This window comes from Cygnus olor, chromosome 22, assembly GCF_009769625.2.
Source record: "Cygnus olor isolate bCygOlo1 chromosome 22, bCygOlo1.pri.v2, whole genome shotgun sequence".
NCBI lineage: Eukaryota > Metazoa > Chordata > Aves > Anseriformes > Anatidae > Cygnus > Cygnus olor.
Genome location: NC_049190.1, coordinates 2,018,591 through 2,297,119, shown reverse-complemented (window position 1 = coordinate 2,297,119; position 278,529 = coordinate 2,018,591). Strand labels below are relative to the sequence as shown.

The 278,529-nt window shown below is 48.1% G+C and overlaps 14 protein-coding genes across 27 annotated transcripts in view; 9 read left to right on the top strand and 5 right to left on the bottom strand.

Annotated features, from left to right (window-relative positions):
* ALG9 (ALG9 alpha-1,2-mannosyltransferase) overlaps positions 1-28,360 on the bottom strand; it is a 30,483-nt gene extending 2,123 nt beyond the window's left edge. Inside the window, exons 1-14 of the mRNA XM_040534569.1 lie at positions 28,155-28,360; positions 27,441-27,579; positions 27,109-27,243; positions 26,290-26,360; positions 25,317-25,405; positions 24,213-24,348; positions 23,760-23,846; positions 23,508-23,614; positions 18,638-18,760; positions 16,687-16,841; positions 14,726-14,855; positions 13,854-14,001; positions 13,410-13,539; positions 7,352-7,482 (exon numbers count right to left, since the gene is read on the bottom strand). Coding sequence (XP_040390503.1) covers positions 7,352-7,482; positions 13,410-13,539; positions 13,854-14,001; positions 14,726-14,855; positions 16,687-16,841; positions 18,638-18,760; positions 23,508-23,614; positions 23,760-23,846; positions 24,213-24,348; positions 25,317-25,405; positions 26,290-26,360; positions 27,109-27,243; positions 27,441-27,579; positions 28,155-28,252 — 1,679 coding nt within the window. The 5' untranslated portion in view covers positions 28,253-28,360. The remainder of the gene's footprint in view (positions 1-7,351; positions 7,483-13,409; positions 13,540-13,853; positions 14,002-14,725; positions 14,856-16,686; positions 16,842-18,637; positions 18,761-23,507; positions 23,615-23,759; positions 23,847-24,212; positions 24,349-25,316; positions 25,406-26,289; positions 26,361-27,108; positions 27,244-27,440; positions 27,580-28,154) is intronic.
* A 633-nt stretch (positions 28,361-28,993) lies between these two features.
* On the bottom strand, positions 28,994-33,135 carry FDXACB1 (ferredoxin-fold anticodon binding domain containing 1). 3 transcript variants are annotated; one of them, XM_040534568.1, is made up of 5 exons: positions 32,910-33,135; positions 31,657-31,813; positions 31,320-31,523; positions 30,535-30,693; positions 28,994-30,351 (listed from the first exon to the last, which is right to left on the bottom strand). In XM_040534568.1, exons 2-5 carry the CDS (start codon positions 31,800-31,802, stop codon positions 29,175-29,177), a joined length of 1,686 nt encoding a protein of 561 aa, XP_040390502.1. In that variant the 5' UTR covers positions 31,803-31,813; positions 32,910-33,135; the 3' UTR covers positions 28,994-29,174. The 3 variants fall into 3 exon arrangements, with proteins under 3 accessions (XP_040390502.1, XP_040390501.1, XP_040390500.1); XM_040534567.1 differs by lacking the exon at positions 32,910-33,135 and adding an exon at positions 32,301-32,438; XM_040534566.1 differs by lacking the exon at positions 32,910-33,135 and adding an exon at positions 32,249-32,423.
* Positions 32,576-34,617, top strand: C22H11orf1 (chromosome 22 C11orf1 homolog). Its single transcript, XM_040534572.1, is given in 4 exon segments — positions 32,576-32,707; positions 33,129-33,356; positions 33,872-33,938; positions 34,310-34,617. Coding segments are annotated over 4 exon segments (507 nt in total). The 5' UTR covers positions 32,576-32,701; the 3' UTR covers positions 34,516-34,617.
* Positions 34,618-35,134: 517 nt separating this feature from the next.
* CRYAB (crystallin alpha B) lies at positions 35,135-39,228 on the bottom strand. The gene is made up of 3 exons (XM_040534571.1): positions 38,775-39,228; positions 37,154-37,276; positions 35,135-36,040 (listed from the first exon to the last, which is right to left on the bottom strand). Exons 1-3 carry the CDS (start codon positions 38,970-38,972, stop codon positions 35,837-35,839), a joined length of 525 nt encoding a protein of 174 aa, XP_040390505.1. The 5' UTR covers positions 38,973-39,228; the 3' UTR covers positions 35,135-35,836.
* Positions 39,229-39,440: 212 nt separating this feature from the next.
* Positions 39,441-43,656, top strand: HSPB2 (heat shock protein family B (small) member 2). The gene is made up of 2 exons (XM_040534570.1): positions 39,441-40,820; positions 41,843-43,656. Exons 1-2 carry the CDS (start codon positions 40,727-40,729, stop codon positions 42,292-42,294), a joined length of 546 nt encoding a protein of 181 aa, XP_040390504.1. The 5' UTR covers positions 39,441-40,726; the 3' UTR covers positions 42,295-43,656.
* Positions 43,657-45,095: 1,439 nt separating this feature from the next.
* Positions 45,096-51,962, top strand: C22H11orf52 (chromosome 22 C11orf52 homolog). Its single transcript, XM_040534573.1, has 4 exons — positions 45,096-45,531; positions 49,166-49,206; positions 49,990-50,036; positions 50,368-51,962. The coding sequence occupies exons 1-4, from the start codon at positions 45,500-45,502 to the stop codon at positions 50,602-50,604; spliced, it is 357 nt and encodes a 118-aa protein (XP_040390507.1). The 5' UTR covers positions 45,096-45,499; the 3' UTR covers positions 50,605-51,962.
* A 121-nt stretch (positions 51,963-52,083) lies between these two features.
* On the top strand, positions 52,084-93,114 carry DIXDC1 (DIX domain containing 1). 8 transcript variants are annotated; one of them, XM_040534562.1, is made up of 21 exons: positions 52,084-52,484; positions 54,040-54,160; positions 68,354-68,483; positions 69,217-69,342; positions 70,240-70,489; positions 71,707-71,814; positions 77,767-77,876; positions 79,033-79,181; positions 81,937-82,026; positions 82,133-82,186; positions 83,078-83,128; positions 84,206-84,310; positions 84,831-84,884; positions 85,415-85,507; positions 85,598-85,669; positions 86,089-86,175; positions 86,354-86,515; positions 86,639-86,705; positions 88,341-88,449; positions 89,026-89,134; positions 90,053-93,114. In XM_040534562.1, the coding sequence occupies exons 2-21, from the start codon at positions 54,104-54,106 to the stop codon at positions 90,131-90,133; spliced, it is 2,064 nt and encodes a 687-aa protein (XP_040390496.1). In that variant the 5' UTR covers positions 52,084-52,484; positions 54,040-54,103; the 3' UTR covers positions 90,134-93,114. The 8 variants fall into 8 exon arrangements, with proteins under 8 accessions (XP_040390496.1, XP_040390495.1, XP_040390497.1 ...); XM_040534561.1 differs by lacking the exon at positions 52,084-52,484 and adding an exon at positions 53,076-53,364; XM_040534563.1 differs by lacking the exons at positions 52,084-52,484; positions 54,040-54,160 and adding an exon at positions 54,406-54,738.
* Positions 93,115-93,792: 678 nt separating this feature from the next.
* DLAT (dihydrolipoamide S-acetyltransferase) lies at positions 93,793-102,184 on the top strand. The gene is made up of 14 exons (XM_040534048.1): positions 93,793-94,038; positions 94,652-94,753; positions 95,080-95,204; positions 95,334-95,490; positions 96,658-96,784; positions 96,953-97,146; positions 97,660-97,822; positions 98,039-98,106; positions 98,397-98,489; positions 98,581-98,688; positions 99,221-99,336; positions 99,612-99,774; positions 99,928-100,064; positions 100,542-102,184. Exons 1-14 carry the CDS (start codon positions 93,808-93,810, stop codon positions 100,669-100,671), a joined length of 1,914 nt encoding a protein of 637 aa, XP_040389982.1. The 5' UTR covers positions 93,793-93,807; the 3' UTR covers positions 100,672-102,184.
* A 180-nt stretch (positions 102,185-102,364) lies between these two features.
* On the bottom strand, positions 102,365-105,714 carry PIH1D2 (PIH1 domain containing 2). The gene is made up of 5 exons (XM_040534062.1): positions 105,501-105,714; positions 104,194-104,439; positions 103,382-103,647; positions 103,166-103,270; positions 102,365-102,409 (listed from the first exon to the last, which is right to left on the bottom strand). The coding sequence occupies exons 1-5, from the start codon at positions 105,712-105,714 to the stop codon at positions 102,365-102,367; spliced, it is 876 nt and encodes a 291-aa protein (XP_040389996.1).
* Positions 105,715-105,756: 42 nt separating this feature from the next.
* On the top strand, positions 105,757-110,423 carry NKAPD1 (NKAP domain containing 1). The gene is given in 6 exon segments (XM_040534052.1): positions 105,757-105,919; positions 106,304-106,404; positions 107,515-107,670; positions 108,228-108,281; positions 109,065-109,155; positions 109,157-110,423. Coding segments are annotated over 6 exon segments (903 nt in total). The 5' UTR covers positions 105,757-105,850; the 3' UTR covers positions 109,589-110,423.
* Positions 110,424-110,578: 155 nt separating this feature from the next.
* BCO2 (beta-carotene oxygenase 2) lies at positions 110,579-154,576 on the top strand. Of its 3 annotated transcripts, none has more exons than XM_040534050.1 (13): positions 110,579-110,778; positions 110,879-110,980; positions 141,285-141,480; positions 142,609-142,820; positions 144,864-144,979; positions 146,797-146,899; positions 148,072-148,200; positions 148,345-148,505; positions 149,060-149,227; positions 151,410-151,547; positions 152,246-152,428; positions 153,440-153,550; positions 153,916-154,576. In XM_040534050.1, the coding sequence occupies exons 1-13, from the start codon at positions 110,721-110,723 to the stop codon at positions 154,027-154,029; spliced, it is 1,791 nt and encodes a 596-aa protein (XP_040389984.1). In that variant the 5' UTR covers positions 110,579-110,720; the 3' UTR covers positions 154,030-154,576. The 3 variants fall into 3 exon arrangements, with proteins under 3 accessions (XP_040389984.1, XP_040389983.1, XP_040389985.1); XM_040534049.1 differs by lacking the exons at positions 110,579-110,778; positions 110,879-110,980 and adding exons at positions 133,431-133,697; positions 135,385-135,477; XM_040534051.1 differs by lacking the exons at positions 110,579-110,778; positions 110,879-110,980 and adding an exon at positions 133,431-133,697.
* Positions 118,191-133,246, bottom strand: IL18 (interleukin 18). 2 transcript variants are annotated; one of them, XM_040534053.1, is made up of 6 exons: positions 133,224-133,246; positions 120,607-120,680; positions 119,648-119,656; positions 118,976-119,113; positions 118,608-118,753; positions 118,191-118,477 (listed from the first exon to the last, which is right to left on the bottom strand). In XM_040534053.1, the coding sequence occupies exons 2-6, from the start codon at positions 120,671-120,673 to the stop codon at positions 118,235-118,237; spliced, it is 603 nt and encodes a 200-aa protein (XP_040389987.1). In that variant the 5' UTR covers positions 120,674-120,680; positions 133,224-133,246; the 3' UTR covers positions 118,191-118,234. The 2 variants fall into 2 exon arrangements, with proteins under 2 accessions (XP_040389987.1, XP_040389988.1); XM_040534054.1 differs by lacking the exon at positions 133,224-133,246 and adding an exon at positions 123,371-123,956.
* On the top strand, positions 126,081-131,018 carry TEX12 (testis expressed 12). Of its 2 annotated transcripts, none has more exons than XM_040534057.1 (5): positions 126,081-126,534; positions 127,187-127,252; positions 128,203-128,314; positions 128,420-128,471; positions 128,778-131,018. In XM_040534057.1, exons 2-5 carry the CDS (start codon positions 127,193-127,195, stop codon positions 128,920-128,922), a joined length of 369 nt encoding a protein of 122 aa, XP_040389991.1. In that variant the 5' UTR covers positions 126,081-126,534; positions 127,187-127,192; the 3' UTR covers positions 128,923-131,018. The 2 variants fall into 2 exon arrangements, with proteins under 2 accessions (XP_040389991.1, XP_040389990.1); XM_040534056.1 differs by lacking the exon at positions 126,081-126,534 and adding an exon at positions 126,987-127,095 and having other exon boundaries at positions 128,778-131,011.
* Positions 154,577-156,878: 2,302 nt separating the features above from the next.
* On the top strand, positions 156,879-160,419 carry PTS (6-pyruvoyltetrahydropterin synthase). The gene is made up of 7 exons (XM_040534055.1): positions 156,879-156,897; positions 156,946-157,039; positions 157,567-157,646; positions 158,471-158,493; positions 159,417-159,473; positions 159,788-159,858; positions 159,997-160,419. Exons 2-7 carry the CDS (start codon positions 156,966-156,968, stop codon positions 160,136-160,138), a joined length of 447 nt encoding a protein of 148 aa, XP_040389989.1. The 5' UTR covers positions 156,879-156,897; positions 156,946-156,965; the 3' UTR covers positions 160,139-160,419.
* Positions 160,420-278,529: the final 118,110 nt, after the last annotated feature.

Below are 278,529 nucleotides of genomic sequence, written 5' to 3'. Positions count from 1 at the left end.
GCTTCACTTTGTGAGGGGTCTAAATACCGTCACTGAGCTTTTTGTTCTTCACATTGGAATGCACCCAGCAAAGTTCCAAAATAAAAGGATTACTACATATGGGAGCTCTCTGCATTCCTGAGGTGCTAGAATTGAGAACATGTTCAAAACAATCTCTCAGTGGTAAATAACTAGGCAGAAGATGGTAATTTCAGTGCATTCTGAACAAGGAACATTTTTTGCAGCTGTCGTTTCCTCATGCCTGGAAATTGGAGGTCAGCCCTCCCTCCAGTCGCTAAAAGCAAAGACGTCCCTTTGAAAATGAGCGCTTGCATTTCTTGCTCCAGCTCTTGTGGCTCACGACCATCATTGCCGGACTTGTTCTGGCATCTCCTCCTCTGAGCCTGACAACCCTCCACTGCTGCTCTCTGTGAATGGGGGGGTTTCGCTTCAATTCCCTTAGCAAAGAAAAAGAGGCAACCAGGTGCGTGATGCTTGGGATGCTGTTTGTAACAGGGAAAATGAAAAATAAGGAAGAAAATCAGCTTGCTGCTACCTTACAAGGAAGGGGGAAAAAAACTAGCACGATTTCTCGGAGCTCAGAGTTTGTGCTTGGGCTAAAATTCAGTAACTGTGAACAGGCTCCCCAGGGAAGTCGTCACTGCACCAAGCCTGTCGGAGTTTAAGAAGCGTTTGGCCTGTGCACTCAGTCACACGGTCGGAATTTTTGGGTAGACCTGTGTGGTGCCAGGAGCTGGACTCGATGATCCTTATGGGTCCCTTCCAACTCGGGATGTTCTATGGTAGCCCCAACATACCTGCCCCGCAGTGCTAAGCTCAGCCTTGGTGTTCGTTAAGCAGCAACTTCGTCACCAAAAAGAGACTCGGGACACAAGCACGAGGCCGGGCTCTCTGCTGCTGGGACCTACAGAGTCGCCGAGCCCTGGCAGCCTTGCTTCCAGCGAGAGGGTCCCGGGCAGCGGAGGCACCAGCACTCACGAAGCCATGAGACAGCTTTCAAGTCAGGCAGGGAACCTTTACCTCCCGTCACCTCCCTTCATCAGGCTCAGCAACCTTAGCCAGCAGATGGCACATGGAAGGGGCTGGGATGACAGACGCCGGTGAATATATATAATATTCCATTTGCATTTGCTTCTAAATTTGTCCCCCAGAGACCGTGAGCCTGGAGCCTTAATCAGCACCGAGCTCACGGCAACACGTTGGTAGCAAGATGAAGTCCGTGATCGCTCCAAGGTGCGCTCACTCCTGGAACACTGCTGCAAGGCTCTCCCAGGGCGGGCTCCAGCCCAGAGCCAGGCAGCGGGCAAATTCCCCCCAGTTCCGGCTGAAACATGGCAGGATTGGGTTTTTTTTTGTTTGTTTGTTTCTAGGGAAACAGCTGCCGCATCACCCAGAGCAGTCTCCAGGTAGGACAGAGGTGCACAGCACGCAGTGGGCCCGGCGGAACCGGAACCACGGAGGTATTTAGTGCTGAGCAGGTTTCTGTGAGCTGCCTGCTGGACTTCAGGCAAACCTACCTCGACAGTTCTGCTCTGACACCAGGGGATGCTCGTCTGGAAAGGATGCAAGGACTGGGTGAAGGTGATCGTGTCACCCCTCCCAAACTCAAAGGCTGATGAGGAATGGAAGCAGTTTTAAACATGTAATGGTGCTGGGGCTTCTTCCCAACTGCAGAGGAAGAACGTCTCATACCCTGAGCTTCTCACCCCAAATAATTTAGGAAGAAACTTGACAAGGAAGAAGAGAAGGGAATGGCAGAAAGAATAGGCAGGAGAAAGTTGAACCCGTGCCACAAAGGCATGCCCTAGTGCCTTCTGGCTATGGGCATACGCAGGAAGTTCATGATCAAAGCTCTCTGAGAACCCATTAACATTTGTACTTCCTCTAGGTGGTAAATTTTGTACCAATTGTGCACCTAACAAGCGACCTAGCTGCTTAGAAAACAAAAGCAGGGAAGCCATTTCATGTAACGAGGGGGAAAGCACCGTTAAAGGGAATGAGACAGTCTCCTATCAAACCAGGGTAACGACATTCTAGCACAAGGTGACTGAATCATTAATCTTGCGCTGAGAATTTACTTTTCTTTTTTTTTTTTTTTTTATGATGGAAAACCCAAGGGTGAGAACACAAGAGTTTGGAGCAAGCAGACGGCTCAGCCTAAAGAGCTGGAAAATATGTGCTCCTCAGCAGGGAGCTGTAATATATTTCCCCTTTTCTGTGCCAGATTTGGAGTGCTCAGCCAATATAGAATTAAATGGACCTGGACAAAGCAGCTTCCTGAGGAGCATAATTAGCTGGTGGCTTGGAGGGCTCTCTAATTCAATTAGCAGCACCATTTATCAGAGCCAGCTGAGATTTACATTTGCACTTGCTGACGTCAATGTGAGACTCGCAGCGAGTCCCAGAAGCCTCCAGTTCAGCAGGAGTGAATTGAGCTGCTAGGGTCATTTATTTTCAAAGAACAAGGGCTATAGGGTTTGGGGTTGATTTTTTTGTTTGTTTTGTTTAAACGCTCCTTGCTCCGCAGCCGCTGAGCTGCAGACCTGAAATCTACTCTCGCTGCTCCCCCCCCCCAGCTCGGTTCAAAGCGACACTTCTCTTCTCTCCTCCCTTTTATTAAAAAAAGCTGCGTTTTCATAGCGCTTTTACACTTACTTCATAGGTAGCAGGGGGCACTTCCAAATCATTGTGTGGAAGCAGGTGCCGGATTTAAGACACGCGTCATTCCGCTGAGCTGGCGCGGGAGGAGGCAGGGGGTAGGCACATGCTCAGAAACGCGAGCAGCCGGGATCCTCACAGGCAGCTCCTGAGCCATCTTCACTCACTCGCTCTACCCCCGGAGCTGTGCGGCAGGCCCTGTGAAGAGCTCTCCCCACAGCCCCACCAGCTCGGGGATCCTTTCGGCTCACCAGTTTCCGGCACCTAACCCGTGGTTACGACCGCGTTACTGCTGCTCTCCTTCAGCCAAGCTACCCAGACCGATCGATTCCTCAAGTCTACGAGGCAGCACTACTTCGATGCGCTACCCCAACAAGAACACCAAAGGGGTTTTGCTGGGATTTCCATACCTTCCCTGCCATCAGGCTTACTAGTAACTTTCTGGATTATGGAAGTACTTGTTGCAGCCCTGACACAGCCTCAGGGTTATCACTGATGCCCTCAGAGAGCCCTCCAGTTGGACAGAGTGGCAACTCTCAGCCTCTTCCCTCTGAGCTCTGCAGTGCCTGGTACTCCGCAGACCGAGCTAAGGACAGCAGCAAGCAGAGGAAGGGCTGAGCCGCAGCAAGGGGAACAGCTGCAGCCCCAAAGAGGTACCAGGAGCACTTGCCGTACCGAGGAAGATTTCCAACCTCACCAAAAGCACAGCAGCTAACACCTGGCTCTGCAGGGTGAGGCAGGCCCCTGCACCTCACCCAACCGCCAGGCAGATCTGTCGTTGTCACTAGCTCATCTGCCAGCTGCCCATCTACGGCACGACTTGTACCATTTCCCCCTGCGGGAACTGCCTGAGCCCCGTTATTTTATGCAAGTTCCAATTCAATCCCATTCGGGGAAAGAAAAGCAAAGCAAACAACGCTGCCTTATTTTAGAAGCGCTGTGACGCACTCAGCGCAAGGAGCTGGGCAGACCCATTATGAACATTTGCCGTGGGAAATCTTTGCAAGAACACTGCAGCAAAATTCCAATACTGGGATGCAAAACAACGCCAAGGTATTTACCTGCCACTGCTGTTATCAAACTGAAGCTCCTCAGGCTCAGTGTCAGCTGCTGGGGCTAACAAACTTTTGGTCCAGCTGGGGAACTGCGGTACAGGGAGGGTCTGAGAGTCCTGGCCACAGTCCCAGGAGCACCAGGCTCCAGCTGAGCCCCTTACTCACACATTCACCTTAGCTTTTTTCCACAGGCCAAATTTCCAGTAGGAACTGAAAAATGTATGTCAGAAAGATTCCCAAGCTGGCAATCCAAAAGAGCCTTTCTGAAACTTCCCTCGGTCACGCTGTTAGGGATGGCTGGCAAAAGATGCCTCGACCTTGTCTATAGTACCCGATTTTAAACGGGATGCCCTTAAGCAACGCACTGCGTGAAAAGAGGGCGGGTTAGACCTTCCTGTGCTCCTTCCTTCTGCCCTTCATTGCTCCAGGAGTTATCTTGGTGAGCCGGGCACACCGCTAAGCATCTGCCCTGCCAGACAGGCCACGGGTCCTGGCTGCTTGTTCTTCCTCGGGAGGAAGAGGAAACGTGCCAGACGAGCAGGGTGACAAGGCAGGGGACACGCTGCCGGTTCTCTCGTCCCTCCGCGGCAGCGATGTCCCCGGGCGAGCCCGTGCCCTTCTCGCCCCCGCCCGCTGGAGCCGCCCCACCTGCCGACCGCTGGAGGCCTGCTGAAGGCAGAGAGCGCATGGCTGGGAGCTGAGCTGCGGGAGCCCGGGAGGTACTGGCAGCAGGGACGGAAATCAGACCCGCTGCTATGGCAACCTGGCCTCCTCCACCGCTCCCCTCTCCTCCAGCTGCGAGGTGTTGATAAGGAGCAGCACGGAGGATTTCCACGCGGCAAAAGAACAGAAAAGGAGGAGGCCGGCAGGAGGCACCAGCAGGACCTACCTGCCTCATCTCCTCTTGGAACTTGCTCTGCAAAGCCTCGTCTGTTCCAGCCACCCAGCGATGCGGCTGCAGCTTTTTTAGGAGGTCGCAGCAGCCGGAGAGATGCCCTTCGCTCCCCACCACCCCGATGACCCCTTCCTTGGTTCTGAGCTCCTGGTGACCGCTTACCCAGGGAGCACGCTGCGCCCTTTCCCCATCCCCGCTGTTCTGCTCTTTCAGCTCGTTGTTAGCACCACCAGCAGTTTCAGGATCTCTGTCTCCAGCTCCTCACACCGAGCTGCTGCTCCACGGTGAGATTCTCGTTTTGCTACGAGCCAAGCCCTTACTTGCAGTGGTGACAGCCACGTGCTGTCTCCGTTCTCGAGCAGACACGAAGGATCACACACACACATCCGCTTCCCCACACTGAGCGGGTCACCAGAGGTTGGCTGCAGGCTTGCCGAGCTGCTTAGCCAGCAGAACGCACGCAGCTTGGGGAAACCTGGGTTCCATTTAGATGGTCTAAACCCCAGAATCATACATCAAGCGATTAGAGAGATTTTTACTGCTTAGCTTGGGAACAAGTTCCCAGCCTGAGTCCAGCAGGAAGCCCTTGGACAGCATCTCTCCCTAGAAGCACAGGGCTGCAACACCCCCACCTCCGTGCTCAGACGGTTCCTGAGCAGCCAGCCAGATGTTTGTGCCTGGCAAGGTGCTGATTGGGCTGTAAACAGGGGAATTCTTTAATCCTACCCATTTTCCCTAACAAGAAGAGGAGGGAAAAGAAGAAGAAAAGAATTTTTTTCATAGAGCAGCTCACATGGAAACAGCAGTGCAGCAGCGAAGAGCGACAAGGGCTCAGTTCAGTGCTGAGCTATGCGTTTCTCTAGGGTAATTCTCTGCACTCAGGGCAGCATTGCAGGCTGGAGAAGGGTCAGGACTGAGACAGTATCAGATGCACAAGCGCCTGACAGGAAACACCCCCAGCTAAGTTAGAGATGAACAAAAAATCCTGGCGACAGCAGAAGGTTTGAAATGCCTGCGTTCCTCCTGTGGCAAGGCAGACAACTCCCAGCGAAAGCAGCAGATGCAGCGTCCTGCTGCTTCCAGAAAGACGCTGGGTTGTGTTCAGCAGGACACAGCCTCTAATGGGCTACGAAACAGATTCAGAAAGAGAGCGATGATTTATATATCGTGAGCTTTCATCAAAAGCTCAGAGGCTACGGGTGGGAGCTGAAGGAGATGTGGTGCAATAACCCAAAACGCCCCATGAGACAGACCAACTGCTTCTCTAACAAACACCAGCTAAGTACAGGAAAAATGAGCAATAGTGGAAAGGAGCCACGGAAGACGCAGGACATCCTGGAGAAACCTCCGAGGTGTACAGCCGCAGCAGAATAATTCACTTAGCTTTCATTAGGCAGGCTGGCATGGCAGCCTAGTACCTCTGAAAGCCCCTCCAGCAAATTACATTCCCATGGTTGACCCATTTGGAACTGATTCAGCGCCTCTGACCGACTTCAAAGGACTTGGAATCGGGTCCAAACAATCAAGGTTCAGCTGTTGGGCAGAGGACAGCAAGATAAACCAGCCTTGAAAGCATCAGAACACGGCTTCGAAGCAGAAGTGAACGTAGCTTCAGACACGCAGGGGGAGAGGCTCTGCGAAAGGAGCCTTCTGCGATCCTCTTGCGCAGCTGCCTCTTTTGCCTCATTAAGTGTCACCGGCCATCCCGTTCTCCCTCAAGCCCTGCTCTACCACAACAGCAGGTCTCTGGGCAAGCAGAGTTCATGGAAAACCATGCCAAGGGAACTTGTTTGCGTCGGCAAGCTGGCAACATCAGAGCAACCCCTGGGAAAAGCGTATTATCACTCCTCTGTCCGACTGCTTTCACCAGCCCCCCCTCCCTGGAGGGCCCCGTTAGGAGGAAGTCATAAAGGTCTCGCAGAGAAAACAGGAGGGCACTGAACCCTGCGTTAATTTTTGTCGGGTTGTTTGTTTTTTTTAGAGAGACTTTTCCAGTGAAGCTCTCTGTCCTGCTATGACAGCTCCATGACCCAAGCTTGAAGCGACTAAATAACATCCCTTACAGCTGAGGGTTTGTCTCTGTAGGGATGTATTAAAAACAGCCCCAGCTGGACAAACCGGATCCCACCCCGCCAGCCTGGAGGACAGGGATTTCAACCTCTGCTTCTCACAGAAATTCTCCAAACGCACGACTTACCCAGTGAGCAGCAGAACTAACGAAGAACTGCATTCTGACAGAGGGCTCTTACAGGAGTTCTCTGATGTCAAAAGACCTCGATGACTTCTCGCTCACTGAGTCTGCCTCCTGCCTGCCAGCTTTCACACATCTTGTAAGGCAGTCGCAAAGACTCTTACACCTGCCTATCGAATTTGGCTGAAACAACAGCAGATTCACAGGTCCGCTGCGAGGAGATGGCCTACACCTTATTCCTTTAAAAGGCAAAACCAAACCCACTACATCAGCAAGAAATGCATAGGGAAGACTCCTTTTGAAAATAATCCTTGCTCCTCGCCCTTCCCAGCTTGCTTAACACTCTAAAGCCACCCAGGTAATTAATGCTCTGCGTACAAGTTTGACAAAGGTTCCACTGTAACCAGCAAGCTGCCTCTACCGGAGAGGGGATTTCAAGCTGGCATTCGGCAATGTGTCTTTCCTCTACAGTTGTAAGCAAACAATTGCAAAAAACGTTAGTTGACAGATCTGCCAGCCTTTCTCACTCCTTCTCAAACATGTGAAACATACCTGGAAGCATCTAGGAACGGCTTGTAGGCAATGGTCACCCACTCTTCTTTGTTCAAGGAATACCTCGGCTCCCTCGGGGTTTCAGCTGCTGTGTCCAAGTCCACCAGGTAGTGGCATTTGGAAATGTCAACCTGCAGAAAGAGAAAGATGCTTGTTTATTTCCTGTAGGCTTCTGGTTGCCTGTGCCTATTTACACAAGCTGTTACTTATCTATGACAAGGGGTTTGTACTCCTAGCAACAGGGAAAAGGCTTTTTGCAGGATACATAGTAAAATATTTGTAATGCTTTCAAGTGAAACCCTTATGCAGGAATAAAAGCTGTCACTGCTGCCCTGATCACAGGAGGGAAGTCCTGGGCTGCCTGTGTGAGGAAGTACCACCACCACTCTCACCGAACAACTGTCAACTCACAGGGGGGAATTTGAGGGGGTAGAACCAATTCTGCCGGTATTTTGCCTTGTGGTTCTCTAAAAAGCTCTTAAAACCTTCTTACAATGCCGACTCCACAAGGTCCCCAGGCAGAAGACTTCACTATCTTTATTGTTGGAAAGCTTTCCTGATGCCTAAACTGAATTTTTTCTTTTCTTAGTTTTTGCCTGTCCCTACTTGTTTTACACCATGAACAAGGAAATGTTTTTTTGCAGTTCTTTTTACATTCTTGAGCTCTGTTATCTGGAAACGGCTCGTCTGCTCTACAGCCCTCTTTCGCTCACTCTTCCTTCTATAGTCATGTTTCCTACCCCCGGGATCATTCTTGTGGGCCTGCTCTGAAACGTCTTCCGTTAGTCACATCTATCCTGACTGCGAACCGGGAGGCAGCACGCTAACGACGTTCTATACCGAACAGCAAAACACGAGTCACACAACACGCTCCTCTGCAAACACCTTAACCCATGGCTTTCCTGGGTCGTACGCAGCCAGTGCTTTTACAATCAGATGCACGCATTTCCAGAGCATTTAGCTCAGAGCACGTATAAACCAGTAGGGGCTACCCAAAAACTGATCACGCGAGCTCCACAACCAGTTAACTCCACAACCCTCGCTGTCCTCGTCTTGTCATCTCCTGGCAGGGCTTGAGCAGAATCGTGGAAAGCCAGCAGCTCTGGCAGAGCAAGCCTGTTGCCTGGCACAAGTCGTGCTGGGCTTGGTGCACGAATAACGCGGGCCGTAGCAGCGGTGACCCTCGGTGCCTCCCGCAGGAGACGAACGTCACACTGCGCCTCTTGGACCTCGTCGGTCGGTATCAGTGCAGTCATGCCTTTATCAGCTGCCCGTGACGCAAGGAACTGCTTTGCCCTGACCGAAGTGTTTGGTAACGCTCGGTCAAGTTATGAAAACGTTGTCGAGGAAGCAACATCACAGCAACAAGCTGTGTGTGACCTCGCAGTTAAACGGGCTGTGGGCATTGTCCTCGGGAGACTCGCATTGTGCAATCTGCTCCCTCCTGCAGGGGAAGAGCGCTCTTGGATACGAGCAGGCTGCCCTACTCGTTTATTTGGGGCTATGGCCCTCCTAGCTCACAGCCCACTCTTCCTGCCCTGTTCCCCCCACCCCCTACATCTTCCCCTACAGACATACACGCGAGCTGCTGAGAGGAACACCAACTCTCAGCTACAGAGAAGAGTTGAGCTCCTATCAGGACAAATTTCCCTTTAACAACCACCAGATGTGAAAGAAGCTTCGCAAAAGGCAGCTCAACAAGAAGCTCCGTCGTCTAGAAACCTCTGCATGAAAGATCCAGAGGGCAGGACAGGTGTGTGAACAAGGCCTGATATCCTCCCTCTTGAAGACCTAGCTGTCTTCAAGTGACACCCCAAGTCGTTTTCAAGAGCAAACAAGCACTCCAGAGACTCAGGCACAGCAGCAAGGCTGAGCTTTCCCTGGCATAAGGACTTTTGGCCACTAAAAGCACGTTCCCACCAGCTCCTGCCCCTGCACTCGGCTGTTTTGCTGGCAGGAGGTTTTGTCAGCCAAGGGTCACACATTCTCACATCTGGCACTGGCTGAGTTTTCTGGCAAAAGCTTGCAGCGCCGACCTCAGGGGCACTAGAAATCGACAGGACCGATGCTTGCAACTTATGCCCTCGTTCCACTTCCACTCGGATTCATCTGGACGTCCTCTCTCAAACGTTTCTTTCTGCGAACTGAGAACACCGAAAACCCTTGGATGCTTTTTTTGGTCTGCGATCCCTCCTCGCAGCACGCCAGTACTCCCAACTGCCAAAGGGGACTGACAGCTCCCACTTCTGCCGCTGGTACATTATTAAGCGTCGAACATTAAAATGTAGTGGTGTTTTGAAATTTCTGGGAAAAGGCACCAGTGAAGTACAGTACATCCTAGTAATTACTGGTTGTGTCCTTCAGTAAACTGGATATTTCCATTTGGCAGACATTAAGGAACTCAAACACGTATGTTTAGATATTGAAAAAGACATAACCAAAGCCTTTCCTGAGGTTACGTGCAACAGAAGACAGAGCACAATTTTTGATTAATAAATAATTGCAACCTAACAATAGTCTCATTAGCTGCGCTGATGTTTCATCCCCGTGGAATGCAAAGGAGAGATGAAAGACTTAACACGGGCGTTTCGGAAAAACACCGAGTTCTCAACTGCAGTATCTCAGTTTCCAGCTGCCACCAATCCCTGCAGCCAGGGGGACAGAGATAGCAGAGTGCCAGGCGGCTCCGTGCCACCTCATCCCGGTCCCATCAGATCAGCAAACAACAAGGAAATTGGCAAGCAACTGAAAGGTACGGCCAGCCTCCTCCCAAACACCCTGCTGCTGCCAAGCCTGTGTTTGAACTCCCAACTGCACCATCAAGAAGACGGCTGCACACGTGTAACGTGCCTCCTCTCCACTCCCAGGTATAAACAAGGACACCTTTCACTGAGCAATCCGCTCATTTTCTGGAGAATTCAGGAGACTGAGCAACCTGTAAATACATTTTTTTGCTAGGCTAAGAATTTTCATCATGCATCTTAGCGTAAACTGGTTCTAAGGTTGTTTGTGTTTTGTTTTTCCCTGAAGACAGCAACAGAAATAAAGTTGTGCTCAATTATTGTCTAACAACGGGCTCCACGGTCCCAGCATCATACGGCATCACCATCAGATCCTGTCAGCAGCGCACAGAGAATTGCTCAGCTGGTTACACAAACTCTTGGGCCTTGGTTCCTTCCCCAGGGGCTCTGCACAGACCGTAGATTGCAACCTCACCTTTTCCCACGCACAGGATCATCAATGCTCAGGCTATGGGGAAGTTCTGGCAAGACCACATCACTGGCGTTTGTAGAAGGACAGCCTGCTCCAGATTCATTCCTTCTGCGAACAGTCTGAGCAACGGGCTGGCGGAAGGGGAAGACTAAGGACTCCGATAAGGTCCCGTACGATGCACATCAAAGGCCGCTGCTAGCCTCGTTATCTTAAATGCAGGCAGCTGAAATGAACCAAACATTCTCCAGGATGACCACGTCTTATTTTGTCTTATTCCCTCAAACTCTTCCTTTCAGGATCCCACATTTCTGTTCACTCCGCAAACTTCCTTAGACGTGCTTGCATTCACTCTTCTGAAGCAACTTTGGGGTTTATTATTACAATTTAAAGGCTGAAAACAATTTAATTAAGTGGATACCAGATGGCTCCGTGGCATCACAACTGAGCAGCAGATGAAGTTACACCATGGGAAACTTACACCAAGGAAAATATTGAATCCACTTCTTGCACTGTATCAGAACATTCCAGGCCCTGAGAGAGGTTCTGGCTCATTAGCAAAGGCTCCCAAACCACTAACCAAGTTTTTCCTGTAAGTTATGTAGAATCTCTTGGAGAAAAAAGTAGCTGCCTCCAGCACTAAGATTAATCTCACTTCTTCCGTTCTACATTCTCCCCTTAAAAGGGCCGGCACCTCCGATGCTTAGGAATTATCTGACAGGTGAAAGATTTCCTTTCTACCACTGCGAGAGGAATACAGTACAGGACGGGACGACATAATACAGAGATGGAGCTAAGGGAACAGCCTTGTGCTGTACTTGTGCAGCTGCATGTCTGTCACTGGTGTCTGGGTAGGAGTTAGCTGGGCACAATGAGCAAAGACAGGAGCTTGACCGGTTTACCGTGGAAAGTTAAACTGTTTTGAGCACAAAGATGTTCTACTGAAAACGCTCAAATAAAAAAATAGGCAACCAAGCTTCAGGTGGTTCCTGCAGCTCAAAACAGAGGCCAAAGGAATTGGAAAAGAAGCAAAATTAAAGTGGTTAAACCTAAATCTACTGTCCCTGCTTGGATGCCTTTGTAAGAAATAAAACTCCTCCTTAGCAGTTTGAGAGACAGATCCATCTCCCCGGTAGCACAAGTACAAGCTTAGTGCTGTTCAACATGATTCAGGAAGGAAGAATTGCAAGAACAAGGCGGCCAAATGACTCCCCCCCCACCCCCCGTGTCCCACAGCAACAGAAAGACTCCGATTTACTCCAGTTTTCAAGCAGGGCAGTAATAGATGCTTACAGCTGCAACACCGAGACCAGCCTCATTTCTGCAAACACTCATCGGTTTTAAGCTGTCCATGGCTCTGACGATTCTTTTGAACCATTTTCTCCCCTTTAAGGGGCCAGCAGACTCACGCTGTTTGTATTTGTTTGCTATGACGGTCCTTTCCAGCGCCTACTCACTTTTTTTTCCTTAATGTGGGTATGCCTGCAGTCCTTAAAAGCTCCTTTAAACTTGAGGAAAGATCTTGTTTTCCTGGTACTAACAGCTCAGAAGCAAAAGTTTTAAAACTCTGTTTAAAATTCACATGAAGCAGCCAATTTCTAAACATGTCCCGGGCCCTTTCGCTTGCATGAGAAGTAACAAAATTGTCGGGTGACATTAAGGAGCAGCCATGAAACAAAAGTGCGTTTTGTTCTATTAGTCACAGGCTCTGCGCCAGCCAGCTGTCTGTGCTAAAAATACGCCACATTTGAAGATTTCGTAAATGAAACGCACTGCGGCAGACAGCGGCTCTCAGGTGGGAACACGCCTCCTTCCCACTTCCAATAACTACATAACGGCGCTCCAAGGAAGAGAGCTTTCACTCAGCACGCTGATCTCGGCTTTTACCCACACAGTTGGCTCCTGTCTTGGAGTGCTGCCTTCCAGCCACTGCTCTGAGGAGATCACAAGCGCTCGTACAATGCTTAACAGGCCAAAAATACGAAAAACTTAATAAAAAAAAAGTGCACGTCCATTGTCTTCAGCCAGGATCCACCCTCTCAGGTAAAGCAGAGACCTGATGCATTGCACACGAGCGCTTCCTGGACTCTGGTGGACAAAGCACAGCTCTCCTCCAGGTGGGGAGAGGATGAAGAAAGGACCACGCATACACTGGCAGTTCCCCTCATTCACCCTCGAGGCAAAAAAGGGAAGGATAACTAAATACCTAATATTTACTGTACCGCAAAGAATATTTAGCACACCACTAAGATTTAAGCTGCTAAATAATTCCAGAGAAATGAGCTAACAATAATTTGATAAATACTCATATGCATGCGCCATTTTTGTTTAGATAATGCAAGAAAAAGTTGTAACAAGTCGGTAACACCAGTATCCATCAATGGCTTCCCATTGAAATCACCGATGCAATTGTTTCCGTGATTTCCAAATTAAGTTCCTCCTCCTCTGTTGTAAATGAAGAATATATTTTAAAAGAAAAGTACTACGGAAGCGTCAATCCCTGCTCAGTGACAAACATCTTCTGTTGGGGATTTCAAACTACTCATTCAGTTCACTTTCCTGTAATCGCAGTAACATTATAACAAGCCCCAAACTGCAGTAACTAGGAAATATTACTTCTCTTTTTTTTTTTTTCACCTCTTCAGATGAAAAAGAGAGATGAAGTACAAACAGAAAGCAGACTCACACAACCAGGGAACTTTCCAAGTGCTGCAGAGAGCCCATTTTTGTTCTGTAACGGTACTGACATGGGACACAAAATGGGGAGATCCAACCACAGTTCTAGGCACTGTATTAATATAAATGGTACAGTAAGGTAAGGGAAAGGAAACAGGAATGTCCTCCTTACGTATCGAGATGGCTCTTCCTTGTTCTGGTCGTTCATGTCAGTGGGAATGATCCGTGTGGCCATTGGTCCCTTGGCAAAGGGTTTTGGTAACTGGCCCCTGAACTCCGACAGGATAAACTGGAGCTGCCAACTGCAGAGAACAGCGTCAGAAAGCGCAGCAGGAAACCGCAGGAGCTAGTAACGGTTTGCATGGAGAAAACCAAAAGCATATCCCAGGGTATTTCATTCCTGAGGGCAGACAGCGCTGCTAGGACAGTCACCCTGCAGATTTACACTACTTTGTGACCAACAATCTGTTCACACCAAACTTGTACATCGTTTGTTTTGGACATGCTGCTGACAAACATATGAGGTCTTGAAGGTTACTCCCATAAATCCTTCTCATGTGAAGTGCCCCTCCTTATGGAGCTCAGCAAATCGTATCTTTTACGTTAAACAACTTACTTTTCTGGCAAGAGAAAGCTGCTTGGAAATCTGTGCCATTCCTTTCCCACGCAGACGTTAACTGGTCTCCCCTCTGGCACAGTGTGAATACTCGGGTCAGTAGCAATCCTGTGAAATTCTGGGTACAGGTCCAGAGGCCCATGGTAGCCTGCGGAAGGCAGGAATTTTTAAGTAAGTCTGAAGAAATAGACAACTTTTACTGACTTCTTTGGAATGACTGTAAATAAATATATATATATTTTTTAAATTGGTAACTTAATGAATAAAATAATTTGTTTAAGCTGAGAAGTAGTTGGACTTCAAAGCTCCCCAACATGCTAGAGGTGTTTGCACCATGACACCTTTATTCCCATTCTCCTCTCCTGACTGTCAGTGGCTACTATCAAGCAAAAAGCACTGCTGCTACCTAACTTTGATGAGGTGGGAAGGCTCGCTGCATGGCTGTGAGCCAAGGAAGCACTTAAGGATCACAGCCTTACTTAATCCATCTTCATTAAGGATAAATGCACCCAATTACAAGTTTTACACGCGAAAATGTTTGTTTCAAGTGGGATCATACATTTGCAAGTTGTAAGTATCTGCCTAAATACGAGTCTAGGTACACATTTTACACTGTTTAGGTGTACTAGGTGAAGGGCAACAGATTTTTAACCGATTAATTCTAGTAATATATACATACATACACACGTACGCATTCATTAATGGTGACACCATTAGAATTTATTCCTTTTCCTGCAACAATGGCACCCAAACATTCAGGATTGCCATATTTTTCCTGTGCTGGTACAGTCGAAGCAGCACAACCCTGGCAGACCTTAAGGCCTGCCAAGACCGATGCCCGAGAAACCACAGAACCAGTCTAAAATACCCACCTCTGAATAAGGCAACTGAGCGTGACAGTGACAAAAGGCCAAAGAGAAAAACAGTCCCCAGAGCCAACCAGTTGGAGGAGACTGTGTAGTGCTCCAGGCGGTAGCGCTGGAATACAAAGTGGTAACACTTCTGCGGAAGGAAAAAAGAGTCGATATAAAGTTACTCAAACTCTGAGATGTTTTATCAAAATCATGTTTTTCGCAAGGACGTTAAAGCAGTGCATGCATCTCCCACCAGTTCTTTGGTCTGTGGCTTCACTTTTTCATTCAGACCCATAAAAATACACAGAAACCCGCGTGGTTCAGCCACACTTCTTACCCCTTAATCTTTTCAGCTCTCTGCCCTAGGAAGGCCTTTAGTCAAGCTGTGAAGTGCCCTCTGCCAGGGCTCCAGCTTGGTTGTTCCCAGGTGAACCAACAGCAAGCGTCCCTTTCAGAAACTTCCTGTAGGATTCCCTACACAGGCTGCTCCCATTTTTAACGGTGGATTGACTTCCCCGGTAAAGGAGCATGCCCCACCTGCACAAACTACAGCTTTGGAGTGGACAGAAGAACAACAGCACATCCTACAGACACCCTTAAACGCAGGCAGCTCTGGAACAGCCCTTTAGGATCTTCTAATTTAAAAGCCTTCCTAGGAAAAGCCAGGAGGAACTGCACTGAACACTTGGCTCGGTCCCTTCCTCCTGCTCTGCCTTGCTGCAGGAATCATTATTCGCTTCCTGTCCTAACCTGGTTTCTGCTCCTCTTGTCTTGTTTGCATTTTTCTCGTAATATCCAAATCCACACGGTTTGGAGGAGCGGATTCTCTGACAAGCTTGCACTATTAGAGGAAATTCGATTACATTCTCAGCTAGATACTGAATACTGAACAAAACGTCAAACTTAAAATATGAATCACAGAAACACACACTAGGGTTTTCTAAAGCCATGTTTGACAAATGTCCTAAGCTGTTGCCCTCCGATCAATCTTCTGACAGCACACAGTAATTCTCAGTCAGAGACAAAACTGCTGATATTATGGAGCTCGATCCTTTAACAAAAACAAGGGCTCAAACTCATCTGGGTGTTCCAGCCTAGCTCTGCAAAGCATCAACAACACTGGGAGATCAACAGCCAGAACAGCAACTAGCTGGGGGGGGCGGTGAGAGTGCTTGAGGGATGCTGGGGACACCGGCAGGGAGCTCAGGACAGGAACAGCCAGCAGTGGGGCGTAGCAGGACAGACGGGTAATGGCAGAACAAGGCAGAACAGCTGCAGTGGGCTCCAACAGGGACAAGTGACTGCATTGCTGTGCCTCTTTCGCAGAGGAGAGACGTAATTCTGAGCTTTGGGAAGGTTTATATCAATTTGGAATGCTTTACTCTATGAAGCATTGCAATTGGTTTTTACTTTTGGCTCTTCAAATGCCCAAAACAATTTCCTGATGCCTAAACAAGATTACTTTTTCGAATCAGTGAAGATTCCTACCAGGATACAAAAAATAAAACACAAACATTTCCTATACACACTCACATTCCTATCCCTTAAATCGTGTTTTACAGCAGACAAAGAAGTCACAAAGCTACAAGCAAGTTACTAATGCTTGTGACATCTCTCAGATGTTGCGTCGGTGCTGCAACATCACAAGAGTTCCCCAGCAGCAGCTCCCCCATGGAGAATGGTAGAATTCAAAGTCGCCACGAAATAATTAGTTAAGGAAATATTCTCGACTGCTTACCACTCGATATAATCCCAGACAATGATTTTAATAGTCCAGACAGGTTATTAAGAAGTCTGGACTGAAGGCCAAGATTATTGGATTAGCTCATGCTGTACGATGCTCGGGGAAGGAAGTCCCAAATATTTTTGCTGTTACATCAATTTACAGCTTTGGAAAGCGACGTTAAAGAAGCGAGCCAGCAGCTTCCTAAAGGTATGAGCTCACCGCAAGTACTAAACCCCACAATCCACAAACTTACCTGAAGAGCAGACAGAGCTACAGCACTGCAGAGACATATGAGGGGATAGATGGGATAGAGAAACCTCTCTTCTTTGTGGGGCTGACTGAAGAAAATGACGATCCAGATGTACATAGGAGCTAGCGTCAGCCAGTAGGGACGGCCCAGATTCTGAACTGAAAGAAACACACACTCAGCAGAGCAGCAATGTCATCAGGAGAAGTTTATGCTACTGCTCCTCTTGCACACACCCACCAGGTGCATTATCACATCTCACATTCCCAAGCCCGTTCTCCGGACACAAACGGGTCACGTTCTGAGCAGCGGTGTTGCTGCAATCCAGGTAACGTGCCCACTCAGTATAGGATTTTGCTCAGAGAATTTTCATAGGTTCCCATGACACTAAAAATTTCAACAGACTTTAAAACACAGAGAACGAGTGATCAGGCTGCTGAACCCAAAGTGACCAAATCCATCCAGAACTGGCACGTCTAAACAGGTAGTCCGAAGTTCTGGATTTCCCACTGTGCAGCGTGCTGCACAACACAGATTAGGAAGGCTCGCCTCTGGATCTGTCCCTTGCTTGCGAATGGCTGTTTGGCAACTGGCGTTTCCACAGCCTTCGTTGCTTCATTACAAAAATAACAGCACGAGAGGTCTCTCAGGCACCTTCTGCTCAGCACAGGAAATAACCGATTCAAAAATAACAACAATTACCCTGAATTTTAGTCACGCTGCAGAGGGTTCCACACTGCCTGACAATTTTCAATCCCTTTTCTGCCCCCTTGCTACTCCCAACAGCAGAGTTAAACAATTAAGCTAACAGCATTTCGCAGACAACAAGAGCAATGCACTCAGCAGAGTGGCTCCTGCTGTTAAGAACAAGAACACCAAGTGAACAGCAGGAAATCTTGCATTTACAGGATCTCCTACTGAGCTTTTACTGGTTTCTGACAGTACGTCACTCATATCCGACGAACAGATATCAGCAAATACCCGTCAACGTACGTTTTCAGCAAGGCTTATGATATTATTGTTTCTTGTATTCAGTAAAATTCAGAGAGTCGAGCCCTGACTGGACTGATGAATCTGGAGAGTGCAGCTGACACTTGATGAAACTTCCTTACAAAACAGCAAAGGAACCCCCACATTTTCAACGCATCTTTTCTACAGTCACTTGCCAGACATCACGTACTCAAACTGAGGTCATTGTATTTAGGAGAAAGCCCAATATGAAGCGGAATATTCTAGCTCCTCCTTTCTCTACCCTCAGTAGAGAGGACTCAGTTGTGCAAGTTGCAGAGCACAGAAGAGCCCAGGTCCAATCCCTGCATCGGCAGCAGCACAGAGCAGAGAACGCATTCGTGCAGGCTCAACCCCAGCAATGAAAAAGCCTAAAACCAGCCCTGATCTCCCAAACTATTGCAGTAAACATCCTGGCAGTGACATAAAAACGTAACAGTGGAAGCCAGCAGCCAAGGCTGCCATTTCCTGCTGCGGGTGAGATGGAAGCAGCCATGGGTACGTGGTTCCTCCTCACCCTAGAGTTCTGACAGGGCTACTGCTAACGCGTTTGTATTTCTGGCCGAAGGTTACGTGTACTGTACAACTTGTTAAGCTCACTCCGTGTGTGGACAGCTTAGCCTTGACAACACACTGTCCTTCTTGAGGTGAAGACAGGGAACACAGGAATCGCCCTTAAAGGGGAAAGACACGTTCCTGCCCTTCTGCAGACAGCACAGTAGATAGATCTCACTGCCTCCTCTTTCTACACAGTAATTCCACCGTGTGGTTAACACTGAACTGAGTAACGAGCTCTAGGAACCGCGCTATTATTCCAAAAACTTTCCCTGAGCCTAGTTTCACTTCCAATAAAGGCAAGCTGCTCTTTGGCACACAAGCTCTCCCTTTACTAACAAGGTTTGCGATCTGGGCTCTCTGTGCTCAGCTCTCACAGCTATCCTGCACTCACCATGAAACTTCTGAAGCAGGCACTCCATGAGATAAGTCAGCGGTAGCACAAGCAGCGCCAAAATAAATGCCACGTTGAAATTCAGAAAGCCGTTGATGAAATAGAAGGACCAGGGTTCGGTACCTGAAAGGAGAACAAGGAAAAAGTTTTTGAACGTAAGGATATTTGAGATCTGGATGTCAGAGCAGCTTCATTCCTCCTCTGCCTGACACAGAGAGAGAACCAGCAGCGGACATCAACTCTCCCCACTGCAAGCATATTGAAACCAAGGAATGGAAAGGGTATGGACAGATCATTGGATCATTGTCTTTTCTTAAATTATTTTTCTCTTTTGTTTTCATTGGGTCACAGTAAACTTCACATCTGCTGCTCACGTATCAAAGGCAACTCTAACAGTCAGCCTCGTCCAGCAACAGGTTCTGCAACACACAACTCACCCTTGCATTAAGAGCTGCCGCAGAAAGAAGAGGCTGTAACCCCTAAAGCCAGGAAATTCTCCTCCAAATTCCTTCTAATTGCAACGAAGCAACAGATACAACACAAAGCCACGTAATGTTAACAAGAGATGATTGTCATTCTGAAGCGGTGATGTATACTCCGTGGCAGCAGAAACAGAAAATGGCAGAAGAGCTCACACACACACTTCACCCCAAAGACTCTGCCGCTACCGTTCACCCAGACGCCAGTTTTGGTACCTCCTCAGTGTCAACACCGCTTAAAATTTCCCTGTTTCAATATGTTCTTACAGCACCGCTTTTAACAGGAGCAAGCCAACTCCTCCTCCTAATATTACATACTTGGGTATTGGTTGCAAGCTTCGAAGGATGCAAACTGACAAATTCCAGTCCAGCTGTCATTTATTTGGACTTTTAATTCCCGATGCTTAAAATCCCGAACAATAAGGAACGCCAGTTCCTCTCTGCACGTTTGCCACTTTCTCAGCGCGATTAGCTCAGTCAGTCAGCAAATGACATGCGGGGGCTTTAATCACTGCACTGTTGTGACATGTGTCACATGCCACAGCAATTTTCTGCAATCAGAGCCACTTAAAGAGGGTCCATGTTGAAATTAATCAGACAACTGAAAAGCAGCAAGGAAAACCCAAAACCTCGGCAGCTCCTACGGTTAAACATGATTAGAAGCTGCACTAGTAATGTCAGGAACATGTAGCTGGAGTTACTAAAGCAAACTCCAAGCAACTTGTGTTTATTTACAAAACATTTACTTGTTAGCACTGAAAGCAAATTGCAATTACAGGTTCAGGTTTTGGGAAGTAAGGGTCCTTAAGGGAACAACAACAACAAAAAACATCTTCTTTCTCCCTCCACCTGCCTCGTAATTCTTTCTAGTCCCACAGGAGTACAATCCTCAGTCTGGAAGTCTGAATATAGGATACAGTAGACCGAAAGATGGGGTCAAGCACTGGACACGAACTGAAGCATGTTTCCCTCCTTAGAAATCCGGGCTGCTGAGCGGGATGTCCGTGGAGGGAAATCCTGAGGCACTCTGGGTTCTCGCGCTGTAAGTCTTCCAGTGGACACCTACAAGCGTGTATGAAGAGGGCTTGGTTTTATTTCCTCAGCACTGGCGCCTCCAGATTCTCTTCTGAGGCAACACAACAGGTTTCTAAGGACTTACAGAAGGGTTAACACTGACTAGGCCGCACTAGTAACAAGTTCTGTAGAGCACCAAGGTCTCTCCCTATAAAAACAAACGTGCTAGATGTGGGCACCACAGCCTGCTTCCCTACTCCCACTGCAAGCTATGGCTGCTTTATCACAGAAGATTTCAGCATGAGAAAGCAGCTCTCTTAAACTGATATAAACTGTTACCCACCAGCGTCTTCAGGCTACGGGTAAGCTGCACAGCACAGACGAGCCCCAGACCTTCAAAGAACAGACTGATGCTCCCACAGCATCGCCTTCAGACCGTGGCAGAAGATTTAGCTTCCTGTCAGCACCCCGCATGCCAGAGCTGAGCAGACACGGGCTGCCGGAGATGCTGATGAAGCCGTTCGGGAGACCCTGCCTCAGCCACAGCTCACGGTACTACGGTTCCATGGGGAGAACAACTGGAAGCAGCGTCAGACACTGAGCCAGAAACTGTTCTGAACTTCGTGCTCTGCCCCAGGCTTCAGGAGCACTTCTGGATATCAAACTACAGAGAAGTTGCTAGAGCTTCACACGCTACCGTGCTGCGGCTTCATGCCGGCGATGGTGAGGCTGCTTCAGGACAAAGCAGGGGTGTTCCGGAATGGGCTCCAGCTAAGGTGGCCCTCATCTCGTGTCCGTCACAGGCTAAAAGCCTGCATACAGCCCAGCATTGTAGCTCAGCTGTTAAGCAGTAATTAAGTCACAATAATTTGATCATGAGTCACAGCCCTCATTCTAAGCAAGACTGATTCAGTCCTAGCATAACAAACAGTCTTCTTTCCGCATTTCATTTATTTTCCTTCTGTTTAAGGACCAGGACTCAACAGAGCAAGGTGTCACACAAACAGCCCCAGCACATTTCACCTGAGCTGAACAAAACTTCCCCGAGTGCAATCACAAGGCAAGCCAGAGCCAAAGCTCTGATCTCAGGAAGCGGGGGAAAGCCTTGCTGTGAATCGAGTGTTTTTGAGACCCAGGCACACAAAAACACCCCAAAGCCTCAGAATCAGACTTAGGGATATCTGCTTAGCAGCTACTTTCCCTCGGCTATAGAAGCCTAACAATCACCCCAGGGAATTGTTTATCGCATAGACTATATTAATCCAGAAGGGACACATTCCAAAAGGGAGAAAACACCAATAGCCTTTTCTTCAAGACTCCAGTCTTCATGCAAACCAAAAAAGTTAAAAAAAAAAATACACTGAAGATGATATAGGTTGATTATTCTGCAACCTCCAGCAGCTTTTGCTCCAATCATGTGAAAGTTGGGAAATCCCTGTTCCAAAGCCAAAAGGCACTGGCCAGCCTTACATCTCCCCTCGCGGTGTTATTCTCCCCAAGTGTTTTGAAGCTCTCCAAACACACGCTGTTGTCCTGGCCACACTGCATTAAAGAGCAGTTTCAAGCAGGCTCTTTTTCTAGCCTGAGGATGTTATATGAATGTCACTATGAATAAAACACTTCAGAATAGATCGGTCCCTGGAGGCTGCTGGAAACAACTCATGCACCAGTGTGGAAAAGGTCAGGCACGAGCCCATGCCAAAACCCGTCAGAAACAGAGCCTGGAGTTTCCATTACAGAAAATTCACAGCAACAGACTTCAGAGCCTTCCTGCAGAGATGAAGGACCACGGCAAAGCAGCTGCTGTCATCTTGTGCCATAGCACAAGGAACAAATCACCACTCAGCACCACCCAAAGCAGCCCTTCAAATGAACCACCAAATATGGCCTGCGGGGCACGGCCAGAAAGCCTCGCCACTAACCGCTGCTCAATTCCTCCCAGAATACCTTGATGGGGCTGAAAAAACATGACAGACGTTGCAGAGACCTTGCACCCTAAGCTCCCTGAAGTCTCCACCAGCCCTCTGAAGCCTGGAAACATACCGCTCTTCTGCTTTTCATATCTAGGAGACATCAAGAACATGAAGAACAAGAACAACGCAGTGCAGCGGCAGCTCCAAACAAGCACCACGGCCTTGCCATCAAGGTTCGGACCTTGTAACTCACCCAGCATCCCAAATGGCCAGTCCCTGGGAACCCCTGAAAGGCAGACGATTTGCCTGCTGATTAGATATCACTGATGACAACTCTGATTCCTCTTGAACCATAAATTTCCATCCATAAATTACTTCTAATTCCTTTCGGAATCCTACTGAAGTCACCAGCTTAGTTATTTCCCATGGCAATAATTTCTGTAACTACATGTTGTCTCAAACTTTTCTGCATTTCTTCTCACTTTTCGCTACCACAAAACTACACGAAATGAAATGTTAATCCTGCCTTTCCCACTGTCTCCCTTCAGAAGCTTAAGTAAGGCAGTTTCCTTACTCTGTATTCAGCTCTTCCTCTGGGAAGCATAGATAATTCTTACATTACTTATGGAGAAAAAAAAAAGAGCTTATAGAAAGAAGACAGCAAGAAGAGCCAAAGTGTTGTTATCACTACCTGTCACTAACTTATCAGTCTTCAGAAGGATTGTTTTCTCCTCAATTCGTTCATCCAAAAGAAATGGGGAGCTCAAGTGTTGCCTGCATGAGTCAAGTTGGCCCTGCCTCCAGCGTGACTGCCAGAACAGCAGCAGGTGTAGTAATTAACCTTTCTTCCTTCTCTGCAGTCTCAAAGATGCCTTTATGGTAACCTCAGATCCTGCCTTCCAGCCAAACCCAGGCCGCATGCTGCCAAATAAGCAAGGAGACTCAAGCCACAGCATGGAACCAGGAAGTCTGCAGAGACCTGACGTGCACTGGAGGAACTATAGGTTCTGCGCTGCTGCTAGCTTCCCAAAGTTCTGGGGTCCGACTGTGAGGAACAGCACCAGCCAAGAACCAGATTAAAGCTGACACAAACACACGCACACACAGATCACGTGCGCCCATGGCACTCGCGTTACATCCAGACAAGTTTGTTGAGACCTGTCAGCAGCAACCCCATATCACAGCAGAGAAGTCTCATGACGGGTTACTGAACTTCAAAGCGAACAAAAGCTGCTTAAATCACAGCATGGGGAACCAGACGGAAGAAAATCCGAGGGCCCTGCCAATTTCCAGCTCGAGACAGACATCCTGCGGCAAAAAGCTGGAACTGCAGCCCCTTGGCGCTTGCAGGCTGTCTGCTTTTGAGTACATCAGAAAAAGGATCAGAGACCAAAACCTCGAGGGTCACCGTGCCCTGACAGCAGCAAGAAAACGGTCAACTTCCTCATCTTATCTTCAACTCACCGTAGAGATCAGGTCCGTGAGAGGTGAAGACATTGTATAAAACGATGTTGAGAGGTGCAACTACCAGCTTCCCGTAGTGATAGCTGTCCACAACTACCAGGGGCACCTGAAAGAAAGCATCTATTATTTGCAGAGTGCCAACAGCTGTTGGCTGGACCGCCCAACAGCTCTACGTGATTTTGTTAATGGAACCTGCTCCTTCTATTGCAAGCCCAATCCATTCCTTCTTTGTGCCGTTACAGGGACTTACCAAAAAACAGGACCAACGACACCACACACCAGTTTAAGAAGCTTTTCCACCTCTGCTTCATTATTAACAAGTCAAAGGCAATAGGAAGCCTGAAAGAGAGACCAAGTGTCAACTAGAGACTATCCTTCCCCGCTGCAGGATTTTCTGCCGCAGAGCAAGTGAGGCAGTAGCTGGAAGCAAACCATCACAGGGGTCAGCTACTACTCCACATTCCCAACATCCAACCCAGGTCTTATCCTCAGTATATCAGAGCATGGAAATCTTCCCAAGCTAAGCTTTTCAAAAGCAAAGAAATCAGGTTGTGGAAGCCTGTCACAGTGATCCTGGACTATGCTGGCTGCTCAGCCCCTGCTAGTTTTCTCCTCCAGCTCTCCAGCCCCTACATTTTCCCCAAACAGGCAACAACCATAGTACATTTGGCAAAGTACAAAGTTCCTGAGCCTTCCTCTCCTTACCCAAGAGCCGCGCTGAAGGGCCAGCCCACAAGGGCTCCAGCAGCTATGCCCAGCACTGCTACAGAGGTCCTGTCCATGTACCAGCCAGTCATGGCAATCACCGTGGTGTACATGCAGAAACTGCTGGGGAGGAAGGCTGCAACACAAAGAAAGAAAGGGCTTAGCACAGCTGCCCCACAGCTAGGGAACTGCAAAGGCCAAAATAAGGCTAACCGTCTCACTCATTCCATTGGAGGTGGGATGCTATACAGCCAATTCTCCTGTCAGTGAAAACAGAAAAAAAAGGTTCTTGTTATTGTTCTGCCACGGCCAGAAATAATCCCTTTAGGTACAAAGGCCTCTTTCCCCCGCAGCACCCAGCAGTGGTAACCAGTTGACAGCATCCATGGTCGCAGGTAAACAACCACTTGCAACACTTGCTCTACCTTTTATACTCTCCTAGGAGAAAAAAAACAACAACAACTGGGTACAGCCTGGTGAGAAGTTAGTTAAGTATGAAGAGGCCTATTACCTTGTGAGAACAGCTAAGGAAAAGTCCTTTCTCCACTCAGCATCAGCAAAAAAGAACAAAATAGGAAATACCAGCACACGTAACCCGTGATATTTCTCTTTAAGTTTCTGTAATGCACACAATACAAAAAACCTTTCCTCAAAACCTGTCTTCGCACTACACTCGATACCCACAGCAGGTGTTTTATCAGCCTTACAGTGGTGGGCTTGGCATAAGGGTACCAGTCAGGGAATAGGACAGAAAGGCAGACGACAATGCTAAAATACAAGAGGACCATGTCTGCTTCCTTCAAATAAAACACGTTCAAGGCAGGCTAGCCAACATCCTGTTTAAAAAGCATGGCCCACTGCACAGAGACCAGAGAGAACAACAGAAATAAACATGCCCTGGAAATCGTTAGAGTGATGCCAGGAACATCACTTGAATCAACGCTTTGTCGCTACACCTGCCATGAGAAACACCTGCAAGAGAATACAACAAACTCTCCAGCACAGGGTGCTGATTGCCAGAGAGATTTCGGTGCTGCAGATTTTCTTCTCTGCAGCTGTCTTTGGCTTCTATGGACAAGGTCATTGCTGCAGAAGCAGACCCACCTGCAGATGAGCAGAACATCCCCGTGCTGAGAACTAAGAAGGCCAACATCAGCCGACTCACATGTAGCCCAAACTTCTTGCACACAGCCCTAAGGGAACAAAAGAGAATTAGAAACTACTGAAATAACCTCAGCATGTGAAATAATAGTACCCAATGCAGGCAGAGCCAGAAGCAATCCACAGAGCATCTCAAGAGCTTTAAGCTGAGCAATTCTCATTACTCAGCTGCCAAAAGCAACCTCAAATGCAAAGCCAGAGGCAGACTTAGGATCCTCCTAAGCCACACTAGTGCAAAACTCCAGAACAGACTTGGCTTCTACTAGTGTTAGTTGCACAAATTTCAAGGGAGTCTGTGCTGCTTTAGCAACATCAGTCTAAGATTCACACCCATCACAAAACCCCACTGTGCAAAAAGCCCCAGCTCACACTCTCAAAACCAGTCCATTGCCAAGAAAAAGTCAGGCACCCTAACAGTTTGAAAGCCACAAATGAAGAGGCAGCAGGCAAAAGTATAAACCCAGATTAGGCAAGGTGATCGTATCTGCCAGTGGCGTTGACAGCCACTAAAGCAGGAGCTTGAACATACGTTACAGAGAGCAACTATCGATGCATTCCACGAAAATTCACTGTGATAAGCAAGCGCAGCACCAGTCTCTCCTCCAGCAGAGCTCAGTTTACATTCCCACACTGCTTGCTGGTATCAGTGAAAATAAACGAGTGTAATCAACAAAGTGCTGAAGACAAGATGTGGGTGGCAGATCCAAGAATATAATTGTGTCCTGACAGTAGAATTATCACCGATATTTCATTAAGTTACCTTGAGAACATATATCTTGAATTTTCACTGTGAAACAACCCAACTTACTCAGGAACATTTACACATCAGCTTCAGGGTATATTTCCTGTGGTAATAACTGGATATGGTACTAACACTGCTGCAGAGCATTCACAGTAGAGAGCTTCTAATACTCACTTATAGAAGTAGAGCTCACAAACACAGCTCAGGAACGCCAGGAAGCATCGGAGGAAATAGAAGATAAGAACCTAGGAGACGTATCCAAAATCAGAACAAGGTTTGCGATGAAGCTTATGCACCTACTGCTAACAAGCGAGTCCAAATTGCAAAATTTCTGAACAGCATGGAGCAACTCTGGCAGCAGTGAATGAGCCTACTCTTACAGGCCCAGATCTTGCACCAAGGGACGGCTGAAGCTCCAGCAGCTCAAGGCCTACCCTCTAACCCTAAAGTCCTTTACAGCAAAGAAAGATAACACAGTCCACTGAACTGATCAGAACTACTCCTCTTTTGTTTCATGTTATGCAGAAACACGTAAACTATGGCAGAATGTGCACTCAGTACCTTTTTTTTTTAATCTTAATTTTTGCAAAATCTTAGTTTTTCTTTTATATAGTCTATTAAACAAAAAAATCTGAACAGTTACTGATAGCTGGGGTAGAAAACAACAGGGCCTTCTAAAGCACCAAAGTAAAACTGACAACTCATAATGGTCAGCGAGAGCCTGTGGCTGCCAGGTACACTCAAAATGCCAAGAAAACACTAGCCCTTGTGGGACAACTTCTCAATCAAATCAAAGCCTGACAGCTTCCCTGAAACTTCCCCATCGCTCTTCCTTGAGTTAGCTCACAAACCCTTAAAAATCCTTACAGGGATGTCAGCACCTGTAGACTTAGCGTTTCGTAACTCTGACGACAAACAAAGCAGCTGTTTAACTCAAACTAAAGACACTTCAAAAAAATAATCAAAAAAGCAGTTTTGACGTATCTGATTTACCTTGTTAGTTTGTAGAACTCTAGCATGGAACAGCGCTGGTAAGGCATGAAGCCACAGGTAAGCATAGGAGCGGATGGCATAGGCTGGAGAGTATTCCCACGTCTGAAACCCCTTCCCGTAAACGAGGTAGTGTGTCTAAAATGAAGATTAACGTATATTAGTATATATATGAAGTGCATCACACCATAGACAGTTTTGCATTTCCCACTTCTGAATTCTTAAGTGCGTTTCTCCTTGAAAAATACAGATTAGCAAAAGGTTCTAAGAAAATCTGCATTTCTGCAGACTAACTACAAGTTCCCAAGTGCCTCCAAGGCCGGAGAGCCACTTACTGGTTCCCAGTAGTTAAACGTCTCATCACAATCCGAGATGTTGCTCAGAAGAGCTGCACAGAACCTGGCTGAGATGAGACACTTGAATGCCGTTGATCCTTCAGGAGCCCACACTTGTCCAGCTTTGCTCCCAGATGGTCTAGTACAAAGAATACAAATACGCAGCAAGACAGCTCAGTAAAAAGAATATAAATATGCACCAAGACGACTCATTAGCAGTATCAAGGCCAGCTATGTGACAGCAGGCAAAGAACTGACAAGAACCTGCATGCAGAAAGTCACTGACTGCTATCCAAGGGGCCAAGAAATATTTTTATTTTGGAATCCCCCTCACTGCCTGAAAACATCCCTTGGGCAACACTTCCAAACCATCCTTTTCAACCTTACCACTGCAAGCAGCCCCTCTCCCCTCACACCTTGCACGTAGGAGAGGCTCTCACACCCTCTGCTCTCCTCAGGGGACCCCCAACACCTCACGACCACCACCCTGGGGACCCCCAGCACCCCACCACCACCACCACCACCACCACCACCCCGGAGCAAAAACCCACAGCCCAAGGTCTCTGCCCCTGGTCGGGAGGAGCGGGGGCGCTGAGGGGAGCCCCCTGAAGCGGGACACACCAGCCCGGCCCGCAGCCACCCCGGGGGCCGCCGCTCCCCCTCAGCCGGGTCCCGCTCCCCCTCCGCCGCCCCTCAGCCCGCCCCGCCACCTACTCCAGGCGAGCCTCCTCCGCCTCCGAGCGCGGCCGGCCCGCCTCGCCGCCTCCTCCTCCTCCTGCCCGCGGCCGCTGCCGGGCCCCTTTGACCGCCATGCCGAGTGCGGGCAGCCGGCAGCCCGCTCCCTGCCTCCAGCAGACGAGACGGGAGCGCCGCCGAAGCCGCCGGCCGCCATGCCGGGTGCGGGCACGGCCCGGCACCGCCTCACACCGCCTGCGCGGGCAGCCGGGGGAGCTCCGCCCGCTGCCGCGTCCCCTCAGCCCCGCCGTGTCTCCTCAGACCATGTCACGTCCCCTCAGCCTCGCCGTGTACCCTCAGCCTCTGTCATGTCTCCTCAGCCCCCGGCAGCTGCCTGTGGTAGTTGCACGCCTCGAGGCGAGGCTGCTCCCCTCAGCCCCATGCCTGCAGTGCAGCGGAGCACATCCAGTATACAATCACAGAATTATTAAACTTGGAAAAGACCTCTAAAATACCTGGTCCAACCATACCCTTACCAACAATGTCACCCACCAGTACTAGGACCACCTGGGGGCTGCAGCAGCTGCCAGTCACCCAGCACAGCCTGGGAATGCCTGCAGTGTCACCAGAAGTTGGTGGTGGTTACTTAGTTCTCTTAACAGTTGTGAGAAGAAAGAGCTTTTAGCGTCCACCACTGCTGTTGGTACTCAGTACAACCCATCAGGTTTCCTGTAACCCAGCCCGTTACTGCAGTTCTGTCAGCAGCCACATCTATTGCAGCTATAACACAGTGTTCATAGCACAGCTGTCTGTTAGATCAGTTTACCCTAGCAAAGAAAGGCTCCACTTTAAAAAATGAGGTTTCATTACACACACAGAACACAAAAACGCTTGGTCTTTATTAACAAAATTCCCATATTTAAAGTGTGTGCCGGTGCCAGAGCCCATGCCGCCGGTGCCAGAGGCCCTGCAGCACACGGTATGGGGCCCAGCCAGGTGCAGCCCATGTTCTCCAGAGCAGCAGTGAGCCCAGGGCTGCCCAAGCCCCTAAAGGCAGCCCTACCGAAGAGCTACGTGCAAGCGCTGCTTCAGTTCCTCCCGGCAGAGCAGCTGCATCGCTGCTACCTCCCGGCGGCTCAGGGCCTTGTCACAGGACTGGAAGGTCACTCGGTAGCAGAGGCTCTTCCGCCCCGTCTCTGACTGATGGAAGCTGTCGATTAACTGGATGGATGCAACCGTTTCGCCTGATACCTGCCTGGCAATGGTGTGAAAAGCAACCTCATCAAATTGTTCCCCATCGGGAACCCAAAAGCTGACATCATGCACGTAGGAAGGTGGATAGAGAGAAAAACTCTTGAAAAGCCTTAGCTCTCCTCGAGGAAACTGACGGAGGAAGCGTGTGTCTGATGTCCAGAGCATTCGCCAGTCTTGTATTCCACAGAGCAGCATGGCTATGAGGTCAAGATTCAATGAAGCAGAGACAACAAACAAATCCCTGCTTGCTAGTTCATACGGAGCTGTCCTTATCACTCCCACACAGGAGCCCTTCTCAAAGGAGTCTAAAGTATCTACCTCCATGCAGAGGAAGTATTGAATTTTACTAAGCTGAGATTCGAAAGCAGCAAAGTCATTGAGCTCAGTTGTTTCAGAGCTCGTTGCTTCCTGCAGACTGACGTTCAATTGAAATCCGGAGACAGTCTGGTGAAGAGAATGTATGCTGTTCTTAATTTTATCCACTAACATCTCTATACAGCTGTTCTCTGTACCTCTGTTAACTGCACATACAAAAACCATCTCATGAAAAACAGGCATAGAGTAAGGAGAGATAAGACACTTCCTGAAAACTGGGCCAGAAAAAACATAAAGTGTCCCAGGGACAAAGGCTGCACTTTTTATTACTGCCTGAGCATGAGGTAAAAGGGAAGGTCTAAGACAATACTGTTTTGAAATTTGACATCCCTCTTGTATATTGTCATCCGTGTCCCTATAAAAATCAATATGGGAAAATAAAATTGCATTTGCCTGCCCGCTAGCCATTTCTTCAGTGCCTGGAGTCTCCTCTGGGCTCAGAACAATCCAGAATATATTGGATTGGCAAACACCATTGAGGTGACCTTGGAAGAGCAGAGAAAGGCAGTAGTCAATACTTTGTAATGGAAAGGCTTGGCTGAGCACTGCAGTGAGCTTCTCCTTTATTGTCTGCACTGGATGATTTGAATTTAGTTCTAGGAAACCCCTGTGAAAAGTAAAAGTACAAATTACAGACACCACTAGACAGACTTCTGTAAAGGGAGTAGATTCTGTAAAGGGAAAAGGAGGGAATGCGAAGCAATTCCATTTTATCAGTGACCCACACTGCTCATTCCCACTGAGAGTGCACGTGTGTTATTGCCAAACAGGTGCCAGTTATAAAACTTACCTGTTAATTTTATCCACAAGTACTTGTGGTACTTGAAAAGAAATTCTTCGGCTTTCCAGTTCTATCTCACAGATCATAGGTTTGAAATACGCAAGTGGCATGCTTCGTGTGAAAATGTGGTTTAAAGCACCTTCTATACAGAAAGATTTATCTTGACTCCTGGCAATACATAAAAACATAGACAAGTCATTGATTCTTTCCTGTATTTAATGTTTCCTAAGTGAGCATGACATAGATAACTCAGTGTAACACTAACACACCTCTTGCTGAATTCTGGGTCTTGTTAGGAGACGACAAAAATGTAACACTAGCAGATTTTTACTGGGCAGATGGTCTGATATTGGAACAAGTTGCACACAAAGGTTGTGTAGTCTGCATCTGACTCTGAGCAACTCATTCCACTTGGCTCTGCCTTGAACTGTAGGGTCGGACTAGGTGATTGCTGGAGGTCCCTGCCAATGTCCACCACACTGTGAATCTGTGATTGTCTCGTAAACAGATACACACACCACAGTCCCGCTGTTGTCTTCAGGCTGGGATTAACATTTGTTCTGCAATGGGCCGTTTTGACCTTTAAAACATTAAGATAATGTTATCTTTTACAGAGTACTTTCTCAAAAAGCTTTCATGTTTCATCTTGGCTGTTCTGCTTACAGGCGAAAAAAGAACTGCATCTATTTTATGGCAAATTAAAGGGAGTTTCTCTCTCTAGAACAACATATCATTGTGACAGGCATTGTAAGAGCACAAATATCAACTTCTCAGTTTTGCCACATCATAGTTACCTGTAGCCTGTACATTTATATCCGTGGATAGTCTCTGCTTTGAAAGGATGAACATTACTCAGGATAAATCCGGCTCCTGCTGCCACAGCCACTATTTGCCAGCTGTTGTGCCATTCTCTCCTTGGCTGATCAGCAGGTGTCCCCCCTTGTCCATTGCAAAGAGCCACATGGACCTCTCCCTCCTCTGTCAGCACTTCTGCACAGCTGGAAGGAAAGGCAGGCAACAAGAAAAATTCTACTAGTGCACCCAGAAAGTATTTAATGCTTGCAAAACACCTGTAATATTGCTAGAAAGCTGTATCTCAGCAGTCAGTTAACACAGAACTGTTTTACTCGCCTATGGAAAAAGTGGGCAAGAAGCTCCCTGTTCTTCACTACCCCAGCTTTTCTCCCACAGTGAGGGAAGTTGAAATAAATGCAGTCAAATTCTCTTTTTGCTGGTAAAAAATAGTCCTTCAGCTTGGTGCAGTCCACAGAAAACATAACTTCAGCTCCTTTAAAAGAAAGATGAAAACAAGACTCTTATTATGGAATATTTTAAACAAAGGCAGCAATTATACAGTCCTCTCTAGTCCATTTTAAAGCCTGTCACAGTGGCAGCTGACAGGCAGCTTCCCACCCTTGTGCACTAGGAAAATGAGAAACCCTAGGCTGCCTTTGCTCTGTTGCAGAGACTTCTGCTGGATGTTTGCACTATGTCAGCCTGATTCGACTTTAGGGCACTTAGTCTCTCGGACAATTCCAACTCCTCGGGGACAAAAGTGATCTTGTGAGACACCAGGAGCGGTGAGGGGCCGACAGGAGCCCTGGAGAAGCCTGGCACCCCCAGGCCCGTGCCCGCACGAAGGCAGGCAGCCCCTCAGCCTCGCGTGCCCGCCGAGGCGCAACACAACCCCAGGACCCCACCACACTGCCCGGCGCCCACCCACCCCTCTCCCGCAGCCGCTGGATGTTCTCCGCGGCTCTGCCCCGCGCGGACACCTCCTCCTCGCTCTCGTAGCAAGTGGCCACGACGCTGGTCCCCGCATCCCCGCAGAGGGAGGCGGCGAAGGAGAAGTTGCCTTCTCCGAGCAGCAGGACCCGGCGCTGCGCCGCCATCTCATCTCCCCGCTGCCTGATGGCGACACTTCCGCGCGTCGCTCGCTGCTGACGCCGGGCTGCATCCTGGAGGGTTCTGCCAAGGCCCTGCTGACGAGCCTGGGTTTGGGCTTGGGACTGGACCTAGCCGGGAGCCGTCAGCCATGGGCTGCTGTGGCTGAGCCCTGCGAGCATTCCCTGGCCCCGCGAGCTCCGGCTGAGGGAGAGGAGCGACACTGTGAGGCCGCCTCTGCTCTTTGTGTGCCCTCAGCTGCTGCAAGGGGCTGGGAGGGTGTTTCACAGTCATGGGGGTAATGACACTGAGAGGCTTAAAACAGGAAAAGGCAGGCTCGGGCAGGGGACCTGGCTCGGTGATTATGAGGTCTGGTCCCTGGGGCCTTGGGTGAATTACTTTGTCTGTTGCTAAGGGTGGGTAAAGTACCCTGAGAAGCCCCAGGTTACATGTGAAGCTGAGAAATTTCGGTATCCCTGTTTAACAAAATAGATGCTTACCATACTGCCGCCACCCCTTTCTCTCCCCACGCCACCCCCCAAAAAAAAAATACTTTTTCACATCAAAAATGAACACAACCCTCTGATGCCCTCCTCACAGCTGGAGGGGCAGGAGGATCTCCCTGTGCAGTCACCAGGGAGGAGGAAGGGACAACATTCCAAGCCATCTTACACCCTGTTTCTATCCCAGCTGCTCACCTTGCTGGTTTCTATTCCCAGATCATGCCCAAGAACCACTTTTACAACTCCCTCCGTGGCTCCTTAAAGCATGCTGCTGGCCATGGGGAAAGGCAGGCAGACAGGGACAGCACTTCTAAGTTTTTCCAGTATGGCTGGAGGTGCACCACCAGTGAAAAAGATTACTCAAACAAAACCCTTATGGGGAACTGGAATGAGGAGCGCTACGATATACAGAAAATTGTACAGCCCAGGCCACTTCCTTCCCAGGTATGTGCTTCTGCTTTTCCACATTGTGGAGATAACAAATCTCAGCTGAGATGTTCTTTGGTCGCTTAATTTGTCATGCACACAGAGCATTATCCTTTCCATCCCCAGCTCTGAACGTGATAGAGGTAAGCCTCCCATGAGTAGCTTCCCTTCTGCTGCCCTGCTCGTAGTCTTTTATACTGGATTTTAAGGCAACAGCCATCACTTTTTCCTCTGCTGAGTGCCCTTAAAGCACTGTTCCACTGCAGGACAGAAAACGTGAGAAATGCTTTTTCATTTAATCTCAGTCCTGCTCCTTCTACCAGTGGTCCCAGTCAAAATAACTTGCCTTTGCTGTTCCGTGTTTTGCCCTCAGATGGTGAATCAAAAGAAATCACCCTAGTTTTGTGATCTTACCTTAGACTGTCTTTAAAGCAGTAGTGTAATTGCAGGTACTTTGGTCTTCCTGTAAGATACAAAATGCTGGAGTTTTTCGCTTATATTTAGCCATGCTAAATGTGAGCTTTTCTTTTCAGTACTCTCACTGCTTTGAAACAACATACTCTTCGGATTACAACAAGGAAAAGCATCAGAGAACAAGAAGTACGTGCACAAAACTGAAACATAATCTGTTTGATCTGTAGCATAGCTAAAGAGGAGCTTCTCAATGACATTTGTACTTGGAGGTGGCAGACCGGTGTGTTCTCATTGCTGAGTTATATTCCTGCACCACCACAGAGCAGGTCTTTCGAGTCATTCAGGGAGTGGCACTTTCATTTCAAGTGCTCTTGTCTAGCTACCTTCATCACATTTATCCCCAAGGAGTTTATGCTGAAAATTCCAGTTTATTGCTTCTGAGCTTGAGCCTAACAAAATCCTGCTCTATAGAAAAGATTTATCCCAGCTGCACTTTCTGGGTATCTTCTTACTATTTTAGACTTACTTTCTTAAATCGGTTTTGTTCCTCCTTTTAGGATTTGAACGAGAACCTCACTGGTTTCCAGGCCATTAGCCTGAGCTGGAACCTCCTTCATTCAAATCAACTGCACAGTCCTGCTACACAGTAGACTACAGGCCTCCGTATGGCACCAATTTCTTTGCTCTTGTCCAAAATTCAGAGCAGAAGCAAGAAGGATACAACAGATGTGGAGAGAATCTGCAGACTATGCCTTCAGAATAACAGGAGGCCTGTCTGCTAGCAGTGCTACAAGGATATCCTTCAAGCAAAAAAACAAAAGAAAACAAAACAAAAAACTATTACACGTTAAAACTAAATATAGAATCATGTGAAATATGTTCTTCCTGCTTTCTAAGCTGTATTGTTTGTAACCTTTGAGTTTCCTGTGCAGAGGTCACACTACACCTTGTCAGTGAAACTCATCTAACTGGAACACCTTTTTAGAATCAGCTGGTACGAAAAACTAGAGCTCGGCATTTAGGTGTGATTTGGAGTGTTTGACAATGACCCCACATCACTGAGTGCTTGTTTTGTTTCACTTAAAGCCATGGAAGAAGGCTGCCTGACAAGTTTGTGTGAGATTTAAATCGACCTCTTCTAACATAACTTTTGTCTTAGCAGGTATACGGAATGTAGAAAATAGGTCAGTGTGTGATGATCTGTGTGACAGATCTGTGGCATTCTGTTTTTTTCAGTAGGAATTACAGAAATTCAATTCCAGTAAACCAGACTTTCCTTTCTGCTCATATCTCTTTGAAGCTAAGCAGATGATGACACATGAGAAAGACTCAGTAGTGTTTTGTACCACTCAACAATGTTAGCATAAATCAGATGAATACTGTAGACTTCAGATGCTATTTATTGTTTGAAGGGCACTGACAACATAGTTTCAAGGTGATGTGATTTGTGCCATGACAGCAGGGCATTTTCTCCTCTCTGGGTGTATCTGTGTTTACTGCAGCTATGCAGTTGTCATCTGCAACTGCCCTAAACTGATTGCAGCACTTGGATGCTTCCACATAACATGAGTCATTCGAGAGATATAAGATACAGCTGTTCTCTGTTCAGTTGTTATCTAATACCTACACTTTGAATGGGTTTCGATTGTCACGAAGTTGTCCTAACAACCTAATCTCCACTGGAGAAGTTCTTCTATTGCTTGTGAAACACTCAGAAATCCTCTGGAAACATTGAAGGAAAAGGCTCATGCAATTAGATGTTTGCAAAACATTAGAGAAAATGAAGTTATGCTAGCAAAGTGTTTCTGAACACCAAGACAAGCTCTCCTGGACACGCCTTCCACTCAAGCTGTAAGCAAGAGTGATGCCAGGTATGTCTCCCTGCACACCAATCTTATGTGGCCTTCTTGAGCCAACAGTTCCCTTGTCCTGAGTGCTCAAAACCAAAAACTACGAACTGCTTATTCATGTTTTATTTGTTAGTAAACTTACTCAGCATAAATAAATAAGAGTGGCCATTCAGTACAGCTGGCATCTGATGAGAAGTGCTCTTGAATGGCCCTGGGGTGACTTTAGATAGCAGCCTACTTCCTCTGGGCTCCTGCAATGGCAGGTTTCTCTTCACGGGTGATGGGAATGCTGCGCTCGGGGACGTCGCTTTGCTTCCTCGGTGCGCTCACCGTCAGGACACCATCCAGAGAGAGAGATGAGGTTATGGTCAGGGGATCCACGTCAGCTGGAATCCTGTATTTCCTGTTGAACTCCCTGGCAATAAAGCCATGTTCATCCTGCAAAAGGAGAAGAGAAGGAACAGCCCTGATTAGAAGTGTTCACGCAGTTCCACCTAGACCTTTGCGTAAAGTCTGAGTTTGGGAAGCTCCAGCTCTCAAAGGAAAACTTCTCGGAAATTGAAAAGAGTTTTTATTATGAGATGCTCTTTGTAAAGAGCTGAAACTGGCTGAAGCGAGAGCCTGCCCTGCCCATGCTGCAGATGCCTGCAGGCACACTGTTTGCAGGAGCAGACTTCATATTGCAGCTCTCGTGCCAGCCGGAGGCTGACTTCATTGCACAGCGCCGTGCTGTCACTGCTGAGGTGCAGGAGCTACATCCATGTCTGTTCCTGAGGGTCTCCAGGGCTCTTGTAACACAAATCCCCAGTGAGCTGATCTCAGCTATAGTGCTGGATTATTTCCTCAGCCAAAAATCTTCGCAGAAGCCATGTCAGACTTAACAGGCTCCCACCAGCTACAAGTAGTGCTGGATTTTCTGACTGACCCATCTGGGCTCCCAGAAGCTCTCGGAGCTGACAGTTACCGTGACATACCAACTTTATCATGAGGATTTGTTTCCTTCTGGGGTGGGCAATCCCTGTTACCTACAGCTTTGGACATGCCTTTTGACTTCTCTCTGCCCGGTTGCCGCAGAGGTGCCCGGAGCCAGCGAGCAGTGGGGTGACTGACAGCAGAACACAACCTTTAAGGGTTACAAAGTGCTAAATGGGCCTTTTTCAGGAAGAGATAGCCTCCTGCTAGTGGAACAGGGCAGTGCATTGATTCATTATGTGGTTTAATTATTACAGTTCATTGTTAACTTATTGAATGCCACCCTGCATTCCTGGCCACTACCCAGAAAGAGGGAGGCCCAGAAATGCCCATTTCAGAGCTGATTTCCCAGTTCAGTTCACAGCTCATGTAACACAGCAATAAGCCACCCTGCTGCTGCCCAGGCTGGGGTCAGCTGGGGGTTTGCACAGAGCATCTTCTGTTAGGACTGGATCGATAAAAACCACTAGAAGTGTTTGAGACAAGCACAGGAGACGACTGGTTTGCAGCCTCCTTGTTCAACTACAGATGAGGAAGCTCACACCGGCTCTACCAGTGGCCCAGTTAAAGCAGAGGTACCTGGCGCTCCTCGTGTTTCCCGTGAATTTCTACCATGTCCCCGAGCACCTTCACTTTTAGCTCCTCCGGGGAGAAATGCTTCACATCAAGATTTACAGTAAATTTGTCCTTCTCCAGTCGCATCTGCAAAATAAAGAGACGGCTTCAGGAAAGAGCAGGCAAGGGTTTCAGCTTCAAAAGGCTCTCGGCATACAGCTGGTATCTCCACATGCGCTGCCTGACCTCCTTCCTTCAGTCCTGGGGTTCTCATCTGGCCGGGTTTGTCCCTTGCTACATTAATGCCCCATCACTACAGCACCTACAATGGGATGCTTTGGCTCAGTCACAGGGGATAAACATTTTCTGGGGTGTGAGGAAGAGACTCTCTCAACCTGTATTTGTTTAAGCCAACTCTTCTTACATCCAATTCCTTTTACAGAGTGTCTGGAGGTTTCCAGTCTCTGCGACTGGATGTTGCTAAGTCTTTCTGGAAAAAGAAACCCTGACAGTGCAGCTGACTGCAGCTCATCTGTGTCACTTGGAGGCTTCCCCCTGTATCGTCACCCTTTAGTAACCAAAATAGCATGCCACAGGCGAGCTCTGCTGCCCCACTGCCCACCTCTCTTATCTGAGCAGCAGGACTTCTGCTGAAACTGAGTCACCTGCTGCTAATCTTACCTCCTTCCCTTCCATTTCGCACTTTATCACCTCCAGAAAATGCTGCTTTTTGCTGGCTGCAGAGGTTGAATTTGCATTTATTGACTGTCTTGGACAAGTAAGCGGGAGTTTACAAAGTCACTGCCTTCCTGCTGCATTCGTGGCCAGGAGCAGCCCCAGTGCCAGCTCTAGGCTTACTGCTTTCCGCAGTTTGACCTGGGAGGCTTCCTCCTCCTCCTGCTAGGCTACTTGTGAAGATTTCTCCACTGTGACAGTCGGATGCTGTTATCTGTGATGCTTATTGTGGCTGCTTCAGCACACAGCCAGACCCAGCTCACTAAACCAAGGAACATAAAGCAAAGATTAAGAAAACTCTTCCCCCTCGCTCCGGCTCTGAGTAGCTCTGTAAGTTACTTGTAAGCAGACAGCTGACCTGCAGACAGGGCAAGGTCATCTGAGCTGCGTGCCTCTTGGCTCAGCCCCTGGAACAAGCAGAGGGCTGTTTCGGGATCCCTTGGGTGCTGCGTCTTTCTGGAAATGCTGCTTTGCTCGGCGGCAGCTCTTTAACCAAGGCCCCTTTTCACCCCGCAGCCGCGGGCACCCACGCTGCCTGGCACCGGGGTCCTGCAGCCCATGTGCTGTTTGCTTCTCAGGAGGGAGCAGGAGTGAAAGTTTTGCAGGAAACTCGGCTTCTTCCGTGCTTCCATCAGCTCTTACGGTCATCTGCAGCACACACAGGGCTCAGTCTGCCTCCGTGCCCGCAGCTACGGCGATGCTTGCTCCCGGTCACAAGTGATTAGCAGAGCGTGCAGAGGTTCTTGCCTAAAGCGGAGGAGCAGACAAACACAGCACCCTTTTCCCCAGGGATTTCCTGTTAACCACCTACAAGCAGCTTCCCAGCTCTCAGCTCTCCCAGCTCCCCGGCTCCAGACCCGTCGGGATGCGCACCCTGCGATAGCAAAGAGCAGTAAGAAGGGAAGATTACCTCCGAGAGTCCCGTCTCCAGCCAGCTGGGCATCCGAAAGATGGGGGATCTCATCAGGAAGGGGCTGAGGCTGGGGGAAGCGGGGAGCAGCTCAGACTCCTGCAGGTGCTCTCCAAAAATCTGGTCAAAGATACGACTCGGTGCCAACCAAGATAAGAGAGGTCTGCGGATCAGGGGGTTGTGAATGGTGATATCCATCGGAGCGCAGCGGAGGAGCGGAGCAGAGGACTGTGCTGCGGTGCCGTGCCCGGAGCAGGGGGCAGCTTTATACCCACACGGCTGGCGGGGCCTCTCCCCCCGCGGCCTCTCGAATAGTGGTGTCAGGGATTTTATTGTCCTGCTCCTGGGCTGGTCCCTCCAGCGGTGCCCAGGAGCTGTCTGGGGGATTTGAACAGGCTGCTAAGGAGGAGGGGGAAGGGGAGAAGAAGAAAAGGAGCCTAATGGGGCAGCAAGAAGCCCAACCGCCCGGCCGCCCGCCCCGCTCCCCACGTGCTGTTTATCTGCAGAGTCCCAGGCGGGCTTTGGCGGATGTTCCCGGCTGCTTTGGATGCCAGCAGGATCAATGCAGCTCCTATCTTTGGCTCACACGGAAAAGGACAAGGGGCCGTTGTTCCCGGTGACAGCACCGAGGCCGCAGCTCCCCACAGCACCCACGTGTCTAGGGAGAGCTCTGCCTCTCCCTAAGGCAAAGGGAGCCCCAGGCCCGGCTGAGCGGGAGGGCAGGATGGGCCCCGGGAGGTCTTGGCCGAGATGCCCCTGAGAGCAGCTCTGCGGCCCAGCCAGCATCGCGGCCCTAGCACCCGCAGGGGCGTGCAAGTGAAGGGTGATCTCCGCATCGCGTCAGCCCGACACCTCTCCTCCTTTGCCCACTACAGAAACCACTTTGTTGGAGAGAGCAGAAGAGCCCAGCGCTCCGGGAGCGGAGATAAAGCGGGCACAGCAGCGGCCCCATGGAGCTGCACGGCTGCGTGCCCTCTGCGGGATGCAAACCGCCACCGCCTGCGCCCCTGCAGCAAGCTCATTTCCTAAAATGAATGCTCCTAATATGCCTTAATTCACACATTTACTGTGGTTCCTGCTTTGCCATTGAACCTAAATCATGAGACTGGGTTCAGCCTAGCAGCTGTCCTGAAAGGACAGGAACGTGTCTCCCTCTGAGAGCTTGCAGCTGAAATGCAAGCTTTTTGCATCGAGAGTGCTGGCCCAAGGGCACACCATGCTTACTGCCAGCACCACCAGAAGGGGCTGAGCCTCCTCCTCTCAGCTTGCCTGCAAGAACAGGGAGCAGAATTCGCTCCGTGCAACAGCCCAGCCATAAATACCTTCTCCAATTCATCAGCAGCAGTGCACCTGCTCTCATACTGCAGGGACATAGGCTCACGGAAATCTCTGGTTTCAGGGTACGAGGAGCTTAACTGGGCACCAACCCCCCCAGTTCAATAACGTGGATCTAGGCCAGCTTTCGGATGCCTGGTTAAGTCATGTCTCCAGCACAGGCGTTCCTCTGGGTCCCACCACACGGTGCTGAAGCCTTGGCCGGGGGACAGCCAGCTCGCAGCAGCACCGTTCGGGATGTGGGGTGACGATGGTGACTTTGCATGACCCGACTGAGCACCAGCCACCACGAACCACTGCCCTGTCCCCGTGGGGTGCCTCAGGGGTGTCAGGGCCAGTGTTTGGGGCTCTGAACCCCTCGAGGAGGGGATCTCAGGGGAAGGGGTGCAGGATCCTCCCCACGGAGAGGCAGAGCCTGCGCTGCCTGCAGGAATGCAGCGAGGAGCTTCCCTCGTCACCCTGGCGAGGCGACCCGGGGCCTGCGCGCGGGGCTATTTTGGTCCGTCTTTTTATCACACACTCCTCCCTGTGGAATTCACCCAACTAAAACCTTGCAATCTGCAGCCTTCACTCTCAGAGGCGGCGAGCGCGCCGACGGTCCCCTTCCCCGGCACGCCATGGCTGCACGGACCGTGCCCCACGCCTACCCCATGAGTTCCGAGTATGAGTTCGCCAACCCCAGCAAGATCTACGACCAGAACTTTGGAGAAGGTAAGGAGGGAGGTGGGGCCCCCCGGCACCTTTCTGTCCTCTGCTGCAGGAGGCTGCTGGAGTCTTTCTGGGGAGGCTGAGCTCCAGAGCGGGGCTCCTGGAGCCAAGGAAGCTTGAGCATGGGAACCCAGGTAAAACCAGGGAGCAATAGCCAGGGTCTTTCTCTTTAGGTCCATCCCCTCCACCCATGCCCAGTGCTGTCTCCCCTGTCCCTCCCTCATGCCCCCAGTGGTCTGTCATTCGTGCACACCTTGTGCCAGTGCAGAGCAAAACGCTCCTCTGCAGCCTGGCTACGGGTCAGGCTTTCCTCCAGCAGCCCCCACACCTCCTGCCCGACGCACACCCCATGCACACCCAGAAGAGGCTGTGCAGGACACGTCCCTGCGCTCGCCTTCATCGCCAGGGGAGGCTGAGCGGGGAGCCCTGGCCATGGGAGAGGTGGGCAGGCAGCGCTCCCACCCCTGCCCGCGGCAGGAGGGGTGAAAATTTAGAAAGCTGCTGGTGCAAAGAGGGGGGGAGATTTTGTAGCCGGGGGCAGCGGAGAAAAGCTGAGCTGGGGTGTTGAGCACAAAGCCCAGCAGCGGCTGGTGGAGAGGAAGGAATGTGGGCAGCAGCAGAACCATTCAGCGCCTGCACAACAGCGTGAAAAGGCAAAAAGCTCCAAGGAAAGCCCCCCGGACAATGGCACACAAAAGGCCTTTTAGTTCTTCAAGGGCAGTTTCTTCACCATCAGCATTTTGCCTGCCAAGCCCTGGCCGTGGGCTTTGCACTGCCAAGCGCCCAGTGCACCCACCAGTCCCTCCCAGTGCACCCAGCAGGCACTCGTGGTGTGCGAGCGTCTGGCACCGAGCGTGGCTTCGGAGGCACAAGGGCAGGAACCACCAGAGACTCCGTCCCCATCACGTAGATGATGTGGTGGCAAAGCCAAGGTGTTCGCTAGGTCCCAGCCTCCTCCTGTCCCCCTGCCAAGCTTCCTTCTCCAGCCCCTTGCCCGGGAAACCCTCACCGGGTCTCATTTTCAGGTGTGTCCCCATGTGAGATTCTAGCCCCTGCCCTGTACCACGGCTACTACATCAGGCCCCGCATCAACAAGCAGCTGGACCGAGGCACGTCCGAGGTCAGCCTCAACGAGCACAAGTTCCAGGTGTTCCTGGACGTCTGCCACTTCCTCCCCAGCGAGCTCACCGTCCGCACCGTGGACAACCTGCTGGAGGTGATGGGGCAGCACCCGCAGAAGGCTGACCGCCACGGCTTCATCTCCCGAGAGTTCACCAGGACCTACATCCTCCCGCTGGACGTCGACCCCTTGCTGGTGAGGGCCACCTTGTCCCACGACGGCATCCTAAGCATTGTGGCTCCCCGGACGGGGAAGGAGGTGAAGGCCAGGGTCAACGAGGTGAAGATAACCCACCAGGAGCAGGCGGTGGGGAAAGAAGAACGGTCTGGGGAGGGAAAAGGGAAGGAAGAGTCCTAAGGGCCCCAAAGCTGGGCTTGAGTGGGGGGTTAGGGGGGGACAGGGTGGGGAGTCACAGTGCCAGACCCCGATTTCTCACCACCAGCGCCCAGCAGGGCTGGGAGGCAGCCGTGTAAACGCCAGACTTCTGCTTCTTACGGCTGATGGTTGGAAAAAGGGGCTTGGAATTGAAAAAAAGAAAAGGGGACTGAAGTGTTTGTGTGAGGGACTGTAATGCAAGTTTTCTCCTGGGCCAAGCGCCCGCTGAGCACCATGCCCTTCCCTCTCCCCGCGTGGGAAGGGTGACTCTCACCCAGCGCCAGCCCAGAAGCTGCTCCTGCCCCAGGGAAGGAACGAGCCCAGCGCCTCGATTCGGAGCCGGCGGCTGACCTGTGTGCAGACACAGGGCTCTCGTTGGTCTGTAAAAGCGCCTGCAGCTCTCGGGAGGAAGGAGAAATAAATCTGCCTCCGGCCTGCTGTCGTTCGCCCCGGGTTTGCATTGCTTCTGGCCACGCCGCGGGCGTGGGCTTGTGGAGGCTCACGGTGAGAGTCCAGAGCTGGAGCTGGAGTCAGCCCGAGTAAATAATCACCAAGCCATGGCCCTGCCTCAGACCACTCGTTTGTGGGGCGTGAGGCTTGTCCACACGCAGACCACTCAGCTCTAGTGAGGGGAGCAAACCCCAAAATGCCGAAGGGAAGGGCTCTGCTCAGGTCCCAAACACCTCGCGGGCATCCCAGCACCCGCTGTGGAGCCACAGAGGGGAGAATTCTGCCCCTTTTGCAGACACGGTGATGCTACCGGCTACATGAGAAACCCATCCACGGCCGTGTGATGCTGGGCCAGGGATCGGGTGTGCTGCTGCCGGCAGCAGCTGCTGCCTCGGCCGGCCCCAGGGCTCAGCAGGCGCCAGGCACAATCCTCGTCAGTGCCAATTAAAGCAGCCAAATTGCTGTGTCACTGGCCAAATATGGGGGTCCCTGGCAGGGCTCCGTGCAGCCCTCCCATGGGAGACGGAAAAGCTCCAGGGACCCATGGCCGGAGCCTCCTCCTGCCGGGACGTGGCTGTGGGTTTCTGCACGCTGCCTCCCTGCGCGGACAGGACCAGAAAGGCCGTGCTCAGGCTGCTCCTTCGCCCACCAACCTCCGTGCTGCTGCTTTCTGCTCCTCGGGGCCCCTGCCAGCAGTGGGGGTCAGAGGGAAGCGGAGAGCTGCCCCACTTGCCAGCACCATGGGAGCGAGCAGGAGGGTGACTGAGCAGCCATCCTGCCCAGTGCACATCACCCACACCCGTGGTACGTGCTGCCGAGGGATGCCCTTACTCTGTAGGACCAGATAAGCTGCTGCCAGAGAGCATTTCAGTTGCTGCCAAAATGAAAATCTTTACGAGAGGCTTTGTCTAGGTTATTGGTAATAATTGCAGAGATAACCCTCTGCTAGTGGCCGTCGGTCACCCGAAGTGGCCACTTGTAAGGGCAGGAACTTCGCAGCCCTCGAGAAGCGACTGCTCTGCGTGCAACCCCCCTGCTCCTGGGCGCACGCAGCACCAGCTTCCAGCACCGCACACACCGCATCCCACTCGCAGCAGCACCCACCCGGGTCCCCAAAAACAGCCACGGGGCCTGGGCTGGGGCTACCAGGGAGCGGATCCTAAGGCAGAAGAGGCCAGACGAGTTCAGAGCTCTCTCATCTTCATTTTTTGGAGACGATGCCAGCTCGCTGTGTGCTGTACCACACCTATCACAGTCTGCTCCCAGTCCCCCGGTGCCTGCAGTACCCCGACACCGCTGCAGTGGAAACACCCAGCATTAGCAGCCGCTCCGCTGCTCTCTTCCCCCTCTGGCTTTTATTAGCTCTGCCTTTGCTCTCCACCAAGTTCATTCTCCTTCGCTGGGCACTCGCAGGCTCGTCCTGTGCCAATTGCACAGCTCGCTACCCAGACGACGTCTCCGGGCGCGTGAAGACGGCTGCCCCGGGCGGTGCGGGGCTGGCACTGCCTGGTGGCGGCCGGGGGCTGCTCCCCACCCCTGTGCACGCCGGAGCCCGGTGGGTTTGCTGAGCTCTGGAGGCCAGGGCTGCCTCCCAGCCCCGCAGACAGGGGCTGTGGAGGGAATGCAGAACGGCAGCCAAGTGCTCTCCAGCCCTGCCAATGTTTTCGATGCCTTTCTGTTTCGCCGGTGGAGCTCAAACCAGCAGCCCCAGCACTTGTGTCAGGGGCTGCTGGGAACAGGCTCGCAGCCTTTTTATTTTCTTTCTCCACAAAGCAACAAAGCCCAAGTTATCCCAGAAATCAAAACAGGCACGGGCTCACTAAATCAACAGGGTCTGTGGCAAACCCAGAGACACGCAGTCTGCACTTTCCCAGGGGGACGCAGGCTCCTGAGACCACCCGGCCTTTGCAGGAGCCTGAGGACAGGGTCCTGTTGGGACAGACCGAATCCTGACTCGGCCAGACCCTCAATCCTCCCTGGGGTGCTGGGTGTGCTGGGTGACCCCAGAGCATTTCAGTGCCAGAGCCAGGCTGTGCGGCTCACCCAGGACTCACCCGAGAGCAGCAGTGCCCCGTGGTCCATGCACAGCAGAACTCTTCTCCTCCTGCCGCTTCTGGACAGCCCCAGGCTTTGCCCTGCACTTGGGCAGCCGACAAACGGTGCCGTGAGCCTGGCCGAGAGCAGGGGCACAGCCTGAGCAGGGGGCTAGGGCTGGCTCCCCGGCCAGAAGGGTCAATTAAAGCTCAGCCACCTGTGAGGCCAGCACAGAGCTGCCAAACCTCGCCTGTGGAGCTCACGGGCTCTGCCCCAGGGTGCCACCAACACGGCACCTTCAGTATTTGGCATCAGCTCAAGGACCAGCTCCTCGGGACACGGCCCGGGGCGCAGGCTGGAGGGATCTCCCCGGGGGTACAGAGGATGGGTGAAAGGCACAGGGGTGAGCCTGGGGGCTGCACTGCACACCCTTAACGCCGCGAGCTGGGCTTCTTACACACTCACAAGCCCAAAGCTTCCCCTCGGACAGCTCTGTAAGGCCGGGGCACGGGCAGGATCCAGAGCAGGACCGCAGCCGGGAGCCCGGAGCCCCCCGGTAGATGGCAAGCACGGCCCCGGCGCGGCGCTGGCGAGAAACCCGAGCCGGGCAGACACTCCCCGGGAGCTGCCGGGGGCCGGGAAGCAGGAAACACGGGCTGTGCCCGGCCACAAGCCGCTCCTGCTGCGCGGAGGAGGCAGCGACATGGGCAACCGCTGCAGCCGCGGCCGCCCGCGGTGAGTGGGGCGGCGGCGGGCAGGGGGTGGGCATCTCCCCCCAAACCGCCACCGCCACCCCGACAAGTTTTTTGGTTTTTTTTTTTTTTTTTTTTTTTTGAGGCGGGGGGGGGGCTCCTCAGCCCGGCTTCCCCCTGGTCGGGGCTGAGAAGAGCCGAGGGACCAGCAATCGGATCCCCCAAAGCCAACCAAGAGCCGGGAGGGGCGCCCTGAGGGCAGGGCACCCGTCGGGGACCCCCTGTCCGCTGCTCTCCCCGCTTGGGGAGCCCTGGCAGCTCCTCCTGGGGCTGCGGGTCCGTGTCCCCGGGGGGACGCAGCCCTTTAACCCCCCCCCCCAGGCCCGATGAAACAGGGCAGAGCGGGGAGCGTCCCGCGGTGCCGGGTCTGCTGAGCCCCCGGGGGGGTGCGAGGGGGGAGCGGCGGCTGGCGGCCGAAGCCCGGAGGACATTCCCTGCCTCCAGCGCCGGCTTTGCTCAAGCGTCCGAAAATCGCCGGCGCTTTTTAATAATTAAAAGCGGCACAGCATCACCTAGCGGCTGCAGCAGAGGAGGGGGGTTGGGGGGGGGTCAGGGAGTTTGGGATTCGGGGCTAAAGCCCCTTTTCCTACATCCTCTGCCCTGTGCCTGGGGGAAATGAGGCACCCGGGGCATCTGCTGGGGCCGGGCTGGGGGCGGTGAGAGCCACGGGCGCACGTCGTGGGGCACTGCCAGGTCCAAGCAGTGCCAGGCCCTGTGCAAACACTGCTGCTCCTGAAGGAGGCACAAACCCGGATCTGGAGGTCACTCGCCCAGGCAGGGCCGAGCAGGAGAGAGGCTTTGTGCTCCGGCTGGGGAGCAGCGATGGCTCCTGCCGGCTCCTCTGGGGCAACGTCAAGTTCTGCTGTCCCAAGGGACCAGGGCTGCTGTGTCCTGCGTGATTTTATTCCCAGGGGCTGCGTGGAAAACAAGAAGCTGGCATGGTGTTTCTGCTGGTGGCAGCAGGGGACAGGGCTCTGGCCAAAGACCCTTTTGCCCCCAGCACCCCTGTGGGACTCGGGTGCTCCCACCTGCCTTAGGGGCTGTGTGGGGCCCTAAAAAAGCAGAGCTCTCTCCCCAGGAGCAGCTGTCCCTGCCCTGCACGGGGAAACGCCTGGGTGAAGGTAAATGGGGACGTGCTGTTGGTAACATGGGCTGTGGGACACCTACAGAGGACCGCGACCAAGCACAGCGAAGCCCCGCTGCAGCAGCTTGCGTGATTCATGGCTTCACCTTGGTGACAGAGGGGAAAAAAATGCTGCTTAATTTTAGTTCAGGTGTTTCCAGGCCCCAGAACCGCTTGTATTTTCGGATACTTGCTCAGCACCACAGCGGCGTCAGCAAAGAGCTGGGCTTCCTAAAGAAAGCTGAGACTTACAAAAGGGCTCAGGGGAGGCAGGCACCCGCCTGCTGGATGGAAGATCCTTGTCATGATCACTGCCAAAGTGTGGGCCTTAAGGGGGGGCAAACGGCGAGAGACCGGGGAGGTTCCTGAAATCTTCAGAGAAAAGCCATTACAGCAAACTTCTTCACAGAGGAAAGCTGCTGATGGAGGAAAGTGTGCCCACGGGTCCGGGTACCTCTGCAGTACAGCCCTGGGGAGGATTCTTACCTTACCCAGTGTGCATGGGCAGCAAAGGACGTCAAGGTTTGGGAACCACAGTGAAACAGGCTTGTGTAGGGCAGAGATCAGGATGCTGCTGACACGGGGAAAGGAGAAGCAGTGTATCGCTGCGCGCTGTCATGCAGAGTACAATCTAGCAGGCTGTGAGTTAGTTACAACACGTCTGACCTGGTTTTGAGAAGAGGAGGGGAGAGGTTTGCCCTGCTCTCGTTTCCCTTGCCACATCCTTTCTAATTACCGCAGATCTGAGGCAAGGAGATGCCATCTCCTGCCGGGCTGCGATTAGCCTGCAGACAGCCTCAGCGTACCTCCAGCCTACACGCTGCCTGCTAAGGCCTCTCTGCAAAGAAAGACAACCCAAACAAGACAGAGCGGCTTGGAAAGCTGGTTCAGGAACCCACCTCCCAGGAAAGAGGCAAGGGACCCTGCCAATTTTACTTCAGATGGCGTTATTTTAATTACAGTGCACAACCTGCCTGAATGCTGTGAGGAAGTCAAGGCTCGAGCACACAAGACTTGCCAGGGAGGGCCCTGGAGACCCTGCGAGCTCACAGGGACAGTGGAGGGGGGGAGCCGCAAGTGAGAACCCCCCCAGGACAAAGTTGCCTTGCTGGCAGCCCCCAGATTTTGTCTGCCAGGGACTGGAGGGCTGGCGGGACACAGCAGAGGGGCGAGAAGCAGCGTTGGATCCTTTTGTACAGGCACGGCCCCCCTGCCCTCCCCAGGGCTGCCTTTGACTTCCCAGCTCCAGCAGGCCTGGTTAATCATTGCCGGCCATTTCGGAGGTTTCCAGGTTCATGGCCATTATTTTCCTTTTCTCCTTTTGCCATTAGAGCACCAAAGCCGGTACCGCACGCACTCAGCCCTGCTCAGCCGCCTCCCCAAAATGCCTCTAAAAGCAGGCAGGGGCAGAGCTCTGCCTCAGGGGCTGCTTTGTGGCAGACGTGTCTGGCGAATGCACACCCCATGGGACACACAGCGCTCCTTGGTACCAGCTGGGAGCTCTCCAGCCCCGTTCAGAGCACTGCCTGCCCGTTTTCAGCTGTGCTGCAGCCCACGGGCGGCTGGCACCTGCTCTCCTCCAGACCAGCGAGTGTGCTGCAAGGATAACATTTGCTTTGTGCTGCAGGGATAACATTTGCTTCGTGCATCTGGCACGGAATGTGACACGTCTCTGCTCGGCCAGGCGGACGGGCTGCCCGGCCAGCGCCAGCCCTCGGGAGCTCGGCTCCCGGCTCTGTTGTTGCAGCAGGAACGAATTTGGCTCCTGTCCGCACCGTGGCTGGGCCGTAGCTGTGTTTGGCTTGTCGCTCTCTGGTCACACAGGTACAGACAAGATTAGGGTTTGGCTTGGCTTGTATAAAGCGCGCAGCTTGTTTGGTTTGGTAGTGTTTTAGGTGGAAAACTGCGAACGGGAAAAACACAGTCTGAAACATTAAATCAGCACATGGGCTGTGCAGCTGTTCCTTGGGCACGGTGGCCAAAGCACAGGGCACGGGGCTATCAGAGCATCTGGCCCTAAGAGAAATGTTTCGTGCTAGCTGAGATCATGCTCAGCACTTCACATCTTTGGTCACGGAGCTGTGGAAACGCAGTTGCAAAACCACAGTGGAATCTGTTCCCACTCGCACTGATGCATGTGCATAGGGGACAACCAGACAGGGCAGGATGGCAAGGAACCTTGTGGGTGTCTGTAGGGCAAGGCAGATCAGCCACAAAAGAAGGAAATGCAGCCCCACGTCTCTCCCTTGGACCTTCTCCCTGCAAAAGCCACTCAGGTTCAGAGGGTGCCTCGTTCCACCAGCAGGGCTGGAGCCCACGGAGCTGCTCGGGGGGTCCTGGCAGCCCCAGACACCCCGGGGTGGTTGCAGCAGGCTGGGATCTCAGACCTTCCCCACGGCACGGATGCGGTACCCTGGGGTGGTGCACTTGGGTTTGCATGTTATGAGAGCAGAGGCTGGGGCTTCTCCGGGCTGACGTCTCTCTCTGATTTCAGGAACTGTCTTTCGCTTTTTAAAAGGAAGAAGGAAAGGCAAGGTAAGGATTTGTGAAGATGCTCTACAGCACAAGAACAGGGGGTGTAAATCAGCCCCTGGTTAGCTGGCATTCATCAGTGCTGGCTGTGAGTGGATCCCTGAGGCTGAGACCCTCTCCCAAACTCTTCCGTACCTAACCTTTCTGAAGAGAAGAGGCAAGAGGCAAAATTTCATTAAAACTTACAGCGAGAGGGGTATGATATGCCATGGAGCTCAGCAAGGGGGAGGGAAGGGGCTTCAGCAGTATCTTTAAAATACCGGAGTCTCACATCGAAAAGCGTGTGAGTGCTCTCGAGTGGCAGCAAAGCAGAAGCTGCATCAAACACCCCTAAGAGCCGCAAACATCTGTCTGACATCAGTGCCCCAGGATAAAGGGGGGTCCTACGTAGCCCAGTCGTGTCCTGTGGCCTTTGGACCATGCTGGGCAAAATATGTTTGCAGGCAGCAGAGGAAATAACAAAGTTAAAACTGGATCTGACTTCTCCAAGGGCCTGACAAGGAAGCTCTCTGTGCTGTGTGCGTCCTCCTAGGTTCTGCCAAGAACATTGCGGTCCACAGCATGTTGTCATCCCAGGAAACCGTATTTTTTCCAAAGAAACAAGTCCAGGCTTTCTTCTCGGAGGCAGGCCTCAAAGACAGCGTTAGGGCTGAGGATGTCAGATGGGGTGGAAATTTGATTTGCGTCCAGTGGAGAGAGCCCATGTGCCAGATGCTGCATTTCTGAATTCAGAGATGGAACAATAAACAGTTGTGTTAACCTGATCCGCTGGTGTTTCTTTTTCAGGAACTAATGTGAGACATGAGAGCCAACAGCACCAGCCTGGCAGGAAGGTAAACAGCTTCCCAGAGTTGTTTTGCTGACGGGATACCGACAGGACGGAGCTGACCATCACCTCCTGGCCTTGAGGGGTCAGGGAGATGTGGGGCAGTTATCCACAGCTGTGAAATGCCTCGTCTGATGTAGGCTGTGGGAACGATGTGGGAACAATTTTTTCCCCTAAAAGTGCAGTGGAAGCAGTAGGATGAAACCTGTCTCTCTGAGCAGGAGGTGTCAGAGGGCTGGGGGTGCTGGGGGCAGCATGCAGGCGTCTCTGCCTGGCCCGGGGAAGGCAGGCGTAGCAGTAGCCCAGAGCTGACCATCTGGAGCTTTTTCTCCCCAAAGGCTCCAACATACGAAAATGTCCCGGAGTCTCCTGTCTACGCCACTGTGAGTAAACCCAAGAACATGAAGCAGGACGACAGCATTCATTACGCAGACATCCAGGTGTTCACCAAGGTCCGGGAGCGCTCTGCGGAGGAGGTGAAGAACTTACAAATGCAGAATGCCACAGAGTATGCCACCCTCAACTTCCCCCGGCCCAGGCTGAAATATGACAGTAAGAACGGGACCCTGGTTTAAAAAGCTTGGTGCCCCTCTCCTCGTTCAGCAGCAAAAGGATTTCACAGACTTAGAGATGCTGTAGACTCGAGCTAACCTCATGGACACGTCGAGTCTGCCTGCGAAGCAGAGAGGCTGTGTCTTCCACCTGCGTGTGCCTTCAGAGGACAGAGGCGTATTTATTCTCACATGAGGAACAGTTACCTGTCTGGTTCTGCTGGCAAAAAAAGCCACCTCTTCCCCTTGGAAAATCTGCATTGCCTCTGAAGCTGGCAACCCATCTCCTCTCAGCCCTGCGAGAAGGCAGAGCTGCTGCTTGGCTGGTGATGGTTAAAACCACAGCCCGGAGCTGCTGGAGGGTGTTCCAAGAGCGGCTCTGCCGGCGGATTTGGGAACACGGCATAGAGGAGTCCATACTGGGACAAGGGAGATGTTGCCATGGGATTTTATGATGATGTTAAGAAAATTCTGCACTGTGCAGAATGACATGTGGATGATATTGGGAGGAAATTGTATGGAAGTTTTAAGAGTACCTGCTGCGATGTTTTCCTCCAACACCAGCCACTGTACACTGCAATCATGCACTATGTGCATCCCTTTTCTCAAAAAGCAGTGTTTTACAGCCATGCACAGCACACTGAGACCAAGGCCAGAAATGCAGAATTAACTGAAAGGTACAGAACAATTTCACTGGAGGGCGGTACTGACAGGCATCCTTACCCCAAGGTGCACAGAAGTGAGCACTGAGCTCTTGGCTCTGACTGGCAATGAAAGAAGGCAAATTTGCAGGTTATCTGCAAGGCAGCCATTTAAAAGCCACTGCCTATATTTAGGGCAGTTATCCGATCCTTAGAGTACAGTAGCTGTTTGCATGCCTGAGACACTAGGAATGAATCCTGGCCAACTTCAGAGAGGGCTTTGGACTTTTTCTCCATGTTTTCTTATTTTGTATTGTCAGCCTTAGTTATAAAACCATGTAACGCAGAGCACATACCACGTGGTGTTTTCTGCTAAAGCTCCCAAATACACATTTGAGAATTTATTGGTTTAAAATAATGTCAGTACAGCAGCCGTCCAAAAGGCTTCTGCCACTGGACTGAAATTGACAGTGGCACCATTGGCAGTTGCAGAGTGCTCCCAAGCAGTGTCCTCAGGCCCTAAATCAATGGTTGGCACGTTCTGTTCCTCAGTAATGGTCTGCATAGCCAAATGCAGGTCGTGGAACAACCTGTTTATTGCCAGTGTTGAAAAATGGACTTCATTGTACACTTTATAAACATGCATCATTTTGCATATTATGGCTTAGCTAAATGTAAAAAAAACATGAAGGAGTTCCTGCTCGTTACAAAAAAAAATAAAGCTGGTACGGGTAGTGTGTACTAATATGGAAGTGTTTTAAGGACCAGTCCTACAATTTTTCCGCTCTTTTTGCTTGCACTATCCAGTGGACCTCAGCAGGGCTATTATAAGGCCAGAGTAAGGTTTGCAGAAGGCCCTTTTTTAATAATGGAGACAGTTTTTCTGCCTGAACAGTTTTTTTGCCCCTGCTATTGAGCTGACCTCTGCAGGGGCTATCGTAAGGCCTGCAGCAGAAGACCCTTCACTTATAATGGGTGCAGTATTATGCTGTTTAAGCGCTGTCTCTTCTGAGTGCCAAGGACAAAAACCTGTAGGGAGGAGGACTGAATGGGCAGGGGTTTAGCTTAGGGGGGCACAGGACTGCCTGAGCGCTCGGTCCTGCTTAGCCCAGCCATCGGAGGGGCTCCCAAGACACAGCCCCAGGCCCGGCTGGTGCTGAGCAGCAGCTGGGGACCTCCTCGCGCTGAGCTGCTGGCACCAGAACTGGAAAGGCACACTGGCTTCACTGGTCCAAGCCCTCCGCAACGTAGGAAGAAATATATGTATGTATTTTTAATACACGTTATTAAATATAGACTATAATTCACCAGAGGGGAGGTTTTCTAGAAGGTGCTGACTCGAACAGGTCATTTTTAAAGACAATTTGACTGAAGCTGCCTGCTACTGCAGTGTCAAGCACAGTGAAGGATCTTTTTTGTGGTACTGGAGCTTTCCTCCCCAACAGGCGAGCTGGGGCTGGGGACAGCGCAGCACTGGGTCTGCTCCTGGGCACGGCCTGGTGTAAACCTGGAAGGATTTTTTCTGAAAGCCTTGGTTTTGCACTGAATATTAACAGATTACGGAGGCCTGCCCAGTGTTACCCAAGGTTGCCTGTTTAGGGGTTAAACGAGTGTTAAACGTATCGAGCGTTCCTCGGACGGTAAAGACTTGATTTTCGGCTAACTCGCACTTTATCCCCGCGCTGGGCCACGGCAGGGAGGTCCGGGGGCTGACAGGGGGCCTCGCCCCCATGGAAACGGCCTCGCCTTCGGGGGCCGAGCCCTCGGCCCGGCCCGCCCCGTTCCCGGCCCCGTTCCCGTCCCCATGGCAGCGGCGACGCGCGGGGGCCGGGCCCGCAGGCAGGGCCGCGGGGCCTCGGCTCCCGGTTGTCGGTGCCACCCGCGCCCCGGCGTTCCTCAGCCCCCGGGACCCTCCGTTCCCCGCAGCCCGGTGTCCCCGGGCCTGCCCCGCTCCTGCTCCAGCCCCCCACCCCGGTTCCCCATCCTCGCTCCGGGCCCCCCTCGTCTCTCGCTGCCGGCACGGCGGACCCCAAAAGCCTCAGCCCGCAGCAGGGGCAGCAGCAGGCCTCGGCTCCGCCAGCCTTCGTACCCCTGACCTGCGGCCCTGGACACGCCAGAGACAGCAGCAGCCATCGACCTACAGGTTACACGCCTTTAAACCATCTTTAAATATCGCATTTCCCACTGTTGTTCCATTTCTTTCGCCACAGGGGGTATTCCCAAGGAGTCTCACCATTTTCTATTCTATTAGCTCATCCAAATGCCCCCACCCTTCCTTTCACCAGACGTTTCTCCAGAACCCTGAAAGAAGACAAAGCAAAAAAATACAGATTACCCCCAAATTCCCAAATATGCATGTCAGTTTGTGGAATTGCTTCCTAAAGTTACTTATGAGCGTTTGCTGTCTGGGTCATTTAACACCAAATCAAGTAATACCCTGACTATTTGACACCAAGGACCAGTACAGCTTTGTGTGGCATGTTTTAACTTCTGCTGAATTTGGATTCCCCTTGCACAAATGCGGAAGATAATTAGACCCTACGTGCACTATGAGCCAGTATAATCAGGAATCTTTTCTACATACATTTCATAGGAATTCCGCCCACTGTACATGCTTTACATGTGGAACAAAATATAAAAATGTGTAACTTTCCCTAAGATAGTAGCTCTTAAGTATATATTGTTTTTCAGGCAATGATAAAAGGGGGCAACTTTCCTCCTTTCTGTTGGTTATATTCAGGCATTGCGTTGGTAAGTCTGTTTTCCCTCTAAGAAAATTCTTTCCTTTGTTTTTAATATGTTCGCTTCTTCCCCTCAGGCTTCAAGGGGGAAGGAGTGCTGGTACATTCCTCCTGGCGCTGAGCTGAGCTGTGGCACCCAGCATGGGAACTCTAGTGGATGCGGTGCCCCGTCACACATCGCAGCCTGCTGCATCTTCCGTGAGTTCCCTGGAGTATTTTTTGTGTCTGAGCATTGTTTGGGATGCTTAATGGGAGGCTGGGAGGGAGCACTCAGTGGCACGAAGGCATTAGTTGTTTTAGACATATTTCTGCAGTCATGGCTGCACAAGCTTTGTCTAGAATCACCCTCACTCTTATTTCCCCAGCTAAATTATTATTAGCAAGAGCTCAGCTGTGTCTGTTGATTTTTTTCTTCTTCTCAAGTGCTGATAAGGTAAATAATCAGTGAATGTTGATAAAGTGCTTTAAAATCCTTGCATGGAGGGCTTGAAGGAAGGCTCAGGTGTTTGTACTGGTGTTGTGCAGTGACACGACGGCTGTCACCTCTCAGCAACAGGAAATGGAGCAGGAACTGGGCTGTGTCGTGCACCTTGCCCAGGATTCAGCAGGGGGAAAGCACAGAGGTTGTGCTGAAACCAGCCAGGAGAGGGCAGTGCCACCAACCAAACTGCCATCCGCCGCGTTTGTTTTGAAGGTCACTCGCAGCAGGACGAGCAGACGCCGAGGTCCTTCTCGTTTCACTGCCTCCCTTTGCCTTCACCTTGGAATTATTTTCCGTGAGTGTTAAAAATCACTCTTGAAAGGAAGAACTATGAAGCATTAGTTTTTCTTCTTGCAAATACAACGTTCAAAGGCATCCTTTGTGATGCTATACAACTGAAAGAAAAATATAATTCCTTCTACAAGAAGCTTGAAATTTAAGAGTGAAACACAAAGAGGGGAGAACTGGGATTTAATTTTTAAAAGGTACTTTTCAGCACACACAGACACCCAAGATGCATTTGTGTTACCACAATGAACAGAAAAATGGCCCAGCACTCTCTACCACTCAGTCTAGCCATTAGAAATGGCCTAGTTTCTATTCTCTGAGGTCCATGATCAATTAACTCTTTTTCTCAATCTATCAGCTTATGATGATTTAAGCAATATATTTTACAAATTAAATTGTATTTATACTTTATATTTCTATGCTCTTTGAACAGATTATCTCTTTATTCTTATTTTTAATCCTGCAAATTTGGGTCATGTTTCCAGTATAGTCTGTGCCTCCCTATGGCTTATCTCCCCTTCAAAGGACGAGTGTAAATATCTAGAGCTTGTAAGGATTGTGAGCATACAACATTTAATCCGCTATTAAATTCATAAAACAAATTCTAAAAACAGTCAGAGAACACCTGACAGCCATCTGCCAACTCCTCTGTGCTTCCCAAGTACATGTGATTTCACTTTAGTACATCTGCAGCTTATTTATTTTTTGTTCCAGAAATCGCAGGGGTAGAGGGAAGGGATGACCTCAGCATTCCTACCTGTAAACTTCTGTGAATGTGTATTTACAATGAAGCATTGAAAAAACAGATAATAAGTATATTTTTTTCTTTGAGATTATTAGACAAGAATATCGTAAAGTTCACAGAAAAGGCTCCGAATGTTTTGTTGTGTTTTTCAAATGAGGTCACTTCCTTTTTGATAGGGAAACCACTCATTCAGTTTTTCTGTGAAATTTTACTGAAATTGCAAAGGCACAACCTACTTGTTTGCATTGTACAAAATAGGGATAGATATTTCCTGTCATCTAATTAATCGCATTTTGAGTAATTTTGAGTCTCAGAAGCAAACTGGATCGAGGTACTAACCACCAGCATTGCCACCTTTCAAGATTTTGTGCAAAGCCTCATCATAATTTACCGTTTTGCTTAACAGCTGTGATATTACAGTCAATGAAAACAAAAATCTCAGTCCCCACTGGATTATGAAAAGTAAGTAGGAAAGGCAAACAAGAATAAATAATTTAAAATTCAGGCTATGAGTGGGGGCTGACTCCTTTTTGAATGACTTGGGTTGGTTATAGAAGGAAATTAGCTGTTGCTTGTCTTTCTGTGTTTTACCTGCATCTCTCCGTATCTGACAGAAAACATTAGCGTGGTATAATTATGCAATTGCTTTTTCCTCTGGAACCTTCAATACTCAGGCAGGAAAACATGTTTGTTTTTAAATGTGTCTCTCACTTAGAAATGCTTGGCCATGATATTTTGAAACCTGAAGGCTCTGCCTGAGTAGTGCTGAGCAGGACGTGCCGTGTTGCTCTGGGGGCTGGCAGAAGGTGGTTTCATCCATTCCGAGAGGTTTTCTGTGTTTTTTCAGGGGATTTCTTGCAAGATGAGATGAAGTTTGAGAGATTGCCTAGAGATATCCGATACTTTCTTTCTGGAATGAATGCAGTTATTGTTGATTTAGAGACTTTGCTGGGGATCGTATTTAATTCTGATTTGGAAGTTTTCTGTCTTATTTCTTCTCCGGACTCCATTGCCACAGCAGCTAGGGTAGAGCCCAGTGCTGTGCAAACGTTGCTAGCTGTCTTGTGGCCTTGCAGCTTCCTGCCTCTGCTGGGCTGCTGAAAACGCCGCTGTTTCTTCGGGGCTGCAGACCGATTGCCGAGAGCTAAATCTGGCAGCTCGTACAGCCTTTCCCCTTGCTTTTCTAGCCGAGCAAGACATCTGCTATTTGCTGACTCTCTCCCTGCCCCCACGCCGGACAGGGCTCGCAGTGTTTGGTGGGTTTGAAAAATCTCTTTTTACGCAGCAGGTTTCGTGTGAGCACGGCTGCTTGGAAATAGGTTTCAGATGTTTCCCCAACTCAGCGCAGGGCCTGCGTCGTGTAAGCCGAAGCGTTTCTATAGGAACTGTGTGACATCTCTCCCGCTGCTCCCCGGCAGCTCTCTCGCGAGCATGCCCAGTGCGAGCCCTGACTTTGGCTCAACTCTCCGTGTGCAGTAACGGGCTGCACATATGGGACTGTGAATGCGGTTCCCGATGAGCTCCAACTCTTTGTCTTTGGGAGGAGGAGGAAGAGGTCGTGCCCGGAGCCCGAGGATCTGCCCCGTGTCCTCTGAGACCCTCGCCCGTCGGCGGGCTCGTGGAGAATGCTCGCCTGCTTGGCCAGGGGGAATTTGCTGGATATTCTGCAGGAGGGCTTCACGGAGGTAAATGCATGTCCCAGATCCCGTGCAGACCTTCCCGGGGTAAGGCAGCGTGCTTTTGTGCAGCATCTCTTAAGGGCTGCTGTGTCTCCCAGCGCTTCGTGGAGCAGAAAAGGAGAAAAATGAGCAAGATTTTGGGGCTGGGGAGGGGGCAGAGCTGTTTACTAACAGGAGGGAATAGGAGGCAGCTCAGCCGGGGCTCTGCAAAGCAGCAATAGTTTTGAAGAGTTTGTGGCTGGTTTACAGCTGGTGGTTTTAGCTTGGCGTTTTTATTCTCTTTGCAGAGCTTTTGCTTTTGTACCAGAAAATGATATAAATTGCAGCGAGTTATGGAGAATGGTTTATTTTGCATAACTGATTCCTTTCTTGAGTATCTGAAGTCTCTATGTCTGTGGACTCTTAAAAAGCCTGTAAATCTCCTAAGTGGGCACGCAGTTCTTGGGAGAGGCTGACAAAGAGCAGGATGTTTTTGTTTTTTTTTCCATCCTCTTCTGTTGGTTGTATTACTGGGGGACTGAAATTCGTCTTGGTCAAGAAAATACCATCTTTAAAGTGTTCTTTATTTGATTATTCTAGTGTCAGGGAGACAGATAAATCACAAGGAGTGAGAACTACCAAGAAATTCAAGAGATGGGAATCCTGTGACTACATGGGGGAGGGCAGATTGCTGTCGGTTTCCTTCTTTAGGGTGCACAAGCAGTTAGTCCACAGAGAGTCCAACCAAACTCAGTGCTAAATGCCAGGTCTGCATTCATCATGCAGACCATGCTGGAGCACGACTGCCTGTCTGTAAACTGGGGAGGAAGGAACACTGGGGGGGCTTGTGCTGAAACCCAACAGTGAGTGCTGTTTCCTCTCTTACCTGGTGCCAGGGATGGTCTCTTGGTGGGTTTTATTCTTTCCTAGAGTACATATCCTGTTTTGGTTTTGTGCTTAGTGGTTCCTCATCCTTCCAAGGCCCAGACCCCACCTCACTGTTCTGCCCCCATGCTCCATTCTCTGCAGAAACTGCACATCCCTCCTGGGCTTAGCACCGCCAGCCAGCAAGGGGAAAACAGACCGGGCTTGAAACTTGAGCTCCACGCCAGCCACAGGTCTCCTCTGATTGCGCTGCCTGACCGTGTAAATACTCCATCCCCTCCTCCACAGAGTGTCTCAGTCTCGTTTTTAGCTAGCAAAGGTGTTGTTTTAGCTCAAGTTGTTAAGCCTTACACTTCCTGTTCTCAAGGGCAGCAGATCCTTCCCTGGTCTAAGCTAATAGTAACCTGTATATTAATAATGGGAGTAAAGTACAATTTTACACACAATGCTAGCCCAGCTCAGACTGGTTTTACTCATAGGCTGCCCAGCTGTGGAAAAAAGTCCCTCTCCTACCATAAAAACCATATAAACTGACATTTACTCCCATGTCCAGACTTAATTTCACACAGTGAGGTATTGCAGGAATTGCCTCACTAACTCGGTGCCTGTTGTTCTTTTGATAGAGCACCCTTTCTGGCCGGGGGGCTCTTTGGGTGGCCAGCTACCTTGAGGTATAAAAGGACGTATTTTCCAAATCTGGGCATAAGAGATTAACATACACGAGCGAGTAACTAGCAAGCTCATACGTGTTTGTGCAGAGCTCAGCCCTGAACACGCTTAGGACCTAGAGGCTAAGTATAGTGCCAGTTTCTCCAGGGATATTGATTGCTTGTCTCTGTCTTGCACGTTCGGTCAATAATCCATGCCTGGAAAGTTCCCCAACAGCCAGGATGCGACAGGCAAGTTTCTAATTTCTTTGCACTCTTCCCTCTCCATCCATCCTGCTGGTTAGGAGCCTTATTATCACACGAGCAGGGAAGGAGAACGCAGCGTAGCTGTCCCTTCTGCAGCTAATGCCTGTTCTGCTTCACCGGTCACTTGGTAGACTGATGCTTTCTCCATGATGAACATAATCACAGATTGCTAATGGGCCCCTGTAAAATGCAAGTTCAGGGCAGTGTATTTCCTTCCCTTTCAGAGTCCCTGTGCCAAAACAGGTTGCAGAGAGTGTCATCTGCAGACGTCTAAAGAGAGATGAGTTTTGTTTAATATTGAAATGCAATGAACTCCCCTGAGGCGTCACACAGCTCCTGTCCCCCTCTCATTAACAGACTATCCTGCCTCAAAGGTGTTTCCCTGCTGTTTATAGAGACTTACATTGCTCCGAGACAGCTAAATAATTCAATCCCACAGCTGGATGGTGTCATGGGAATGTATGGCTGCTAAAAGCTGCAGTTTATAATGAAAGGAAACCCCAGGAGGCAGGGTCTCCTCAGTGGTCACCGTGTCATTGCGGCCTCGGCTTGCTCTTGCTCATTGAGGAGATGCAGTTTGTTTGAGATACCCGCTCACACTCCTGGCAGTTCATTAAGACAGATGGGGCACACAGAAACGTGTCAGAAACGGGCCTGACAGCTCCGAGATGTTAATGTGGCTGTATTTTAACAATTACCTGCCTTCTCTTTTTGAAGCTGGAAGGTCATTTCCTCTGGCGGATTTAGTCTGGAGCTGCTTGTGTGCCAGGAGTCGTTTGAAACGGGCATCTGTTCCCCCCAGACTGCGCTGAGCACCAGGCCTGGGTCTGGCTCCCCAGAGGGTGAGATGGCAGTGAATTTTCGAGAGCCCAAGCAAGAGGTGATTTTGAGCGCAGGGTTTCCCACCAGCAGCAAAGTGAAGTACAAGGTTGGCTCTGTCTACGTGGGAAATACCTGCACGTCTTGCTCCAGGAGGACCGCTAGTCGCCAGCAGTACGAGCGCAGGAAGCGGTGCAGTGCGAGCAGGGCTCTGTGCTCGCTCCCAGGTAGGCTGCACAGGGCCTGACCGCTCGCTAAGCGGTGGGTTTGCAGCTGAGCAGCCCCTGCAGCGGGTATTTCCTGCACTTCCTGCACATGCAGCCTCTCTCCTCGCCGTTCAGTTTACTTGAGGTGATTAGATAGTGTCCTGTCTGTGAGACCGGAATCCTTGCTGTGAGAAGTGACCTGGGCTTTGCTGTGCTTTTCTGGCTGAAGTAATCTTCTGGCACTGTAGACTTGCTGCCGTCTTGTTCTGGCAGCCATTCCGTTCTCCTTGGTGTAACATGCATGATCTCTGTTAAAAATGTCTCTGCTACTGGGATCTCAGCAGTAGAAACTTGCACTCACCCTCTCCTTGCAATGAGTGCTATTTTTAGCTAATAGGATTCACTCTGAAGAGAGCTGTTTGGACTCCTGTCTCACTCGTCCAGGTTGTCTCCAACAGGACTACCAACAAGGGAAAGATTTTTATCACCATTAGGGCTTGAGCAGTTAGGGTTCGGTCCCTGCCTGAGGTTCACTGTATGTCTAAGCCGGGTTGTGCTTTGGGTGTGCAGCAGTGGCTGTCCTCTGGCAGGGTGTATTACTGTGCATTTGCACGGTAACAGTCAAAGATTTATTGTTATCACTGTAGATCGTAGCATTTTACAGGGAACATAAAACTGAGTACAGCTGCTTTATAGAGCTGCTTAGGAAATGGAGACACACAGGAGAAGTGGGCTGCCGAATTCACATCGAGTCGTCGGCAGAGTGAGGAACGGAGTCAGTGTCCCAAAGGTGCCTTTAGTGCCCTTTATCCTGGACCAGGCATCCTCACTGTGTGCCTCTTCCCTTTCTCTCCATATGAAAGGTTTCTGCCTGCAAAGAGCACCGCCCGGTCACGCTGCGTGCCCCGTCTCTTCACAAAGCTCCTTTCCCCTGTCTGTACGGGGCTAGTGACTGCACACAGCTAAATAAGGAACAACGCTCCTTTTTTTTTTTTCCTGAAGAATCAGGGGATGTCTCAGTGCAGCTTGTTTTGACAAACCTTAGACTTTATTTGGGTGTAGTGGAACCATTTGATAATTCAGGGTGAATCATGTGCTCCGTGGTACTGGCAGTTTACAGTGAAAGATCTCATGTGGCTCAGCTCTTTGCACGTCTGCCTGATTGGAAACACCGCTTAAATAGAAAATCGCCTCAAAACACCACATTAGGGAAAATAGAGAGGCACTAAAACATCCTGCAAAAGTGCCAGAAATGATCCCTAAAGCGGCAACTTGGCTTTGAATGGCAGTGCCATGTTGAGGTGTGGGTGGCTGGTTGTTGATTAAGAGGAATGCATCCTAGACAGATTCAATTTACAAGGCTTCCCACCCGGTAGACGTCTGGAGTAGTTGCTGCCTGCAGTGCTGGTGAATTTGTTTAAATGAACGGATACCATCTTTGGGATTCTGAACAAAAAAGAGTGCTCAGAATGGCCACTGCGGGTGTGGACGGTACAGTGAGTAACCCCAGGATTTTTATAAACAGGAGATTGGAGTTAAAGGACGTAAAAAACAGATTAATTACAAGGAGAATGCTTGCGTGTGGTGTTAGGGAAGTGACAGGCAAAATTACTGCTTGAAGAAATCGCACTCGGATGCCACTCACAAAAATACCCCCTAGCTGGCAGATGGGTCACCCAAGTGAGATCACTGCGTGACGGCAAGAATACGGCTTGGCAAAAGATCAATGGAAGGAAAAGGTTGCTTACATTACAAGGGAAAATGGAGTCATCAGGCATTTGTTCTGCACAAATTAAATAACTCTTTGGTTCTACAGAGATAAAAAGCTGTCAGACAAGCATTTCTCGCCGCTTGCCTGCCTAGGCTCAGTTTCCTGGGAGGAGACTCAAGGTGAGTTATTACTACCAGGTGCAACCAACTACTGAGCGTAACTGTCCTTCAGAGATGAGCAGTGCTGCTGGCACCGGGAGCTCTTTAAAGAGATCTTCCATTTGCATCTACTAAGCTGTTTCCGAATGGATTCTAAAATGCAACGTTAGCTGAATAAGATACCAGTATGTATAGGCACTCATAAGAATTACTTCATCCTGTACTGAAAATCATGTTTCAGAAATGGAGCACGACAGCTGTGTGGCTGTGCAGTAAGAAATACAGATCAAAACGATATAAAGAATTAGGGTGTTAGAATGGAAATGGGCCTTGCTGTCTAACACCCAAGCTCTTCTTCTTAATGGGTAAAGGACCAGGAAGGGTCTGGAAAACTTCGCAGTCAAAAATGATGTGTCCTGATGGATATCTGGACTCTCTGGAAATTCTTGCTGTTGTTGGCACTTGGGCAACACATGAAATACAGCTTCAGCTCAGAACTTCACTGTTCACAGACCGTCAGTACTTGAGCTGGCATCCGAAAGCCTGCCAGTGAGCTTCTCTCCTAATAGCCCAGTCACTTATTCCCCTCCCAGGATCAACAAGTGGTAGTTCAGTCAAGATGCCAAAGGCAGCTGTCATTTCAACCCAGCCATACTGCCAGGATTTGAGCAAAACCTCCTGCTTTCCTCCCTCTGGAGACGAAGACAGTGTTTTCTCAATTCTGACATTCCGAATGAAGGGCAGAAGCAGTTCCTGTGCAAGATCAGTGTTCGGAGAGTGGGATTTAAAACTCCTTATATTTGTTCCAAACACGTAGGATGCCAGGAATATCTCTAAAGCATTTCTAAAGTTGTGGCCAAAGGCTTCTATTTGCAGGCACTTGCTTTCTGAAGTGTTGAGCCCAACCTGAACAGCTGATGAATGGCAGTCAGAGGCACTGGTTTCAAAAATGTTGACTGGGCAAAGAGATCAGAGAGCAGAAGACTGGTCTTTGTGTTCTTGAATCTGGCTCGAGAAACAGATGGCTGGTGCTTGAGGAAAATTCACTGAATTCACTAAACCAAAGAAATGGTTTTTGTTAAAACAAGGAAAATCCAACGGAGCGTGCCTAGAACATACCGGGGATTAAGGGCTTCGTTGGGCTGCTCCTCCCAAACGTTTGTGCTGCTGAGTGTTTGAAAGTGACCTTTGAAGTTATAGGAAGCATGCTGGCTAGAATTTCAGCAAGACTTTGGCATAATCTTTCTTTCTGGATCTCAGCAAATCTGTGAACAGCCCTTGTCCAGATGTTAGGATGTTGGAAACGTCCATGCCTTCACTCAGATGTGGGTAAAAGGGTTAAGGAGCTCCTGGTCTTTTGCAGCTCACAAGCTGTCCTGTCTCCTGGTGTGCACCAGCCTGCATGGGTGCCTCTTTTTCCAAACTGTGTTGCCATACTGAGGCGTCTTCTGTGCTCGAGACAGACTATTCATAGAAGATTTGGAAAATGCGCGTCGGGCCAAAAGTTATTTTGAAATAAATCACATCTCCTGCTTTGAAGTGAGAGTTTTATGAAAGAGGAGTCCCGTTGGTACACACGGTCATTCTGGCATTACCCTGTCCATAACCGGGTGTGTTTCACCGTTGGATTCATCATCTCAATACATTAAACAGGCTGAATCAAGCAGTGATTTTGAGGAAAAAAAATCTTCTGCTGGCTTTCAGAGCAGGGAGAAACATCGTTTTCTTTGCTTGTAAGTTTTTATTATCTGCTTCTACAAAGGCCCTCTCAAACCAAAGCAAGAAAAAACTTAAACTTGAGGGGCACTGGACGGCAAATTACAGGCCTCTTCTAATTAAGGTCATGTCAGAAAGCTTAGAAATCATACAAGGCCTTAAAATCACATCCTGATGTAATTAGGCCACCCTTTGAGCTTTGTTGTTGCACACTTCTGGTTCAGTGCCCTAAACAGACAGGACACTAAATGCCTTTCATACTGGGACCAACCTCATAGCACGGGGTCTGTTACTGACCTTGTCAGAGTTGGTGTTTGGGCAGCGTCCACAGGGCATAAAGGAAAAGCAGAGTAAAGATTAGGAGAAACTTGATTCTTCCAGGCAGAGTCCCTAAATCCAACAATAAGGATCGATTCAGATTCATCAACTGTGTGCAGAAAAGGCGTCGTGTCCCTTCTAGAAGCAGAGTGTCTTGGGGGTCTTCTCTAACGTGACAGCAAGGGTGTCAGGCCCTTTGAAGGCATCTGCCCACTAAAGAATCATTTTGCCCAGGAAGAAGATTTGGACAACTTAAAAATGTGCACTCCCCTCATCTCAGAGGAGTTCATATTAATGAATTAACCTTATACAGGGTCGTGTAGATGGCACTGAGAGCAAACGACAGAGCAGCACACCACAGCATCACGACCTACCTGTATTTCACGTCAGGCAGACGGGGCTGATTTGTGGTTGAAGGGAGAGAAACCTGAGCCCCAAACAGCAGGTGGTGAATCCCACCGGTTAAATGAGAATAGCAAGGACACTTAGAGCTGCCAGGAGGTTTGCAATGGAGCTGCTGCTTTTCTTCCACCTGTGGACCGCATTGCTTAATGACACTTAACTGTAGTTATCAGCCAGGGCTCGCAGCTTGTTTGAAGAAGGGCTGACCCTGGAAGGGCATTTTCCTCCCGAAGGCAGCATTGTCACTGGCTGTCGATAGAAAGCACGGAGATGTCTGCTCCTGACCTCAGCAGCTCCTTTCCCATAAGCAGAGTAGGGCTGAGGCACTTCTTCAGGGTACGGGCTGGGTAAGTGATCTGAAGTGGAATCCTGCTCCGAGAAGTGTTTGCTGAAAGGCACTAGAGCGCTAACCTGTAATTTGCTAGCAGAAGTACCTGCAGGTTGTTCCGTTCCTTACAACTGGGGGTGACCTCTAGTACCTTGCTTTAAAATCTCTCCTGCCCTAAGAATTCCCCTAGGGCTTGCAGCGGCTTACATGCAAGCAATGATCTGCCTGGGAGCTGAAGCAGCCTGGGCTCCAAGTTCCTTCAGGTAAGGAATTGGTGAGGTGAGGAGCTGCTCTTCCAGCTGCATGGTACAGGCAAACCTGGCCTTTTTTTGGAGCGCAAAGCTGTGCTAATATAAATAGGATTAAGCTTAACTCTGCCATAATCCTAATAACCTCTGCTCTGTATAGTAAATCTTAGACTAGGCTGATACGTTTTTCCTCTGAAAAGCCTGCGTTTGAAAGAAATATTGCTGTAGGGCCAGAGCTTAGTGTCTGCTCCATTAAGTCCTGGATTTAGTTGAACAGAAGCTTAGTCCAAAATGCAGGGGAGTAGCAGAAAACTGAGAGGTCAGTGGCTGAGGGAAGAATTATTCAGGGAAAGGTAAGGGACGAGCTAGGCAGAAAAATCATTTCCTCTCTGATTGCTCTTGGATGTAGCTGTCAGCCAGGCCTGAATATATCCTAGCAAGGGGAAGTTGTAGGGGTTGTTAAATCCTGTGCAGTGTGGAGCTTTGTAGGAAGCTGCATTCCACAGTCACAGCATCCCAGGAGTTGGTGTAATAGATCTGCAGGGCCTTTTCCCTCAACTAGAAAGGTAAAAGCTAAAGAGGAGCAGCAATAAGAACGTGAGCAGCTGTCAGAGCAAGGCACCTGAGCAGCTCTGGGGGACTGGGTCCGGCCACAAAGGCTCACTCTGCATCCTTCACCTGGTCTGGGGCGTGCTCTGCTTGTCCTGCCTCTGGGATGAGCACCTCTTGTTGTTAATTACTCAGCACGCACAAAATGTAACGGCCTGCTCTGTTGTCAGGAAGCAGTGTGGAAGCCTGGGTGGAGGAACAGGGGCCAGTCCTGGAAAAAGAAAGGAGGAACGCTTTGAGGTGCGTTGTCCACCCCCTTCTTCATTCCCAGCCTCGTTTCTCTTCCCCGTGGGAGTCCACGACCGAGGAGCCCAGACCCGTGTGAGGCTGGATGGGGCACGTGTCGCTTGAGCTGCGGCGCCTGCAGCAGCGAGGAGCGGTGGAGCATCTGCTTTTGGCGTGAGCGTCTGTGTGGGCAGCTGATGAGCACAGCCTGGGGGGTATTTTTGGGAGGTGGAAGAGGCTGCGTAGGGCTGCTGTTCTCTTGGCACAACAGATCGTAGCAAATCTTGTTTTTGCTTATTATGTGCTGGAAGATAGCTGGAATACTTTCCAGAACTGCTTTGCAGCAACCTAAGACTCTTGGTAAAGTCGTTAGCTTTTCTAGTTTTTGGATAGCAAATCGGGAAATGCTGCTCAGGCCAACTGTCTGAACTTACGCAGGAAAATCTTATGCGTTAGTGGAAAAAACAATTTACACCGCTAACAAAATGTAAGTCTACAGTATTATAGCAGCTACTGGTGTGAAATTCTCGCCTTTGTGACCGTGACATCCATATTCCATTGCCTCAAAATCCCCTTTTTAACACGCGTTGTTTAAAGTGTAAATGCTCTGGGCGTTAGGAGTGATTTTTTTTTTTTCTTCTAATAATAACAATGTCATTCTTACTCTTTTAAGAAATGGAGACTAAAAGATTGCCCGAATTATTTTTTTTTTAAGAGTATGTGAAGAATGCTGAGAGAAGATAAAAAGAAAGCCAACTGCTTAGTGAGTGAGGTTTTTTTCCCTTTGAGTGAAAAAGGAGGTGTCTGAATGGAAGAACCACATAGACTCTTACAGACAATTGCAAGCTTTCTGTAGGCTGGAAGGGACTGTGCCCTTGTGGAATTACTACAGGACAACAGCCTAGTTCAGAACTTTGTAAAATAATTTGAGAAATGACAGCAGGATAGTAAACAGTTGTGAGGGATTACTTCCCTGAATTACATAGACATCAGATGCAATTTTCCTGCAACCTTATTTAATACAATGTTATTATTGAATCTAGATGTTTTTGTAATGATGCTGTGTTACTGTAAGCAAATCCACCTTTTTTTTCTAGCGGCATTTGCTTGAATAAATTAAAGCTTTATTGAATATGTGTAATTGAAGGCTTGTGGTCTCTGGCTCTGGAATCAGGCTGTCGTGAGGCTGGATCTCAGTGCCCCCACCATCAGTTAAAATGCAGTTGCGAGAAGCAGAGGTGCTTCTTGCAGTTCGGCAGGAGTTACCAGTGCAGTTCTGGAAATCAGCGCAGCATCATGAGCTTGTACGGGAGAGAGAAGCCACGACTTGTTGCTTCTTTGCAGTCCCCAGTTGCATTAAGCAGCAAATAAAGACCTCTGAAAGGGGGCAGGCAAAACTGACATGCATTGTTACTGTTACAGGCAAAGGAGAGCGCGCAGACCCCATCCATGTGACAGGCCAAGTCTGCTCCAGCAAGCTCTGCCACTTCTGCTTTTTTTTTTTTTTCCCTTTTTTTCCAAAAGCCATCAGGCAGGCCCCCAAGCTCGTGTCCTGTGTCCTGCGTTGCAGCTCCGCAGAGTAAGCAGGACTGACTGAACATCGGTCCAGGCGTCTTTCTGAACCAACAGACCGAACCGTGGCGTGGTTAACGTTGGAATTCCCATGTCAGGATAATTACGAGTGAAGCTGTGATCAGATTGTGACTTCGATGGGCCGTAAAAGCATAAACTCTGACATTGCTGAGATAATACGGAAAGAGGTCTTAAAACCTGCTGCATGGGCAGAATAATGGGAAGCTTAGTGAAACAGGAGGTAATCCCATAAATGGATCAGTTTGTTTACCTTCCATGTGCCACACCAGCCCTGCCCAAAGGGATTTCAGTGTCACCAGGGCTCCTGCTGGCCATGGGAGTGCTAGGGGGTGGGGTGGAACGGAAGAAATTGTGAATCTGCTCTATTTCTGTTCAGTTGCATGTGCCAGACGGGTCCTCGCACTGACCAGCATCCTGAATTTCTTCCCCTTGTCGCAGCTCTCACAGCTCTGTGAGGCTACGACCTGCTGCAAGGACGATGCTCTTTGCTGTCAGGTCCTGCAGGTGCTGAGACAAGTCATCTCCAGGGGTACAGGGCCCTGTGCAGAAATGGAGATCGGTCCATTAGAAATGCCCATGCAGCTCCTAGGCAATGGTGGAAGGGGGCTGTACAACAGGGTGACCCTTCCCTGCTGCACGGGTTTCTTCAAATGAGCCATGCTGGGTGTGCAAAGGAGGCAGGCTCTCTTCCAGGAAATCTGTCCCAGTTGTTTCTTGTGATAGATTGCAGTTTAATGGGAAGTAGCACAGGTTTTCTTGCTTCTGCCTTGTGGGTTTTCTGCTTTCTAGATATCTGGAGGGGAAAGAAATACAGGGGGTAGGACACTAAATGCTGTGAGCGACCCTGTTCTGGCACTGTCATGCTGCCTGCCTGCGCATCCTGTCTTGGCACGGAGCAAGCTGCACCACAGTGTGCAGTGATGTCAAGTCCGTGCTCAGCAGGCTTCAGGGATGAGACCATTCCTTTGTTTTCAAAGGCAAAAGACAGTGAGATCTGTGAAGAGAGAGAGAGAAAAGTAAGAGCTATGCAACTGCCTCCTGAAAAGGCAATGATGTGCAAACATTTTGTTTTGTTTTCCATTTTCAGCAACAGCTACAGGCATATGTGGCCTGGGTGAATTCCCAGCTGAAGAAGAAGCCAACAATAAAGCCAGTCCAGGACTTGAGACAAGATCTCAGAGATGGAGTCATCCTTGCCTCGCTTATTGAGATTGTAGGTCAGTAATGCCATATGGCACTGTTTTTCGTCTTGCAGTTTTAGATCTCGTGTAAAAGGCTGGCCTTGGCTCCAACATCTGTCAGGCAGACTGGCGGACGTTAATGAGCGTCAGAGCTTGGGGGAGGGCTCACGTTAAAACAATCATAAAGCAAATCATAAAGGCAATTCTATTAGGTCCGTATGTGTTAGCAGTCAGTTACAACGCAGCCAAATCGCAGACCTTTTGAACTGCGTATGTGGTCTCTAAGGTAACCTGTGACAGAGATGCCAGAACCGATCAGGGACTATGTTAATTCCCACAAGGCTGGAACGGAGTCGTGAAAGGATTTGCCATGTTGAGGAATGGTGTTAGTTTAAGGCATTTTTGGAAGAGTGAGCTGCTTGCCGAGATACTGATATTTATAAGAAGAGAGAGCAGAAGCAGCTCTGGGGGATAATGCTGTCTGTCTCAGCAAAAGAGTCTACTATTTCCACACAGAAGCTCACAGTGACTCAGGAGTAATCGTAGAATAATGAAGTATGCTTAAAAATGCCCCTTTTCAGACAATATACTGCGAGGTCTGCCTCCAGTGTACTTATTCCTAGTACTGGGTATCTTATAAGCAGGACAAGAAATCACGCATGTCTTCTCGCAGTCCAACAAGACATAAAGTTGGCCCCTACAGCTGTAGCAATTCCCGAGGCAGCACTAAGCACTGTCCCCTCTCATCAAGTTTTTTTCACTTCTTTAGCTGGTGAGAAGTTGAACGGAGTTCAGGTCAACCCTACCAGCCAGCAGGAGATGAGAGAAAATGTGGAGAAAGTCTTACAGTTCGTGGCATCAAAAAAGATCCGCATGCATCAGACATCAGCAAAAGGTACTTGCCCCTGGCAGTTGCCACATATGATTCTAGCTGTTGAACACCCAGTTCTATTTTTGCCTCATATCAAACAGAAACAGATAATGCGTTGTTTTGTGGGGGAGGTTGGTTTTTCCCTCCCTCCCCTGTGGCTTAGTAACAGGTTTTGGGTTGCATGATATCGTATTCTCGACTGTTTTTTTTGTTCCTGTGCACTGTGCTGCTACCAAAGTGCCTTTTCTTCTGTCACTGAGCAATGAGAAGACCAAGTGACAGTGTGACGGGGAATTCAGCTAAACTGTTTTAAAAATCCTAGTCTGACAGAATGGCTGATCTACGCAGTGAGCCCAAGACCAAAATGCTTGAGTTAGCTTGTACACAGGAGGAAATGGCCTCGTGTGAGATAATTAAAACTGATTAGTTAACATTTGGAAGGTGCTACAAACAGTTTAAGGTACCCTATTACTAAAAAAAAAAAAAAAAAAGGATACTTTGTTCTCTGGATCTCTGGTCTTTAGTATTAAAAAAGAAATGCAAATCCCATGTGCTCACTGAAGTGGCTGCCAATACAATGGTTGCCTTCAGTCATTGCTGTAGACATCCAGGGAGTTTTTGGTAATTATAATATGCTGTCATTTAACCTGCTGGACTATTAGCTGGAAATGGCCACAGAGGGAAGGCTCAAATCTGTTCAAAGCATTTAAACTTGGAGTCAGTTGTCAGCAGTGGGTTTGCTGCTCTGTGCAAAACGAGCAAAGTTAAGCATGAGTGCTGTAATTCAGTCTTTTTTGTGCAGTCCTTGTTTACTGGCACGGTCCTGCTGGGTTTAATTACATTCACGCTTGTTGGTCAGAGGCAGCTCTGGTGGGACTTCACGTTAACATTACCCTCCTTGGCTTTATTTGCCTTTTGCAGATATTGTCGATGGGAACTTGAAATCTATCATGAGGCTGATCCTCGCCTTAGCTGCTCATTTCAAGCCGGGCTCCGGAAGAGCAATGAATCACAGCGCTGCTGGCATGACGGGGAAGAGCTCGTCAGCGTCGTCTGCCAGCCACAGGCCTCGCTCAGCTGCTGCAGTGGCCCAAGGGGCGGTGGCTGCTCTGGCAGATGTTCGTCAAGATGTCTTGCAATCTGGCCGGGACGTTTTCCGGCACAGACAGAGGTAATTATTTTTTTTCTGATTATGAGAGTTCAGGTTGTGTTAGCAGGTGGACACCGTTTCATTTTTAAGTAGATGTCTCTTTATCCCGACAATTCCTGATGTAAGGTATTCCTATTCAGTGAACATGTAGAGAAAAACCACTGCTGTCTCACTGAAACCTAGAATGGTGGTGCCCTAACAAAAGGGACGACTGATCTATGCTGGATGCCTCATAATGAAAACTGCAGGCATCCCAGGTCCTTCATGGATTTTCCAGCAAAACAACTGTTGGACCTGTGTTAGTTCACAGAAAAAGGACAGTTCTTTATGGCTGAGCCAGAGGGAGCTCTGCTGCCTTGTTTTTCCTGATTCATGCTGAGGATAGTGCCCTCTTGGTGTTGTTTACTTGCAGACATTCCCATTTCAAGTGAAACAAAACGAGGGTCTTAACTACAGGTGCTGCTTACAGCTCTGGGAGCAGTTGTTGCCAGAATTGTAGTGTTGGTCCTGTTGTACAAAGTGGTTTTCTGCGTTGCTGTTCGCCCCAATGTTCCACTTGCTGCTATGTAGGCAGATGCAGTGTTGTGTGCTGTTAATCAGCTGATGCATCCTTCCATGGAAGTGGAGGAGTTCTGGTGATAATGAGGGGAAATGATCCATGTACAGAAGGAATGTGTAATTCTGAAAAGCACATTTAACACTTGCAGAAGGTGCTATGTGGATTATAATAGTAATGACAGTTAAATGGAAGCCAGATGGCTGTCTTTTGAGGGTTTCATTTACACAGCTGAAGGTCATTTGCCCATGTTATATTGGCTCAAGGGACTACCCATGAAGTAATTTGGAAATGAGGCCGAAATGGTATATTTTGTTGAAAAATTAAATACTAGAGGTTTCTCTTGCAAAGTCGTTAGGTCAGGAGTTCTTCAGCAAAGCCAGTCCTCGTTCTCTTTGCAGATTCTGTTCTTTTCCTTGCCTTCACAGAGCTTTTCTGTTTTTCTAGTCACAGAATAAGGGATGAGTTTACAAGGAGAGTTTGTGTTTCCTTGCATTTCCCTCACACCAAGAAGATGAGATGAAGCTCCCTGATGGGAGAACTTTCTTAATAGGAAGTTTTCTAATGGTTCCCCCCTTCCTGCCTTCTATTCATTAGCTTTCCTCCCCTCCTCCTTGGAGACCAGAAGCATTTCTGCCCCTTCTTCATGAGGCTTCACTCATTTTGTGATTTTTATCTCCAGAAACAGCAGCATGGATGAGGAGATTGAAAACCCCTACTGGAGTGTCCGGGCACTGGTGCAGCAGTACGAAGGGCAGCAGAACATCACCTTGGAGTCCCACTCCTCCAGGTAAGGAACTTCATTGCCCAGCTGTGTCCCATCGTGTTCCTTTGTCTGGCATTCCTTAAAATGCCCTTTGTCATTGTGATCCGATTAGCTCTGAAAGAAAAGAGGATTCCCAACGTAGAGTCTCCTGTCTGATCTGGAGAATGAAACCTCGGGAACCAGCATGGAGAAGTGGTTTACTGTGGAAAAAATGACAGATGACATTGGTCTCATCCATGATGTGATCACATAGATAAGAGCTGGGAATTTCTGAGTTACCATTGCTCCGAGTGTCCCTCCCTGAGACCAGGGGAATAGGATCAGGAAAGACACAGCTGGAGGTGACAGGCATGTGGATTTGAATAGTAGGTACGGGAATACACCCATCTGTAGTCCAAGCCTACAGTCCCTGAGGGGTCTGCAGCTGTGTCTTCATTGCCATCGTGCCCTCATCCATCACCTTTAATTGTCTCTAGATGTACAGGTATCTCGCTTAGCCTTCCATCCCCCAGACTTTCACATTAAATTATGTTACTGAAAAATCTCCTGCACGCTGTTGTGAAGTCCCAAAAGTCAGAGTTCACTATGGTTTATGTTAGAGTTGGCTTTGCCCTTTAAAGTAGGACTTGGATCCTGAGAAGTGTGTGGTCTGTGCTATAAACGGTCTGCCCAGAACCTGGGCAGTGTGTGCCAGTCATGACACATTACAGTGGTGCCTTGCAGGCTCTTCTCACTCTCCTTTCCTTTGGGGCAGAAGTGAAAACTCTTGTCCCTACTTACTTGAGCAGTGAGGAGAGAGGGAGGACACGTGGCTATGTTGTTTTATTTTCATGGATATAGGAGAGAGTGTAGCTGAACGGACAGTAGGAGAAAAACTGTACTGTGGCAGGGGAGCTGATTTACTGTGGGTAGATTCAGAGTAAAAGACAGCCTTTCCCTTTTTCCCTGGAGGACAAGAGACTAGTTTGCAAACAAAAGACTGTATGACTGAACATATTTGCTCTCCCTCTGGGTATGCTGCTTTGCTCCATTTAAGCTCCTCTGGAACACACTAAGAGCTGCATGGGCATGGCTGCAGGTCTTTGGTTCGGTTTCTTGTCCCCGGTGTAAGTACCAACACTCCTTCGTTGCCTCCTTGTCCTGCCTGGGCCATCCGCCGAAAGTGCCTCAACTGGGTGCTCTTATTTTCCCTTCTTGTGCAGAAGTGAGGAGGTTGATTTTCTTGGGGCAGATTGGCTCTGACAGTTTGTCAGCAAGCAGGATTTCTCCACAAGATTTCTTGGGCCACTTTTGATGCTCCCATAGTGCAAGGAGGCCTCTGAGTACCTAAGCATTAATGTCGCTTAGTCCAACAGAGGAGAGGGAAGGAAAAAAAAACACACAATAGTTTGTACTTCTCACAATTTGCTGTGTATCAGTGTGAGGTCTGCTTTAAATATAGACATAAACATTTGGATGGGTGTGGAAACTCCGTGTGAGCCAGTACTGGACCACTGCCTCCACATGATGTCAGTAGAGAGTGGACTTGGAAGCTGTCATTTGAGGGAAGACGTAAAAATTCTGGTCCTGGCCACACGATTTCATGGCTAATGTCACAGGAATTGGTGTTGATTCTTGAACTGTGATCTCAGTAGGACGGTGAGTGACGCATGCTGTCTCCTTCCACTCCTTGTTCAGTTTAGGGTAGCCATAGTATTTTACAGGTACTCTCCTACCCTAGCAGGTATTGTTGGACAACAGTTGTTTGTCCGTTTGTGGCTGTGTTTTGCTGGTGAGTGAAACTTTATGTGCACATCCTACATTGCTTTGTTTTTTCCCATACAATGCCGTGAGTTCTCTTGCCATATGGTAATGGTGGTACTGTCCCTAATAGGGTATAACATGGTGAGAGCCTTTGTGTAATAATTAACTTCCACAATTTTCTATTTACTGTGGATTCAGAAAATGTTCCACCATGTAGACGAAAAATCTGCAGTGAGTTATCTTGATTTTTTTTTTTTTTTTTCAGTAAGAATTCTTCTATTTTTTAGTCTGTTTCTGCTTGGAACTTATAAACCTGTTTTGTTTTCCAGGGTAAAATAGCACATCTCCACATTGGAGCACGGTTCATATTGTAGGCGTTCCAGATGTGAGTTGGTGTGGGTGGATAGAGGCCCAAGGCTGAAACAGTGAGGGCTGATGTGTTTGGCAAAGCTTTACTGTGGTCTCGTTCTAGAAAAGCTAAGTATGTGGGGCTCAGGAATAAGTAAGGAAAAAAGCAGAGAAACGCTCTCTATGTTGGTTGATTTCATTGGTAGGAGCTGCTTTTTATCTGGAATTAGAGAGCTTGAAAGCCCAAGACCGTTTTTGGTCCACTCCCTGCGCATACAGATCAGGAGCAGAAGGCAACCCCAAGCCCTTGCAGCCTTCCCGGTGTTTTTCCTTTCCTAGAGCTCTGCTAATCCTGTGCTGTGGGGATGCACAGCCAGCCACTGAGAGCTCAACAGGAAACGATCAGAGATTGCATCGAGCTGGAGCTAAAACAATTTTAATTAAAGCTGGGAATATGCAGTGGTACATAATTAAATTTTAATCGCAGTATCTCGAGAGTGGGAATATTCCCCATCCAGCGTGTGGGTTCGTTACCTCGGGGATGCGGGTCGGAAACCACATTGTGTCTAGCAGCAGCAAGGCCCAGGGGAGAGACTGGGAGGGATGCAGAAGGTGCTGGTTCTGTCCTCAAAGGGTGAGACCACAGCTTTGAGGACTGGGGAGAAAACAGGCAGGGTGATGATATTGGCTTTTTTTTTGCATGTGGGGCTCAGCTGGGGAGCAGCTCCGGGCTGCCAGGCAGGAAAACTTTTTCTGTAGCCACCAGCACTGCCAGTCAGAGCACTTGTGTGTGAGCAAGGAGAGAACAGATTGGGGCTTTTGTGGTGAAAAAGCATCTGATGCTGTTAACCAGAGGCACAGCAATTACAAACACAGAGGTTGGCTGCTGAATTGCGGGAGGAACTGCCAAGTGGGGAAGGATCTATTTATACTGAGCCTTATGAAATCGGGAATATGTTGCCCTGTTACAGGGCACCAGGCACTCCCTGGTGCTCAGAAATAAGGCTCAACAGTAGCAATATTCTGTATTTTTGCTTTGACTCCTTTGGTGCTCGCAAGGACCGGGCTTGCTCTTAGCTTTGGTTGGTGATCTGCCAAAAGAAACTGGGAGCAACCCGACCTCCAGCTCCTGGGGCTGTCCTCTGCTGACACCAGGCGTGGCGATGAAAGCAAGATGCTTGTTTCTCTTCCCTTACAGAGAGAAATGTACTAGCTTAGCTATGAGCCACAGAAGGAAGCCCCTTGTCTCTGGCAGCAGCAGCCACCCCCTCCACCTCATGGTGCTGCCGCCGGATCCGTCCCAGGGCAGCATCTCCCGCCTGGCACCGGCTCGTTTCTGCAGTAACTCTTCAGAGCGCTCGCAGCCTGAATAGCAGATTTCCAGGGACAGCAGCTCTAACAAGCAAAGGCAATAGAAATGATTCATGGAAAATTTCCCCAAATCAGCCGGATTCCCAGGCCAGCGAGCCCCTCACGCATCTCCCTCCTCCCTCTCCCCTCCCCTTCCACCAGCCTGCCTTCCCTCCCCCACGCCGAGCCGGGCTGCTCGGAGAAAAGGCTCTGCCTTGCACAGCCTGTGTGACAGCAGGAGGGAGAGGGAGCTGGAGATAGCAGCAAGAAGAAGCCGTGCACGGGGCTGGGAAGTGCTGCATGCCGTCTTCTGAGGCAGCATCCGAGCCTGGAAGAGCAGGGAAGCGGCTGCTTGCAGCAGCACCGTCTCCCGGCGCTTCGTTGGCATCTGCAGCAGGTGCTGGGAGTCTGAAGAGGGCAGAATGGGCTGAGGAACGCCACCGGGAATCCAGATCAGTCCGGGTGATGCAAACAACCGGCTGTGCGGCTGACCAAAATGCAGCAGCAAGAGACAAATAACCCGAGAGGAAAATCAGCAAAAGCAAAACCCGGGCTGCAGAATTCCCCGGCCCTGGAAGCAAATCTGTGCGCAGGGGCTGCTGATCTGCCGTCAGACGGCTTCTTGCAAAGACCCTGAGTTTTTTCGGCTGTGAATCTTTCAAGCTAACGTGAAGAGGTCTGCCTTGCAAGTATTTCTCCGGTAGTTTGACAGGAGCTGGCGTCTTCTGCACTGAATTCTGAGCTGGTGGAGGGACGAGGCATGTCTGTAGCCAGAATCCTGAGGCTCCCCAGGAAACGGATCCTGTGAGGCGAAAGGTTAAAGTGGGATCATGGGAGGGAAACAGGTCAAATGGTGAGCGATTGTTGCCGTTGTCATTTGAAACAGCAGGGGTGGGGTGTTTATTAAAATTATGGGAGTTGGAGCTTATCATTGGGGCTGTTCCCCTAAAGCCTTGACTCTGCAGGCACTGACAGCTCTGGGACTCGGCTGAGCCAAGGATATATGGGTTAAGAAGCCAAACAGTGGTAAAAGGAATAAAGTGGAACAGTTTGCATCATAAAACTTAAATAGCTTTAATTTCTCAGCACTTATTTCTGCATGTTTCAATCATGAATTATGGTGTACTTTAAAGAGAAAATCACGAGTGGGTATTTCATACTCTAACGGGCTTGGTGACTGATACAAAAAGCGTAGAAATGTTTTCAGCATTAACTCGTTGATGGGCTAACGAGTGGGGCAACTGACCTGCGGTACTGCTTCATCGGGCTTCTGAGTGCATTTGAGGGGCTCTTCACTGTGCACCCACTCAGTGACAAGCAGAAGCAAGCGGCTGGTTACAGGTGGTGTGTACAACGTGTGCCTAGTGAAGGAGTGCTGTAATGGAGTTAGTCTTCCTGAAGGTAAATCCTTGAGCAAAGCCAGGCGACTTGGAGCCCTTTAATGATCACGCACGCCTTATTTGAGCAGGACAGGACAGGTACTGTGACTGTTAGAGATCCCCATTAGAAGATGGTTATTCTTTCACTTAGTAAGTTGTCTTCATCTCTTCCTTTAACGTGGTGAATGTCCATTCAATTTGGACCTTTAAACTAGGTGGTTTAAAGCTCTGTAACATAAATGAGAACTAAGCTAGCACTGGCTGTGGGAGTGGACTAGACAGAGCTGCAAGCAAGTAGTTTCCATCTCTATTGCAAGGCTTTTCAGATTCTGGGAGAGCTGCAGAGTATGCAGCAGCAGCGCTGGGAAGATGTGGAGGGCAAGCTGCTGAAACCTCTTATTTTTCTGAACCTATCCTATTATTTTTCCACATTGTTTCCTTTTTGTTTTCTGCCCTTTGTTTCTGTGTTGCGGAGAATGAAAAATTAACTCCTGCTCACACTAGCGAGGATTAGTTCCTGAGACTTTGGAGGTATGTTGAATGGGTCAGTGAGCTTCAGCCACCTTTTCTTGTTGTCTGGGTGATGCATGTAAGAAGAATTTCAGGAAAAAAGATTGCGTTTGGACCTCACAGTCAGCTGAGATGACTCCACTGAAAATATTTGGGTACTTTAAAGAACTTTTAACCTAAGAACACAAATGAGTGTTATCTGACTAGAAAATCCAAGAACAAAATATTTTTAAGTTTGTTCTCTGATTGCAGGGGTGCTTTTGAAACCCAGGGGTGAGACATGAAGAAAGCCAGGGTGGCTTTTTGTTCAGCTTCCAAAGTGCATAGAAGGCTTGCAGCAAATTGTTTCTGAGCAGACCTTAAAGTGTGGTCTTATCCCTGCGTGAGTGTTTGTAAGCTCTGTGGAAGCAGCAAACTTACTTTGTGTTAAGGAAAATGAAGAGACACGTTGGGTTGCATAACAGTTAGCCTGCTGTCACACTGATGTAGAGTGATTGAAAAGTTACATGCCAAGTTTAGTTTGTTAATGGCTTCCCTAGCATGCAGATAATTCTGACAACAAGACTTCCTGCATATTCACTTTTATCTTAGATAAGGGTGATGTTGATCAGCACTCTGAAATAACTGTTTCCCATTTCCTTTGCAGTCTCGCATCACCCAGTCCTGTCCATAGCACAAAGAGCGAATCCACTGTAACCCCGTCAGAGAAAGCAGGATATGTGATTATCCATACTGAAGAAACAGAAAGTAAAACAGGTAGCTTGCACAAAATGCTCCACAGCTCACACTTTTATTGCAATTTGTTTGCTTCACAAGCTTGCTGAGAAGTTCCTCAGAGACTGAAATGAATGTAGAGAATAGGTTGCTGAGTATCTCTTCATAAACCTAAATCTCAAAACTGTCAGCACTACAGTGATGCCATATCTGGCAACAGTTGTACAGTCAATGTCTATGAGTCTTGATAGCTAATGTGTGGAAAACAAAAAAGCTCTGGGGAAGGATTAGGGGTCATGTTTAACTTTCATGGTAGGGTGATGCTTTCATCACAGCATCATTTGGCTGTATTGAGAGGAGGAAAAAAAAAACTCTCAAAATCCCCATAAAAACACAGTCCACAGGAAACTGTAAAGCCTGTAATGCAGAACTTCACTTTGTGTAAGGGTCTGTGTGTACAGCGTGTCTGTACATAGGTTGAGTGACTCTTTGCAAGGAATTGAACTATTGAAGTATTGTTGTGGCGTTTGGATTGAAGTCCTTGTGTTGCCACAAATGCCCTCTGATGTGGTCGGTTTGCACTTGAAATTTTCATACAGATTGAAGGAAATCTTTTAGAAGAAGTTCCTGAAATGATTTTTTTTTTCGAAGAAAACATAGCCTAATAATAGCCCTTCCTGGTTAGCTTCCATCTCAAGAGCAAATGACAGAAGCTGTCCTAGGAAATGCTTTGCTGCCTCAGCCAGTATAGCCTACTTCAGTGCTCCTTTGAAAGTATTTGATGACCACCTCAGCAGGTGGGGTAGCTGGCAGGCTGGGGCTCTTCCTTATATTTTTAGCAGCAGCGCTGTGTCTGCTTGCTGCCCATGCAGCAGGGTACTGCAGCTGCATGTCTGTAGGTGCACAGCACTGGCCAGTTTCATCTTTTATCAACGAGGTAGCAGGTATTGCTGTGACTAGTCCTCATCAAAACTCATCAGATACAGCAAGTTAATGAAGGGGGAGGATGCCGATCATCTTTGATTTACGTGTGCTCAGGAAAGTTTCCTTTGTGTGAAGAATGAGGCATAAATAGCAGCTAGAAGACATGCTAGTTTGGCAGTGATTGACATTGTGGACAGCAGGCAATTACTGTGTTGTGCAAGTCTTTTTTGGATCTCTGTCTGTCATGACCACATTCAGTTGGTCTCTCTTCCAGAAGAGACAGAATCTCACTTCCAGCCTGACTGGCAAGCAGGGAACCCTGTGTCACATTTGGAGAATTCATGGGAGGAGCAGCTTTTGGAACAACAGGACCATTTGGAAAAGGAAATGGAGGAAGCGAAGAAGATGATATCAGGTTTGCAGGTAATAGATTTTCTTCTCAGCCAGATTTCCCCTACATACTCTTTTTTTTTTTTTTTTTTCCTACCAAATCTAGCTGGCAGATAGGTTATCTTGCAGCTGAGACACTGGCCTGGAACTCAACAGCTGAGTGAGAGTCCTGGCCCAGTAAGGTCGCCTTGCAGTGATTGCGCAGAAGTCAGTCAGTTAGTGGGGACAGTGGCTGTCCCCACGTCTTGCCCTGTGGGATGACTCCCTTCAGGGAAGGCTTCCTTGGGAGTAAGGGGGTATTTGATAGTGCTTTGTCATAAGCACCTAATACACACTCCAATACCTTCCTTACCTGCAATGTTTAGGCTCTCTTGGCTTCCTGCACTTGTCATTTGGTCACCTTTTCCAGAAAGGGAAATGAAAAGACTGTCCTTCCCAACTTCCCAGATGCAATGCAGAAGATAGCAGGTTCTGGCTGCAGTCTTGCCTGGGGCAGGGTATGCCTGTTCCCCATCATTATATACTATGCTTAATCAAGAGAGACCAGGGAGGGAAGAAACATGGCTGCAATTTGCCCAGTGCCTGCATATTTACCAGGGTTTCAAAGAATCTAACATCAGTCTGTGCAATTCAGACACAGCCTTTTCTGTTGGTTTTAGTTCAGGTTTCTCCAAAACTGTGTTGATGTAAGTCGAGGCTTGTATTTGGTGAGGGGGGAAAAAAAGGGCTGTAGAGAGAGAGTAAGCTATGGAGACTAAAGATCAGGGGTCTTGACTAATGGTATCTAGGTAGATTTTAGGGGCACACCAAATGCAGGTAGGAAAGGAACCCCTGAGGAAAAGCCAGAACAAAGCCTGTGTTTAGAAGTTGATTATTATCAGCTTGTCTTTCAGTTGGAGTCCAGGTTCATTGGCCTGGTGCCCTGTCCTGTGGTGCTATGCTAAGCCCTGAATGCGCTATCACCCTGCAAAGCACATATGTTACTGTGCAAAATGGTGAAGATGCAGCAGTATTTTCCCATGGGCTGGGGCTCCCATTCTTCCCCAGGGCACTTAGCAGCCTGCAGGTTTGGTTAGCGGCCTGGAAGAATAGAGCAGTCATTCTGTGATTTGCGATCGGAAGTAATGCAGGGAGACAAGGAATGTTGGGAAATCAATCAAGATTCACTGAGCTGATCAGGGGTCACGCAGGCTTGCATCAGTCTTTCAGTGAGCTGAGCTGAACTATAATATTTGGCACGTTTTCCTCCCATGACCATTTATTTGCGGGACCTTTTTCTCACTGCCCTGTTCAGTCCCTCCTTGACCAAGTGACCCTCAGCCCAACGTGTTTGTGAGACTCTGCATGGGGAGTAGAGCCTCCGATCCATATGGTAAAGACCCTGAACTCTCTCAGGAATATTCCTTTCTGTTTGTGCTGGGAACCATACTGGCTTTCAATTGTAAATATTTATGTGCCAGTAAACAAAGCAGAGATTGTGTGAGAAGCATAGGCAGCCGGGAGGCTGCTTTCCCGGTGGACAATGGGAAGGAGACAAAAGACTCCAAAAGAAAATAGATGCTTGGTGCACTGGTAAAATCCGCTCGCATTATGTGCCCACTGGGAGCAGGGAGAGAGAGCGCTGGAAGGACTGGCATGTCCTGCTCCTCCACCCTGGCCCCACGTTCCAGGACTGAGGGCGAGCAGCTGGCATTGCTGCCCCCTTATTCCCTGGGAGCAGGAAGATGCAGCTGTTGTTGCAAGCCAAGAAATTGGATTTGATTAATTGATCTTTTTTTTCTTTCCCCTTCTTGCTCAATATTTCACAGCCACCAATTCATGAGAGTTTGATTGAAATATCAGGGACCTGATGGTTGTCTGCCCCATAAGGAGCTAAAACCATGACAGTTTTTTCTGTTCCTGTCTGATCCCTGCTTGAGTGTCCTGCTGGGCAGGCTTTGGGATGCCCTCACAGGACAGTTTCCCAAAGAGCCTTCGCATTAACCGAATACAGATCGCTGTCTGTCTGCTGTTCGGCAGCAGTTGCAGCTCTTTGGAAGATTCTGTCAGCAGGCAGAACGTGACCTGTCGGCCTCGACGTCTTTTGGAGCTGAGCTGGAATATTGCTGCAAATGGGATATTTTGTCTGTAGCCTTGAAGTTCAAATACAAATAAAACAGAAAACTAACTGGAAAAAAAAAAAAAAAGACATTAAATTATTGACTGGTGCAACATCCTGGCAAATACCAAATGTCTTTGAGTCGTGGGAGTTAAAGAGACAGAAAGGTCAATGTAAATACCACCAGCTAGAGCAATCTGGTACGGCATACCCTGCTGGCTATCTGAGCAGTCCTGCCTGTCACACTTCCTACAGTGCAGGGTTTTCCCTTTTTCAGGCTGGACGCAGTTTACTGTGGAAATTCTGGCATCTTCCTGCAAACATGGGCTACCTTGGAGCTGCTGAAGGAGTTAAGGGCTGATAGAAGCACAGTATTAAGTACAGGGGCTAGCTTAAGATTCTCACTGTGTGGGCAAGGGCTCTTCCCTCACTTAGACAGCACCTCTGGAGGTGTCCTGGTCTTTTCTAGCACAGAACAGAATTAGGCTTCCCTGCACATCACCTTTCTAAGGTCTGTTGTGAATGTGTGGTTAGAACAGTGTCTTCCAGCAGGGGACAGACTCTTCAGTCTCATTCCAGATCAGAAGCCTCACCATGTAAGCAGGGATCAGTCTCTTTGCTATGGACTTGTTATTGCAGTTACTTTCCTTTGAAATGCCTGAAGAGATTTTTTTTCCTTCATCTACCCAGGCTTTGCTGCTCAATGGATCTTTACCTGAGGATGAGCAGGAAGGATCCTTTGAACTTTGTGAGCACGGAGCCTGCCCTGAAGAGCAGCTGGTGAGCACATTGCTATACTTCCATTTCTCTGATCGAGCAACCTCAGGTAATGTTATGCTACAGACAGGTGTTCTGCACAGTAATGACCATGGTGTTTTGTGTTCAGATCATAATCCGAAGTCGTCTGGACCAGAGTGTGGAAGAAAATCAAGACCTAAAGGTTAGAGGAGGGACAGATGAAGGGAAAAGAGGTTTGGGGTTGAGAGGAGGGGGGGTGCAGAGGTGAGGTGTGTGTGCATGTTTTGTTAGAGTCCAGCTCTATTCCCATCTCCTGCTGTGTGGAATCTGTCCCTAAAAACCTGAAACTGTAATTCACTGACCTGGAGAGCACTGAAGATACTTGGCTAGGAGGTGTTTACTGTATCCATATACCCATTATACCCACGTATCCGTTAACCACTAATATGGATGCAATGGCTAATAAAAATTTGTGGGGATAGCATCAGAAAAATATCTGCTACCTCCCTGGTTTGCCTCAAGCTGCTGCTAGTATAGTCAGTTTCTAGGAAAACAAATATCGAAGTATTACCTGAATTTAAATGTACCCTGAAGTAGATTTGCCTGCATGTTCTTGAAGTTGGAGAGATCCAGGTTGGAGTAGCTTCTCAAAACTTTTTTTTTTTTTCTGGACAGCTGTTAAATCTCTAACCATATCTGAATATAAACAAGTAGCAGATAAATGTAGCAAAGAACCTGTCCTGTCAAACCTGCCTTAGTCAAATATCTGCTGATGCTGGCTCTAGGCCCAGTTCTGATTCTGGGAGAGAAGTACTTGACATTGGCCTGAAGGACAGATTTGGGGAATGAGGAATTGTTTTTTTCCTCTTGTGCATTTAATAACAGGGGCTTAGGGAGCTGCTCAGGTTTTTCTGCCGTGTCTGTAACTCATTAAGGGGGCTCAGGGCCTGTCATGCTCTTTGATCTGTGGGGAGAGGTGGGGTGTACTTTTGTCTGAAGCATGTATCTGGGGAGAGAGAGAGAACACTGAAAATTGAGTCGATTTTGAAGGGGTGACGAGATGCCATTTAATCAAATTCTTTTGGATTTACAGAAGGAGCTGTTGAAATACAAACAAGAAGCTCGAAACCTACAGGGGATAAAGGTGAGGAAAGAGACTCTTCGTGAAATACAAACAGTAAAGCTATGGGGACTGCTGCAGCCCAGGAGTAGGGCAAGCAGCAACCATACACCTCTGAGGAATCCCAGAGAGTGGAGGGAGCTGTATTAGGGGAGTTGGAGGCGGGGGATCCTATGTTCTGTTCCCTGCAGTTGAGACAGGCACAAGGAGTTAGGTCTCGTGGGTTCTGTCTCTAGGATTGTGGTCAAAAATCACCTCTTTTTTCTTTTTCCCATAAGGAAAATGTGAGGCACAGGATTCCTGGTTGCTTCTCATGACTTTGTTTTTCCACTGTCTTGGGGTGTGCACAGTAGGGTTGGCCCAGTGAACTCTTGACAAGAGGCGAAAGAGCTTGGGGGCATCCTTGTCCTCTTCAGCTGCAGCGTTTTTCACCTTTTTGGCTTGTTTGTTCAGTTTCTCCCTCTGGAGTTACAAACTTGCCATAGTTGACTCCTGAGAGGTATTTTTGGAGCTGCCTGTCAGGCTTCTGTGAAGGAAGGCGGCAGCACCTGTCCAAGGTAGAGCTCTCAGCTTCTGGGTAATACTGAATGAAAGGTGCGGAATTAGTCCTCACTCTGGCCTCTTCAGAGAGCATTTCATTGCACAATTAGGTCATGCTGAGAGCTTAAGTTTCCTTGTGTCCCTGGCTGACCTTGGCCTCTTACCCTGCTCTGGATGTTGCAGATGTGTGGCTGGAGACACTAGCTGTAGGCCACTGAAAAGACCCTTGAAGACACTGCTATTTTCTCCCATAAGGGCACATTGTCAGGACATTTCTGGAGCAGGAAGTTCAGGCAGCAGCACAGAAATCCCTCCATCAAAGACGGCTAAAATGTTGGTAGGGAAACCGCCACTGGGCAAGAGCAAGGCAGAAAGACTCTAAGAGCCTGTTGGGGCAGATATCTGTATTATCTCCTGCTCTCTCAGGCCCTCGGCAACCCTTCAGCACTGCGCATAGCCCAGTGTGCCATGCTACTGGTCTAGGTCACTTCCCATGGAAGGGTCTCTGACTTTGCACCTTCCTATACATGCACTTTTCCTATAGACGATGTCTTTTCCTAGGATGCTCTCCAGCAAAGGCTGGCTCAACAGGACGCTTCAGTTCTTCAGCTAAAGCAGGAGCTGCTGAGAGCCAACATGGACAAGGAGGAGTTGCACAACCAGAATGTGAGTCGCTGTGCTGCTGAGGTTATTTTGGAAAGAGGCTGGGGGCCCTGGGGGCTCCAGCAGCCAAAGGATGAAGTTGGTGGTTGCAGCATAGTTCCTGGGGTCGTGGGAGATGGAATGACCAGTCAAAGGTCTCTGCACAGTAAACACTGCAGTCTGCTCGCCAGCTGTCTGACTCGCTGGAGTTCCCTGTTCTTCACTCCCACTTCCTGTCCTCCAAGGCCTTCAGCTGAGACAGGGAGGGGCTTCCCATGATGTTTTCAGTGCAGTTGGATTGTTCCTTCCTCATCGTGCTCCCTGCTTAGCAAGTGGCACTTTGACAGGTGGAGCTGTGATGCAGTGTCTGCTTGGAGAGAGGGCAGTGCAAGGAAGGAGCTGCCCTGTTCATAAGGTTGCTGTCCTTAAAAACCAGCTCCCTGAAACCCTGCAGCTGCGTGGTCTCCCTTTAGCGAAGGGCAAAGAGGTTGGCACTAACTCCCTAGCAATACAAGACCTCACACCTATTTGTTTTTCTCTGTAGGTTGACCTTCAGAGGAAGGTTGAAGAGAGAAACCGGCTGTTGGCGGAATACAAAGTAATGGAACCTCTCTTCTCCGGGAGCTTTGCTGGGGCAGCATCTGGTGGTTCTCCTGTGAATGTGACTGTTGTCTCCCTGGCACTCAGTCACCTCGGAGAATGGCACTGTGGGTGGTGAATAAATGGCAATAGCCATGGATGTTTGTAATGAGGTGGAGGGATCAGATAGCTTTTGATAGTGGATTCTTCATTGTCATGTTTTTTCTGTGATGGCTTGCTGAATGTCTAATGTGTGCAGAAGCCTATCAGGTTAGGTTCTGTCATTTGCCTACTGATCCCTCAAGAATCTTTTCTTTGCATCAGTTGTCTGGCCTCAGTAGTGGATGTTTGTTTGGCCAGGGGCCTCCAGGCAACGAAGACCTGACAAACAAGGCTTTGAAACTCAGATCTAACATCTAGCTAAAAGCAGACGGATTGTGTAGGTCAAGCTGTAGAGGAGCCTGGTGCTGGCAGAATACATAATCTTCCCTGCCATAAGGAAGATGACTGTGAGCCTTACTCACTGTCCCATTGATTCCTGTGTTACAGAAGGAACTGGGCCAGAAGGATCGGCACTTACAGCAGCATCAAACCAAACTGGATGAAATGCTAAGGCAGCTTTCTGAGGCCAGCTACCAGCAGGTATGGAGCGGGTGGGCTGCACTGATGCCCTAAGAGCTGGCACGTTGCACGAAGATGAGCCAATAAGGTTAACTTCTGTTCCCTTTTCAGGTGGATTTGGAGCGGGAGCTGGAGCACAAAGAGGCCCTGCTAGCTCACTGCATGAAGAGAGAAGCTGAAGAGGTATGGGAAGCCTTGGTCTGCACATCAGACTGTCAGAATGATGTTTCTGTCTAGCACCCTCTAGCTACCTCTCTCCAGAAATCATCTCCTTTATCCCAGAGAGGCCAGGGTCAATGCGGTCTGTTTGTCTCTGCCCTAACCAAGGCAGGCAGACTCTACAAAGCATACAGCTTACCAGAGATCTCAGCAGTGAGCTCTGGCTTAGCCTCTAGTGTCAAAATCCTAAGGGAAATTTGTGCTCTGGCCCATAGGACTGCCTGCACACCCCTTAGTGTATTTACCTGGTAGAAGGTGCTGGTTGTACCACTCACGTGAAAAGTTTTCATTCCTTCTTGTCACTTTGAAGATGGCAAACTGGGATCTTTGGGGTATTCCTAACGCTAACGTTCCTAGCACCACATGCATCTTCCACCGAACAGGTGATGGCCTACAGCAGTCACAGTGCTCAGAGCAATGGCTTCCTCCAGACAGCAGGAAAAGGAGCTGCTCCTGCAGCCCACCGAGGGGTAAGTGCACCTAAGGGATATTTTCCCAGTCAGATGTAGACGAAGGTTCCAGGTATCCTGGAAGCTGTTACCTTTGTTACCTTTTTAAGATTTTTTTTCCCCTTTCTAAGGCCTGTGGCTTTAGATGGGAAGAAAGCAGCCTGGAGATAATCTGATTAATTTGTGTTCTCTTGGCAAGACAAACGACTTGCAGCTTGTTCGTGATGCACTTCGTAGCCTGAGGAACAGTTTCAGTGGCCACGACCCACAGCACCACACTATTGACAGCCTGGAGCAGGGCATCTCCAGCCTGATGGAACGGTTACACCGCATGGAGACACAGAAGAGGCAAGAGAGAAGGGTAAAAGTTTCCTAGTGTTTGGCTCTTAAGCTCTGGGTTGCGTGTGAGGGGTAGAAATTACCAGCAATGTGAGTCCCAACTGGGAAGTGACGCTGTTCTCACTGTTTCGGCTTTACACCCTAGATCCGGGGGAAATCACCAGCAAGCAGAGCAACAAATGAGTGTAGAGACTCCTGGCCTCCAAACTCCAGTAAGTGCCTTTCAGCTCCTGCTCTCCCACTGCTCAATTCATTGCTCAGATTTCTTATCTAGAGTCTAGGACATAGCATCGCCTTGAAAATCTGCCACCCCCAAGCTTATTCCCTTCACCAGAGCTTACTTTGCCGTCTTTAGTCACTTGCTGTACAGGCTAGGCTTCACTGCAGGGAAAAAGGGCCAGAGGCAACCTACAGCTGCTTGTTTGTAAAGCGCCATTACAGTGGGAATCTCTGGGCCATTTGGGTAGTACTGCAGTAGAAATAATTATGACAAATAATTACCCCTGGGATGAGTGGGAAACATAACGTTATTTCAGCTTCCCTGCTGGTTTGCACCATCTAGTGGACATGTAACTGTACAGTTGCGTCCTCCCCTGCTTCCCCCATCATGTCTGGCTCCTTTCATGTATGCGGAACAGCACAGCCCTTTGTGACACCGTGTTTCCTGGCTCCAGCTGGAGCAGCTCCACGTTTGCTTTTCACTATGAAGGCTGGTTTTTTTGGTTTTTTTGTTTTTTTTTTTCCATCCCCCCCCCCCAGGGTTGGTTTTAAATGTTGCCTAGGAAGTCTGTGAGGTTGCAGAGGACTCCGTGTGCTGGGGAAAGGTAGAGGCCACCTTTCAGCTGCATTACAGCATCCAGCAGCAGGGTAGTATGGATGTAATTGATGTGGAGGAATGCAGGAGAGGAACTTCAGAAGTCTGAAATGGGGTTGGGGGAAGAGTTGATGGTTTTCCTTCTCCCATAAACTGCAGTTATTAGATCAACCACTGTCATTAGATCAACCCTGCATGCACGCTGTACCTCTCCCTTTCTCACTGAGCCTTAGCAGGCTTCATCGCCTCCACTGCAGCAGGAAAATTGAGTCTTGCAGCTTCAAACCTAAACTCCCTCAGGTGTAAAGAGGTCTATGAGGTGGCTCTGAAGATTTGTTAAATTAGAAAGCCTTTGACTTGGTGTCCATACTGTTTTCTACATGCTAGGAAAGTTAAAACTGTAGAGTTACTCAATGTGAACCCTCCCCTGCTTCAGCTTTTGGCGCAGCACATTGCAGGGGCAGAGGAAACTAGGCAGTAGCCAGAGGGAGAGAAATACAAATGAGCAGAGAAAAATCTGTGCCCAAACACCTATCCTGGCCAAGCTGAATGGGAAGGTGGGAGGAGACAGATAACCTTTTGCCTTAATGATGGTGATCAATCAGACCATTCTGCTGTACCCATCTGCAAGTGAAGGCGAGTGATAATGTGGTTGTGTGCCCAGCCAGTAGGATGGAGTCTGTTCAGTCTCCTCTTCCAGAAAGGTTCTCCTGTCACTGCTGAGGTAATGAACAGAGTGCCTGTGGAGTAGATGGTAGCAGCAAGCTGCTGGGACAGTAATCCTGGAGGGCAGTGCTAGGCAAATTGTCTAGGCTTACGCATTTGGGTGTGTTGTTACCTTAAGATGGAGTTTTCCAGTAAGCATTGGAATACCTGATTCTTCCCAAGGGAAAATCCACCCTCATAAGAATATCTTCCCACCTCCAGGTTCTTCAGTGTGATAAGTTTGATGCTGAGAGCATCGCTTGTCTACTGTGGTGGCAGGAGGCAGGTTGTTCCCCAATGAGTGTGCTCTGTGCTCCTTTCTTTGTAGAACTGCCTCATTCTCACAGCACACCTGTGATGAGCACCAGTGCCTGCACCAAAGTGTTGTACTTCACTGACCGCTCCCTCACACCTTTCATGGTCAACATACCAAAGAGGTGAGATTTGGCTTGGCCTTGCTCACGTTGATTTGGGAGGCGTTTTTTTCCCTGAAAACGTCAGTCTGATCTCTTCTGGGTATGGTCACCACTAGCACGGGTTCCCTGTGCGTTAACTTGGGGCTTGGATTTCATACCGTTGACTGGGGGAAATTGCCTAAAGCAATTCCCTTGCTGATACATTTGTTTGAGCCCTAAGAAATTATTTATTATTATTATTATTATTATTATTATTATTATTATTATTATTATTATTATTAACTTCCAAGAGAAAGCAGCCAAGCAGATCTATTGTGGCTTGCACTGCAGGACTCTTGTGCCGAAACACCCATGTCAGTCAGTGCAAAAGGGAAAGGGAGAAAGGCTGTTTAGAGGTGGTTCCTGCAAATTATGAGGAAATTCTTCCTCTGAAGAGGACCTTGGGGTTGACAGGTGGGGCGCACTCTTCACATTCCTGTGGCTAGGGTGCTAGATCCCTAGCCAGACTTGTGCTGTGCTTCCACATGCCATGCAGGAACACTAGAGATAAAGCCTGCACAGTGTACTGTGGTTTAGTGCCAAACTCTTCCCTTGCAGGTTAGGGGAAGTGACTCTGAAGGATTTTAAGGTAGCTATTGATCGTGAAGGAGCCCACCGGTACCATTTCAAAGCCCTGGATCCAGAGTTTGGCACAGTCAAGGAGGAGGTAGGTGTGGAATTTAACTATCAGGCAGCGTTGGGTTCAGTGTTACAACACAACCCTGGAGACCTTGGTCATACCACTTCTAAACTAATAAAATCTTTGAACTTGTCTCCAAACAGACCGCCGATTTTCACAGTTGTAGGTTAAGCTCCTCTTCTAAGGAGCTAAAATGGGATATTTTTATCTCCAGCCAGGACAATGATATGAATCTGATTGCAGCTGCCTGGCGTTTTCAGAGCCCCTTGGGCAAAGGCTATTGCCAAAAGCCGTCTGTGATACAGCTCAGGGGACGCTGGGCAAAACCCAGGCTACACTTGTAGCTCTTTAAGTGTTTTTATGAAACCTGCTGCAATGAGATACGCATTAGGCCAATGTGTTTTATTCAGAAAACATTCTCCTACTTTATTTTAAAGGTTTTTCAGAGGTAACAGTGTGTGTGGCATCTCTTCCTTTGCGTACTGCATTATAGCCCTGTTTGAGCTCAGGCTGGCGTTGGTGTGTATTGGATCCGTTAAAGGTTATTGGAATGTTTCCTGTTTCACAAATTGATGAAGACAAGTGCAAGGGGATACCCTCTCTGGGAGCAGTCAGCGGACTACTTCTGCAGAAACAGCTGGGGTTTGTAGTCCAATAGATTAGAAAAGGCATGTTTCCTGTCTTTATTTTACCTTTACTGTCAACGAATAAAAAGCCAAAAATCTTGACTGTTACCAGCTGAAGAAGGAGCCTAATTTGTTTTTGTAACTTAAAAACCTGAAAATATCATTGAGATGCATGTCAGTGATGGATGAGGAGTATGTTCAGTGAACTGCGCAGTAAAATCCTAGCTAGGCTCTCTTGCTTGATGCCTGCCTCTTAAGCTATGCACACATCCTGGAGCGGTGTCCAGACTCCAGACATGACTGGACTCTTTTCTCACAGGTATTCCATGATGATGACATCATTCCTGGTTGGGAGGGGAAAATTGTGGCCTGGGTGGAAGAAGACCACGGGGAGAATTAATCAAGCTTTTAGGTCTTGTCACTATGGAAACCTGTAACTGGCTGCTGAGCTCTGAGAATGACCAAAAAGCATGCGTGCTGGAAGGAGTCCAATTCAAGCTGCCAAAAGAAAGGGTTTTTCTGCAAGCAACGGGTAATGCATGTTGTGTGCATGGATGCCTGGCGTGGATGCCTGACTTTCTGTGGCCAAATACAGACAGCGTTGTGGGACTGGAATGATTGTCTGTGGGAAAGAAACACCTTGCTTTGTCCTATCAACAGAACCCTGAAGGCCTTAATGATGCATTTCTCCTTTCCCCTGCTTCTCCATTCCTGCAGTATGTGCTGCAGCCTGTGATCTGGGCGTTTCAAGTCTCGTTTGTTGTACACAGTATTGCATAAGTCTGCACTGATGGCAAAAATGCGAAGCTTTGCCTCTGAGTCGGAAGAAGCCGCTGGAGTATGCGAGCAGAAGGTTTGAACAACTTTGGTCTCAGACTTGCATGTGCTGCAGGAGCAGAGGGAACTTTGTGGACAGTCCAGACTGAGTATAGAAGCGTGACCTGGGGAAGGAAGACAGTCTTCTGAAGGTTTTCTGCATGATCTGAAGCAAAGATCACCAGCTTGGCAAAGCTTCCTTTGTCCCAAAATTTAGGCTTCCACTTCCTAGCCCTGCTTCTCCCCCTTGCCCTCCAAAGCTGTACTCACTTCTGAGGCCCTCTGGGTTTGCTTTGTTGCCATGGGGACTGTGGGATCTTGGTGCTTGCTTTTCTGCTGAAGGATTTCATTTGGGGAGGTAGGAGCTGGAATCAGCTGCTTCCCCGAGGTACTTATAGCCCCCCTCCCTGTTGAGCTCCTCTCTTTGCACTCCTGCCGTCTCCTCTGTCAGCACAGTGGACTGATTGTCACCTCCTGTGCACAGGCACCTCTGTGCTGCTGTCCACTGTTTGCCAGGGCCACCAAACATAACCACACCGGTAGGATAAATCCTACAGTAGCACCATCCGTTCCTTGGTAGGCCTGCTCCTGGGGTTTCTGAAGGAACAGGAAATAGATGGCTGGCTGGGAGGGTGCGCGCCCTGAAAATCCCTGAGGCTTGTGTTTTTTGTGTTCTATTTTTGTTTGTTTGTTCTGTTTGTTTCTTTCCCCCTGCATTGCCTGCCTCTGTCCTTCTGCTGCCGGTCAGCTGTACTCGCACAGCACTGGCTCTGGTCTGCAGCAGACACTGTTGACTTAAAAGGTCAAATGGCAAGTCAAGGTTCTGCTCATTCTCGGTGCATGTGGCCCTTTCATGGACTACCCACGTGTCTGTGCTTTGGATGAGGCTGGGAGAGGGTGACCCTGGTTTTACTGTTTTATATTAACATGTCCTTTTGTAAATATGTTACTGTTTGGAATTATTTTGTACCAGTTTACATTGTCTGAGGACTGTGGATATTTTTATACCAGTGCAAGTGCTTTCTGTATATTTCTGCACGCATTATACTGTGTTTTACTCACTTTCTAGTGGATGCTGAGATGTTTTGTATGGTCTCTTGTTCACACAACACTGGGCTTGATCTTATTTTACTATGGAACTCCAGCTAGTTCCTACTGGGTTTTATATTCTGCCAGCTTGTACAGGCACTAACAATGCTATTTCCTTCCACACTGCTTCACTGTCCAGGAAAGAGCTCAAGGCTTTTACCTGGCCCTGTGCCACACTGTAACACCACAACATGCCTGCGGTGCCCTACAGTTCGTTATGGTGACTTTCCTCACAGCCAGCAAGCAGTCAGTGTCAGTGGGACAGCTCGTCAATGGACAAGTTCATCAATGGCTGCGGGGGGGCAGGCAGGACCCATCTCTTGGAAAAAACAGATTTTCTTCCTCCCTGGAAATTATTTCACTGTTGCATGATCTTTAGTAGGTTGTTAAAGAGAGCATGGGGTTGTTACGCTGAAATCAATTGTTGTATTTCGATTGCAATTTTTTCCTCAAGTGTTGCTTCAAATTTTGCTTCTCAGTTTTATTTCAGCAAGAGCCACACACCCAGACTAGAATTTTATGGAGACAGTCTGTAGTTGCCAGTTCAATACTACTGCTTGGTTTTGGAGCACTGAAGACATGGAAGGCTGTTAATATAATCAGAGCTTCTGGTTCAATTTAGCCATGTCCAGTAGGCATCCAGTTTTCTCCTGGAAAATAAAACAGATGTTAGCTGGTACAGGAGACAGTTGGGAGCCTCAGCCTTGTTCTTAGGCCAGTTCAGGCAGCTAATCATGGGCACGTTTAATATGCTTACTGCCCTTCCTACCCATGACTCAAAGACTGAACCAGATCTGACAGCCTTTCAGCAACATGCTCTCCAGAGCAGCACTGGGCTGTATCTGAGGAGCAAGACTGGACAAGACTTGCTTTTTGGGGTTGTCATCAACAACCCTATCATCAGAGCTAATGTCGCATGTAAGCTAAGATGCAAACAACATTCCCTGAGACAGGACGGGTAGCAGTGCTTTGTTCTTGGGTCCCTATGTGCGGCTCCCTTGGTGATAGCAGAGGTGGGACTGCTAGCAGTGCTGTCACTGAAGCTGAAGGCCCCGCTTTGCCTCGTTCAATCCCAAAAGTACCGCTTTGGTGAGCTGTTTGGATTCAGCTTTGTTCCTGCAGTGACACCGCAGCCTTCACCAGATGCTTTACCTTCTGTGATTTACAGGAAGGGGTCTGAAGCAGGTAAGAAATGGGGATAAGAGGTATTGGATGGCAAGTCCTTTGACTGGATGGGTTTTGCTGATAAAACCAAAAGCTGTTGCTTTTAAATCAGTCTGACACTGCTCTAACAGTGACTGCAGTGAATTTATTCTGGGAATATGCTCTTAATATCATACCCAGGACTTGCATTTTTGCTGTGTTGAATGTTTATTTCTACCCAACTCTCTTCAAAGTTACTTTCCTGCTCCTATACTTGTAACTTGGCTGTGTAAAACATGGTACGTGTAAAATTATATTTTCATAGAAACTCTATATAGAGTTTGCATTCATCATTTGAAATGGATGGTGGTTCTCAGGCATGTCCTCAAGGAAAGTGAAAACCTTATCTGTGTACCTAAGATCCTGATATCCCAGATGGTTGGTTTTAGAGAAACGGTGGTTTTAGCGGACCAAGCCCTTATCTCAATAAAGTGGGGTTTACAAACTGAGTCTGTTCAGTGCTTGCACAGGGAAAGATAGCTGTGAAAAGTGAAAGGTGTGCGTAAATCACTGAGAGGAACAGGGACTGTTTTAGGGCTAGCTTCATACTGGTCCTGGAAAAAAGAAGAGAAGTTTCCGTGGGTTTATTTGGTGAGGTGTGTGGGATGAGGGGCTTGGGGGAAGGAGGAGGATAGTGGTGGAGGGTAAATGGGAATTTTACGAAGCTGACACCCGAGTAAATCCCCCTACCCTGAGCATTATACACCCCCTGAGGGTGTACACGGTGCACTGACAGCCCCAGTTCCCTCAGCGCACGTCCTTTGGGTCCCCTCTCGCCCTCAGGCGCCCCCCCCCGGGCCTGGGCCGGGCCCGGCCGCCATTCCGCGGCGGCCCCGCCCCGCGGCGCTTTGCGGCAGTGCCGCGCCGTGCCGTGCCGTGCCGCGCCGCTCCGTGCCGCGCCGAGCCGGGCCGTGCCCGCACCGGGAGGTCACCGAGCGCCGGGGCCCCGGCTCCAGCTCCGGCTCCATGTGGCGGGCGGTGGCCCGACGCCTCGTCCCGGCCGCCGGCCTGGCGCGGGGCTGCCGAGCGCTCAGCGCCGCCGCCGTCGGCCCCGGCGCGGCCGTGGGGGCCCGGGCGGGGGCTCCGGGACGCGGCCCGGCGCTGGGCGGCCCCGCCCGCGGGCCCCGGGGGCTCCTGCCCGCAGCCGGGCCCCGGGTCGTCCCCAGCCGCTGCTGCAGCCTGCCGGCACACCAGAAGGTGAGAGGCGGCCCCGCGACCTTCCCTTCCCCTTCCTTCCTTCCTTCCTTCTCCTTTCCTTCCTTTCCGCCGTTCCCTTCCTTCCTTTCCCTTCCCCTCTTCTTTTCCGTTCCTCTTTTCCTTTCCCCTTCTCCCTTCCCTTCTCTTCCCTTCATTCCTTCCCTTCCCTTTATCCCTTCCCTTTTTTCTTTCCCTTCCCTTTCTCCCTTCCCTTCCCAGCTGCCGCCCCCCAGCAGGCAGCCCTCCTCGCCTCAGAGGACGCCAGGCTCTCTCCCCCTCCCTCAGCTCCCATACCTCTGTGCCTCCTGCTGGCCCAGAGCCTCTCCTTCATTCCCCACCCCTGCACGCCAGGCCCTGGAACTGCCGCACGCCAGACCCTGGTACCACCGTCGGGTTCCCCCCTCACCATTATCCCCTTTTCCCTGTATTCTGGGTTCCCTGGTGCACCTACTCCCCTGGCACCTCGGTGTTGGGATCTTTCCTGCGGGCTGGAGGCAGTCCTGACCCGCCAGGGGTTGCAGACAGCCTGTCCTCAGTGACCTGTCCCTGCCCTATGAGTGGGGTCCCTACAGGCAGGGCTGCGCAGGTTGTAATGCTTCCCTTTTCCTCGCAGGTGGCCCTGCCGGCGCTGTCCCCCACGATGCAGATGGGCACCATCGCGCGCTGGGAGAAGAAGGAAGGTGACAGGATCGGCGAAGGAGAGCTCATTGCAGAGGTATTCTGAGGGCAGAAGCTGTGCTGCATTTTTACTGGGCAACTTGCGCGCTCTGGGTTCTGTCCCTGGCTGCCCTCACCTGAACCCACTTTTTGGAGATGCCGTTGGGAACGAGCGACCGGCAGCTTTACGGAGTTGTTTGCTGCTTTTCGTCTCTCTGAGTGAGAGGAGCACTTACTGTGTTTGAGACCATGCTTTCCCAGAGCTGGTGGGACAGGGTGATTTTTCAGGACTGCGGGCGTTACGACCCTACACTGTCAGACTGCAGGGCTCTGAGCTCACTAGTCTTCTGTTTTGCTTTAACAGTATCCTGTTCTTTTTCAAAGGTGGAGACAGACAAAGCAACAGTTGGCTTTGAGAGCCTGGAGGAATGCTACTTGGCCAAGATCCTGGTGCCAGAAGGAACAAGAGATGTTCCTATTGGGGCCATAATATGTATCACAGTAGAAAAGTAGGTATTTTGCTAACTCTTGAGTTGAATTTTCTCTCTTGGGACTTCTTGGGTGCCCTGCGTGAAAGGTTAAGAGACAGTCACCAGACTGGTTTTACCATTGTGTTTTTTGTTTTTTGTTTTTTCTAGGCCTGAACATGTTGATGCCTTTAAAAACTACACTCTGGATACTGCAGCGTCTGCGCCCCCTGCAGCCTCAGTGCCTCCCCCTCCAGCCGCAGCTCCCTCAGCCCCACCTCAGCCTTCTCCTCAGGCTCCTGGCAGCTCTTACCCTCCTCACATGCAGGTAAGAGAGCATTGCTGCTGATACAAGGTTTGTTGCACTCTGTCTGTCTTTGGCGTTGCCAGCTCTAGGGGACTTTGTCATAAACTCTGTCAGGAGTGGGAGGTTATGAGCTGTAAGTGCAGGAGTGCAAACCACTTGAATTGTTGCATGCTTTAAGCAGGTGTTCGGGGAGGTCCCAGAAAGTGTTTTATTTTCTGAAAATTGTTTTAGCGTCCCAGCTGCCAGTAGGAGAGAGTTATTTCTCCAGGATTCGTGTGCAGGCTAGAAAAAAAAGTTAAATTTGTCTGATTTGAGCAGTTCTGATATATACAAACCTTGTACTATGTGTGAATATGCTCTGAAGACCCTGCTCAGGTCCTGAAGCAGAACTCCATTCTGTGATACTCCAGGTGTATTTGTGAGTGACTGAAAATGATATATTTGTGGATAATCTGTTTGCTTAGATGCTGAAGTGTACATCCATTGCTGTATCTGAGCACTTGGTATCAGGGTATTTCTGTGACATTCCTTTGAAATAGAAAACTTGAAAATACTGTCCTAGTTCCACAGTTGAGATGTGGAAGCCGATTTGTTTGAAATGTTACGAAAAATCAGTAGTTTAATAGAGATCTAATTCAAGGCTTTTTGATCTGACTTGAATTGGCTTTTCAATCTGACTTGAATTTCAGCTACTTAACTTGATTTCCTCTGCTTGCCTTACCTGTCCAGTTCTGCTCCAGAGCTGTAATCACACGTGCTATGTTTGTTGCACTGCAAAATGTGCATGTAAACCTACAGCACCTTTAAGTGCTTATTGGAGGACAAGTCCGTATAGCTTTTACAGAAGCCAAATGTGTTTGTCAAAGACGAAGCAACTTGCTTCAGCCTTCCTTTTAGCCTTACAGCTGGCAGCTGCAAGACTCTCCCAGTGTGATGGTGCTACTAATGACTTTGATGTATAGATTTCTTCTTTTTTTTTTCTTTTGCTTGCTTTCTTGCTTTGATAAAAGAAGCCAAATTAGAGATACAGCATACGACTGTGCTTTGCTGTAGTGGAGTCAGATCTAAGAGTGCATTAAAGGTTGGCTGCTCCTTTAGGTTGACATCATTTGGTCGGGAGTTACAATCATGTTCCTGTTCCGTTTGGATTACCAGAATGTGATGCACTTGTGTTCTCTGGCTTCACAGGTCACTCTCCCTGCCCTGTCACCTACCATGACAATGGGCACGGTGCAGAGATGGGAGAAGAAAGTCGGGGAGAAACTGAATGAGGGAGACTTACTGGCAGAAATTGAGACAGATAAAGCCACAATAGGTGAGTCAACTCCAAAGCCAAGAATGGATGATGCCCCCTTAAAAGGGGAGGATCCAGAGTAGCCTCTTTTACCTGTTCTCCTCCGGCTGCTCATGACATGAAGATGTGGGGCAACGAAAAAAAGTTCTATTGCTTTTCATGCTGCTTTTCATGCTCTTTCCCTTTCAGGCTTTGAAGTGCAGGAGGAAGGCTACTTGGCAAAAATCTTGGTGCCTGAAGGAACAAGAGACGTGCCATTAGGAACAACCCTCTGCATCATTGTGGAGAAGGAGTCTGATATTCCAGCCTTCGCTGACTACCAAGAGACTGCGGTAGCTGACATGAAGGCGCAAGTTCCTCCTCCTCCTCCTCCGCCTCCACCAGTAAGGGCCTTTCTTAGCCAGGGAGAGAAGTTGTGGGCACTGTAAAGAGTTGCTGGTTGGATCTAAACTGTTCTGGTTTGACTGTGTGAAGCCCCGACTCCAGTAATAATGTCTATGATCCTCTGAGTGCCAGGCTAACACATACATTCAGAAGAGATCGCTTCTGAGGTCTCTACTTTGCCCTCTGAAAACTGGAGCAGGTTATCATTTGTTATGGTCTCTTCTCCAGCCTGTTCCTTGTACCAGTTCCTTCCTGAAAATTGGGACTATAAATTACTTATTTCACCATTTTGATATATGGTTCAACAGTTTAGTTGGCGTTCTGCACAGGAAAGTTTCTGATTTAATTTCTGGTGCTGGGAAACTTCTCTGAGTACTTTCAGGTTAGAGACTATTCTTGTTATTCCCTTGACTGGTAATTAGATGGTCCTGTTCTTTTTTCGCACTGAAGTGAAACCTCCAAGGTGTTCGCAAAATAATCACAAAGCTAATGGCTTTGATTCTTCTGTTAAGGTGGCAACTCCTGCTGCAGCTGCTCCTCCTCCCCAGCCTGCTGTTCCTTCCACTCCAGTAGTCCCCGCAGCTGGGCCACCTCCCCGGAAAGGGAGGATCCTCGTTAGTCCTCTGGCAAAGAAACTGGCAGCAGAAAAAGGAATTGACCTTGCCCAAGTGAAAGGTAAGGTGCCCTTTGCCTTCCTTGTTCTCTCTGTCAGGTAGCAGTTCCTCCAGGTACGTTCTTGCCTGGTCTGTTCTTTTCTCCCTATCAGGGTCATCCTCACGGTGCAGGTTTCCCCACCAGGGACTGTTAGTGACTTACATCTCTGAACAGAGCTTCGTGATGCCCTGTTGCAACTAACTGAAATCCTCTTACGTTTTCCTTTGACGCTTTTAGGTACTGGACCAGAGGGTAGAATCACAAAGAAAGATGTGGAGTCGTTTGTGCCGCCAAAGGTTGCTCCAGTGAGTAGACCTGAGATCTGTAAGAATGGGATGTGGAACCATCATCTAGCAGGACTTAGCACTTTGTGAACTTCAGAGCAGTGTGTAATATTTAATGTGTGATTTAATAGTCAATTGTAGGGCTTATAATGAACCTAGTTGGAGATCAGAGAGTGGGGCTAGAGAGTGGAAATATCTGCTGCTCACAAGGAAGAGGCAGCATGGCTTCAGCTCTTGTCCTACCTACTGAACTACTCTGCGATTGGTGTTTGACCAGTCCTGTGAACTGTGCTGTCTTGCTCTGGTTGCAGGCTCCAGCAGCAGAAGCGGTACCTGCAGCTGCTGCAGTCGCGGCAGCACCAGTGGGGACCTTCACAGATATCCCTATCAGCAACATTCGGAGGGTGAGGAGATTTTACTTCCCTGACGTCATTATTTGCGATCATAAATTTTCTGAAATCATTTATTTTTGTTGTTTCTGTTGTGTACCCGCAGGTCATTGCTCAACGACTGATGCAATCTAAACAAACAATACCTCACTACTACCTTTCTATCGATGTGAACATGGGAGAAGTACTGGTGCTAAGGAAAGAACTCAATCAGGTCAAGTATCTGGGGAGTCGTGGCGAGATTGGGGCTGGGGGGAAACTGCATTCGCTCACAGGTTTGCCCACCCTGCTTTTTGGTGATATGCCAGTTTGGGTTGGAAAAAATACGCTTTTCAGTGCCTTTTCTAGCTGTTGTGCATCAGTTCTGGACTGTCAGTGACAGAATGAGAATTTTTACCAAGGTACTGTGCACTGACACCTAACTTCCCTAAGAAGGCCATTTAGTATTCTGCTTGAGAGTAAAAAATAAATAAATAAATAAATAAATAAATAAAATCTAAGCCAAGTTTGGGGAAAAACAGACATTTAACAGACATCTAAAAAAACCGGTGCCTTCTTAGATTATGAAGCATATATAAAAACTCCTAAACTACCTCCTAAATCATCTTGGCATTTCAAATGTTAACGCTTACAGGTAGTGTGATTGTTTTCTCTCATTTTCTCTAAGCAAGGCTGCGTGGCAGTGACTACCCAAATTATTTAACACGTAAGGGATAAACTGACACCTCAAATCTCTTCCTTTGCAGGAGGTCTCGGATAACATTAAGCTTTCAGTCAATGACTTCATAATTAAAGCTTCAGCTCTGGCATGCTTGAAGGTGCCTGAGGCAAATTCTTCGTGGATGGACACAGTTATTAGGCAGTAAGTTTATGGTACGGTCGAAGCCAGAAACTTTATTTGTTCAGTAGAGAGTTGATGGCAAAGTAGATGATCTTCCGGCGGGATTTTCAGGAGGGAGGGGAGCAGGTATAATGCAACAGTCGAGGGGGTTTAATGGAAGTGCTAAGAGTCTTGAGTCTGAGGCTAGCGTGAGATGAAACGGTTGTTGCAGAAGAAATATTAACTTAGAGTTGTCTTAATACCTGAAATTCCTTGTGTCTTGCTAGAGTAACTGGCATCTCTGTTGTGTCTTGCAGAAACCACGTAGTGGACGTTAGCGTTGCAGTGAGTACTCCTGCAGGCCTTATAACACCTATTGTGTTTAACGCGCATATAAAGGGCCTGGCTTCCATCAGTAAGGACGTGGTTTCTTTGGCCACTAAAGCTCGAGAAGGTAAACTTCAGCCACATGAATTCCAGGTGAGGAACTCCAGCTGCTAGTAATAACTGCTGCCCTTGTCTTCTGTCCCTGTTCAGAATGAGCCGTCTGTTTCGTGACGTGTCAGTTGTGTTCATTAATATTCCACTTGAAACAGCTTTTCTGAGTTTTCTACGAATGTGTTTGTCTTGTAGGGTGGCACTTTCACGATTTCCAATTTAGGAATGTATGGGATTAAGAATTTCTCTGCCATAATCAATCCACCTCAAGCCTGCATCCTCGCAGTTGGTTCCTCAGAGAAAAGGCTAGTGCCGGCTGATAATGAGAAAGGGTCAGTATTCATCTGGTTCTGCATGCGCTGAGCTTCTGAATTAAAACTCTGAAATAATGGCTAGTTTTCTAACACTTCCCCTAGAAAGATTTTTTAAAAATAGTTATTAATTGTTGACATGCTGCTTTCAACACCTGAAGAAGAAGAATAGGGAGATATATATTTCTCCTAATGTTTGTGTGAACCTGTTGCAGTGACGGATGAATGACCTGCCATATGTTTGTTCTTGCAACTTCCTTGCAAGTTAAGGAAGGGCTGGCCCTTTCTTTGAAGGGGGTGGGTTGGGGACTAAGGTATGGAAAAGCATAAGGGATACACAACAGTTTAGCCATCTGTTCCTGTTTAACTACTTGCTTAATTTTATATTTAAGGAATGCTCAAGGGGTGGATTATAATTCAAGTGTCCTGTGTGAGATATAACTGGCTTGGCAGTGATTTGCAGAGGATTGTGTTAACTTTCTTCTTTCTTTTTTCCAGATTTGATGTGGCCAGTGTGATGTCCGTTACACTTAGCTGTGATCATCGTGTTGTAGATGGAGCAGTTGGAGCACAGTGGCTTGCTGAATTCAAGAATTTCCTTGAGAAGCCAGTAACCATGCTGCTATAATTTAACCATGCAAGCAGAATTTTCCTGGGTCACACTGTTTTGTTTTAAACAAGCTATTTAGATAGACTTTAGTGTTCAGACTTATTAAAGAGTTCCTTTTTTTTTTTTTAATTTTAAATATGTATTATATTATCTGGTAATGTTATTACCAGTCTGTACAGAAACAAAAGTTTGCAAAAATGCTTTTCAAAGCAATATCACAGCTATACTGTATTTTTATACAGTTAGTTAACTTGCAAACTCTTCCAAAACGGAGTTAAGCATCCCAGATTTACAAATGATCCAGGCAGAATGCATACTGCCACCTGCTTCTACACTAGATTGAACGAGGAGGGGCGGGGTACATACCAGGTAACTTCATGACCTCAGTGTTCTCAGAAATTTGAATTACAAACGTCTCTTCACAGGAGTTCAGATTAGATGGTAACTGAAACGTACAAGGTAGTAGGTGAATTCCCATATTATCCTGTTCTGCTGGGGTGGGTGACAGTGACAGATGCACTAAGGGACTGAAGCCCCTGGGAATGGTTTCTCAAAGGCCAAGTGTTAGCATTCCAAAACTCTCTTGGAATTTGGCACTGGTTTGGACCTTCTCAGCTTTGGGATCCCTTTTGAGCACTTTAAAGGTGAAAGAGCACTGATACCTGTGGTGTCACAGCTCTCAGATGCCACAGGGAATGTGCTGTCTTTGTGTAGACTTTCACTTACATGTGCTTTTCATATGAAGACTCTTTAATTGCTTTTCCTCTTGCTAAGTTAGTATCGGGCTATGATGCCATGGAAGTAACCGTTTTGCAGAATATTCGAGAGACTTTGTGTGTTGGAACCCATATAGGCAAATCACACATGATAATAGTGCCACCAGTGGATGTTAATCATGTGGTGACTCAAATGTTTGAAATTTTTTTCAGGCATTCTAACATAGGAAGCTCTGCGTTAGTCACTGGTACTGCAGTTCTTCCCTGAATTGTCTATGTTGTCCCAGCCTCAGTAAACTGCAGAATGTGCTATCCATGTATATATTGTATGTAAAATGCTTAAGTAGTTTGTTGGACTTGTGTCCAGTTACCCCAGTCATTGTATCCTGAAAGGGATGCAGTGCTGAACATTCTTAAATTCCACTTTCCACTTGGAAATGTTCATGTAAAAAGGAGGATTGTGCAGTAATTACAAAGTGACCGGGAGAATTCAACAGGGGGAGAAGTTAACAAAACAAAAAGTTAAAGCTAATCTGTTTTTCTGTATATTGCATTAAGTACTGTCTCCTGTAAAGTTCTGCTACAAAATTCACTAAAGATATTGGAAGAAAATACTGTGGAAATTAAATATTTTTGTGGGAACTATTTAATGTCTGGTTGCTGGGATAGCTGGTTTTCATGCCTGGCTTAAGCAAGAAAAAAAAAAAAAAGTGCATTAAAGTTTGTTTTTTTTAAAGATCTAAAATATCTTGGTTCCAGACTTGCTCTAGTGAACCTATGTTCTATTAAATGTTTGGAATTGACAACTACTAAAACATGTTCCAATGCTTTTCTCTTCAGTCGTGTGTGGCTTATCGTACTGCTGTGGCACAGTTAGAGCTGTTTAGCCTTTCAGTCTGATGGTGAAACTCACCCTATTAACCTTAAGTTGTGATCACAAGGATTCCAAGATAATACAGCAAACTTGGAATCTTCCTAGCTTTCTTGCTCAGTGTTCACCGGTACCTCAGGTTCTGGCTAAAGAAAGTGCTGGTTTCTTCCTGCGTGAAGAACACTAAACAGTTTACCTTATGGTTACACTCCCTGAATGACTCGGGGAACAGCCTTGCAGTCTCAAAACTCCGATCCAGGGTGCTTGCTTGGAGCGCTGATAGTGACTTCCAGCACTACTTACAGCCTTCCCAAGCCAGCTCAGCTCATGCAATGATAATATTTTAGCTTGTATTTGATTGAAAAGACTACAAAGCCTATTCCAGTTAAGTTCCGCAGGGATTGTCCTAAAGAAAACAGGAACAGCATGCAGGACAACTGGTAGAACTGCGTATGACACACCTCTGCTAGTCACTCCAGCATAAAATGCTTGCAAGAGCTGCTTTAACCACATAAATCCAGTAAGCAAAATAATTTATTTAACAACAAAAACACAGAAAAACAATACAACTGCTACTGCCATGTATCTTAAAGCAAAATTAATGATACAGTAAGGCTCGTATGTATTTATGGTTCATTAGTACAGCTGTTAATATATTCAAGTATTCCTTGAGTATTTAGTCTCTATGTTTTCCTAAGTTTGGTGGTGCTAATTTTCCTCCTGCCTTCCTTTTCTACATGTACTTTCTAAAGGCAGTTTGAGGTATTCACCTTTGAAGATTAAGTCAATTAACTCATCACCAGCTGCAAGTCAGGGTTCTCGTTCTGGGCTTTTGATTAGTTCTGTCATCTGTGAACAGGAACTGGACAGAATGTAGAATTCTTTAACACACGGGCTTTGCAACTGACACTGTGATGAACAATACCCCTCTTGCTTTGTTAAATGTTGCTGTAGCTGTTTCCTCATCCACCAATTCTGGCAGATCTAGTTGTAATTTGTATTTTTCAGGGACATCGATGCTTATGTCATCCTAAGACAATATTAAAATACGTGATTGGTTATTTGACAATGAATTAGCAGCGAGTATTTCTAGGAATTTGATACCAGACAGAAGACAAGGTTATTCTTTCCGTTGCCTTACCTTTGAAATTCTCAGATCACACTCAGAAACAGAGCTAACTTTAGGCAATTCAACTTTCAGTTCAATTTGTAATGGCTTCTCGTTTGCATCCTTCACGGTGCTCATTTCATAGACAGGGGTGCTCAGCTCCTCTGGCACTTCTGTACTGCTAATTTCCTCTATCAGAGGCACTTTAGACTGTGTAACACTTCCTTTTTTCAGCAGGATAGGAGCATTGCTGTGGTCCTTAGCTTCTATTCTGTGTAGCAGCTGATCAAGTGTCAGTTCTTTCAAGAAAAGAAAGTTTTTCACATAACAGTCAGTTACTAAGAACTGTTATACCACTTGACAAACTTATCACTAAAGTTTTAGCTTTGTAATTAGCAGTTTTGTCAGCTGAAGACTTATTTGCAGTTGCTCCTTCCCTTGTGATTTGTTTTTACTGCCAAGCTGTTAAATGTTGCTGTTTTCAGAGCACTGATAACAGCAGCAAGCTCTTCTACTCATGTCAGAGCAAAAGAAACTTGGTACATCACAGGATCAGCCCCTATCACAGTTTCCCCGTCTAGTGGTTATACGGAAAAAAAGGGAATTTGCTGTTGCAGTGTCAATAGTTTCTGAACTGTAAAATAAAGGAAAGTAGAAACAACGCCAGAGATGAATGCAGACAGGCCAGCAGGGCTCAACTGTTGTCTGGTATGAATACTACTGCCTTACTCTGAACTTTTAGAGAAGTGCTTGGTTTGTGCTTAAGGCAAGAATTGGGGTTGAGGGAGCTTATTGGAGGAGTCTGATAGGCCTTCAAAGAAAACTGACAGCAGCTGTCTACATACCCTTCTTTGTGTTCTGATTGAGACAGGGCATTGGCATCTGCCATCCTTGCAGACGTTGCTGCATCCTTTCCAGGCTGCCTTTCAGCTTGAATGGTTCAACAGTGTACGAAGGCGAAAGAATAACGTCGCATCGTTCCTCAACAAATTTAAGTGTCATATGGATCAAATGTTTCATTTTTTCTGGGTTTTCTTCTCCCCTCTGAAGAACATCTGGGTTATATGCAATATCTATAATGCTGTAAAGATCTAAAAAAAATAAGTTGCATCAGAATTAGCGCTTCGGTATTATGTCCTGGTTGACCAGGACTCAGCTTTCAGGTTTTTTTAATAATCACTTGCTTTAAAAGCAAAGAAACTGAATTTGTGGCTGCTGGGCATCGATGGATTTCATCTTTTCAGCAGTGTGTTTGTGCTCTGGAAGCAGGGGAATGTGGCACACCTCTCCGTGAGCACATGTGGCTGGGGAGCCACCTGGTGCATAAACACCCTGCGGGATTTAGATGGGTGCCAGTTGTGAATCCCTCGGTGTGCCTGGGCAGAGGGAATCATAGGATGGGTCGGGTTGGAAGGGACCTCAAAGATCAGCCAGTTCCAAGCCCCTGCCATGGGCGGGGACACCATCCACTAGAGCAGGTTGCTCAGGGCCTCATCCAACCTGGCCTTGAACATCTCCAGGGATCACAGAATCATTAAGGTTGGAAGAGACCTCTAAGATCATCTGGTCCAACCATCCCCCCTACCACCAGTGTCACCCACTAAGCCACGTCCCCAAGCACCATGTCCAACCTTTCCTCAGACACCCCCCGGGACGGTGACTCCACCACCTCCCTGAGCAACCCGTCCCAATGCCTGACTCCTCTTCCTGAGAAGAAATGTCTCCTCATTTCCAACCTGAACCTTCCCTGGCACAACTTGAGGCCATTCCCGGTAATACTATCACCAGTTACCTGTGAGAAGAGGCCGACCCCCAGCTCCCCACACCTCCCTTTCAGGTAGCTGCAGAGAGCAATAAGGCCTCCCCTAAGCCTCCTCTTCTCCAGACTAAATCCCAGATGGGGCATCCACAGCTTCTTGGCAGCCTGTTCCAGTGTGTCACCACATTCTGAGGGAAGAATTTCCTCCTAATACCTAGTCTAAGCCTTCCCTCTTTTAGGTTAAGACCGTTCCCCCTCATCCTGTCATTATCTGACTGAGCAGAGTCCTCCATCCTTTTATAACCCCCTTTAAGGCCGCAGCGGGGTCTCCCCTCAGCCTTCTCCCCCCGATGCCGCCCCCCAGCTCCCTCAGCCCCCGATTTATTCCCGCACCCCCGTCTCCGGCCGCCCTTTCCAGCGGCCCGGCCCTGACGGGCACGGGCGCCCCGGGGCCTCCGGGCGCCGGCACCGCGCCGCAGCCGCACACGTTGACGAAGAGCGGGGCGGCCCCGCGGGGCTGAGCCCTCAGGCAGAACCGGGGCTCCGCCGGGGCTCCGCAGAGGCTCCGTAGGAGGCTCAGGCAGGCCGGGGGCTCGCCCTCCGCCATTTCCTCCGGCAGGGCCCCGTTGCCGTAGCGACAGGGCCCGGCCCCGTTCCGCCGCCGCCGCCGCCGCCCGGGGGAGGCGCTCGGCCCGGCCGCGTCCGGAGGCCGGGGCCCGGCTGGGGCCGGAGGGGGCCGGAGGATGGCCCGGGTGCCGGTGGGGAAGGTGCTGCTGCGGAACCTCATGCGGCACACGGGAGCGCACAACAAGGTAGGGCCCGGCCCCGAGCCCCGCCGGGCCGCCGCCGGAGTTACCGGGGGACATGGGGGGGGGGGGGGGGGGGGGGGAAGGCGCCGCCGGGTTTCTGTGAGCAGCGAGGCTCTAAAACAGCCGGGTTTGTTTCTTATCGCGCTCTGCGTGTGCTTTGGGTTGCCCCGAAGAAGTTTCGGTTGCTGGTATCGTCTACAGCGGGGTGTAGGAGCTCGGTGGTCCTCAGCAAACCGCGACTTCAGTTCCTGCCGGCCCGGCCGAGGCGTTAATTTCACGTGTTAATGGAGGGGTTTGCTCCCTCTCTGAGCTGGGGACTGGTGTAACGCGCCCTGTGTTGGTAACCATGCCCCGGCACTACGCTTCCTTCTTTTTTATGACTTTCAGATCCAGGAAGAGACAGAAATGTGGAAAATCAGGGAGTGGGAGAAGCAGACAGAAGAGACGTACTGGAGGAGGCAAAGCAGGATGCTGTCGGACACCTCCAGGTGGGTGCCGCTTGTGTGGAGGAAGTAACTGCCTTGGCACAGTCACTGAACCCTTTTGCGTTATAATGCTGTAAGAGCATTTTGTGCTGGCCATCCCCTAATAATGTAGGAATACCACACAGGTCACAGCGTCCCTGGAAAGAAGTCAGACCTGCACTTAAATCTGACTTTTTATCTTTCCATCTAGATGTATAGTCTTCAGAATACAACAGTAAGTAGGCCGGGCTCTCTGAAGGAGCTGGAATAAGAAGTGCTGAAGTCATAGGTTAGAAGGGTGCGAGGGAAGTCTAAACATGTTGGCCTTCAAGTTATCAGTAACCAAAATTGTTGTAGGATGGGGTCCTGCACTGGTACAACACTAGTATTGACCGCCTCTTAAGCGGTATCTTTCAAACTGTTCTGGCCCACCTGAGGATCTCACAAGTTATGCAAAAACAAGCTGGTTTGGTGGGGATTGCAAGTGGAGATTTTTATTTTTTTTTTCTTTTTAACTACTGGGACGACATGTCAGAAATGTAAATGCTGCAGGAAGTGGTTTTGGTATCTCAGGGGAGAACACCTTTCAGACTCATGCCAAGTGCACAGGTGCTGCTTTGCTCAGGAAGTGTGGGACCGAACGAGCCGCCAACACGTGAGATCGCTCAGAGCTGTTGGTGCTTGTTGGTGGATTTGCAGTTTTAGTACTGGTACCTGATCAAACTGTAGTTCTAGTTAAGTCAGTTCTGCTTCCCGAGTTCCTCATTTGCCAACTTCTACTGGCAGCTACGTCTCACTGCATGTTGCTAGTCTGCTCCTGCAGAGTATTCTGAAGGAGGAGAACTGCATTTTTCATGGTGGGCAAGGTAACCCCTTCCTCTAATTTAGCGTGTTTGCTGAGAATTTTGCCGTGCACAGTAGGCAGTAGTAAGTGTGAAAACCAGCGTTAGCTATTGAACTGGTTTTGTGAGAGCTCTTAATGGTGACTGTCTGTTAAAATGATAGTTGGTCTTCTTGCATAGATGGACACTCAAGACTTGCTGGATTTTTGCTCCCCTCGCTGGACTAACCCCTTGCTCAGAAAGTTTCTCCATCAGAACTGACAGCTGAAGGACAACTGTTCTCTTTCTGCAGCAGTCGGATGCGCAGTGACGGCTTCGATGACGAGGGCCACAGGGCCGACTGGAAAACAAAGAACTCACAATTTCTTGACCCAGTCGAAGATGATTTTCTTAGAGCACGGTCCTGGAATAAAAAGCTCTATGAATGTGAAGCCAACATGCCAGACAGGTCTGTGGAGTGTTTTAAATGTTCTCTGATTGTAACTGTAATTGGAGCACCTTTCTGGAGTCCTGTACCGAAATATTAGTGTGTTACTCTTGTCAATATGTACTCCTATAAAATAGCGTTTGATCTCATTTTGAGAATAAAATGCACAAACTTTTGCACTGTCACAGAGTATCTGATTTGAATTTGTCTACAGAGTTCCTAAGTCGCAATAAGCTGCAAAAGCTAAGCCCTAAGCTTACCACCTAGGCTTGGTATTTATTTCTTTGCCCAAAGAACTGAAAAAAGTCTAAAGAAGTGCAACAGTGCTCTTCAGAGTTCTTTTCAAGAAATGGAACTTACATTATTAGAAGTAGGAAAGAGCCTGAAAATATCAAGTGTCTTTAAATAGTACTAACCAAATCAGTTGTTTTTCCTTCCTTCTTTCCTTGTTGGGAAGGTTCCGATGTCCGTCCTTTCTTGTGTCTAAACTTGTGCTCATTCTGCGGCTCTGTTTTTTCAGAGCCTTTTTTCCTCTTGAACACTTCTCTGCTTCTAATACATGTTTCTGCTTCTTACAGATGGGGTCACAGTGGCTATAAAGAGCTATACCCTGAAGAATTTGATACAGACAGGTAAGGCAAATAGATTCAGAAATGTATCCCAAGTCTGTCAGGGTATTCAGGAAATTTTACAAACTGAATTATTATAAGTTTTGATTGTAGATCTACCTTTAATGGCAAAGCAACACTGTTTAGTTACAGATAACCACTGAAAAAAATTAGTCCATTAATGTGGTTTCCCCCCTGTCTGAGTCTTAGGGGAGAATTGTGTCTCTTGTAGTAATTCAGCTTGAGCTTGAGTTACTGAAACGTTGTGAATTGTGGAGGGTTTGCCTGAGCCAACAGGGGAACAGAGAAGTAGGCTGAATCCAAATCAGGTCAGTAGACACACTGTCAGATCTGGATTCCCCACTGCATTGTAGTGGATCTGTGTTTTCTGTGTTAGCCCTTATTTGGAGAATATCAACCATCCCAGACCCCTGGAAAGTAGAGACTTAGCTGTAAAATAAGACCTTGGAATTAATTATGTTAAGCTACACCTAGCAGTCATCAAGTACAAAATTTGTCAGGCTTACAGGTTTGAAATAACCTGCTATAAATTATTTTCTCATCACTTGGTGGCTTTCAGTACATGTTGTCATTGGTTCTGCCTCAAATACCTTGATCAGGGGTATTAGTAAGGTGTGGACCAAGCCGTTAACAAGCATTTGAAACCAAAATGCAGCCACAACATCCACTCCCCTGCACTGATCAATTGAGTCAATGGATTTGCTAACAACTTTGAGATAGAAAAGGCTCAACTGCTATGTGCCTGCCTGACTGGTTTCTTCTGATGATCCTTTGTTCTTCTTGCAGTGACCAGCAAGAAGGAGATGAACAAAACGCTGTCAATGGGAAGAAGAAATCTCATTTGAGAAAGCAAACAGCCCACGGCTCGCACAAACGGAAAAAAAACAAAGAAATCGCACAAGAAGAAGCAAAAAAAGCGTTCACACAAAAAGCGAAAGAAAAAGAAAAAGGAGCAGGGGAGAACGTCGTCAGATTCTTCCCGGGAGAGCGAATGCTCCGAAGAGGAGACTTCAGGCACTCGCAAGGGGAAACACAAGCGCAAGAAAAAGACCAGGAAAGTGCCTGCCAGGGAACCTACCTCGTCTTCTGGGCAGGAAAGTGACTTTTCCCATGCAAGCAGCTCAACCACCAGCAGCTCTGAGGACAGTGAATCTGAGGACAAAAAAGAGAAACGCCCCCCCAGAAAGAGAAAGAAACGTCACAATTCTGTGTCGGAGAGGCACGCCGAAGTACCGGAGAAGAGGAGCAAGAGGAAGAACTGGAAGGTGGCTGCAGATGATAAATCTGAGGATAGCTCAGACGAGGACTGACGAGGAATTGCTGAGTCCAGGCTGCGGCTCAGGCAATACGGTAGATGTCAGAGGCAGGTATTTTTCTTTCAGCACTGCCCCATCTTTCAGCATTTTTCAGCACTGTGGTTTATCCTTCCTCCCAGACCGCAGGGGGGGAACTGGGCCTTGGCAGCCAGCAGGAGCTGCCCCCTTGCTTTTCCTTGACTCAGGAAGGTGGGGGAGCAGTTCCCTGCCTCACAGGTTGGCTCGTCCTGCCAGCTTCGGATTTGCTTTATGCGACCAGGTTGATCTTTGATGCACAGAAACGTGACGGGCTGTCTGCGGGGGGAAGCAGGCACGTTTGCACCATTTTTATTTGTTTTATTTAAGTTTTAACAGTTTGTTTTTTTTGGGTTACCCGATTAATGACCAAAACTTGCAATAAGAGACGGGAGAGGCACGAAGTCCATCAGCTGAGCTGCTAACAAAGAAGTGTCACTGGATTTACCCTCTGGTAACTGTGTCTTTCCCCCTCCAACAGCAGCAGACCTGTGTGGCACCACGCGCAGGCTCAGCTGGACGCGGACAGGAGCATGAGGGAATGCTCCCGTTCCAGCAGGAGGTGCGGGGCAAGACACCCGTGCGTTTGCTTGATTTAGACGTCTCTCCAAACCCTGGCACAGGCTGGAGATTGCCTTGCCTTCCTCCTCTCCAGAGGGCTGCTGCACCCGTTCATGCCAGCAGAGAGCCCTCGGCGGGCGTTGCGTGCTCTCCAGCCTGCTGAATGTCTTAATGGAGAAGGGCAGAGGCCGGATCTCCGTGCCGTGCAGCAGCCAAGCCTTCTTCTCACGAGATAAATAAATCCGGAGCTGTTTGATGGCTTTGTGCTTGCTTTGGCAGAGAGCTGGGGGACGCGGCAGAGCCCAGGGAGAACGGGAGGGGGCTGGGGGCGAGTTGGGACGGGGCCGCAAGGACGGGAGGGGCAGAAGCTGGGCCGGGCACGGCACCACACGAGGCCAGAGCCGTGCGGGAGCCCCCACCGAGCGGGGCCGGGCCCCGGGGAGCTCCACACCGCCGCTGAGGGAGGCCGCGGAGGCCGGCGGCGGAACAGCGGGGGCCGCTCCCCTTCCGCTCCTTCCCGTTCCGGTGTCCTTGGGGTGCGAGAGGGAAGATGGCGGCGGCGGCGCTGCTGAGGGCTGGGCTGGGGGGGCCCCGCGGAGCCCGGACGGGTGAGTGGCGCGGCACGGCACGGCCCTGTCCTTGTCCCTTTGTCCCCTTGTCCCCGGCCTGTCCCGGCCCTGACTGCCCCCCCCCCCCGTCTCTCCGCAGCTCTCCTCGCCAGGAGCCTCCTCCTCCGCCGCCCGGGGGTGCTGCCGGCCCTCGCCTCAGCCGCCGCTCCGGCCCGGGGGAGCCACGGCCAGCAGGGGCACGGTACGTCCCGGCGCGGTGGTGTCCGTGTGTCCGTCCGTGTGTCCGCCCGTGTGTCCGCCCGTGTGTCCGCCCGTGTGTCCGCCCGTGTGTCCGCCCGGGGGTGCCCCGCTCCCAGCCCCCTGCTGCTGCCCGACAGAGCGGCCGCGGGGCGCTGCGGGCGGTGTCGGAGCAGCAAAGCCGCTCCCTGGGGTTTTAACGCGGGTCTTACCGTGCTGAATGCTTCTTGACATCCCCGGCACGGTTACCTGGCGGTGGATAGGAAGGGTGAAAGATTTAACGCCGGCAGCAGAAGTCAGGGTGAGTGTTTCGCGTGGCCCCGCCGAGGCTGCCCCGCTCCGCCCGCGGCACGGCGGTGAGAAGCGCGGCGAGGCTGAGGATGCTGTGCAGCCGTTACAACGCGACTTGGAAGTGGAAAGTGTGAAGAAACGTTGGGGAAAGCAGTGCCTTAACCACGGCTAGACGGCTTCCTTCCTTCTCGCTCAGGCTTTCAGACGGAACACGCTTCGTACGCCTGCTGCGGAGCGTCCTTGGCCATGGGGTTCCCTAGGGGCGGTTTATTAGTCCACACCCTAGATCCTTCCCGTGTTTTACTGCAGGTTCTTTCCTTTCCTTATCCTGTCACTTTGCTGTCTAGTTTGTTTCTATTTGCAAGAAGGAGCAAAAACATTTGGCTTCTGTTTTGAATATGCATGTGTGAGACAAGCACCCTGAGGGTATTGATTTCTGAAGGTAATTACACACAGTCAATTCCAGATGTTTTTTTGCTTGGGCTGGTGCTGATCATTCTGTTACAGGGTATTGCTTATGAAATTAGAGGTTTGGCTTCCTCCAGAACTGATTTTTTCCCCCTCCTTAACAGTATCTGCGCGCTTCTAGGAAGTAAGAGTTAGTCACAAGGCTTCCTACCCAGCACGTCCGTGCCTAGAGTCACCTGTTACACAGTCTGCATTGTACCCAGCAGAGCATCAGTGGACGACTGAAGTCCTCTGGCCTCCAGGCTGCTTCTGGGTCGTACACCACTGCAATGATCCCAGAATTTTACTCTGCGACTCGGGTCGTGAGGACCTGTGTTTGTTTTGACCTCACCCATTGAGCTTCTGCTCCTTTCAATTTAAAGACACTGCTCTTCCTCAGTGGCAGCAAAGAAGAGTATTTAAAATAAACCTTCTAGGCACTGTAAAATAGATATATTTTCTCTTCCAGTAATTCAGAGACATCTTGCTCAGACGGAAGCGTAGTAGTCAGGTTGGAAAAAACAGGTCCTTGGGTGGCATCGATGGGAGGAGGCGTGTGTGAGGCTGCAGCACTCTGAGCAGGAATGTTGCACTCACAGTCCTTCTCCTTGCAGGCGGCTCCAAGGCTGCGTCCTTGCACTGGACAGGTGAGCGAGCTGTCAGTGTCCTCTTGCTGGGCCTCCTCCCCGCAGCCTACCTCTGCCCTGGACCGGCCGTGGACTATTCACTGGCTGCAGCCCTCACTCTCCACGGCCACTGGTAAGCTCAGTAGGTTCCTCAAAATTGTCAGTGAACTCTGATGGTCAGGACGGCTCCGAGCCTGAGGTCTTAAGGCAACACATGGCAGTTAAGTCCACAGACTTCTTTCCTGAGGAGTATAGAGCACCTGGAAAGGGATGCTAGCAAGCTCTCCGAGTTCTGGTGACTGTCATGATCTTTAACAAGTCTCGTTGTACCTTGGTCTTTCTCTGTCACAATGTTCTGTACGTCAGAAGGCAGGACACACGTTGCTACTAAGGAATCTGTAAACTCAACATTCTCTAGTGTTGTCCTGCACAATACGAAACCCAAAGTCCTACCTTGGAGAACTGCCTTGGTACTGGCTGTGTAGAATCTTGGATGGTTTTGTCTTGTAGAAGAACTGATGTTTTATGAACAGAGGGAACAGGAACAGGGCAGATCTACATAAAACATCTTCTTCTAAGGTTCTGTGCCGTGGGCTGCTTTGTCCATCTTAACGGTGATGAGATTCTGCCTAATGAAGAGTTCATAACGAACATTGCAGTGAAGAAGCTGAGACCTTAGTCGTTATTTTCTTGATTCTTGCAAAACAGATGCTCGCTTACATTCGGAAGTGCAGTTCTGCTGTGGTCTTTCATGTGAGTCGGCTGGCCTGGCCTTCTGTCCTTTACGAGTCTAGGAGTGGATCCAGCTGCGCGGTTGGCCCAACTGGCAGCAGTTACATTCTTGAGGTGACACTGCTCTGCAGTTCCTTGTGGCAGGGATAAGGCAATTTAAATGGACTTAGAGGTGGCAGGTTTCTTAAATCTCAGTTTTGCCCTTAGGAAGTCGCAACAGGGATTCTTGAACTTTCTGGCAGCTCCTTCCCAAAGCTCTCCAATCTAGCACAGAATTCATCAGAAACGTGGCTGTCCTTGAACTTGGTTGACGGAGCTCTTTCAAATATAAAACAGGTAAAGCAAATCCTGCCTGCTTTGGAGCACTTCTCTGCTTGCTGGGCACGTGCATTTCAGTGCCGCGCTGAATGTGAACATGTGGCCAAGTTCCAGGCAGTGGGACAGGCTGTTGCAGGCTGATGTGTCGAAATGAGTTCCTGGAGTGATGCTCGGTGTTGATGCACACAGCTTTGATTCATAAGTGAGTGTCTCTTATCCAGCGTCAGGATTTTTCATACTGGGAATCATTTTTCTGTAAGCGGCATGGGGATTTCCCTGTGAGAAAAATATCTTGCTGCTTTTGTGTAGCTCTGCCGTAGCTTTCATCAGAGAGAATCCCTCCCCCACATCTTGCTTGTGTTGTTCCCTTTTTAAGCTGGGAAGTTGTTCCAGTACCAAACTCTTATTTTTGCAAAGTGTGGACGCAAAAATCTAAATCCTACACAGAGAAGTTCTCTAGTGCTTTCATATGTATTCAATGCTAGAATATCTTTTAAAGAAAAAAGGTGATTTGCTTGCCTTAAAAGTTTAGTTGATTGCCTGACAGATCAGATAAACTCTCTAATAGCTGATCAGAAACTACAGAGGAGTTTTTCTTATATTTTTGAGGGGATTTCTTTCACCTTCTGCTGTGTTTTTCTATCAGAAATCTTGTTCTAAAATATCGTTGCACTTTGTCAAGACACCTGGGGCCATCTTGTACTGTTTACACTGGCGTGTGATAAATATTTCTCTGCCCAGTGAAGCTGCTCTGTTTTGAACTAGGTCGTGTGTCTACCACAGGCCAGCTGCTTCCCACTAATTCCCTTCCTTGTTCTCAGGGCCACTTGTCTTTTCTCTCGAGAGCTTTGTGTGGTTTAATTAGTTTGTGGTCAAGTCACACAGTTATTTTTCTGAGAATCCTTAGCATGACTCAAGTTTATTTTGCTATGCAAAGCGAAGATCTATTGAAGGTCCTTTATCAACGCTCCAGCTGAAGGACAGCCTGTGAATCCCATGCTGGGTATGCCTTACTTGTCTGTTCTTAGAACAGTCCATGGTGCAGGTGCTTGCACTTCTGACCTTACTCCACCATTCAGCGACAGGCAGTAGCTATAATAATTCAAGAATTAGTTGCCTTTCAGATAGCTTCTGCTTTTTGCTCCTCTTCCGTGTATCTAGGGCTTCTTTGCACCCCTTTTCTCACATTCGACATCATGAAGGTATCAGAGTCCCATCTGAGTGACGCTGAGCTCTCTTCTCTTGGGGTAGAATCTGCTGCAGGATTTTGAAACTTGCCAGGCCACCAGCGTGGCTTAACTTGTGGGAGACAAGTCCTTCAGCTTCACGTTAGACCAAGGCGAAATTCTAGGAAGAAGATTGTTGCATTAAGTGTGCTTCTCTTTTTCACCAAGTTGCCATCTGTCATCACAGAAAGTAAATACAACTGCTTCTGGGAAGAGAACTACCGCAGCAGGGTGATAAGAGTCCTCTGTCTTCCTGTTGCTGAATGGTTTAAATCTGGACCACAGAGTTCAAGTAAAATCTGACAGATGTAGGAAAAAAAACAGAGTATGCTAATCTCTTAACTATTTTCTAATCTCAATACACATCCTTGAGTCTTCTGTGCATTCGTGACAAGGGTTAGTCACAGAGTTTGGGCAAGAAATGCATTTCCTTTGGTCTGTTTTGTTCAGTCCTTCAAAATCAGGTTAGCTGGAGGCAGATCTCTATTGTTTGGAAGAGCTGTGCCCAGCACCTTCTTTCCTCAGTATTGTTAAGAAAACTCCGAGCCAGTATGTCTGTATTTTAACAGAACACGTGAAATGTTTTTATATATTTTCACTACATGCATCTGCTTTTTGAGCGGGAACTAGACCTTTGGTAATAACGGTTGATGATAGGTGGTGGAAAACCTGGCAGGTTTGAGCCGTTTTAGCAGTGCAGTCACAGTAGAACGCTTGCATAAGCTGGGTGGATTTTCGTGAGGCATGCTCTTTCCTGATTTCAGCTTGTTGCTCTCATTCTTTAGGGGTCTTGGACAGGTTATAACTGACTACGTCCATGGAGAGACACCCATTAAAGTGGCCAATACAGGTCTGTACATTCTGTCAGCCGTGACCTTCGCTGGCCTCTGCTACTTTAACTATAACGACGTCGGTATCTGCAAGGCTGTTGCCATGCTGTGGAGCCTCTGAGATGTGACGAGTCCCTGACAAACACGATTGTTCATTGCTGCCTTTGCTTTACCATATTTTTACTGACGTGTTTGAGACGAGAAATGAAAAACCAAGAGTCCGTAGTATGTACATACTGCAGCCAGTTCATCATGTTTTTGATTTATTGCAAGAGCATTAAAAATCTTAGAAAGGAAGTAGAAGATATAAAGTGGATAATGTCCAGGTGAGAGTGTGTTGATTTAAGCTGCACTGCAAATTTGGAGTAATTAAGTACATCAAAGATGGAAAGTAAGCTGAAGATAACTTCCCTTGTAATGGCAACTTTCCATGAGTTGTTTTCTAAAATACAGTCTCCTGTTTCGTAAAGCAAACTTGGTGAAAATTGAACTGTTATTTCTGACATCACAACTGAACTGTATGTGAGGCACTCCCTGTCATTCTTTTGATCCTGAGAGTTGATGTAGAAAAGGGAATACTTTTTTCTTAATCCATACAATAAAGAATTTACAGAAATTGCATGTGTTTCTGAATGATTTTTAATACTGCTATTTTTCTCTCCAGATCTTTTTTTCTAAAGTTACATTCAAATACTTATTCATGTTGCTATAGCTCTGCTTCATGTCATTTAGATGTTATAAAACAAATATTTTTATGAATATGTATTGTCCTTTTTCCTAAAGGGTTGACATACTCGTGACTTTATAGAAGAGTAATTTCCATAATAAAATAAAGCAATAACTGACTTAGACTTCTGCAGATTAATTCGAGGAGACATAAATAGCATATGGCTTTCATAGCTTCCCTGCAACCCGTATGATCAGCTGCAGCATTTTTTGTTTTCTAAATAAACACAGCCACACTTTTTCCTGTGTGATTGAAAAGGGAAGGAATGTATACCCCTTGTGTCATAGCTGGACTTGAGATTGAGCCAGCATTCTTTTCCGTATCTTCAGGTTTCAGAGCATTTCAGGGGAAAAAATGAGATTATGGTTTTTAACTTTCTTCTCAGACTGCCGTAATAGTAAGGAGTGGTTGTTTGCACGTTCTAATGGTACTTTTGCGGTACTATTAATAGTAAGAGGAACAGAATTGTGTTACCATCAGTGTGATTATGCAATAAACAGAATCGGTAAACTGCTGAATTTGACAAGATTTCCTGACTTGATTTTTGAATCTTTTATTGAATCCGTTGTTGGATAGTTCTGTAGAATCTGAGCAGTTATAGAAAGTGGTGGACATTTTCTCTTTTGAGACTGAACATACGCGGCATCTGTATGTGGTATTTGCTTAAGATACCTCGTGTGAGAAATGAGTTGTGTCAGAGTTTTGGGAACGGAGTAGCCCAGACCAACTATTGTAGGGGTTAGCAGCTCTGCGACCAGCTTGCTGAGTTTTTGAGGCCAGAATGGAAAGGTAACGAGCACAGCTTTCTCCGAGTCTGATTGCCTCAGGTACTCCTGTAGCAGCTAGAGAGATGAAACCTTGGGGGCAGCATAGCATGAAAGCTGGTAGGCAGGGTTAGCACAGCACTTCCATGTCTCTACCTTCTATGCTTTTTTAAAGACACTGATTTTATTTTATTTTTTATACCAAAATTAGTGTCTTCTCTCTTCTTCAAGCTTGAGAATTTTCCCGTTTCATGACAGAAGCCTTCCTGTTTTCTCTGATTACTTCTGCCTGCATGGTAAATAACAGTTATACCCTCTTCTGCCTGACAAGGTGATGACCAAGGACCCAGCTGCCACCCACGTTCAGGTAATCACTGCCTCCAGTTGGCTCAGAAGAGGAACAGTGCCTGTCTCATACACAGAAGATGAGAATAATGTGTCATCAATTTCCTCAAGAGTGAATATCCAAAGTATATCACACTCATCTTATTTTCGTCATATTGCTGTGTTTGCTCAACCGCCACTGTGAAATAGCGTTCACAGCTCACCCCCAACATATGCTGCCTTGTATACTCAGAGTAAGGTTCCATGTGGAACCACACCTGCCTTTGTTGTTAATAGCATGTTAGATGTACAAATGTGTATGATCAGTAATCTACAATTTACTGTTAAATTTTAAACCCCCTTTTATTTTCTTAGTGGGTGGACCCTCTGAAGACAAACGGCTTTATTAGAACTTGAATTGCGTAGGTTACCAGTTTTCTAATCAAAGATTCTGGTGAGTTTCCAGTAGAAACAGTCTGTTGTTTCTACTTCAGTTGAAAGTGAGAATGCCACCGTGTAACTGAAATCATTGAAGACACTCGGGACATGATCATAGTTCAAAAAGACAACATGTTTATTTGGCCAGGTTCCTGGTCTGTGTAGCAAACACGGGGGTTGTTATTTATTTTTATATTTTTAAGCTTTCTCTCTGTCCCCATAGTAGGTCTGCCTCACGTATGAGACACCTACCTCACAAGCTGTTTGATCAACAAGCTCTGAAGACTTTAGGGATGAAACTATACAAGCCCATAGAGGCACGCACGTTTTTGTTTGTTCATTGTGTAATTCTCTTTGCTTCTGTCTTACTGGCATATTTCTTCTTTTCCCCAATAACATGCATTTATTTTCCTTTTGTAAGATGCTCATTTTTGTATTGCCTTATTCAAACTTATCAACCTATTTTGCTTTAGATGAAGAATGTATTAGAGTTTTCTTTAAAAAGCCAAATTTTATTTTAAGACTTTTTAAGTAATCACAGGTTGTGCCTTTCGTTATGACTTGTTAAAGTTATCTTTGTGGTTTCATCTACCTCATCTTCTCTTGGCAGTTTCTTTAAAATTAATTTTCTTAAGGAGTCTTCTTCCTCAAAGGCCAGGAACATTCCTCGTTCTAGTGAGTATTCAAACTTAAATGCCTTGGAGCTGTAAGATGTAAATGTCTTTTTGAAGAAGATGATGTTGCTTTCACCAGGAATGTCTTTGGGAACTTCTCCTTCCTGAGGAAAAAAGGGAATGGGTCAGTCCTAGCACAAGACTCGAGCTGTTTTGTGTCAGCTCACGTATGTTTCAATGCTTAATGTTGCCTACCACTCACATACACATAGGGTATGAAAAGCAGATACGTACCCTAAATCGAACTATCATTTTCCCATGTTCTTCCTCACAACACATGTAGTAGCTTTTATCTTCTACCTGGACGCTGAATGCGACAGGCATCCCTGCTGAAGGGGTGGTAGTTTTGTAACAGTGCATGTAGAAGTTCATTCCGCTGCCTAAATATAAATTTTTTGAAACTATTAATAGCCTGCTCAGAAGGGAGCTGCAAAAACTTAGCCATAAGTATGTCATACCTCTCTTATCCGAATATTATTCTTATAGATGTAATCTAAGCCTACTCTCGGTTTCACTATTTAGACTCAGTGATTACAAAGAACAAAAGCCCATCTAGAATAAAGAAACAGTACAATGGTTGTAAGACAGGAAAAATAGTGTACCAGATTTCATCTCCTGATCTGTTACATCTTCAAAAGCTGCCAGGTTTAGATCTGGCTGGACCACAAGCACCTGGCTATTTACATTCCGAAGGAAGCGATGGAGCGTTTTTTCCTTAGAGAAGGCATCACATTCCAGCTCTGCAGAAATATTAAGCAAAGGGGAATAAAACTAATCTGCTTAGATCTTAACAGGTCACTACAGGTTTAATTTAAGATAGCATGCAAAATTAAAGGTAGCATGCACAGTAAATTCTTAGAATAGCAATCTCAAACGGAGCAGAAGCTGTCTCGTTCTTTCCACCTCTACCTCAGAGATCCAGGCAAGATAGAAGGATTTCCCAAAATACAAGGAGTCTGGAGAACAAGTGAGAGAAGCTACAAATTCTGTTAATGCAAGTACAGAAGCGACAGTTCTCTCTTCTGCCCAAAATTATAATTGCACGAAAAACTCCTTGTATTAGGGAAGCACTGTCTTGTTCCTTCAGGAGAAATAAAGCAACATCAACTTTAGAAAGAAGTGAGTTGTAGCTCTCTTTTTTAGAGTAGTCATTAATCAGTTTGAAAACTTGTTCTCTCAGGCACACAAAGCTTCTGGGTGTTAGTACACCTGAGCAGGTTAGTTTAGATATAATTAATTATGAAGTAATAATAAATGATGAGCTTTCAGCTTACCATCATCGTCTTGGTTCCAAGTGAGCAATTAAAAAAAAAAAAAAGAAAAAAAAAGAAAAGTCAATCTCTGCCCTACAGAATAAACCGATTTCTAACCAATTTTGTACTGCAAGAGTGGAAAACGTTCAGCCACTCACCTGTGCATTTCCAGCTGTACTCCCCAGTATCCCTAACCCACCAAACCGAGCTGTTCTCGCTTCATAGCGTTTCATTTGTGAGCATAACAAGCTCAACAGAATGGTGAAGACAACAGTCATTTGAGAAGTGAAGTTATCACCAAACCAAGAAGCATGCAAAATGTTTTCGGGTTAATTCAGTTTAAACTTACATTCAAGTAATAAATGGCATGCAAAATTCTGCATTCATCAGCACCTTTGTTCTAAGTGAGCAATTTCATTTCAGATTGCTTCCAAAGAAGAGGCCATTTTTGGACTGTAAGGCTGGAAGTTATCCAGTTATTCCAATTCCACCCACACGCCAAAAATCCTTCCAAGTTTCCTTTACCAGAATATTTTATATGAAGCAGTAACGATTTCACTGGCTCAGCTGCTTTGGCTACAATACTTCAAGCTGAAGCTTAGGGGAAAATTACGTGAAAGCGGAGTGATAAAGGAGTTGTTTTTCATCAGTGTTCAAACAGAGAAAGTTAGTGAAAGCTTACAGTGTTCAGCAACAGTATGGTACTGACCTGTTTGTTACTACACTGGGACAGCTGTTACAAACTCAGATGCTTTTTGCACTGAGCAGCCTGGCTGCATAATCTAAGAACAATAATTCTACTAAAGGGGTGGGAGTGGTACGAGCTTTGAGGATTGCTTAGGTGGTATGGGGGGGTTACAAACAGGCCCACAGAAGCAGGGATGCCTGCCCAAGGAAAGGATTGAATTGCTTCGCATCTTTTGATCTTCTGCGCAGGTACCAGAAACACCATGTCTCTTTAAGCAGGGGGTAATCATTACCAGCAAAATAGAGGCAGAGGTTTTCTCCAAGCTGTACTGCACACACAACCATCAATTCACAGCTCATCTTCACCCTGCCAAAAAACACATGGACAGAACTCAGGGTTAAGAACAATGCTTACTTTGTGCGGTGAGGGAGTTCTTGGGCGAGTTTGCCTCTAGTGCACAGTACCACATTAGTGACAGCGTATTTCATTGTATCTGGAAACATAGTTTTTGAAGGACATTTGGTCTCCTTCTCTGTTGCCTTTTGCCATTATTTAGAATTACGTACAGCATCCTGAAAGTTCTTTTATTTTATAAAACTTTCCATTGATTTATGTGATGTTACACGAAAAAAGAATCTGGTCCAGAGTACATTTCACTAAATAAATAATAGTTCCACAGATAACATTATAAGAATTCATTTTCTGCTTCTGTGGGAATGCTAATTAAGTACCTCCATAAACATATTTCATCAAATTAGTCCTGTTCTCTTGGGCCTGCAAAAATTGTCTTACTATCATGTGGCCGTTTCTATTTCTCATTTTTCAGTAAGGAAATGACTTTGAATGGTGACCGAGAACTTGCAGAATGCCCAAAACTTATTCCTGCTTCGACTGCCCCCTAGAACAGCCTGAATCTTTCCATTAGCTATAAAGACAGCCCAAAGAGTCTAAACTTTATGCTGAAATTAGCTATTTAAGTGCATCTTGAGCTGGACTTGTACAGGTGCCTAGAGAAGCAGAGATGTGTTCTATTTTGCAGTACTGCAGATGTACTTATGGTATTTTAACCTGATTTTTACCAAGGCCAAATTCTGAGCTTGATTGCACAGCTATTCTCTTTCAAGACTGACACAGAGCAAAGTGAAGACGAAAAGGTATGCTTGCATTCAGAAAAAACACCTGTCATTCACCAAAAACCTGAACTAATCATTAAAGTCCAGCCAGCTTCTGCACCTGAGAGGTTCCGCTCCCTGTTCTGCACGCTTTGGGCTTGCACTGTCAAGACACAACCCCCTCCAGGAACTCCAGAAAAATAATTTGTTTTTGCTTTGTTCTTGTCCTTGACCTCCTACCGGTAACAGCCAGCCAGACTTTATGTTCTTTAACTTTTTGACACAGTGACTGAGAGCCGTTAGTGTGTAAAACAGCACGGCGATGGTCATAAATTTGCTCTACCCCTTCCACACTTACCTATGACTGCACTCACCCCTTTTCTATCTAAAAGTTTCCAACTGTGCTGGCAGAAAAGAGATACACCTAAACAGACTGTATTGCTTCACAGAGCACAGACATTTCCATGTCTTAGTTCCAGCAGTGCACCAGGAGAAAAAAAAAACGAAAATAAAAGTGACCTGGAGTCACCTGACTTGGACTGTAAAGTCAAGCATTTCAGAAATTCTTTTGCTCTATTCTAGTGCTATTGGAAGCAATAATTCTAAGAAATAAATGCTAGAATGCATTTATTTAAATAAAAAAAAAAAAGATAATATCCTCTTCAAAATTAAAACAGCATCTACTACCCTTAAAGTAAAGGTTAAAAAGAGGTTATAGACAGCAGAAGAAGATACGACATCCTTTCACTTCTCTGGCAGTATAATTTTAAAATGTCCTCTTCTATGCCACTGAATTTTGTGAAATGCAGGTTGCCACTTTCCTTCCTGTTTCGTTTTGGTCTGCATCTTAGGAAAACGAGCAAGAGATTTACTAAAACGCTTTTTCACTTTCAGAAAATGAGCGGCTCCCTTTGCTATCTGCAAGATCTGATTTGCTTGGCTTTGTGATAGGCGCCCAATGTTTGGCCAGCTGCACCCAGCAACATGCACAGTGACGTTCAGCAGCACAGCCTCTAACCGTCAGGAGCCCAGCGTCTGCAAGTCTTCAGCTGGAGCTGCGTGTCTCGCTGTGCACTATGCAGGGGAGAAGAGAGTCACAGCAGAGTGCACAGAATGCACATGGTTTTTCTAAGTAGCCTAGAACATGAAGGGCTCCATTCAAACCTACCAGTTCCCGTCCAGGCATTTTTTCCCTCGTGCTAGCTGCCGGAGTGACAAATGTAGCGTTAAACCTGGGCAAACAATGGGAAGAACCGCCTCTTGCACCAACATTTTATTGTGCAGTCAGAGCATCTGGCTTACTTCCAAGGCTCCTTTTCGCAACTTAGAAACAAAATTATAAAGCAAATATACTTGAGCAACTTAGGCAGCCTTAGGGATTGGTGGGGAGGAATCACGGTGACTTCGTTGTCCCTCCAGAAAAAGCACGTTAAGGAATGTATTTGGGAGCCATTCTTTCCGTCATTTTTGTAGCCTATATAGCGCTAGCTGGTCGGGGTGGAAGAGACAGCCAGGTTCATGGCAGAGGACTGCATCCTCCTTTCCACACACGCACAACCAAGCCTTTGAAACGAAATACCACGCCACCAGCCAGCACGAGCCTCACGTAGCCAAGTGAGCCAAGAAGTCAAGGACTATCATTCGAAAGCAGTGGGGAAAGTGTAAGCGGGATTTATGGATAAAGGACTAAAGATGGCCCTCGTTTTGGCGGGTAAACCCAGCACAGGGACTCCCTGCCGAGCGGAGGGTGCAGGTCGGATCCCTGCTCACCCAGCCGGCCGAGAGGAGCAGGGGCAGGGGCAGGAGGGGCAGGGGCAGGAGGGGCAGGGGCAGGAGGGGCAGGGGCAGGAGGGATCAGGGGGACAGCAGCCATCCCCCGGATCTCGGGGTGCCCCACTCCCACGAGGCGCCCACCGCCCCTTCCCCGGGCGGCAGCGCCCTTACCTCGGTGCTGGGTGCGGGGGAGCCGTGCGGAGGGGCTGCGGGACCCCCAGGGGAGCCGAGCCCCCGGCCCCGGGTCCAGGCGTGTCCGCGGGGGCAGGAGCAGAGCCGGGAGCGCTGCCGGGGCTCGGGGCTCGCCGCGCTCCGTCCCGAGGCTCCTGGTGACAGCGGGAGGGGATTTCAGGGCGGGGGGCTCCGTTCCCGGGGCGTTTGTGCGCGTCGGCATGTAGGGGTGGCACTTCCCCTAAGAAGAAAGCCAATCACGCAAATTCGAGGTTACGAAGGAAACTTTTTTTTTTTTTTTCTCTCTCTCTCTCTCTCTCGTCCCTCCACCTCACGCCGATGCTGTCAGAGGAGGGCTCGTTCCCACGGCAGCAAGTTGCCCTCCCCAGGCTCCCCAGGCACGATGCCGGCAGCACGCAGCCCTTCCTTCCCTCTCCGCACACTTGCCCCTAACCGCTGACTGCTGTGGGGAAGCCAGTCTCGGACCTAAGGCATGCTGCATGCCTCGGGCTCTTTAGTAAAGCAGCAGCAAGAAATACATCGCTGCTGTCTGCTGAGTCCTCCCTCCGATCACCCTCCGTAGATGTGTAACTACAGGGGAGAAATATTGGCAGGGGAGAAATACTCCCTTCCTTAAGGGAAAAGGAACGCCAGAAACATACAGCTGATAGTTAAAAACAGGTGAACCAGTAGCTCCTAATTTGCACCAGCACGTCAAATTGCTTCGCAAGGACTTGTTAATTGCAAATACATAAATTGGTGGTGGCTGCAAGGGCTCTTTTAGCTGGCCCAGCCCCAGCCGGGCTGTTTCGCAGGAGGTGCGGCTGCCATGGGGGCGGTGGGGGGGGTGCTCAGCGCGGCAGGAGCTGCGGTACCTACAGCGGCAAGTACCGTGCGGCGATAGGACACAAAGGCAGGAAAACAAACCCGGGATTGAGTAATTCGCCAGGATTTGGCATAGTTTGTAGAATTCAGTACAAGTTTTGGTACTAGGCTGTGGGAAGAAAAAAATCAAACAAAGCGGTAGAGCAGACCGCAAGGCAAGCTAAGTCGTTGTTCCCGTCCCCGTGCCCGTCTGTTAGCGGGGCAGCTGTACCCGTCTGTAGGCGATGTGTTCCTGGCTATACCCTAAACCGACGGAGATATTTCTGAGGCCAAAGGGGGATCTTTCAACATTCCTTCTGAGCTAATAATCCTGAAATATAGGTACTGTCCATTTTACTAACAACTACGGATCTTGTCTGCTCCGCTCACAGTACCTCACAAACACGCTGAGACGAAACCCACGTGCTAGCTGCAGAAATGTATTGCTTCTTTGAAACTGTTGAAAGAAACCAATGCAATTGATTTAGAATAAATTATAAAAAAGCAGAGGAATGCAGGTGTTGCAGCGTATTTCTCAGAAGGCAAAATTTTTCTTTGCCTAGTCGCTAGAATATACTTTCCACAGAGTAAAGCTTCATGTTGCAGGCAGATAAAAATAATTTTTTGGTAGCTACTGCTTTCAGATAATAACTGTAAATATTTATAGGCACTCAATTACACTAAATTCAAATCGGAGAGCAATATTATATTATCCTCTTCCATTTTCTTGTTTTGTTATAAGGCATTCACAGTGTGTGTTGTTCACCTTAACCTATACCAAAGAGATATCCAGATTTGATTTAAACAATTAGATCTAGATTATTTCAATATATAACAGCTGTAATTCTATCATTTCTCTTGGTACTCTGCTTGAATAGTTGGTTCTTGCAGTAATACACACACACGTCTTTTAAAATATAACTGATTTCTGCTTCTGATTGTTGGTTTCTGTACGTTTTCCTGATAGCTATTATGTAACAGATAGTTCCTTCCTCTGAAGTTATAAAGTATGATCAAATTGACTCTTGGTTTCTTTCAATGAAAATAAAAAGTTTCAGTTCTTTAAGTATCTACCTCTGAATAATTTTCTTTTGGCTTAAAATAATACTCACGAATCTCGTCTTCCTTCTATTGACTTTTAAGGGATTTTTAATAATACAGAAACCAGAGCTTTTTTCAGGAGAGCCCCCCATTTGGGTGATACTGCTTGTCTCTCTCTTTCCCAGATACCTAACTTTTTGTTTCATTAACATATATATAAAATTAATGTTGTAATCATTATTCTTTTGCATTTTTTCATTATTAAGTTTAAATTTACATGCAGATCACTAGTGAAACATGAAATAATATTGTACTTGGTACAGAAGGTTGTGCAAAAGCACCAAAAAAACAGTGCCAGTCAGCCAATATTGTTAATTTTGTATTAACCAAAATTGGTCTTTTGTTTCAACCTTTCAGATTGTAAAAATTCAGTTAGGTCATTTAGCAAATTGGAGGTTTTTTTCCTCTTAGTCTTTACATGTTTGCATTTTTAAGGACTAGGGTCTAACTCATAACAGTCATTTTTATTTTAAGCTTTCATTTCTCCTGCTATTTTAATATCTCTAATTTTAAGGGAACTGGAACTACTTTTATAGTAATTGCTTAGATTTCTTTTCTTTTTTTTTTGTCTGACCTCTTTCCATAGACTATCACATTCATAAGATACTGAAAGTGGTTAAAAAAAACAAAAACACATAGTTCACTTATTTTAAGTCAGGTGGTCTGTTAATAGAAATGTTAATATATTAATGACAACTTAATATTTAATTAACATATTTCTTTTGTATCTATTTCATAATGTTAGATAGCGTTCTTCAGCATTTTCGGAGAGTTTCATGAAGCGGGCCATGACATTGAATTGAATATTGCTTCTATTTTGAGGAAGTGCTTAGTTCTTGTTCTTTCAGCAGTTTCACTTCTTACCCCGAGTTCTGACTTTCAGAGGATATATGGATAAAACGTGTAAGGTTAAGATCTGTTCTCTTAACCAGAAACGAAAGATGTGTGAAAAGTCTCCTGTACTCCAACGTAACCTCACATTTTGTGAGTATTTTCTTGGTTGTAGCTCGTTGACCTGAGCTTTAGGAAGGCAGTAGCAGAATGGTGTTGAACATTTTGGGCTAAGAACATGAGGTGTAATGCTGAAGAAGATTTCCCAGATCGTGGTGGCCAGCCTCTCGCTGCTGTAAACCAGCCACCTCACAGCACCATCTGACTCAGATGCTTCCTAATGAAACCGTGCCTAATTTACCTACAGTGTAAGGAAAATGCAATGTTTCTTTCCATTTTCTAGAAATGACTCGTTTGTCTTGGAAGTAGTCTAGTCTTATAAGTCTGATGTAATCGCTCAGATTTACGCATTTGCGGGTTCTTCCAAATTTTTGAAGTGGGTCCATCTGGCCTAGTCACCCACAAGCGGCCCCTGCTTCAGACTGCCATGCCACCTGTGACAGACAAAGCCAGCACTGTCCCACTGCCTGGCACAACCACCCGGTGCCTACGGGTGAGCCCAGGGATAACCCAGGCGTGTGGCCGGGCTGTGACACCCCTCCCTCGGCCGCCTGAGCCGGTGGCACGGCTTCTCCTCGCCTGAGGAGCCAGCCCCCCTTCTCCTCCCCTCAGCCGCCGCCATTTCGCGACGGCCGTTAACGGCCGCCAACGGCCGCCAGGCCCCGGAGCCGCCCTGAGGGGAGCTCGGGGGGGGCGGCAACTCCCTGACGGAGCCCCCACTGCTCGCCCCGGGACGCGGAGCCCTCAGGGCTGTAGTCGGGGTGCTGTTTGTAAAGTGGTCGCAGTGGTGTTGGTCACACATTTGTCAGGTGTCTGTGCAGGTTTATTTCCCAGTCACACCCAGTAACTGCTCGCAAAATCTGAACGTTGTACTTTTTTTTTTTTTTTCCTTCTAATCAGGTAACAATGACAAGCAACACACAAAAATCTGATGAAAATAGAAGTAAGCGTAAAAAAGAGATGGAGGTGAGCAGTTCTGTGTGAGGAAGGGCCTCTCCTTGCAGCCCTGGTGGGGGATGAGCTCACTGGAAATGGGGATGTTCAGCCTACAGAAGAGAAGGCTCCCGGGTGACCTCGTTGCAGCTTTTCAGTACTTAAAGGGGGCTTAAAAAAAGATGAAGAGCGACTCTTTGCTCAATCAGATAATGACAGGATGAGGGGGAATGGTTTTAAACTAAAAGAGGGGAGATTTAAATTAGACGTTAGGAAATTCTTCACTCAGACGGTGGTGAGGCACTGGAACAGGTTGTCCAGAGGGGCTGTGGATGCACCATCCCTGGAGGTGTTCAAGGCCAGGCTGGATGAGGCCTGGGGCAACCTGATCTAGTGGGTGGTGTCCCTGAAAATGGCAGGGTGGTTGGAACTAGATGATATTTGAAGTCCCTTCCAACCCAACCCATTCTATGATTCATTCTATGATTCAGTGGAGCGTGGCATGTTGCGGCTGCTGCTCTGGCATTGCTGCGAGTTCCTGTCATGGAGAGGGGCAGAGAGAGCCCCATGGCTCTCCGTGGTCCCTCACACAAGGTGTTCTGTCCTCTCTGCTGACAGTTAGGGGAGCAAGGATGACTTCTGTGAGGAGCCTGCAAGACTTCTCTGACTGTTTGAAGATCAACAAAATGGGGTGTGCACTGCAACATGGCTATGGAGGGCCTCTGAGTGAACTGATGAAGTGCACCAGCTTTTACTGATAGAGGCAAAAATCTTAGCATTTCCCAGCCACTCCCCTAGCACAGTCATGCTGTGCCTGCTCCTAACAGAGGGTGTTGGCACAGGTGCCAGCACTTGGCTTTCTGTGAGAACAGCCAAGATCTTTTTGAAACTTTTTGCTATTTTCAATTAAATTTGATTTGTGCTGAGCATGTTTCAAGTCCTAGAGTCTGTATTTTTATTTATTTATTTATTTGATTTACTAGAATGAAGCTACAGAGAATCCTCAGTTGTCCTCCACTGACAAAACAGACGTGTCTTTTTCTGAGGGCTCACAGTCCCTCTACAAACCTGAACCACTGGAAGAGGTTTTAAATGGTGATGTATTAAATATACTCAAAGTAACTACTGAATTAATTAATGGGATGTTGAGGTGAAGATTCATTCAACTGTTAAAATAAAATTACTTTTTCCTTTTAACAGAGATGAACAAAGAAATTAAGAACTTGTTATCAAAATATGCCCACATTTTAAGGCAAGTTAACTTTGTCCTATTTATACAGCACTTCTTTCTAACTTTTCTTGGTATGATTGATTACTGTGGCTGTATTTGAAAACAAATGCTGAAAATTATAAACCATAGATCTTGAAATAAACGTACTTTTCTCTGTTACAATAGAGAACAGAGAAATAAATTGGTCAGAAACTGAGTATTGGTAGACAGACAGCACACTTAAGTAAAGCATAAAAGCAGTTGTGAGTAGTGAGAAAGTTACTGGCTATAGTATTGATTTTAACATCAGTTGTGGGTCGTTTTTATTTTGTTTTGTTTTCAATTAAGTGAGAGAGCAGCAATGGATGCTTCTTATGTCCAAGAACTTGATGGAATCTTGAAAGAAGCAAGGACCCTAGAAAACCACTTAAAACAGAAAAGGGAGAGTCTGAAACAGAGATTCACTGTGATTGCAAATACTCTGCAAAGCTGAATGGAGTCTGTTAGACTGCAGAAATACAGAGCAAAACCTTTGTAAAAACCATGGTGAATGTGATGATGAATGTTTCATAAATATCTTCTGTAAGTATTTCTAATTCAGGAAACTTTCAACAATTTAAACAGCATCTTATTTTTTTGATAAGTAAGCATATGCAATATGTAGGGTAGTGACAGTAAACATAGCACTAAATATCCCTTTCAAATCCTACCACTCCAAGGGATTCTAGAGATTAGAACATCTTTTCTTGTTGACCCATTGTGTAGGCTGTCCCTGTAATTCCATCCTTAGAAAACTAAATTTTGATGCTAAAATTGTAGTAGAATGTATCTGAAATTTTATTTTTATTTTTGTATCTGAGCATAAATAGATTGAAGAGATCAGCTTAGAAACAGGAGAGTTCTATTAAGAGTATTACTTTGGGAAATGTATAAAGAAATATAAAGTCTTAATTTGAATATATATTTCAATACCTACAGCTTTTCAAATGAAAAAAGGCCATTTTAATATAATCATAAAAGCATATAATCAAAACTTTGCTGGTAATATCAATAAATGAAAGATAATGTTACCTCTATCTTGAATTACACAGTTCTTTTATTATTGTTGTTATTATTTTGATACATCAATACTGTTTGCTGTATATCCAGTTTATTTAAGGGTGATTATAGAGGTTTTGAGCAATTTTTCTTTCTTGTCTTTTCATTCAGTTAAAAGATGAAACATAAAATATATAAAGCATTATTTGTACTAATTGTGAGGCCAGTGTAATAAAGAAAAGTGCTAGATAATCCTGTTGCTAGCATAAGATAGATAAATATCTCTTTCTCGTAGTGCTGTGTGTTAATTTTCTCTTTAAATCTTTTCGGACTTAAAAGGCGGAAAGGAAGGTAGATACAAGTCCCGACTGAATGTGATGTCTGTCAAGCTAATACTAATAATCAAATTAAAACAAATGAGAGAAACTGGACACCTAGGAAGAGATTTTCCAAGGTATCTAAAGATGCAGATATGGACTTAGTAGGATTTTCGAAGTGCCTACGCATGTAAGCACCTTACAAGCTTAGGAATTTCTTAAAATCCCATAAGATGACTATCTGCATATTTAGCATCTAAAGACTTTTAAAAATCTCACCACTAGGATACATCATATTTTACTAGACTGGTAATTTTGTAATCGGTCTCTGCAATTCTGTTTAAATGCAAGAAAGTGGGAGAAAAAGAGAAGTTTTTGGAAGGTAAATTTTATAGAATATTGTACTCGGTGTCTCTAGAATAATTGATTATCTAAAAAAAAAATTATTAAAGGTAGAGTTTAAAATTGTCATCTGTGAAGTGTTTGAAATTGAAAATCTACCTGAAGTAACTTATATAAGCATTTAAATAAAATTATTGCAACTTTCATGACTGTTAAATATCTGTTTGTTTTGTCAAATTCAATAGAGGCTTGCTGCGTTTTATCTGTTTGTACCTAGGAAAATTATGCAACTTTTTTAGATCAGCTGGATACAGATCATTAGATTTAGTTTACATGGCTAATATATATAGGCTGTAAAGCTCTAGCTCTAGTATCAAGTATTAATAGGATGCACAACTCAAAAGTCCCATTGGATCACAGAGTGCAAGTTTGTTCCCTTAGGGGTTCAAAAGAGCACAGATATGTACTGTTAATCTTGTAGTGGTCTGCTCCGTTTAAAAACTTCATAAAATCCAATAAAACTAGTCAATCCGCACCTCTTAGAATGGAGAACTGCTTAAATCTGACATTCAAGTGCAGTTAAATTCAACAAACCTCTCTCAAAGATGACTTGCTTTTCTACAGTGACTTCTACAACTGGTTTTCATTACGTTACACTGCTTGTTTGTAATGTGGTATAATTTATGGTGGGATTTCTGTCGTAGTAAAAGGATTTTAGAGTCTGAGGAGACATTAAAAGTAAATTCACTAGGCATGGCTACAGTAGACTAGGTGAACTTGTGAACGGTGTGACTATGCTTATTAAAAGGCAGTCATTCAAAGCTTTGTGTGATTTTGAAATCGACGTTTTTAGAACTAATTACTAAATTGCTATGAGCAACAAAACTTCTGGTTTTTGCTGCACAAATCTATATAAGAATATATAAAAAGAACCACTAACCATGTAAAATAAATAAAATATGTAGTTTTATAGAGTTCTAGCTTGAAATGGTAAGTTCAGGAAGCTTGATGTATCCATTGAAAAGAAACCTCTCTTCTCTTTTGAAGTTGAAATATTTCAGCAGTGGAAATACCCACTTACTGCTTGCATTTGTATATAATTCTCTTCCTGTTTAAAAAGGATTCTTTCATAATTACTTTAAAAATATAAAAAAGTTTTTTTGCCCTCCAGTGTGCCATTCAATATCTGTTTATATGGGAATACTCATACATGGTTTATCTTCTAAACCATTACAAAATATAATTTTGGTGTTTTCCTATTTGCCTACATTGATAGCGATGTTTCTGCGCTTATTGTTTCTCTGGGGTATTTCAGTATTTATTGGGAGAAAAAACAAAGTTTTCTTACTCTCATCTTCTGAAATGAAGCCAAAAGTTCATTTTGTCTCTGAGGAATGAGCTTCATATGGAGTCCTCCTGGCACCTCTCCCATCACTATCCGCTTTCCAGTTTTACTGAAGGAGGTTTGAACTGAAAATTAATTGGCTTTAAAGCTGCCAAATCTGATCAGCAAAGCTCAGCTGGTAACTACGTTTTCTTTAAGCTTCTCCCCCTGTTGTTTAAGCTGCAGTGCCTTAGTAAATTACCAAGAAGGTCTAAGATGACAGATCAGTAACAGAATATAAATGGATTTTCTAGAAATTGTGGAAGCATCTGAGGCAAAGTTCTGACTCTCTTGAAGTCACGGGGATTTTCGACGGTGATTCTCTTGCATTTCTGAGCTTGCTGTGAGTACCTTCAGAATCCAGAAATTGTAAGTGATGAAAAACTAGTATTCAGTTTATCTTGTTGCTCTGCTATTATCTAGAAGCTGAAATGGAGAACAACAAATAATGCAGATGTGGCTGAGGTATTCAGGGATGAATCATCTTTACCCAGGAAAGGTTATTTTTGACTTTTCACTTAAAATGAAACTGCCTTGAAACAGCATAGATCTAGGTACCTGGATCATAATAGAAAAATACAAGATTGAATAGGTAAGAGATGTATTTAAGGCATATCAAATTCAGTGTAGAACATGTAGAAAATTCAATTTTGCTAATCTAAAAAACCTCTAGGTTTTTCTTTGAATTGTCTTTGAAAACCTGATGAATGCAGTACTAGGAAAGACCAGAGTCTCTTACATTATCAGGGTGAATAGCTGGAAAAATGAGGACAAAGAATCAGAGATCGATCTGTCTAACTCTCATCCTGTGGAGATTCTGTACTAAATTTCTTAATCACTTCAAAAGCAGCAGTCCATAAAAACAAACACTTGGATTGGAGTAGCAACCTTAATAGATATAGAAAAATGATAGGCGGGGTATACCTTGATATAAGGTAACTGCGAGTGTTGTGCATGATATATGTATAGATAAGAACAGTCAGCAAGTAGGGGCTATATGAATTAGCTGAAAAGTCAATCAAAGGAATCATTCTCACTTTTCCTGAAAGTTCAGTTTAGCTGGCGTCCTAAAGGGATCTGCTTCTAACCTGGCCTATTCCATATTATCCTGAATGATTTAGAAGGATGACATTAGAGAATACAGTTAATTTTCAAGTGTCAGCAAGCTATGCGGGGTTGCAGAGGCTATCGGTAACGTACATTGAAATGTCACTGTCATCTCAATCAGATGGAGGACTGACATGAAATCAAGATCAATTAAAAAAAATAAAAAAGGGGGAGAAAAACACTAAGCTTAGCAAGGGGGATAGTGTGCTACTTACAAAGCAGAGCAATGGCTATAGTCAGTATGATGTGTGGGGAAAAAGAAGCTGAGATGTGTTAACTAAAGGTTAGCGGATAAGACAAAAGCATAGTTCTGCCTTACTCCGTGCTGGTTAGCTCTTAGCTGGAGAATTAAAAACAGTGGGCAGTCCAGAGTGGGAAACAGGAATAATAAAGGACAAAGAAAGCGTGATCTGTTAGGAAAGGCTGGAGTTAAATTTAGAGAAAGCAGAAAACGGGAAGGCATGATAGCATAAGTTATAAAAAGGACAGTAATCAGGTGTTTGCTGTGTCTTGTAGAAAGGACAAGAAGAAATCAGCTTAATTTGCAACAGAAGATTTAGGATGAGTAATAATCTGTCCCATCTTAAGGACAGTGGGATGGGTTACCTTGAGTGCTGTGTATGCTGCCTCGCTCTCCACCGAGGGACAGCTTCTGGGAGCCACTTGATAAAAAGAAACAGCCACAGTCATCGCAGTGCATGTGCCAGATGGTCGCCACTTGCTCCCTGCGTCCCCAGGGCAAGGGGAGAGGCTCCCCCCGGTGTGACACCGCAGGCCGTGCCCCCCGCCGGGAGATGCTCGCTTCCCTGGCCGGGCAGGGGCCCGAGGCTGCCGCGCTGCTGCCGCTGCCCTGCTGCTGCTGCTGGCAGCCTCCCTGCTGGCTCTTATTCTGAAGCAGCTCTCCGCTGCCACCAGTGCTCTGCTGCACGCTGCTCGTCCTGGCAGCGGTGCCTTTCCAGACCATCTCCGACCTGATGCCTTCGGAGCAGAAAATGTTTTCCAAAATCCTGTTGTCGGCCGTCAGCATCCTGCTCGCTAATTTGCTGCATTTCCTCTCCTCCCTGATGCAATTCGTTCCAGGTAAAATGCATAAACAAACAAATCCTTCTATCCCATCATCTTGGAAGGGGTTTTCTGTCGACCTGCTGTTAAGTGCTGCTGCTAGCACAGGTCGATCGGTAGAGCAAGCTTATTTCTAACGATCAGGAATTAGTAACTAAGCAAATGCAAAGCGTTTGTTGGGAGCCAGCATTCTGTTATTTACAGAAAAGGTAAGCGGGAGAGGCAAGTACACTGCACAGATTCTCTCGGATTATTAGCAGATACGGATGGTTTAGAGCTGGAAAGCCAGTAGGCAGCAGATTCTCTCTGCAAGGGAGACTGCTGTGAGGTGTGTAAGTGGGTTGTGAGAGGGAGAGGATTGCTTAGGGCTGTGACATTACTGAAGCTTTGATTTGAACGTACAAGTGGGAAATGGTGCCATGGGATTTTGCCTTGCCACAGCACTCTGCAGTTTGTGCCGTCATTACACAATTCGATCTGTCTTTTGTTCTAAGAGAGGGAGATCTGCCAGCATAAAATAGGAAAATAATACAGATCAGGTCAGTTCACCAGAGTCTCTCCTTTCCTATTTGTTTTTATTGATGATGGTTTTCCTCCCCCCTTAGAATAAAAGGGTTGGTTCCCAAAGCTTGGAAAGGTTCTCCGATCTGCCTTTGTGTGCCACCAGTGCACGTTGTCCATGGATGCAAGTTTAGGAACAGTCCAGGAGATTTTTTTTCCACTGCATGTGTATGTAAGTTGGTGTGAGGCATGTCGTCAGCAGCATCTGTGAGATGGAAGAGAAAAGAATTTGGAGTCCAATTAATGCAAACTAAATGACCAAGTAGAAAATCTAGCTTTGGGAATTTTATGTAGAATAACATAACGGTGTTAGCATTTCAGGGCATGATAAAGTACTTTTCTGCTGTAAATAAAGCCTATATATGCATACATTTATGATGTTCTTTTGTTCTGCCAGCAGATTGCAATGACTGTATAATCTAGTTTATGTTGGGGTTCTTTGCTAAATTCTCCTGAACCCTGCTTCTTTCATTACGTTTGAAACTGGACTGCATAGGAATGTAAATATTTGTGGTTTTTCTTTTTGATTATTTGATTAACATGAAAAGCCTGAAACTTTCCTTGCCTCATTTCTTGTATCTTTTTGGAAATTACAATTTTTCACTGACTTTTACTAAGGTCTTTTTGAAAAGGCTTGCTGATATAGTATTATCTCAACTTAGCTGGAAGGTAAGAATGTTGAATGATGAGACAGAACCCCTCCCCTTCTCTCCCCAGCATTACTTTGTTCAAGCATTTGAATGAAAAAGTGATAATATCAGGAAAAAAGTGCAAATTAAGTTTGTTCCATCTGTTATATTTTCCATGACTGGCCAAAGTTGCTCTCTCTCCTTGTTCATGGTGTCTTTCTAGAGAAAGTGTTCCAAGGACTGGACTATGTAAATCAGTACTGAAGAAAGAAATTATTACACTTCCTTTATGTCATTGAAAAAAAAAAAAGACCCCTGAAGTATAGTATTTATAAGTATTTATTTCTATAGGCGTCTTTAGGGAATCAACAAGTATTTCATATGCAAGTATATGCACAGTTCACAGTTGCTCTTCTGCCTTACCTCACCTTGACATGTCTTTCTCCCCTCCTTTTCTCCATTTCTTTTCCCCCGTGTTTTCTATTACTTCTTTTATGTTCTTCTTTGCCTGTTAGCAAGGAAGTGGGTGGCTGAGTCCCTGACAATGGGAAACCTACAGGCTAGACGGAACGAGGAGTCACGTATGGGGACTTCCCAGCAGACACAAGGCAAGTGCAAGAACTTTAGTAATCAGTGTGGGACACTGGTGAGCTGAGTGTCAGCCCTGGTGATTCAGCATTGGCAGAGGCTGGAAATCAATAGCTACAGCAGCATCAGCTCCTTTTGATGTGGGGTGGGTTGGGTTTATGAAAGGCAGGTCCTGCTTGACGAACCTGATCTCCTCAGTTCATTTTGATGTGGGGTGGGTTGGATTTATGAAAGGCAGGTCCTGCTTGACGAACCCGATCTCCTTCTATAACAAAGTGATGCACTTGGTGGATGAGGGAAAGGCTGTGGATGTGGTCTACCTTGACTTCAGCAAGGCTTTTGACACCGTTTCCCACAGTGCTGGGTCCTGCACCTGGGGCTCAACAACCCCAAGCAGCGCTACGGGCTGGGAGATGAGTGGTTGGAAAGCTGCCTGGCCGAGAAGGACCTGGGAGTATTGGTTGATAGTCGGCTGAATATGAGCCAGCGGTGTGGTCAGGCGGCCAAGAAGGCCAACAGCATCCTGGCTTGCATAAGAAGCAGTGTGGCCAGCAGGGCTAGGGAAGTGATTGTCCCCCTGTACTCGGCTCTGGTGAGGCCGCACCTCGAGTACTGTGTTCAGGTTTGGGCCCCTCGCTACAAGAAGGACATGGAGGTGCTCGAGCGAGTCCAGAGAAGGGCAACGAAGCTGGTGAGGGGTCTGGAGAACAAGTCTTACGAGGAGCGGCTGAGGGAGCTGGGGTTGTTCAGCCTGGAGAAGAGGAGGCTCAGGGGCGACCTTATCGCTCTCTATAGGTACCTTAAAGGAGGCTGTAGCGAGGTGGGGGTTGGTCTATTCTCCCACATGCCTGGTGACAATGGGCTGAAGTTGCTCCAGGGGAAGTTTAGGTTGGATATTAGGAAGAACTTGTTTACTGAAAGGGTTGTTAGGCATTGGGATGAGCTGCTGAGGGAAGTGGTTGAGTCACCATCCCTGGAGGGCTTTAAAAGATGTCTAGATGTAGAGCTTCCGTGATATAGTTTAGCGGAGGGCTTGTTAGTGTTGAGTCAGAGGTTGGACTCATGATCTTGGAGGTCTCTTCCAACCTAGATGATTCTGTGGCAGATGGGAAGGAGAAAGCTGTTTTGCTTGCCTTATTGTTCCAATCTGTCATTTACAGGGATGATAACAAGGCCCACATTTTGCGCCAGAAGATTTCCAGATCAGCTGTTATTCTTTATTCTGTGAGACCTCAGGGAGCTAGAGTTCCTCTGCTTGAGGAATCCCAACTGTGAGCATTCTTTTTACTGGTCTGCCATTCGGTCTGGTCCTAGATGTCTTTCTGAGTCAGACTATGCAGTTGCATGTGGAGACAAAGGCCCCTGTGCCTTGGATTTAAATATGTAGGTTAAAATAAAAGTGGATTTGCTATATTCAATGTGATTTCAATTTCACAGCTAGCAAACATTTTCTGTCCACTATTAAGATTTTCTGACCCAGCATCACTGTTCAGGTGTAATTTATTGTCTGATTCATTGCTGCTCTACCCAAAACACATGGGTTACTTAATGTATAGAAACTTTTTTTTTTTAGATCCTTGTCCTTGGTTCCACAGCTTCTGGATGTAAATAATCCATGCTAGGATGTCAGTTTGTGACAGGCAGAGAAATTGTGGCACACTTCTACTTGAATGGAAACAGCACGTGAAAATGATAGGCTGTGATAATTATGCAGAAATAGCTTACAGTCTTGGGGAAATATCTGAGGAAAAAGTACAATGCTGTATTTGGCTCTGCCTCTGCTCTGATATGCCAAATTAAGATTGGACACTAATCCTGTTTTTAAGGGTTTGAAGTAACATGGAAATTTGAGTTCAGAAAGAAGATCTTTGAGCTGGCAGGTTAAAATCTTGCACTGTTTTGCAGGTATTATGCTCAAACAAGTATATGAAGTCCCACTGAGAGTTTAGTGCCTTTGATTTGTTGCTTATTCAAGTTCTCCCATCTTGGTCTGTAGCCTGAACAACTGTGGGTTTGTCTTTTAAAGGGCACACAAAAAGCTGTTCCTTAGTGCTAGCAGAGTCAGTTACTTTCGTTAACTGTTGCTCAACATTAAAAAACAGTCTGTCTTTTGTCTTTTACAGAGATTGGCGTCCTTTTGGGTAGCTAGATGTTAACATTTAGAGCATTGAAGTTAAACATTTAGGAGTGATCCTATCTGATGGCAATATGCCTTTATTATAATAGCTCATGAACAGTGCTTTCAAATAGGAAGTGTTTGTACTCCACCTGCTTAGTGCATTTCAGAGTAGGAGCTGTTTTTAATATTAAACTATGATTAAATCTGGAGGGTAGACTTTAATCAGGCGGGGTTTATTCAGATTTATTTATTTTTAATAGGGAAGAAACAGGCTAGGCGGGTGTGGATTTGTTTGTGTTTTTGTTTTTGTTTTATTTTTTTTTTTACACAGCTATAGTGACTTACATATTAGCAACAAATCAATATCCTTTAAAGGAAATTTCTGAAAAGGAGGGAACAAAAAGGGGGGGGTCAGGAAGGAAGCAAGTTTGCTCTGCTAAAAGAACGTTGTTTGCTTAGCTTAGGAAGTGATATAATTGCTCTCTCTAAATACAATATGTGATAAACACACGAGAGGGAGAAATACCAAAACCACCTGACAGTGCTGACAGAATAATGAGGATGATGATCTGTCCTATTAATAACTTCTTTCTGTAAATTCATTTTCTTATCACCTGGGCAGTGGGTTCTAAAGCAGTCTTCCAAACAGAGGTTAAGAGCCAGGAAACACTAACTTTTAAGACAGACGTCAGATAGAACTTTCTGGGACAGCAACTGGGATGAGAGATGACCAAGGAGGTGTTTGGCAGTCCTGTTCAGCCTTATTTGTGAAGTATATCTTCCTAAATTTCCATATGTAATAATGCTGCTCACCAGTATCTTTTTCTGTTGCTCCATCCTTGGTTATGCCATTGTTGCTTCTGCTTAGATGAAGAAATCTCTCTTTAGGAACATGTTGCTCTCATTTTTTTATTTTATTTTTACATATTTTACATCTTCACAAATTTTCACTCAACCTACTAAAGCTGTATTTCTGCAAATACTGATGGCAGTCACTAAATCAAATATCAGTTGATACGAAAAGCCTTCTGTTCCTTGTATAAGGAAATACTATGGAGCACTCATGTTGGGATCAGATTGAGTGCTTCACATAGGATTTAATCAGAACTTAATTGAATTTTAAGAGGGAGAGGATGTTGGTGGTTTGAGGTTAATTGCTTTAGCCCTGCAGCCTGAATTCTTTATCTAGCTGACTTACCATATTAGAGATCTAAAGAAGGATTTGAGGATTGACAAGCCAGAGAACCACATTGAAGGGATCTTGCAATTCAATTTCCTGCATGCCTAACACCCATTCTGTCTCAAGCTGTCCTAAATAAGCAAGCTAAGGCAAATGCTGTGTGCCAACACAGTTCTTATGCAGATACTCTCCTGCTCTGAAACAGCACGTTTCCTCTGTATGTGTGAATATGTGGTTTCAGAGGCTCACGGATAAATTGTGCAACCTGTGGAAATTCACTTCCTTGGATTAAAGAAGGTAGGCTAGAGCAAGCGTCTGCGGTGGTGAAAGTGAGTGGTATAACCAGAACAAATCGCTACCTCAAAATTCAGGAGGAGTTTGATTATCTGACTGGAATCTGTTTAGTGTTTGGTTTTGGCTGTCCTAGAACTGGTTCAGGAATGGATTTCTGTATGCCAGGCTGTCCCTGTTTGTCAGTGTTTCACTTGTACCTAAATCTTCATCAGTTCTGGTTTCGTTCAGGGCTAAATAGTCTAATGGTGAGGATGGAGCAGGGCAGCAGAGCAACTCCACTGACCTGTGGAAATGGAGCCTGTGCTAGACGAGGAGGTGGTAGCACCGGGAGGGAAAGCGACAGCCTGGACACTTTCTAGATAAATCCCCCTTTGCAGCTAAATGGATTGCCAAAACAATCCTTGTGTTGATGAGGCTTTGCAAGCCAGGCTACTGGAGCTAATAACTGTGTGCTGTTAGCGCACAGCATTCCCTTCTCTTCACGCTTCATTGATGCTTTTGTCCTAGTAAGGGGAGATATTGCAGCCAACGTGCAAAAAAGGGACTACATCAGAAATGATCTTTTTCTCCTATTGCTTATATCCTTGCAGGTAAATCTGTTTAATCTGCTTTGTCCTGCCCCGTCAGTGTATTTCAGCTCAGTTTCATTTGTGTTCTTCATCACTTCCTTTTTTTTTTTTTTTTTTTTTGGCAGGGAGGGGGGAGGTCTACAGGGGGAAAAGCTAGTGATTACCTTCTTGAGCTTCTGAAATCGGATTGTCCTGGTGAGTTTGAGAACTGACCTGTGCACCTTTCAATAGTCTGAGCTTCTGGTTTATTGCATTTCAAATGCTGCCAACTTGGCAAAGTCCTCCGTGTGCAGTGTAGAGAGAAAACATGACAACCTGTGTTTGATAGCCTGTATTCTTCCAAGATTTGAGGTTCTTTGAATTCATGCTTGTGACTATTATTTTGTTGTTTGTTTAGCAAGCTATGGCTTGCCTGGATTTACAGTAGAGCACTGGGAATCCTCTGAGGTGTTCTCTGGGATGTTCTTTTTAGTGAGCTGCCTTGTTGCTTTTTTTTTTTTTTGTCTTTCTTTTGGAAAAGCCTTTGTACTATGGGTAGAAAAACTTTTTTTTTTTTTTTAAATTCAGTGGAGGATGTTTTAAAGTTTTGTTTAAGAATAGCTTATTGTTTTTAAGGAACCTAATGCCATGATGTATTCCCTCCTAAATTTCAGTGTTGGGAGATCTTGAATTTTGGCTAACTATTCAGGTTGAAAGGAATACTAGTAGTATAAAATTTCTTCACTGTGAAATGGCCAGCATTAGGAAAATTATGCGTTACCTTTAGCTGCAAACAATGTTGTTGCTTGCTGTGAAGAACCTCGTAGCACAGTTTTTCAGCACTGTTTCAGCAACCCTTGGTTAAATTCAGCTCAGATTAATTCCTAGATGGAGGTGTCTGAAGCAGTATTGAACATGATTGGACCTGGATAAGCCTTTCTGTTAAATTGTATGTTGCTGCACTGGTGACTTCATCTGTAAGTGACTTCATCTGTAAGCAAGCAGGGAGCAATTCTTTTAATACAGAATTAGTTCACAGCTGTTAATGCCAGAGAATATGCCATGATGGCATAGTAAAGAATAGAGGCTATACATAGTAATCCTTGCATCCAGTCTGCTGGCATGGAGCTGAAGTGAACCATACCTTTAATTATCATGTTCCAAACCTCAAAGCAATGGATGCTGCTAGTCCTTGTCCTCCGTCTTCTATGCTGTTTGCTCCGTGCTGTATTGGCCTTGCTGTCCTATGCATGTTTTACACATACAAAAGCCTTTGCAGTCAAGGACTTTACAAAACACTTTTCTCATTTCACAAATAAAAAAAAGATAAAATCTGGGCATACAGCAGCATCAATAATGGCTATAAAGCTTGATGGTCAACCACTAGTCACGGGACAGAAGAAAGACCCTAAGAAAACTGCCCATTTTATTACCTCCTTTTGACTGCAGAACAGGTGTCTCTAATGGATTAACTAGGTAAAGTTAACTCCACTGGATTTTCGTCTCTCTGTTGATGTGTGGGGTGTTATGGGAGCAGAGCATTAGTTCGAGTATCTGGTACAGATTTGCTTCTTGCAGGATGCTGAATGTTCTCCTAGATACCCAAACTCAAGCTCTAGCAACTGTCTGTTCATTGAAGTGAAAATCTTAGTTACTTGCTTTTTGTTGTCACTGCTTTCTTTGCAGGTTTAAAGAGATCCCTGCCCAGCCCATCAAAAGAGCAAACCACCTTGCCCACTTTGCAATGCATCTCGCCCTTACTGAAGACAGTAGAGGAGACCCCCCAGCCCATCCCAGCGAAGGTCAAAGGACATATTCCTGAATGGATAAATGGCAGTCTGCTGAGGAATGGTCCTGGGAGATTTGAGTTTGGCGAGGAGAAGTAAGTCTGGGTTTGGTGAATTTGTCAAATAATTCTGGCCTGAGCATTAGCTAAACCTAAAGGGGACCCCCCCCAAATGGCTTGCCACTGTTGGAGCACCTTGTAATTTCTTTTGAAATCAGGTGAGGGGGAAATCCTTGTGTTATCATTCTTTTAAGAACGGCTGCTCCCTCATCTAGAAACTCTTAGCGGGCTCTCTGAAATAGCTGTGTGGTTAACTTACTAAGGGTGGAGAAGCTGAGTCACAGAGAGGCTGTGTCCTACTCAGAATGGTATAATGATGGAACAGGGCTGGGGATTAAAACATACACACTCCCAGTCCTTTTTTATTAACAGAAGTCCATCCCACTAGCACTCTGAAATCCAGGGTGCAACTTCTAAAGTTGATTGTGCCAAATTGTGTGAGTTGCTTTAGAAGCAAGTCCATCTCACTTTAAAAATAAGATATCAAAACATTTTAAGAAGGCAACCCCTGCCTTTGGCTTGGGATCTGCCATTCTAGCAAACCGATGAACCGATGAACTCTTCTTCCTGCAAAGCTAATGGCAGCAACTAGCCGAAGGTGATCATACGACCAAGCCATTCTGCGGTTGATTTTGTGAATGATATTATTTCCAGAGATTTCTTTAACAAAACAAAACCCACATATTTCCAGATATTTCTTTGTCTCACAGATTTCTCCTTTTGGAGAGAATGACATCATGCCAACAGTTGAGAGCTAAAAGAAGCTCCTTGTGCAATTGGGCTTTCAGTAATGTTTTCTGTTCTTGTTGTGCAGTAATGCACAATTTCTTTTCCTTTTGCAGAAGTCTTCAAAGTGGCTGGTTTACTAGCATATATTATTTCCCCCATACATAGCATTTTCAGAAATTCCTGAGGTCCATTTTCAGATGTGATACGGGGAGGCCCAATCTCTCTGAAAGTCAGTGCCTAACTTCAGGACCCTCACCCACAAATACATTTTATTTGTTTCACTCAGTTGAGACTCATCGCAAGGCTGTACATATTTATTTGTTCGTGGGCTCTGGACGTGAGTTTGTCACAGATGATAATAAGGCAAGAGGGAACAGTGTAGCAGACCATAATGTGGTGTCCAACTCTCGTTCTCCTATTTATGTCTGCTTGTAGATATAACCACTGGTTTGATGGCATGGCCCTGCTGCACCAGTTCCAGCTGAGGAATGGCACAGTGACGTACCGGAGCAAGTTTCTGCAGAGCAATTCATACCTCACTAACAGGCAGCACAACCGCATCGTGGTCTCAGAATTTGGGACACTGGCAATGCCAGACCCATGCAAGAGTGTGTTTGAGCGCTTCATGTCACGCTTCGATACGCCAAGTAAGAGGGTTTCTAAGAAATGTGAAATGTTCTGAGACTTTCTTGGGGAGCTCATGGTTCGGTTTGAAGGGAGCTGTGAGGAAGTCTGGTGGAGGCCTATTCCGAGCCCATATTTTTCTTAGAATATGGCCTCTTGGAACAACACTAACTACTACAACTTGATGTCTGATGTAGCTGGGAGATGCACATTCAGCTTAATGCTTTAGTGACACTTTGTCTCACTTGGTTCCAGAGTTTGTGTAAATAGCCAACAGAATTCTTTCCAAAGAACACCCTGTACAGGTCTGATAATGAGCATTACACCCTGCAGTTCTCCCTGAGACACAGCTTTGCCCTTAAAACACCTTGCCTTGCTAAGCTTGTAGGGTAAGTGGGCTAATCCTTCCCTTCCTGTACTAAGGTGTAGGAGATGATACAAGTTAAGGTGAGAGAGTGTTTTGCACAGGAATGGAAGTACCATTGCCTATAGAGTTCTGCATAAATTAGGAAAGAAATAGGCTTAATTTCAACACAAGTGTCTTCCACTAAAACCAGAACAGACCTAAAGTGTGCAACTTGTTGCGTGTGTGTGTGACAACTTTCTGCTTCTTATCTTCCTGTGGTGAAGGATCTTGTTCTGACCTGTCCTATGGGCTTTTCTCATGCCAGCTTTGGGCTCTGTGTTCTCTGTACGCACACTGCTCAGTCAGGGCATTTTCTTTTTTTCCTTGGCTCTTCTCAGCCACCTGGCTAGTGGGTCTCAGCCTCCTGTAGGAGTAGCAAGAACAGCTCTGACTGCTGTGCGTGTGTAGCTCTCAAAGGGCATCTCCCTGATTCGGTTTCAGAGAGAATGGGGAAGAGAAAGCAGTCCCTTCCCAAACTCTGTCATGCAGATAGCATCCCTGCCATCCCCTTAGCCCAAGCTGTAGCCTCAAGTCTCGCCTCTTGTTTCCAATGGTGTAAATCAAACATGGGACTCCTCATATGGCTGTCCGAGGAGAAAATTTTGGCTGGGGAGGAAGGGAAGAGAGATATGAAGAAATAAGTCAGAAACAAAGGGCATATGAAAGTATGAAGGTTATGCTGGCCTCACTGGAGTCATTTCCACACTTCCCTTACTAGAATGTTAACGTTTGTGTGTATTTGAAGAAGGCAAATTAAGACGTGGTAAGTGAAATGTGAAACAGAAATTGAGCCTCCTACTTGAAGGTAACACAGTTTTGTCTATGTTGCTCCTTGACAACATCTGAGCAATGCAATTGGTGCAGATGTGAGAAACGAAACCTGTTTAAGCCTCTAGGAGGTCAGTAGAACTACACGTCTTCCCAGAATGTATAAAGTGAACAGCTCAGTTTCTTTGTTTGGGTCCAACTCAAGCTCTTTTGCAGGAGGTTTCCAGATCTCATAAGAAGCAACACAAGGATCTCACCCTGGAGCCTTGTCGTGCACATGAATAGTGCGACCTTAACTGGCAGTGCTGACCAGGCTTAAGCATCCAAATTTAATAGCTGCTGAGATACATAAAACTCTCTGCTGGGTAGAAAAGCCTTCCATCACTGCAGATATACCGTTAAGAGGTCAATTCAAAAAACTTACGCTTCATAGCCTTTTAAATCAATGCTAGTATATTCTTTAAATTGTATTATTAATGATGTTACTGTCGCTGACCTGTCTCACCAACAACCTGAGTCCTGGCTTTTTTGTGTTACTGTTGAGTACATGGAGCTTTGTGTGGGGTCTTTCGGTGAAAGATGCTTTAGCTTTCCCCAGCAACTGTTTCTCAAGATTTCTGCTGATGCAATCAATTCCCTTCAGTTCCAGGAAACAACACACCACCAGTAGGTTACTGGTATCTAGCACTGAGCTGAGAAAGATATGCAGCAACTGCTAGTCCTTGTCTTTTTGTCCTGAACTCGTTTGTGCAGAGAATTTCTTGGGTATCTTTGTAGATTAGGGAGGTATTTCTGATCAACCGCAGGGGGATCAATGTCACTGCAAATGGGTTTCTTTGTCTAAACATGTCCAACTCGATATGATGTGATGTAAGCTTGGGTTTCGTTTCAGAGCCAAGTGACAATGCCAGTGTGAGCTACGTTGTGTATAAAGGAGACTACTATGTCAGCAGTGAGAACACCTTCATGTACAAAGTGGACCCAGAAACGCTTGAAACAAAGGAAAAGGTGTGGGCAGGTGGGCTAAGGGGGTTGGCTTGTGGTACAGAAGAACCAGATTGCAAACCAAATGATCGGTGCAGCTGTAAGCCATAGTCAGAAGCATCTCTGCATTGTGTGCTTGAGTCCCTGAGAAATCTACCTAGCAGCAAGGCAGCTCTCACTCAGTCACTGCCCACTGCAGCAGGCCAGGGGAGAGACAGATGTAGACTCATTTCCGTTTGGCCTTTTTCCACCGAGCTTGCTGCTTGTCTGGACTTGTCTGTACTTGTCTGTGCATGAAGAATAGAAGTGCATACCGGAAGAAGTTAACATCACTGATCTCAGATCTCTGTTCTTCCACTGTCACTGCAGTCTTCCCATCTGTTCCCTTTATCTCTTCACACACCCCCGGCTCTAAACACTGCAGACCTGCAAAGCCTTGCCTAAAACCTCGTTGTTGCAACAGGGTGGTGAAGCCAACGTAAAGTCCAAGCGTAGCTGCCACTTTACTTTTGCCCATGCTAGCGAAAGAACCGAAAGTCAGAGCCGAAGTCTTCCCATGTGTCCTCTGCACTGCCTCACAGGAGCATGGCTGTCTTTGAGGGCAGAGCATGGCTTGTGAGATGGCAGGGTGAGCTACGTGCCCCCCTGCAGGCTCCTCTAGAGGAGATATGGGTATTTGCTGGGCTGTGAGAAGGACTGAAGAAGGATTCTGCCCTTCCTGAGTATTAACTGCCCTCCCTGTATGTTACTGTGGACTGTTTAATACTGTAAGATAGCAGTCTCAGCACACCCTCAGGTCTCGAGGGAGGCGTTCCAGCAGTCCCTAGGTCTCCACAGGACCCGTTGTGCACCGTGAAGACGCTCTGTTTATGAGGTATTGCACGCTACTTGCGTGTTGAAATTGAGAGTTTGATTTGCTGTTTTCTGTTTCGCAAACCACAATTTAGTGATGAGAAGATGTGTAGGCATTTTTAGTATGAATGTTCAGCTCTGTTCAGCCAACCTGTCACTTGAAGAAAAAAAATCCCCTTAAGCTGCGTTTTAGATGTAGACTGGCATTTTTGGGCTAAATGCAGGAATGGAAGGGATGACTTCACTTTTAAAATCTCTTATTCGAGATGCCTTAAAAGGGTGTGGTTTTGTGAGCTTCTGGTGGCCTGGTATTCTTTTCAAAGGGGGTCTTTCAAAGTCTCAGGTTGGATACATGAAAGCAATTTTTAAAAACCTTTTGGAAAAGCAGCAGATCTTCCATGCCTTAATGTTTCAGTGCATGTGTTGATCCCCCTCCATCTTTTTTCCTTCAGACTTCCTTCCCAGCACATCCCCTCTTCTGTCTGAGTCCAAACCACAGCCCACCCCAGGAAGGGAGAGTACTTTTTGCGTGTGTGTGTGTGAGACAATGACCATCGATTAGCTATGTGTGCTTTCAAAAATTTATTTTTTTTTGGGGGGGGTGGGGTGCGGGGTGGGCAGTGACTGTCTCTTTTTGCATGTCTGCAGTGCTTATTACATGGGGTCCTAGCCAAAATGCTCCTGTGCACAACGTTCCCACAATGTCAGCATTTCTGGCCATAGTAATGTCCCTGTCTCCCAGGGAAATGGCTACTGCTATTAGTCCCATTTTACTGGTAGGATGAATGCACCAAGAAACATGGTTACTTTTCAGGGATTCAGGAAGATTTCAGCCACAATAAAGGCTTAAATTCAGATCTCACAGTAGGGCCGTAGTCACTAAGCTATTCTTCCTCAGACTTCACCAAAACTAACGTTTAGAAACACTGTGGCTTGCTAGAGAGCAACAGGAAACTTCTGCACTGACTGAAAATCTCTGGGGTTTGCAGGTAGACTGGAGTAAATTCGTTGCAGTGAATGGGGCCACTGCTCATCCTCATTATGCATCTGATGGGACGACATACAACATGGGCAATTCCTATGGGAAACATGGTAAGATTGGGTCTGACCAGGCCTGGCCGGTGGGCGGGCTGGACAGGCTGCTCCCTGCTGCTTCAAGGAGCAGTTATTGAAGAAACTTCAGTGTCTAGAGACCTTGAAATTGCTGTTTTTCTTTGTGTCAAAATGGTGGCAGATCAGGTTAGTCCTTATTTCAGGGTGTCAGCCTGCACCAGAAAAATGTCTTCTCTCAGCAATTAGTTTCAGATGCTTCTGACTCTGGCCTGTGAATATCCAATAGATTCCCCACTTTTTCTGCCAAGGTTTTATGGAAAACAGGAGAATGATATTTAAAGTCCCATTCAGTGTTGAAGCGTCATTGAAAGAATTTTGACATTAGACACGTTTTCCTCTTACATTAACCAGCTTTTGATAAGAATGATGACGGTGTATACAGGAAAGAAAATTGAAGTTATTACAGTGACTTGGCTATCTCACAGTGAACCTGAATTTTCTGGCATATATTTTCTTCTCAAATCCATGAGCATTAGATCACGTTGGGATCTAGTTACATCTGCGTGGCTGCTTAGAGCTAGCAGGCACTGCTGAAAGCCCTCTTCTTCAGGTGTCTGAGGCCTATGAAGACAGCCACTGCTGTTTATTATTATACCTCAGGCTAGTTCCAATTCACTGAGCAGTTGCCCAGTTTTGTTTTTCATTCTTGCTGTTTTCATTTCCTTTTGGCTTTAGCAGCATCTGGCATTACAGCACATGCTGTTTTCAGCTGGCGAGACTAAACCTTAGATGTTTATTCAGATATGCCCTTCATAGCTGCCCACGTGCTCAGATTTAGTAAATGAGCTTCAGTCATCGCCAGAGTTCAAAGTTTTCATCAGCTTTGGTATATAATCTACGAACTTGGTTTAATATATTCCTTTAAAATAAGGAATTCGTTGCAAACAGAAAAACTAGATGGCAGTTAACCAGGCTGAGAAGATCCTTCTACTGCCTTTAAAATCTTTTTGTGGTAGTCATCTGCTGTTGATTGTTTTATTGACTTGCTAAATGTTTTGTAGTTGTTTGCTCATTTGTTTTCTGCTTAGTTTACCCATGACTGTGGTTCCTAGTACACTAAGGAAACAGAAAGGAACAGAGTCTGACTTTAGTTTCATGAATGTGGACAGTCTCACATCTCAGTGGTGTTGAATACCCATTCTCCTTTCCAGGGACAAGGTACAATATCATTGAGATCCCTCCACAAAAGTCAAACTGCAGTGACACGTTAGAGGGAGCAAAAGTGCTGTGCTCCATTGCTCCAATGGATAACATGAAACCCTCCTACTATCACAGCTTTGGTAAGAATGTTTCCTGTCTCATACTCTGTGGATTTTGCCTACTGTGAAGCAGATGGGGCTGTTTGCTGCCCTCTGCCCGTAGATTATTTTTTTTTGCCTCATTTGCTAAATTCTCTGATGATACTTCCTTTGCTCCCTTTTCAGGGATGAGTGAAAACTATATCATTTTTATTGAGCAACCCATCAAGCTGAATCTGATGCGGATTATCACTTCCAAATTCCGTGGGAAGCCCATTTCCGAAGGGATAAACTGGGAGCCTCAGTACAGTACTCGCTTCCACGTGGTGAATAAGCACACTGGGGAGGTAGGTGGCTCCTTGGCCTTTTCAGCAGCTCTGCAACTGTAGCTGGAATTTTAGATCTCAGAAGAAGAGCTGGGTAGCAGCCCCAGGTGGTTTTGTGAATCAATGCAGAAGTTACTGCAGTATAGGCTTTGAAAGCACAGGTGCTGGTTTCTTAGAAATGGTGTGACTTCATGTATTTTCTGCTCTATTGATTCATCTTTTTGCCAGCCCTAAAAGAACAGGCAGAAATAAGAAGTTTGGGGTTCCTATAGAGTACTATTGCATATAACAGGGTCAGGCAGAGTCTGGGCATGATGCCTGTAGTATCATTCATGGATGGAGCACATATGAACCCATGACAGCAAGGGACCTATCCTGCGCTGCTTTGTATTGGCTTTTCTTCACCTGGGTCTGCCTACTTCCTGGCTTAAAGCAGCCATTCCATAGCAACTCAAGGGCGTAAGACAAATATTAAGGATTAAGTGGGAATGAAATGAGAGCAAGAAGAGCAAGTCTCTGAGTCTTGTCTCCAATATTTAGAAAAGAAAAGTCAGTCTCTCTTATGGTCACTGTAGGTGCTGCCAGGACAATGGTATAGTAAACCCTTTGCTACTTTCCATCAAATCAATGCCTTTGAAGATCATGGTTGTTTGGTCCTTGACCTGTGCTGCCAGGATGATGGAAAAACTCTGGCTACCTACAAGCTTCAGAACATGCGGAGGAGTGGTGTGGATCTGTATCAGGTAAGATCTCTGCATTTGTGTTGCTTAGGATCTGCTGGGGCCCCATGCTCGTGGAGTTACTTTTCTGAAGCAAAACTCATGCTGGTAGAATGGAGAACGTTACAGGGAGACCACAAGGCAGAGGATATAGACTAGGCAAAGGAACTACGACTATATGGAAAAACTAAAATTATGGTCTATTGATATGTTGGTATTTTTCTTTCCTTTTAAATCTCTTAGCAGATAATCTCTATGGAGCATTTCCTTGAAACTTTTACAGACTGGTGTGTGACGTAGATCTCCACCAGACAGGCAGAATGTGCTTTTCTTTTAAAATTTCATTTTTAATGATACTCATTTTCCATATCCCCATGTAATAAAAGGAAATACTTTTCCCCCTAAGAAAGTATGCAAAATGAGATTTTGCCCAACATTTACGTGGAAAAAAGAAAAAGAAACCCTGCTATTTAAAGGCATTACTTCATAAACCCAACCTTTGTTATGTAAATCACAAAGCACAGATAGTCAGGAAATCCCTACATTTATGTTCTCTTGACAACAGCATGTACCCACACATAACCTACTATATCCAGCTCTGTCAAAAGTACTATATAATACCATATAAGACACATTATTTTACATAGGCCATAGATGGGAAAAAATGGGGTTGCCTTCAGTTTCTTGTACTGCAGATGTGTTTACTGGAAACCCACCCATTGGGTGAAGGGCAAACATTTCTGCAACATGTTCAGACAAATCAGAACTTCCTCTATGGTCTGAGCTGTCTGAAAGCAATTCAGTTCTGATCTTAAAAGTGTACGGTTGTGTCCCTGGAGGGATGTTTTGTTGTTGTTGCTGTTTTTTTTATTTTTGCTGGTTTGTTTGTTCTTTCCCCAGATGCAATGAAAATTAATTCAAGTACAGCATAGTGTTGATATGAGCATTTGTCCTGCAAAAAGATTCTAGCTTTTTTTTTTGGCCTTCTCTGAGCTCAAAAGTGATGTAATTTGACGTTTGAAGGTGTCCATTTGTCAGCATTAGATGCTCCAATACCCACGTTATTTAACGGGCAAGTAGCTTAGCCATTAAATTGTACACAGACATATGAATGCAAGTCATCTCAAAATCGAATCTTAAAATTACTCTACACCCAAAGGCTAAGGCGTGCGTGAGCATGATTTGTCTATTTTCCCCAAATCCTGTTTAGTGCTTTTGTTTGCTGACTAGCTCATATTTTGTTTGGTGGAGTTCCTCAACCAATCAGTTTTCTGTGGCTACCTGAAACACAAAAGCTTTGAAAATAGGGTTTCGGAATTAACATATGAAGTTTCACATCCAACCGGTAAATTACAGGTTGGAGTAACTGAAAAACACCACCACAGAATCCCTGCCCAACCACCCTCTCAGTGAAGACCCTTTTTCTCATATCCAGTCTGAACCTCCCCTGATGCACCTTCATGCTCTTCCCTCTGATCTCTTCTGTTGCCTACCGGTGCCTCTAATGTCTTCTGTTCTCTGTCGTGTTGTTGTCTCACAGAGATTTGAGACAGTCGAGCAGTTTTCCTCCTGAGGTTCACACACCTATAAAGCGCTTCTTCCCTGAGTGACTCATATTATTTAAAATAATGTGGAAGCTTCTCGGTGCTTCGTTTTGCATCAGGCTTCTGAAGAGGGACTCCCACTTTGTGCTCTGTGCTCCCACAAAGCGGGATCAGCAGTGGGGCTGTAGAAGATGAGTTTCCAACAGGGGTATTCCCTCGGCATGCTCAGTGCTGCTGAGCATTTTTTCTGTAAGCCCCATTAGCTCGTTACCGTGGTTGGGCAAGAAGGGCACAAGTCACACAAGCCAGTGGGACATATGTGGACAGGCTCTAAAAAGGTTTAGTGTAAGTCTGTTCTAGCTGAATAAAACCTCGTGCATCATATGTTCCAGGGTTGTATCTGGAGAATGACTGGGTGATTTCCATACCCAGTTATGAAAGCAATGACGACTCTTGTTTTCTTTCTGTGCCTTTTTGTGTTCTACTGTAAAGTACTGCAACAAGCAGAGTCCTTGCCAGAACCTGGTAAAACATTTAATAGAAGGAAAAGATTTTAGGGGGTGATGTATGTCCAAAGCTTCAGGTTTCTTCCAAAAAGGGACACTTGGCCCAAAATGCCACTTTCCTCTACTCATCACTGTAACTTTCTGGCTTCATAATAGGTTTATGACTCAGTAGCCCGAACTTTCCCCCGTCGCTTTGTTCTCCCACTGAACATGAGTTCAGACGCTCCTGTGGGGAAGAATCTTAACCCTTTGCCTTATACACTGGCAAAGGCTGTGAAAGATGCGGATGGCAAGGTATGTATTTGACTTGCAAAACTGCATTTATAAGCTGTAGTGAGGTTGCAGTTATCTTGTGCTTTTATCTTCTCAGAGCTTGTCCACCAAGCAAGCAAGATTTCTTCATTACTAAGCTGGGGCTTGGTGTTTTAATACAAACCCTACCACATTGCCTTATATGAGAGAGCAAGGACAGACTGTGGTTTACCAAAAATGCCCGAGTGGGTTACAAGCCTCTATGACAATTGGTTGAATGTGAAGTTCTTCATTGACAAAATCCCCTGTGCTGTCACCTGGTCACAGAACTGTTCTTTGCTTCTAGCTTTGAACGGTCCGATAGTGTGGCTTTAGGTGGTATAGAACATGTGTTGTCCGCTATGAGTGGAGCAGTCTCTGTGTGTATCTTGTACATCACATTCCTGAGTGCTGGAGCCGGGTTTTTCTGAGCCAGGGGCGCAGGACTACATGGACTCGCTGCAGTTTCAGTTTTTTACATTAGACTGACCTTGAAGTTTCCAATGCCTGTGAAGATGAGTCAATTCTTTGAATGAAACAGATAAGGGAGGTAGATTTGGTGTTCCTACCTGCTTCTGTGCAATGTCAGGCGCTTTAAACATTTCTTGCTGCAACAGCTGTGCAGTGGGTTGGTGGGACCAGTCAGCTCTTCTGCCCAGTCAAAGCTAAACTGATGCTCCTGTAATGCATACTTCTTCTAGGTCTGGTGCACGCATGAAAATCTCCACCCCGAGGGTTTTGAAAACTTTGGGGGTTTGGAGTTCCCCCAGATTAATTACTCTCAGTACAGTGGTAAGAAGTACCGTTATTTCTATGGATGTGGTTTTCGGCATTTGATTGGAGATTCCTTGATGAAGGTTGATGTGGAGACCAAGAATTTCAAGGTGAGGTGAAATAGGGTTCTCTATTTTCAGCACTAGGAGTCATTCCCCTGGACTGGCCTATAAGTTCTGTCATCTACCAGGCATTGTGTTCTTCAGTGCTTTTTTTTTTTTTTTTTTTAATATGAGTCTGCAATGAGGTTCCTTATTTCATCTCCCACGTAGCACACTTACCAAACAGAAGATATCACTCCAGGTCTCTAGATAGATGAGGAAACAGGAAGGGTTGTGTAAAATATGTATCTCTCTTCCAGGCCAAAATAGTTATCTCTTACCAGATAGTGTAGAAAATACCCACGTAGAGTAGGCTGTTGGAGGCATTTTGTCAGGACACCTATAACACTGGTAAGAAACAAGGTTTAGCATATCCCCACCTGCAAACACAAGCTGGGATTTATGCTGTCTCACCCATAAACAGGGAAATAATGATCTCCAAAGCTTTTAAGCTGTTAATCTGAGACTTTCCCAGGGCCTAGAGGAATTTAGGAATCCTCAAAAAGAGATGCCCTATTTTTAATCGTTCTGCTCTGGATACTCATTTTGCAGTAAGAGTGCCCTTCTTCCACACAGCACTGGGTGCTGTGGCTCTGTCTGCAATAAGAGCAGAAGCTACACCTTCAGGTGGTGGTGCTGATAGATCTCCATGCTGGCAAGGCACCTCCATGCTGCCTGGGCACAGCGTGAGCTACACGAGGGAGGTGTGAAGCTGGCTGTGCCAGCTAGGATGATGATGTTTTCTGTGCCAGTGCGAGCTGTTGGACGAAATGAGCAATGGGAACCCTTTTCACTGCCTGTTTACACAGTGCCTTGCACAATGGGTGTGCTGTCACAACACTGCTATCATCACAGTAGAGGAACCAAAAGAATGACTTGAAACGTTGAACTATAGGTTTCTCGGGGCACAGAGTACGCCTGGGTAGCTCTGTGGGGAGCACTATAACTTGCAACTCTGCTAACTGTAGTAGACAAATGTTAATGAAATGAAACATGTCCATATGTTACTGCACTTGCTAGATTTGGCAGGAGGAAGGATCCTACCCATCAGAGCCCGTGTTTGTGCCAGTGCCTAATGCCACGGCAGAAGACAATGGAGTCATCCTGTCTGTTGTGATATCCCCCGATGAGGTAACTTATTCCTACTAGTTCATCAAAGCCATGTAGCATTAGGTATGTTTTCTAAACCACACACAAAAAAAAAAAAAGAAGATTTAAGGCTCTCTGGCAGATAGTTCTAGCACCGTGCTTCCCATGGTGTGTACTTCTGCAATTGTCAAGCACAGCTAGGTAAACTTCAAGTAGGAACATTGATGTTTCTTGGGTGGCCTCTGTGACTCTTGGTGCTCCTGGCTAACTGTCTTACGGGTTTAGTCGGTGAGGTCTGGTTGTGCCTGGTTGTGTGTTTGGGCTCTGTGTTTGACAGATGTAGTGGATTGGACTGTGGGATGAAGCTCACCTTGGCCATTCACTCTGATTTTCTTTTCATCCTGCAGAACCGAAGTGCTTTCCTCCTTGTCCTGGATGCAGAAACCTTCAAAGAACTGGGGCGAGCAGAAGTCCCAGTGGAAATGCCTTATGGATTCCATGGCATCTTTAGGTCCCACTGACCTTGCCACTTCCTGTAACTCAGGGCGAGGTCAGGCTCAGAAAGAAACCTGTTTTCTTTTATCTCCCAACACTGCATTATGCCAGTGATGAAGGGAACTGTTTCTTCTCTATCATAACCTCTGGGTCACTGTTGCTTTCCTAGCAGTTCACAGAAAAGAGAAGGCAGAAGCTCCATTGCTCTAACAGCTCCCTGCTTTATCTTAATTTTCCAACTATCTTGCTAGAAGAGTTAGCAGCAGTTCACAGAGGCTGCCATGCATAAGGGTTGCAAGGGAAAAAATGGAAACTAAGATGATCATTACCTTCTCTGGGTAGCAAGTATCTGTGCTTAGGGCAGTGGCATTGGCTGAAATCAAAGCAGAAGAGAGGAGTAAAACTAACTACTAACATGTAGGCCCGGTGATGGGATGTAATTCTGGCCCCACTGCATCAAGATTGCCTTCAGTGAAGCCCCAGAGAATAGACACAAATGCTCACAGAAGCTGTACTTGTAGCGCTTTTCTCCATACACTAACTGTGCCCTCAAATAAAAGCTTGTGAAGTTTCTTCCTTTCTTTTGCTGCACTCACTAGAACTACGGCCAACTTTGTGCTGTGCCACAGGAGGCAACAACAGCAACTGTGACCCACCCTGTGATGTTAAATCATCTCGAAGATATGTAAGGTATCTCCATCATACTCCTGCTAAAACAGAAGAGCTGGAAGTGGCTCTGATGGCTAACATTTCCTGCCTTCTTCCTAAAGCAACTGGTATGAAACGTGTAGCACTCCATTATGGCTTTGATAGCCCTTTGTTCTGGAGTTGTGCAGATCCAACTCCAGCACTCTCCCTTACACTTGTTTCCTCATCCAGGAAACAGTTCCCGGACAGTTGCCTCCGAGGTTAGCTGACGGGTCGGTGGGGAGGCGCGTTGAGGGATGCCCTCCCAAGTAGTTCACTTGAAGGCTCTTCTTCTAAGGACTCTGAAAAGTGAAGGCTTTCTGGACAAGGGATTTTCTTCCTGGCTTGATGACTTTTTATATTGCTTCACTGCGAAAAGGCTGGGCCATGTTTTGAGCCCGTTTCTTGAGCAAAGAGGGAACTTTACTCGTGCCACAGGGTTTGAAGGAAAACCCTGGCTTCCTATTTAAAAGTTTGCTCCGCTTTGACCCCTGCTGTTCTGGAAGCCAGCACAAAGAGAGCAGGACCAAGTCAGAGCTTATTCACTCCACCCAAATGCCCCAGCTTTATTTCCTCTCGGACGTTTTTCACCTCCTTCCAGGTCGTGGGCAAAGGCAAGGGAGAGGCAGGAGGCTTGCACACGGGGGCTGCAGCGCTGCGGGAGGGCACAGCCGCTCTCCCACGGCCACCAGGTGGCAGCCAGCTCCCGCTGCTGGGGCTCCTGCTGCTGCCAGCCCTGCCGCAGGGGCTTCGCCCTTCTGTCGCCTGTCCCCCCCCAGGGGACAAACCCCAGCGAGGTCGCATGCCCACGGCGGGCAGCTGAATGACGGTAGGGGAGTGCTTAGTGGTGGTGGGTAGCGCTCTCTCACCCCCCTTTTTTTTATTTATTTATTTTTTTAATCTCTTTTTTTCTTGGGGAGATGGGAAGGAGAAGCAGTGTCAGAAGTTCCCTGTGCTAACTGCAGCCCTCCGGAGTACTAAAGGCAGTGCTGCTGATCAATAGGGCAGGGGAAGGGAGGTGCAATGCAAAGGCCCTGCTCTGTTCAAAAAAGCCGGGCTGCAGCAGCGCACGCTCCCAGCCCCTGCCTGCATTGTGTGCTCACAGGCTGTCCCTGCTACATTGCGAGCTGTGCTCTCACCTGTTCCTGTAACACAGAACTGAGCATCCTGCCCCGAGGCTTGGAGTTGTCCCACTCCAGATGTGCTGTATTGTCCCCGGGGCACCAGGAGGATCCCGGAATGGGGCAATAAGCTGGTGTGGTCATCTCCATTCAAGGCCTTGCAGCACTGACAATTCCCAGTCCCACTCCTTCTCCCAAAGCTTTCAGAAAATCACACACTTCATGGATTCCTCTGCCTGATCCCATGAACCTCATTACTGGAGCACGTGCCTGTAAGTCTGGCAGGCTTATAACCACCCCAGAAGTCAAATCAGTTTGCCAGGCTAGAAGGAGAACAAGAGTTTGGCAGCCCTTCCTGGGAGTGGTGCGGGGAAGGACTGCTGTGTGCTTCCTTTACCTAAAGCATCTCAAATCAGGCAGATGAGCAGGGGGTGGGGAATTCACAGTTTCATAATCAATCCTCAGGTCCCAGGGTGCTGCAGTTATTTTAGGGGGGTGGGAAGGAGATCTGTGAAGTTGTCCCAGTCCCTTCGGGCAGGTATTGCTTTGTGAACACCTCCTGAGCACACTGAGAGCCTGACGGCTTTCCCCTGGCAGACCCACCCCTGTGCACGGATGCATTTATAAACACGCTTCGGGGAGCTGTCATTGTTAAAGAAAACAAAGCCAAGCCAAACTGCTGGCCCGAAGGGCCAAATCTTTGCTGACGTTACCCCTGCGGGATGGACAGTCTTGAAAAAGGAAAGGCAAGAGGCGCGACGCCCAAATCTGGGGTCTGGGGTCACATTCTGCAGCAACCCCTGGTCCTGTCCTGGTCTGCAGACAGCCCCCCTGCTGCTCGAGCTGGGTTCTTTCCCCGGGGGCCTCTTGGGCTGGGATCTGCAGCACCTGAACCGGGCAGAAGCTGCAGCCGCTCGGGGGGCACGGCAGCAGCATCCCCTCACCCCCGTGCCGCCATCGCGCGGCGCCCCCCGAGCACCCCCGGCACCGGCACCCGCGGAGCCCGGCCCTGCCCGGCACCGGGCGGCTGCGGGGCCGCGCTGCCCCCGCCGGGGGCGCTGCCGAGCCCCGGGGGCCCGGATGGAGCCGGCCGCGGTTCTTGTCCCGGTCCTGGCCCCGGTCCCGGCCCCGGTCCCGGCCCCGGCCCCGGTCCCATGGCACCGCCCGCAGCGCGCCTGGCGCGGCTCTCCCGGGCCGTGTCCTTCAGCGCCTGCCACCGGCTGCACAGGTCCGCGGCGGGGGGAGGAGGAGGAGGAAGGGGAGGAGGAGGAGGAGGAGGAGGAAGAGGAGGAGGAGGGAGCCGCCGAGGCCCCCCTGCGGAGCCCGGCCGGGGTTAGCGGGGGCTCGGTCCCGCGGGGGGCTCGGGGCGGCTGGGTCCGAGGGAGGATTTATTTCCCCCTCGTTTTCCGTGGGGCAGCGCCCTCGGCGTGCTCGTTAACGCTGCTTCTGCCCGGGGCTTGCTGCTGCCGCTTCCTGCTGGAGCCCCAGGGCTTTTGTCCTGTCCCCGGGGAGCAGCAGCCCTGGGAGCAGGCAGCTGGCACGGAGCGTGTGTACATAAACACCGGCCCAAAACCAATGTTGGCGGCTCCTTTTCACGGGGCAAATGCTCCTCCGGCTGCGTGCGCGCCTGCTGAGTAGGAAGAGCAGGGTTAAACACAAGAGGATAAATAGAGGGAAGAGCTGGAAAGCAGTCACAGGGGGCAAAGCCACGAAAATCTGCGGTGGGTGCTGAAATGCCGCCTCTGCTTCCCGCAGTAAGTCCCTGAGCGACGAGGAGAACCTGAAGCTGTTTGGGAAGTGCAATAATCCGAATGGCCACGGGCACAACTATAAAGGTAAGGAGCTGGCTTCCGCACTTACCTGTGGGCACGGAGAGAGGCCGGCGTGAACGCGCACAAACCCCGGGGGGAGCAGGGCCAGCCCTGTCCCAGCAGCCTGGCGTGGCTTTTAGTGCCTCATTTGTTGTGGTTGTTTGCTTGTTTCAAGGAAAATTATGGTGACTCCTCAGCAGCAACGGGGTATGGCTATGCAATAGCAGGGGTATGCAAGCCATTAAGTTAAATAAATAATAATTAAATAGGTAATAAATACTTATCTCAATTCCCATTCATCTAATGAAACTTAATCTGCAAAATCATTGTTTTGAATGGAGGTTTTTCTAATCAAAGTACACACAATTTAAACAGCCCAGAGACTTTATTTGAAAGTTGTCCTCACAAGTTCTTCTTGCATCTACACCCTACACATGTAAAATCACATCTCCCCCCTTCACAGGCCGGATGGGCTTTGTCTGTGCTGTAGGTGCCCTGAAACCCGTACTGCAGAGCTGCTGGCTGTACAGATGTCACGGGGAGCAGGTGCTTGAGATGTCAGCTAGTTTAATGCTGCTGCCAGGAGGGGCTCCTCAGGGATGCTGGGGTGTCCCTGGGCATCAGACCTTGGAGGATGACCTCTGTGAGCTGGGGGAGTCACTAGTCCTAAAGCAGTGGATAACCATTTTATAAAAACAGTTGCACGTTGAAGTGTTGGGAAGCCTGCATCAGTCCTGGCGAATTAGTGATGAATGGATGGTCTGCCTTGATCACTAGTGTAATTTGTTCTCAGGTTTGTGGTGGCACATACATGACCTGGCAATTTATTTTTCTTTTTTTTTCTCCAGTTATAGTCACTGTGCGTGGAGAGGTAAGTGTGATCAACGTCTTCTGCCGTTCCTCGAGCAGCGGGGCAGTACTGAAGTTCCAGCTAATTGCTAGGTTTCCTGGGGTGTTTGTGGAAGCTCTGCACACATCACTGTAGAAGAAGGTTTTCCAAAGTCACTATCAATCACCTTGCCTCTAACAAGGACTTGCAGGTAACCATGTTTAAGGCTTGTAATCATCCTCTGGGCACACAGCTTGTTCTGCCAGAGCCTCGCTGCAGCTGGTGCAGGCTCTGTGGGGCACCTCTGGATGACTACAGAGCCGCAGGGAGGCACGGCGCTTCCGATGGGTGATTCTCTCTGCTACTTCTTAGGGTAGTTTGCAGTGAATATAAAAGAATTTTTCCTTCTGGAGTTGTTTTTCAGCTTTCATCTTGTCATTGTTCTGTGTATTCTGCACAGTGAGTTATTTTGATGTTTTCTAAACACCTTTCTGAGAATTTCCTGCTATCAGGAACCTGGAAGAGGGGAGGTTCTGTTCAGACCTGAAACTAGACTTGTAAAGCCTTCTACATTCCCCAAATACGCTGTGAACTAGAGAACCTGCTTTGGCTTCTCCAGACTGGAGCTTTGCCTTAGCTCGGACCAGTCTTTGCTTTGTCCGTGACTCTTCAACCCCGCACTTTCAATGCCTGTTTTCTGCCCATGGCCATGCTAACTTCTTGCACTGAAGACTCTTTCAAGCTTTTTTCCTCCCTGGTGTCAGGGAGTGGAGCCATTGGAGTTGTTTATGTGTTGTGTCTAGCCTTTGGGAACATCACAGGGGTAGAGCTGAAACTCAGCATGTGAAGGTGAAGAGAGATTTTCTTTGTGGCTCGGATATTCACTGATTTGTACTGGCTCGCAGCAGCCCTGGTAATAAGGACCCGTAGCTAGGCTACTAATCTGCCTTTTGTTTTCCCTGCAGATTGACCCAGTCTCGGGAATGGTTATAAACCTGACAGACCTGAAAGAATATATGCAGGTAATAGCCCTACTTTCCTAGACATCCCCTGTGAGAATTGGTTAGAGCCTAGCAATTTGTCTGGTGCCAGGGTGGAAACACGATGAGTTGATAATGGTAGGAAATAAAGAAGAAATTAAGGCGTGATTTAAGGCTGAAACGCTGGAGCACGGTGATGTGAGGCAGTACCATGTCTCCAGCTAGGAAGTTAACAGCTGGATGTAGGGCTCTTACCCTTTCTTTACGTGCTGGTGCCTTGTGCATTGTAGCTGGAGCCTTCGGTCTGCTGAATCATGTGCAAGATGATGGCTAACGGCACTGATCTCTTCCTGCAGCAGGCTATCATGGAGCCGCTTGACCACAAAAACCTGGATAAAGACGTGCCCTACTTCGCCGAGGTTGTGAGGTGGGTGACGGGGTCTCCTCAGGGGGTGGTTGCAGGGAGGGCCAAGCAATGGTCTTCAGGGCTGGGTCCTGCAGCTGGGTGCAGCCTCCCTAAACGCCGCTGCCGTCGGTTCTGAGCCTGCTCCTGTTCCGCTCTCAGCACCACGGAGAACGTGGCAGTATTCATCTGGGAAAACCTCAAGAAGCTCCTGCCCATGGGAACTCTCTACAAAGTCAAAGTGTACGAAACGGACCAGAACATCGTTGTTTATAAGGGAGAAGAAGCAATCTCCGAGAAGTGAAATGAACTAACTCCGCTGGTCAGAAGCTCTGCTGCCTCGTCACGTCAGTGATCACTTCGGCCCTGCTCCCTGTGCCTCTAAGGCCTAGATGTCCACTATGTATTACACAAGGACCAGTGTAGGTACTCTACAAAAATCCTTGCGGCAGTCTAGCAGTCTGGGCTCTCAGAATTTGTTGATTTGTCTGCCTTTTCCCAAGACATTCCTGTTTCATAAAACCAAAAAGCTGATGTGAAATTTGCAGTTGTACCACGTTAAATAAAGCAGCTTTCTAGCAAGGAGATGACTTGGCAAAGTGTACATCCCTAACAACCACCAAAGGCTTTGGTTTTTGTCTAATTAAACGTCGGATTCATTTATGATTTTTAATAACCTGGGCTTTAGTGCTGTTTCCCTTATTTATTTATTCATTTGCTGTGCTTCAGTCTCACTTCTCCCTGTGGCTAGCAGGTCTTTCTCTGCCCGAGGAGGTGGCACCATGAGCAGTGCAGCTGTTTTCAAAGCACCCCCGGACAGCCTGCGGCTCCAAAGAGAAGGGTTCGTTGTTCAGACTCGGCGTGGGGACCTGGGGAAATAAAAGCAGCTCATCCTTGTTCAGCAGGGCTGGCTCGTGGGCTGCTACCACGACACAGAGGTGTCGCATGGGAGAAAGCTGGAGCACCACGGCCCAGCTTCAGGGTTCACTTTAGGGTTTATTCTCATCTGCTTCCCACAGGTGTGTGGGGGACATGGCTTGTGGGAAGCAGATGAGAATAAGCCCTGAAGTACTGGTTATCGAGCCAGTGTCCCAGTGATGCCACTCTTGGGGAGGTTTGTGGAGAATGCTTTTCATCTTGGCAAATTCTAGCTGGTTTTGACTCCTTGTGGTGCAAGCACTCATTTCATGGGTATCCCATGGTGCTGTCTCAGCTCAGGGTCAGAACAGACCTACAGGCATAATCCTCAGCTTTCTGGACCTGCCTTTCTGCATCTGATTGTGGGCAGCTGAAATTGTAGCGGACAACCTGTGATACCTCGAGACCACAGTCACTGAAGCCCTCTGGAAGCTTCTTTTTTTTTTTTTTTTTTTTAGGGAGGCTTTTATGAATTCTGTAGGAACAGGATTCAGCTCTCCCCTTTCTTTCTGGAGAGAGCAGTCAGCTTGTGTTACTGATCAGCAGTTATTTGGTATTTTCATCATCAGAATCCCTTGTAAAGGTCTTGTGGACAAAAGGAGTGCTTGGCATGCACCAGTCATCAGGGCTGCAGCTTCCTGCTGCCTCTCGCAGATCAGGAGAGGCAGCACTGTTGTCATTACAAAGGGTAAGGTTGTGAAATGTGCTTAAATGAATGCTAACCAAGTTGTTCTGAAGATTCCTGAAGCTGTAGGTATACAGTGAAAGCTAAGTGCTGCCAGAGGAATGCATGTAAAACCAGTCAGGAAACACTTACTCTACAGCTCACACGGTTGTTTTAAGGGCCGTAAAATCAATCTGTCAGCCCGGGGCAGAAGCGATGGTACCGTGTGTAATTCTCCATCACAAGAGCAATGTCCTGAGTAGTAGTCGGAGTAATTAGGAGGCATGGCCATTAAGAATAACTAAATGCGTATAATTTAAAAAGTGATATCCAGGGTAATAATTCCCTTGCTTTACAAGGAAATTATGTGGCTGAATAATGATAGCAAACAGCACCATTTAGAAAAGTTTAATGAAGCTTGCCTAATAGTTAACCTTGGCTTCATGTTACTACAGGCTGAAGGTAAAGTATCTCTCTCTTGCTACCGGCTCTGCTGTACAGTACTTTTTACAGCTCCAGAAAACACTTTGACTGCTTTCTTTTAAACTGTGACCACTTTGTAGGAGGATGGTTCTGTGCTGGCTTCTGTCTTCATCCATCTTTGCCCAAACTTTGTGGATGTGCTCCTAAGAGGGGCTAGAAGGAGATGAGGGATGTTCCTGCCAACCTTCCTGTCTGGCAGAGGAGCCCCAGCACTGCTTTCTTTGCTCTTAAAGGTAGTGCTTTGGGGAGCGGGTGGCTGAAGGCTCACTCCAGTGTCACACAAGTGCTCAGTACAGCAGAAGAGGGGGGCACCACGCTGCTGGCAGTGTCACACCCCCACCATTTTCACCCCAGGTGTGGCACCAGTTGTTTTTTTTTCAGTGGGCTCTGGCCAGGGAGGCTCTGCACCTTAGCCGAATGCTCCTCCCATGTTGTAATTCACTAGTGTGATGCACTGTGCCTGTTTGCTAATGTTCCATAAATCATACAGGTGATAGCTGCTGTGTCAGATTCACAAAGCCTTTGATATGGTCAGGGCATCATGGAGACTGAAAAATTCATGTCGTGTCTTTCTCAGAAATGTAATGCAGCTGTTGACACTGATGACAAAAGCAAGCAAACAAATGGATGTATCTATATAGCACGGCAATTTGCTGTCCTTAACCGGAAATCAGGTAGCTGGGCCAGAAAGAACTAGCCCAAATTCCTGACCTTTCACTGCAGTGCAATATAACGGTGACAAAGTCCCACATTAACTGGGGCACTTGTTTCTATTGCTGCATTGCGTGTTGGGGATGTCCTCGGGTCCTCCACTCTGATCCGTCAAGTTTAAATCGCAGCAGATCTGGAGCGATGGAAATGGCTTGGGGGAAGGGGGCTGGTGCTATCCAAGCTGGGATTGCAGTTGCCAGTGTCCCAAGAAGTTACGGTGTGTGCCGTCCCTTCTCCCAACTGCTTAGGGGGGTCTTGATCTTTGCAGGAGAATGTGAGCTCCGTGTAGGGAAGTGTGCGGGAATCAGCCTCCAAATTCACGGGTTGGGGAGGGCTGTATAGAGAATGAACTCGCATCATTAAACATTCAGCATCTCTGTGCTGTAACTTAGTTACCGAGTGATGGAACTGGTCAAAAGAGAACTGCTCAGGTGATGGGGGGGGGGAGTCCAGGGAGGCAATTTGGAGGTGAAAACAGAAACGTAAATGGTAGCGTAATGATGACAAGACCAGAAATGTGCTGTGGTATTTAGGGACCGAGTGGGGAGCCCCCTGTCTGCCCTCCTGTCCCCTGGAAGGGTCCTTAATCAGGGGGCGAGGGAATGGGGAGCCTGTGCAAGGAGCCCACACCTCGGCTGCTCGCGCTGCACTTGTGCCGTGTTGTGCTTCAGCTGCTGTGACCCTGTGGTTCTGCCTAGCAGGGTGGCAAAGCAGAGTTTGAGGCTGCCGGGTGTCAAAGCAAAGCTGTTAAGCAGCAGCTCTGCTTTTTAATTAGTTGTTCCTTGGGAAAGTTTTCCCATCCTGCCTCATGGCGAGGAGAAAACAGCCTCTTTTCTGGGCTTGAAACAAAATGACCACAGGACTGCGGGTTCATCCCCAGCTTTTGCAGCGTGGGGAGTGGGAACCGATCATTTTCCCATGATGTCTGAAATGTCAAACAGGGCAGAGCGCAAGGGACACCATTACAGAAGGATCAGCAAAAGGAAAACACCATCCGGAGCGGAGCCAAGTTCTGCCACTCAGCATTACGTGCCACTCCCTAGGCTGCTATTTATATTTCATTGTAGCCCCAACAATGACCACGTTAATAAATAATCCAGGCGCCGCTTCAGATGAGGGATGGGCAGCCCCCACCAGCAGCTCTTCCGCCCAGATCTCGTCCCCGGATTGTGGCTCCTTTGGATGCACGGTGAAGGCTGCGGGGTGCTCGCAGCTCCTCTGCCCCAGGCTGGCAGTGCCGTGGGGAGGAAGAAGAGGCTGAACGAGGCCTCAGAGCCTGTGATTTTGGGAAGGGACACTGTGAGCTGTTGGGAGAGGAGCCGCTGCCTGTGAGCGCTGCGGTGTCGCCCAGAGGTGGCCCAGGCCCCTTGTCCTGCAGGCAGCCGTCCCTCTGGCCGCCCCGTAGCGCACCCAACTGTCCTTAAGAGACAGGGGGCTTGCTCCATCCTGGGCTTGGGGAGAGTAATGCCACCGTTTGGGAGCAGAGCATGAGGCCACGGGGAAGCAGTGCTGGAGAAAAGAGCAGGAGGGGAGGTCGAGGGACATGCCGTGCTCTCCTCATGTCCTGTGTACTCAGCGAGGCCGGGCCAGGGGGAGGGAACGCGTGATCATACCTCGCATGCACAACGGGAGGTGTCCTGTGACAAAGCGAAGGCTTGGGCATTTTCTGATGTTTGCCATACCACCCCTGTGTTCTTTTAATTGCTGTGGGTGTGGGTGTCCCTAGGTACAATCAGGTCGTTAGGGTGGGAGGGTGAGCAGGCCTTTGGCTTTTCCTGTACCAGAGGTTGGGGTTTATTCAGACACTGCTGGAGCACGGGGTTGGAAAACTGAATGTCTGCTCTAAAAGTGATGTAGGAATGTCTGGGGATGGCACCTCTGAGCCAAGTGTTCCTGCCGCAGCTCTGTAGATGCCACCTGATGCTCCTGTTATCCCCATCCCTCCCCAGGGGGTTACAAAGAGGGCAAACATCGCCGTGTTCCCATGTAAAAGCGATGGGTGCTCTCAAAAGAGCCAGGGCTAAAGCCACATCTTGTTCTGCAGCAGTAGGGTTCGGGAATGATGCAGATGGAGTCAGTATCTAATCCTGACGGCCGTGTTAAACTCAAAATGAGCGAGGCACTTCCTCCTGCTCTATATAAGCAGGAGTAGGAAATGTTGGTGAGAAGTTGAGCCTTGCAGTCCAAGAAGTCGTTCTGCTGATTTCTTCAAAGCAGCGTGCTTCGCCTGGGGTGGGCGATGGAAAGTTCAGGAGTACAGTAAGTCAGTGAAAGGGCAGGGAAATGTTTAATGGCGTTTTATCACTTAGATTAAGCCATTTGCCGTAGCCGCTCTGATAATTATTAAACAGGATTTTAGAGCTAAACACTTCCAGTAGGAGCAGAGCACTTTACCACCGGCTGCTGTTTATGGGCAGCTCTCTGGCGAGTGTCAGAGATGGGCTGGGGAGACAGACGGTGTCATTTCCATGGACCTGACCCAAATCAGCCTACCTGGCCGTGTGGGAAAGCACTGGGGCTTTCTCAGAAGTGAAGACGGGATGGACAGCTAGAGAGAGACCTACCAGGCAGCATTTTTAGGGGAAAGTTTTGCCTTAAAGGCGATGACTGCTTCGCCCTCTACGTGCAGCCATGCAGCTGTAGGACCGGGTTGGTCTCTGCCACAGGCTCCTGCTACAGACCTCACAGGTTCCCCCAAATCCTTGGTGTCCTGACCCAGACCCTGCCGAGCAGTGGCTCTGTGGTTGCCCCCGGGGCAGAGAAGGCAGACACGGGCATCATCCCGGCAGCAGGGCCAGGCAATGTGCGGCCTCCTCTCGTCCCTTGCGACTTTTAGCTCTGAGTCAAAGGAGGGCCTTTCTGCTCCTCTCCCCGCTCGCGTCTGAGAAATTAATTTTATTGAGGAAATTTCATAGGGATGGAAAAGGAAACGCTGGTGTTTACTGCTGAATAGTGCAAAAGTTCATGAGAATGCATGGCTGAGGGTTGTCAGTGGGATGAACCCAGCAGGAATCCACCTCTGGAGCCGGAAGGCCCTGCAATCAGAGTTAACAGGGAACCTGGGAGTTGCCCCAAGGTTACTTAGAAGGGAATTTATACCTGTTATCCAAGGCAAAGAGCTGTTATCTTACCAGATAGATGTATCAACAGTAAGATTACAATAGAACGGTCATCTACAGCACTAAGTAGGATTTTATTGAGTGCTATGTACTGCAGTAGCGGAACATATAACATTGTCTTGGTTACTCAGGACCTGCTAATTACCCTGCAGTGAAACAGATGCCAATTTTAATAGCTGGGCCATAAAATGTATTTCTATAAAATTCTGCAGAAACATTCCGCTAATGCATCACCCCATACACTGCACGGTCAAATTTTCATTCATAAAATTGTGTCTGAGACTTTATGACTTCACAAACTGACCGCTGTACAACCCTCCGGAAAACAGGGAAATAAATGGAAGCCAGTGTGAAACAACTGGAACTTTGTGCTTGCCCTGAGAAGCCTAACTGCATGGGAGGGAGGAATCTCTCTTCTGTGATGCAAACCATGGCTTTCTGAGACAGATAAATGGTGGATTTGAGCAAGACGCTCCCACTTGAAAGCAAAACCAGCCTCAGCAGGGAGAAGGGCACTGCTCATGGGGAGGAGACCGGTCTCTGGAGTCCGCAGTCACAAGCAAGGCTAAGTCACCTTGTGCTGGTCCAAGGACAGGTGAAGGCAAATTCCCCACTGCATGCTTCGCCCTCCTTAACGAGATGCACACGCTGCTAGTGCAGGTGGTGCTGCCTGGGCTGGCAGCCCTGCTCCGAACTGTGCTGCTGGTCCACGATGGGCAGCATCAGCTCACAACAGCCACAGAAACCAAAATGTGCTTCCTCTGCTCTTAAACACTTGCTTAAACCCATCATGTTATCAGAGAAGGGCAGGAGTGAAAGCACAGCTCCTTGATCCCATTCCCAGCGCTGTTTGGAGAGGAGGCAATGCCAAAAGAGCAGAGAAACAAAAAGGGCAAAGGGCTGATGTTGGGAGCAGCCCCTGTGCTGGTGGTCCTGGGGCTCCGCTGGTGGCAGGGGAAGGTCGCGGAACATCTGCTGGAAAGTTTGGGTCAAAAAAAAAAAGAAAGGTTTGAGAAGTAAAACAGGCTTGTTGTCATGGGTTGTGACAAAAACCAGCTGGGTATTAATCGTAACTAACCAGTTTCTGCTGCTAATATTTCAGACCATTCTGGAGGAAGAGGAGCAGGAGGATGCGCAGGGCAGGGACGCCTTTCTGACCCTCCCCTCCACAGCCTTCTGCTTCCCCTGCACAGCCCTGCAGTGCCCAGGCCTCACCTTTCTGCCCTCCTGTGCCCAGCTGGGGGTCAAAGCCGAATGTGTTACAGGATTCAGGATCATTTCAGCTCCCCCTGCCATGTCCCAGCCAAGCCAGCAAACACTGTTAGGTGCAAGAGCCAACTTTCATTTCTTAATTTATTTAGATTAATTTAAGATAAAATTACTTTCCAGAAGTTTTGAAAAATTCCTAAATAAACTCTATTCGTATAAAAATACAAACAATAATAATAAAATCAAGACATTCAGCGGCCCACCCAATCTTGCCCCGCAGCAAAATCAGTTGCTGATTAAAAAATGAGAATAAAAAATACCCACCCTCTCATTCCAGAAAGCCAGAACAAATCCAGGGGACCTTTACAGGTCATCCAGTGAAATAAAAAAATTCAGGGAATGCTGGGCTAGAGAATAACACAGTGTGAATGCCCAAGGCCTGGGGGCTCTGGGGAGGACACCCTGCCAGCAGGATCTCCAGCTTCTCTCGGGGAGGGGTCCCCTCCCCAGGTGGAGGCTCGGTGGGTGCCTTTGTCTTCTCTGTGCTTGCGCTGGAGGCTTTAAGCTGGTGGCAGACCTCTCCTTGAGCTTCTCAGCAGACCCCAATGCCACGACGAGAAGAGGGCCGTTTCCCTCTTGCGAGTGCTTTCATGCTTTTTTGTGCTTCACAGAACCCCAGGTGACGAGGAAGGGATGAACTCACCCAGTGCCCCTTGGTTGGACGGGGTCTGCTCCTAAATGACCTTGGCTGTGCTTTTCAGCTGCCCTAAACGGAGTGATGTCTGGCTTGCCACAAACATTTCACCTTGCTGAGAGTGCTGCTCCTGGGTGAGGGGATTAAGGGGAGCTCTGTAGTCATAGACCCTTATCATTTAATGTAGAAGTGCAGTTATCATCCGAATACACACAAGAAGTGAATATTTTTCCTGAGTAGGTCAGCTGCCTGCCCTGCCACGCGTGCTGTAGGCAAGGAGGGAAGGTGCAGCACAGCTGGGTCGCCTTCTCTCCCCAACGCCTAGGAGAGCAGTTTGCTTGTGGCGAGGAGCATCAGCAGCTGGATGGCGGCTATGAAGAAGGAGCTGCTCTGAACTGCGGAGACGGAGTTGGTGCTGCCGGTTGCTTCTGGAAATGGAAGAAACCCCCAGGGTGGGTTAGAAGTGCAGAGGACCAGCTGCAGACCTGCTCCAAGAGGCTGCCTTTAGCTGTCATCTCTCAGAAATGTGTCACAGCTATGGTAGGGGAGTGGGATGCTTGAATATATTCATTGCCATCAGTGGAGCATCATCGGGTTAGGCTCCTGGGTGGCAGGGGATTCCCTGGAGTACAAAATGTTACCTATGAGGGCAAACCACGATTTCCACTTCACCTCTATATGACAGAGAGAATAGGGGGATAAAGCCTGTGCCAACACCTGCAGGAACAAATAACCTCCACTTGTTTGTGGCTGTTCAGTGTCCCTTAAAGACAAAAGGAACCTGCAAAATATTTGAGTTCAGCATTACACTTGAAAGCCCTCTCACTGGCTCTAGCACTCTGCTGTCTTTGCCTTGTCTCCTGACTACGAGACAGATGAGAAAGGTCAGCTGGAGGTGTGCTGAGACATCTTTCCCCTCGCCCGAATCACCAGGGCACAAGCGAAGCCTGCCCTTGGCGTGCCGCTCGCCCTGCTGTCAGACCCGCCCCACCGAACCTTATTTACCTTGGGTCAGAGTCGCAGTGCTGAACACGGTGGAACTATTTTCGGAGACAATGTATGCCCTGTGGAGGGAAGGAAGAGAGAGGAAAAATGAAACAAGAGAAGCAGTGTGTCTCATAGGCCCTGCCTAGTTATATAAAGGGGACATAAAGAGCAGATAAAGAGACAGGAACTATGAAGTCATCCTGCGCTCACTCACGCCAGATTACACTTTTTTTTTTTTAAATCTGAAGCGCTGATTCTTCATTTCTTTGCCACGGTCAGTCCTCTCCTGCTCGCTGCTTGCTGTTTCACTGCCCTGCTCCTGCCCAGGGTGGGATGCGGTGAAGCAGGGCGGCTGTGCTGCGAACACCTGTACCTTGTAAGAGACCCACTGCAGCAATGAAGTCCTGCATTCTTTCTCCTGGCAGATAAGGCCAATCAGGCTAATGGCTACGGTTTCCTTTGGCAAACATTTCCCACTGATGCAACTCCATTAGCGTTAATGGAAACGAGGGGTGTTCAATCCCTTCCTTTCCATTGAACTAACCCACATTCCGGCTAAGGTGAGAAACCTTTAAACCACCGGCCTTACAGTGCAGTGACTTCTGGATCTGGCCTTGCAGAGAGTATTTCCTTGGTAGGTATTTTCAAGTGAAAGTTTGGAGTGGGCACAAGAGGTTTGTTTCAGTGCCTGCTCAGGGGTGGGTGCCTGATTCCAGGCATTGCCAAGAGCTTGCACAGGCTTGCACTGTCCCACCTGAATGCTTAAAGGCGGGGTAGAGCATTACCTTATCTCCACAGAAGAAAAGTTACTGGCTGGGGATGTCCAGTTTGCTGCTTTCTGAGTGTATGGTAACACCGCTGTGATAATAGCACTGCAGTTTTGCTTGTTTGTCACATCCCATTCTCCAACAGAGACATTTTGGGGGGATATGGCCTGCAGTAAATACTTGGTCCTGTTGTTTCTGGTGTTATTGCTGTCAACTATCGTAACTGGAAAGAGAGCAAGTGAAACAAAGTCAGTTGTCTGTCCTGTAAGACAGCAATCTCCAGGTCCCCTGCCTTCAGGGTTTTCAGCCCAGAAGTGTTTGCTGGCGCAGTGCTCTCTGTGTGACACAGGGACACCAGCTGCCTGCAAAGAGAAGGGCATGTCCCCCTGCCAAAGCAAAAAGAGCCCTCACCTGCCCCCCCTCCCCACTTTGGGAACAGACCGGAGGAACTTCTCAGTCCCCACACTCAGCCCCTGCTGCTGGGGGAGACACATCCCCACGCTGAGCTCCTGTGCCTTTCTGCACCCCAGGCAGATCTCAGGGGTGGATAATCTGCGGGGGACAGGCTGGTGGGCAGCCCACGGCTGGCTGTGCCAGACCCCACCCTGTCTTTTTCCCCACGTCTCTGATTCACAGCTGGGATGAGCCTGTGCAATGCTGCAGTGCATCATGCTGCTGTTGCACACAGCAGGGCGACCCCCCTTGCAGAAAGCAGCTCCCCAGCTGCGTGCAGCTGCGTGTGCCACACGGCTGTAGCCCTTCTGGCCCTCAGCACCCTTTGGGTTCAGGCGGCTTCAAATGAACCCCCCCAGGACCATCAGCTGCTACAGGAGCCGATGTGAGACAGCAGCGAGCATTAAACTCAATTTCTATGCTCAAAAAAAAAAAAAAAAAGGAAATAACAGCTGTGTACAAAATATCCCCCTGTTAAAAACCCAACAAACTGCTGTGGTTGCTCCTTGGGGTAAGATCGGAAGAAATCTGTGCTCATTCACACCAGCAGACTGCTGGCCCCTTGCAGGAAGGGCTCAGGATGTCTTTCTTGCCCTGCCCTCAGCATTTGGGTTTTACTGAACCTCAAGGCAAAGGGACGTTTGTCGTCAGGTCTGGGAAACAGGGCAAGGCTGCTATTTACTCTGGGACTAAACCTTTTGTAGGATTAAAAGCCATTTTCTACAGCAGATGTTGAACGTGTCAGCATCAAAGCAACCTCTCCATCTTTGTCTCTATAGCCATTGCCACTGACAAGGGCAAATTCTCAGGGAGGAGGAAAGAAAAAACAAAAAGCAAAACAACTCCCCTCAGAATCCAGTGTTTCAAGAGCATTTGAGTCCTTCAGTACAAGTTTAGGCAAAAAGGTTAAGGCCCCATAAGGAAGGAAAGAGAATATGGGGCTGACCCTTATGGGCATTAACATGGAATAGGAATAAAGAAAGAAGAAGTAAAAGAACTATCTCCTGCCTGAAATTAATAATAATAATAACAATAATAACAATAACGACAATAATAACAATAAACAACCATTAGGCTGCACAGATTTTAAGCACATCTATGATCACCACAAGACTGAAGAAAGCAGCTGGGGCAGGGGAAGAGGAGACGTGGTGCTGTGCGGTGTGGAAGCTCCGAGGTCTGGGCTTACCGAAGTAGGTGGTGTTTGGGACGTAGTCCTTGGATGTCACGGTTACAGAGAAATTGCCTGCGACTGCACTCTGAGTCGAATTGCATTCTGGCACCTGCAAATATGCAGGGACGATTAGCGTCCCAAAGAAGAGGAACTGCAGCAAAAAGAGGAGAGCCGCCATCATCCACCTTGATGTCCTCGCCTCACACACCGGCACCTGGGGAATGAGACAGCCTCACGCTTCCCAGCCTATTTATACCGAGATTTTGATGAGGTAAATGCAAATATTTCCTTCTCCCCATCCAGCCTACATGTACACACCCCCAATGGGAGGTTTCACTCCTGGTTTTAGAGATTACTTCCTTCTAGCTGCTTGGCCTCTAGGTGAACCGGTTAAAATAAAGAGATGATCGGCTGAGTGGGGGTAAAATTGACAGTGTGCTTGTCACTCAGGAGGCCCTGGGCTAGAAAGCAAGTCTCTGCAAGCCTGTGTTCCTCGAGCTGCCTTTGTGTATGAGCATTGTGTCTTCTGCTTGCGTGCTGGTGGTCCCCGTGACCTCTTGCAGAAGCCCAGAGCCTGGGAAGGTGGAGGAGCATCGCAGTCCTGTTGCGAGCCCTGCTCCAGGCTTTCATTAAAGGCCAAACAAATCCAGAATGTATGGAAGGGTCCATCCTTGTGTTCACTTACAGCCTCTGCTCCTGCCTGGAGAAAGCTGTGGAGTGCAGGGCACAAGGACGGTCTCGGTGGCCCTGGCCATATTCCCTCTCGCAGCACGCTGCTGGTGAGCACGGCGGGCTCTTGCTAGGGGTCGATCACCGCCAGGCATCTCCTTGGGATGCACCACGACAAGGCAGTTCGGCTCTAGCCCCTCAGATAACGTTGCATGAATGAAACCCCAAGCTCTCTTCTCTCCCTCTCGCCTGCTTCCCCGACTTCCACGCAGGCCATCGCCCGGGATTTGCAGATGCTGATGTTGCAAGTGCTCCTTGAGCCATCGGGGAGGTGCTGGTGTGGGCTGCCAGGCACCAGCAGGTTCCTCCCGCGCGCCCTCCGCCCCGCTGCCACCCGAGTGAAACCCAGGGCGTGTGACACCTGCTAATTAGAGATGGTGGCAAGCCTGAATCAGAAGGGATTGCCCTTTCTTTCCCCCTATCTGCCCCATGCTAGCAGCTCCTGGAGGCGTTTCCGATGCCCTTGCTCTGTGGTTTTCCAAGCTCACCCCCTGCACTTCAGCCCTGGCTCTGCTGATTCACCCCCAGGGCCGGGCGAGTGCGAGCTCTGGATTCCCCTCCCTGTTCTCCTCTTCCCCTTTTCCGACCCCAAAGCAGCTCGCCCGCGCTCCTCTTCCCCTTTTCCAACCCCAGAGCAGGTTGCTCAGGCTCTTCCCCTGAGCTGGGCAGCCCTCACTGCCCTGCCAGCGGTGTGCGGGTTGACCAAGAAGGCATTGTGTTAAACATTTCAAATAAAAGCTGAGCAGAGGTGGGAGAAAGTGCCAGAAAAAAAGGATAGGTGGGTTCAGGACAAGCAGAGTGAAAGGGAAGCAGCAGGAAAGAGGCAGAAGAAAAAAGATGTGATGGAAGAGCTGGTGTATGCCCGTGATGTTAACGCGGGTCAGAGGTGAACTTTACCTCAATGCAAAGGGTGTGGAGAAGATGAGAGATCGAGCTCTTCTGGCTCATAAAATTGACTCAGAGGCTCCTGTCGGGCCTCATTTCCTCATGGCTCCTTCTTGGCTTCTGCCCCACTGGGAGCTCCCCCGGGGATGTCCATGGCTTCGTCCATGCCCAGCACCGTGCGCCCAGCAGCCCTCGAGTAGAGAAATGGGAGAACTGGGGGGGACGGGGGGCTGCGGGTCCCCTGCTTGCTGTCCTGCCTCTTCTGCAAACACATGAAGGAACACGGAAAGTGAGGCAGGAAAATGAGAGGAGATGGAGAAGCAGAGGGTTTTGCAAGCACAACCTGATGCTATTTGCCCGTGGCGGTTTCACCCAGTCCCCTTGCAAAACCTCTGTGCCATCTCCCAGCCGGAGAGGATGACTCAGTGCAGTGTCATTGGAGTGAGCTGAGTTGAAAATAGATGCTTTTGCCTTTAGGAGAGAAATAAATTTTGGAGAAGAAAAGGCAGGATGTGATTGTGTCACATACATCGCAAGGAGGATCCTGTTACGGCAACCTGCCCGAGACAAAGGAGATCTTTGTAAGTGGTGCTGGAAGTGACAATGTTTATTGCATGTGTGTGCTCCATGGGGCTTTTCAGTTTTGTTTGCAGAGAGGTTGGACTTGCCACAGGAAAGGGAAAGAAGAGACCTGCCTGTGGGAGCCAGAAAGCTCTGCCAGGAGGAGAGCTCGGGAAAGCAATAACATGAAGATTTTTAGCTCAAATGGTGGCTTCACATTTTAATTCATCTAGGGCTGAGCCCGTGCAATGAAGCAGATCCAGTGGCTGGTTCAGACCAAGTAGCTCAGCTGTGTGGCAGAGCAGCAGGAGGCAGCTGGCAGGGTGCGGAGTCCAGCACGCCGCTGGCTGCTCCACCTGCAGCAGGGATGGACCCAGGGGGAAGAGCAGGAGCTGGCCCCTCCCAGGCTGGCAGCAAAAAGTCTGGTTTTAGGGTGCCAAAGCAAACACAGCCCCTGGTAGCAAGCCCGGGGCTCGAAGGCGGTTGGGGAACAACTTGGGGCACTGCGTTTTCTCTCACCCCCACTGCAGGTGTGATGCCGTGCGGTGGGACGTGGGCTCTGCTCCCTCGTGGCGAGCACACAGAGGTTGTTCTCCTGCCCTTCTTCCTCCTTGCAAGCACTCGTGGCGTGGCTCCTTTGTCTGACGTGTTCCTGTATACTTGTGGGCAAAACTTCGGCTAGAGCCAGAGCTGCAATTTCCACAGGCCTCTCTCAAGGTCAGCCCGTGGCCATTTCCCGGAATATGTGTGCTGTTCTCTGCTCGCTGTGGGAGGTGGTTTCTGCCTCCCAGAACTGGCGGGGACAGGCGCGGGGAGCAGCGCCCTTTGCCTTGCCTTTGGGGGGGCCCCGCTCTGCGCGTCCCCAACGGGAACAGCCGGGAGCCCTGGGGCTGCAGCGCTCCCTTGCCACATACAGCCTGATTTTGGGGTCTGCCAGTCCTTGGGGGACTTCCACGGAGTCCTCTGAGCTTCCTGTTCTTCTGTACAGAGCTGGAGGTCCTGGAAGCCTGATGCTGTCCCATCCCAGCAGTGGTGCTGAGCACCCCCAGGCACAGAAGGGGAAGCACCGCAGCCGGGCCTAGCTCAGAGCCTCCTGCACCAACTGGTACAAGGGGACGGTGTCTGGTCCCTGCTCCCTTTCGTGTGACAAATCCACTCCCTTTTGCCTTCCCCAGCGTTACATGCACCTTCCTTTCCGTGGGTGAAGGACGGGAGCACCCAGGCAGTGCTTTGACTTCAGGGCTCTGCCTCTGGCATGTAGATGAAGCCCTGCAGTGCGTTGGCTGGGTTTGGGGAAGACCAGGAGCTACGAAAACAAAACCTTCTCCTCCTGGCAGGAGGAGCTGACAGGTGACGGGGCATCTTTTTAGCAAAACCGCAGCGGTCTTGCAGGGAATAAACAACTGCACGCAACAACCTGCTTCTGAGGGTGGGAGCGTGAGTCACAGCGGGACTGGATCGGGCTGTTGCTCTCGTACAGCGGCTGCAGCAAGTGAAGCCATTTGGGTCGAGCAGGTCCTGAGCCAGGGCCGGGCAGGGTGCTGAGGCTCCCTCCGGCCCCTCCAGCATCCTCCCCTCCTGCCTGGCTGTCCTAGGAGGGAGCCTGCCCTGCTCCAGGCAGAGGGAGGTACATTTCTTCTGAACTCCTCTGCTCGGGTTTGTCGGACTGTTTGCTCTGGGTGAACGGCGGGTGGCTGAGCTTTACTGGCCTGTTTTGCAAACAGCGTGTTTGGTAACTGCAGGGTGGTTTTTCACTGCTCGGGCTGCTCAGCTGGCTCTGAGAGATTTCCTGCCCCGCTCGTGGTGCGTGGCGAGTTACCACGGCTGGGCTCTGCTCCTCTCACCCGGCTGGGGCTCTGGGGCCACCTCTGTCCCTGCAGCTCCCCACTGCTGGAGGGCAGGCAGACGGCCCTGCCATGCACCATCACCTGCCTCCGAATGGGAGATGAGAGGAAGCAGCAGGAGGGAGCTGGGAGGCTGCCAGTTCCCCCACCTGTCCCGGGCTTGCAGCAGGGAAACAACCCAGGGAAACATCCCGTCCTCTGCCAGCTGCTCTCCCAGGGAGTCCCTGGCGTGGGATTTCCCACAGGCAAAAGGCAGAAGGAGCCTTCAGGTTTAAAGCCTTTTAGTCTGTTAGCCCTGGAGGGGCTTTATCCATGTGTGAGTAAAAAAAGGTGGATTGTTCGCCGCATCTGCCCCTGGGGATAAAGTCCTGAAAATCTCCTTGTTATCTACATCAAAAGGGCTGCAGGGAGAGGGAGGGCGGGTTTGCTCTGGCAGTCTGCAAGGGAGGAATCTGGTTTGAAGGACACATTGCAAAAGGGCTCTTCCCTATACAGAGCGGTTTAACAGGGGAATTTTCCTGCCTGACCTCCGTTGCTTCTTTGTACTTCCACAAGTCAACTTTGGGCCCTTTGTCCCCTCCTCTGGTGTTTTATATTGCAGCTTCCCATCGTGCTGACCTCCTGCCAGCCTAGCCACCTCCTCGGGGTCCTTCTGCTCCTGCCCTCAACCCACCAAAGCAGGGGGCATGGCAGGGGCAGGCAGGGGGAGGCAGGCAGACATCCCACCCCGTTGCAAGGCAGGACCAGCTGCCAAAGGGCTGCACGTGGACGGGTCATTCTGGTAACAGCCTTATCAAATCCTCATGGAAATGTGGACTGTTTTCTCCTGCAAACCCGCCTGGAGTGAAAGGACAGCTCAAGTGCGAGCATGCTCCTGGCAGGCTCGCAGAGGGCTCCACAAACCTCTTATTTTGCATTGTGGCAGCCCGAGTGGTTTGGTTACCAAATGAGCCGTGCTCCTAGGAGCCAGGAGAAACTGCAGCCAGGAGCATGTTTTTTCTGGGACCCAAATGCCTACAGCACACTGCCCGGGTTTACTCGCTTCCTCCAAGTGCAGAGGAGATCTCTGCTGTCACCTGCAACCCTCCCGGGACCATGGTCACTTGTGTCCCTTTTTACATCTGCTGAGCCCTTTGGGGAGGAAAGCCCAGCTGGCTGTCCCAGCGCCGCAGCTGCACTCAGCGTTTGGGTGGTTTCCTGGGGTTTTCACCACGGTCCTTTCTTCCCCAAATTTGTCCATGGGAAAGGGAGAGCAGCGTGTCCAGGGCAGTGCAGGTGTTTGGTGCCATCCCTCGCAGATCTGGTGCAAGGACAGAGACCGGGTGCATGCGCTACCGCCTTGTGGAAGGGAATCTGTCCGGGTGGGATCTGAGCCCTGCACATCCCAAAAGAGCAGAGCAGGTGCTCAGCTGGCGCCCTGTTACCGTGCCGCACGCTTTATTTGCCTTTGCAGGGCAGCGTGTTTGTCCACAGGCATTATCAGGCAGGCAGAGGCAGCACCCCTGTTTGCAGGAGGCTGACGGCTCCTGCCTGGGCACCGCAGCTGGCGAAGGCTCCTGTGCTGGGGGGGGTGCAGGGAAAGCCCTGGGGTGGGGGACTTGGGACTGCAGAGAGCAACAGCCCCCAGGAGAAGCAGCTGACGGGAAGGGTGCTGGGCTGCCCAGGAGATGGCAGCAGGTTTCCACCAGCGTGGTTGTGGACGTGGACCTGGGCAGCCTGCTCTAGGTGGCCTTGCTCGAGTAGGGCTGGACCCGCTGACCTCCAGGGGTGCCTTTCAACCTCAGCCCCCCGTGATCTTGGGCAGTGCAGAAAGAGAGGACGCCCTGCAGATAGCTTGTGAGGGCAGCCCCCAGCCCCCACATCGTCCACATTCACATTTCTGGCAATGGCCAGTGCCTAGGGTGCGCAGGGGGGGATCATTTTCCTATTCACTGCAGGCTCTGAAGGGTGCTGAGGTTGGGTGGGGGGCTGGAAGGGTTAAGAGGGCTGGGGCTGCACCCACAGCTGTGGGTGCTGAGAGGGTATAAGTGGGGCTGGGGCACACCTGGGCTGCTTTTGCCCCTGCAGCAATGGGAAGTGGTGCTTGTGCGTGGGTGTTGCAAAGGTAGGGGGGAAATCTGGGCTGGGGGGGAGGGGATGAGGCAAGAGGGGCTTGTGTGAGATAGGAGGTGGCTGTGGTGGTCTAGGGTCTGCAGCCTTGGGCTGGAGCTCACCTGGCTTACTCTCTGTCCATGCCACAGCCAGCTTTGCCTGGAGGAGAGCATCTCTGCCAGTAGCTGTGCCACTGCCCTCATCCTGGGTGCCCCAGCCTCAGGGGGAAGGAGCCAAGAGGGGTGCACGCAGGGGAAGGGTTGGTCTGGAGGCTGTGCTCATCTGGCGTTTTTCTTTGGGAAGTATCTGTTTCTAGGAGTGGTAAGGAAGCGCCAGAACGTCCTGGCGGTGGCTCAGGGCACGGTGTCCACCAGTGGAGGAGTTATTTGCGATAGGAGGCTGCTCCCAGGCTGGAGGCTCTGCCTGGGAGACTGCTCAGGACCTCGGGGCCGTGCCGAGGCTGCAGGTGGGCAGCAGTGACCTCTGGTGAGAGCTGCGGGCGTTACAGCCCCGGAGAGACGGGGGCTGGAGGCATCCCTGCAGCCTCTGCTGGGCTGTGCCAGGCTGGGGAGGGGCCCCCGCTGCTCGTACGAGGGGGTCAGGGCCCGAGGAAGGTCCTGCTGCGGAGAGCACTGCTCAGCTGTGAGCCCCAGATTTGCCCCCAGTGGGCACAGGCATTAAGCAAGTGAGAATTTTTCTGCCTCATTCTGGGCAGCTGGGACACGGGGAATCAAAAGCTGGTACCTGAGGCAGGAGGCAGCTGCTGGAAGAGTGCCTGGTGCTGCTGCTACAGCAGCCAAATCCAAGATGGGCAATTCTGCTGGCTCCAGGTCAGCTCCAGCTGGGCTGTGGGGTCCAGGTTAAGGCATCTACAACTTCATCCTGGAAATGCGGTTTCCAACTCTGTGATGAGATGGTTTATTTATCGCTGTTGCCTCCTCGTTATAGATTTGTCCTTCTGAACTTTATCAACAGGAAGGTGACCTCTGGTGAGTCTAGAAGGGAGAGGATGTGTCCAATCAGAGTGGTTTAATCATTGCTTTATAATGGCATTTGGAGATTTCCTATTTAATCAGTAATGAAAGTGCCTGGCAATTAATTCAGCAGGACTCCTGGTGCCCTGAGCACTGCAGTGTTGATTCTGAGCAGACCTTTCTTTCTTTTGTCCAATTCTGAGGAGTAATAAAGTTGTTGTAATGAATCACAAAAGATACCAATTTCCTTCCTGGTTCAAGGAGCTGGCAAGTACAGCTCCTCAGTTTTAAACCTGGGCATGCACGTTTAACTGTTTGGCAGGCAAGCTGCGAGGGACCAGGCACTGCAGAGGAAGCAAGGGGGAGTCTCTTCCATTAGCAGAAGCTGCTCTGAGTGGATTTCATCTGACATCTCTCTCACCATGATGATCCTGTGTCCTTGAGGCACTTCAATAAGATTTTTTCCCTGTTGTTTTCCTACCCTAAGCTGCTGTGAGCTGTACAAGGTGCTGCCTATGCTGGGCTGGCTGCCCAGGCCATGTTCTGACCTTGCAAGTGTTGAGGCTGGCAGGTGCCTGGGTAGCAACTAATGAGTGACCCCATCTGTAGAGCTGGTTGCTAGCAGCCTTTACTAATAAGTAGGTTAATGGGCACTGAGGAGAGAGCCCATGGAAGAGAAGGGGCTGTGTAATGTGGAAAAGTGCACATGTACGGAGAAGCGCAGCAGAATTTAGCAGTTCTATTCCTGCTTTGATTAAATGCTTCCCTCTGTCTCAGAGCACCGTGACCTCAGCCGCTGGTGTATGTGGCTGGCGAGTTTGGCTGCACTGATTGGGGGAGAAGAGGAAATAGGGGAGGAAAAATATTAAAAATGCTCTGCTAGAGTTAGAGATTCAGCTCTGTCTTGGCTTACTGCCGGCTTCAAACGCAGCAGCAGAACCTCTTGTGTTTAGCCCCAAAGGAGTCCCTAATTAGCGGAGAAACTGCAAAGCTCTGAACGTGTTTGGGAATGCTTTAGTGCAGTGGCCCCCTGAGGTTCATTAAACAAATGAATTCAAAGCAGTCAAACAGCCGGGATCTTCAAAGTGACAAGGAGCTCGCTCCCAGAGAAAGCAGCACAGCCGTGAAAGCAAGCTGGCACTGCAACCGAAATGCTTTCCGAAATGGGTGAAATAAAGGCACCCACATCTCTGCAGCGCACCAGGGGCTCTGAACTCCCAGGCTTGCCACGCTGCTTGACATGAGAATGTACATCAAAAGCCCACTTAGAGGATGACTATTCAGTCTTCCCTTCTCTTTCTCCATCCTTCCTCCCCACGGGCTGGGGGCTGCCTGCCATGGAGCTGTTGGTGCTGTACGCGCACCCCTGCCCCGACACCGAGAACAGCAGGGTCATGGTGAGGCAGGAATGGGGTTCCCCGAGGGAGCAAAAGTGTGGGGTGCTGCTCATCTCAGGGTCAGCCTTTGTCAGGAACACTTAAATGAGCCTAATTCTCATTTAATTTGCTTAATGGATGTAATAATTATCTGGTGCTGCAGTGATCCTTCTCATTTGGAGCTTGAGGTGCTTTGTGAAGCAGTGAGCTTGAGACTTCCCCTCTTACAGCTGAGGAAGTGGGGGCAGAGCCATGGGCAATTCATTGCGGGGTAACAGGTGGGTTTTTAAATGGCTCAGCCTCACCAGTCCATGGACAGGGCTGGGCTCAGAATCCTGCTGGTGTATATTATCAAAAAGATGAAAGAAGAAAACAGGCCAGGATGAGAATAGCGAGCTGCAGGTCAGGATGTGAATTTACAGATATGCAGATCAAGTGTGAGACAAGCCCAGAAGTCTGTGCAAGCCTCGGTCTAGTAACATGTGTGACAGTTATTAATGAACATGTCGCCAAACCCAAAGTCAAACCAGATGAGGAACTGCTCGCACTGACATGCAAATGGAAAATAGAAAGGATGGAGCCAGAGGGAGACAGACAAAACAGATTGCCTGGGGCACAGCTTTGTTCATGGGGAGAGGCATCAGTGTATCAGGCCCTGCATGCACCCTGGGCAGGGGATTTACATGTCCTGATGCTGGCTGAGGCAGTGCAAGATAAGGGAGAGCCATGTCAGTGAAGTGAGGGGCTCAGGGAGGGCACGAGGAGCCTGTTCTGGGGGCAATTTGCCAGCAGGACCCCCAGGGCATTGGTGCAGGCCAGGCTGGGCAGATGTGTGGGGAGGGGATGGCCCTGGCGGCTGCTCTGCCATCGGGGGGGGGGGGGGGGGGCTCTGTGGGAACCCTCCACCCTGTTCTCTCTGACCATTCCTGACAAAACACCTTGCACAAGAGCCAATTATTTGGCAAACAGCCCATTTTGTACCACATGCCCATTTGCCAATGGCCTCATGCGATTTAGGCTGGAGCAGGAGGAACCCTTCTGAGGTAAGGCTGCATCGTGAAACAGTACCCAAACACCTCCAGCGCCTCCGAGACACAATTACTCTGAGTCCCGAGTCCCTACCAAGCTGGGACTATTGTTGGTTGTGGTTAAGGATCATTTAGATGGAGTTTAAGTTGATTTAGAATTGAGAAGAACAGGAGGAGAGGGGGGGGAAAAGGCAAAAAGTAGAGAAGGAGCTTGCAAATGGTGGTTCAGCCTTGATGAGCTCAGAGGGTGCTGGTCTGGGTGCCTGGTGCTGGGCTGGGGAATGGGTCAGCTACACGGGGACAGATGCTGAGCCCTCGGTGATGGATGTGGGTCTGGGCTGGGAGAGGCAGGGCAGGCAGAAAGCCCTCAGCAGGGGGGAATTGCAGAGCTGCTCTTGTCTTCAGTCAGGCCGTATCGATCCACGCCAGACTGTTCAATACCAGATGTCTGCCCCCAGGGATGTGTCTGTCCCCACAGCTGCTGTTCCAGTAATTTCCTGGGCCCTGATTTAAGGAGGACAAGTGTTTCTTCTTTTCAGGAAAAAAAAAATGCAGCAGGTTTATATCCTTGCTTTTTGCCTCCCCCTCTGACACAGGATTGCCCAGTATCTCTGACTATGCGAAACACGTCCCTTCTTCAGATAAAAAAAAAAGGCAATTTTCCACTTGGGCAGCAGGAAGCAAAGTGCAGATTACAATACCTGATGGTGTTTTGGAGGAATGCTAGCATGTCCCTTTCCACATATGACAAGGTCATTATTGGTGCCTGGCAAGGGCGAGCAGTTGGATGCCTGCAGGCAGCGGGCACGTCAGCAAGCTTGGGCATCAGCTGCAGGGCACCAGAGGAGCTGGGGGCAATGCACAGAGTAGGGGGTTAAGAAAGTCCAGGGTTGGATATAGGGGCCAGGGAGGCAGCTGAGCAAAGGGAAATGCGCCACTACTCCATCTCTGCCCTGTTTGGCCTTCTCAGGTGGCTCTGGTACAGCGGTGGAGAGTCCCAAAACAACCACGCTGATCACTCAAAGTATATTAAGAGTGCCCAGGTTTATAAATATATGGATGGTGTTCACTTTTTCACTGTATACAGCAGCGTAAGCCCCTCAGGATACACAAGAGCTAGCTTTAACCTCATTAGCCCAATCCTGGCAGTGTTAGCAAAGACTAATTTACTTTCCTGACAACCCATGGCCTGTCTCTGAGTTGAATATGGTGCAAGATGGAATATGAGCCACGACGATGTGTCTTCCTTTATGGTTTGGCTAAACACATTCCAGCTGATGAAAGCGCAGTCATTGCTTTAAATGACTTTTAACCATCAGCAGCAAATCAGTCTTCAACAATGGGAAGTCCAGCATGGGGGCCTGATATCGCTGCAGCATTTCTGGAGCCTCCTGTCTTCCACAAGTCTCTTCTGTTTCCTGCCTGGGCACTGCAGAGCCTTTGACAATATTGATTGAGTAAATTGCTGGAGCAGAACAATGTGTGCTCCCTTTCCCAACCAGAAAACACCTCTGCTCACTGTTGATAAATTACATGTAAATTACCTGCCATTTCCTAGGTGCTAACACTAAAAAAAGGTACAAAAATACTCTCCACCACCCTGTGAATATCAATGAGATTCTTTGTTTTCATGAGCTTTAAACAATGATGTTTGATGAAGGCTCATTTGAGAGAGATGCTGTGTTCCAGAGATACCTTCAAAGTTACACAAATGCAGCGAGGGCAGCCTAACACACTCATTGTCCCTCTCCTATTATTTTGCCTGCTGTATTTATGTGAATTGGGCACCAGTGGTGGCGAGGAGCAGTTTTGTTGGCTCGCAGTACAGCGCAAAGCTCTTGTCAGTACTAATCCCTGTGCTCTACCTGGGCCAGTGCTTTGGTAAATGCTTTCCTCTGCATTCATTTATTTGCTCTTTCATCTATCCATTCTCCCTCCATCAGCACAGCCCAGTACTGGAGAAGAAAAGCAGTGAGGGTAAGTCCAAGAGCCCCCCAGGTGCTCAGCTGTGAGCAGTGGGGACGTTTTGTATCCACAGAGAAGTTCTGCCCCTGGTCTGTTGTTTTCAGGGAGCACCCTCCAAGCCCTGGGGTGCCTGAGCATGACACTGCTCCTTAAGCGAACCGCTTGAGACATTTTGTAATGCCGTACCTTAATTTAAAGAGTCTACTGTGCGATTTAGGTTTAATTCTTAAATGTAAGTTCTTTTTAAAATGGCATGTACTCTGATATTGTGCCTTCTGTGAATTTCTACTGTCATGGCAAAGCCTTTTTTCTGCAAGGCGTTTGTTCAGCAGCCCCCAGATCAATATGTTCTGCTCCAAGAGCTCTGCAAATGCCCAGAGTTGTGCCAGTGCCAGCATATGAATGGAGGAGACAAACAGAACACAGCTGCCTTGTCCTGATCAGAGAAAATTAAGTTATTCTGTTTGCCCTTTATCATCACCTACCTGTATTATTATGGTAAACATGGAAAGTCTCTCCTGAAGTCATTGTGTTCATTGCTGTCCAGAGAGAAATCAGGCTTGTCTTTTCCTTTTAGTGCTCCATCTGAATATAAAAGAGGAAGGAGGAGAACATTTTTGTTCTCACCTTGCCTGCAGAGGTGGAAGCATGGGGCTGATAGAGTAAGTGATGTGCCATGGCTTTAGAGAGGGTCTATAGCAGAGCCAAGATCAGCTTCCCAATCCCCTGTCCTGTGCTTTGACTGCATGGCCAGCTTTCAGCTGAGCTCTGAGCAGATGTAAACACAGCAGAGGCAGCTGGTGGGTGACCACGGTGGTACCAGCCATGAAAGAAAGGCAGGTCTGGTTCAGGAGGAACAACAGAACATAAAGCCAATAAATAATAACAATTAAAAAATGTTTAAAAATAATTAAAAATATTTTTTAAGAAAAGCTGATCGCACTTGTGGATGCTGCCACTTCCAAACCAGGTGAGCAATTCGGGGAGGGTCTCCTGCTGCTCTGGGGCTGTGGCATCGCCCAGCTTGGGGAGCTGACCTGGGTCTCCCCCCAGTGCCTGGCAGTGGGCTCATGCTAGCACAGCTCCAGCAGGAGGGAGTCGCTGGGGTTGGTCCTTCTCCCTCTGGGTAAGATTTAGCATCTCCTCTGTAATAGCAGCACCCAGGAATGACAAACTAACGAATGATGCTATTTGGAGAGCACGTGTGGGCACCAGTGCTCAATTTATCAAAGGTGAAGAGGGACCAGAGTTAATTATATACCACGAATTATATTAATATAACATGAAGGACTTCAGCTAAGCCTCTCTCAGTCTGGCTGTTCAGTGCACAGGTACTGGATCATGTTTGTTCCCGGGGATGCAAATCTTTCTGACTTGCTGTCATATCCTAGAGGAAAGTAAAGCACTCGCCTTGGCCTTGTCGCAGGCTTGCTTTCTTGTTTGCCAGAGCAAACATGTAGACCAGCTCTCTGTTCCTGGGCTTGCTTATTCACTGTTATTTCTTCCAGTTTCAGCGTTTGTTTCTCATTGATCCTTCAGAAGGTTTTGTTCCCTCTGAGAGCAGTGACTTCCCCAGGTGAGAATCCTTCAGAGGCAAGGCCAGGAGATGCAGGCAGAGATGTCCAGCTGAGCGAGTAGAAACCCAGCTGGCACCCAGCATAAATCACTCATATTTTTACCCTAAATACACGCGGTACTTAAATACTGCAAATCCCTGACAATCCTTCAATTTTATAAACTCTGTGGATTGATTTTCCAATGAAATCCTCCCACTGCAAGATCCAGGTTCATTTATATAAATTATACGGTGATTTATTTAATGACCTACTTTGAGCGCTATAAATTCCGCGATGTCCGTGCAATTTATTATTTAAACGCTGTATAAATCATGCAGGACACAGAGAGGGGAGAACGTGTGTGGAAGGAGCAGTTGGCACGGTGCCTAACCGGGAGGAAAGTGAGGCGTGGAGTCTACCCGTGTGTGACGATGTGCTCCAGACTCTGGGATTTGTGCAAGCGTGGCTGGTCCCATTCATGGGCTTGGCACTCGGCCACTTGGGCTGAAACATGGATGGGGCTGAGCTCCAGGCCACTCACTCCTCCTTCTGTAGGGGCTTTCTGCATGGTCTCTGTGCTGTGCGTGATTTTTTCCTTTGTTGAAAAAAAGTCTTAATTCTCAAGTCAGGTAAAACTTGCCCACCTGTCCTATTTCTCCCCCCACACCTTGGTGGCTTCTTATACACCTGTAATTATCCTGGACTATCTGCTAAGCCACACGGCATAGCCCCTGCTCTTTGCAGTGGTGGGAAGACTTGTATCCTAAAGCCGCTTTGCAGGAACAGATGCACTGAAATTACCTGGATCCCAGATAAGGTTTCCAAGGCAAGCTTCCTCCTCTCAAATGCTCTGCGGATCCAACGTGCTCCTTCCTTCCCACCTGTCTGCACACGTGGGCAGGCTGAAAGCAGAGGTAGGATCCTGCTCTGGTTGCGGGGTGCCAAGCAGGGTTCTCTCAGGAGCTACCAGAGAGGTTGGGGCTTCTCCTGTGTGCAGGAGGCTGTGGTGAAGGCATCTAACTCTTGGTAGCCTCCCTCTGGTAAGTAGAGGGGAGAGCGTGGGGAGAGCTTGTACTTGGAGGGTCTGTGCACGGGGAAGATGCTACTTGGATGTAATTATTCTTTCTTGGTTCAAGACTCTTCCCTAAAGTGGGAAGGGGCTGAAATCTGCATGCTTCTGTGCTTGTGCAGAGGGTGAGAGTCAACCCAGACTGGCAGAAGGCAGCCTGGCTTAGCTCGTCTTCCTTGGAACAGCTTCACGGGGAATTGTTTGGGAGATGTCTTCAGCTACATACATTGCAAAGACATTGACTTACTCTAAAAGGGCCTTAACAGTTGGCGAGTGCGGAGCATGAGAGAGGAACCCAGAGAAGAACATGAAAAGGCAGCGTGGTGTCTCAGCTCAGCTGGGTCTGAGCCTGTTTGCTTCTGTTCTCTTTCTATGTTGAAACGGGAAGGTGGTGGGAGCGCGTCCACGTGCGTGCAGACCGAGTGAGAAAGCTGTGTTGTGACGTCTGCCGTTGGCAGTTGTGTGCTGAAGGAGTGACCTCCGTCTAAAGACGCTCTAAATTAAACAAAGGTTTCTACAGTGTTAATTAGTTAATGGTTGCGGAGAGCTCTGAAAATGCAAAGACCTTATAAGTGATAATTATTATTGTTGTTATTATCAGGTCTGCAGCAGTGAAGCACATGTAATTGGTGGTTAAGCTTCCCAGACACCAACTAATCCAAAGGCACAACACAGCCTCTACCACCAAGTGCTATAAGTAGGATCAGTTCAGCTCAGCCTGGGGGAGCAGTGGGAGGGTTGGAGCACGGGGATGTCAAAACGCCGATGCTCTCTTAGGTCCATTTGGTACCGGGGGCTGTTCCTCGTGCTCCTGTGTGGCACGTCATCTTCAAGATCATTAATTTTAATGTTATTTGCTGAGCTGCTTCCCATGTCAGGAAAGGCATCAGCTTCTCTCTCTTTTTCATTCGTGTATGTTTATCAAAGGAGGAACTTTTATAACCTGGAAACCTTGTAATTTCAGTGGAAAAGATGGGTGGAGGAGAGCTCGGATCCATTGGTGAGGAACAGCTGGAACATTGCTTCCTGGTGACAAAGCCAGCAGCAACTATGTGAGGCGTTCTTGGATTGCCCCGAAACTCCAGGGGATGGAGTGGGGGACGGTAGAGCCCACTTCAGCTGCTGGAAGTCATCAGGTGTTAGTCACTGAAATAAATGGCATCATTAAAAAGGAGTATACTGATAACCACGATTCCCACCGAGCTGTGCAGTCCGTTTCTCTGCCCAGATGCAGTCTGAAGCTGTCCCTATCTGAATGAGAACCTCAGGGTGTGTTGGCAAAGGCCCATTTCATTAGAGACCTCGCGCCTGGTCCGTCTCAACGAGCTTTTGTGCTGCTCCTTGGCAGGGATTTCTTTCTTGTCACCTCACAAAGGACTTAATGGCACGGGGAGAGATCTTCCTCTGTGCTAATTGTGTGCCTTGTGATCCTGCCAAATGCAAGGCACAGTTGGCGTCCAGGCGTTACTGTGCCATGAAGATGCATTCACCCTGTTCAGGTAAGTAGGTTGCTGATAAATGTTTGCATTGCACCTGTGCCAAATGTACTTTTTTTTTTTTTTGGCTCTGAAGACAAAATGAGCACCTCCATTCTTCAGCCAGGTCTTCTCTGCAGTAACTTCAGGAGGTGGCTGCTCATGAGGAGGTCAGGGCGGGAGGCAGACCTGTGCTTAAAAACCCAGAGAGGACCCAGAACCAGGCGGGGATTCTTCAGCCCTAATTGGCTTTTTTTTTTTTGTAGACCGATGCTCTGTTGTCAGCAGCGGGGGCTCTCCCTGCTGCCTCGGCATGAAAAACCTTTCAGCAACCACTGGACTTGAGCTGCCCCAGCCTGCCAGGAGCAGAAGCACAAACCGGGCAGCAGGAGGTGATTTCCCAGCTGGACAGCCGTGACTCAGGAGAACCCCTGCCTCCTCCTGCTGAGGCAGGATGGTAACAGCCTTCCCTCCTCCCAGAGCACCGGGAAAGCTTAAAAGTTGCTCTTTTTTCTTTTTGCCTTTCTAATAAGAGCTCCTGTGTGGGATCAGATTGTTTTTACCTGCTCCCTGAAGCAGCCTGCTAATGGCAGAGGTCTGTCTCTTCCCACTGTCCCCCTCCCCTCCCAACTGCACCCACAAGTGACTGATTTTTGACATAACAGTAAGGGTTTGCTCTAGGCAAGAGTGTTTTCAGGCCTGAAAGGCTAAAACAGGGTAATTTTTCTCCTTAGCAGCACGTAATGGAGCTAGCTGTTTTCCTGCAGCATTTAGCCTCGATTTCCAGGAGATAAGGCTGCTGGATGAACACCTAGAGCACTTTGCACCTCCAGCACAGGAGGGGAATCCTTGCCATGGGACCTACCTGCCAGGTGAGCGCTCCAGCCGCTGCATCTGCTTGATTTAATGACTATAGCATTGCTTGTTCCTAATTATGGTGTGTGTCATGTAACAGCCGGCTTGCCTGTGCCTAATCACGGCACACCTAACCACTTTTTTCCTTCTATAAAAGGGAAAGAAAATACAAAATGAGCACAAGTGAACGAATTCTCAATTACATTGCTGCAGGTCCAAAGCGATGCGGGTTTTCTGCCTCCATCACGGCTTGACGGGTGTGCAGAGCTGGGCGCAGCTTCAGAAATGAGGCAGGGAAGGGCACGGAGGAGCCTGTCGGGATGGGAAACCCCAGGTACAGGGGCAGCTGGAGATGTTATTCCTATTGCAAGGCTGCCTATTTAGTGCATGAGCTCCTGGGGCAGGAACGGTCATTGTGGAGAGACATCCCCTTCTCTTTCAAGTGTAGAAAAGGTAGATCGAGATCTGGGCTGTAGTCAGCGCTGTTTCTGTATTCTGTGCACAGGCAGGTAGCTTGCAGGCAGCTCGTGATGTTCTTTTAAGCCTGGCAATATTTGTCTCTCTCTCTCGCTTCCCAAGTCAAGTTTTTGATGAAAAAACAGGGTTTTTACTTTTAAAAAAAAAAAAAGAAAGGTTTCTAGACCTTATGTCTGTAGAGAAAAGTAGAGAAGGACTCTCAAACGCAACTTACAGGATCAGAAAAACCAAATGCAATTACCTTTAAATTCATCATGTGTGTTTTAAATCTCCTGCTGTGACTCATGATGTTTGAACTTGAGGGTGATGCTTCCAAGTGCAAACACAAATATTCAGGCAGATGATATTTATCTTCAGCTAGGGGAACACCCCAGTAAAGGAGGAAAAAAGTACAGAAAACGTGAGAAAGCGAAATGCTGCTCAAAACTTCCTTGCTGTGAGTTTCCTTCTTTTTATGCATTCAGAAGGAGGAAGATTCATTCTTCTGCTCAATGCTGGAATTGCGTCATCTAATTTAACCCCTTAAGGACTGTGGTTACCTCAGTATCTCTGATCTTTGCTCCTGATCTTGTTGATTTTTCTGTGAAATCACTCTGCTTCCCTGTTACCAGTAAACACTGCATTGCGCCCAGCCTCGGCTAGTGACTGTGGTCACAAGAGACTGCAGCCTGGCAAATCAAGGAGTTGTTTGTTGCTTTTAAACCTTCTAAGGGAAAAACTAAACGAGGCAAGATTTGCTTAGTGCTCATATTCATTTCGGGCGAGTCTAATAGCTGTTTCTTTTCCCTTCTGGTGCTGCTTTTTGGTGGCAATCACAGCCTCAGAGATGGAATTAGAAATGACTGAGGGACCAGGAGAAGTGCTTTGAAGGTGTCTGATGAAAATCGATGAAGCTGACCCATGCTGCTGATTAAATGAATTGCCATTTTCCCGCAAACTCTCTGGCAGAACTCTGAGCAGAAGTGGTTCTTAAATCTCCAGCTCTGCTTGGCTTTTTGTTTTCTTCTCCTTTCTGCCACACAACTGAGTTTAGCATCACCCTTCTTCTCCAGCACATGGAGAAAGGACAGAACGAAGAAAGGTCAATTCCTCCAAAAGCTGTCACAGTCAGATTTTTTTTTTTGGTGTCCGGCAGAACCTTGCAGCAGGAACCTGCACCGTGGGGAGGGGCTGATATTGTCACCCAGAGGCAATATCCCACCAGCTGCCCTAGGAGGTGGAGGCTGGAAAAGAAGGTGGCAGTGAAGGAACATGCTAAATTCCAGCCTGGAATGGAGCTATTTTCCTCTTCATTTTGCAAAGAGGAAACAGGCTCTTCTCACCCCTCTCTACTCCCCCAAAGAGCGCTGCTTTGTTCTCATTTAATCAGTGGATTTTCAGTGAAGTCAAATCACCCGATGGAAACATATTTCACCACTGACTAGGCTGGCCCTGCCTGCCAGGGATAGGTGTCTAAAATTATCAGGAGAAACAGGGATATCAAAGGTTAGATACCATGGCTGAGGTCATCCTGAGACCTTTGGGCAGAAATGGGAGCAGCTCTCTCCTGTCCTTGTTTAATGGTCTGTGCTCAAAGGTTACAAGGATCTTTTTTTTTGTTTACCTCTGCTGGCGTCATAATTTTTAGTGATATTTCTGCACTTCTAAAAACTGTTAATTAGTTCCCTTCAGAGCTTTGCTCATCACACATGTTTTTTCCCATTTTAGCACACTGATTATTATTTCAGGCTGGAGCAATGAGCAGGGGGATGATGATGTCACTTTAATATAGGTTAAGTATTACAATGTCAATAGTTTTTTTATGCAATTACAGAATATAAAAAGGACAAATGGCTAATTGCAGAACATTAGGAGGACAAACGAGTTGAAATAGCTGAAGTTTCTGATGACCTATGTGAACCTTATTTTTTTAATAGAAAGTTACTTTCCTGAGGAAGCTTTCGGCACAAGGAACGTTCTCCCATGACTGCTGGACCAGTGGGCAGAGCCAGCACAACCACCATGGATTTGGCCACTTGATATCTTTTTGATCTCACTGCAGTGAATGGAGGAATTAAGCCTTGGTGAGCAAAAAAACAGAGCCTGGGGTGAGCGATAGCAGAGGATGCAGATCTTGCTGACAACGCTGAAGAGAAAACAATAGATGTGATCAAAGGAAAACTGGAGGAAGGGTTCAGTGCAAACGTGGATCCCTGTTCTGAACACTTTATGCATCACCAGAAAACCTGCAAGCAACTGACCCAGATTTCTGGCATCACAAAACTCCCGGGGCATGGGTATAGATGTGTCCTTAGTGAGATCAAGTAAACAAAGGAAGGAGAGGAAAAAAACACAGGGGAGCTTCTTCCCCAGCAAGTGTTTTTTTTTCCCTCCTTTAAAGCAATTAAAGTTTTGCTAGAGATAATTGTATTTTCAGGAAAATGTTTAATGAGCTGGATAAACAACAGGAGGAAGTGCAAAGCTAATAAATGTCCAGCTGTGATAAAACCCAGGGCTTGTGTGAGGTGAGGTCCCCCTGCCCCCAGGAGGTTGGGGGCCTTCACCTGGAGCTGATGGGCTGGGTGCTGAGATGTGGGTCCTGGCATGTCCCAGCTGGGGTGGATTAGGTGCTAGGGCACCAGGCGGGTGTGTTCAGAGATTCTTCATGTCCACTTCCCAGAAAACCAGGCTTGTTTGGCACAGAGACAGGGAGAGGGTGTGGAGAGGAGCCCACAGAAAGAGGATGGCTCAGTGCAGGCTCCTGTGAGCATTTGGTTCAGAAAAGCTTCAGAAATGATTGATGGGTGAGTGTCACACTTGAACTTGCCTTCTGAGCCCTCTCTGTGCAAGATGCAGCTGGAGCTGCACAGTGGCTTGGGTGGCAGGCAATTTTTTTATAATGGAGGGGAAATGACTTTCCTTAATGGAGCATGGTAAGAAGTTGTCTTGTGATTCTCTTTTCCATCTGCATGGTTTCATAATGGAGCAATGAAGCCCCTGGCCGCTTGGGGTCAGCTCGTGCTGAACAAAATGCCTCTGGATGCCCATGAGCTCTGCTGGGGAGCCATGGGGGCAGGCAGGAGAGGTGTGACTGATGCATGGGCAGATGCGATGGGATTACGTGGAACTTCCCTCGGGATCTTCCAGCCAAAGGGAAGTTTCTTTTACTTTAGCTGTGGAGGAGAAGGCGGCATGGAAGGATTTTGTTCCCCAGCAAGCTCAAAGATGGGGGAGAAACAAATTATCTGATGTGTGATAGATGGATGAGAGTGGGTTGGGTCTATCATGTGCCCCTCAGCTTGGCTTTATTTTTCTTTCAGCTCTGGGAGCGCCTGGCCCAGCTGGTGCTTTGTCGTACGGGGGCACCCTCACAGCAGCAGCCTGTTCCTGACAGTGCTGATGCTCCTTCCCCTTGGCTCAAGCTGTTGTCTGACAGAATTACGCAGCACAGCTCCTGACACCGTTAGGTGTCTGCAGAGTGGGGTGGTAAAACAGCCTGGCTGCTCAGTGCTGCCCATTCCTAGGGACAGGACATGGGCTGCCAGCCCCAGCCTGATGCGGGCTTCCAAGACAGACTCTAAGCTACAGGAGATGGGTTCATCTTTTGGAGAAAACAGATGGTTTTGGGGCTGCTCCTGGCTGCAACCCGGACGAGGCAGCCAGCCCTGCGTAGCCTGATGCGATTAAATTGTCACCTCCTCGCTTGAGTGCCTGGCCACAGAGGGATGGGCACAGCCATTTGTATTTTCTCTTCTCCCTGCTCGTCTCTTGCACAAAACATATTAAATTTCAAGCTCTAGGTTTAATAACTGATCCTAAAGCTTTGGAAGCTAAACAGTCAGGCTATCTGTTGCTGGGGCAGTCCCGGCACTCTGAACTTCGGATTCATTACACTCAACAGACAGGCTTAACTTCAAGCCATCAGTTCAGCTCGGAGATGAGAAGCTGCTCAGAATCAGTATTCTGCGTGTAGCGGGTGTTACCTTTCCACAGATGCAGTAACAAATACACAGCCTGATTAATAGGATTAGGAGCTGCCTCGTCAATGACAGCAGGAACAAGCTGCCTGATAAGCCCTGGGTAGGAGCTGCCTGAAATCCAAGCCTTGGCTGAGACTTGCAAAGGAGGTTATTTTATAGAGGTGAAGGCAGGGGTAAGGGGCTGTTTAACAAAAACAAATCTAAAGCAGACACTAGCTTTTTTTGCCATCTAATTGTATGCCTCTTGATAGAAGAATGTGAATTTTGTGACTTGACTTTCTGCTGTAAGGAAATGGGAGATTCGGCTTTACAGACATGATGCCCAAATCTCAAGTTATTTTTTTTCCCGCTTCCCAGTGGATGTTTTGACCCTCCAAAAAACCACCCTCTGCTTTTTTTTTTTTGAAAACAAGCTATAGGATTTTTCAGTCTGCTTCTTGTGGACTAGACAGCAGCTGCCAACCACAGGCTGTAGTGCCCTGTGATTACGGTGCTCTTGTATGATTCTGATCAATCAGGAGCAGAGCTCCTTGGCCTTCTGCTGGTCTCAAGGTGTTTGATCTCTATTAACTATATTAGCAGAGCCCTACTTTATGGAGGATGCTGCTACTGAAATATTGTTTGATGGAGATGGACCTTGGGGCCATTGCAAGCACAGGCAATGCCAGTCCTCATTTCTTTGTGCTTTTCACTAATTTAATCTCCTTGCAGCTCCTTCCACAGCCATCTCCATTTTTGGTAATGTCTGTGGAGTGTGCAGAAGGAGCTGGCCCTGATTGAAATGGAAAAACCTCCTTCCACTCTGGGAAGCTGCACTTATATTCCTCCAGGAGAAAACACTGATCAAGCAGCGGCATGCAGCTGTGAGCCCCCCAGGACGTGCCCTGCTGTAACTGCTCATTTTTTAGAAGCACCTGACAGTCGATGTGTGGCTGGGAATAGCACGTGCCTCTGTTATGCTATATGGGCTGGTCAAACATCTCAGAAGAAATAGTCTGTCTCAAATGGATGGTGCAGCTGAAGGCTGGGGCCTGAAAGCTGGCTGGAAATTGCTGCTTTCTTCCCGTACAGCTCTGCCCAGGTATTTGTCATCATTTACACCAGCTCTTCAAAAAGCCAGCCTCTAAAGCCTGTATTTGCTATGGATAGTGCTCCACAAAAGATGCAGTGAAATTATCAGCACTGGTCTTGGCCAGGACTCTGCGCGCTGCAGCATGAGGTGATGGGAACCAGGCTGAAATTCTGGCTCATCGGAGTCGGTGGGACTTTTGCCATCGATTTAATTGGAGCCAGAATTTCCTGCCACTGACAGTGTTAGAAGCAGGCATTGATCCAAGGACATGAATTCAGAAGTTTGCTACAGCCTTTATTTTAGCAGCACAGCCCAGGTTTGCTGCTGCAGGAGCGCACTTGGTGCTGGTGTGGTTTCCAGCTAGAGGAAGGGGCAGTGGCAGGAGCTGGTGGCCCTGCCCAGGAGGATGGCATAGCAGTGCCATTTACAAAGCTCTCTTCATATTTGGATTTGCAGCTGGAGGCTGTGTTTATTTGTGGTGGAGCTTTCTGCTCTTCGGAGATGGAGGGCCTTCGAACAGCAGCGTGCGTTGTGTGCTCCTGACACCCTTTGACGAGAAACCATAACATATTAACTACAAATCTGCCTGCAGAATGTTTATTCATGTTAATAAATTATGCTGGAGAATAAATAGATGATAAATTTATGTCCTGGCCTGGCCAGAACTTTTATCATGCCTGTCAGGACTGTGCAATATTAATTATAGCCTGCCTCGGCTCCCCTCCGGGAGGGCTGGCACATGGCTGTGGCAGTCAGCTGTGACTCTCCTCTTATTTGATTTTTCATTTAATCAATGCCCAATAAATCTGCAATCTCCTGAATGTGGACATCTGTGTTTAATGTAGCTGGGGAGTGACCTAATTAAATTTCAGTTTACCCCATCCCATGGTGGGACTGGATGCTTGGGTTCCTGCTTTTCCAACACCAGGGGAGTGGGGAAATGCACTCACGCTTATCAGTGGCCTCTGTGAAGCTCAGAGGGGCTCCAAAAAGAGGATTTGGGGAATAAAACGGGACAAATCATTTTTCAAGCGTTTCAGGGGTGGTTTGCTGCCCATCGTGCACTCAAGGCCCTTTGCTTGCTGGTTGCAGCTGCAAAAACATCTCCGCTGAAACGTGCTTGGAGAAGAGCAGCTATTCAGCTGGGCACATCCACAATGGCAGCACCACGCGCGGCTCTTCCCTGCGAAACACGTCTGCTGTTTTTGCAGCAACCATGTTTGCATAGTGCGATGGACATAAAGCCACCCTGCTCTGCTTTTAGGCTAGGTGCTGTGTGAGGTTTGATGGCCATGCAACGAGCCTTGCCGAGCAGGTCTGACCGTGGGACCTCCAGATTGATGGCACGTGTCAGCAGGAGCCACTAGGAGCTGTTAATCGCTTTGAGGTGACCCTGGAAAAGTGATCATGACACACACTTCATTAACACAGTTTAGGGAAAGAAATGATGCTGTTAAACCCAGCGTAAAGGCCGGGGAATGGAGAGACAACGTGTGGATCCTGTAGCAAGTTGGATACCCTGGTCTTGGCAGTAGCAGGAGTGATATTTAGAGATGAATGATAAAGCACGGAGTATCCGTACTGCTGCCATCAGACTTTTAGCATCTTAAGGACTTCCCATGCTGGAGGGCACCTCTACACCATCGCGTTTAATAGCCGCTGATGACTGATAGACTGGTGGTGGATGGATTTCCTGCTCCTCGGTAATGCTTTATCAATCTGAGCCACAGCGATCTTTGCCTACGGCCATGAACCAAGGCATTTATCTGCAACTAACTTACTCCTCTCAGCTTCTTAATCTTCGGAAACACTTGCTCTGGATGAAATGGATTAACTGGCCATAGTTTTCATTTCGGATGAACAATAAGGAATGAGATTTGCTGTTTGTATATGGTTGGTAATGCAGTTTATCCTTCCTGTGCACTCTTTTCTCCACGGAGCATTATTTGCATTAGAAAGAGCAGACTTCCTTATTTTATGGGTTAAAAATCCGATTTGTTTGCTTTGTTTCCTTCTTTCAATAAACTCAGTTTAATAAACGCTAATTGTTCTTAATGCCTTAAATTAATTACAGTCCTTTTCGCTGCCCCTCTCTATCTGTGCTGCATCACCCAAGGATCGCTACGGCAACTTGCTCACCAGGCTGAGCGTGCCGGCCCCTGTTTCCTGGGGTCTGGGACATGTGGGGCTCCTGGTGGGTGCCTTGCAGGGTGAGGAGCCCAGCCCCGAGGGGGACGTGGGGTCCTGGCTGGAGGATGTGAGCCAGGAGGAGCCCCAGGTCCATCCCTGTCCCTCTGGCTGAGCAACACACTTCCCTCCCGGCCTCAGTTTCCCCTTGGGTAAAACAGGGAGGAAGCCGGCCCCCTTGGCCATCTCAAACGCTTTGGGACCCACTGATGGAAAGAAAAACATTTTACACCTCTTCCTCTCCATTTGGGGATGGGGCTGACTCTGCACGAGCTTAGAGCCCCTCAATTTCCCCTGCCAGGGCCAGCACGGACACCCCAGGCCCCGGCAGCGGGGGGGCCGAGGCCCTCCCCGCGGTGCCACCAGGTGGCGACCCTCGACCGGGCTCCGAGCTGTCCCCCGGGTGGCAGCCCGCAGCCGGAGCCGCCGAGCCGAGGGTTGGGGGATCCAGGTGATGAGGAGGGGGCTGCGAAGGGCAGGGGGGGGGAGCTGCGGGGATGCTGGGGGGGCTCCGCTGTGAGTCCTGCCCTGCTCCCCCCCGCCGGGGCTGCCCGTCGTGCCTGATTTACAGCCGTGCCGCAGTGATGCCGAGTCAGTCGGCTTTGGAACAGTAATACGAAGGGAAGAAAGGCTGATATTTTTTGCTCTTTAGTGCTTTGGGCAGGAGCCTTAAAGGGACAGAAGTGGGGTTGATGAGAAGTGAAATGAAGCGCTAGGTTGAGCAAAGTTTCTCCAGTAAAGCTCACCGCTGGGGCGAGGAACAGCCTTGGTGCAAGGGGGGGGCTGCAGGTAGGATGGGGAACACACCACTTAGGGATATTTTTTTTCAGCTTCTTGCTCTGACACAGCCTTCCTGCATGAGCTCGGTCACATCCCTCAGCCTTCGTTGCCTCTGGTTCCTGAAGGAAGAGTTTAGCAAACGCAGACCATGCCTTTTCTCCCAGGGAAACCCCCGCCTGACGGCACTGTGCTGGGGGGCATGCCAGGGCCTGCTGCTTCTTCTGTATGAATGGCATCTGTGGCCACAAGCAGGCGTGCTTTGGAAGAGGGCATTTTTTTGTGGGCTACAAAGAGGCAGGGATGGGGCGGCTCCCTGCCATCTCTGATTAGACCCTATGTATTCTTGTGCTGCCCCTCGTCTGCCTTCCCCAGCACAGGTTTCTCAGATCAGCCATTCCACTAGCAGGGAGGAATGTATTCTGCTTCTCTTTCTTACTATTTTGTATTTCTTCATGGGCCAGTGGCTCTGATATTCAGTGCTGCTGTTGTTGGGAAAACTAAATGAAAACACAGAGCAACAAATCAAGGAGCAATTGCTTCAGTGGCTTTTGACGAACCCTTTGCAGCTGAGCGTGAATTTTTCCAATGACTATCGTGCGCTTGCATTTTCCTGTGACATTTGCTGCAAGAAGTTTGAAGTCCGAAGCCTTGCAATTATTTTGTCTCTGAAAATCTTACTTGAAGCAGAGTGGGTCTTCCTTTTCCTGATGGCCATACAGAGCTTGCTGGCCCAGCTGTCCACACACAGCTTTGGTATTTAGGGCTACCCAGAGAATGGCCAGGGCATTGCCTCCTCCATTGCTCATCCTGAAATATATCAGAAAAGGCAGATTCTGCAACCTTTCTTCCAGGGAAACCCACCTGCCCAGAGGCTCTTCTAGTGGCAAACAGGAGACTGAGGTTGAGATCCCTGGAGGTTACCCAGCACATACAGGAGAAGCAGCAGCAGCTTTTTTTTAGACACCATTATTGGTGATGGGAACACAGCCTGGAAGCCTAATTGAGTCCAATGTATTGTTAGCTTCAGAAGAGGGATGAATTGTACCTTTTTCTCATATAAGCATTTTCAGTTCTAGCTTATCTGGGTTTCTCCAGTCCTGTTTAAAATGGTCTCCATCACAGGGAGTGAATCTTCGCTGCAAGCTCCATGCCAGGAAGTCTTTCCTTGCTATGAAAAGCAGTATGTTTTTAAATTGACTGAAAAGCCATTGGACTCTCTTTTATTTTTGTTCTGCCTCCGCCTCAAAAATACTTATGAAGGATAAATTGTTTACACTAACATCTTGATAGATTGCTTGTCTTGTTACATTAAAAACATTTTCCGGAGAATGTACAGGCTGTAGATCAAGTATTTCTGGCACCATTATAATTTAAAAGCAAGTAGGTAATGTATAATTGCAAATCTCTTGCACAACTTCCCTCTGACAAGAATTCTCTAAAGGCTTGTCTGTCCAAGTTTGGACAAATGGGATGGGATTTTTCTTTTGCCAGATTTCTCTTACAGACATTTTCAGTAGCATTTTGCATCTTGGGTCTTCTGTTTTTAGTACCGTGGATAGAACCTCCTGGGGTACTATTACGATTTGTATGCTAGACGTTTGAGTCAGACTTTGATCATTCTGTGTGGATGACTTGAAGAAGTGGGATCTTTTTTAATGGGTTGCAGAAGAATAACAAAGGCTTTAAGCTCTCAACCAAGCCCTCTGGAAGAAGAGGTGGTAAGTGTCTAGAGAAGGAACCAGAAGTAGCAAAAAGAGAAAAGTAAGAAATCTACAGAGCTGTCAGTGATTCTGTGACGGATCTGACTCTAACTAGGTCCTTAGGAGTAAAGACACATCTCAGCAGCTGGGAGGAAAGTCAGCTCCGGCAAGTCAGCTGCTCCCAGCGTTGGATATGCATCTCTCCAGCTCATCAGTTTGTGAAGCTCTTTCATCAATACATCTGCATTTTAAAATAGGCATATAGCTGGGCCTCCTACGACCTCACTGAGGATGACTTCCAAAAAAAAAAAAAAAAGTAACCAACATCTTTTTTCTTCCTGGTGAAACAAGTATGGGAAGGTTCTTCTTTCTTTTTTAATTAATGTTTAAGGCTGACCTCAAAACAGCTGAAATCCTTCATCAGCAAAAGCAACCCTGGCCTCAGCTGGATGTGATCAGTGTTTATTGCATTTATTGCTAGGGAGCCATTTCTCTGGTTTGTTTGGGAAATGTGACTGCTGGATCTCAGAGTCCCTGGATCGTCACTTGAACGCAGCACAGAGGTGGGTGGTGAGTGGATGGCTTAGGGTTTTTATGCTGTCTATAAGGCTTTACTCATCAATCAGGATATTGAACAGGTTATTAGTGTTTTCCAGCATATAATTCTAGCTAAGGAATAGGCAAAATAAAATCACAGGATCAAAGAGCTCAAAAATGAGCCAAGTTAAGGCATAAAAACATGTGACTGCTTCCCTGCAAAGCTGCTTTTTCTTGTTGCTTGAGACTCATTTGACAGTGCTTTCCAGAGCTGCATCTCCCTTAAATCCACCCCAGGAGGATCTGATGCCTGGGCTGACCTGAGCTGTGAGGCTGCTTCCCTGTTAGTCCCATGGAGCCCAGCTCCTTGCCTGTTCCTCTCTGTCCGTAGCTGGTGTAGGTGCTGTCATCAACCTGCATGCTCTGGTGCTGTCTTTCATAACAATTTGCCTATAGTACCAGACAAATATAAGCATAACCAGCACAACTGGAACAGCAAAGTGTATCAGAACTTGCATCTATCCCAGTCATTACAGCTGCTTGCATTTTCCTTCGTAATCTACAACTTTGGAAAGCTCTTTTACCCTTTTAATTCTGCTTGTTAAAATGTAGCATTTTCTGTCTTAGAACCTGAAAAACGATCATCAGAAGGAAATTTTTATTCTTAAGAACCTTATTTCGTATTAATGTGTGTAATTAAATGGGTTTAGCTAAGCTGAAGACAGCAGGAACTCTAAGAGTGCATGTACACACATTTGCTGGTCTAAATACCCCACTCAGATTAATAAAGGAATTGATGTAGACAATGGCTTCATGTCTGGGAAGAGCTCTTGAGGCTGTAATGTAGACGGTTGCTTCCTTGAAGCTTCCTTTTGCTATAATACAGCTAAAAATAGCCCCACTCCACACTTGCAATAGAGCAGCTGTTGTACAACAGCATGAGATGCCTCAGGAAGACCCAAAATAGATTAGGGGTGGAGGACCCCGGCTGGTATCCTGGGTGTCAGGAGCAGGAGAGGATTTGAAAAGGAAATAGAGTTTGTTAGAGCGATATTGCTGAGTGAATAACAAAAAATCAAGCATGGATTTCACGATAGTGACACTTTCCATGAAAGTCTCCAGGGTTTCCAAGCTGTTATAGACAAAAATGGCTTGGTGCTTGCCCGGAAGTCCAGGGATGTGGCCTAGGCCGGCCTCCTGCCCAGCATGCGGGGCAGAGCAGGGTCTCTTCTGCTTGTGGAAGACGGGCCTTGGGAGAAAGGAATACAATGAGACGAGACTGGGAGAAAGGAATATTGGCATGACCTCTGAGAAAACGTAGAGAGAAATTAAGGAGGACAGTAATTTCTCCTATATTGTGCATCGTGTGTTAGCTGAGTGTTGGGATGAAGTAGAAAATGCAGCCGCTGCGGAGATGACGCACCACAAGGCGTTGAACAGTGGCACAGCAAGGCTTCTTTACCGGCCCTCTAGGGTGAAAGGAAATGGAACTATTGGTGTACTGACACTGCACCTCCTTTTGCTGGGAAGATGTTGTGCTGATGTATTAATGTTTAACTCGGATGTAATCACAGGGAGGAAAGCCCTGTTTGAAGTTTAACCTGCACAATACCCCTGTGAATCAGAAGCACAACGCCTTGTGCTTATGTTAACCCCAAACCAAAACTGCCATGGTCCTGGGATTAGGGTGGAAGGGAACCAGAACCAAATGAGCAATCGCGTACCTGGACAGCATAAACTCCAGGATACAGAGTTAGGTCTTCCAGCTTGCCGAGCTGTTGTATTGTTTTGTTTCAAGTGAGACAAGACACGAGCAGGAGCTTGGCTGTAAAATGTGGATAGATGTATACAGAATGCTTTTTCTTTCTGCTTTAAAGTGAATTACGTGAACTAAATATGCTGCAGATTTTGTTGTACCCCAGTCATCCAAGTCTTGGCAATGTTGGCTTGAGTCTGCGTACTGATAGAGGTCACAGCAATGAGAAATGAAGAGTCTGCTGATCTTGCACAGCTTTGCCTCTGGGGGTTTTGTGCCGACTAGACACAAAGACAAGCTACCAAAACCCCATGGAGGCTGCTGGAGGATGAGCAAGTAAGTGGGAAAGGCAGGCAATTAGATCAGGATTAAGGAGTCTTTCTGTGAGGCTGAACCCCTGTAAGAGCTCCTGAAGGGAGGAGAGACTGCTGTTCATAAAAATGAAAGAATTAGCAAAATGCTCTGGTAATCTTTAGCAGGTTTATGTTACAACAATTTGTCTTATTCCAACAACCTGATTAATCGGTTTTCTTGTGCCATGATGCTGCCCGGTGGTGGAACCTGTCATGGGATGCACCTTATTGCTCCACTATTCGGCATCAGAAACAAACAATGGAAACCAACCAACCACAAACTTGCACAAAATCCTAATAATGTGATAATGTGAGGGGCTATAAACATTAAAATGTTTTAGGTAATATTAATGTTCAGTGACAGCTTGTTATCAGAAGGTACTGCACAGAGGTAAGAAGCAAGGCCACGCTTTTCTGTCAGCAGGGCTGTCCAATCTCTCAAGAAGTCCTGTTTCACTCCAGAATAAGGCTCACTGCAAAATGTGAAGGCTTTTCCAATTAGGCACATGCTGGCTGCCTGCATTTTCTTTCCCGCTGGCTGGCAAAAATAGGCCCTCTGCTATTATTGCTCCTTCCTGGTAGCTGCGTTACATTTTGCTGCCTTAGGTGAAACACGGTAATGGAAAAGTTTCTCTTTAAAAGCCTGAATGCAGCAAGGCCTGACCTAAATCCCATTTTAACCAGAGGGTCCCAGGATTACTTGGAGTCCTGTCCTACACTGCTGAAATCTAAGGAGACCTTTGCAGGTGATCAGTGATGGGAGCAAGGCCAAAGAGTGTTGAAGGTGTGTGTTGTAAATCTTCATTGAGCAATGTTTCTATAGGTGTGTATATGAATGCTTACGAGAAATGTGTTATCATTCAGTCTTTGTGGAGCCACTGGGAGGGACGGAGAACACGATCATAGTCCCGTGGTGGCTTTAGAGTTGCTCTGTGATGATTCATGAGAGGCAGATGCTCTGTTTGCTGGGCTGCTTGGACACGTGCCCTAAGGCATGCGCTGAGCTGATGCACCGAGGGCAGCAGAGCGCCAAGCAAAACCCCTGGGGGCAGCAGGTCCAGGGGCAGCCTCTGCTGGTTGCCGTGAGGAGCCCATTTCCTTAGTCCCAACCAAGTTCTGTGGGGGGCTGACAAGGTGGGAACATAAAATGTCAACAAGACAGATGTGCTAAAAGGCTCGCTGCCTTACAATAGGATGGATGTAGCAGAAGGATTTAATATTGGTTAAAAACCTTCCTCTGTTTAGTTCTGTTTTGCTGACCTGTTGGTCCCAAAGCACAAGGAGGAAGAAAAAACTCGGAAGCCATGTGGCAGGTTGAAAGGAGAACTGGGCTCGATATCCAGGTCCCTTTCTGGACAGGCACCCAGGGGTCTCACAGAGACATGCCTCCGTCAAGCAGGCACAGCGTGCGGCCCTGCTCAGGTGGGAGCTGTGATTTATGGCCCAGGCTGGAGCTGAGCGGGGTGGGCTGTGCACAGCACCAGCGGAGGCTCCACACCAAGCACCTGTCAGCGTGAGTTATTACCTGGCTAAGTGTAAACTTCCCAGTTAGTTTCTGATTTCCAAGAAAGGTGAGTGTTGCAGGAAGCAGAGCTTTTACAGCTTTTTTATTTTTTTTTTTCAAGCTACTTAGCGTGAAATGGCCGTAGAGGTCCTGCCTGAAGGATGCTGTCGCTGGAAGCAGAGCACTGCAGGGGAAGGGGTGTGTGTTCTGGGCTCGTTTGGCTTGTTTGGAAAATTCTCCATTTGTTGTTGATGATGTAGGAGAAGTGTGTCGGTGAGGCAGGCGGCTGATACCCAGACATGCAATTACACTCGGCAAATCTGCCTTGTGATGGGTGCTCTTAAGTATATTAAGAAGCTGATCTCTGCTCTGTGGAAGGAAAGGGAAAATCCAGCTGTAATGACTGTTTGGTAATGCTGCTCATGAAGTAGTGATTAAGGGTCTGATTTATTTATTTTGACTTTTGCTTCTCTGTTGCCTAACCCCGAGGCAGCAGTGCCATTCCCTGAAGCCTCGGGGCTCAGCCAGGACACACAGGTGTGTGTGTGTGTGCGCCTCCAAGGGACAGGCACAGGTCTGCTCAGAAGCCAGATGTGCCAGCCAGGGACTTTATTTCGTGCTGTATTTCAAGCAGAGAGGAGGCAAGGAAGAGGAGCAGGGAGAGGGATGCCTGGGCAAGCAAGGTGTTGGAAGCTAGCTGGCTGCAGGGGCACGGGGAGGGCGGCAGTGTGGGGAAAACTTGGTAAAAGGATGGATGGAAATGTGAAGCTCAGGTTCAAAGGTGTTCTGTGCTGGTATAAAAGTCTGCATTAAAGAAAACTGACCTCTCTGCCCCTTCCTTCTCCTCCCTGGAACACCATAAGATGCTGCATGTTTAGGCTGGTCATTTGAGCAATGTAAATGCGACCTCTTAACAGTAACTGCACACAGTGGAGATCTGATCCTTTCCCTTCTTTCTAGATTTTTCTGACCCTGAAGAGTGGCAGAAAGCCTTGTGCTCCCTCTGTCTTTTCCATTTCAACTCTCAGGAAATCCAAGATAAAATTCAGGTTCAACTTGATCAAAAAGGATTTTCACTGGGGGAGGGGAAAAAATGTTTCTCTGCAGATGTCTGTCCTGATTGAGGTAAATAACCAAGCATTATGTGGGGAATGAAAAACAGTTCCTAGATGCTTTAGCTCTTTCTCCCCTGTCCCTTCCCTTCCCTGCAGTATTTGTCATGATTACTATTTATTTAGCACGTCTGCTTTAGCCAAAAGCTGCTGGTCCCCACCAGCCCATGGTCAGCCCCAAACCCTCATGTGCCCAGGGCTGTTGTGGTCCTCCTGCAGACAGGACAACACAAATATCGCCCGTAGTGCTTGGTGCTCCCCTGAAACTTCATCTCTGACTGAAGGCAGGCACAACAGCCCCTGAAGGATGGGAGCAGGGAGATGCAGGTTGGATTGTCCTGATGCTGTGCTGCTGAGAAAGCTGCTGCAGATGGCTGATTTTAAACCAAGACGGGATTGCAGGGGAACCACAGCTGAGGCGTGCGAGGTGGTGTGAATGTGTGCTGTGTAGGATGAACTTGCACAGGGATGTGTGAGCTCGGTGATGCTGGGGCTGAAGGCTGGGGGTACGTGGCTTCCTTTAGGTCACACAGAGGTAGGAAGCGACTGCTGTGCCCCTCAGCATCACATCTCCATCAGCCGAGCATCTGGCCCTGCTTGAGCCCCGCTGCACCTCCTCTCATCTGGCTGTGGTGCCAAGCTGCCCTCGCCCTCCCTCCAAGAGCAGAGGCAGAGGAAAGGAGCCCAATTTCAGCCTGCAGGAGAGAAGCTGAGCTGTACGAGCGGCTGAGAGAGAGGGATTGTCGGGGCTCCTTGCAGGGGGGCGGTGGTGGGAAGGCAGAGCAGGCAGGTGCTCCCCCAGAAGGTCTGCAGGGCAGGGACTCCTCCAGGGCTCCCCGTGGAGGTGGGGAACCGCAGCAGAAGATGCTCGGGTCCGTGGGAGAAGGGTGTAGGGAGGGCTCATTACCGGCTCATTCTCATGTATCAGTTGCTGTTACTTTGCTCGAGTGTGTTAATTAAAGGCATACCTCCTGCGTGCAGCTGTGTGCATTATTAAGGAGCTGGAGCTATAATAGCGTGTGAATTTGCGAGAAAACATCACCAGCTCTTTTGCATCTATTTACTCGGTTGCATCTTGGCTCTCAGCTCCTCGGGAAGCGGCTCGTGTGCTGCCTGCAGCAGCCCCTCCTCGGGGCCCAGTGGGAGCCCGAGTGGTGCAGATAAGGCCAGGAGAGCGTGGTCTCAGCAAACACCCTGCTTGCTGGAGACAAACACCTCTCCCTCCTCTTTCTGAGCGCTGGGGCTGGCTCTACGAGATCTAACTTAGCCAAGCCTTTGTCTAAAGTGTTTATAGCCCAATACACAAGACAATGAAAACTGTGCCAATTGCTTTCTGGATAAGCGCTGTCTGTTAAGCGTGGAGTGGCACAGAAACACTGCTCTTATTGAGATTGAACGCTCGCATCTCTCTCTCCCCTCATAATTTTGTGCCATAATCCAGGAATGATTTTTGAGCCTCTGAGTGTTGTCGTCTCTGGTGCAGTGACTGATGAGACATCTGCTCTGTGACGTGCTCTGTAACAAACAATTCATTACTGCAAAATGGACTTGAGATCATTAGCCCAGGAGCTCCGGGTTTAATGTGGCATTCTGCGGTGTCACAAATCCTGCCCGGCTCTGGGGATTATGCGTCATGTTTTATATCAGTTGTGAAACCTGAACTTCAAGACAATGGATATTTAACATGTTTGGCAATTCAGTTGACATATTTACTTTTCCTGAACGAGTCTGTTTTGGAGATGAGCATTAAAGCACCCAGGCTCATTAGCGCAGAGCTGCTCTGCCTGAGGAAATCTTCCTCCCGGATGCCTCTGCTCTCATGCCCTCATTTGAAATTGAGGGCTTGGGGAGGGGTTGTGTGGGGCACACCGATGCCTAGAGGTCACCTTTGGCCACAGATCTTCTCAAAAGAGAAGGCAACCAGCGCTTGGAGGGGAAGTGGTCCTCATTGGAGAGGCATCATTGGGGAGCTGGTGAGCCAACCGGGATGGATTTTGCTTTCTCCTCCCTCTCCCTCCTTCCCCAGCCCCTCTTTTTCAGGCAGGCACCTCCCAAACCATGACCTGTCTCCACCAATGCTCAGGTAGCTTCCCTGGGGAGGGCTCCCTGCGCTGGCAGCAGCTTCTGACAGTCCCCTGCTCTGTGCACCCAAGGTTGTCCCATAGAAATGAGCTCTGTGATCGTTTGTCCAAGCCCCACTAACTGTGGATTAAGCCCTGATCGTTCTGGGTTGCTCAGAGTAGGGTTTTGCCACAGCCCTCAGAAAAAGGCAGCTTGGTTTCTGCCCTTTTTTTTCCTTGCCCTTTTGTGCTGCTTGTGCAATCTGCTCTAACGGGATTGCGTGGTGGTTTGTTTGTTTAGCTCGAGTGTCTCTGCTTGGCTGGAGCTTTGTGATAGCCCCCTGAATCCAAGCACATCGAAAGGCTCTAACACAATCACAGAGCTTTGTGCATTGCTCAAAATCTCGACTAATCTGTGTCATCATGAGATAGAGGCAGTGCTGATTTCTAGAGGCTGCGGTTTAATGTGAAGATGGGGAGCTGGAAGCACTAAACAATAGCTGTAGCTCAGTCTTAATGCAGCTCGCTCGTTAGGAGAGTGGAAAATTACAGATAAACTCCCCATAATAGTAAAAATATCTCCAATCCCAGGAGATTTCATTAGTTACAAGTAACTATTTATTGCAAGATTTTTCCCTTGCCACCTGTTTGTTGGTTAGTAAGCTTTTTGTTTGTTTTTAAATAAGGGGAATTATCCATATGACAAAAATAACAAGCCAACACAAACCCCCTTGATGCCAGTCTAGGATTTCCATCTCACGTACCCGAATGATTGCTCGATGAGAGATAGTCTCCCAGCTCAATGGAGACTCAGGGCTTCTCTGCCCATCTCGTGGCCAAGAGCCTAATCCTGTGCCTGCTCCTGAGCCATCAGAACCACAAAAAAGCCATTGGGTCCCTCAGATCCTGGGGGCTAGGAGGTAGCTGGACTGACCTGCGAGAGGCAAGCCAAGTGCCAGCTCCGTGACAACAGCTCCCAGATGGTGACAAAATGATTTCCGAGTCTCTGGCACTGGAGCAAGTTGAGTGGCAGCTGCAGACATGGGAAGTGCGCTGCACAGATAGAGCTGACATTGATGCAGCCCGGTGTTATTAAACTCCCCTGACGTGCTCCGTTCCTCTACGGAAAGCATTCAGAGATGCTGGTGACATGGCATTGAGATGGAGCTGGTGCAGGATGGCGCTGCTATCAGAGAAGGAGCAGTGGCGGCGTTCATTAAGCTGCTCCCGCAGCCGCTTCCAGCGCGACGCGATTCCCTGCCTGCCTGCCAGGGCCAGCACGACACAAACTGGGTCTGTCAGGGGCTGTCACACCACAAAGGCGAGCACGGTGAACACACATTCAAGATAACACCAGGAGCAATGGGTGCTGGGCCCAATATGGCCGTTCCTGCTGCATTAGCACGGCTCGGATTGTAATAATTGCATCCAGTGCTTCGACAGCAGGTTGCGCTGCCAAGGATCCCCTTGGGCTTTGCAAAGAGAATCAGGCTGAATTTTCCAAATTGCCTGTCCCCCGCTGCAGAAATGCTGGTGAAATACACACGCAGGCTCGCGGGCACAGCTTACTCTGCTGTTTGTAATTGCCTTAGCATCACCTAGGATGCCCTTACGCTGCTTGTCCCTTCCCCAGGGAGCCTCGTCTGTGTGTTTGTGCAGTGCCTCACACAGAGCCTGTGCTGTAGTCACAGGAGAGGAATAAAAAATGAAAAATAAGCCACTCAGGCGAGTATGGGAATAATTCTGGGCACAGAGAAACTGATGGCACAGCCGCTGCTGGTGTCTGTGGGGTTAGGAGCAGCCTGATCTGCAGCAGCGGGTGGTGAAAGGAGGTTTTGGTGTGTTTGCCATGGCTGAGAGGCAATGGGTGCTTGGTGGTGCTTGGTGTGTTGTCCTGCGTGTGGTTGCGAGCTCAGGGTGTGCTGTTGGAGGGTGTGTGAAAGACCTGACCGCACACAAGACCTCAATGTCTCACTGCTGAAGCCAACCCCAAGCTGCCACCCATTCCCAGTGGGAACCCTCAGCCCTCCAGCTCCAGCTGGCTTCCCTCATTCCTCTGACACTTTTCCTCTTTCAGAGCCTCCTTCTTCTGCCAGCTGGGCCCCGGGTGTCCCCGAGCGGCCTTTCTGCTGCTTGCATTCGCAGCACAAAGCAGGAGGTTTGGCCTGGTGTGCTGAGCGCCCCGGGCACTCGGTCTGACCGTGTGGTTTCTGCTTTAGGTGCCTCTGCAAAAATGAGGAAAAATTTCAGCTCCACAGCTGAAGGTTGGTCTGCAAGGGAACTTTTTCTTGAATGACTTTGATATTATTATTATTATTATTATTATTTTTAAATTCCCAGGCCTGAGTGTTCGGGGGCCTTGTCAGGCCTGGTGGGTTTGTGCTGGCAGTCTTGCAGCCACACCTCCTGCGAGGACAGGACTTCTTTACAGGAATGGTGTAAAAACCGGGGGCCCAAAGCTTCAGCCCCTACCTGTCCCCTTGCCCTAACAGCAAACGAAGGAAAACGACCAGTTCTCCACGGCCAGCTTTCGGAAGAAAGCCTTATCCTCCCTTTTTCAGGGAACAGACGGCAGATGGGAAGAGTCAATACAGTGAACGAAAATGCAGAGAGGGCTGGGGGTGAGCAGAGGTGAGCTCACATGGGGAAACAAATGATCTCTGTAGGACCTACGCTAGGCTCGCCATTATTCTTGAAGTGTATCCGCTTAGACAGCCCTGCACAGAAGCAGTAATAACAGGAGAATTGAATAAAAAACCTTCCAGTAGCTTCTTGACTGAGATAGCAAGCGACTGAGCCGGGATGTTGCTCTGCAGCATGCTCCCATGCGCCCTGGGACTGGCGGGCACTGGGAGCTGACAGCAGCCTTGCAGCACGAGGCTACAGGTGGGAATGCAGGCAGGAATGCAGGCACGCGTGCACAACTGACTGCAGGACTGCAAATGCATGCCAACAGGCTAATGGATGTATGGGAGCCTTTGGGGAGGTAAAATAGCAAAACCACAGGGGATTGGGTGTGTGGTGGGGGGCTTGAACCTCTGTGGCCAGCACAAGTGTTGCTGTGTGGCAGTGTCTGGGTGTCGGAGTAAGCACTGGTGTGGGTTTAAGCATTAGTGAGAAAACAAATTTTTCCCCTGGCACAGTCTGAACTGCTTTCCTGAGCACCAGCCATGCTTGCTGGTTACCTTGCAGACCAGAAGGGGAATAGAAGTTTTTTTTTTTTTTTTTTTTTTTTTTTTTTTTTTTTTTTTGCCAGGAATGGTAATTCTGAAAGGCTCTGAAGGGCGTAAGGAACAATTTCCTGCACTAGGAAAGCGCTCCCTGCCTCTGCACAGGGTGCAGCCCCATGGCTCCAGTGCTGAGGTGGAGCAAGCCCCTGAGCCCTGCCCTGGTTAGCACAAGGACTGACTCCTGGATTTTTACTCAGAGGTATAAATGTGGTTCCTCAGCTGGGGCGCGGCTCTGTTCCAGCCCAGCGTTGCACATGGGCTCTCCAATCTGTATTTGCACAAGTGTGGCCATCCCCATGGAATTATTCTGAGGCTGTGTCAGCCCCATGTGCCCTGCCAGCTCCATGTGCCCTGGGCAGCCCTGGTGCTTTCCCTGGTGCCCGGAGCACCTCGTTCCTCCACACTGCTCACGGAGATGGTCTGGCTGAACGATCAATAGGTAGATGTTCCCTGCCGCGTGTTTATATTGGGGCTGAGAATAAATCTAACTCATCTGGATGAACACACGAGGGAAGGGATTTGGAGAGGCAGAGATGCCGCGGTGATGCTCGGCTCGTTGCTACGCGACGTCGTGCTGTAGCCATGGCGACTGCCAGAGGAGCACGGACCCTTCTTCTGATACTGGCTGCACTGAAAATCCATCAGAAATGCTGCTGCTGCTGCTCCTCGGCAGGGCTGCCCTGGGCTGAGAGCCCCAAATCCCCTCCAGTGTTCTGTGGGGTCACTTCTGCAGCTCGTGTGGCTGGGAGTGGTTATTTTCTGCAGCTATTGTCTCTCGGATGGGCTGGGTTTCTGTGCTTTTCAGACTGGAAGCCTTCGCGTTAAAGGACAGCAATAAAACTTGTGCGAGGCCGTCCAACGGTAGCTGCACAGGGCTGTGCTGTCCTGTAAACAAAGCAGCAAATTTGTTCTGTGTTACTGTTCTTGGTGAGGGAGAGGGAAACGTGCCCTTGCCTGAGACTGCAGCTGCTCCTGCAGGGTCAGAGGGATTGCATCTGCCAGAAATACACATCCCTTGGTCTCACTCGTATCCAATCCTTGTCGATACTCGAGCGGAAATGGCCCCAAAAGCAAATGAAGGCAGGGAAAATAACGGAAAATTGGGGGTGGGATTGAGATCCAAATGAGGTCTCCCTGGGCAGCTGCCCCAGCAGATCTCCCTTCTCCTGGTCCCTGCAGGCGTGGCTGGGCAAAGGAGGGCTGCTAAGTCAGCTCCAAGCGATGGTTCCCTTCGGGCCAGGAACAGCGAAATCTCCTTTGCATCTCTTTGAAGTGTGCTACCTGCCAGATGCAGCTCAGGGCATGCTGTGATGCAGAGGATGTCATAATTATTCTTTTCCCTGCACCAGGAGGGGAGAGTTCTTGCCTCAGAGGTCTGAGGCTTTTACTTGGGGGAATGCACGATGCGCAGGATAACGTAACAGAAGGTACCAGCTGGAGACGCTACTGCAGAAGATAATTGTAGGATGATTTTAAAGAAAAAGCAGCTTTCGGGAAGAATGAACAGGCGCAGAAGTAGGAGGCTTGGAGTGGAATATGATAAATGTTTGGGATTAAGCATTAAACCCAGAAGGGGAGAGTAATCTGGATCATTCCTGAGGAGTAGGAGTGACTGATTGTCCATCTGGAGTATTTCGTGGCTATGTGGGTGAAATAAGCATGTTTCTGTCAGCAGTGCAGACGTGCTGATAGCATCCTCCGAGGAGGACGTGTGTCCTCCAGCCACAGGCTCTTGGGGATCCCAAAACGTGCTGAACTTCAGCGGTGAAGAGCGCAGCGCTGGCTGCCGGGGCTGGCTTGACCAGGCAGACCTGCTGCTGAGGCTTACGGTAGCAAAGCAGAACAAGGTCTGTGAGCTTCAAAGCTCCTCGTGGGAGCTCAGCGCTGCAGGTGAGAGCAGTAATTGCCCTCCAGGGAGGAGAAGGAGCCTGAAGGGGAACTCCAGCTTTAGGATCGAGCAGGAGGTAGTGCTGCCCAGCTGTGGTCACTGCCTGGCCACAGGGCCATGGTGTTTTGCTCCTGCAGAGCCCAGACCAGCTGTCAGGGCTGTGCTGGTCCCTGCGTGGCTTCCCCTCCGCCCAGGGAGCCCCACGCTGCTGGGGCAGGGCTGGTGCCTGGACAGGACCATGGCACCGCCGCTGCCTGCCAGGCAGGAGTCCTTCCAAGCGCAGCCTCACCAGTGGGAGGCTCGGAGCACCCTAATTAAGTGTGCCGCGGGTGCCGAAGTTGCCAAGCAACCCCATCCTACTGCAGCAGCTCCCCCTGCTCCCAGCCCCTGCCTCTGCTCCAGCCGGGCCAGGCTGCCCCGTCCTGGTACAGGGAAATCACAGCAATGTGCAGGGGACACTGGGAGTCAGGCAGGAAAGCTGCTCTGGGGCAGCCTGTAGGCGTCCGTGGACTGATGGGAGCCAGGCAGGCACGGGGTCGGGCTGGGAGGTGAGCAAAAGCTGCTCATTTACTCAGCAGAAGTGGTGAGGTTTGTGCCCCGTGTCCCACAGGTGAGGAGGAGCTGTGTGGCTGAGCACCTCCCGGTGTAGACGCAGCCGCCTCCAGCCCAGCCAGGCCTTATGAGATGCCTCATCTCCCATGCCTCCTTCCTCCATCCAAGGACTCAGGATGGAAAAGCCAACAGTGGTGGTGCCCAGGTTCACAAGCTCACTGTTGGCTGATACGTAGCAAGTTCTGGCTCCCCTTTGAAGTGCTGCTGGGGTAGGTGGAAGTTCGGTGTTTCCTTCCCCAAACCAGTGTCCTTCACTGGTTCCCCAAGCATTTTTTTTTTTTTTCTGGCAGATATCTGGTCATTAACTTTTACTGCAATCTTTTTTTTTTTATTAACTTCGAGGAAAACCTGTTTCCTGGGTGATCGCTCTTCCAGGGGGTTGCAGACCAGCAGCGCACAGCATCGCTCGCTGGATTGAGCTTCCTAATGCCGGTATTTCACTGGTAATAAATCCGTCCAGGCTACCTTGTCCTGCTTAAAAAGCCATGAAATTCTCACGCGTTACCCGTGGAATAACCACCGCTAAGAGATGTATTAAGCAGAGATTGAAATCCAGTCTGAGGCATTTGCGTAGCGTGGGTCGAGATGATCAGCTCTTGATACGAGAGGAATAAGATTTGAAGCTATCAGTGAGTGGCTTGGTTCTGACAGCGAGCAGGCTGGAGAGAAAAGAAGCAGGTTGGTTGTGCTTCTCTGCTTTGGTATTTATCTACTATCTACAATGCTTTTCTCCTAAGTCGATCGGCGTGGTGACTGTCCCTTCCTCCTCCCTTTCTTTCCCATGGGGAGAAGAGGGCCGTCAGCTCCGTTCACCAGTTGTTAGTGAAGGCAAGCATCCTTTCTGCTCTTGATGGTTTGTTTTTTTTAGGACACTGTAATTTGTTGGCAATGAGAAGCAGTCTGTTGTCCTCTAAACAGAGGTGGGGTTGTGTGCATGGGGGTTATTTCTTTGGAGGAGAAGTCTCAAAGGAAAGCAGGCAGAGAAAACGTTCCATGCAGTCAAACCATTTGTTCTGTTTAAGCACTGTAATAACGAACATGATTATAACAGTAGCTCAGCCACCCCTGTTATTTGCATTATGGAATTATTTGTATTAGCAATGTGCCGTGATGTGTGCGAGCGTGAAAATGTCGGGCAGTGCACCCAGGAGGCCATGGGAGAGAAAACAGGGAAGGGGGCCCGGGCTCTGCAGGGTCGGCACCGGAGCTGAGGCTGCTCTGGACAAACTCTGCAACAAACTCGGGTCTCAGCTTTCTTGTTTGGAGCACAAAGCTGGCAGGAGACTGGCGGGCTCTTGTGCATTGCCTGAGTCCTTCCTGCATCTTTGTGCCTCACTGCACCTCCTTGCTAATTTGCGGTTTTGTGCTGGATAAATAGCGTCTGGGTATATTTGATTTATTTTTTAAACACATTTGTGATGATATTAAACTGCTTTGTGATGCTTGACAAATGTACTTTTTCTATTTTTTCCTACCCATAGAGAAAGATTGCAAACCTAAAAAAAAAAAAAAGAAAAAAATCAAACCCACAAACAAACAAAAACTAAAAATGCCCTAATAAGAATATAAAAAACACAAAACAAACAAAAAACCCATCAACTCCAGCATGCAAGGAAGTACGTGTGCATTTTATGAACAGAATGAAATTAGATACCTGTCAAAATACATTTGTCCTCAAAATAACTATTCATACATTTCATTTTCCTGCATAACTAGATATTCATCTGCTCTCTGCTGCCTGTCATTTGCTCCTCACATTCCAGCACTGACTGTGGGAGGGAAATATTTAAAGACGCTTCCAAAGCAATAAGCAGGCTGGGCTTATATCATTTCCTCTGGCTTTCTTAGCACCGCTCACTTTATTACCAATGAGAAGGGAAACATCTATTTAAAATCAGCCCAATAATACTGTGTTCCAAAACATTAATTCCGAGCTGCGAACCCTGTCTGGTTTCAAGCAAGTTCTGCCAGCTGAGCAGCTCCTGCAGGTTGGCTTCCCTGGTGGGGTGGGGTGGGATGGGATGGAGCGGAGCGGAGCAGCTGGGGAGCCTGGCTGGGGCTGGGTGCCCCTGGGTCTGCTGCTTGTGGTTTGTTTGTAGCCTGAGTGCTGTGAAAGGTGACGGAGTCTGGGAGTGATGGAGATGCTCCTCTGGCCAGTGGGATTTTGAATTCAGTGTGGTTTGGATCCAGCCATTATAAAGAAACATTTTTGAGTTTTTTAAAAAAAGGGAAAAATTCCATAGCCTGCTTTTGAAATTTGGTAGCTTCTCTCCCCTGCTTTGTATGACACGGGCAGCTGCTCCCAGGCAAGCCTTGGAGGGAGCGGAGCAGATCTTTTACAAGTTTCTTTGAAGCATGCTGGCTGCATCTTAATGGGGCGGTTGCAGCCCATCAAGAGGGGCTGCCAATAAAATTTCAAATCTTGTTAAGTCTTCCAGTATGAGCAAAGCGCATCTGAAAATCTGGCAGATAAAAGAACTTTTTGACCAAAAGGAAAAAAAACATGCATTTTAAACACTGCTGAACCAACAACACTCATTAGCATATGTTTTTCTTCGATAATGGTTCCCAGGAGTAACGCAAACAGATTCGACACTGTGTGCATCAGAGAAGCTCGATAAGAGTTCAAGAAAAACATCACTCTCGTGTCAAAGCCACGGTGTCACCAAACACCTTTCCTGGCAAGGCGGCACGAGCCTGCGTGTGCGCAGCCAGCCGCAGCTTTGTGGTGTTTGGGAAACTGCTCTGGGGAGCTGGAACCAGGAGATTTTTCACCTCCTGGTAGGTCTGAGAGAGCAATCGGCTCGGGGAGGTTGCTTCTCTGCTGCTTGGCACAACCAAGGGGTATATGACCACATGTGCAGAGCGATGGTAACGTTGATACAGGACTCGGGATGCTGGGGAAGGAAACCACCAAAACGACACCGACCCAAGGCACGCAGCTCCAAGCAGCAGAGCTGAGCTCTCTCCTCCAGAAAAAGCCTCCAAGCTCTGCCTAACAGAGGACAGGGAAGAGGGCTCGAAGCCAGGCACCCTCCTGCTCTGACACACCTGGAGTCATCCTTTGCTTTTGGCATCTTGTGTCCTTAGAAGTGTTTTGTCAAGGACCTCCAAAGGGTGAATTATTTTTTCTAGAAATCTCAGAGACCTTACTGAGACTGGAAATTGAGGAATTAATGAACTAGTGTGGATAATGATTGCAGTTCATTGAAAAACACATATTGCCATGCATTTCATGTCCAAACTGAGGGAAATACTGAGCAGTAGAACTTAATCTGAATTTTTTAAAAAACAGTTTACCTCTTTTTGTTTCTTTCTGCAGTTTGAGTTCTGGGGGCTCTATGCCTGACACCCTTGGCAGCCTCTGGTGCAGCTCTCCTGGCATTTGAGAAATTTGCTCGTCGAGGCAGAGGCAGTTAACACGTGGGCAGCACTCACTAACCTCACTCCAGCTTCCCCCTTGACAATGGTTGTTCACATGCAAACAAAAACCTATCTGAAGATTACAGGGAAACGTGGCAACTTTGTTTTCACAGGGAGGCTGTTCTGCTTCTCCATGCAGCAGAGACTGATTAAAATCAGTATAAAGCACAAGAAGCATGGATCTGAATCAAAAACCTACGCGCTACTAATACTGAAGGAAAGAGAATTTGTATTAAGGCACTTGAGGAACTCTGAAGATGAAAACCCCTAGATTGATTTGTTTATAGACTTTCTTTTGTTACTCGCTACTGCAATATCTGAGCATATAGGTAATAGTTATTATGATTATTTCATCTTTATCTATTGTTGAAAGAAGGAACAGATGTGACTACAAGCTTTGACTCCCACATGCTACTGCAGTAAAATGCAAGACAGGTAGGGATGGTGGTGGGTAAACAGAAAACCAGCGTGTCAAATCACTGGGGACACTTTTCAGTGCAGGTAGCCAGCCTTTTTAAAGGAGGTCAGGCACTAGGGATGATGTAGTAGCGGTGGAAGCAGCATACCCTGGAAAATTTAGGGATTTAATTTCCATACCTAAGTGTCAACTGAATTTGCTGGAAAATCTAAAGGCAGCTGCAGAAGCTGAGCTATTTGGCAGGTTTAGTCATTTGGGTGAACATGGTCAATAAATTAGAGGCTCTTCTACATGTGAGGGTTACATCTGTTTGTGCTGTTCTTGACCTGCATAGCACAGACGTGGTTACAGCGGAGGTTTGGCTGTGTAAAGATAGTTACTCCTTTATGAAAAAGTAGATAAGATATACCGTATCTCTGCTGGTGCGTACAGAAACCTATACACAGGGCATCTTCATCTTGTTGTAGCCGTGACCACATGGTGGCATGTTCTGCTAAGGGTGAAATATTTTATCCCCCAGCTGCAGAGTGGCAGGGGGGCAAACCTGGGATGGTCGAAGGCTGGTTCGGAGCCCCCCCCAAGCACCCTTGCACGGGGTGCCTGCTGCCTGGGCTGCAGCTCGAGGCCCTCCCAGAGCTCCGTGTGTCCCCACAGCCCCGGGTGTCACCTGCGGGCCCCCAGGGACAGGGCCTTCAGGTGCTGCCACCGCCGCTGTTGTCTTCCCAGTACTTCAAACAGTGATAAAGGAGGCTGCCAATCACTTTTACATTAACGTGTTTCAGGAGACCCCAAGGGGAGGATTAAACAGGCAGCAGAGCCCTTCCTGTGCCTTGTATGCGGCCTTGCAGGCCGGGTTGGGTCTGGTGGAGGCAGGGGGGCTCCAGCACCAGGGGCTCCCTGGTTCTCTGAAAATCAGCACACCCACAGCCCTGCCCAGAGATTGCGGGGATTAAGGGGCTAAGGTCTTGTCCAGGTGAAACCCGAGGGGGCAGCTGAGCTCTCCAGCTCTGGAGCAGGAATTAATTCGGGGAAATGGTCCACGTGACAAGCTCTGTTTGTTACCAGTGTGATGACAGCCTGACCTGATTGTGAATGGGGCAGACTGTCTGGAGGGACAGGAGAAAACAGGGAAAGGAAGAGGTGTTTTGTGCCTGCTGAGGTGCTTAGGGTGCTGTTCTCCTATGGGAACGAGTGAGGAGTGTAGGCGCCAAGATGGGAACGAGGAACTTGCCTTCTGGGATTTCCCCAGGCTCACAGAACATCTCCACAGCTGAAGTGTCTGTGCCAGGCAGGAGCCTTCAACACAGGCGGAGCTTCCTGAAAGAACATAACGTGAAGAAGAGAAGATACATGTAAAGAATCCTGCAGGAGACAGGTACGGGGCCGTCACTTCTCCTGAACCAGGTGACCATTCTTTAAGCCTAAGGCTGTGCCCTCTGAAAGCAAGCGCCTGCTGCGGTCAGAGAGCCTCATCTGTCTCTGCTGGCAGCGTGCTTACGGGGCGGTTATTTATTGCCACCGTTTGTCTGTCAGTCCGGGAGAGGTGATCGACTGGTGGGGAGCACAAGGCAGGGGGAGAACCTGACATGGGATAAAAACATTCGTTCTCAGTGACTGCACTGGGCTTTAAATCAGGCCTTGAGGATGTCTGTGAGGCCACAAAAAGATCATTTTGAGGCCTCCACGCAGAGCTGGACTCGCAGAGCCTGGACCTTCCCTGTCCGACGCGGTGCCAGGTACCTTGGGCCAGGCCCAAAATAGGGGGTGCGTCTAGCTCGGGTCCAAATGTGTCATATCCATTCCTTCTCGGTAAAGTTAGACACAATGATTACGTGGAAAGCTTTGCTACCCTGATATCTGCCCGAGCTTATCACTGTTCTTTATTTACTAATTGTGGGGACTGTCATTTCACATGCCCGTGAGCTGTTACCTCTGCCCACAGTGCCACATACGATAACAAACAGCCAGTTGGAGGGAAATCCAGCCTTTTTCCTCGAGCTTTTTTTTTATAGCAAAAACTTCTGTTTTGGCCCTGGTTGGAGATTATCTCCTACTTTTACTGCTGCAGGCACTTCAGAGTTTCAGTCCCACCCAGCCCTACTTCTGGATTTAATGGGCTGTCAGGTTTTCTCTTGTTATCTTTACTTCCAGCCGGAATAACTTGGCCATAAACATTCCCCCTAGACTAAAACTGTGTCCAGCAGGAAATGTAGAAGTTTTTCTCAGGTTTCCCATAAGCGTGTGAGCACTGCCAGAGCTTTTCAGCTGAAAGTTGCTGAACAGCAGAACAGCTGCTTTGCATCGGTCAGAGAAATATTGGGAAACAAAGGGCAGAAGCTTCTGTATGTGCACCAGCCACTCTGAACCCGCACTACTGCAGTATTGTCAGAACAATTTTCCTTTCCCCCAGTGCCATGTCAGACTCGGTGGTTGTTTGCATCCTGCTGAGCAGTGGAAGGGACTGAAGCAAAGGACTTAGAGGTCTTTTGCATCCCTGTGGTGGGGGCTGCAGCAGAGAGCAGCAGGCTGAACGTGTGGCCCACCGCTCGGGGCTCCATCCTTCCAAGCAGCCCAGGGTTTGTTGTCTCTCTCTCTCCCACCATCTTCCTGTTAAATGAATTGGGAATTCAGGCACAGGCAGTTAATTCCCCATGTGTCGCCTCAGACCATGTTCCAATTTTACTTCTCTGTAGCGTTTAATAGAGCTCTTGCATAAAAGAAACAAGTGCATAGATTGGGAGCTGGAGAGGCAGGATCCCATCGATCAGCTGTGCTGCCTGCATCACTGGATGCTTGTCTTGGTTTGAAAGCTTTCCTGGCTCCCTCCTTGCCAAAGCGTGCTGCTATTTATTTGGTCCCCTTGTGCTCTCGTTTGTTAGGCAGAGGCTTGCTTTATCTCCCTCTCCCTCTCTCTGCCCTCTCCTCCTGGTGTTCCAGTTCTGCACTGGCATTTAAATGAAGTGGGAAAGGGAAGCTGCAAACTGAATTTATGCCCAGCACAGGAGCAGCACAAGGAGATGTGCAGTCTGCCCGCAGAGGTCCCGGGCCAGAGGCAGCCTGGATGCTGCTCCAGAACCACGCTGCTGTCAGTGCTGCACTCCCCAGGGCAGCATGGTTCAGCAGCATCTCCCAGCCCTCCCCAGCAGTTTGCAAATGAGATTTTAGTCCAGTTCCCACGCACTTCACAGTTCAGTCAGCTGGGCAGCCCCAGCAGAGTGCAGGTGAGGAGCAGGAGAGGCTGCTCAGCACCTCGCTGTGATGTGGGGTGGGACAGGGGGGCACCTCCCAGGCCACTCAGGTGGAATCAGCCAGCTGAGGACTGGGCCTTGCCCTGCAGACATGGAGCACTGCAGTGAAAGCACCATTAAATACTCAATTTGGAGCTGAAATATCCTTTATCAGAAATTTATAACCCATTTTAAATGAATCCATTCAGGGCCCAGTGAGGGTCCTGGCTGAGGGAGGAGATAATTCCCCAGGTTTATTTATACAGTTTGATAGTTTTTATGCTGGGCTAGTAAAAAAGAGTCTTTGCTGATAAAATACTTTCTCTGCTTGTAAAATTGGAGAGTGTTTTATCTGTGATGCTGAAATTGTGCTGCCCTGGTAGCTGTGTGTGGGTGGGGGGTGGCACTGCCAGTGAGTGCTCAGGGTCCCAAATGTCCCTTGGCGAGGGTTTTCTGGTGTCTCTTGTCCTTCACAAGAGCTGCTTGTGTGGGGACAAAATGCAGCTGTGCCAATTAATGGAAGGAGAAGTGATTAAGGTGTAATCGTCTTCTGATTGATCAAGTATCCTTTCAGCTGGCCAGCACAAAGGTATCACCTGGAAGGCAGGCAGTAAAGGAGGTGAGATTCTGGGCTCTGGGATGTCTCACCCCGTCTTTGCCCTTTACTGAGACCTGCCCTACAGAGGCAGGATGCTCAGCTACATGATATCATCACATTTCTTCCACTCAGCTGCATGAAGTGAGGTTTTGGTACCAGCTAAGAGGTAACAATCCCCAAGGGTGGTTCCTTTCCACTTGCGAACAGAAAGAAGAAGTGGTACGAAAGAACCTGGATTTCCAGTCCCCAAAGGGCAGATTTAGTATCGGCTTCTTATGCTAAACTCTCCCCAGCCTTAGTTTACTGCGGGTGTAATGAGCACGGCTTTATCACGGCAGTGATCGTGGGATAATAACAGCTCTAACAACAGCAATTCTATTGTAATACAATTTCTGCCGCAAAAATATTGTTATTACGGAAATTGCTGTGACTGGTTGTAGCTGGGGAAACGTTGAATAATCCTCCACAAAGCAAGGGAGTGGGACGAGATGCTGGAGCTGCTCCTCAGTGTGTGCCCCACACCTGGCAGATGCTGCGGGCACTCGGGTCAGGGTCTTCCCCTTCTCCTCTTCTGAGAGTTCGCATTCTCAGAAAGCATTTTGGAAAATTCCCCCTCCGCCCCGAATTCAGGTCAGGTTTTCCCCAAGGAGCCTGAGAGGGGATGCCCTGCTCAGCCACTGCATCTTCTGCTCCTGTTTCCAGCTGGGGAAGCTGCTCTGGAAGAAGTCTCGAAGGCTCAGCACCAGAATTAGTTTAAGGAGATAAGGGAAGTTGGTGTGTTAACAGCAAAAGTACTGAAGAGAAGGGGTTACAGGGAAATTTGTAATTTGACGTGCTGTTATGTAAGGAGTTTTATGCATGCTATACCCAGATACACCACCGAAAACAGATGGATTAATGGAGGAATTTATCATTTATACAGAAAAATAAAGTGATCAAATCAGAGCGAATTTTCCCTTCCTTAGAGATTAGGAGAGCAATTACAGCACAATGCAGTCTGTGGGGAACAGAGAGGGGCTATTGTATCCACACAATGGAGAGCAGAGAGAAAACTGCACGGGGAAAAAAAAAAAGACAGAGGGAGATGGTGACAGAGAAAGCAACAGAATAAACTGTATTATCTGTGACAAGGACACGATGTAAACGTGCGACATTAAAGTGACAACAGAGGCGTCACGGCGAGGGAATTTCAGCTGCAGTACCTGGTGCTGAGGGAAGGCGTGGGGCTGGGGGCTGCCAGCAGCCTACCCCGCATGGGGGCAGCCCCACGGAGGCAGAGCGAGCTGGAATTGGTGCTGGTGTGGGGGCTGAGGGCTGCTGGGGGGTACCTGTGATGGTACTGGGCAGGGCTGGGGGGCCGCTGCAAGGAGGGGGTGTGTGGGAAGCCCCTGGACCGCAACAGTAGCAGGTTCCTGAGTATCCCCAAATCCCCTCGGGATCCTGCCTTTTCAAGCCTGCAGGAATTTCTAACTTCTCACTTTTTCCCCACTCCAGGCAGCCAGTTTTCTACATCCCGGGGAAGGATCCTGCATAATTAAACAGAAACTCTCAGGAAATGCATGCGTTTTTCCATGGGGAGTAGAAGCTGAAATATGATGTGCTCCAACGCTGCTTTTTACTCCGTAAGTCGTTTCCCGCCACCCATGCACCCCATCAAAGAATCCAGGAAAGCACAATTAATGTAATGAGCTACAATTTCAAGCCGTGGAAAGCCATCAGAAACAAAGCGAAACCCGGCGAAGCTCTGTGTTACTGCTATTTTGGCCAACACTTGAACCCTTGAGCTCTGCGCACAGCAGTCCGTGCTTCAGGCTAACAGCTGGATGCAAATGCCCCAATCATTTCACTTTCAGTGCTTCCTAATTGTATTTAGACCAATTTTACAGACTTCAGTGACGTTCAAAGAGAACAAAGCAGGGTTTGCTGTGTGATGGGGAATTGACCGCTGGGCTGGGTTATCTGCTCGGCGCTGCTCGTGGGGTTAACACCAGTCTGGCATTACTTTTTTCTAACTTGATGCAAATTATTTTCAGCAGCCCAAATACAGACCTGTGTAATAAAAGCACGAAGGTAGTGCAAACATCCTGTTGACTCAAAGAAAGCGAGAAGTGGTCCCCAAAGGGAAGCAGGGCGAGGGTGCTGGTGACTTGTATTGCCCCACAAGGGCTGGCAGGTGGCTGGGCAGCAAGGACCAGCAGATGCATTGCCACGAGGATGTGTCCAGCCTCCGTCACGACAGGCAGCTCACTTTAAAACTGTCCCGAGCTAAAATTCCACTTGGATATTGAGGAATAGCTGATGTGAACAGAGAGGGAAATGAGTCTGGAGCTCTCTGCAGTCCCTGGACAACGGCTTCCAGGATGGCAACTTTGCAGACACTGATAATGAAAAGGGGAAAATACAGCATACAGATAAAGCAGGCATCTCCCGGAAGGTATTTAGAGAAGCAGTGACATTTAACAGAGGCAGTGGTGCCAGCAGAGCCATTACAAGTTGTTTATCATGCAAGCTCATCCAGTGCTCAGGAGATTTTGGGTCAGCCATTTCATTTCCATGAGAATTTGATTTCAGGGTGGTGAGTTCACCCTACAATAAGATTTGGCTGTGCTGGTTGTATGTTTTGTAATGGCTCTGAAAAAAAAAACCAACTTGAAAAAGCAATCACTAAAATATCATGTTCCCATTCTGAACTCAGCGGGAGAGAGAGGCCGACCGGCTCTTTTATTAATGATGAGAAGGGGAGCCATGCAGCAAAGCCCTCAGGAAGGGTGTGAAGGGCTTAATTTCTGCAGACACACGTGGACCCGCTCTGAGTGCAGCACATATATATTTATTTGGCTCATTTTCAGTGTCCCGATATGCAAATCCCCTTCACAGTCAGCAATAAGGACCCCAGTATGCCCGGTACCCTTGTCGATGCCCTGTGCTGGGTGTAGTTCCCCTCAGCTCTGCCTTGTTCCTTGTGACACAAAAACCCAACCTCCTGGTCTTCTGAAATAGGCAGAAACAGGAGCATTTTAATTATGAACCATGGCCTTAAGCTTAATAAATAGCCGTGCTTCTCTATTGAATATCTGGCTGAAGTCTTTAGCATTTCATGTTTCCTATCTATATAAGCATAAGCCAAGTGATTTCCTAGGGAACGATGACCAGGAACATGATAGCTCATCGGGAATTCCTCCTGGCTGTTTGCGTCCTCTTGTGCTGCTGCAGAAGAGGATGCTGAATTCTCTGGCTCACCTTGTCCCCTACTCCCTGCTATTCTCTGCAGGGAACCTCGGGGGACACTGCCTTGGGTAGAGCAGTCCCTTTGCCTGATGGGCAGGTAAGGAGGAGAACTTGCTGATGACCCCTATTTCCAACCAGTTCACCAGTAGGACACGACAGAAAGGAGAGAAAAGATTTCTTTCCCCAAGCCCTAGTCTAAGCTCAGGGACTGGCAAAGCTGCAGTGATTCCCTTGCCCTGCTGCTTGGCTATTGTGGGAAAAACAACTAATCATCATAATCTGATTCTGTTCTGGGAAAAAAAAAAAATTAAATCTATTACAATCCCAAGGCAGTGCTCAGAAATGAACAATTTAAATACATTACCAAGCTGTTTGTGTTTTATAATGAGCTTTCTAGAAAATATGATATTGTTTTTCTGATAATCCCTTTACTGAAGTGTTATTGATTTGCAGAAAAGAAAACTAGCGCGTATTCTTCTCGGGCCTCTGGAAGAGGATGGATTGTGTCAGCTAGCTCCTCTTAAGAGGTTTAGCTGTGCATGGGGTTGCTGTTCAGAAAGCTTTAATGTCTCATTCGGGATACGAGTGACCTCCGCATCTGCACATGAATAGCACTCTTCCAGCCTCAACCATTTTGTGATCTGCGATTCTGTTCTCTCTAGCCAAAAAGACAAGGGATAATTATTTAGGATGAAAGATTTCTCCTTTCCAGTAGTGTCACAGAGCTGCCAAAGCCCGCTCCTTCCCTTCAGCAGCTGGGCACAGCTGCCTGGGGAGGAGCAGCTCCTGAAGCATCGCAGCAGACGGGGCGAGGACGAGGGCTCCCCGCTGAGCCCTCGGGTGCTGCACCAGGAGCCTGGCATCACCAAGTGCGTGGGGACACAGCTGCAATGCTCCAGCCACAGACAGCGAACAGCCTGGTCCTGCTCCACAGGGCCTCAGCAGGTCTCTTCTTGTCCCCGTAGGCAAATCAGCAGTGCTGCAGAGACCCCACATCCCCTCGCTGCCTGACAGATCCCTCCGTGCCGCTGCTGAAGCCTCCCGTAATCGACGGCGTGGCAGCAGGCTCTGTAAACTTGGCCACGGTGTTTTGGGTAAACAAGGTGTTCACGGCTCGCCTTACCCTGTGGTAAACCTCCAGGGCTGTTTTTCTGCATGCCTTGAAGCTGGTCGGCAGAACACAGCGAGCTTTTCTCCGAGTGACCTCTAATTATAAGTCTTGTTATTAATGGATGTTATTATTCAGCCTCTTCCCATTATACTGCTCCTCAATTACACAGGCTCCCTCTTAGCTTCTGTGTCCTTTGCATTTGCTTACTGCCATTTAGCAAGTATTTTCAGGTGTGAAAAATACACGGAGCCCCAGAGGGGTAGATATTTTCTTTCCTAATTTCAGCCGCGTGCAATTCCATTATTTTTCAGACCAAAGTTGCAGGCAGGTCTGGAGAACAATGACTGCAGGGAAGGAGCACCAAGAGTCAATTAAAAAGCCTGGAAGACCATTTTTGTTAACAGCATGCCAAGACAGAAACCCTGCTGCAGACAAGTGGGCAGGAGTTCATACTTGGGTTGCAATGATAGAATTTCGGAGAATTCCCCACTAAATCAGAAAAAAAAAAAAAAAAAAAAGGAATACATTGGTCTTACCCACCTATACACTTATATTGTAAGCCAGGTGCCCTTGAAATCAATGTCAAATACATGTTGTTTGGTTTTTTTATTGACATATTACAATTATGCTTAGCAGTCTAGAGCTCAGAGAGAGACATCCCCATCCTTCCTGGGCAAAAAGCAGAGACAGCCCCAGCTCTGAAAGCTATAACCCATGTAGAAGAGAGAGAAACGGGAAAATGATCCATGTTTTACCAATGCAGAATTGAGGCACAAAGAGACAAAGATGTGAACTGGTGGAAAGTTGTAGTCAAATCTCTCCTTGACTGAAGACTGGTGTTTGACTTTATTGAAACATTTTGAAAATGCATGTGAATTTCATCTATTTTTGTTCATAACGCGGCATAAAATAAAAGCACTTTGTTTCATCTTTTACGAAAAAAATCACTACTGTTTAAATTTTGAAATGGTGTTTCATTTCAAAGTTAATTCTGGTTGTATTAAAAAAAATGCTCTGAAAAATGAAACTTTTATTTCCAGATTGAACATATTTTGAGTTAGTTTTCTGACAGTTTTTCCTTTGCTGCTGATGAACAGAGGATCAGGTATCTGCACAGGTCCAAAAGATTTGCCTTCACTGGTATGGAGGCTGTGGCGAGGCAGGGAATCAGGCTTTGGTGCCCTTCAGCATACTTGGGCAGCGTCTCTTGTCTCTCCATGGGCATAGGATGAAGTCCACCAGGATGCAGAAGTTAATTGGAAAGTTGCAGCCACACCAAGAACATAAGGGTGGCTGAGACCTGGGAATCTGGAAATGTTGTGTGCAGTGCTTGTGTTAAACAAGCTCTTTCAAAGCGATAAATGAAAGCTGCCTGGTGTGCGAGTGATGTGCATCATGAAATCGCTTCCATGACGCTGAGCACGAGAGATCCTCCAGCCATCTTCTGCTATTACCTGAGAAAACGGACTGGCATCGCTTTCCTGCCCTGTTTTCTTCCCTGCCGCAGGGTAAATGGCAGTGTGTGGTGGATGGAGACCACAGGTAGACTCCAGCAATTTAGAGAACGCGGTGCTTTCTGTAACAGCTCTGGGGGCTAAATGGTTCTAATGACTGTGTGTGAAAGCACAAGGCAAGTCAGCGTGGGTCTCAAACACACTGTTTGTCATAAAATTCTTTTTTATAACTATTAAAGTAATAACTATAATCAATCTACTCATTGCCGAAGAACAAGGATCCCCGTAAAACCAATTCTCAGCAAGTAGGTGCAGAATAACTTCTGTCAATAGGGTAAATATTGCTTTAAATTGCTCCTAATGATAATGACTAATGACGGGGTACGCACGTATTAGAAGAGTGTTTGTATTTACAGCTCTCATGGGAGTGAAGTGTGCACGCATCTGACCCTTCCCCAGGCAGAGGAAGGAGCTGCGGGCAGCACTGTGTGGGGGCTGCAGCGAGGTGCTCGTGGGCAGCTCGGTCATCACGTGGGCACAGAGGTGACAGAGCTGGCTCTTGCAGCACGGCAGGTTGCTAGTTTTAGCTGAGCAACCATCAGGAGAAAACCCATTTCTATCTCCTTTCTGTCCTTAGATACGTTTTCAAAGTGAACTCCTTGGGCAGTGCCTAGAAATTAGTACATGCATTAAAATTGCATTTCTGTCCAGCTGCCCCCAGATCAGGGCACTGGGGTGCAGGATCCAGGAGAGCAGATTTATCTGCCGGGCCCACCCTGCAGACTGCCTGCCAATATTTTGCAGGTTATTGTGCTGAGGAGACGGGGATGCACGAGCAGAGTTCTCTCTCTCAGGCCCATGTTCCTGCGGTTGGTGCCGCAGTCCTGATGCTCTCCGGTGGCTTTGCTTCCTTGCTGGAGCCCGGGATCCTGTTGATGTCAGAGCTGACCTGTTCTGGGGGGAAGTTTGCATCCTTTTTCCAAACAGATGGCTGTTACAAGGCAAAAAAAAACCCACAAAAATTCTGTTGCTGTCACCCATGTTAGCTTCAAAGAGCATGTAATTGGACACTAAGATGCTAATTGGACTCTGCAACGAGTATTTACCGATTATAGTTCGCCTGATTCTCTCCACTGCTTCCTAGTTGTGAGCACAATGCTCACAATCTCGCATGTGTTTTAATTGCCTGGTGTTGTTGCCATCTCTAGCTGTCTTTGATCTGAATCCCCTTGTCAAAGACATTATTTATTGATACGAATGACTCATCCCCCTTTCTATGTATTTAAACTTTCTGTGAGAAATAGGAAACTTTCTTATAAAACCAGTTCAGTATTGACCATGTTATAGCAATGCCAAACGTGGATGCCTAAAGCACTATTTAAGTTACAGCCTCTTCAGGGAAGAATTTCCTGCTACATTGCTGCTGGCAGCCTGCAGGAGATGCATCAGCTGCTGCTCTCCGTCCCCAGCCTTGTACCTCTGATATCTGCTAACCCGCTAAGAGGTAAGGGCTTGTCAGACTCCCATGCTCATCACTCAGCCATCCCATCTTACCACCAAAGTACCACATTGTGTCTTCTTTAGCACAAATATCGGCCGTAGCCCCCTGTTTTACTGCTGCTTTATTTTGTGGAATTGGGCAAACCGTTTGACCTCTCTTTCCCAGCTCCTGAACATTGCCAGTGCAATTCTATTGCCAAATCAGAAGCGATCCCTCTGCCTCCTGAATTATTCATTAGCTAATGTTTGCAAAATGCATCAGACAAATAAATTCTAACTCCACTTGCACTAGTTCATCACATTGGCTTTCATCAATATAATTAGTTCTTGCATGGTTAATGTCACCTTCCCTGAATGAATTTTTGCATTTTACTGATCCACGATCTTACACCTACAGTAGTCCATGAGCTTTCCCTTAATTTCCTATGTCCACTCTGCAAAAGGTTTGATTTTTCTGACAGGTTCTCAGTCGATCCCATTAGAATTTGAGTTACCTTCCAGAACAGGTTAGGGAGAAGGTGGGAGAGAGTCTGGGAGCTGTTTGTTGTGGCCAAAACGGTCCTGACTCGGGAAATTTTACTTAATTTCCTTCCACCATTTATTTCCTCCCTTCTCGCTAAAGAAAAGAGGGCACTTTCTCTTTTTGTCAGATGGGAAAAAAAATAAGGCAAATCTGCAGAAGTTCAACCTTTCCACTCCAGACTTGTGTGCAGATCCTCCATTTGGTGCTGGTGGCAGCAGCTCCTTGGCGTGCCTCGCTACTTGTCTCTTGCAGCGCATTGAGCTGGCACCGAACCGAACCCTTTCTGCAAGCACTGCTCAGCACCAGCGTGTGATGGGACTGAGACGAAGAGCACTGAGAGCTGTTCTGTCACTTCTGCTTTCTTAGGCTGTGTGACTTATTTTGTCTGCTGGCTTCCCTAAGCCTGGACACAGCAACTCAAGCAGGTCCCAGATAAATGGGTCCACCCTGAGCGGGCACAGCAATGCTCCCACGATGGCCATCATCGAAGGCACCAGGAGCGGGGTCAGCCCACCCGCTGTGCAGCCCCCCAGCACGCTGCCTTACAGCAGCACGGCGGCTGCCCTGACACAGAGTGATGTGAGCTGAGGTTCTGTGCCCTGCGTCTCCATCCTGAGCCTCAGAGCAAGGAGCGAGTGATGCCGAAATGATCTCTCTTTGGCGCACCTTGTGCCAGCTTTGCTTTGATTTCTGGGCTCGTCTAGCAGGGTGACATTTACTGATGGACATGACATTCATGTCAGGCCTGCTTGTGCCTGCAGAGGTGAAAACCACAAGCCATAGGTGAACAGATGCATCTACCCAGTCCTGACAAACTCCAAGTTTACTTATTCCTGGGAGTGAGCTGGCACTTCATTTTCTTCAGCCAGCTGGAACTCCTGCTAGGGCTGTGATTTTCTGCTGAGGCTCTTTCCGTGTCTGAACTAATAGAAGCAGGAGAGAGACAATCGATACTTTGGAAATAGCCTATTTCTTCATGTGCTGTTTGAGCAGCAGTGAGACTTCTGCCCCCCTCCCAGTCTTGATTCAGCATCTGCAGCACGCGCACGCTCTGCATGGGGATGGAGAGTGCGAGTGATCGCTCGCAGATGAAGGTGTAGGTTACTGCGTGTTTCTCAAAGCCAAGCACATTTGCTCTTGGCTCGGGCGAGGCTCACATGCTTAGTGGCATGATGCATCGTATTGGGAATGAGGTCTGGACTGTATTTCAGAATAAACGCAGTAATTACAATTGGCATTTCTGAGTCTCCTGCTGGCAGCAGCCAGCCGTCTCGCTGACAAAACGCTGTTATTTGTGGTGCTGGCCGTGTGGGGGTCCAGGGAAGTGATGCTCAACCAGATGCACCTGTTTACACAACATTAAACCAGCTGTTAGCAAGAATTCATGCTCTCATTCCTATGCCCTCTACCATGATGAGGGAGGGAAGGAGAGAACCCTGTCCTTGCCCGTTTGTCCTCCTTTAAAGCCTGTGGTGTGGACCGTGGCCTCAGCAGATGGTGCTGGGGTGCTGCTGAAGCCTGGGGGTGGATTTGACGTGGTAGCCTAGTGTAGAACCCAGATGTACCCTGGATTTTCCAGGGCTGAGAACTGCTGCAAGCTCTCCTGAGGCTCAACCTCCCCATGCTTCTGGTGGCCAGGAGCCCCTGGCTGCGAGGTGCAGTGATGCAACACCCACTGCCAGCTTCATCAACGTGGGGATGCGTCTTTTGCTTTGAGGCTACAGGAACACGAGCTGGAGTATGGAAGTGCTTGTCACTCCCTGCAGCCGTCTGTCCCCAAGGGCAGCCCCTTTCCTGCTCCCTTGCACAGCCAGTGGCAGCAGGTGTCCTGAAGGCAAGTGCCCTCCAGCCAAGGCAGAGACCGATGGCTAACCTCCAAGGGAAGGGCAGCAGAGGAAGCTCTCCAGCTGGTGAGGCCACAGGGGATATTTGCAGTCACCCTGCATCCTTCTGCTCTGTCTGTCTGATGTCTGGCTGGTATTTATGGCACACCCACAGGTGGGGGAGCAGACACTTTACCCTTTAGCATCCTTGGCTTTATGTAAGCACCTTTGCTCTGAATCCTGCGCAGGTCATCCCCGCTGCAGGGACAGAAATCTTAATGCTGTAGGGCCAGGGTGGACCAAGTGGCATCTTCAGTGGTGGAGAAAAGCAGCAAGCCAGGCCCAGCAGCATCCCTTTGGAGATCTCCAGCAGGATCCAGCCCTGCTGTGCCATGCGGAGGGCTCAGAGCACCCAGCACGGCCCCTGATCGGGGCAGCAGCTCCCCCGGCAGTGCTGCTGGCAGGTGGAGGTGCCACGATGAGATCGACTCGCTGCTGTGTTTACATCTAAAATTAGAAGTGAAATGAGAGAGCATTATGCTTGCAATTTCCGGACGATTAAATTTAAATATAGCCACTCGCCACGGTGTTGTGCGAGGTGCAGCTCGGCGCCGCGCTGCTGAGCAAGCAGGGGCGTCCTCGTCCTGCTGCAGGGTGAGGCAGGCATCATGCGACTGAGGAGCTGCCTGGCTCTGGGGATTAATGACCCTATGTAGTCTGAAAGCCGAGCTGGGAGAAGAGAGAAAAAGCATTGTTTTCTCGCCCTTTCTTTTATTGGACTCTAAATAATTATCAGGCGAATCCTGCTCTGCAGCTTGCCGCCGCTCCGCAGCCCAGGCGGCCCTGGAGCACCGAAACCCATGACTTGCCTTTCTCAGTTCCCTAGCAACGAGCCAAAGCAGCGAAATGGGCTTGGCCTTATCACAAGACGTTAAAGCAATTAATATTCATCACCAGCGGCTCCCTGTGCTGGAAGCGCAGCCCTCTGCCCAGAGGGAGCAAGCAGGGGTAGCCCTGGTTGCAGAGAGAAAAAATTTGAGAGGGAATTGTGTTGGGCTGAGAGTGAGGGTGCTTGTGCCTGCATGAAGGGGAATGGCCAAAAATGAGTGCTCACACACTTGCCTGTGTGACCATGTGGATGCGAGCACCCCCAAAATAAGGGATCCCTACTGCGAGTGTGTGAGTGGTGATGTCGCCTTTGAGAAAAGAGACATATTTGAGGGCTAAATCTTGTGGTTCAGCACGCTTCTGCCAAGCACAGCACCTGCTAGCTTGTCTTTGCAGTTTAAACCAAGCTCAGAGAACAGCTTTCTTAAGAAACTGCCACTTTCTTAAAATCCCACCAGGAGCTGCTGGCCTGGCTGGTGCCCGAGCTGCTCCGCGCTGCAGCTCCAAGGGGAGACGGACATGGACACGGGACAGGAGCAGCGCCGAGCTTTGGTGCTGGAAACCACAGCAGCAGCTGCTCCCCTCTGCAGGCCAGGGCAGGTGGGAAGGGAGCGATGCTGCAGGGAACCATCCTGACGTGTGCCTCGACACATCTGTTTCAGCCGTGGCTGTGTTACAGTGGAGGTGGCTGGGTGACCCTGCGCATTAATTCTGGGCTGCTGCAGTGAAAGCTCATTTCTTACCCTGCTCCGAGATGGGCAGGCAGCTCCAGGGGGAGATGGATAACCTGACTGAGAAATGCATTTCGCTTTCCTACGAAAGCTCAGAGCAAATAATGGTATCTTTTTCTTTTTTTTTTTTTTCATCAGAATTCCAGGAGAAAACTGGGGCACGAGAATGTTATTAAAGAGGAAAATAAATAAATAAACAACCATAAGCCACCTGCTCCAATTTCTTTCTCTCTTGTTGCTCTAGCTCCGGGTTTGCCTATATGTCACCCTCGTGGCTGTAGCAGGAGGTATTTCTAATAATACAATAAGAGCCCTCAGCAGCAGAGCTGCACAAGCCCCAGCCTGTTCATAGCCCCACGTTTCAGCGATGTTTCCCCTTGGGTGACCACTGAAGACCTGAAGAGAAGAGTGGGAGATCGGGGACAGGTCCCTGCCTCTCATTTTTTATTTGACAGTGCCATTTTCCAGATCCCTTTTCAACCAAACCCGCAGAAGGACTCCGAGGCTCACTAACACATCCTAAGCTTTTCCACGTCCCTGGTAGAGAGTGGGTTCTGTCATCAAGCTGAAGCCAAGCAGGGTCTTTGTAACGGGGCAGAGTGCTGCAAATCCCCGCTGAGCCCCAGCTGGCTGCTCCTGCTTCCAGTCCCAGCCCAGGTGGCCGCAGCAGCTGCAGTGGCTCCTGCAACACACCCGGGCACCCAGGAGTCTCCCATTGCTCATTGGTTTAACTGCTACAAATGCAATGTGCTTGGTCCTGTACTCTGCAGGCAGTGCTGGATTAGGGGAAAGAGTCGTCAGCTGATATTGGTCAAAAATGGGCTGACGGCACTTTGGTTTTGGTTTGCTTTTGATATAACAAACGTCTTCATCCTCATCGTGCCAGCAGACTAGGATCCAGGTTAACACACACTTAATTGACCCTGGCTCATTACCTGCTTACATGGGGAAATAGCAACAGATTTAGAATATGTAATTAAATACTGAAATTTGGTAGCAAGTTAATTAACATATGACATTTCCTTCCCTAACAAACACTTCTTAAGACAGGGTAGGCAAGGCAACATTAATTGTAACAATTATTTAGGATTTAAACAGATAATAGGTACAGCTGCTAACATTTAAGACCCAATTATGCCAAGCACTTTAACTATGTAAGACAAAAATTAGGGGTGGTGGGAGATGCAACGTGGGAGAGTGGCTTCAGCCTCCCTGGGACCTTTATAAGGAACCAGTCCCAAGGGTGGTTGTGATGCTGCCTCACTTTGCTTGCATGGAGGATGGCTGTTGGGTCTTCATGTGGTCACTGCAAGAGAAGGAGATCTCCTAAAGGTAGGATTTAAGTGTTTTTCTTATGTATGTATTTTTCTTATGTCTGTATTGTTGCCCATGCAATATTCTTCAGTATCTGTGCTGTTCAGGTATATTAGGTGGTGTACAGCTCTGCTCCCAAAACATGAGAACGTGGGGACATCTCTCCTGTGTGTTGAATCTGTGGGAGTGTGGTGTGATTGCAGAGCTGTTGTGTTGTTGGGTCTGTGTGGGGCTTGGTCAGGTATGTTTAGGGCACCTGGGATGCACCCTAGGCCTTTGTACTATGGTAGGTTGGGATCCTTAGGAGCTCTCCCTAGTGCAGTGTGGCCCTGCTGCTAGGACAGGCCCCTGTGCTCTGCCCTTGGTCTTCTTTCCTCAAGGACTTTGGAAATATGTCATCTTTTTGATCTACGTTTGGAAGGCTTTCAAGGCCCCAGGTTTTAGAGATGCATCATGTTTTTTTATTTGATTTTAATGGGAACAAACATTCCTGAGAGGCTTCATGCTATGAAAAAGTGCCATTTGGAAAAACAATAACTTCATGTTTTAAATTCCTCAAGACTGTACTTGTTTCTAAGTCCTAAAGTCAGTATTTGTACCTGGCCCTGAAAAAGGCAGGAATACTTCATGTGTAAGGACAGCAAAAGATCCTGTTGCTACTGAGACTGACATCTCCACCACAGAGGGCCAGCCTCTACCTGTTCCCCTCCCTTTGACTTCCATTATAATGGGTGAAAATCCATCTGCTTCTGCTCCTCTAGCTATGGTAGGGCAGGGCTTTCCTGGTAATTCTTCATCAGCAGAGCTCTACTGGTTTTAGCTTTCAGGAGAGTCACTACCCCAGGCCTGGGTGTACTGGGGATGCTCTAAATCTGTGCCTAAATCTACTTATGCTCTTGAAAAGCACAATGGCAAAGAAAATAACACAGCACAAGATTTTAATGTGTTATTAAGGGCTGGTATAAATTACAGAGTATCATTGAGACAAAACATTAAATAATAGATATAATGCAGTGGCAGCTTTAGGAAGACAAATTGTCACAGAAGCTATAAATAAAAGGAGATTGTGGAGTGCTGGCACTGTCCCAAGGAGTGGCTCTGCTGCTCAGCCATGGAACAGTAATATTTATGTCCCTTGGTCTGTGGATTGGGAGCTCTTCTGGAGGAAGCCTGCTCCCTGCCAGACAGGGTGGTGGCATTGAGAGAGAGGAAGGAGCAGGCAGCAGCTCCCAAACTGGTGCCTGGCTGTGCCCTGGAGATAGCTCTGTCTCCTTGGGAGTGGCGAAAAAGGGGACCGGAGGGTGGAAAAACTGCTTGCACGCTGTCTCTGCACTGGCTTACAACACTTTGCTGTTCCTTGATGGGGGAAAAAAAAAAACAGCTGGGGTCTGTGTGCAGTCCTCACAGCTTGTACTGAAGGTGTTACATGGCAGCAAACAAAGCAGCACGCCATTGATTCCCAGCCCTACCTAAACCTGTGGCTGCTGCTCTGTTGATCTTGCATCTTGTACAACCAGAGGTGAAAACAGGGCTGTGCAGGGGTATCTAAAGCAGTTGATTTTTGTCAGTGCATTAGGATACTTGTGTTTGTGTTACCTGCTTGCTGCCCGTCTTGCTCAGGCATCAAGGAGCTGCGTGAGCTCCAAGTTCCTTTTCCGTGTATAAATAAATGCTGCTTTCTCCAGGCTGTTGGCATCAGTGGTCCTGTGCTAAGGATCAGGTTGGACAGGGCGTGCAGGTATTTCTGCACCAGAGTCACAGTTTGGCAAACACTTTGCCTGTGTGACTTGAAGTGGTTTCTGTGTTGTGCCTTATTTTGAGCTAGTTAAGCAGTCACAGCTGAGGTATTTGGCTGTGAAGTGGGTGTACGAACAGCCCGTGTCTTGCACATATGCACGGGAGCCATGTGGCTGTGGCAGCCCCGAGTTCAGGAGGCTTCTCAGAGATGCTGCTGTACTTCTGTGCCTTGTTCTTGTTATAAATTCCTGGTGGTGCTTGATGTTAAATGTGAACAGACCCTGAACACGTGCACTGCCCTGCAGACCCAAACCCTGTTTCATTCCTGTGTTGATGGGACAGAAGAAAATGTTGCTGAGTGTTTACCAGAGCTGATGTTGCTTTGGAACAGCTTTGCTTCTGTGTACAGGACTGCTTCTACAGCCTTGTCAGCCCCTCTGTTTTTTTTTTTAACTGAAAGTGCTGTAAAAGTGGATCTCTTAAATATTAAGAGAACTTTGTGAGTACCTCCTGCTGGTCTGGACAGCCTTTCCATGTACCACCCTTGATGTGACAAGGCTTTCTCTGTTTCTTGGAAACATCTAGGGAAGGCAGCTAACCTAGGCAACTGGTCCAGTGAAGCAAACTAAACCTCATGGTTTCAGGCTTACCCACCTTGCTGCTCCTGGGCAAGGCAGGTGTGCCAGGAGCAAAAAGCTGAGGCACTCTGCCCCAAAGAACAAGGGTAGACTGGATGAGCACAAAAGAATATTTCGATTAGCCTGGACCCTGGGCCGACTTTAGAGTGTTGTCCTCTCTGTCCAATAGGATGCCCCCCAATGTGGTTGCCCACTAGCTTTTCTCTTATTAAAAAAAAAAAAAAAGCCCATCAGGAACCTCTGGTTGTTTTTTTGTATCATAATGAAGCTTGGACTTTGCCCATGCAAGACAATGAAGTGCAATAATTCAGGCTGTAAAATCCATCTGTTTGAGCACACTGAGTCTTTCCATGGCATGGAATTGCTTGTGCTTTCCATTTATATTTAAATTCATGCCTGTGGAGATCCTTCCTTTGCCAAAGCAGCAGAGCCTCTAGCTGCTGGAATGAGGAAATAGCTGCGTGCAAGCACTTTTCAGAGCTGAGATCAGTGGTACAGATGATGGATGCATCAAGCTTGTTCTACACCTGGAGGAATGCAGATAGTTTAGTCACTGCTGTCACTTTCAAGGCCTGCACCAAACCTTGCAAAATCCTTGTAAGACTGCAGGAAATTTAGGGGCAAAACACTGGTGTAAGTGGTCATCGCAAGGTGCTCGTGGAAGTTGCTGTGAGTTGACCTGGGAGTGACGTGTGTTTTTTCTGTTCTTGTTGTATTAATGTCTGGGATGTTACCATGAGGCAATAGAAGCAGATTAATTCACAGCCACTGTATATAGGCAGCCTTGGTTTGACACCTTCAACTTGCCAGCAGTGCATACTACAGATAAAGGGCATTGAGCCACACCAGCTGTAGGACTTTGCTGGGAGGGACCCAGTGATGTGTTCAGTGAAATATAGGGTAAATGGGATGGACTTGTTGGGAATAGGGTATACAGAGTCTTGGACCGCAGCTCATATGAAGGTTCATGTTTTAGCCTATTCATTGGTGATAGCCCCCTTCCATGCCACACTGATTTTCCTTTGAGCAGTGGTTTGTTGTGTCTGTGTTTACCTCTAAGGCAAACACACTGAAAAATTGTCCTTAATGCTGCTTCATCTGAAGTCTTCTGCGTTACCAACACGCTAGGGAAACTTGTGTCTACAGCTCACAGTGGTGCAGGCTGGTATTTGACTCGCCATAGGTGGCTGGTTAAATTCAGATCTTTTATGTTTTTGTCAAAAACAACCAAGGCCTTTCTACTGTGCAGGAAAGACAGATTCATCAACAGGTAGACAAGTAGGAAAGGCAAATGTGTGGATGTTTTCACATGTGCAGAAGCAATCAGCAAGAAAAGATTCTAAGAGCTGTAATGTACTTAAAGGAGCAAACTCAGAGGGAACAAACTGAAAATCCCCGTGTGGCCATCAGATTGGCCTGACAGCGTGAAAAACAAAACCACATGTCTCAGCAGTGTTTTATGAGCTAGAGGCTGCAAGAGAAAGCAGGAAAACACCAATGCTGGTTCAAGCTGCTTTCACATTTGCAGAACTGTGCTGTTCACAGTGACATTTCTTGTGGGTTCTGCATAGGTGCAGGAATGGAGGGAGGCATGGGAGTGGCCTTCAAGTAAAACCCTCCCTTGGCTTGGTGAGAAAGGGAGGCTCAGCCTGCCAGTGTGGGGTGCATGGCTGTTTTACCCCCTGGTATGGTGCATCTGAACCCCTTGGTGCACTTCTTCAGCCGATGCTTCGGTGGCTCTTCCCTTTCCCATGGTGTTGCCATGGGATGTTAAATCTGCCCTGAGAACCCCACCAGTGATCAGGGGATTGGAGTCTGTAGGTTGGCTAGGTGTGAGTTCAGGAGGGCTGGTGTCTGGAGGGTGAAAAATCAATTGAGCTGCTTTAATGCAAGAGAATACACACAGCTCTCCCTGAAGCAGGAAGGTAGCATCATGGGGAGACTCCTCTCCTTAGCAATTACTTGGTTCTGATGATCTGTTAGGGCTACAAAGCAAAGCCCTGAACACATCACTTCTCAGTCCTTGCCTGTAATTATCTCTTGGAAGCACTGAAGTGGTGGAGGAGCACTTAGAACAGAGTAAGGAGAACAGCTTTCACTTGCTCTTTTGATCTTCTGGTCAGAGATGGACTGGCTGTCAGGCAGAAGGGGCTGGAGGCTGCTTACAGCACTGACGCTAGGGGTAGGCCTCAAGAGGAGCAGCTTCTGTGTGCAAATCGATCAAGATTAGAATAACAAAAAACTTTTGTTCAATGTCAGAGTACAAGGAGTGTGGTTTGCATCCAGTGCTCAAATGGAGGCACAGTTCAAGCTGTGATAAGCAGCCAGAGGAGTGAGGAGATCCTTCAGCTACAGCTTGGTTAGGGGTGCTTGGAGCAGGGGATGAGGCTGCTTCAGGCAATGAAATAGAAGCCTTGTCTTGTCCCATTCTGCCCCATGTGACACTTACAAGCCCTGTGCAAGGAGCAGTTCATGTGGGTGACCTGGTTTAGTGTCAGTGAGGCTGATAGCAAAGCTCATTTGGGCACCTGGGGCCACATTGCCTTAAGGTGTGGGCCTCCTGCCCTGCTGCCTGGGTGCACTGTGCTCTCCTGCCAGGCTGGGGTGGGACTCCTCAAGCAGAGGTTCCTCAGGCTCTTGCCAAGGCAGGAAATACTCCTCAGCTTCTCTCAAGCTGAAGTAACCACAGGAAAAATAAAACCAGAAGACAGTATTTCTAAACCCTTCATTTTGCTAGGATAGCACAAGACAGATGTGTCTGGGTGCATTCTGGTTGCTGTTACTCTTTTCCATCCTCAATGGTTTGCAGTGAGGGTGTTTTAGGGAAACCTATCCAGCTCCTGCTCCCAGCACAACGTGTTCTGGGAGGGGGAAAGTATCTTCTCTTCTGGGGCAAAAGCATAGGGAAATAGGGAATTTCAGTGGGCAGAACTCCTTAAAAGTAGTTTGACTTCCCTGCTCATACCTCCAACTGTTTAGATCTGTGGAGTATGAGGATGCTTTTAGTGGGAGGTCTGGTTTCTCCTGCTAGATCCCACAACAGTACCTCATTTTTAATGAGGAACTGCCACTGCCTGTATAGCACCCAACATAACATAGGCTGTCTTGAAACTACTGCAATATTGAAATGAAATAACATCATTGGTAAAGGACAGTTTACTCATGTCAATTAAATTTAGTCCTATTTACTCTAATGAGTTTAACCTAATGGTGAATGTCATGTGTTTCCATTTGTGGGTAATGTATTCCTATAGGGAAGAGGAGATTTGCTCGTTGTGAGCCAGAGTGCCAAATGATTCATGGCACCTGATAAGCACAGAAATTATGCAACTGGCTTATGAGACTAATCAGGTGCTTCACAAGAGCTGCTGGCAAAAGTTGATGTGCGTTTGGATACTTATTCATAAGTCAGCACTGATAACTGTCATGAAACAGATGCAATCAGTAAAGGAGAAGAAATTTAATTGCTGCTTAATTTAGTGTTCGAGGCTTAAAGTAGCATTTGCGGAAGAGTGTGGAGGAGAATATTGCCCTGTGGATTGCAGCAGCAGCACCAAATTGGTGCCAGTGTTAGCAGTCAGATGTAAAATAGGAACACACGTACCTCAGATGGCTGGGGCTGCTCTCACTGCACAAATGGCAGAGCAGTCCTTGAGAAATTAGGAGAGAGGTGCCAATGTCAGGGGGTGAGTAACCCAGCCGAGAGGCAAGTCTGAGATAGCAATTGCTCTCATTTTCCACTCTAATCTTTGGAGGACAAAAAATAAAAAATCCCCCTGACAAAGCTGCAAATGCTCACAAAATGAAGTGACTTCAGTAAGGACCTTCCAGGCTCAATGAGAGATAGTTGGGTGCAAACACTGGTGCCTACTTAAAGTTTCCCATCTTCAAAAGGTTCTTTGCAAAAGCTTCTCCATTACTGGTTGTGTGGTTGCAGAACTCTGCTAGAGTCACCCGAGTGTGAAATAAACAGCCAAGTGTTGGCAAAACAGCACAACACACGAGCTTTGGGGATGTCACATTCACCCTGACGCACGTGCTGACAGCCTCCTGTCACTGCCTGCTGACAAGTTGTCTCTTGTGGCTCCATGTACTGAAGCTCTTCGGATCAGACCAAACGGGGATCTACAAAGAGCTTTCTCAAGAGAAAATCCTTGTTACAAGCCCCGTGTTCTCTTCTCATGTTGCCTCTTTCAGTCATCGGTGGCAAGTCAGCTTTCTGCAGGAGCTAAGAGCTGTGATCAAAGGGGTCTGAGCTGGGGGAGGCACCTCATGCTTGGGTGGCAGATCAGAGGGCCCTGCCACCTGGCGCCCAGCTCCCTTTGCATCCTGTCTTCTGTTTACTTAGGGGAGAAGAGATGTGGAATTGGAAGGCTCAGAAGGCAAAAGAAGTGGAACAGAGCCTCAGATGAAGTTGTAGTTAAACTTTGTGCTCGTGGAGAGGAGGCAGGTGTTTTCCCCTCTATCTGCAGGCGGTTCAGGCAGGAATCATCGTGACTCATCCTGCTCACAGGGCAGCAGCAATAGCTTGTGACTGGCTGGGTGGAGGAAGGATGTATTTAAATGTCTGGTTAAGGAAGGCATTGAGGAAGGGACATTTTGATTTATTGCTGATTGAGCAGCAGATAAAAATCAGGCCTTTCCTGTTATAGATGCTTCCAAAGCTCTGGCTGTGAGGCTACTAACTCATGTTTCTTGATAATTCTTCTGTAAATATTCTGCATTTATCTTTACCTTCAGTATTTCTCTTGTCTAAAGACAGTTGATCTGATGGCACAGAGAACATCCTTAACTCTTTTCTATGAAATATGTACAATACATTGGTACTGAAATACTTGCAGACAAATTTAATGTATTTTTGGTCAGAATTTTTGTTTCTAAAGTTATTTTCAATATTCAGTTACTGAAATGCTTAACTTTTCATCTTGAAATGACTTCATCTCAAAATTGTGCAACTTTTTTCTAAAAATTAGAAGCTTAAAATCATTTGGCTGTGTCTTTTAGAAAGGTACGTTCCTTTTGATCATTAACTTCTGATACTATGGATGACTTTAAAGTTGATCCTTTCTTTCCAGATCATGATTCATTTTATTTCAAAATTCTTAAAGCCTGGAATGATAACTAATGCTTTTGGCCAATTCTCTCACAGAGCACAGAGATGCTCTGCAAATGTGTGCGGAGGCCATCAAGGGGGGCAGACAAGCAGGAAGAAAATGGGGTGAATGATGGGGAGGCACAGGGCTGCACGCAGCCTTTTGAACACGTGGTGGTTTCCTTCTCAGAACTGACAGCTGAATCATTTCAGGCCTGATCTGATGTTCTGTAGCAGCCGAGCACTGCAGTTTTATGTAAGCAGCATCTTGAAAATAATGCAGTGCTTGTGTTCCTAGGATGTGAGAGCACTAGGATGTGATGTACCTGGGCTGTAAGCCCCCCTGTGGGCTCAGTGATGGGAGCAGGCTAGGGGGTGCAGGTCTGTCTGTCCCAGGAGGTGCAGAAGTGGGGGACGGCATTTTTAGTGGCTTTTTCTTCAGCGATGTCCACTTTACCTGAGCAGGAAGCAAGTTATCCTGTCCAGAGGATTGTCCCCCCCTTGGTGCTCGGTCTGGGCCCCTCTTGCTGCCTTTAACGGTGTCCGTGTAGGGCTGCTCAAACTGAAGCCACTCACTGGGATGGATTCAGAGCTTGTGCTGATGTACATGGGTTTATTTTTAAAGCCATAGATGTTTGTAATTACCTTGAGTGTGAACACATGCTTTCTCCTTGTGAAAGGAAAGCACTAGCCCTTAATGAGATTTATTCTTTCAAGCCTGAAATAAATTAAACATGGCAGCATGAGGTTTTTCTGCAGCAATGCAGTGAAGCTGTAAATATTTCTAAAATGATCTAATTCTCTTATACTTTTCTCCAGGCAGTAGTGCTTACAAGCATTTCCCTTTAAAGGCTCCTTCTCCACCCAAATTCCTTTCCCATGTTGTCACCTGTGTATTCTGGTCATCTGTTAGCAAAAATCAGAGTTGTTCCCCCCTGCCCCAGAAATTTGATAAAGCAAGATAAGGGGGAAACCCGAGGCCAGAGCCAAGACAGGAGCTGCATGATGGCTTTGGGGGGTGACAGTTGATTCCAGCCTCAGCCTGCTCTTGTGTACACACGGTCCCTGGGAGCATGTTCTGGAGATTGAGCAGTGCTGTTTCTTTGCCTGCATTTTCAGGATTTCAGGTTGTGGAGGGCCTCGTGTTGCTGCTGCAACTCCCATCAAGCTAGAGGTGGCGTGGTGGTGGAGGGGCTCAGGCAGGGGGCTGAGTGCTGGCCATGTCCAGTGTCCCACCTCCAGGGACTCCTGTGCCAGCCTGGGCAAATCAGGCATCAAACTGGTGCGGTTTCTGGTCAGCAAACTGGTTAAATGCTCTCCTCTCCCCCTGCTTCAGACTGCTCTGGCTGTAAGCTCCTGGGGGAAGGGCCTGGTACTGCAAAACAGTGACTTGCTGGGAAGGTGACAGGGAAGATGAATGCAGGGTTGTGAGGCACTGAGGGCTGGGCTCGGATTTCGCCTCCAAGTCCGGAAGGTGCCCAGCTGTTTGCACATCTGGGGGCTGTGTATGTGGTTAGATGGGATGTTCCTTCTTGTACATGAAATAGCTGGGAGATTATTGGTTCTGCTCTAGTGATCTCCACCTTCCTGATAAAAAATCCCATGTGCTGTAGTGTCCTCAGGCCTAGGCTCTAGTTAAGGAAAGCTTGGGTTGTCTGATAAATAGCCTTAACCCAGGGCCTGAGTGCTCACCATGGCTCCAAAGGGCAGAGATGCTTCTTGTGAGCAGCAGAAATGGTAGAGGTCCAAAGCAGCCAGCAGACTTCTTGTTGTGAGGAAAAAAATAATTAGGAACCTCACAGGCCTTTTTTAAAAACAAGTGACTAATTATAGGTTGTAGGAACTATTTGCATCCTAGTGTTGGTTTTGATTTTTCCTTTTTCCTCTGATTTAGAGGTCAAAGCAAAAAAGCAACAAAAAAAACCCACAACAAAACAAACACAAGAGAGGAAAGGGTTTTTTTTTGTTTGTTTGGTACCAAATGTCAGTGTTAAGTGGGGTCATGGTTCCTCTCATTTTCTAAGCAGCCTTACTTCAAAAGAATTTGAAGAAAAGTTTGGGGTCAATATTGCCTTTATGGTGTTCACTGCAGTGTTGCAAAGCAAGACCCACTGGTGGTGGCAGGCTGGGCTCAGACTTTGCGGCTGGGCTGGTGTCCGGCAGCCTGGGGACAGCCGGGGGCTCTGCCCTTCTGTGGCCAGCCAGAGCCCACCTCTCCTGTATTAGGTGGATAGATCATCACATGTAGCTGGGTACTGCATCAGTGAACAGCTTTTCATCTGTCTTTTGCTGTAAGAACATATTTTTTTTAATGTAAGGCTTGCTTTCTTCCTTCTAGGCACCCCAAACTCCCTGTGAGCCTTTTCAGTTAGGCTTGTCCCTGCTTGCTCACAGCCCTTCTCCTGGCTGAGCTCTTATCTGCCCAGCTCAGGGCTCACCTCATATCCAAATTGGCTTCTTCCTCCAGGCCAGGTGAAATCCTCCAGGGCTGCCACTCACAGGGATCTGTGGCTTTTTGGAGACAGCCCTGCTGACTGTTGGCCAGGTCTACCCGGGTCCCTCCAAAGCGGGGTTGAGCTGTGGTAAGGGGAAGGCTTGCTGGGAGCTGCACTGTGCTGACAAAGAATCTTTATAACTTGTTGGGGGCTTTTTTTTTGCAAACAGTTGCTAATAATCTGGCAGTCAATTTCCATTTAAATGGAGGCATTAACCTCAGGAGCCCCACAGAGGCTGGCTGGAGTGGGAAGTTAAATACCAGCCTTACCGTGCACTGTTTTAACCTGCTGTGTAGCTGGAGGTAAATAAATTCTGATACCTCTTAATGAGTCATTTTCCTCTGTGATGCCATTGTCCTGCTCCCCTCTCAAATGGAAGAGGAGAAGGGCTTAGCGTGCCCTTATTTCCTTGTACTTTTTTCACCCTGGGCCTCAAAACTTCAACCAGCAGTGCCACAGGCAGCAATGCTGCAGCGGTAGCATCCCAGAGCAGGGGAGTTGCAGTGCCAAAACCTGGCAAAACACCACAAGCATCCTGGGATACTCAGTGCTCAAACCCAGCAAAAGCAAGACAAGCACAGATGTGGAGCAAATGGTATCAAAGGAAGGGAACTGCAGGAGCTGCCTTGCTCTTGTCGTCTTTCCTTTCCCACCTGAGATGCTCTTGCTCTGTAGGCTGTGGGCATGCTGGTGGTCTGACTGACCCTGGTAATCCCTCCTGGCCCTGTCTCCTGGGGCTCTGAGATCCTGCTGGCCCAGCACCCCTCTGCCATGAGGAGCTTGTCCCACAGAGACATCTGATGTGGCTCTGTGGGGCTGCAGCATCTGCAAGGGGCAGGCTGCACTCGGTGTGTGCTGACAGCTCCCTAATGGCAAATCCCACATCACCAAGTAATGCAGACCAGTGTCTCCACTAGGGCTCATCTGTGCTCAAGGGAGCTTGCCAGTCTCCTTTGAATCCTTTGACAGATGTGTTCTAAAAATAAGGCCCTAACTGGAGCCAGCTGCTTGCCCTTTCCATTGGTTTTCTCATTCTGATCAAATTTGTTTTCCTTTGGCACAAGCTTGCATCCCATAACCACTGGCTTCCCTGCCACAGAGGCCATGTAAGGAGCTAGCAGACCGCTGAGAAGATGACTCCAATCTACGTGGTTGCTTCCAACTGCAAAGTTAGCTTGGGGGTGTTCGGAGTCTTGGCTAAAGGGATGAGTTTTTTTTCCTTTGTCTTGAAGTAGTTGTTGCCTGCCTTGGCCATAGAGGAGCAGTGTCTCCAGGGTGAAACAGCCTTCAGGCTGCCAAGGTAGCAGTGCAAGCTCTCTTTTCATCCCTGCAGCCCCAAGACAAACCGCCTGGGGGGAACGAAGCTGCTCCAGCTGCTTCACTGCTTATGAATTCTTGGCGTGGCTGTGTAGTCTGCAGAGGTTTGAGACTGCCCTTTCCAAAATCTCTGCTATTAAACCCAAAAAAGATGGAGCCAGGGTCCTGAGGTGGTGCCAGACCCTTGGTGGTTTTCTCTGGTTGCCTGCTTTATTTGTGGTGGTTGGCTGCCTGCAATGGATGGCATCTCAATGTGGGCTTGAGGGCTGGCAGGCAGGGAAATGCATGCTCTGCTAGGACAGCCCAGGGAGGAGCATGCCCCTGAGTCCACAGAGAGGGCAGTGCAGTGAAGTTCCTCTTGTGAGATGTGAGCGATGCATTTGTGAACTCATGGGATGTTCTTGCTGCGGGGAGCTGAGCTGCCCATTGTTTTTTTTTTGACATGAAGAGAAGTGACTAGGTTAAATATAGTCAGGGGAGCCATTGCTGTAATTACGGCATTACTTGAGTCAGTAAGACGCAATGATCTGCTTACCTGGGAAGTTATGATGGCCATTATTTTTACTGCAGGAGTGCTCAGAGGCCCTGATGCATGAGGAGTTATGCAGAGCCAAAAGACAGCCAGCCTCCAGGAACTGATGGTCTCTCCTCAACCCGACTGCTGTCGGGTGTCTCTGCTTGCTGCTGTGTGGCCCTTGCATGCTTGTGCTCCAGGCTGGAGAGCAGCAATGTGAGACTGGTGATGCTCTAACTGTTGGCTGTTGCACCCTGGCTTCCTCTGCTTGCACCTTGTATCCTGAGGTGTAAAGGCTGCAGAGTGGAAGTGTGCCTCTAGGACCCCAAATGTTGTGAAATATCAGGTCCCAAGTTATTTCCATCTGGTCTTCAGGGGGCTGCTGAAGTTGGATCCTCTGGGTCTGAACTGTCTCAGGCTTCTGTCTGCACCTGGCAAGGCTTTGCTGCTCCGTTAGCGCAGATGATCAGCTAGGTATTGGCACATTGCCCCTGTGGACTGCAATGCTGATTTTTATTGGGTTTATAGATTGCTGATTAGTCACTCATTGTTACAGAGATGAAAATTTTTCTTTCAGCACCTGTCCTTGTTGACTCAGCTTACTTGAAATCAGTGTGCATCAGCTTAGCAGATGGGCTGCCTTTCGATACGAGCAGGACTCCCTTGTCACCCATCTTGCAGACCTTCAGCCAGGGATGGTCAGGGGGAGCCGGGGGGGTGTGTGGGCACCCTTGTGGGCTGCTCTTTGCCATGGCACTGTCACACAGGTGTCACAAAGCATAGGGAAGTAAGGAGGAGGGAAACCGGGATTTCAGTCTCTTCTTGAAAGAGTTTATTTTAGAAGCAAGTTCTTGAGCCTTCAAGAGAGAATCTGTTTTCAGCATATGGGAAATGGTCTGGGACTAGGTTGTGTTTAAAGAGCCAGGCTGCACAGAGGGGAAGGTACAGAAGCTTTCTTATCCTTGTGTGATGCTGGTAAAAGGCATTTTACTAAGACATTCTGGGGTTGAAAACTCAACGACAAAACTAAAACTTCAGTAGAAATTTTTTTCCACAAGTCTTAAAAGTATTATTTGAGAATCTCAATCTTGTAGAGGGCCATACAGCTAAATATCAGCTTTTCCCTTCCCAGTTTTTGAAAATGCTTTTCTGCTTGCGCTCACCATGTAGGCTGTGCAAGCCTCCAGGTCTCCGTCTTGGCAGCAGTCCTTCCCTGCACAGGAGGGTCAGAAGGACTTGCTTCGTGGTCCTCGTGAATCAGAAATGATTTCATCCTGTCATCTTTGATCACTTCTGTTCATCCCTACAAACCAGTAGATAAGCAGATATGTAATAGAAGCCTCCCCTTGCATCAGAGAAGTGCTCTCATCTAAATAGGAAAGGATCTTCTGGGCTACAATTAAGTGTGAAGGAAGGTAGGCAGAGGGAAGTCTCCAGGAGAGCAGAGCCAGCATTGTGTGCTGATATCTAGTGTATTGATCTTTTTAAGTGGGGCACTGTCAAGTCTTCATTTTCAAACAAATATTCAGTGGTTCAGTTAAAGCCTTGGGAACTCAGCATGCAGCATTGTCTGTGGCATTGTAAACTCCATCAGGTAGAAAGATTTTGGCAGGAAACCTTATAAAAAAAACAAAATTCCTGAACTGAAATTCTCAGAGGTAGGTTTTTTTAAACTTTCCCAGAACAAAAAGATGCTTTGATGTTGGAGCTGAGGACAAAACAAGCAGGAATGTGTGAAGAATTAACCGTCTTGCCAGTGCTCCTGTCTCTCCCAGCTGCAGATTTCAGTGCTCTTCTGCCTTTTAAGCCTTTACAGCCACTGTGGGTGGGGACAAATTAAAGCCATTTGGATCTGAGGCCAGCAGTCATAGGAGCTGTTGTACCACATGCTTACCTCAAGAGATTCCTTGCTGTCTCTCGTGTTCTTGTCCTGCCCATTTCAGAGAAAATCAGGGCAATGCAAACTCAAGTGGGACATGAGGAGACCTCTTACAGCTCTGGGGGGCTCAGGGATGTAGCTGGGGCCTTCTTCCATGGGACTGAGCTCTGCTGATGGATTTAACCACTTGTTTCCAAATGCTGTGGTAGCAGGTAGGTGGGTTGAAGCAGGTCATGTGTGCAAATGGTTGGTCTCACTCTGGTTTCAAAATAAATCCATCAGTGCCAGAGACCCTTTTTTTGCGCTCCTTGTGGTCACCTCGTCATTACAAATGCCCACTCAGTGGCTGGCTTGAAACAAATATTACATGAGCAAACAGATTATTTTCTGCTAACAATCCCTGAAACAAACTACTTGCTACTCTCAGCCCCAAGCCTACATGATGCAATTAAATGGGACCGTGGCAGTCGGTCTTGTATACAAGTCGCATTCATCCTCTGGGAATGGGAAGATCTAATTTTATTAGATTCATTATCCTTTCTTCAGGAATTAATAGCTCCTGAGACTGTTGGCCTAATGTGCCTGATTTTATTTTGTAACTCAATGGCATCGAGAAAACTGCTGGCTTGATCCACACAATCCACCAGCCCTTCTCACCTGGTAGTGAGGATGCTGTGTGTGCATCCAGAGCTGCCCTGTAGCTGCTCTGGGGTGCTGCTCTTGCCCAGATTCAGCACAGACTTGTCCTGTCGGGTAGCGCACAGAGCTTTTTTTCAGTGCCCTGTGGGACAGCATGCTTTGCAACTAAAGAAATCAGGGCGGATGAAAAGGCTGTTGTGCTTTGCATGGAGGACACAAGAGGAGCAGTTTCCTGATGAATTTCCAGGCTATTAAATGATGTGAAGGAGACATCTGTGGCTGTTAAATGATACGATGTTTGCTGGCTACTGATAAAACACGAGCTGATTTCACCATTTGTGGGAGTTAATCTGGGCTGAAACTGCACTGACAATCTTCTGGAGCTTTCTTTTCCCTTACTGAAGATGCATGGGAGGGCACTTGTTATCTAACTGCATGTTTTAGGGGTGTATTTACATTGTTTCCTACAATGTTTACTTTCTTTTGAAATGGGGGGAGGAATTTGTTATTGATTGTGGAATCCCAGTTCTAATACAGAATTAAATCTGTAACTTCTGTAGCCTTTGTAATTGTCTTCCAGACAAAGCAAGGTCAGGGTCAGAGCACCTTTGCTGGGGAGAAGGCAGGACATACAGACAAATAGCTCTTCCTCTTAAGTGAGACTACACAAACTGAGCACTAGGGAACGTGATCTGGGACAGGAGGACTGCCTTGGGGCTTGGTTTGTTCCAGGGGAAGGGTCTCTGCCTCTGGGCATCTTCAGCAGCAGCACTGAAGCCTGCTTGTGGCTGGGATGAGTTCTCGGTCGAGGCCTGCCAAAAGGTAACTGATGCTCATCTGTGGTGAGCTGCTCTTGCTGACCTCCACTTCCCGTACATTTCACAGCCACTTTATTAGAAATAAGCACTCAGCTAGTGATACGGATTTAAACTGAAAGATGCTTTTCAGGGATGACTGCATCCCTGCCTGGCCATTAGGAGAGAGCTGTCCCCATGTGTGCATCTTGTTGTGGGGGGAGGAGGAGGAATCTTCTCCATGAGGGGTTGCCAGCACCTGTGGGGAGCAGGCCTCAGTGCTGAGAGGAGACATCAAGGGCTTCTGTGTTACTTGGGGCTGATTTTCAGCAAGTTTTCTTGCTGTTTTAGAGCAACGGCACCTGAGACACAGTATTGGTGAACAAAGATCCTGTTGTGCAAAGGATGAAGAGGCAGCTCTGCCTCCAATGAAAGTGGCATTCATGCTATAGGATGATGAGTCTAGGCCAGAGGTGTCAGGTCACAGCTGGCCTTCAGCTAAGTGTCCACAGAAACGCATCTGTTTTGTGTGCATGAGCTTTGCCAAAAGCTCTTCTCTGTTTCCGTATGTTGTTTCCAGTGCCTCTACAAAGGAGCAAGTGGAAGGGAAGGTCTTGCTGTGCCCTGTGGTGGTCTCTGCTTGGTGCAGCTTCCTTGGCCATGGTACGAACTGGGAGCCCGATGGGTCTGCTGGCTGGTGTAAGACAAGGTCTTGTGATGGTTGCCTGAGATGGGAGAGGGAAGGAGCATCATCCCCAACCAGGGAGTTGTGCCTGATGAGTCACAGGCCAGGGGAGCAAGGCTTTAAGGCACAGTAATGCAATGAACTGATTAAAAAGAAACAGAAATAACCATCAGCGAAGATTAATCAATTTTAATGTCTGAAAGGACTGTTACATCATCTAGGCTGCTCTGTGTCATGTGGGCTATATAGCGTTAGATCTGAGCCCTGTCCTGAGCTCAGTGCAGGTCTCAGCAGCAGAACCTGATGCTTCTTTGGGCAGCCTCTTCCATGGGCTGATGCCCTGGTGAAAATAGGTCCCTTGTTCTGTTTTGAGCTTGTGTAATTCTGCTCTCCAGCCACTGCTTTGTCTTCTGAGCAATGAGCAGCCTGTACACCGCCTGAAACGTGCCCTTGCCATGCTGCAATAGGGAGATGGCTTAGCGTTGTTGCCTTAAAATGCTTCCCTAAATTTAATTGCGCAACTTGAGGGGATGCTGTGCAGGCAACATGCGGCTGTGTTGGAGAACACAAAGTTATTGCAATGACGCCTGCCTGCACCCGTGCTAATGCCCAAGCAGCGGTACTCGCGGCCCTGCAGCATTCAGCAGCCGGCTCAGGGAGGAATTGCCGAGCTGCAGCGGGGGGCTCCGGGCTGATGTGCCCCGGGGTGGGGGCTGCAGCCGCCGGGTGGCACTGCTGCCTTGCTCAGCCGCTGGCGGAGCTGCAGTGATCCGGGAGGTAAAAAGGGATGGAGCCTGACATGGCGCTCCTGCTGGCTTCTTGCTGCTCTTGTCCCGGTCTCCTCCAGCCTTTAGAGGCGTTTGTACTTGTGGGTGTCCTCTAGCAAAGAATGGCACAGGGCGCCTTCATCCCTGGCACGTTCCCTATGACAAGGAGGCTGCACCACTTTGCCAGCCTCTCTGATAAAAAGGAGATTGGCCACCCTGCAAGGTACAGGGGAAGGATGAGAGCAGGAGGTGCCCTCATCCAAAGTCTACTTTGGATGTTTGGATGTTCTGTTCCTATTTTTTAAGATCTCATGATAGAGGGACTGGAGTGCTGATTTCTCAAGCCCTTTGGGGGGACCTGTCCCTTTCTTATTGAGGCTTCACAGAAGCATGCTGAAGCAGTTGGTGGCTGCTTTTTCTCCAGCCTCATCTCACCCTTCTTTGGGGATCTTGCTGCAAGGATGCCAACGTGCTGTTCCTACCAGCATCTCTCAGCAGTGGAGGGACAGCGCAGGAAACAGCCCAGGCAAGGTGGGGGTGCTGTGGGAGGAAAATCTCTCTGAGCTGTCTTGGCACAGGGAAGAGGTTGGCTGGGATAATTAAATTCCAGCTGGAGTTGTGAGAAATCAGTGTTCTTTGGGGATATAGGTCTAATTTCAGATTCTTGGGTTTAACTGCATTATTTCCATTACATCTTCAACCTTTATGTGGTGAGCAAGCACACCAGCACTTCGGGTTTGTCTCTGCCACACATAAACTGAGGATTGCCATTGCTGCTGTCCCTGTGCCTGCACTGTGCTGCCCTGCACATGGTCTGCCACCTTGTAGACAAGCTGAATGGTTGTTTCTGCTGCCAGCCCTTGTGGTCTTGGGTGAACTGAGATGGCCTCAGACCCTGCCGCCTGTTTTGCTTTGTGCTGGGTGGTCAGGGGAGACCTGCAAGGGCTGGGCTTTTCTTTTTGCTCCCCTTTGAAATCTGAGCTGATAAATGTGAAATGGTGAAGGGAGAAACACTGTGTGGAAGATGTCCTGCAAGGAGAATGGGAAATGATGCCTCCATGGGGTGTGCGCAGAACGTTTTCAGGTTTCCCCCCTCCTGGGTTCAGTTTTGGATCTCCTCCACAGCGCAGATGCAGCTGGGGGAGCTTAGGCCTGGGAGACAAAACAGTGCTGACAAGAGGCCAGAGACAGTTCACAAGGAGAGAGAAATGGATAGAAAAACTTTGTGTGAGATCAGCAAATGAAAAGTCAACCACTTGACCTTCTCTGAACTTATTTTAAATCCATCAGGCATGGAGAAAATTGAGACCATAACTCAGGTTGCTCCTGTTGGTCCCATTACCATTTCCATTATGCTGGGCTGTTTGTCTTAATTGAGATGGAGCCTATCCTATGACTAATTGCCAGGTCATGTTGGCCCTAAATTAAAGAATATATTTTTACTTTTTAACAACTTGAAAGTCCAGTTACTGGCACGTTTCCTCTAAAAGTCTGTCCTTTTCCAGGCAAGCTAACTACAGTGTCCAAGTTCAGACTAACCTACATTTTTTATTATAAGGCTGATTATGTTCCCATAGTGCCTACACATGAAATGGCACGAGTGGGTGCCTGCATTTTTTTTTTTTGCCTTGGGAGTTCACAGTATGGATAAAGGCAAGAAAACTGCTTCCTGTTCAAACAAGCTCACTAGATTCATCAGGAATGGGCCATGCCAGCCCAACCAGTTTGCTTCCTTGTGGGTGAACTGGAGGATGCTTTGGGAGAAAATGTGGAGGGGTTTAGCAGAGAAAAGTGCCTAATTGCCAGAAGGGGAGGGAGTGACGGGGCAGCAGGGGAATGGTGGGGCTGCAGCAGCTCCTGTGCCCTGTGAGGCAGCCAAGTGATGGTACAGAGGCCAGAAGCAGATTTGGAGAGGTATGGGCTTATCCTTCCATGCTGGTCAGCACTTCTGGTGTCTGCATGGCCACACTCACCTGATTAATGGGGGAGAGCTACAGGAATGAATGCTCAGAGGACTGGAAAGTATGAGGGGAGATTGAGTGCGATGTGCTTGTTTAGTCTAGAGAAGAGAAGACAGAGTAGATGTGATAGCTTTTTACATATCTGAAGGCTACTTCAAAGGAGGAATGAGGTTTTCCATGCTTATGGTGGTCAGTGCCAAGCTCTCTCTGTGGGGCACTAGTACAGCCTCAGCTCTGATGGCTTTCATGACAGTTGTATGAAATAAATGGAAAAAAAAGTCATTTCAGTCCAACTGAAGAACCTGTCAGTGTGGGACAGTGGAGTGGAGTATATTTCCTTAAAAACTTGGCTATAAATGTAACTTTAGTTCAGCCTGTGTCACCATGGATCTGCTGGGTGTTCGTGCCTAGGACATTGCTGTGAGGCTTGGAGCGCAGAGCGTGTCTCAGTCCCAGTGACACTACTTATTACTTACCTCATTAATCAAGCGAGCCTGCCATCCCAGGGCTGCAGGGAGTTCTTGTCACACGGGATGCTGTCAGGGGCTTTGTCATCTCCAGGCACCTATGAAACACAACTCCCTCAGCCTCTCTTTTTCCAGCACCAACTGATGAGTGGCCTCCTGGCCCCATCTGGGCTGAAGGAGCTGTGGGAGCACGGCCTGAGTCTGCTGGGGCTACCATGTCCTTCTCCTGTGTGGTGACACCTGCCAGAGGCTATTCCTCACCTGGTGAGATGCTGGGGTGAGAAACCTGCTGAGAGAGGTCCAAGAACTTGTTGGGGTTGCAGCCGTATGGAAGATATGAGCACAATAGCTGTACATCAACACCTCCATGGTGAAATGAAAGCAATGAAAGAGCAGAGCTCCATCCTCAGTAGCAGGCAGGGCAGCAAGGTGGGAATGCAGCACGTGTGCCAGTTATGTGCAGCAACACTAAGTGCTCCTGTGGGTTTCCTAGCTGGGCTTTCACAGTAAGCAGCTTCTAAAGGGGGAAAAAAAAGTGAAGATGTCAGATCATGTTCATAAACTAAGTTTGGGCTTCAGGATGCCTTTAAAAAGACCAGTGAGTAGAAGTCCAGTCAGACAAAGGGCAGTGGACAGGGAAAAGCTGCTTAGAATGGAGAGGGACCGGTTAATCCAGTGATACGGATTATTCAGTTCAGTAAACAAATATAAGGGCCTCTCAGTTCCTGCGGTGGCATCCTCATGCCTCTGTGGATTTGTCCTCCACACTGCTTGCTGGGGTGTCAGAGAAAACCAGAGCAGTGCTGAGCAGTGGGCAGCTGTTAGCGTAGAGGGGGCTTGAGCCAAGCTGCAGGAGTAAAGAGAAGGTGTTTCCTTTCTGTGTTTTATTATGTACGTGTGCTCTGGGGTAGGCCTCCAATAAAGCAATACTCCAGATCCTCTTCATCTGCAACTGAAAGCCTGCAGGCATCTGGCTTGCTAAGGGGCGTTCAGTTAGTGCTGGGCAGGAGCTGGAGCACCGAAATCTCCAAGCCTCTCAGAAATAGGCGAAGGAATTCCCCTGCAGAAAGGTTGCCAGAGAGCCTGCGCTGCATAGCTGAGAATGTTTTCCAGCCGTCTGATTTGTGTTACTGTCGGCTGTACTCTGAACTAGGCTGGAAAAGCAATCCCTTCAGAGCAGGGGGAGTGACGGGGTCCTGCAAGCGACCACACTGCTCGGGGTGTCTCAGGAGCTGTCATTGTGCTTGCAACACCAAGATCCTGTGAGGCAGAGCTCCAGGATCTGTGCCTGCATTTTTTCTCAGATTTCAGCTCGCTCTTGACCCACTCAAACAGCTGAAAGTTCCTTGCTGCCTCTTTGTAGGACCACTTCAAATAAATTTCTTTTTCAGTGCTGGTCTCCCTGTGATCTCTCTGATGCGGAACTGGCTATTATAAGTCACAGCGAGCTCTACCCCGCTGCTAAATCTGCCCACAGCAAACCCTGCAGCCTCCCCCGGGAGCTGGCAGCCTGTGCTTTGACCCCTGACTGCTGCCACAACCGGCTGTGGTCAGCCCAGCAGCAGCCAAAATCTCTCACCCTTGAAATTCTCCCTTTGATGCTCCACCCCGAAGCTGGGGAGGATTCTTTTTTTCTCCTTGCCCTTATCCTAAGCCCTTGGCACTGAGATGTGTTGGACTGCACTTCCAGTTACAGTACAAGGGGTTTTGCACCCTGAGAATGTGGCAGCCCAAGTAAGGGGCTGGGATATTTTGCTAAAGGGTGCCTTGGAAGTGACTGAGGGGGGAAAAAAAGACAATTACACCTCATCAAGACCTTGCAAAGGCATGTTGACAAAATTGCCTATTTTCTGTTTGAGCAGCCAATTTGCAGGAGCAATCACTGCCACAGCAGGGAGTAAATTAGGTGAGCAATTGTGCCCTTGTGTTCTTAACATATTATCCGTATGGTTCTCACCTCTCTTCCCTGACATCCGTTATCTGTACTACCAGCAACCCATCCATACTCCAGCAAGCTTGGCTGATGTATCACGGAGCCATTACAGTGGCTCCCAAGTACAAGTACCTTGTGCAGGCTTTGACGGAGGCCGTGCTGGTGAACTTGGTGCCTTGGCAGTAAAACTAACAAATGGCGCTGTCAAACCTGGGGTCTTGGCTTGATGAGGAAAATAATGCTGCAGCGCTATCTCCGCTAATAAAATTGCTCCTGCTGAGCTGTGCTGCAATAGCAGTGTTCTGATAAGTGGCTGCGTGTGTTTAGCTTGATGCATCATTATTGATACTTGTTAGCATGATGAAAGCTCAAACACCGTCATTGCTCAACCACTCCACGTTGTGAAGGGGCAGCCTCGAAGCCTATCTGCAGAACTGACGGATGTGAGGCTGCCTGACTGATTGTGATGAGTTCTGAGCTGTATGCGGGGGAGAATAAGGCAATGGTTGCCAGTAGTATCACCTTAATTTGGAGTTCAAGTTCATAGTGTGAGTGCTTGACTGTCAATGCTGTTCGCATGTTGGTGTGGAGTGGGACTGGTGGCTGCTGGTTAAGGGATGGAGGGGGATGGTTTTCACCCAGCTCATGCCCCTGGGCTCTGACTCGGACTCCCAGTGCAGCTTAAATGCAGATTTGGGTTAGCTATCTACTCTCTTCATGGGGTTTCGTCTGAAGCCTGCAAAGACGTGTGTTATGGCATAGGTAGCTGTTGGAAATTCTCTTCCCAGTCCCATCCCGTGACTGCTTGGATGCTGCTGATGGGAGGAGAGCTGTGTCATTCCTACATGGGGTATAGGTAAGCAGGAATCAGTTTTTTGAGTTCCTGTTGCATGGAGCTCCGATAGCACTTGGTGGTGTTATTACTGTTGCTCAATTGTCCGATGCATTCGCTTCCCAAATGTCTCCGGGATGAGCTGATCCCTGCTGCTTTGAGACTCCGCAGACCTGTTTATTATCTGGGAAAGCCTGGTGTTATGTTTGGCCTCAGCCTTGCTATCCTTAGCTCTCCATTGGGAGCAGAAGGGAAGGAATGTGCAACAGAAGATAGAAAAAGGAAAACTTCCTGGCAGATTAGATGCTGGGGATCTGCCTGAGCTGGGCATTTCCATGGGGAGTTGCTATGCTCCGCAGCAGCTGCTGCTTCCAAACTGGCCAGGCTGGGAGTCAGGTTATTAGCCTGACTTCAGGGAAGTAGCTCAGAAATGGAAGATTAAGTCTGGAATAGTGTTTTCCTCTTGCCAGCATCAAGGCAAGCTGCTGGCCACAGTGAACAATGGTACAACAGCTGTTGCTTGAGACAGAGGTCCTCTGCTCCTTCTTCCACCTGCTCTATTAGGTTTCATTAGGTAGTCTCCCTCTGGGATGTAGCTCAATGCAAAAGCTGCTGCTGTGCCCAGATAAATCACTGGCTGCAGGTAGGAGCTCCCATGGGTGCAGCACAGGCAAACAAAGGAATTTGACCTGGTGTAAGCTTATAACCTTCTGCCTCTCAAGTACCCTTGCTAAAGATGCTGGTGAGCTCTAGGCTCCTGGACACCTGGCCTTGTTATTTTCCATGAACCATCAACTATGAATGGGATTTGGTCTCTTATTCCAGAGGAAAACACAGGCTTCCCTCAGGCAGGTCTGAGCCTACAGGAGCCAGCATTATCCGAGCACATTCGTTATGGTTAAAGGGCCTTGTCTCATAATTATTCTCTATAAATTACACATTCATTTAAAATTATTATTACAAGATGGCTGGCTAATGATTCTTCCCCTTTGATTATTTATAGGGCATTTACTCTGCATTAGCTGTGGCTGCTAGGATGGGTTCCAGGCTTGGCAGGGCTGGTGAGCCCTTGCTTGGTCCCTTTCCATTCAGGGGGTGTCGCAGCACTGGTGGGAGCTGAGGAGGGCAGGGGCTGTGCCCAGATCCAGCTTTGCTGCTGACCACTGATCTGAAAGGCCAGCAGTGCACCTGAAGGACACAGGGCTGCAAGGAGTGGGGTAGGACCCAGTCCCTCTAGGGGAGACTGAGGTGTCTGCTTCTCTTCTGACCTTGCTGCACGGGGCCAGAAACACCAATGGGGCCAGCCAGAGCCAGGGAAAGAGCAAACTTCACCATCAGTGTCCCTCCCTTGCAGGGATCAGAGTGTGTTTCCCTCCTGCATGGTTCCCCAAAGCCCTGCCTTGTGGTCACAGCATCTTCCTGAAGGTCTTGTGTCCTGCCGCCAGCCTCCTGTGGGATCTCATGCCAATTATTTTATTTCATAGCACCTTTATTCCCAATTTGTGAAATGGGGATAAAACTCTGCCCTACTTTGCAGAGGTGTTACAAGGAGTCTAATAAAGATGAGGGAAGCAGTATTTGGGAGCAGCAGGGAGGGCTGTGTTTGCCTTGCCTGGAGAACATCTGTCATCTCCGGCGCTGGGAAAGGCAGCAGTCAAATAAAAGCGAGCTCCTAATGCATACCTAGGTACTTAAGGAGCTATCTACCTATTCACACAAAACAAATTAACACCTGCTGTGTGAAGAGTGGGGACATTCATTCTGACAAACAGATTTTTTCATAAAGGATATTGCTTAATAGACAGGTACAGTCATTTTCACAATTAGGCAATTAACTCTGCCATTAAAAGTGAGCGAGTTCATTGAGCCAAAATGAAGAGCACCAAAAAATCCTCAAGTTTGATGTTGCAGACAGGCAGCCCAAGGCGAGGTACAGGCTTTCCATCCTGAATGCTGATCACTGGAGCTTGATATGTGACAAAACTCCTGACTCTCTCCAACTTCTTGGCACGATGTCAGCGCTGGTACCGCTGCAGATTTAGCTGCCGAGACGTCTGCTGTTTTCTTGCACTTCACTCTCAGTGGCAAACACTTGAGGTAGGGGGGAGAAAAAAGCACAGCCAGATACTGGATAACGCCTGTCTAGGCAACTTTCAATGTCAAGTATACTTCCAAGCTCTGCACTGTGTTTAGGCCAGGGAAGTCATTGAGCCTTTATCAGGGTGGCGTGGGCAACCTGTGTTTGCTGTGCTCTAAACGGAGCTGTAATGGAGCTGTGCAGGTCGTTGTCTCTGAAATGATCCTCCTTCAAAAAGGCCTTGACCCCATCTCAGTGAGATGAAATAGTTGTGACTAAATGCATCCAGCCTGGACCTTATTCCCTGCTGTCAGGATGCTGTACCCAGGAACGGGGTGCTGAGATGCTCTCCCCCCCCGGCTTTTCCTTCTCTCGCTTCTGGCCGGAGCGAGGCTGCTCACAGGCAGGCTGCAGGGCGTGCAAGATAAATGGGATGCATTTTGGTGGTGTCAGTGTAGGTATCAACCTCACCCCTCAGGATTGATGGCACAGATCTTGCTCTTCAACCCACTCTACCTCCTCCTAATGCGTTACCCGTCTCTCCAGCGTGTCCTTCTGCTCTGGGGTCTGATTCTATCCACACTTTCTGGAACTGCTCTTTTTTCTCCTCTTCCTGCTTGTCTGATGAGGTAACATATCTCCCTCTCCAGCCACTTCCCAGAGCAAAGAAGATTTCTGGGAGCTCACTTAAATTGGAAGTGAGACCAGATTTGGCCAGACATTCCCCTGGCGGTCATCTTTTCTAATTTTAGCTTCTGGAATGACAAACTCTATCAGAACGGGCTTTCTACGGAGTTGTGATGATTTACACTGGCTGTGGATCTTGCTCTGTGAAGATATCCGGAGTACATATCGATTAACATAATCAGTCTGCAAGCTCCTCAGCACCAACTCCTTTTTTCATGTTTTATTAATATTCACCTGAAGGAAGATAGGCCCTTGAAAAAGAACAAAACTAGGAATAGCTTGCTGCAGAAGTTTTGTGCAAGCCGCTTTGCCCTTCATTGTTCCCCAGACTTGTGATCTCAGCCTCACAAAGCTCCCCACTTGTTTCCCATCACCGAAACCGTCCAGGAGCCAAGTGCAGTGCTTCAAAACAAGAGCATGGTCCATTGAAAGTGAATGTGAGGGAGCAAAATCCTCTGCAAGGAAAAAAAAGGTCAAGAAATTACCAATAGAAAAGTCTGTCAAGGTGGCAGCTTCCTCATGTTTGATTTCTATGAATATGTCTTATCTGATTAGCTTTACATCTTCCATCTATTATAGAAGTGTATTGTGTTGGAAACCATTCTCCAAACTGAGAAAATGCCTTATTACTTCTCAGGCCCTTTGTGAGAGCCAGGGAGTGGGAATGTTTTGTGTCTGGGGTGAACCATGGCCCCTGTTCCCTTCCTGATGCTCGCCAGATTGTTCTCTGATTTGGACACACTTCAATGGACACTTTTTAATCATCTTTCTTGCTGTCCTTAGGTCTTTTCATACGTGTTTTTTTTCCTTTTCAAGCATTAAAGATAGCTAAGCATGAAAGACAGTTTTGAAGGTAAGTCCCTTTGTCTCCTGGTTTTTGAAACGTATGTATCAATTTTAGGTTTATTTCCCTAGGCAGCTCAGTTTGCACCTGAAGTCAACTGGACAGACGAATAAGGCCAGAGAGGGAGACTGACAGATCACCAAAGAGAAAGATGGGCTAGAAAGCAGCTGAGACTCCCAGAAGACTTGGTTTCAGCTCTTCCAACCCTTTGTGTGTAGTGTGAGCCAGTTGGAACAGGTGCTAGGGGCTGCTGCTGGCTTCCCACAGAGCAGTCAATGTGTTGTCAATACTGGCAGGTAGAGCTGATGCTATTTATACTTCTTATTGCCTTTCTTCCCCAACTAGGTTTATGTTAATTCAGCTCAAGTATATTCCTTTTGCATGTATATGATGGGGGATATTCTGGTGGTGCGAATAATATGCAATTGCCTTTTTACTTCCTAACGTAAGTAGAGAAGCAAGGAAAAAAAATATGAATCACAAAATGATAATCAGGACATGCTAAATGCCACTATTTCTGCATGCCTGTTATGCTTGGACTACTCTTGTCCATGTGCAGTTGTTCGAGAGGAGTAAATAATCAGATTTTTTCATACTGGATTTTGCATCTACACTTGCCAGTCTGGAAGCGTAGAGCTCTGAGCTGAGTACAGCTGGGGCTGCCGCACAGGCTGCGATGCTTAGGTGAGCCTTTCTTTTTCTGTTAGGTGACTTTAGCAGCTCCTTTATGTAATGTTTACACTGGGTTAAAAGCATCTTTCTGATATGGATCACTTCACAGGTGGAGATGTTATAGGTTACAGTGGCAAAACCTGCTTTCAGATCAGTGTATCTTCATTAGCAGTGTTTCTCTGCTTATGACATCCAATACCTTTTCTGGGGTGGGTTTGCCTTGGAACGTTTGAGTCTCCATCTCAGCATTTGGGCCCTTTGAGAATTTTCCAAAGACACTTTCTTCTGAGAGACAGGGGACATGATCTGCACATCAGGTAAAACCAGCCTTCTCCAGCAGAATTGTTGCAATTTTGAGGTGAGAGGAGGCAAGCTGTCACATCGTACCAGCATTGTCTTGACACTTGAACAAAGCCATTGCAGGCTCTGTGTATGTGTTTTTGTAACAAACTGTGATGAGCATGTTAATTAGATGTAAATTGTGTCTAAATATTTAAACTAAAATCGAAACAAGCCACTTCCCCTGTTCCATACCAAACATCCAGCTTAACGGTGACACAACAAACATCTCCAGGAGGCTTGAGGGGGTGATGTGCCAGAAGGGATGTGAAAGGGTGTAGGGAACATTGCTTTCAACGTGACCTTTAAAGATTAAAAGCATTTGTTCAGCACATCATTTGAATGTACAAAGCAGATTTGACAGCTCTATTATTGAATTTTAACAAACTGTTGCTCCATATTGAAATCTTATGGCTTTATTGTGTGGTGCCTTGTGTGCACGTTTATTTGGAGCTTGTTACACAGAGGGGGAAGAAGGGAGGTGAGGAGGAGCAGACTTGGAGGGTAGCTGGAGTTAACTGGTCAGGGCCACGCGTGCTGGCCCTGCTCAGGGGAGGGTGCTGGCAGGAGCCCACTCAAGTCAAGTCACAGCTGTCTGAGGACCTTCCTTCCTTCTAGAGAGGTTTTTATATTATTTCTAAGGAAGAGTTTTGTTTTTTTTTAACAAAGGTGATAAACATTTTATGTTGTAATAAAAAGTTGTTCTCTCCATATCTAAATAAAAAAAATAGTGTGAGGAGCCTTTTCAGTTCTGCATCAGGCGGTTATACAAGGCACTTTTTATTTTTGCAAGACTGCCAAAGAAAGGCACTTAGCTCTTAGGTAAATTATGTACGAGCTTTGATTTTATCTGAGGGGAAACATTCTTTATCACTTCAGTTTCCCAGCGGCTGCAGCAGGGAAGAGCTGTGCCTTGCTCATGTTGGGCATGCCTCCCCATTCACAAATGTAGCTGGGATGGACATGGCTGATTGCGTCCATTTTCCAACATTTGCCTCTGCTGGCAAGAAGTCTGATGGGGAGAGAGGAAAACTTCTGCTCCTATTTCTGATTTTTTCATGGCTTTATTCTATCAGGCCTGCAGCCCTGGTTGCTACAGGCATGGGTCTCCAGGGCCTAGCTGTGCTGCCCCAGCTCTTATCTTGCAGTCAGGTATTTGCCCCAGCCATGCATCAGGCCCTCCCACAGCTGTGTCCTCCCAGCTGCTGCTCCACAAAGCCTGCCTGCCTGGACTGCTGCTTATCTGCCCTGCATCTGGCTGGGGACAAACACTGTGTGATCTCCAACTTTTGCTTGAAACATTGACTTGGTTGTACACGAGCCCTGCTCACATCCTCTGCCCTCAGCTGGTGAAATGAACACCACCACCAGCACCTGGGGACCTCGTGATGGGGCTCGGGCTCCTTGCAGCTGCTGCTGCAGCAGTTCTTCTCCCTGGTGTTTGTGCCCCAGGAGCTCAGCTCCCTGCAGCTGTTGGGTGCATGGCAGGCTCTGGGGGTCCTGTGGAAGGAGGGTGGGAAGGGCTCTGCACCCTCACATCCACGGAAATGCAACAACAGCTTTGATTTCTTCAGGACGAGTCAAATTTAATTAAATTTGGACCTCCAGTTCTTGTGCAAACTCTATCAATTTATCTGTAATTAACTCATGACTCTTGCAGAACTAATGATTTTTTTCTTGGGAGAAGAAGAGAGGAAAAAGCAGCAGTTCATGGAGTCTTGCTTATCTAATTCCACAGCTCAGCAAACTGACAGCTCTGACTTTGTTCCCTTGCCTGCTAGCAATAAGATCTTTTCCTTTGTTACTTTTCTTATTGTTTATGCTGGATTGAACAACAACAAAGATGTTGGTGTTAAGGCTGCAGGTGCATGATCAAGTTATTGCCACTTAATGAGTAACCATGTGTCAGATGAGATGCGGTGACTGCATGGGTCACAACCTCAGACAAATGCAAGGAAATGTCTGAATCTAGCTTATGAGAAGAAAGGTTTAAGTTAAGCTTGATTACCTTTCCTTCGCCATGGACTAGCAGGGTACATGTCGACAGGTGCTGCAGTTTAGTTGGGATATGCTAATTTGTTTAGCTGGGTGCCTGCCTGACTTGTGGGCTCTCGTATATTGCAGGGGTTATTTCTGGGGTAGGATTCAGGCTCTAATTGATGGAGAGAGGAAAAAGCGCTGCTTTGGATAAGCTCGTGTCTCCTGTATATGTAAGGCACCAAGGTTCCCAGTTTAGACATCTGAGTTAAGCGTTGATAGGGAAATAATAAAATTTCTTCCTGTGAAACATGGGTATTGCCTTTTGTACTTTTGAAAAGTCTCCAGCTCCAACAGTGGACTTGTAACATGTGTGAATATCACTGTTGGAATCTGTTGTCACTGGAGGCTCATAAGAGTAGACTGGTTTTTAAAAAAAAAATATGGTAAAATTAAAGGGTTGGGTTTCTTTGCTTATCTATAAAAATGGGCTGCCAAATAAGGTCAGCCAACTGGACACAATTCATGCAGCTAGAGTAAGGCAATGCTTCATGAACTAGGTCACTCAGTTGTAATTATTCCACAGGAGAGAGAAAAAATCAAGAACAGCTCTCACCCCAGCCCAACGTGTCCAGAAAAGCACAGCTCTGTACAATGACTCCCGCTGTCCTGGCTGAGACATGAAAGAGCCATTTGGGAGTTGGTCCTGGGAAGGAAGAAGGAATTCCTATACTGGATTTTCATGGGACAAACTAGGTGCGTGTTTTCCATGCAGCTCAACAGCTAGTAAGCAGCATTCCCATAAAAAGCTGTCCCAGTTCACGGTAATGGGATTCTTCTATTTCAGTCTGAAATGCTTCCCCTTCTTTCAAAGCTATTCCCTTTGTAGCTAGTAACCTAAAATGATAACAAATGTTCTTTGTGCATGGTACCTATTCAATGTGTTGTGACTGCAAAGGAATAGCAAAGAAGCCAGTGAACACCCTTCGGAACAAAGAGACTGATTCCCCACAGGTCGTGCAGGATGAGCTAACAGCAGTCTGAATCCCAGAATCCATCTTCCTTTCCCATTTTATCTTCCTTTCTCACTACACTCTGGTCAGAAGCTGAAAAATCAGAATTGCTTAGCAGCTTTGAGACTCTCAAGCCTGACTGTGTTTAACATTATTTTTCCTTTAAAAGCTATTTTGTATTTAACTTTCCGACATTGAATCAAAAAAGGGAACATTTTAGCACAGTGTGCAGACCTTATGTGCATCTCTTCTAATCCCTTCATCTTTAATTATATTTAAAACTTTAATTACTATTTAGCTACATCATGATCTCACCGTTGCTTCTGCCCTTTCTCTGATAGTTACAATTCCTCACCAGCTAAGGGGGTCGTGAGCCAAGTTCTCTGATCCTGACACATGTTCACCTTGCTTGTACCCCTTCTGATGGGTGAAAGTGGAGATCACGCTGGGTAGGAATACACGCAGGAGAGCAGTTTTTCCACTGACAGCTGCTAGTTCTGCAGCCATGTTCCCAGTGTGCCTCTTAAGATGCATGTTGTTTGAGTTTGTCTTGGAATGGGATATTTTCTTGGCTGGTTCAACCTCCTTGTACATTTTATCACCTGAGAGGAAAAAAAAAACATCCAAATGTAAAAACTTCAGCTTCTCCAAACTCCTTCATTTAGAAGGATTTGGCTAAGGAACTTTCAGCACTTAAAGTGTGGGTGTGAACTGAGGCTGAGTTTGAGATGGTGTTTTCATGTCATTAACTGGTGAGATTGATCAGTGCATTACTTGTGTGGGTTATACAGTGCATGCTCCTATAGAGGATTTTGGGATCACCCATTCCTGCAGGAATGACCTTAGTCCCCAGACTTACAGCAGAATCTAGGTTTCATTGCTCATTATTTGGCTAGGTCATGCTGTACCTAATACCAGCCACTGCTCCTAGGTGGCGAGAACTTTTCTTTCTGCCCTTTTTCCTGTAGGCCTGAGCAGTCCCTAACGCATTAATATGTGCCTTACGATTTTTCAGAAGAGGCCAGCATGCTGCACACAGATAAATGGGCTCCACAGGAGGTGCCTGGTGCTGAGTCCTGCAGGACACTTGTCCTCTGGTCTTAATTGCACAAGAGGTGACAGTGGTAGGGAAGGAAGGAGGTAGCAGGACAGGGTAAGTATGAGATGGGATGTGTGCAGGGATAACTGAGACAGGGTCAGGTGCCAGGATCCATTTATTTCCCTGGGGCAGATGGTTTTTCCTGCAGTACATACAATAGTGCTAGCTTATTATTCTTTCTCAGTACTAATGGAAATAACTTAGTCCTAAAGATGATGATAATGAGCAGGAAGAAGCTTTTACCACTTGGCTGTAACACTGAAGTGCTTCCCTGTGGCAAGAGTCTTCACAAATCACAAGGAAGGTCCTTTTATCCTTCATCCACTTTCACATCTCTGTCCAGCCACTTCACTGTACTGTGTGGAGTAGCCTCTTTACACTGTGCCAAGCTCCAAGATTTCAAGCAGTTTATTCCTTCTATTCTGACTGCCCCCAACCCTTTTAAGACTCCACCATACTCCTTCAAAGCCCATGGAGCTGACTCAAGCTGTCCCAGCTCAGAACATCTCAAATAATTCACATGAGAATGGCAGCACGACAGGAGAAAGTTTTCATGAAGTTCCATTTAGAGCCCCCCATCCAACAACTGATAATGTAAATAAATGAGATTGCAGTTGTGTTAAGGAGATCTGGAGCTCTGGATTGAACTCAGCCAGGGAGTTTCTTCCATGTAATAATTCTTTCCACTGCTGTCTAGCCAGGTCGTCTGCCTGCTGCAGATCACCCTGTGTCTCCAGTTTCTTACTACAAGCAACCCGATCGTGGTGGCTATCGGTATTTCACAACAATCAGAGCACCATTTTGTGAGCACACAGATACCAACTGGAAAGCAGGCAAACTTTCTGTGATTACCATCTGCTCGCCTTGTCTCTTACTTCGTGCTACTGCATCAGTTTTGCTCTTTTTGAATTCTGGCACTATTCAGTGGCCGGGGATTGATTGATTGTTTATTTTTGCCTTCACATTTAGTATTGATTAAATATTTATCAATGTTAAGAGATTCTGGATTCTGCACTGAAAAAAAAAAAATATCCTGTCTTCCTTGTGACTCTTACAAAGGCTACAGAGGGGATAATGTATATAAATAGCTCGTGGGCCTGGCAGGCTTCCCCACAAGGCGGATGGTGGTCAGCCACGGGCGCAGGCTTTGGGCTCTATCAGTTAAGCCATTTGTATGGAGGATGGGCTCGTGCCAAGGTGTCTAGAAGTAAGGATGGGATGCATATGGTGCTGGCCACGCAAATCATACCCTGAGCTGCACTGTTTACTGAAGAAAATGTAGGTTTTCGATGGTATTATTTATGCTGTTAGCCAGACAAGAAACCCAAACACAGGCTCTGTTCCTAGCAAAGTGGCTGTGGCTCCAGCCGAGATGCTTGCAAGTGTCAGATAGAAGACATTGTGTTTTGGCTGGCCTGTTGCCATCTCTGGGGCTGTCTGTCTCTGTAGGCAGGTCTCTGCAGCCACCAGTTCTGCTGTTAAGTGTTTTTCAGTGTTGGGTGCTTTGTGCCTTAGCAGCAAGTTACCCTTGCGAGTTTCACAGCTTTAAAAACCTGTAAAGGGAAGGGGACATAGCTCCTCAGAGGAGCAGTGAGGTCCTTTACTTTCGAAGCATGCTTCTGTTTGGGAAGGGACAGTTTGCAGGCTGCTCCCAGAAGCTGTGCAAGGCTCAGCCCCTGGGGCTGTTGCATCACCCCAACAGGAGGATTTATCTGTCTACACCAAGCAGCAGGTGTCTGGGATGAGGGCGAACAGTGTGGGCAGCAGCTGGGGGAGCTCTCTGCATGGTCAGGAGACTCTCAGCAGCATCTGCCCTGCCACAGCAGCTGAAAGGGGCTGCTCTGTGCTGGCAAATTCAGTCTGGCTGCAGCTCGCACTTACCCACCCGCATCTGCTGCAGGTAAAGGCTTGGTCCCTCTTTCTGTGGCTTGGGAGTGGTTTTCTTTGCTGTCTCTTTTTCCCCTCATGCCTTTGCAGTTTGATTTTATTTGAAATAGAAACATCTGTGGCTGGTCTCTCTCCAGAGAACCAAGACTGTTTATTCTCTTTCTGGGCTGGATTGAGCAATTGCTGCTTGTGCCAGGCGTGTAGCTCCTCGGCTGAGTCCCGACTCCACAGGCATCAGATTTCTCAGTGACTTCAATGGCACAAATGTTCTCTGAGTGTTTGGGTACCTTGCCTAATTTGTACTTCTCTAGTGGAGGGAATAAGACAAGAGATGTAGGAAAAGAAACTCTGCCAAGGGGTCATGCAGAGTATCGGTGTTAGGTGCCTGCTCGGTCCTGCTGTCTGCAGGAGCTCCTCCTTCAGTGCTGTTTCTAGCTGTTGAGCTTAAGCTGTGAAAAGAATTATCTAATGGGTAGGGGTACAAAACCCACCTCACTCTGTCTGCATTTTGCAGAAATGTAGTTCTTGGCCTGCTATTTATTGATTTTGGTCTGAAGAAAAGAAAGAAGAGGAAGAAATAGAAATTGGCTGTGTACTTTTTCTTTTTGGGGTTCATTGTTCTACCACCTCGTTAGGGAAAGCTTATACCTAGAAGGAGACTGTGCTGCTCTTTCCTTGACAGCTCTTCCCTCCCCTCCACGTCTCCTCCACCCTTCCCCCTGCTTCATATCAAAACCTCCCGGGGAGCTCAAGCCAAGCAAATATTGTTTCCAGAGGATTAGATTAGTTATGTCATTCCTGCTTGTCATGGGTCGATTCTTTCTGAAAGGTCAGCCCAGGAGTTGTTTGTGGAAGCCAGAGATAACGGAAAGCATCATGCTGTGAGTTTGCACAGGCTCCTGCGTGGTGGTGACAGGCCCAAACAGCCCCACATCACTGTGAACCCTAGAAAAATCAAAGGGGACATGCTCCTAATATCACCGTGCCTCTGATGCTTCCCTTACGGGTGGTGAATGGCCACTCTGAAGCCAGTCTAAGTGCCGTCTTGGCCTTGAAAAAGTGGGAATGACATAAATTTTGTATGAACACTTGTGCTAATGGGAATGAGTTTAAGTATTCCCAGGCAATGAATTTACATATAGTCCTCTAAATGTCTTTATGGTAGTGAAAGTAGTGTCCTTTGCTTCAGGACATCCTGGTTCTGTGTGGGATGCTGCTGCCAATAAACACTCATAAATCAGGAAGGCTAATAAGGCAAAGCTTAAACTTTAAGGGGAGATTTGTAGGAACAATTAGCAATGTTAGGTTTCTTATGCTGACCCACCACACAAAGGACAGCACAACAAATGGCTGAATAAATAAAGCTGATGTCCATCTTGGGTCACTTGGACTCTGAAAATCCTGGGTGACACCTCTATGAAATGGGGAGAAATTGTCAGCTCAGCTGAATAACAGAATCATGGTCATATGAGTTAATTCTGGAAGTCTCAAGATGTCTAATGCTAAGGAAACGATGCTTCATTCTTGAATAAAAATCCTTTCATTCCAAAATCACGGATACCCTTCAGAGTGGAGCAGCGTGCCTTCTTGCTGCTCTGGCATAGGGCTGTGTGAGACCAGTCACCCATATGCGTTTTTTGAGGTATTTCCTGAGGTACACAAGCTCTCTGGGACTGATTTACAAGCCCGGTGAGCATCTGGGTCTCCAGTGGACTCAGCAGGAGCTCTTGAAAGGAGACAATGAATATTCAAACCCTGCAAAGCATTTTTCGCTTTCTTTAATTACTGGAAGTGACAAAATCTACGTGGTGTGACAAGGGACGGGCAATTCTTCCTACTTGGTAATTAGAAGCACTGGGTAATAAGGGTGTAAATAAGGGGTCTCGTGCTGACAGTCACCGATCTGACTTCAAGCGCGGCGTTTAGCAGCGCCTCCTCCCCGCATTGTTAACAGCTTTTGCATGCAAATGCACCCAACTGCACCTGAATTGAGCATCGCTTTGCACTGGCTTAAAGTCAAAGAATTTCATTTCAATATCCAAGGTTGCAACGGCTTCGCAGATCGGCTAATGGGAAATTAGAAAGAAATGCAAATGTAACACTGGAAGGAACCCCGTGTGAGGAAGGGGAGGCGTTTGTCATGCTTCCCCCGGGGGAGGTACTCTTGGGAGGCTCTTGGGAGGAAGCCGGGGCGATGCACCACCTCTGAGCCCACCCAGGCAGCTGCTCCCTGACCCAGCCTTTGCCTTATCGATGCTCCGAGGAGAGCCACGTGTGAGCACTGAAGGCTGCTCGCAGGAGGGGAGGAACAGCACACCCAGGCAAATAAGCTCCATGGGGTCACTGCAGAGGAGGGGAACACCCGCAGCTGGGGACGATTACCACAGACTTGGCCTAAGGTAACAGAGAGAGGCTGCACAGGGGCTGTGGGTCTACGGCATTGTCTGTGCACCCTGGTTAAAGCTGGTTCAAAATCTGGTTGAGTCTCTGCTCCAGTACTGTCTCTTGTGCTTTTCAGAGTTAAACGTTTCAGCATTAGCTTTCTACGTGCCTCTGTATACATCACCGTTTAGCCATGAGTTATGATGCTCTGGTACTTTTTTTAGCTACAAGAGTCTCCAGTCATTGCATTCCTGTTCTTACCCTCAGATTGTAGCAGTTCATTGCTCCTAGCAGGCCATTTAGACTGAAGTTTGAAGTCTCTCAAGGTAAAGTGTGAGCTATCTATGAGGAGACGGGGAGAAGAGTGGAAATGCATCAGATTGGGAGAGCAGAAGCCAGGCCGAGAAGCCAGGCCTTTGAATTCGCATTATGAGGCGAAGCAGATGCTCAGCCCTTCAGCTACGTGTGTTTCCTTGGAGTGCAGATTTTAGAGAACATCAGTTTTTCTTTCAGTCATCAAAGCTATGAATATAAATTTCTGAATAATCTTGAATCTTCCTCGTGTTTTTTTTTAATTGATTGATTTACTGGAGGCTGCTGCCCTAAAGGCCGGTGAGGCAGCAGGGAGACTTACAGATGATATTTTCTAAGCTCTGATGGGGCTTTTAAAAATGCTTAATTAACTTTTTATCAAGGCGTTCAAATCTTCCTGAAATCTGAGCTGTTGAGAATTCAGTTCATTTATACTTGGGACCTATGAAAACCAAGTCTTTACTTTTCCAAACTTCTGCACTCCCAATTGTCCTGGTAGAGCTCAGGGAGACCACCAGCAACACTGGCTCTAGGGCTTTGCCTTTCGTAGGCAAAGATCTGGGGCTCTCTGTACTTGCAGTCATCTTATGACGAAGTTTTGAGGAAAACTGTGAAAAAAGAAATTGGTTCTGTGGCTGGGATGAAGAACAAACACGTGGCTGCTTGATAGAGTACGCATCTTGCCTCTTTTAGATAGTGCAGGGCTGGGGATCTATGACTGAGTCAAAAATAAACAGCTTTGGGAAGCCGGAAGCACTTTCAAGACCATGAAAAGAACAATATTTGTGGAGAAGTTGGATAGTTTATACATAGACTGGAGCTATGTGCCCTACCATCTCCAGAGGAACAACACGAGCATCTCCAAACAGTTTGTTTTTATACAAAAGCCACCCAGAGATGTGAATGATGGTTTGTGGCTTTGGCTTTTCTGATGGAATGTGTCTGTTTTCAAAGCAAGATGGTTTCAAAGCATTCTCGGGAGATAAAGGCCTGCGGGCTTTGAAGCTGATACTGCAATTAGGACCATATTTATATAAAAGTAAACACTGGTGATGAGAACTCAGAGCTTCCTCCTTTCCTACTGTTGATGTATAGGGCTGTGGTACAGCAACAAGCATTTTGCTTTTTAGGTCTGAACCTGGTGATGGAGAGAGTTCTTGTTAGAGGCAAACACTCTTGGTTCGTACAGATCCTAATTGTTCACTAGAATTGTGGCTGCCAAAGTGGTTGCTTCTGTGGCTTGAGGCATTACTCCTGGCAAATACCACAATGCTCCTAGGATGCTTCCACAATGCTCCTAGGATGCTTGGGAGTGGGCTCCAAGAGTTCAAGCTCAGGGCACTTCTAAAAAAATTTAGAAGCTGTATGACAGTAGCAGCTACAAATGTATACTAAAGAAACAGAACAAGGGAGAGGCTCTTGCCAAAAACGTTTGAACCTTATGCAAGTGGGAGGAAGGGGTAAAATGAGTGGGGCTCTCAGGAGGAAAGTTGAGGTTCTGACTTCATGAGCCTTAATCTCGTGTTCCAGCCACAGCTGCTGTATGCTGTCTTTTGGACTCTGCTTGAGATTCAGGACAACACGAAGATGATCTGATCCTCAGTTTCTAAAAACAGGCAATCTGCACTTGCCCAGACACCCTGGATATACCTAGCTGGTGTTCTGTTTGAACTCATCTAAGGAACACTTTCTGCTTCTCTTGAAGTACTTAAAATGTATTGCCTCTTGTGACTATCAGAAAATAGTGCACCATGCTAATAAGCTCTTTCTGCAAGCACCGTTTATTTGCCTTCACTTCAAGTGGTTATATATTTCTCAGGTCGTAGCTCAGCTCTCTGTCACATCAGGAAGTGAGAGGTAAGCATTTCAAGTAGCTTGATTCTTTTTGGCAGGGGAAGAAAAGGAGAGTAGTCCCCAGACCTTCATAGAAAATGTGTGGAAGTGGCACTCCAGTGCTGGGGTCACTGCACCAGATGAACCCCGGAGCAAAGTATCAAGGGTGGGAGAAGCATGGACCACTGTAGTGCAGGCTGCAGCATTTTATGAGCGTGCTGCTTTCCTGTGAGCAGGAATGGGTGTCAGCTCACCCCTAGACCTTGGCAGGCATGTTTTACTCCTCCTTTCAGCCCTGAGGGTGTTGTAAAACATTCCCCTACCTTTTGCCTGTATCTTCCTTCTCTGCTGAGGAGGGAAGCTCTAAACACTGGGTAAGAACTAACAGTTTATTCTCTTGCACTAAGAAGCAGCAGCAGAAGCAGAGCATCAATCAGCTGCTGTCAGTATGACCTAGGGGTAGACTGCTTAGTGATTCAACTTAGGCTGTGATGCAGGTGTATACTTCTCATAATTTCAGGATTTCAAAAAATAGGAATTCATCTCTTGTTATAGCTCAGTAGTCACAGGATACCCAATTCCCTCAGTGCCTGTGTACGTCCCAGCCTCTGGAACTTATGTGTTTTGCATGATGCCTTCTCTGTGCATCACCAAGACGCTGAACTGTGGTGACCCCGAGCTCCAGAAGTAAAGTTTTTCAAGGATTAAAAGTCATACAGGGTTATTAGTTCAATACAGACTTCCCGGAGCTGTGTGAACCCACAGAGGAGAACCAGGCGGCATGGGCGAGGTCTGCCCAGTGCCTGTGTGAGAACCTGCAGGGAACTGCAGCTGGACCATTTTTCTAGAGCTCCGTGTGAGCGTGTTTTGGGGAAAAAATTGTTTCCTGTTGATGTGACCTTCAAAAGATGGGAGGGAATTGAAGGCTGGAGTACAGGCTAGAATGACAACTTCCTTTCATGTCTGCTCTCACGAAAGAGACACAGGAAAAGTTGAATTAAATGATGTATAATTCCCTAGGGGAGTAGAATTTTATTAGAGGAAGTGACTGCCAAAAAAATCTTAAAATAATTAATACCAGCACTTCCAGTTTTTAAGTGCTATGAAAGATAGAAAAGGAGGAGAATTTATAATCCAGAGCGTGGGAGCCGAATTCAGGGGGCTGTGTGTTTTATTCAAGGTATTGAACAAGCTGATTCTGAGAAGTGCATATTTTACTGTTTCAATTAGCACAGATTACTTTTTTTACTTTCTAGGCCACCAGGCAGTAATTATTTCTGTGATGAGAAAGCTTTGCAGGTTTTCTAATTTGCACTGTACATACTGAATGAAATACAATAATAAACTATAATGAAATGGAGGCAGATCTTTTAAGAGCTCGGTCTCTCAGAATGGATGGATGGTTCAAGAATACGTTGTTGAAAATTAACAGCATGCTAATGTTGTAAACGTATCATCAGGCAAATTAATAAAGTGTTTATAAGCAAATAGGAAGAGAGCATTTCTAAATTCCTTTCATTAGGGGGTGTGGTTGGAGAATCAGTGAGCAGTGTGTGATACAGCCCTTGTTAGAATGCCTTTTGGAAAGGAACCAGCACGAGTTGGAGGATTAATGAATCTGTGTTTCAGGCACTTGTGACTGAACTCAACCTACCTAATTGCAGACATTTAAATGAGGCATTTAAACTGGGGTGTAGTGGCTTCAGGCCTCCTTAATAGGCTCATGCTTATCTTTGGCAAGGGTGGGAATGTCCTGAGCCTAAATGTTGGCTTTGTGCTTCCTCCTCCATTGGAAGACTTGGCTGTGGTGTTGGAAGGGGAAGCTTTGAGAAACCAAATGTGCACGTGCTGGCACAGGCACCTTGGTGAGGCTGCTGGGCTGTGATCAGCTGAGCCTTGTCCTGCTCAATCTTCCAGGCAGGGCAGTGCTCATGGCACAGATGGTAGATGCTTTTAAGGATTAATGACTTTAAATCCATTTCCTCTGTCTTTTGGGGCAGCCTGAAGATTTTTTTCCTCTGTCTGCCCAGTTAAAAGCGAGAAGAAAAACCGTCTGCCACGCGTGTTGTATGCTATGTGCTTAACGAGAACAGAAAATAAAATCTTAATTATTAGGGTCTTGCCTGTGCTACCACAGCTGTATAGAAACTCTAAGACCACCCTCCCGTTGTGCTAGATATCACATATATTGTGTGTATACAGCATATGTACACTTGCATATTTTTCTTTTACACGTATAATGTTAGGCACAGAAAGAAGTGTAGAAGATGAGAGTACCAGATGACTGGCTGAGAGTGATCTCTGGTCATCCCTCCTAACCTCCTGGAAGCAGGATTATTGCAGTTGCTGCCAAGATTGGGAGATCTGAAGCATCTTAATAGCAGATCCTGACTCCAGAGCTGCTCTTCCAAGCTGTAAAAGCAGGAAGCGTGCAAGTCACGAGGTTTGGTTGGCTGGCTGGTTGTGTGGGTTTTGTTTTGCTAATGGTGGGCAGTAGAGAAAGCAGCTAATGGTCCTGGGCAACCTGCCCTACTTGAGCAGGGCTTGGAGCAGATGACCTCCAGAGGTCCCTTCCAGCTTCTGTGATTCTGAGCTCAGAAAACTAGCTGAGGAAATGAAAGCTTTCTCCTTGCTTGAGGAAGAAGAGATCCAGCTCTTCGAATGTACCTGTCCATTCTGCAATGGTTAACTTTGCAATAGAGAGGTAATTGTCACGATTTCTTTCCACCTTATGCGGTCTGTGACCAAGTCTACAATAACTGTTAGTCACATCTAGCAGAAGGTGACCCAAGTGTCAGTGGATAAGGGATGCCACTGCCTCAAAACAAGTGTTTTTCCCTAGTTCCAGGGGACTGGGATAAGCAGTGGAACCCTCCTGGCTGTGATGGCGCTTGGAGCAGGAAAGCCCTTGCTTGTGCGCTCTGCTTTGCCCGGTGCTGGGAAGGGGATGAGAAAGAGCTGAGCGGGGATCCTGCCCGGATGAGTTGGTGCGAAGTGACCCTCATCCTGATGGCGTGCTGTGATCTGGCCTGCTTTCGTGCTGCCTGGCAGGCATAAATATACCAACGGGGCCGGTAATGAAAAAACAGTTTCAGTCAGTGACATTTTCCTAAAAGAGCAATTAGAATAAAAACCTCTTTAGTATTGTTCTCCACCCATCTAAGTTGCCTTTGAAAAGAGGCTGGAAGTGTAAAGCTGCTACACTTTGCTACAGAGAAAGCAAACTAATTTAAAGCGAGATGATGAAAGAAAACAATTCTGCTCTAATTTTTTTTGCATCCCCTTGGAAGCTTTTATCTTTGGAGCAATCTCTGTTTCCCTTTCCATTGCATAATCAGGATTCAGTTGGGTTTAACAAGCTCATGCTGTGGCATTGTCAGTGAATTCATAATACCATGTGTTGCAGGGTGCTATTTTAAAGGCTAATTGATAATAGTTTCATACACGTAAAGGATGTCAGACACCAGTGCCCATCAAACAGCAGCAGATTTTCCACTTCAGCCTCTTATGGTTGCCTTCAACAGGAAGAGCTGCTCTCTCCTGCTTGAGAGAGAAGGGGACTGCTGCTTTGTATATCCACCTCTGCAAAGGACCTTGAGTCCTTCAAAAAGAAGAAAATTCGAGGACATAAAGTATTATTTATTTTGGTATTATTACAGTCAACGAGGGCGGTAAATGATTTAAACAACATGGGCAGATGAAAGTGATCTCTCGAAATTATCACTTCAGGACTGAATGCCTTGTGGGAAGATCAGCTCTGGCCCAATGCAATTTGTCAGGCTCTGTAAAGAAGTAGCAAGGAATTATTTGTCCTGTGTTAGATGGGAGGTCAGTTTAAATGATCTGATAGTCCCTTCCGGCCTCAAAATCGCTGACTTGTGTTCATAAAGCCTAGAGCAGCAGCAGACACGTACACGAAAACAGCTGCAACTTAAAAACAGCATTTGGGGATGTTTCCAGCAATCACTCTTTTTTCCCTTGTCTGTATGACCTTACTCTTGGAGTGGAGTTTGACTTGCTTTGCGCTGGTGTGGCCGTGGCAGAAATTGGTTGTGTACCTCGGTCCTGATGCAAGGAAGATGAACCTGATTTTTTTCAGCTCACTAAGGGGCGTTGACAGCGCAGCCTTGCTGATGCACTGAGATGTCTTTCGTTACCACTGAGGTCTATAACTCACTGATTTGATTATGAGGAAAACAAGAGATGATTGGGAATGCTGAATGTAAATTGCAAACCATATCTGTGCCCATTCTCTCAGACATCCTAATGGGCTGTTGGAAATAACTCACGTTGGAGGGTACAGAAAATGCATAGAAGTGTATAGATATGCAAAACCCCCACCTCCTTGCAACTAAATAAAGCACAGAAGTGAGGGACCCGAGGACTGTCCATCGCTTTGGTCCCAACAGATAGTAAAATAAACAAAGCCCGGTGACATCTTCATAGCCCTGACAGAAAATGGTTTGATCTGGAGAGTGTGTGTGTAGAGTGCTCTTAGCATGGCTATGTCTTTATCAACACAGATAACTTTACTATAGAAATTTAATGAAATGGATTAAATGTTTATGTTCCACCAACTCTGTTTTCTTCTTGGAGAGACTTCGGTTGAGAAGAGAGGTGTTATCTCAAAAAAAAAAAAAAAAAAAAAGACCCCACAACCCAAACCCAAAAACCAGGCCTGCAAATAGTACCAGACATTACGGCTGAAATGCGGCTGCTCTGTCCCTGCCCTATTTTCTATGCTCAGGCAGAACTGAGGTTTTATTTTGCTCTAATACCAATCCATAAAACTGTGATTAGGACGTCTGGCTTCAATGCTGCTATTCAGCAGATGTGCCCATTGTAAAATTAGATCTTTTTTTGTTTATTCTTGCCCGTTGTTTCCTTTCAAGCATATCCGCTGCCCATTGCCACAAAGCAAACACGCACGTGGCACAGCGGGCACGTTGTAAGCACCTGGGAAAAATGGATCGGCTCTTTCTGGTGGCGGAGAACAGAGCCAGAACAAGTTTATCTGCTCTTCTGGTACCTTGTGCGAAGCTGCCATTCTTCTCCAAGTAAACATAACTGAGCGGAGCGTGAGTAATAAGTCTCTGATTCTACAAGGCAATTGTGCGCATCCTTATCAGCCCCGCTGCAGTGGCTGTTCTGGCTCAGAGCGTCGTGACTTGGGCCTCATGAAAATCCTGCGAGGAAGGCATCTCTTCTTTGGCTGCCTGCCTCAGCTGTGTGACTGCACCCTTCTGCACAAACAGGAAGAAATAAACAGTCTGGATGTTAACTCTGTGTCGTGCTGGGGTGTAAACCGGTGTGGTTCCACTTGCTTCGTAAGCTGTGGTGATCTGCCCTACCTGGTATTTCTGGTGGGGTTTAAATCCCTAAGCAAAATAATGGAAAACAAATTGTTTTCATCATGTATGGGACAGATGTGCTGGCAGTGATCTGGCCCATGATGACATTCCTTTCTAGCTGTTATTTCTTTTATTTATGAAACAGCTGAATTAGCAAATAGTTTTGATCGCCCTAAACCTCCCTTGCTTGGCAGAGGCACAGCTCCTTAAAAGAAAAGGAGGTTCCCAGTGATAGATACCATGCAGGCCTGGACCGTGGATCAGGCTGTGAAGTGCTGCTGCAGTGGAAAACCTAAAAACCACTTGTCAATATTAAGCTCCCCCATCAAGGCTGCACTTGCGAGCCGAGCTAATGAAGCTGTCCATGAAATGATAGCAGCAGGGAGCAGATAATTTATCCTCATCATTGCTCTGCAGCTGGCAGCATGTCAAATAGGCTCTTCCAGCCTTTGCCTGGGAATGTGGCTGCTGATGGGAGGAAGGGTTTGTCCAGCCCTGTGGGGCGAAGCATGAACTGTGGTTTTGTTGGGCATGGGGCTGTGAGCAGGCTCGCAGGTAGCAGCGCTGCAGGGGCAGTGTGATGTGGGGAGCTATGGGCTGGGCGTGCTAGGCTGAGCTGTAATATTTAGCCTAAAAGACAAAGCTTTATGTTTTTCAAGACAAAGCTTCGTTTTTCCAGACCCTGGAGCAGATTCTTTGCAAAATGAGCCCTATTGGTGTCGGTGGACATCGGGCTCTGGGTTGGTCCTTGGCTGTTTTCTCAGTCCTGGTTGCAGGGGACAAAGCATCCAGGTGTGGGATGGCAGCAGGCGCTCCTCCTCGCTTTTCTTGGTGGGCAGAGCTCTTTGAATTTCAGCTCTCTGGAAGTCAGCTGCCCTGTAATTAAGGCTTTCAGCTATTTTTGTTTTGCCTTCCCTTTTTGAGGCCATGTTTACCCGGAGAAAAATAAGAATCCTCCCAAGATCAATTTTAAAATTGTATCCTTAGAAAATGCTGGGTTAGAGATGAGTGTGGTCCCGCCCTCTTCCCAAGGCCCTGCCTTGGTTTCCGTTATGGGCAGCACTATAAGTAGAAATCACGATGAATCTCCGAGTCATGGTGCTATCGCATTGTTTAGGCTCTGAAAAAAAAAAAAAAAGCCCAGCCCTACGGCTGACCCTGTGACTTGGATTTTCAGGATAGCAGTGAGACAAGGGCGTTGGGAAGGGGACAGGGGTGGACGCTTCGTATCCCCTCTGCCTGCTGCGTGGCAAGGAGCGCTCCTTGCCTGGGAATTCAAAGTGCTGCATCAAGTATGCTAAGGGCTAAACCATGTAGTAGCTAGAGGTAGCCATATCCTGCAGCTCTGAGTTTAATCTACAGATGCACGTTCTGTGCCATGAGTAATAATTTATTACTGTAAATTACCAAAATAGATGATTAATTGCCTTGCATTAGCACCGCTTTCTCTAGTGAAATTAGCACTTCAGCCATGGAGTAAAAACATATTTCATCTCTTCTTCCAAAAATGAAAACAGTAGCACCTTCTTATCTGTTAATCAAGCCCTTCATTAATCAGGATAACACGCCATAATTGTGATTACAGTTAGAAATCAATTAATGCTCACCTTAAAATAAAGTGTAGAGAGGGAAGCAATTAACATAATAGAGCCAGCGCATCCGAAAGAGACAAATATTATTGACAATACCAAAAGTGCATTTTCCATTTCTAAGGGTCTCTAAAACTGCACAGAGGCTGCGGAGGAGAGAGGCTGGGACTTGCGAAATTTTGCACTCCCAAGTCCTCTGTGACAGTGTTTTTGGGAGCTCCTGCTCCGTGAATGGTGCTCTCACCGGGCACTGGCTGCAGCCTTTGGCAGGCATCTGCTGTTGCGCCCTTAAAGCCCGTAGTATCTCCTCAAGCTCTGTCTTGCTTTGTTATCGAATGGACTTCTTTGTCCTTTCATTTCCCTGTTTCAAAACATTCTGGCACTGCTTGCAGAGCAAACATTTCCGTAACTCAGGGACATAAACATTCCTCAGCGGCAGAGAGATTAGCTGCTGCAGCCGCTGGAGTGAAATGTTAAATGTGCTTTTTCCTCGCCTGATCCCTGAAACTAATTCTGGTTTTTGGCATCCTGCTTCTCTGGTCGGTGCTTTTGCCTGTCGATTCCTGCAGCCTGATTAATGTTCTGACTGCCCAGGCTCCAAATCCAGCTGAATCTCTCAGTGCAACGTAAACATTTGCAGCAAGAGGGAGAGCGGCTGGTGCCGAGCCATCGGCAGCACCAGTTGGGTGACTTAGGCCAGGCTCGAGTAGATGTTTATGCATGTTGCAAAACCCCTACATCTGTGAGATGCTGTGATCTCACCAAAGGTCCTAGACAACTGCAGACACCCATCCTCGTGTGTGTGTGCTCAGAAGAGACAGGAACTTGGTGGAGTTGGCAGCAAAAGGCTGTGAGCCCCCTTCTGCTGCTGGAGGTTACTTCCCGGTCTGAAATGGACTGGCAGAGATAGTAACCACAATCACCGCTTTTGGACATGTGGATTGTCTGCTAGTAATTAGGAGATAGGACATGATAGCAGATTCTAGGAGCAAGGAATGCTCATCCTCTCTCGGCCTGTTTTCAGAATCTTACTTTCTTGTCACTGAGCTTGCAACAGGCACCACAGCCCGCGCCTGACCACAAACCACAGAGCCCAGGACAAGGGGAGCTGGTAATGAGGCTGATGCAGGAAGACGACACAATTTGAGACAAATTCTACAAGGTTCAAGTCAGCTGCCATATGCAAATCCAGTCTGATCTGCAAATCAAGATCTGATGAGCGAACTCCTGTCTTTTCCTCTTTAATATCTCGTTTTCAAATATCTTGCTTCAGTTTGTACTGCTGTTATGTGGATGATTTCCCCCAAGAAAACTACCAGTTAGCCTCTGGGAAGTGCTAATGAGCAGCGACTGCCAGACCAGCAGAGCTGGCACCTTCGTGCCCTGACAGGGAGCCAGATGGAGGTGGGCAGCGAGCCGGCCCTGTAAGAAAAGGGGCGGCTGAAAGACTTGGAGGGGACTTGGAGGAGGCAAGGACTGGGAAAGGCTGTCACAGCTATTTCTGATCCTTAAAGAGAAAGGTTAGCTCTTCTGGTGTACACAAGGAAAAAAACTGTCTGAAAAGAAAAGGCTGCTGCTCTGACTGTCCTTACAGCCTTCTTCACTGACTGTGCCAAGGGAAAGAGAAGGCAAACTGCTCCTGCACTGCTCCTGAGCCCCCACCTTCCAAACAAGCAGCTCCAGACCCTGGGCTTTGTTCAACCCAAAAGGGAAGGAACACGCTCCTTGGATGTGGCGGAGGCAGATATAAGTGCGATACCAAATGTGATTGATTAGGACAGATAAAAGTTAGGTTGCTTTGAAAAATAGCAGTGCTGACTCACTGTAAAAATCAGTGATGCATTGTTACACCATTCTAGAATAATAATAAAAAGTAATATTCCAAGGTTTAAAGTTGTGAGTCAAGTAATAGGCTTTCAGGCCGTACTCTCTCCCTCTTAGCCAGGGTATCTGTAAAGGAAAGCTTATCAGCCTCTCTGCTGAAGAACCAGCCACCCAAATGTTGGGAGCTCCATTTTGGCTGGTGGGAGCTGACAAATGGTGCCGGGGCAGTGATGTGACGGAAGGGAGCGCTGCCAGCTAGAACTGCAGCACTGCAGCGGTGGGATGGCGTGGGGAAAAGCAGAGCGTTTGCACAAGGAAGCAAGACTGAGATAAGTTTGCATGATGGGAGAAAAGTACGATATCAGAGAGTCAGGCGTGTTTCCAGAGCTCTTTATACATGTGACATCCCATTTTCTGTCCTGCAGGTTGTCATCTTACAGCTCCTGGGTCTCCCTTGGCAGTTCTGGTGTTGTGCTTTCTGTTACACCAGAGGAGACTCCACCCTATTCTCGGCTGGGTGGGGAAAGAGGAGCAGAGTGTGGAATACGAAGTGCATTTTTTTTCTCAATTAAAACCCACCCAAAAGCAAAGCAGATTTTATTTATACATAAAAGAGCTTTTAGTGTGTAAAGCTGTGGGGGTGGTAAAAGCTATGCTTTAAGAAGGCAATTAACATTTGACAAAATAGAATGGATGTGCAGTTTTCATGGCAACGATGGGAATTTGCAGGGCTTGTCTGAGAGCATCACCTTCTCTGGAGACTTGTCCTACTTGCACAGACAGGGAAGCCCAGTTTTCAAAGCTATTTTTGAACAAGAAAGCTGGGTAGTGTGGGGACCGAGTCCCCAAAAGCTCTGCTTCCAGGGCTCAGCAGTCTAGAAGCACAGAGTCTGTGTGAATCTTGCACGGACTCTTTCCTGATGTGTTTATATTAGATTTTAACACAGGTTGCCCACATGTCCTACAGGAGGGGTTGGTGTAGAGTAGATGGACTTAGGAGGTCCTTCCAAGTCCTGTGATTGCCATCTCCGTAGAGAGTCCCATGTCATGGCTTGATAAGGAGACCTGACGCTGTGTCTGTAACATCACCTGAAAACCAAGAATTTGGAGAAGATAAACAAGGAAAACGGGAGCTGATGTTTGTAAGAATAAAGTGGAGTCAGTAGAATGAAAAGGACAGGGAGAATGACCAAAAGGAACGAAGACGGAATGAAAGCATGAAGGCCAATAGGCTCAACAGGACCGGGAATGCTGCACTGACTCAGTAAGCTAGGGGAAAAAAAAATCCTATGATTTTGGTCATCTGTTTTTTTCCCCTCGTAAAAAATTGAATCCAAGAACACGGATGTAAGACCAAAAGTACCCTAGGTTTGCAACTAAAAGCATTTCAGCAATTCGGATATCATCCCATGTTCATATCCCATATCCCATTCAGATATCAGCCCATTTTATGGCTTGAGGGAGTTCAGAATAATCCTAGTCATTGTAAGAGTGAGTCAGCTGGGGGAGTTGGAGCGTTGGGTGGCAAGTACACTGTGCCAACCCTCGTATCTTCTGCTAGTTCTGTTGTTCCTTTTCTCCCACATTAGGTAGTTTTACTTCTCTGACAATTGGTAATGGAGCCCTGAGTTTGATGAAATGCTGAATGAACGGAAACTGCTAAAAATAGAAGTTGAAAGGTACCAAATAGATCATGGCGAGGTCGGGACTATTCAGAAACCATTTCCAGGAGTTACTGGGCTACTCCTGCTCCTCAGTTCATCACGTAGGGCTTGGCAATCCCACGTTGTTGTGACAAACGTTCCTTCTGACACAAATACTATAAATGACGTGAAAACTGACTAAAATAGACTAGGAGAGGCAAAGTGTTGCGCTGTAAATGAATTGAGGAAGTACCTTTTCTCTCGGAGCAGTGAGAGACGAGATAAGATAGTGCAGAAGGGTATTGAACTAACCTTTCCCCCCTGGTATTTAAGTTTAGCTCACCCTCTGACCAAAAAGGCTGCA

Coding starts and splice junctions, on each gene's coding strand:
- FDXACB1 (XM_040534566.1), bottom strand. CDS start 32,417: ATGGCGGCGCAGCGCCGGGTCCTGCTGCTCGGAGAAGGCAACTTCTCC. Junction 31,814..32,248: donor CCAGCGGCTGCGGGAGAGGG/GTGGGTGGGCGC, acceptor TTTCTTTTAAAG/GAGCTGAAGTTATGTTTTCT. Junction 31,524..31,656: donor CTTGCCCACTTTTTCCATAG/GCGAGTAAAACA, acceptor CTTTCCTTCCAG/CTGTGCAGAAGTGCTGACAG.
- CRYAB (XM_040534571.1), bottom strand. CDS start 38,972: ATGGATATCACCATTCACAACCCCCTGATCCGCAGACCTCTCTTATCT. Junction 37,277..38,774: donor TGGAGACGGGACTCTCGGAG/GTAATCTTCCCT, acceptor TTTATTTTGCAG/ATGCGACTGGAGAAGGACAA. Junction 36,041..37,153: donor GGAAACACGAGGAGCGCCAG/GTACCTCTGCTT, acceptor CTCCTTTTGCAG/GATGAACATGGCTTTATTGC.
- HSPB2 (XM_040534570.1), top strand. CDS start 40,727: ATGGCTGCACGGACCGTGCCCCACGCCTACCCCATGAGTTCCGAGTAT. Junction 40,821..41,842: donor CGACCAGAACTTTGGAGAAG/GTAAGGAGGGAG, acceptor TCTCATTTTCAG/GTGTGTCCCCATGTGAGATT.
- C22H11orf52 (XM_040534573.1), top strand. CDS start 45,500: ATGGGCAACCGCTGCAGCCGCGGCCGCCCGCG. Junction 49,207..49,989: donor AAGGAAGAAGGAAAGGCAAG/GTAAGGATTTGT, acceptor TTTCTTTTTCAG/GAACTAATGTGAGACATGAG. Junction 50,037..50,367: donor AGCACCAGCCTGGCAGGAAG/GTAAACAGCTTC, acceptor TTCTCCCCAAAG/GCTCCAACATACGAAAATGT.
- DIXDC1 (XM_040534557.1), top strand. CDS start 67,522: ATGTGCCACACCAGCCCTGCCCAAAGGGATTTCAGTGTCACCAGGGCT. Junction 71,815..77,766: donor TTGGAGTCCCACTCCTCCAG/GTAAGGAACTTC, acceptor TTTCCTTTGCAG/TCTCGCATCACCCAGTCCTG. Junction 84,311..84,830: donor AGGAGTTGCACAACCAGAAT/GTGAGTCGCTGT, acceptor TTTTCTCTGTAG/GTTGACCTTCAGAGGAAGGT.
- DLAT (XM_040534048.1), top strand. CDS start 93,808: ATGTGGCGGGCGGTGGCCCGACGCCTCGTCCCGGCCGCCGGCCTGGCG. Junction 96,785..96,952: donor GACAGATAAAGCCACAATAG/GTGAGTCAACTC, acceptor TTTCCCTTTCAG/GCTTTGAAGTGCAGGAGGAA. Junction 98,107..98,396: donor TGCCGCCAAAGGTTGCTCCA/GTGAGTAGACCT, acceptor CTCTGGTTGCAG/GCTCCAGCAGCAGAAGCGGT.
- PIH1D2 (XM_040534062.1), bottom strand. CDS start 105,714: ATGGCGGAGGGCGAGCCCCCGGCCTGCCTGAGCCTCCTACGGAGCCTC. Junction 103,648..104,193: donor CAATCAGAACACAAAGAAGG/GTATGTAGACAG, acceptor TTTTCTTGAAAG/AACTGACACTTGATCAGCTG. Junction 103,271..103,381: donor GTGATCTGAGAATTTCAAAG/GTAAGGCAACGG, acceptor ATATTGTCTTAG/GATGACATAAGCATCGATGT.
- IL18 (XM_040534053.1), bottom strand. CDS start 120,673: ATGAGCTGTGAATTGATGGTTGTGTGTGCAGTACAGCTTGGAGAAAAC. Junction 118,754..118,975: donor AGATCAGGAGATGAAATCTG/GTACACTATTTT, acceptor ATTTATATTTAG/GCAGCGGAATGAACTTCTAC. Junction 118,478..118,607: donor AAATGATAGTTCGATTTAGG/GTACGTATCTGC, acceptor TTTTTTCCTCAG/GAAGGAGAAGTTCCCAAAGA.
- TEX12 (XM_040534057.1), top strand. CDS start 127,193: ATGACAAGCAACACACAAAAATCTGATGAAAATAGAAGTAAGCGTAAA. Junction 127,253..128,202: donor AGCGTAAAAAAGAGATGGAG/GTGAGCAGTTCT, acceptor TTGATTTACTAG/AATGAAGCTACAGAGAATCC. Junction 128,472..128,777: donor AAATATGCCCACATTTTAAG/GCAAGTTAACTT, acceptor TTTTCAATTAAG/TGAGAGAGCAGCAATGGATG.
- BCO2 (XM_040534049.1), top strand. CDS start 133,592: ATGCCTTCGGAGCAGAAAATGTTTTCCAAAATCCTGTTGTCGGCCGTC. Junction 133,698..135,384: donor CCTGATGCAATTCGTTCCAG/GTAAAATGCATA, acceptor TTTGCCTGTTAG/CAAGGAAGTGGGTGGCTGAG. Junction 146,900..148,071: donor CAATTCCTATGGGAAACATG/GTAAGATTGGGT, acceptor TCTCCTTTCCAG/GGACAAGGTACAATATCATT.
- PTS (XM_040534055.1), top strand. CDS start 156,966: ATGGCACCGCCCGCAGCGCGCCTGGCGCGGCTCTCCCGGGCCGTGTCC. Junction 157,040..157,566: donor GCCTGCCACCGGCTGCACAG/GTCCGCGGCGGG, acceptor TGCTTCCCGCAG/TAAGTCCCTGAGCGACGAGG. Junction 157,647..158,470: donor CCACGGGCACAACTATAAAG/GTAAGGAGCTGG, acceptor TTTTTTCTCCAG/TTATAGTCACTGTGCGTGGA.